Below are 266,888 nucleotides of genomic sequence, written 5' to 3' on the forward strand. Positions count from 1 at the left end.
ATTCTTCCATGCGGCACGAATCTCCAGGAACTCATTGAGCGTATGGCAATGTCCACTTTTACGGCAGTTTGTATTTCGTTTAAACGGCATTCCGAAAAAATAATGCAAAACTTGGAAATTAATACCCAAAAACGACGTGATGTCAACTGCTTCGACGGTAATTTGTAAATCCTTCCTTAAGCCCTCTCTTTGATGAATAAAGTTCGCAATTACAGGACGCGAAGCCTGATCTAATTAGTGTCGAGAAATAATTACTCAGAAATATTCTTTGATAATGAATTTATATTATAACACGAATTCTAGTCTTTTCTGGCGGAAAGTGACACACCACGTGCATTTACCAACCTATTTCATATTTACCAGGTTTTGTCATTTTTTATAGTCAAAATGGATATAAAAGATTATTTCTAAAAACGAGAACACGCGCATACTCGTGCGTAAATTTTAGGCGCGTCCGCTTCAACTACATTTGCCCACGAAAACTTCTACGAATTTCTCCCAAACTGTGTTCTTCATTTCCCACTACATTCAACGGTTATAGCTGAGATTGCAACTTTGTAATATTTTTTTTTATTTTCTTTTACAATTTTGTAATTAAATGTTAATGTTTATGTGTGTGTTTGAGGTGTGTAAAATGTCTTTGTTTACAAACTTAAAATCAAAAGATTGGAATATTACGCAATATAAATTCAGTTTTTTGTGTGTTTCTTCAATGATTCAGAAGAGGGGGAAATCGAGAACTACTGATCATGATAGGCAAACAGGGAGCAAAACCTGTACTTAGTTCAGGAGCTAAAATATTTTAAAGATTTCTTTTATCTCGATAAAATTAAGTATGAATAAATGTTATTGAAGTTTCCCCCAGATTACTTGTTATTACATATTAACTCGTATTAATCTAATGAAACGTTTAATATATTGACATATATTTGAAATCCAAATGAGTTTCACATTAGTTAGCAACATAGATTGGACTGTGGTTCACTAAATCATACCATTGTGTATTTTTTCATCTTTTGTTTAGCGTGTTCGTTAAAACTCATCACTAGTTTTGGATCATGTCATTGTGTAGAATATTTAATGTATATGAAACATAGAAGAGCGAAAAAAATATGTTTATGCTAACTTAATTTAGATTTTTATTTTGAACGTGAAAACTTACCCTAACTCTAGCCTCCGTGAGATTTGTCCATGCTGATATTTCCTCCCGTGTCGCCATGTCTGGATACCGATTTCTGGCGAACGTCGCTTCCAACTCCTGAAGTTGTTGGCTGGTGAAGTGTGTTCGTTGTCGGCGTTGTCTCTTCTTCTTCTTATCTTCTTCTGTACCGCTGTCTTCAGATTTTGTTTTTGAATTTTCACTGGAATCTGAAAAGATAAAAAGAGTATGATATTAATATCAAAGTGATCGCTCATACCAAACTGTTCTCTTTGTAGAAATAGAAAACGGTTTACCTTATTATTTTTAGATCAACTAACAAAACAAAAGGGAGAAATATATTTGGAGAGTTTCTAAGGAAGTTTATTACTTTGAAAAATTTTGCAGCCGACGCGTTTTGTAATTCATCAGTTAGTGAACACGTTTTGAAGACAATAATTTTATTTTGACCAATCGCGAAAATTTAATTGAAAATGCCTACATGGTATATTTGCATACCTGTTACAAAATATCATTAATTCCAGATAATCCTACCAAAATCTCGAGTGTGCTGAATATTTATGTCGCTGAATGTTTATTCTACACATTGGCGGGCGTTCCAATATAGAATACTTGTTAGTTTTCAAATTGGTGTGAAATCGTAAAACTTCGGTTGTGTGGTCGATTTGGTGAAACTTCAAACGAAGCATTACGTACAGAATGTATTTGTTTTAAAATACCCAGTACAAGATTTTAATTTTCATACTGAGATTTCGGTGCAAGTGTAGATAATTTAGTGATATTCTGACACATTCTGGCCGAAGTCCGTACAAGATTACGCAATAATTCAAGTTTATGGATTTAATCAAGATTTTGGAAAGTATGAATTGTTTATCTTTCGTGTTGAATATTATTATTTGTTCTGGGCGTGCGTTTTTCAAGTTCGGTCTGAGACATTGAATAATCAAACGATTTTTTCTGGATTTGGGACGTAAATTGTTTCAACATACTTGAGAACTTTCGATAAGAATTTTATATCGGAGAGAAATCAAAATTAGACTTAGATTTCAAGTATACAATATAGATTGAAGTCACGTTTAGGCGTTGAACCCAACTGACTCTCTTCTATGCAGGTGGCTGAGGTATGTTGAAGCATATGGTTTAAATAAAAACCAAAACCTGTAAGCATTTATGTAGATGTTGCATTGGAACAATAGACGTACATCTAAAACAGCGTATAATCATAGTTATGCAAGAACTCATCAATTCTCTTCATTTGACAAACGAATTTGATGGGTTTGCACTCCGACATGCAATTTCTGCTCGTTATTAAAAGAAAATACAATTAATTTAGAATTCTTTCTAGTGTTTTTACATTACATAACCAGAAATAATTGGATTTTATTTTTCCATGTTCATTTGTCTATGTTCGTAATAACGAGGATAATTTCCGTGTACCTTAACTTAATAACGGCTATCTGAGCGAGATACAACAAGCAATCACTAATATTTTCTAAACTTAACTCATAAAGTACACAGCGCCAAGACCATCGTAAGTAGATCACTAATATATTGATTCGTGCGTAAATGCCGTGAAATTAACATCAACGATGTCGATTTCTCTGGTCGATACCCCGTCATCTTTCATCACACTGGAGTGCATGTAACATCGTTCGCATCACGGACAAGAAACGCACACCATCAGGTTGGCTAAATTGCCGAGCGATACTCATTTCGTTTTTAGTAATGGCGACAATTAAGGCGAAGAATTGTTGTAATCGCGGAGAATGTTCGTTTCTGAAATTAACAACGCCATGAAAATTGATTACGGATGTTGTTTTACATGGGAATTTAAAAAAAGGATTTTTTTTATATTAAGTGTACCTTAGATCAAACGATTTTATTGTCAATAATTCACTTGTACATTGGGAAAGTGAGAATGTCGCAATAAACGAAGAAAACCTGTGTCAAATCGATGAATTTTAAACAATTTACTTCCGCTGTAACTAGCTACAATTTTAACTAATTTACTAGAAATTTCAGTCTAATTTCACTCAGGTTAAAATGTTTTCGCGTTATTTTCTGTTTGATATATACATGGACATTTTTACTTAATTATGTACCCTTTCCTTCAGTGCCTATTGAGACACTTGACGTCGCGTTGAGGATTGGTAGTCGGCGCCGTAGCTGGAGCGTTACACCGGAATGTTTTGACGGTCGGGTCCCTCTTTACTCTACATTGTCGCAGAATAAAATTCGCTTAGTACACTACAACGAGCCCTATACCCCACTTGAAATCCTACGTGTATATAAGTACATGAGTTAGAGATATACAGCCTACGAGATAACCCCCTGGGCAAGCCGTACCTCCCCTTTCACCGAAAACCTAGCATGATATCAAAACTGCAGGGAAATTGAAGCAGCGATAATGTGGGGGATCTGTCAAATCAGTTTTTTCTCACATGGACAAATCTAACAAGTGATTTTACAAAAGGTTTGGATTATTGTCTAAAACGCAGTAACTCGAGTGTTTACTGCTGTTGTAACGTTTTGTAGTATATAACTGGTGAACTGTCAGAAAGATTTCCCAACCACGCGGGGTAACGACCGCTTCGCCTTCCGACTGTCACCCTGACCGTTATATCCACATGTCCATCTCAAAGTCGGAGTGTCAATTTCCAAATCTATTTTACAAAATAAATTCACCTCACACGCGTATTCTTGTTCATCTTTCGCTGCCTCTACTTCTGTCATTCGCTTCCTTTCAAGTAGATTGTATTATTTACCACGTCTGCCAATGTTGCTACCTGTATTTCCGCTTTAGTTAAATACTGGTGTTCTATTACAGCTACTAAACTCGACTTTAAGTCTAGTTTTTCAGATATTCCAATAAACAAAGGCACCCGTACCCCTCAAACAAAGGGTATAGACTTACATAATAGTGATAGACGATAATATGTAAAATCCATAAACAACTTTATGGGATCTACCGGACAAATTAAATACAAGTCCTGGGATTTTTTCAGTTTAAATATGAACCTCATGAAAAAAGTATATATTCTAGTATGTTTAAGAGTCTCGCCAAGTTAGATGTGACACGAGAAAAGGAGATCATATCATTTTGGACATACTTGGTTTGACGGCTATGGTCCTTATAGTCTTCTTAAGAAATTCTTGTCAATATAAGGAGACCTTAAGTTCACTTTAAACATACAGACACCAAATTGATATTGTCAGTTATAGAATAATCCATGATCTAACAGCATTACGTTACACTACAACTATCACCTTCTTTAGTCTAGATTTCAAACTATATCGTAATATGTTGCTAAATATTTACCTCTGGACTGCATTTTAGTTTGTAACACGAGTGTGTTTTTAACTAATGTCTATAAAATAGTTGACATAAGCTCTTAAAACCATTGTGTTACAATTTTATGTGTATGAATTTTGTGTAAAATTATTCTATCCCAGGACACCGTTTACATATTTTCAACCATATATGGCATAATGACATTTCAAAAAAACACAATAAAATTTGAGAAATTATTGTCGCATTTGAACAAATATGAGATGTCCCTACAAAATTATGACAATATCTCTATATTAATCTAGCATAAAATTCCTTATATTTATATATATACTTTAACATCATATATTTTAATTGCTGGTTTATCATTGTAAAGGAAGCATTTCCTAGTCTGAAATTCGCACCTAATGCCACTAACAAATTTTACAACTTTATACATATGACAAGTTTGTAATACAAACTAGTAGTAGCATGAATTTGCGATTTTGGGATATATACAATAACGTCTGTTTATACTCATAATATAATTGATATTCAAAAAATGTTTAACTTATATTAAAATAACGCTGATATTATGAAACACAGTGATTTCATAAAACTATTTAACTGAATAGTATACAAACTTTTTCTTAACGTACCCTAAAAACATCAAAAATATCAATGTCTTAATTCAGTTGACATAGACTTCATAATGTGCAGAAACTAGGTTAAAATTAAAATGACATGAAAGTAGATAATTGTAACTAATACTCATATCCAATACACTTGGATTTCATAATGAATATGTGCTAATTCCATACGGAATCTTTACTTCTTTCACGCTGAATATATACTGAAATCATACTGATCGCATACCTGTGTGTAGTTTTTCTATAGATGTGTCAGTAGAACTTGGGGAAAGACTATCGACAATGCCCACGTGTGCTGAGGGAGAGGTGAGACCCCCCTCGGAGGGGACACCGGGGAGGCTGTCCAAGTGGTGCATTGTCATTCCTGAATTTGCCTGAGATGTGGATGCTATCACGAAGTCTTCTAGCGAAATCGATTCATGTAGAGTGTCCATTTATCCAACACGTGTGAATTGTAGAGAATATTTTCTTTTTAAATAAATACAACTTTTCTTGCATTAATCGCAACAAAACACCAACGTTTACAAGAGTTAAACTGAAATCCAGCCAACATAGATCTGTGAAGGTTTACTATAGACATCCAAACAGTCGTTCTCTCAGCTGTGTTTCTTCTGTCAAAGTCTTGATGATCAAAGTATAAAAACCTTGTTCACTAAAGATGTAAACAATTACTACGTCAATGTTTTAGTTTTAACACATTTCGTCCATTCATGAATGCTGATATATCGCATATATATGTTCCAGTATAGTATACTATGTCCAGAGAGCTGCCCGATACATGGCCTTGTATGTCGATAAATATTGCTATCTTATTTCTGTTTAGCGTTGTGGACTGTAATACACTGTGTCCTCATCGAACGAAATGCAAGTAGCTTTTACCCGTGAAACTGTTTATCCGAAGCTTAAAATGTAATGTCTCAGACGTCCATCACAAATATATACAAGATATCAAGTCAATGTTGGTTTCGTTTGGGCATGCTTAAACTGACGTCACGGTAGCACATGTTTCTGAAATTTATATGACTGCCCATTCTGAGGATCAGCCACTAAGCTTCCAGATATTTATCGTTTGCCACGCGCTCATTTGCATATGAAGAACCTCGGGCCATAGTTTTCACTATTCCCGACAAATCGATGCCTTGTTTCCCACTATACGGTGCCTTTCGCGGTTTCGCTAATTACCATAAACTGTTTCTGTCAAAACTTTAGCGCTAGCTGAAACCGTGATTTGTCGGTCTTTCGGCCCGCAGGCTTCAGGAGCGATGTTGAACTTTGGTTTTAAGAACAATATTTAGGCTTAAGGGCCGAATTATCGTATGCGGTCGGGACGACGGAATTGTTTTTGTAACAGTGTACTTATAGTTTGAATGTCTGCATGATCTTAAACATAATCAGACTTTTGTATTTGATTGGCAAATACTGATAAGATTTCACGCTTTTCTTTTCATTTGTTAAAGTTCATACAAAGAATTTCACAAAGATCGTACGACGGATTAAGTGGAATAACTTTCTACGATCCTAGAACGTATGTACATATAATCATGATTAAAAAAGCTGTAGCTGAAGTAGTTTTATATTATTTAATAAAGAGTTCTTCTATTGTGTCAAAAACAGCCTTAGTAGATATGGACTCTACTCCAGGAAATTGAATTGAAACCATTATTGGGAGATGCTATTTCTTTTGCATAAAAAATGAGCAGTTTAAATTCTGCATTGTTTCCACTATCATCATTATGGATTTTATATATGTGTCTGTAATTTTTGACATTTTCTATAAAAAAAATGGCTTTAATTCAGAAACATCCATACATATAATGTATCTTAACGTCTGCGTATCGTCAGACAATTGGCAAACATTAGAACAAGTCTGGTTTTATTTTTAAGACAATTACAAAAATTACTCAAACATTTATAAAATACATTTTGATATACCAAAACATCCTAAGGTATCAATTTAAAGACTCGATAATTTTATTTGTACATTCATATATTTATAACAATCTTTTATTTTGATAAATTGGAAAATAGGCTTTTTATTGGTAAAATCAATAATAAATAAACAACAGTAGAATTTGTTTATCATTACAATTTATCGTTTACGTGTCGAGAATATCATAAATTTTTGCCCAAACTTTACAAGAAATTACAATATGAAATTAACTTTTAGTACTTCCTGTTTTGCATTTAATAATAATGTACATGTATTTAAAATATACAGATGATTGATATACAACTGTACATGTATTTAAAATATACAGATGATTGATATACAACTGTACATGTATTTAAAATATACAAATGATTGATATACAAATGTAATCATTTGAGCCTCGCTCAACTGCCTACGAACCAGTTCCAGCATATTTACGAAGTTGGTGAAACAGTTAAAATATTCTCGAATATGAAGTATTTTCTGTTTCTGTTTTATTTAAGTATCTACCATATCATTTAGTGCTTTCATAAATCAACAACAATACAACAATATTTTCGCCGAAGTTGTGTTCTTTCTGTGAGTGACTTCACAGTGAGTTACACATGTTGAAGTTGATAAGTATAGCGGTTCCGTTTGATAATTCACAGCACCTCTCGCCGTAAGACTAATTGTTGGAACGTGAAGGAATTCACATGTCGTATCAATATGTGAAATATTTCTGTGACATATCACCACATATATTCTGTGGTTTTTCAATCAGAGACAACGCTAACAATGTGTAACATGTAGGAGCTTATCTGTTTAGATAAAGATTGACTTCGCAGCCTTTTTATAACGACACTATCTCGATGTTGATATTCACTTTGTGTTACCCAGATCGTAAATAACACATTTTCCGCATCTCTCAGCTGACAAAACAGAAACAGAATATAGTCTGATTAATTTGATATTCAATATAACCCTTCGTCCTTTTTTCTGAATCGTGTATTATTTAATGATCGTAATGTAACAATTAACAAGTCAATTAACACATCATAAAATATACCAAGGATATAATCTATCAAATTAAAAGATAATTTTGAAGCGGTAATATTTTTGTACCGATGAAATTTAATGGTCAGTGCCCTATGAAGCGAACTTTGTACAGAGATATTTGAGGCGCGTACATATTTCTATACTTCATCAGTATTGTCGTGGTGTGCAAAACATACACAAAATATAATCATAATTAACGTAATCGATGCATGGTTTATCAACATTATTTGTCTTTATTATTTATGTGCGAGGTTTTTAAAAACAAAAATGATATTCCGTCCATGTAGTGAACCTCTATGTAATAACATATATTATCAGAAAATTAATATCTTGTTTGAGGTTTACCGGAAAACCGTCTGGATTAGAAAACCATTTGTTTTAACACCTAAATTGCATTGTGTCAAGATTTAAGGATCAGAATGACACACGACCATAATCCCCAATCACTTGGTCTGAGGCTCGAGGGCCTAAGGATCCCGACTTGTTCCGATCGTCCAGACATATATCTCCTAAACACGTGTACCATACTAAAGAAATTAACCCGTCTGGTGCGGAATAGGGTGTACGTCTACCTTCCCCGACCCCCGGGGTGTCTAGGTCCAACCAATATTGACCCATCGCACAGGTGCGAAATAGACTTCAGGTGTGCTATTCAGACAGGTGTGACGGCTCAATCCATGTTAACACCATATTAGGATTAGCGAACGCTCGTCAATTAATACTTCTGATTGGTTATGAAAAGCTTTCTAATTAAATTCTGTCAAATTGGAATTTGTTTGAGAACGTTAGTCCCTGTAACATATAGGTAATATTTACCACTATAGGCCTATAGAGCCGACAGAATAACAGCCTAATTTTGGCTGTAGACGTTTGATAGGATTTATCTTCCGTCTTTCTAATTGCACTTATCGTCTACCTGAGTATTCGCCGAAACTTTTATGTTCCAGATAGAGAGAAAAATATCGGAGGTAGCGGCCCGGGCACACCTAATTCAACTAGTTATCTAATTCTAACGGTTCACTCTATAGCTACCGAATATGTCTTCAGCTATTTAATATCAAATCGTACGCGCCGTCCGTCAGACTTGTCAACTTGACATATTCTATCTATATATTTATAAACATAAAATTTTGATTAATAATTCCATTTATCCAATTTATTCTCTGAGTATCATCAATTCAATGAGTATTGTAAATTTTAAATTAAATGTAATGATTTAATGTAAGAGATTTAACGATCATCGTCTTATGATTGTATTTCGTAGCATGCAATGTAAGTTGGTGAGAATTTCAATTTCGTAGTATTGGAAAATTGGACCAAATTTGTTCTTAGACAATATTTGCTATGTCATTTACCGCTAAACCAAACTATTTGTCGGAGCAAAAATCTCAGTTTCTTATTATTATGTACATATATCAAGAAGGAAAAATCATATTGTTACCCAAAGCTTAGGAAATAAATTTACATATGCAAAGTTTTATATCATAATAACTTATATTCCTTTTAATTGATATTAGTACTTTTCCGAAGAAAGGAGGAAAAATACATGATAACCGTCGTTCATGGCAGATATCATGAAAGAATGAACCTATGTATAGAATAAAAAAATAGCCAGTTTTATCAAACGCCACAGCTAAAAATGCTATCCCTAAAAAAAACATACCGTTATTTTGTTCCTATACCGCATCCTGTTAATTTGTCCCTATAAATACCGCATCCCGTTATTTCGTCCCTATAAATATCTCATCCCGTTATTTTTAACCTATAAATACCCTATCCCGTTATTTTTTCCCTATGAATATCCCATCCCGTTATTTTGTCCCTATAAATACCCCATCCCGTTATTTTTTCCCTATAAATACCCCATCCCGTTATTTTGTCCCTATAAATACCCCATCCCGTTATTTTTTCCCTATGAATATCCCATGCCGTTAATTTGTCCCTATAAATACCCTATCCCGTTATTTTTTCCCTATAAATACCCCATCTCGCTATTTTTTCCCTATGAATATCCCATCCCGTTAATTTGTCTGTATAAATACACAATCCCGTTATTTTTTCCTTATGGATATCCCATGCCGCTATTTTGTCACTATAAATACCGCATCCCGTTATTTTGTCCCTATAAATACCGCATCCCTTTAATTTGTTCCTATAAATACCCTTTCCCGTTATTTTGTCCCTATAAATACCCCATCCCGTTATTTTTTCCCTATAAATACCCCATCCCGTTATTTTGTCCCTATAAATACCCCATCCCGTTATTTTTTCCCAATGAATATCCCATGCCGTTAATTTGTCCCTATAAATACCCTATCCCGTTATTTTTTCCCTATAAATACCCCATCTCGCTATTTTTTCCCTATGAATATCCCATCCCGTTAATTTGTCTGTATAAATACACAATCCCGTTATTTTTTCCTTATGGATATCCCATGCCGCTATTTTGTCACTATAAATACCGCATCCCGTTATTTTGTCCCTATAAATACCGCATCCCTTTAATTTGTTCCTATAAATACCCTATCCCGTTATTGTGTCCCTATAGATACCCCATCCTGTTATTTTGTCCCTCTGAATATCCTATCCTGTTATTTTGTCCCTATAAATACCGCATCCCGTTATTTTTTCCCTATGAATATCCTATCCTGTGATTTTGTCCCTATTAATACCTCATCCCGTTATTTTGTATAATTTCAAATTATAAGTATCATCAATTCTATGAGTATTGAAACACATTGTAAAAACATTATAAATAACCCATCCTGTTATTTCGTCTCTATAGATATCCCATTCTGTTATTTTGTCCCTATAAATATCCCATCCCGTTATTTCGTCCCTATAAATATCCCATCCTGTTATTTCGTCCCTATGAATATCCTATCCTGTTATTTTGTCCCTATGAATATCCCATTCTGTTATTTTGTCCCTATAAATATCCCATCCCGTTATTTCGTCCCTATAAATATCCCATCCTGTTATTTTGTCCCTATGAATATCCTATCCTGTTATTTTGTTCCTATAAATATCCAATCCTGTTATTTTGTCCATATAAATACCCCCCATCCCGTTATCTTGTCCATATACATACCGCATATCGTTATCAAATCCTGGTAAAATAACTGTTCCTATTCACCCCCATTCTGCCATGCCTCTAATGGGGGAAAACCCTAAGTACCCGGAGAAAAACAACTCTGTTGATTCTCGAACTCATGAATTCAAAGGACATAAGTTTAACTACCAGGCCATCACAACAAAATATTGAATAAAAGATACCCATTGCTTTTTTACGTGTATTTAATGTTTATTGAAATAAAGTCCTGAAAACATTCTTTAATGTTTTATCTGAAAATGTATGCATTAAATAAAAACATAAAGAACTTGATACAGGTCTTTTATTTTTTCTGTTTTAAATTGATCATTTAACTTGGTGCATTTCCCTAAAATCTCATCAGATTGTACAAATTAGACGTAGTCATTGAACAATATTTAATAGATACTACTTAGTATAATGAGGAGCATCAGGCTGGATATTATGGTAGCTTACGATACATAATTTGTCTCCCGCTCGTGCAGCGCGCGCGGGGAATCCCGCTGTAAGTCGGCAAGATTAAACAAAATCCTAAAGTGAGACAAATATTCTTAGACCGTAATTTTTACCACATTTTTTATCATACAAAACTTGATACGAAATGAGAATGATTTTATAGTATAAAACTATACCAGAAATGTGAACGTGGGCTTTCTGGAGATCATTTAAACATATTCCAACTGGGTTTCCAGAGTCCTTCTGAATCCATTGGCGTCATCTTGGTCTTAACATCGTAAAGGATATTTAGATATCGACCGTGTTTAACACACATTCATAGTATAATGTGAGTTATAACTTAAATATAGAATTTATGTAAAAAAAGAGAACCTGTAAGAATGTACCCATACATTTAATAGGTATAATTTCATGTTTTTGCTTCAATTTAATTATATAAAATCACATTCTATTAATGTAAGTGAAATAAAAACAACTTTTGAATTTTAGTTATGTATTTTAAAATAAATTATAAAAAAGTATATTAGACACTTTAGGTTGCAGAAGGTTGCTATATCCAATTTCCCGAAGCTGAACACTTGAAAGGCTTCCGTTCTCACTACGTGTACAAATATATATCTCCTGATATTCAGATCTATTGTGCAAACGGAACTGAAAATTGGTATTATGATTGAAGATGTAACTGATGCGACCAATTTGGATTCCGAATAGACAGGATCATATTTATCTTGTTTGGGGTCTTTTCTCACCGCTGGAACGAGAAGAGGCGGACTACTTATTCTTACCATTTCTTGTTTTTTCTTGTTTTTTTTTTTTGAAATCTTAAATCCAAAAGTGTTCACAAAAGTTAAAAAAAAATGTGGTTGGACGTAGAAAATATTCTTGTAAATATGTAGTTTTATATACTTGTATATTGTGAATCAGATAACTTTTTGTATGGTCCCTTTCATAATACCCGTACAAGATAATATGCAAATTCCTAATTCGTATAATCTAGAATAAATCCTGCCAAATGGTCACAATATATTGATTGTCCATCTGTCGGAATGTTAGAGGTGATTTTGACATCTGAATTACATCACCGTTTAGAACGTATGTACGCTTCCTGGTTCTGCTATTTACGAATTCAACACATTCAGAATGTCGTCATCGTTATTTGGGTAAGAAGGCGCCATTTTGACGCATCATTTAAATCTCCTCTTCCCAAATTTCTGCTCCGATGGTTTTAAATCCGGAAAATTTCGGGGACATTTTGGGAATAGAAGTAATTGCTTTATTCCCAATATCACTGTTTCTTATATGGCTTTGTTCTGGAACTATTCGTCTAAAAAGTTAATTTGCTTTTATTTTGAAACCCATTATAAATCGAGTGAAGAAGACTGTCTTTTGAAATGTAACATCTAAAATACATTGAAATTTGATTCTATGTTTTTTCTTTGTTTTAAAAATGAAAATGCGTTCCTGCAGGAAAGTTCTTTGCTTCCCGATTTCTGAGTACATTAAAATAAGATAGGGTTCTTTGAAAAGCTATTTTTTTCTGAATACGAACAACAAACGCCTGACGTTTTGTATGACAAATTGTGGATTAAAATTCATAATAATCAATCAAACCTGTATCGACTCAAACTAAATAATAAAATATAACAAAGAGAATTTACATGTTTCAATTTCTATCTTGTCTCCCAAAAAATGTTATGATGGGTACGTGTGCTAGGGCTTTTCACAATGTTCAAGGTCTGGTCCCCACACCGAATGCGATATTTGTACGAATTTCTTATTTGACTGTTTTGGGACTGATTCGTGCGGTGGTGGACATGACATCTGTGTGGATGGCCGATTCTGGGTTCGACCGAATGAAAGAAGATGTTACGCAATTGCTGCCAATATGTTTATTAACGAAGGTTGTGACATATGTGGCTATATTTGGTATAAGAATAACCCTTTTTGACAACCCATATGATGAAGGTTCTAAAATTTGTTTTAATGTCAGGGTGGGCCAACAGAACTAAAATGATAATTTCTGGCAATGACAATCCCGATGATAGCTTGTTACGGATGGAGAATGTATGTTTTGGGAGGCTGCGATGTATTCTTGTTGTGTTTCCTCATAATGACAGGACTCTTGGGTTTTTAACAAAACACCAAACATCACACTCCATTTGGCCACATTATATTGACAATTGACAAACCAGTCGTCCCGCTCCCTTTGTGCTAAGCGCCAAGTAGGAATAGAACTTATCCTTTTATAAACTATGGTGTATCTCGATCAGGATAGTTAGCTATTTATTTGGTGGTTTTGTTTTATTGACTTTACTTTTCGTTAGAATGCTATTTTCTTTTACTTATTCGTTTAGATATCCGAAATATGTGTCCATATATAATATTAGATTTTTTTATGCCGACAAAATTGTTATAAAAAGCTGACAACGATATAAATCTGCACTCGTACATTAAAACACTTTAGAAGTGAATAAGTAAACTCTTCTTTATAACTGATGTATTTATTATGTATTTATTCCTCTTAGACTTTCCATTGTTTTTTATCTTTAACATTTACCGGAATTATTTATTCTAGTACCGTTTCTCCTATGCCCCACGAAACATTGTTTTGTCTGGAGTTTTTATTAATGGAGCCCTGCTGAGCAATGCTCAATCGATCGAAGCGGATGTCTGGTATCTGACGATTTGGGTGACAAAAAGTCGCACATTCGCCATTGAAGGGAAATAACTTCCACTGTAAACTCGGACAGCGTGAGGAACTTTGGTCCGTCGTGTGAAGGTGCTGTCCCTTGGCGGTGTGGTCACTTTTACCGTTAGAAACTGTGATCTGTTTAACATTGTTATTTGTGTCTGCCGTTTTATGTAATAATAATGTATTATGTTCAGTTTGTATATTGATTCCTTTCTATCAGTTTGTATTTATCGATGGTCATTACTTTCACTTGTATGTTAGGAACTCAGGCGTATCAGATATTTAAAAAAATGAATCCTTAGATAAATACATAAGTTCATAAGCAAGCTTTTTCCACAGATTTTGTACTGTGCTAGAGAATTTATTTTAAGAGTTGTACTATATTAAAAGATAAACTGTCTATTAAAGTTGTTTTCTTCAAGAAAAAAGAAAGATAATGACATTGAAGGTTGCCCTACTAAAATATATAAGGACGCTAACAGAACTGTGTATAGTGTTATCATTCTGAAATAGCGTGCATGCTTTAGTATGTGACATAACATCCGGTCACATGATACTGGAAAAGAGTGTGCATGCAGTATTGGTGGTTTTTGTTGTTGTTGTTGTTGTTGTTTGTTGATTTGGTAGTGTTTTTTTTTATTTCTTTTAGTGCTTTGTTTTTGTTTTTATTCTATTAACAATATCCATAAAGACTTCAAACTTTCATTTTTTCAATAATTCTTCATTTGAATTACACAGAATTGCTGGAGTATTTCACCTCAAGTACAAGAACTCTACAACTGCACTATTTCTAAAGCTTCTCTTTTATGGCCCCTCTCACCTCCCACCGTCGTCAAATACCTGAAACAGACGACGTTTAATACAAGCCGGTCTCAGGAGAACGATTAAGACGACACCCATCTGAAGGTTGATTTTCTTTTGGAGATTATAGATAATCCCATCCCAAATTCCCCATTGTTCTTTTACTATTTGTCTTTCGTTTGAATCTACAGTCAACGTTGATTTTAGATTCACGCCATATTGCCGATATTAATACCGATATCAAAGCGATCTTCAACACGCTTGAAAGAAAAATGACGATCTCTGACACGCTTGAAAGAGAAATGACATATTGTACGTCATTAACCATTCAAATGACTATGATCCCCGAGTTGATGAGGGAATCTACGAAACTCGTAATGGTGGCCATCTCAGGTCAACGAGATCGCGTAACTGTCCCGCTACCAACCGTTTAACGACATGCGGCCCTTTGTGGGGCCATACTGCGCCAGATGAGACCTCTGTACAGTCGAGCGTTTTATGTAAATGAGGGGACAGCAAACCAAACATTAAGAATGCACGGTCCTCGAACAGTACCGGACTTGAGGAGACGTGATGCTAAGCGCCGTGTAATGACTTAATAACGACGTGGAGCGACAAGAAACCAGTGTAATAAAGAAAAGCGACTTCTAGACCACCATTTGGCAGACCATTGAAAACGACGGGAAATATTGTGACCACGAGGGCCGAGTCACATTAATTTTCTTTGGCGATTTTGTCGAGGCTTGTGTTGACTTGACAGCCTACTTGAGAATTAAAGAAGCTGACGTTTGTATCAAGATATTTCCAACCTAATTTTGTTTTGACGATTTTTGCTACGGGTCTCAAGGGATGATGATTTTTTCATTTTGAAAAATAGATTAGGTCAGAATACCGGTCTATAGAAAATAGTGTGGCTTTTTACCCGGATTATGCAAAGTCCTCTTCTATTGACTAGAATTAATTATTTTCTGATGACTTTTATAAATTTTGAAATACCGTTACTAGAATATAACCTTTCCCCTTAGATGTTTTATTTTATCTTTAACACACAGTTGATTTTGTTTAATTTATTGAAATATATGAATAATAATATCAGTATTTGATTTAGGAAAAAGGATATTAATATATAGAACTCAATGTATAAATTTATAGATAAGCGTTTTTTTTTTTTATATATAACACTTTTTTTTTGGGGGGAGGGGGTATATTTTTATTTGATCTAGTGTTTCACAATCTGCACACATTTCTACGATGGCCGACATGGGCCTGGCAAAACGTGTATCATAATTACAAAAATGTCAGACAAATTTCACTCCCAAAAATATGTGTCCGACATATTGGTATTACTAGTTTACAAAACTGCCCGGCATATTTTTGGATAAAAAAACTGCCTGGCGAAAATGTATTGCTACAACGTAAAAGTGTCTGGCATTTTTTTCAACAAAAAAAGACTGCCTGACAAAGTATAAAGTGAAAGAGCAGTCTCAATTACTTTAAATATTTTTTAGTAGGCACTTTTTGTCGAAAAAAAATGCCAGAAATGCAGCACTTTTACGTTGTAGCAATACATTTTTGCCAGGCAGTTTTTTAAGGCAGTTTTTTATCCAAAAAATATACCGTGCAGTTTTGTAAACTAGTAATACCAATATGTCGGACACATTGTTTTGGGAATGAAATTTGTCTGACATTTTTGTAATTATGATACAAGTTTTGCCAGGCTCATATCGGCCATCGTACATTTCATATGAAAAAAACAACTTTTTCTAATATACATCAAATCTTCTCATTGACTTTAAAAATTCAAAATTCTGATGAATTTCTTAGAATAGTTTAACTCAATGACATTCAGTAAGATTTGATATCAATTTTACGTTATAGATAAGTTTAGTTGCATAATACTGCATACGGATGACCAAAATAGTCACATTGCTTCTATGATGATCAGCGAGAAAGAAAACCTGCCATTATTTTATAGGCTTTAGTTTGTCTCGGCCAGATGGCAGTGTGGTCTGTTGGTCTTTGTCAATATGCTACATGGACACTACCACAAAGTGATATTACACGAACATACCACAGCCTCCAAAAACACAACACGCATACCACAGCCTTCAAAAACACAACACACATACCACAGTCTCCAAAAACACAACACACATATCACAGTCTCCAAAAACACAACACACATACCACAGTCTCCAAAAACACAACACACATATCACAGCCTCCAAAAACACAACATACATACAACAGTCTCCAAAAACACAACACACATATCACAGCCTCCAAAAACACAACACACATACCACAGCCTCCAAAAACACAACACACATACCACAGCCTCCAAAAACACAACATACATACAACAGTCTCCAAAAACACAACATACATACAACAGTCTCCAAAAACACAACACACATATCACAGCCTCCAAAAACACAACACACATACCACAGCCTCCAAAAACACAACATACATACAACAGTCTCCAAAAACACAACACACATACCACAGCCTCCAAAAACACAACACACATACAACAGTCTCCAAAAACACAACACACATACCACAGCCTCCAAAAACACAACACACATACAACAGCCTCCAAAAACACAACACACACACCACAGCCTCTAAAAACGCAACACACATACCACAGTCTCCAAAAGCACAACACACATATCACAGCCTCCAAAAACACAACACACACACCACAGCCTCCAAAAACACAACACACATACCACAGCCTCCAAAAACACAACACACATATCACAGCCTCCAAAAACACAACACACACACCACAGCCTCGAAAAACACAACACACATACCACAGCCTCCAAAAACACAACACGCATCCCATTGTATGGGACACTGTCCTTAATGACCTCAGCTATTATTATGGCTTTCAGCACATTCAAACAACCAACAAGTTAATTTTTATTTTTCTAAAAGTCCTATCACAGGTTAAAGTTACAGTATTTGGGTCTACCAGGCTTTGTTTATGGATGAATCTCAAGCTTGATTTTTTGTTTCAGAGTTCTTTAATAGTTTTATAGTAGATAATAATAGTACTACTCCTTACATTTTTATTGAAATACAATGAACAACGCTACACTGCCATGTGTACAGAGCTGAATTCATTCAAGCGCTGTTATGTGGATGAGTAAAGAATTAATGGAATTTGAAATCATTCAAAAATTATATAATTGGAATGTATTTTATCACCGCACCTTACACTCCCACATCTGGAGCGCGTCCATATCCGTCACAGGATGACAAATCAGAGAAACAACACTATCTCAATACATGACTAGGATTGGTGATATTCATATTGTGTCATATTTAGACACATGCTTTGAAATATTAATTTACAGCAGTTATCCAAAACTGAAAATGACTTCTTAAATTGTATGGAGTTTATGGAGACGTTAGTATGGGTTCGTGAAGTACGGGGATGTATGAGAGGTGTGTGGATGGGGGCGGTGTCTGGTGGTGGTAATGGGGAGGATGAGGGGGCGGGGATAGGACTCTCACCAAACTCTATTACACTCAAGGGTCAATTTACTCAATTTTTGACTTTCTCAAAGTTTTTCAGTTCATGTTATACAAATTGAATTGATAAATGATTCGAAATCACAAGATCTCATCTGTTATCAAGAATATTGATCAACTTTTATCATATGTCATCATAGACATTTTTGGAAAAATGAAAATTTTACAATCTGATATTTATTATCTATCTTGAAGATCTTATATTATTAGGTAGAAAGCCTTCCTTTTTAATTATCTATCGCCAAGGAGAAAACCTTTCCTAAATTCTCTCATACGAAATGTTTTGCCCTGAACATTTATGATAATTACGTTAGCAGGAGGTAGTATGTTTCCCAGTGGTTATTTCTTCTGATCTCAAATTGTCACTGTACTGAACGCCACTGGTACCTAAACCCGGGGGTACCGAGTTCGTGAAGAACAGGGGGGGGGGGGGGGGAGTTAGGGGGGAGGGTAACGACTCTCAAAACAAATCTCATTATGTATATTTAAGAATGAAAGTTTCGCTTCTAAATATTGCGTCTAATATTGAAGCCCTCTGATAGTTTTTCTTCCTATGTACCGTACGATGTCGGCCTATTCCTATGTTTAACTGTAGGAAAGACGGCTCCCTGGGTCCCTCCACTTGAGATATCATCCCGATAGCCTCGTTCCCGCTGGATATAAAAGTGCCGTCCCGCTGTTGTCGCGTGGTGCGAGATCTCCGCGAGACTTTATGGATCCCAAGTCTTAATAATTTGCACGAAAGAATTACGGTAGAATCTTTTATCTATGTTGGATATCGACTAATATATACAATTTCGACGAAATCTGTCGTTATCTTGATCATCAAAACATTGGTAAATATTTTACATCAATTATGAAGAGCTTATATTATAATACGGCTCCATTCACTGAATCTGTTGTGGCTTCTTTCAATAATACGCTCGCACACATATATACATATACAAAATAATCCCTATCGGCGTTACTATCAAATGTATTTTGCCGACACAAAACTTTATAAAAACTACCCGAGGAAAGTTTTAAGAAGGTTATTGCACTGAGTAGAAGGGTTTTGAAGGGATTTATTTGAATCGTCCCCCAAATTAATTAGCTGCGAGAAGGGATCAACTGCTACCGCCAAACGCGCGCAAAAATTCTTCTGTCGTCAAAAGGGCTTTGCCGAGCAATCTTAAATACTACTTTAGATGTCTGTAATTAGTTGTGTCTCAAACCAATTAATAAGTCTGTTTTGATGTTTTTAGACTAAATTAAGTGTTAATATGTGGGCGAAAACAGTTTTTAATTTAGGGTTTATGATACGCTCAAATGCATTACTTTTGGGTAATGGTTGTATTTCACCAATAACTATTTCACTGAAATGGCAATTTTTATTATCCACTTAATGTTGTCTCCGACTTTTTTTGTCATATATTTAAGTCAGTGCATAAGTTGCAATATTTTAATCACATGCTCGTATACATGTTGTTAGCGAAACTTCAGTTTTCACCAATTCACTTTGGTTAATGCAAAGGCATTCAGGGAAGTGGAAGTGAAAAATAATTACAACCCCGGTAAAAACAAGATTTGGAGAATTAATGTTATCAAACATGTTACATTTACATATATCTGTTTTTATTATCATCATTGTTTTTTTCGGATATTACTTACTGAGCAATCAATTTTGAATTAGCAACACATTAGTTTGCATACGCACATGGCTTTTTCGAAAATAGCATAGCAATATTGAAAACAAGCTCATCTGATGATAAGTTATTTTCAGATATCAAATGAAATAGTATTATTCCTAAAATTCAAAAGTAATACATGTTTCTCCATTATGTTCTAAATGATAAAAGTTATACCAATATGTCTATCATTGGAATACATTCTTATGTTCCAAATAATGGCAGGCATATCTAAGTTCCCAATATTGAAATACGTATATTCGTATTTATATTCCAATTTGTGAAATATATTGTCAAACTGCTACATTAAATACTATATCAAATAGTAATGTTTCAAATAATGTACAGATTGAATAAGGTTTTGTTTTCCATTATGGAATGCATATTTTATTACTATTAATGAAACACAACTTTCTGTTCTAAATAATGATATACCGGGTTTGAAGTTATGTTCAAAACCACGAAAACATATAGAAGGTGTCCGAAATATATAGGCTATATATACTGTTGCCTAATTTGTACTTTCCAAGTTATATTTTTATTAATTGATATAATTCGTATTTTCCTATTTACAAAATAACGATTAATGCAAACTTTCTGACACTTTTCTTACAAATATGTGATGAAAATTTAATACTTTAGCTCCATAACATTTAACACATAACCATAATCATTATGTTATTTTTATTATATCGTTAACTTTGCCTCATAAAGAAAATGCTTTCATAAGCAACATAACTCTGAGGAATGTTTTTCATTTTCTGTAGATTCACCGAATTGTTTTTACATTGAGGTCAGTACATATTGTTTGTACGCTAACTAAATTCATGATGGACTTACATTTACATTTTTTACTTGTATCCCAATGTAACGCTTGTAGATATCGATACAACACGGCGTCAAGACTGTCATTTAGGCCGCATTTAACCGTTTTAATATTTTTATCCTCCGTTTTCACCGTAACGGGGGATATTAATCTGGGTATGTCCATCTTTCTTTCCGTCTGTCCTTCTGTCCGTCAGTCTGGCTTGGTTTCCGTACAGTAACTGGCACAAATCTTGAGCGAGTTTTTGTAACTTGGTCACATGGTCAAATGTATCAAGGGCTCAGATGAGTTCGTTCGACAATTTCATCAGACCCTATTTGGCGGAGTTATGGCACTTTGATTAATAAAAAACGCCATTTTCGTCTGTTTCCGTTCAATAACTCTTACAAATATTACCAGGTTTTTTCGAATATATATCTCGGGGCCTTGGCCAACTTCGATCGGCACTTTCATCGGACCCTATTTGGCGGAGTTATGGGCCTTTGATTAACGAAAGCGGGGGATGTAAATTCAACGAATTTGCTTGTTATGTTATAAGTTCACGATTGCTCTTGTTCAAAATAATATTTTCATTTATATAAAGAGAGATATGCATAAATCCCAGTGAGTTGTTTTATGAGTTTACACTATATTGACTTGAATCTAGTGACTGAGGACCAAATATTGTGGCACAGCATAGGTTACAATAACAAAAGAATTAAAGAAATCCAAAAATTTGATATAGTTGTGAACGCCATTGAGTTATAAATATTATTCATTATGGTTTTGGTGTATATGTACATTTTTAGTTTGTTTTTTTATTTTTAAAACTTCAAACTCAAAGAATTTTTCATTTTGTGTTTTTGTTTTAATTATATTTTGTTGCATCTGTGAATTTGATAATGCAACAGCCATATCCATCAAAATCCCTTTCTAATTTCATTCCTTCCTCCTACTCGTTTTGAAATACTTTCACAAAAACACCACCTCATAGAATTTCACATGTTCTACATACTTTTGGTTAGACCGATAAAACAAATTTAATTTGTTTTCTTATAAAGGCGACAGAAATTTTCTGCCAGTCTGATTTTGTCTGCAGAACACCCTTCCCCACTAAAACAATGAACGTGTATTTTGATTATCAGGTTAAGATCCAGGCGATATGAGACTTGTAAAGAAAAATATCAGCTCGATCCCATGTTCAGTCCAGTAACCCACTGTCTACAGTTCTACCGAACGCTATTGTAATTACAAACCGATGGCTTGATTAGCATGTGATAGGGATTATTCAAAGCCAAAGGACTTATAATACATTAGCTAATCTTTAATATTCATAGAATCCGGGGTGAAATTAACACTAATCTGATATTTCAGTCTTTTATGTAAGTGCAATAACAACGATAAGAGCCGTCCGCTAGTCTCCAGACTCGATGTTAAATATACAGGAAGTTATTCCGTACATTTCCAACTACGAAGATGTTCTTTCAAAAGCATATACAGCTTAAACAAAAATAATCAAATAGTCTTGATGACGCTTTACACAGAAGTTCTACAAATCTTGTTATTATCTTATTATTTTTGCATAGACTCGTTTGTAGGATATACTTTGTATGTAGTTTAAAATTGTAACAGCTTAATGTCATCCGATGATAACAAACACGATAATCACATGATGGAAATATATCTTACTCTCGGCATCTTAAAATGAGCGATGCACATACATTACGTGTATGTATCCTAATTGTAATGGAAACCCATGTCGCTGGACGGGTAACTGTGTGGTGCAACCTCATCGGCAATTTTCCTTTGATCTTGCCGTCTGCCTGTGGATTTCCTTTGATGTTTTGAAAAGAGGGAACGTTCCGTTATGACCATTTTATTTCAAAGTGCAGAGTTTCTGCAGCAAAATTAAGTTATTTAAACCCATGCAGATCACATGTTGCGATACGAACGTGTAATGTATCTTTTAATTTTCAATTTCTTTGACCTTCAAACTAATTCTGGAGACAATAATATCAATGTGATGACTAAATCTATTGTCTCGAAGATTTTTTACAACTTACGATTGATGAATAAATATTTAAGTGTAAAAGTTCTTTCTTAAAGTACAACATCCGGTGAAATAAATGAGAAATGAAATTTAATACACTATTGAAGCATAACATTATATCATACATGGAAAACGTAACAACTTTAATTGATATCAAGACAATACGTTATCTTTGATCTAATTGAACTTACATTGTACGTTATTGTTTGTTTTCTGTGGAGAGTTGTGTTATCATCAAACGAAATTGAAATCCTTAAGACAATTATTCTTAAAATTACGCTATTTTCATAATATTACTGAAATGGCATTAATTCATTTACACAATTAACTATATTGCGTGATAGTATGCAATAAAAACAAATTGCTCATCAAAATAGAAAACAAATATATTACTTCCTACGATTTGAATCATGTTTAGAATGTAAGGGCACTGTTGATGCAAGAGATAGGTATTGATTAAGACTATCTCTTTATGATCGTGTTATCCATGGTATTTGCCATGTAACTGCAGTTTTACATATCATAGTGTGTATTTGTATACTATCACGGGTCTAAAAGTTCAAAAAGTTGTTGGCTTGATCAGATGATACATGTAGCTTGAGTAACAAAAAATATTTCATTTACGCCAAAACTCCTTTGAAGGACATGCATGTCAGTAGGAGTAAAATAGAAGACCGTGCAATTTCATAAAATGTCATCTAGATTGACCAGACATTGTTTCATCATGATTTGCGAATTGTCATTAAAATGTGATTTGTCTAATCATATTTTGAGCATCTGGGCTATCTGACATCATTCTATAATATCCTCAATCGAATCGCACTCCTTTTCAGCCTTAAACAGACGGCAACAAGTCCATGAACCTGTGTTTGCTTCATGTTAGATGCAATGTTAGGAATATTCTAATAAAAGAGTTGGTCAGTTCACCGGCATTTTCTCACGGGTGCTTATAAACAACTTGCTGCTATCATATTTTATACAAATATGTAATTAAAAAACAGGTGTGTTTTCTAGATATGTTTGATACCATGTACATGTTTTCCCTTTTTGAAATTAATTTTTCGCTAAAGAGAAAATTTTATAACTTGAGTGGCAAACGATGAAGAGATGGGAATATTGTTAAGAGACGGACATTTGTTTCCTGCCTTGTTAGCTTTGGTTTGCTTTGCACTAAGTTCTGTGGCAATATATTCATCAGAGTTTAGGACGTTGATATGTAGGTATGGTATGTAAGACATGCTAAATAATAACTTTTAATACTAGAATAACAAGAACTAATATCTTTATATTCTATTCCCCGTTTTGTTGTTGTTTAAAAATCAAATAAAGCAGACAATACTTGAATACTGATGCCATGCTTTCTATCTTTCCAAAGTAATATCGTGTGAAAAAAAAAATCTAAAAATTAAGAAAGGCCATGTTGGTGGAGGTGCCGGAGTGGCGATTCTTCAAACACTTTCGGCAGTGGCGGTTAAGTGGTGGCATGGTATGCTGTAACGTTAGGGATCAGCATGACCTCCCGGCCGCCTAGTAGGTAACAGCAATGACAGCACCATATGAGAGCACTGACCGCTGGTTCGCCATGTTTTGGCTAGTTAAGTGGTCACTCTCTGTATCCGATGTAATCCACAGGTTGTTTAATGTTTTATTAGGTGATCTAAATTCATTAGGTAAACACCCCGCTATTTCCTTTGAAGACGGGAACTTATAATTTCTAATAATTTATAGCACTGAGAAATGACCATTGAAAAATATTTGGACATTTTCTCACACTTTTGGGACAAAACATGTAAACATTCGAAACCAGATACACAACGAAATTGTGCGAGTCAAGTGTTTTTAGAAGCTTGTAAGTGGAAATAAATGAGATTAAGTGTATTCGGAGTATCCATTCATTCCCCCCTAAGCATTACAAGTACCATCTTATCACCATTAAATTATCCCTTTCTGTTAGCCCATAATGGATCCTCCAACATATTTTGTTGTTAATAACATTCATATAACAATGCCGGGGACTGGAAAGTTTGATCATAAATGATGATTTTGTTTCATTATGATATATGTGTAAAATATATATAAACATAATAACATAAATCGTAATATGATGGTAATGATAAGCAATATTATAAAACGTAAATATTGATAAAAACAGAAAATTGTCTTAAGAAGGTACCGTTAGGTTCACTACCAACTTAAAACTAAATTTCAATAATAAAATCAATGATAATATTTCCCAAATACCAATGGTCATAAGTCGTTTAATATAACCAACATTAAATCATGCAAGTTTAGGGTTAATATGCATCCATCTAGAAAAAATAATTTATCAACTTAAAAGTTTTGCATTTTGGTATCAATCATCCGTTATTTTAATTTTTTTTCAATTTTGAATAATTTTGCAATAATTTTCGAAAACGACGATATATTGTGAAATATATATGAAATATATAAACTCTCATAGCCAGATCGAGAAATGTTAAGCTGCTAAAATAATTTTTCATGGTTCAGAAAAATCGTGCAGTCTTTGACCCGTTAAATTAATCGATAATTTGGCATAATTAATTTCAAATTTAAGCAAAATTACATCGAAAATAAATAGCCATACGAATGCATTATTGTAATAAAAATATAAATTTCAGAGCGAAAACAAAAACAAAAATTATTTCTATCATTCTTGTTGGCGAAAATACAAGATTTATTAAAGCAAGAAAACATCACATTCGGTGAACTGGCAAGACTGGCTCCAACAACTACCAAGTCTGATTTATAATGCGTCAAAAATACATCGTACTGCCATGGGAAACACATGTTTATCTATGAACGTTTGGAAATATTTGAACATACTTTAAGAATAAGTTGCCCATTACAGTGAGGGAGAAGATGAAAACAAAAAATATGTTAACCTATTTAATTAACGAGTTAATTTCAATAATTACAGTTAAATTAGTTGGTAATTAATCAACGCATAAGATGTATATAGTAAGTATTAATATACTTAAAATACTATTCTATAAATGCACAATGTAGCTCACTTAACAAACAAAAATGTGGCATATATGAAGGCTTCCGATTGATACCACTGCATCTATCTAATGTTATATGCCATCTGAGCTTAGTGCTGTTGTTCAGAAATAATATGAAATTTATTATATTAAATGCATTTCCATAAAAAAAACTGCAAATTTTCCCCCGAAAAGTGCAGTTGAACATTTTTTTCTCAAACACAGTCTGTTTCATATTCAACGGTCATCAAATTAAATAATTTTGATCATTGAAATGCCTTCTTATATGCCATATTTTTATGATGTAATTAACATCCGCCATTTACATGGCAAAGTAAACAAGAATTCCACGGAAGTGGATGTGTCGCCTGCAAAGCATCACAAAAAATAGTTATTTACAGTTGATATAATATAATATTGTTAATGATAAGGTGAAGTTATCAAATCCCATACATCTTGTAAATATTAATGGATTTTGACCAGTATCGAACCAATCTTAGATCTCATTGATATAAAGCAATACACCAACTTTGGTTGAAATCGGACAATAAATACTGAAGTTATATAGCGGAAACCATGTTTTGTGATTTTAAAGTACCGTAACTCTTGCAAATATTGACGTATTTTGATCAGTATCGAAGCCATCTAAGATTTCATTGATATAAAGCAATATACCAAATTTGGTTGAAATCGGATAATAAATACTAAAGTTATTGAGCGGAAACCATGGATTTATCTGTTTTGACGAATTTAAAGTCTTGTAACTCTTGCAAATATTGACGGATATCGACCATTATTGACCTCATCTGAAATCTCATTGATATAAAGCAATTTATAAAATTTTGTTAAAATTGGACAATAAATATTTAAGTTATCGAGCGGAAACCATGGATTTATCTGTTTTGACGATTTTTAAACTCTTGCAAATATTGACGGATTTTGACCATCATCAAACTCATCCGAGGTGTCATTGATATAAAGCAGTATACCAAATTTGGTTGAAATCGGACAATAAAGGATTAAGTTATCGTACGAAAACCATTTCCCGGACGCCGACACCGACACCGACGCCGACATAGTGATACCTAAGCGTTGCAGGCGACACAAAAAGGACTACATGTGAATGAATTTGTAAATTAGAATCTGGTCAATACGCTCCTTCTTGAAATGCATATTGTAACTCACAATTTGCTTACAAGAACAATTGAAATGACGCAAAACAAATTACAGATGTAGATATGCTAAGAGATTCACATCAATAAAAAATCCCAAAAAATACAAATGAAAACAATATGGATAAAATCATATACAATTGTATGCACTGATACCACATACCAGCTACAAGTAAAGATACCAGATTTCGCGGGACGATATCTTTGCGATTTCGCTGCAAAGTGTTATAATCGCGAAAATTTGATCGGCGAAATATTGAAAAATAGTTGAATCACATATACATTGTACCCTTAAAGTCAGATAGATCATTCAGAATCGCTTAAGTTTAATTTCCTCATTTTAGTTGACCCATAAAAATAACCAGCTTTTCGGTATCTACGAACGTTCAGATACATGCATTATAACATGTGCATGAATAATTCAAGTGACATGTTTCTAATTTGATATATAAGATTTACACCACTTGATCAAGACTTAATTCTTACATCAATGAATCATCCCTCAGAAATCACCGACCCAGAGGTAAGTTATACTGTTGTGATGGTGTGTACAATACGAAATCAAAACGATATCATCACATCCTAACACTTGGACTTATTAAACGCATTACGTGGGATTTCCATTATCTAGTAAGTGTTAATTACATTGGCAAGTTAGTTGGAGTGAATCTATCGCGGTTTAATTGACGATCTGACGTGGGACTTTGTTAACCACCGTACCGTATTGTTAGATTTCCTTCTTGCTCTCTACTCAGGATATCAGGACTTGTTAGAAGCTTTGCTAATAAGATGTCTTGAGAACACAAAAATCTGTGTGGATCTTGGTAGATTGCTCGATAAGTGGGATGGAGAAATCACAGTTAGTAAGTAAGGGGCAGGTTATCATTTATTTCAATTATTCGCATCACTTTGAAGTAAGTCTAGGGCCTGGTATTATCCTTCGGAAACGAACTTAAGCCATTCGGAGATTGAATATAAATCTGAACGTTGGTCTCCAGTAACCAAGTTGAACGTTCTACTGCCACGTATGTCCTTCCGTCAATTCGGGCCTCGGTTTGTCGAGATCCAGCACGCGTAATCCCTCCGATGATGGAATTGCGCGGTCTGTCGGACGGACTTAATACCTGGGATTACTAGGGGAAATTGAGTTTGCATACAGTTGGGAATTGATGCTCGTTGCCATTTAGCGCAAGGCATCACTTCTGAAAACCAAGAAATAAAATTGGTAAGGGGGAGCCCTAGACAGTCATCAACCACCCCACTGTGTTACTGGGGAATCCGCACTAGGAATACTGCTTATGTTAAATTCCTCTCGGTGGAAATAATAACATCGTAGCTTGGTTTTTTTTTTACTTCATGAAATGTACATTTGCATTAAAGTATGAATTTCTATCAGATATTTATACGTTTATTTACTGCAGCTATTATTATATATTTATGTTAAGACAGTTGAACGTTAATCAGTTTTGACTCCGTTCAGGAAAATTTTATAATACCTGACTTAATAATTGAATACTTACTCTACTGCTTTCGTTCTAGATAGTTGAATAAATACATTATTCTTACTGGAATTCATTCTGAAGTCCGTTTATGAAATTTTAGCATAATTGATCATTACCAATTCCTAATTTTATGAAGTATTAGCGATTGACTATTTTAAAATGCAAATGAAATAGTGTCAATTGGTTAATTTTCCTTAAAAGGATTTATGAGAGTTTCAGAAAAAATGCTAACTATGTTATGTAGCCAGTAACGTGGGTTAAGGCCCTTTCAAATAGGTGTTGGATATTATATACCGCATCCGGCTGGTTTTCTGAACAATACATTCATTTCCTCATTTCTTTCGTTTTCTTTCTCAAGAGTTTCTTCCTTTTTTTCTTTTCCATCTCCATAATGACCTTTTGTTTTTATCAATATATATCTGTGTGTATGTAATGACTTTGTACATACATTATAGATAAGTGTACGTCCCCAGAGTTGGCGCCCAGTCCAGGACACGTCCGATTTACATTTAGAATGCTTTTTGACATGTCTTAAGACATAAAGAGGTCGTACATATTGACCCTCGTCTGATGCATCTCTCTTAGAATTTTTTGTGTGTGATTTTACGGCTCTTTCAAACATTGCTATTGATCGATGAAAATGAGTTATTTCACTTTTATTCCTACGGACATATCCTTTGCTGTTTTTTGCATGGAGATACGTTTTGAACATGTTCTTTTTAGCCCAATGTCACAATCAATATAAAAGTCAATGCATTCGATACATTAATATGAATATAATTCGATCTTGTTTTTAACGAGCATTTTAAATAACTTAAAAAATAGTCCATCAAATGGGAAAAATGACATCGCCGTTTGTAACGTCGCTGAGATTGGCTGAGATAACGGCGTAACGATTTAAAAAAGGAGTCACAAAATTAATTTGGAAATTTGAACATATCATATTAAGTAAATTGAATAAAAATAAATGTATAGAGATTACTTTAAAAAAAATTATGTTATGGAGATATAACGCAAAAATCTGAGTGTCCTCTTATATAGCGCTAAACCGTAATCACACGTTTGAGCCATTAAACCTTTATAATTCGGCCTTTCTGATAACAAAAATCTACTATCCCATATATCTATTTGGTCGAACCAGAACTCCATGGCTGGTAACGCCAGTAATAATACAGCAATATAATTATTTCTGTTATTAAATCCTTTAATCAAAAGTGGATTTTCACAGATTCTGTGGATGATGGATTTGATTTAACGGATTACCGTGTGTATGTTTATATTACATAGAGATATAACTCATAAAACTAATCATATATGTATAAGTGTATAACCACATAATGCTACGCTGGAATATGGGTCTGCTTAACTAGCAACGGAACAATTACAAAAACAAATATTATTTTATGATGAAATCTTTAAAACAAAAAAGATTTTAAATAGTGACAAGTTTGATGTTGGTTCCAAATACTAATTTAATAAGTTGCATAATGTTTGGCTTCTTTTTCAATAATTATATACCTTTAAGCATACTGATCATCTTTGATACTTTTAGTGAAATGATAATGCAGAAAATTGTTTAATAGACAATAAAAATTGTCCATTGTGATGTATTTGAAGAAGCAACATTTTAATCTTCCTGTATTTTGTAGAACTCTAATATTAACCTAAGTTTCACTGACCGCTGAACTTGAGATGGACAATACATAAATCGTTTAAATGTGATTTTTTTCCAAAGATGTCCACCGGTGAAAGTTGATGTGTATTTAGAAATATGTACCTTTTGTATCACATTAATATGACTTCTTCACTAGTGATTTCCTAACAAATGTAGTTTCTCTTGTCGCAAATTCTACCAAATTGATGTAACATACATTGCACCATTTTTGACATGCAAAAAAAAAATGCTGACATTGTGAAACACACAAAAAAAAATGCTGACATTGTGAAACACACACTGAAAACTGTTTTCCTTAACAATTTACCATAGTTAGATAACTGAAAAACCTTTTCTATTAGACCTAAAATTGTCCTTTAGAAACAACTTTTTTTTGAAAATATAATTAACTTTATAACTATGAACTGTTATTTTTATAACAAATAGTAAACTAAAAACACAATACGATAAAAGGATTACCATGACGAACAATTAACTATTATTATATTATCAAATAGCATTAGGAAGTCATTAAAATAGTACAATTATACCTATAAAAATCAGGAAGATTACAATAGAAACAATTTTGATAAAGTCAATGATCAAATTGCGAAAAGATTATATAATTGCAACTTATAATTTCTTTTCAGGTTTAAGAATAATTGTTATTCTCATAACGATAATTCGTGTTAAGTCGTTTAAAATGGCATTGGTCAATATTAATACCACGTAGTTTACATTATAATAGTAAACACTTCTGTTGAATTCCTCGTAGTACATCCACGATAAAGCTTCGCATTCAGTTTGTTAACAACAAAATTACTTTAGAAAAGTAAAACGTGGACCATAATACTTGATTTGACAGAAATTCCCATCAACATTAATGAAGATGAAGAGGGGAATGTGGAATTAAACATTAAACAACGTTCATAAAAAGTGATGAGGAACCCCATGTGGAGGATATTGTCTGCCACATGTGGTGATATCGCCAAACACATTCACTTTATTCACGGAAATTGACACGATGAAAGACATTTACCATTCATTCTACCAGAGACGGCGTTTGTATTGGTGTTGTGATTATAGTCGTCACACGTGCATGCACGTGCCTGGAATCGTAGGTCACATGAAAGGTCACGTGATGTATCTCTAAAGGAATTTCAGTTTTTCTTAACACTACATAAAGTTGTAATCATATTATTCCTTTTAATGCTTTTATAAATGAACTTAAACATACCATATGGAATCCAAATGTACTAATACCTGCATTAATAATTAGAATTTTATAATATGTATTATCTGCTTTCACTTTCTTTTCAAATATTATCTATTCATATACACATAGGGTACCACCATGATAATAGTATTACCTAATTTAGAGATAATATTGATAATTGATCGTATGTATATGGAAGTATAGGTACCATATATTTTTTTTTAATTTGTAATAAGATCGATTCTACATTCGTATGTGATAGTTTCATACTGTATGCGTATCTTTGTATAGTTTTTCTTAATCTTCTATATGGCAATGTTGTCATTTAAAAAAATGGTTACCATGGGTTTGTATTAATGAAAACGCAAATACAGTTTTAAAATCACTGGCATACAATTTGAAATATTGACAAACTCTGATATGGTAAGGACAATATTTTTTTCTCTTATTATAAAAATATTAAGCGTAAAAAGTATATTGGTCTCTGCATTATTGATTCCAAAATGTATAGCGATATTGAATTCTGAAATTGGAGAAATATGGCCTCAATAGGGCATGACTGGTGCGTTCTGGCCATATGTTCGACATTTTATTTTTGATATCCCATTACACATACTTTAATGTTTAAGCAACCAGAGTCTAGTATACACACGTACAATTAAATCGTTTTTGTACATATAAAAGGACATTATTTACTTTCAGCATTGAGTGAAAATAAGATTGTTACTTATTGGTAAATAAATGTGGAGGAGAATTATGAATGATTACCTAAAGTCATTGGTAAGCACATATCACATATATCACAGCCATGGCCGCATCTCATCAGCTATAACATAACCCAATAACCCTCATTTATAAACATAACTAGTTAGTCCGGCAACAATGGATACCGCCAAATCAGTTCTACAGTTATTCATAAAACAAGACTTACAATTACAGATACCATTTATTTAATCCTACGTTTGTGAAACCGGTCCTGCTAAACCAGTCCAACAATTATAAAAAACAGTCTTCAACTATAAAACCACTAAACTTGTACAACAATTTTAAAAACCAGCTACAACTATAAAAATTCCTACACTAGTCCTATCATTATAAAAACAGTCTACAATTATAAAAACCTCTAAACTAGTCGTACAACTATAAAAACCACTTAACTTGTACAACAATAATAAAAACAGTCTACAACTATATAAACCACTAAACTAGTTCTACCATTATAAAAACAGTCTACGATTATAAAAAACCTCTAAACTAGTCCTACAACTATAAAAACCACTTAACTTGTACAACAATTATAAAAAAAACGTCTACAACTATAAAAAAAACACCTCTAAACTAGTCCTTCCATTATAAAAACAGTCTATGATTATAAAAACCCCTTAACTAGTCCTACAACTATAAAAACCACTAAACTAGTCCTTCAATTATAAAAACCCGTCTACAACTATAAAAACCCTCTAAACTAGTCCTTCAATTATAAAATCCCGTCTACAACTATAAACCCCCTCTAAACTAGTCCTACAGTTATAACAAGAGGCCCAGAGGGCCTGTATCGCTCACCTGGTTTGTAATACCAAGTAATGTTCTGAATATAAGTTCATTGTTTCTTTTCTGAAGGAATTTAAATATTTACCTCTAATTCCCCTATTGGGCCCCACTCTTTCTGCTCCAGGGGGTCAAAACCAAAATTTATATGAATTCTGTTAACCTCAAGGATGTTTCTGGCCAAATTTGGTAACAATCAATGCAGAACTCTAGGACAGGTAGCGATTTATAGGATTTACCTCTAGTTCCCCTATTGGGCCCACCCCTCTTGCCCCGGGGGATCAGAGCCAAAATTCATACAAGTTCTGTTCCCCTTCCCCCAAGGATGTTTCTGGTCAAATTTGGTTACAATCCATGCAGAACTTTAGGACAAGTAGCAATTTATAAGATTACCTCTATTTCCCCTATTGGGCCCCGCCCCTCCTGCCCCCAGGGGGTCAGAGCCAAAATTTAAATAAGTTCTGTTCCCCTTCCCCAAGGATGTTTGTGGCCAAATTTGGTTACAATCCATGCAGAACTCTAGGAAAAGTAGCAATTTATAGGATTTACCTCTATTTCTTATATTGGACCCGCCTCTCCTGCCCCCAGGGGGTCAGAGCCAAAATTTATACAAGTTCTGTTCCCCTTCCCCCAAGGATGTTTGTGGCCAAATTTGGTTACAATCCATGCAGAACTCTATGACTAGTAGCGATTTAAAGGAAATGTTGACGGACGGACGGACGGACGACGGACGACGGACGACGGACGACGGACGACGGACTACGGACGACGGACGCCGCGCCATGACATAAGCTCAGCGGTCCTTCGGGCCAGGTGAGCTAAAAACCCGTCTACAACTATAAAAACCACTAAACTAGTCCTTCAATTATAAAAACCCGTCTACAACTATAAAAACCCTCTAAACTAGTCCTACAATTATAAAAACCCGTTTACAACTATAAAAACCCTCTAAACTAGTCCTCCAATTATAAAAAAGTCTACAACTTTAAAACAACGAAACTAGTCCTACAATTATACAAAAAAGACTTCGTCAGTATTACAAGCACTGGTAATGAGACAATTTCCTTTCTCATTTTATTGGATAACAACAGAACATATAAACATTGCGCTAATAAAGTAACTTCTAGGCATAAAATGACTTACAAGACAAATTTAACAACACATATGGTTTCAGAGAGGCGTTTCATAGGATTTGTTTGAGACGATAAAGAGGGTCGCTATTGCCGAGTTATTCGGTCTGCCTAGCATAATATTCCGAAACTGCGGCTCCGTATCCGATGATAATGCATTAGTATGCTAATAGCCAATCAATGAATTGGAATCCTAACGATGAATTGTCGTGGTGGGATTAGGCCTACCCACTAGGCCTAGGGATGAGCGATATCATTACTCGCTTAAATGTGGAAAATAAAACCCCAAAGTTTATTTCAATTTACGATTTTACAAAGACGAATGACTGAAATGACAGTTTTGGACTCCCCGACGTGCACTCCGGTGTCGGTTTGGTGTAATTGATCCGTATTTCAAAACAACTGTCTGTCGCACATGACGTAAATTCTCGATCAATCACAGTTCCTCACTGGTGGAACTCATCGGGGATCGATTAGGGACCCGAACCTTATAAAAAGAAAGAAATAATAAGACAAATGCTAATTATCGTTCTTTTCCCTTATCCTGCAGATCAATTCTTTAGGGGGACTTTCCGGGACGGAAGTCTGATTGGAGAAATCTCCGCTCTGTCCTACAGACGTTATATTGCCTATCTGTCGGCTTGATTTTATGTCTGTGTCTCGATATCATTCCATTTTTGTAAATTTTCAAACTGATCAATCTGTCTATCTCCTGTCACTTTTTTCTCTTGTATATCGCATGACGACTATATACAAAATATGAAGATGAAAAACAAAGAAGTCCAAAGAATTTTTTATTTAAATGATAGTATTTTCTAATAATCTAAACATAAATCCTTTAAAGAATACCAAGAAGACCATCTTTCTTATCAATACATTTGTCTTTTTGCAGCAAGCAACATTTTATATTTATATTTACAGTAACAGCTTACGTACGGGTATTATATCATAGTTTTAAAAAAATCCAAAATTAGCGTGATTGCTTTTTAATTATTGTATTAAAAACTTGAAGCGCCAGTTGCATGATATTGTAGGAAACAAATCGAGTACAGATTTTTATCTCATATTATGATATTTAATACATTATAAAAATAATGCAATATTAGATTTGAAATCAATTTATTAGTCAATTGTTCGTAACACAACGTCACATATTATATAACTGTAATGACAATACACAGTATCACGTGACATATTTTATTAAAGGGAACCATTTGCTTTTTCTTGATTTTTAAACATGAGAGTATAAATATATCAATATCATTCTTCAATGAATATTTTACTTGCAGACAACTTAAACGAAGAATAGATGCAAGTGAAATACCATCACACTGTATACTTATGAGAGCTTTAAATTGTGCATTTTCTCCCACGCACCAATGGATGAGGAATAGAAAGAGGCTGGCTCGACCTTAACGATAACAGCAGTAGAGTTTATATTCCCCAATACACATCAAAAAAGTCAGGTAGGCTCAAACTAAAGCTACCTATGACATTTCACAAAAATATTTTAATAAAATCTTATGCAAGAGGCTCGAAAATAATTTACAAACCCACTTACATGTAGAATGAGATGTTCTTTGCTGAAGTTTCAGTCCCTCATGGGAGCTCAAAATACCTTTAATCGAACGACACTTGTTGTGATTAGTGGACTGATAGACATACATCTACACACAAATGGGGATGTGATGTTGATAACAACTGTTTATTTTTTCATTATTGCTTTAGCGGATACATTTGATATTCCTATCATTAGGTTTATTGACAGAACGCATATCCAACTGAGGAGCTCTTTCATATTTCCATTTTTTGTTAAACGATTTGATTATGAATATAATCCTCCATTCAAAATGAAATGGTAAAGGATATATGTTTGAGAACATCATCATTTTGAGTTGACTTAAAGATCAAAAGCTTCCCAAAGGTAATAGGAAATTTTGATAAGGCAATCAGGATTTTTTGTTTGTATCATTCATCTAAAGGGACTGATATCTTCGTTAAAAAATAGTTGTTTTAAATTTACCACTATATAAATAATGTTTTGCATTATGCAATATTAATCGCTTTTCCAAATGTTAATTAAAATGTCAACAGTAATTCATTTATTGATGTCCTCAAAATATACTAGGGGGATGAAGCCGACCAAACCTGGGATGTAGGGGAGATATCATCACCCAATCATAGTGTGGTTTCGTGATGATAAAGATGATACATTGAGAAGTGTTGCACTAGAATTCAATGTAAATGAAACATGTCAACATATTTTTACAGCGAATCTAAAACCCAAATAATTCCAAAAAATTTATAACATATCTATATTATTGAAAAACGCAGCCTTTTATCAGTTTTATTATTATAGTTTTATATTCTTGAACCCAATTCCATTCAAAATTAATACATTTCAATCTTTCAATTTTAATACAATCCATAAGTCTTCCCTAGCGTACAATTAACTCAAAATATCAAAAATGCATGTTGCCCTATAATTGATTTGTATGACTGTAATATAATTATTCATTTCAAAATATGTGTAAATTTCAGTACTTTATTTACGTAGGCGTTGCCTGTTATTCTAACTGCAAATGCTATATAGACATTTCTAGCAAGCACTCTGTCAGGTCAGTAGTATTCTATCGTTTTTATTGAACATCCTCGGTGGTCAATGATGAACTATCGTTTTCATCTACAAATCTGACAGGTCAATTGCATGCTGTTTTTACATCAAGTATTCAGGCTGAATAAACAAATAGAAATTTCAACATAATGAATGACTCATGATTCCCTAAACGTACATGATAATATCGGTAGCCATAGCTTACACATATGTTAATACTGAGACTCCTGATAAAGTACTGGGATAATAAACCCAGGTGCTCCAGTAGAGATTTCACTATTTCATCCATGACACCTGCCTTACTAAACTGATTTTATGTTGTGTATAGCATTTATAATGGTATTTGATATATAGATATCAGAAAGTCACCTTTTGTTTTAAAAGACAATCAATAAATAAGGAACCTGACATCGTCTTATTTTTATCTAAATCAATTTAAACATCGAGAGCAGACGATATCCCCTCGTCCGATAGTGATATATATCACCCATAAAGAACACATTAAGAATCCCTTGACACGAGGTGATACTTTTAAATTAAATTCAATGCTCTTATTGAATTCCCTGTTGTTTAAGCCGATGTGGAACTTCCATTACCGTTTATTTTGACAACAGGCAAACGTCGATGCATATATATATGCAAATAAGTGACATCATGCAAGGAGTATACATGATGGCTTATTGACTTAATGAAATTATGTCAGAGAAAGTTGTAGGTTTTTCGTAATCCAATAAGTTATCGTCTGCCCAGGCACACCTTCGTAATCCGTGTGCGGGAAATATCTTTCAATAAATAAGGCATCACTGTCGTAATTTTGTTCGATAAATTGGGTTTTCTTATAGAAAGGATGACATTTTATCTGTTTATTGTTCTCGGAGAGGAGAATTTTCTCACTTTGTGTTTTCACGTCAAATCCTTACCGGATAGCATATTTGAGCTTTATTAAGTTTTCTGTAATCCTGTAGATGCTAATATGTGCCATATTTTCTCATAAAGAATGGCAAGTAATCCCTGTGCTCCAGAAGTTCACCATAGCAGCTTTACAAGGTCCCTAATTTATATTCCTTAGCAGCCAATGACAGCGGCAAAGTGTTGTATTGTCTGACGGAGTGTTCCTGGTATTGTCATGGAAATGTTGCACACAAGCGCACATATGGACAGGTGTAGTAGGCAATATATTGCACATAATCATTCCAAAACGGTTATTTTAAACAGAAATAAATTCGACTACAATTGACCGAGTGATAAACAACATCATTGGATGCTTGAAATATGACACACACACATCAAAAGCGGTTAATGTCGGCTCCTTAAAGACTTGTTCTGCGAGTATTGCAAATACAGCGGTGGACAAATATGAATGGAAAAGTCTTGAAGTTCTCGCTAAAGTTGTGGGAATATTCTTTTATACGATTAATTTAATTCTATTGAATAACAGATTTATAGCGCATTATTTGATTGGCGAACTCGGCATTTGTTTTATCAATAATTAGGACAACATCGTGGTCAATAAGATGGTCTTCAAACTTAATTAACATGCGCTTATGTAGACTTGCCTTAAATAATAAAATAGTTTTAATAAGATAAAAAAAACTAAAAAATATCTGTTATCTACAATTACTTGAAAGGGTATATTTTATGGATAGATTGTATCTCGCATAAAGAGTTAGAAATAATTAAACCGATGACGTCATAAAACGTTACGTCACACTTTATGTTTGCCACGGTGTGAAATTTTATTAATGTGATGACATTACGGATATTTTACCAAGTCGAATGTACAAGTGTTGTTTTTTTTTTATCTCCAGCACTCTCCTTACATTTAATTTAAAGTTTCGGCGAAGTTAATTCACCTTATATGTAGGGTGTCATTCAAATAAAAAAAATGTAACAATTAAAAAGATATTCCAAATATTGCAGTATTGGTCTCCTTTTTTATTTTTGTTTTAAATCCCCTCCTACCATTATGGAAATACGGTACACTTACATATTCATTTCGTTGATTTGTTTACAATTTTTCTTTATATTTGTATTATTAAAATACCGTGTAGATATTTCATTCTAAAAAGTTTTACATAAACTCACCCGTTCCGGCAATGCAATCAGCGCTGGATAAATCCGTCTAAATCATACGGCTACACAAAGAAAACAAAGAGAAGGCATATTCCATAAACTAGTAAAGAAACATCCTTTACAAATAAGCTACAGCCATCTTTTGAAGTATACAAAGGGACTCTTTAATATTTAGACTGGGAATCTTCTATATATACATATATATATGTATTCAAACCCAAACCCCCGAGGATTATTTGTTCTTTCGTGTTGGTATTGCGGGGAGATTTCTGTACATGCCATCCTTCAAGCTCTAATCTCTCGCCATTACCCGAGTATTAGAAGTTCTCATGGAGATTTGACAGTATATTGTGAGAATGTCTGCTATCTTGCTCTTACACCTTTGGCTTTATCTCTCTGACTCAATTACAACTGTAGCCACTGATGAAGTACAACTAAACACCAGAGGTTAATTATATTTAACAACTGTAGCCACTGATGAAGTACGGCTAAATACCAGAGGTTAATTATATATAACAACTGTAGTCACTGATGAAATAAGGCTAAATAAACAAAGGTTAATTATAAATAGCAACTAAAGTCATTGGTGATATAAGGCTAAATATCACAGGTTAATTATATATAACAACTGAAGTAACTGATGAAGTAAGGCTAAATAAACAAAGGTTAATTATAAATAGCAACTGAGGTCATTGGTGATATAAGGCTAAATATCACAGGTTAATTATATATAACAACTGAAGTAACTGATGAAGTAAGGCTTAATATCACAGGTTAATTATATATAACAACTGAAGTAACTGATGAAGTAAGGCTAAATACCAGAGGTTAATTATATATAACAACTGAAGTAACTGATGAAGTAAGGCTAAATACCAGAGGTTAATTATATATAACAACTGAAGTAACTGATGAAGTAAGGCTAAATACATGAGGTTAATTATATATAACAACTGTAGTAACTGATGAAGTAAGGCTAAATACCAGAGGTTAATTATATATAACAACTGAAGTAACTGATGAAGTAAGGCTTAATATCACAGGTTAATTATATATAACAACTGTAGTAACTGATGAAGTAAGGCTAAATACCAGAGGTTAATTATATATAACAACTGTAGTCACTGATGAAGTAAGGCTAAATACCAGAGGTTAATTATATATAACAACTGAAGTAACTGATGAAGTAAGGCTAAATACCAGAGGTTAATTATATATAACAAGTGTAGTCACTGATGACGTGTATAACAACTGTAGTCACTGGTAAAGTAAGGCTAAACGCCAGAGGTTAATTATATATTACAACTTTAGTCACTGGTGAAGTAGGGCTAAATATTACAGGTTAATTATATATAACAACTGTACATGTGTAGTCACTGATGAAGTTAGGCTAAATACCACAGATTAATTATGTATAACTTTTTTTATGATAACGATACCACAAAGTTACATTGTTAATATTCCAATGGTTAATTGTTATAACAATTTATATCAATGATAATAAAATGCTAAATAATAGTACTAGTGATTAATTACATGTGTTTAACAATATCATTTACAGAGGACATAAAGCTTAATACCACAGGATAATTATATATAAAAAACAGGGAACAATTCAAGTTATAACAAAAATGTTTTGTACTGATGAAGTATACCTCAAACTGTAGTGATTAGTCATGATGTAAGTTATATGTACTGATCAGGAAAAGCTACTGTTACTTATATAACAACTTTATCAACCGAATAGTTAAAGCAAAACACTTTAGGTTGATTGTGATGATAGTTATATATGTTAAAAACGTTAAAAGAAGTGTTAGTACAATTGGTTAATTATAATAACGGCACTTATTGTAGGAGTTGGCCTAATAAGGTTAAAATGATAACAACTTATACCATGCAGATGAAATACAGCTGAAAACTCATGGCATAACCTGTGCCTATTGATAAAGTAAAGTAACATCAGGAGAAGACAAAGACAGGCTAATATCAATCCTACCAATTAAAAACATAATACATGAATACCTGATGTTAGTTATAATGGCAATGCTGTATATTAACAAAATATAGCAAAAAAGTCAATGAGAGCTAGTTTGCATTATTTCTAAATAAATTAATACTAGAATTGTCACAAATTATTCCTCATCTGATAATTTTATGTAACGGCTATACTTAATGCAATGTATTTATCAAAATTAAATGTCCATTACATTATATAAACTCAGGTAAAATGCAAATAGGAATATTTTTGGTTCATTATTACATTTAAATTATTTCCTATTTTATGGATTTATATAATATTTATGTAATACAATGGACCAATCAAATATACATCCTTTGTTTATCCATGTGTATTTCTAAAGATTAATTATAATATCTTAAGACCGTTATTCTATAACGAGCTTATATGATACATGTATGCTTACCTTATCCTGTTACAACATGTAAATTTGTAGTATCTAAAGATATTTCTAGTGTAAATAATGATGTATAATTGTTTATCTATAGATCGGCCATCTTAATTCAATCCATGAATATGCATGAATATGTACATGATATTACCATACCAGAAATAGTTTTAAAATTTAATGTATATATACTCATAAATTATTCAAAAGAACATAGAGCTTTCGCAATTATTTTGTCTATACAATATGTGAGTATAACCAGCGTCGTATCAAAATATTTTTCAGATAATCAACAATAAATTATCCAGCTTTCAGCTGTTCAGTTTTTATTTCCCGCTTTTACTGCATTCATTTATTTCTTTGAAAGAAAGAAGAATATAAGAATTTGCTTTCAACTTTAATATTTCGCGATTTATTAAAGCTTAAAATCTTAAGGTTTTCTCATTATTTATAAAAATGACAATTTAACTTATCTTGATTATTTTATCCTTTTCTTTCTGTCTGGCATATAACGTTCAGCTGTTAAAACGATATGCAGTGGTAATCTACTCGTACATCACCCCAGAATATTTCAATGTTATCAATGGCATGAATTATGTCATAGAGGTTAAAACATTGATGATAGTTTTAAAAGACATAAGAAAACTTCTGCAATTTTTTTATTCATGATATATAAAGATTGGACCACGATCCATTTTATAGTAATAACCATTAATTGCGAAAACGAAAATACAATATCAAAACTGAGTCGTGCTTATCTAATCTGTAATCGGGAAATGACAGAAACGTTAAAAGAATATGTCTGCTTAATTCTTCTGGATAGTGAAGAAGAAACATTATCTGCCATCGTAACAATTGTATCAGAGGGTTATCTCTCGTTTGACAAAAATAGTCAGGGAGAGTAACAAAGACAAGCTCTGAAGGGAAGCCCTCTTCCTATTCATCAACCGAAAATATTGTCGACGACACAACCATCAAATACAATACATTTCCAATTATGATTAACTAGATAACTTAATTGGGTTTAAGAAATAGCCAATTAATCCTACACAAATGAAATCCTGCGCGATGAGGTATTCGATAGGAGTTGCTCGCGCACGAGATTAGGGATAGGAGACCAATACAGACGGGTGACAAATGTCCTATTATCGGGACGTGATGGGTTTAAGCCAGCCATGATGGGACGCCCGACAATGACGGATGGACGGGACAGGCAGCCCTAATAACCGATTTAAAAAAAGAACGGGACAAGCAGCCTTAATAACTTATTTAAAAGAAAAACAAATATACCAACAACATCGACATGGTCAAAGACACTTTAGTCGATTCAGTCTATCAGATTGTTTGTGTTTAACAATTGCATTAAATATATCTTAATTATTTGAAAAAATTAGTACAACGTTATGTATATGCATGTCATATTTTAGGTATTTTAAATAAAAGATTAATACATCGATAATTTTCTTTTGCTTCAAACTACTAAAATGAATTAACTATGCAATTTGTCTGTTCCGATACAAAAAAAAACCGCGGTACCGTTAGTAACAATACCACATGGAAGACGTAGTAGACTATCAATAAAAATATACGGCGCAGCTGTTGTGTTCAGATTTCGTGAGGGTGGGGAAGTTTTAATTATTTATAAATCGGATATGGAGTCTTCTTAAAGTTACTGTTTTACGTGACCGCTAATTCCTCAGAGCAAGATAAACCCTGAGCTGTGCAGATAAGCAAGTGTTGTCTTCAATCCAAGACGTTAAAAATTACATGTAAGAATAAGCTGTTGGCTATATTGAATGTTAAACCTCTTTGAAGTTATAACTGATGAGATTTTACTCAGAATATAGACAAAATTTAACAATGAATACCCGGGGGGTAGGAGAGTCAAAACTCTGTGAGTGTTCCAAAAAATGAATATTTTTATCTCCAGTATAAACCGGCTGTTTGATTTTTGCTGATTAAAATTCATAAATTTAACAAGAAAAATAAATCCAGTCATGACCGACTTTTTAACATTGCCTTAATCTCAAAATCAGCATGTTTACTGAGCCCATACGATAATAAATGATAAAAGTCACAGTTATTTCAATGAACTTTGGTTTAGCTTCTATAAAACATTGATTCAGAATTATATCCCTCTATGGGTTTTTTTCAGAAAATGTATCTATTATTCTGTATTAGACATATTTTGTAATTGAATATTTTTTGTCCTTGACCAATACCCTTTCTCAGAAATATTTTGTAATATCATATTGTTCTTTCATCAATGAACAGCATGAAAAAATTACATCCAGTAGCTCTTCTCGTAATTGGCAGTGTCATTGATATGACGACTCAATTACAATGACGTCATTATATAAAATATTATTTAAAGAATGTTAAGTCAAATAATGACATGACGATGCAAAAAAACAACATTAATTAACACACAAATACGCATTATATGTTAACAACTCTTTTAAAAACACAGCAATCAATACTGATACAAATGAGGAATTCCGGTGATTACATAGCAATAAGTGGAAATTCCAATTCACGTGTCACCGTTCTCCAACCATATAACATTTACCCCGTTGTGAATTCCACACTCTCAATCCTGTTTCCCTTATCAAACTCTCAAAAATGTCACACAGAATCAACACGCAATTTATTGCTTGGCTGTGTTATCTAGTTAAGAGTTTCTACTTTATCAAGTTTCCACTTGCCGAATAAAAGTTATATCGTTCAGTACTGGCTATATTTTAAAATTCTTGCATTATAGAGGTATCTGTAAAGAATGTGACATTTTGGTATGTTTCTCAAGAGTGTATTTCAGGAATATACCTTTTTTTCAAAATTCATAAAAAATTCATTTGAAAGTTGAAAATTTATTATGTAAGTCATTATAAAATTATACTATTTTGTATATTTGTTTTTTCGTGTACGCGACAATATCATTAATATCCGAATTAATGGTTGGGGGTATACAAGGCCATGCCAAAATCGGGGTGTACTAGATAACTGGATAAACCCCACTGTTTTAATGTGGGCATCTAATTTGCGACCTAGAGGTCCAAATTATGATTAGAGGAAAAAAATACACCAGTAAATATTGATATCCGTTTTTACATTGTTTATACCGTACCTCCAAATTCCACTTATGAAATTCAATGATTCTCGTCTCATAAGGAAAGGAAATTGAATTTTGAGAATTCTTTTTTTTTATTCAAACTTCGATCTTTTTAGAACTAGTCATTATTCGCTTCTTCATTATTATTATATCAGTTATCAAAATTACGGGGAACAGATTACATAAGTCAAAAACACATTTTAGAAAAATTCAGAAATAGAATCATGATAAATTGCGCAATTCAACTGTTCCGTCACCATTTGGCTCGTCTGCCATGTTGAATGACTAAAGCACTGATAATAGGAGACCCACAAACAGATCAAAGCAAGTGCCAAATTGTCGATGGGATAGGGCATGACCTATTTTGTAAGCCAACCAGTTGTCATTTACTGAGTCAGGATTTTCTTCATTAAAAACAACGCAATTAAAAAACACATATATCATAACATTCAAAGATGTATTTAGTAGTCCACTTATCGCATTAAATCATTTCTTCCGAAAATCACCTTTCTTCAAAACTCTTGTTCAGTTTCTTTTTTAACAATATTTTGCGGTCTAATTTCTGTGTTTTTGAAGAGCCCGTATATACACTCATATTAAACATGTTCCGTCACTCTCTTATCAACAACTTAAGACCTGTAATGAAAATTAAATTTCTGAGGATGTAGCGAATTATGCTAGAAGCCATAAAATATGCCTGATATCATTTATCAAATCAGATGCTGAGGCAGAATCGTCGATATACAGTTGCCATTTACTGATCAAAGAAACCGTATTTTAACTGATATTGTTTTAAAAATAAACTAGCCACATATTTCGATTGAATCTATGATGTTCCCCGAGATACATGTGAAACAAGACTGAAGCGTACGTTCCCTATGTAATAGGCGTTCGTAGTAGCTCTATGCAAATTATTATATATTCATTCTAATTAGTAGGTATCTGATTAATTCTAGTGATAATTTGGAAGTTTGGGTCACATCAGAAACGGAGCAAGATCAGATATGTAACATGTTATCCCCGTCTCTTTCAATCGGAGTTTCCCAGATCCTGGAGGTTTGATATTCCAAGTGTTTCGTCTAGACTCTACATTTACGTTACATTATCAACCATAACATCCCCCTATGTCAACTTTATCGCTCCAACAAGCTTATACGGACAAGTGCATTCGGCGACTACGTCCGAATCACAAATAGGGGGCAAATTTCAAGACGTTTTCCCATGAACAGATTTATATATTTAAAATCAACGCAATCATTAATTAAATGTATGTTCTATGTTATTAGATATTGGAAATAGTTCAAAAGAGGTAAATGTATAACCACAATTTTCCAAATCATCCAAAACATATAGATGTTGTCAAAACTTTCAACGGAAACAGAAAACTATTTTCCCATGAACAGGCTTAAAATTCTTATAAGTAAAAATTCGAAATCAAACATATCAGTAATTGCATATAAGAGTTGAAATATATACCTGGCTAGATAATGACATCAAAGTTCACCTTGGTTCACGTAAGTGTAAAGTTACGATGAAGTAACCTAATAATTCAAGAGGTACAAATTATACGAGAAGTAATTTGTAGTAATTAGACATACCACTATGTGAAAATTATTACCACCATTACGAAATGACGTATGTGTACTTCAACATTATATAATAAATAGGGAGATGATTGCTCCAGAAAAGTAGTAATGATTCATTACATTGCGCACATCTTCAATAAAATCACTAACAAAATAATAAAAATAAATAAATGTTTTTTATTCAATTAAATCTGATAATTCTATAGTAATAAAAACTTGACATCAATTCATTCCACCATAAAAAATAAACATAATAAAATTGATGTCTTTGTGCTATAACGTACAATATGAGTCTGCCACCATTATACGTTATCTCATATAAAGTACGTCACATAACATCAAACAAATATACCATATGATATTTTGTATAATGGTTTATTACCTAAATTGATAATGCATTTATTAAAATATTTCGAACTTTAGCCCCAATAATTGATTTGTCAGTGTTGACAGAATCTTAAAATTGGAAACATTATTTCAAATATTTTATTGTTTTTCACAATTTATTCATAATTTGATAATTGGTTCAGGCTTTACTAACTTTAGGTAAAAAGTAACATTCGAAAATAACCCCAAAATATATCGTTAACATCTTTAAATATTTTAACTGAATACAATGCAATGATACTCTCTGGTAACTATCTACTAGTATAAAATTAAAAATGACTTATTTTTAATATACATTGTACATTTTATTGATATTGAAGCGTTCTACATGTTTCAGGGTTTCTTGTCGTATAAGTTTATACTTTCTTACTATATATATAGTATTTGAACTTATCTTTTTTTTAAATAAATAAATCTTCGAAATTATATAACGTATGTATATCGTTTTCTCCTTAAAGAGACCTTACGTAATATGCACTAGAAGCATGTTGATACATATATCCATCTGAATATTTGAACAGAGTAATGCATGATGGTAATAAAACACGATGCGTTGTTATTAATTTTGTATACTTCTTTAAACTTATCGAGATTTAATTAAGAATGTTAATGCCCATTTTCTGACAATCCAATAAAATCAGCATTATTAATACAATATAATAAAGTTACTAAAAATAAGCCTCGTGCTTTTATTTGTTCAGTAGCGGATAGGTTCGAAGAATATGAAACACCTTGTAAAAGAATGAATAAAATACTGAAATCATACAGAGATTTAATCATTTGAACTACCACTATAGGCCGTCTAAAATAATTCATATCGAATTAATGAAACGGTTGACCAATCACTCATTGACATTGATAGAGTCCGATCCTGTTTTTGAGTGTTTACGGAGGATCTTTAGCGTTCAATAACCTATTTTATTTACAATAGAGAGCGCGTTTAATTCTCTTTAACACTGGCACGATTCTATCAAACAGTATTTATCAATACAATGATGAGATCTTAATGGTAACATATAATTAGTTATTATAAGAAGGCACGTGTCGTTGACGGAAGTCATATCGCGTAAATGTATATGGGACTGAAATAGACGGAGTTTCGAATGAGCTGAAATTCACTGAGCAACGGCATTTGAATTGATGCAATTATCTATATTAATTAGTGTTTAACCTTCTTTTCTTATTTCAGATATTAAATAGAATTATGAATATACGTGCTTTAGAAACCAGTCTATTATATGTTTTGTGATTTTATACCAACACATTCATTTCAACAATGATTGAAACATTTTTTGAAGTTCGCGATATTAATTCAGGTTATTAATTAGTGCATATTATTATAAGAAGTAAAATAAAGTTAATTTATTACATCAATTGTGGAGTAATTATTTACTTATAAATCAGACCAATCGTTACTGATAACCAACATATATTTGCGTGCGATTTAATTTCGCGACCAATTCGATGCGTAAAAACATGACCGACGCAAAAATTTGTCAAACCGGTACAGTGAAACATATGATGTTAAATCAAATCAAAGTGGTTAAACATTGAGATCGCAAAAAACGACGCGAAAATAAGTTGGTTTACATTAAAAGAAAAATAGGTGGAAATAATCTCCAGTTTCATTTTTATCACTTCGGGTATATTTTAACATTGCAAATTAGGCTTTCACTAACCTGTTGATTTAGTCTGCCCCAGAAAGTGATAATCTGGCGGTTCTGTTTTCATGGTTCTAGGACTGACAGCCCCAAAGGAAGAGGAGCCTCCGGCATTTAAATCCTCCATTTGAAAAACGTTAGTATCAGATCCCTCTTGGTAAGATCAGAAATTGACAGAATATCTGTTTCTTTCATTAACGGCTGTGTGTCAGTGTGAATTCACTTTGTGTGTTTCTACGGCGGATGTCTGAAAGTATAAAGACGAAATTGACGTAGTTGTGCTATCAAACCTTCAGGCTGGAAACCAGCGTAATACCCCCAAAAGTCCATGGAATATCATGTAAAGCTGTCGGAAATCTACCTAAACCCGGGAAAATTTAATTTAGGTGAAGAAACTTCATAATTATATTACTAAAGCATAGGAAGGGATATCGGGTTAATTCATGACATTAGAAAGATTGTTGATATCTTTGGATGCAAAGTCTTCTTGTCCCTAGTCGGAGCATTGGGATAGAAAATAATGATATCCTAAGAATTAATAGGAAAATGACAATCGAAATCAGGGTTAATAAGGTTTGGACAGGCAGCAAAACGCTGTCGTAACACAGTGATTAATCAGTTGATAAATATACAACCAAATCAGGGGGAATTAATGGTCTTTGCATTTTGATGCGAAAAGGATTTAGGGTGATTTTCTACATGGGCGAGTTTGTCATAATGCCATCGATGGACCTCATATGGTGGACGAGTATGGCTGGTCATTGAAGAACGCCGTTTGAGTGTCACTTCCATTATCATTCAAATGCCTCTATTACCGTTCGGAAAACATCTGGCTCCTGCATTGTCAGCTTGAATGGACTTGCTTGATCCTATATATCATGAAATAGTTATAAAACTAAAGTGGAATACGCTCTGGGTTTGAACTCTCACTAGCTCTGTGCTAGGTTGAAAAAAAAATGAACAAAAAAGTTTGCCTACTTGCGTAAATATTTGTAAAAACAGTTAGCTGTAATGCGTTTTCCAAGATGGTCATCCCTAATGCATAAAAGTCCATAGAAAACAGTGGACCGATTAGCTCGAAAGGTCCAGTAATGTTTCAACCGGAGAAATTTGGATTAATTCAGTATTTGTATATCTTTATGAGAGATCGTCTACAGATGGTTCATGTGTTGAGATCTTAGAACGATAAAGTCAACATTTTGTAATAGGTGGACCAAGAAAACATTGACATATTCATATGGTTGTCAAAGTTGCACAAGATATATCTAGCATTACTCAAAGACATGTTTTTATCACTGTCCAAGTCCAGTTAAGCATCAAATTAGCCACTGAATATTCATTGATTCAATCTAAACGTCGAAACAAAATGATAAGAATAAGTAGGAAGCCTTTATCTGACTGATATATAACCCACCTTACAGAGTAATTACGCCATAAGCATAAGTGTCTCCCTTCACGCGGAGCTCTTCAAAGGTTGTGCCGGAGAGGTAAATTTGGTGGTGGCTACCTCGTGTCGCCATGGAAAAGCAGCTAAGGCGTCAGGAGAGACGGCTCAAACGTTTGATGTGAAGTGGTATTTAAATGACTTTAAATGAAAATAGGCACTCCGGCTAAATTCAATTTAATTCCACAATTTGACAAACTGTAATAATTAATACCAAGCTTTTCTACTTCTATTAATTCATAAAAAGTCGACTCGTATTTTAGGTATCCTTTTAGGTTTTTATGCCGATTGCCATCTTAACTTAAAGTATATCATTCTATTGTAAAATTGACAGCAAAGTGTTACATTAACGCGTTAGGGACTTAACTAGGAGTTCACTTTAATCCCACGTGAACATGTCTTCGGAAGTGACTTGTCGGTCCGACCTTAACAAAGTTTGTTAGGAAAAGACGGCAAATAGCGATGCTCGTATTATATATGAATTAAAATGGCTTTTGATTCAATGGTGTTAAATTAAATATCTCGGCAGTGCCATTATAAATGTTTACAAGTTAATGCAGACTTTCCGCTTCTAAATGAATGTAACTCCTCCCTAGATTTAACAAAGCAGAGAAGTCTGGTGTAGAAACCTATAGCATGTGACATTTGCCTTTATAACGTCTATGTCCTAATTTTATGTTTGGCGCAAATCGTTTGTGAAGAGTGAAGTGGACCACATTGTTTAGAATTCAGATTTAATGTGACATGTTAAACTTATAAGTATTACAATCAGAAAGGAATGGAGGAGGATTTTAATAACTGTAAAACGAGGATATTTACAAGAGCGGTTATTTTCAGCCTTCTAACTGTTTGCGGTGAGACTGTTTTCCCGCGCTGTACATCTTTTAGTTCTATATTTGGGTATGGATATATTCATGGATCTCATTAAATGGGGGAAAATGCTGAAACGTCAATAAATTCACATTTAAAGTAAAAAAATAAATAATCTAATGCTTACGTCAATATCTAGATCCGCGGAAGATCTGTTCAAATATTCTTGAAATGACATTTAAAATAACAAAGAGTGTAGATTGACCGATTATAAAATCTTAAAATACATTTTTATATAAAACCACAGACATCAAAATAAGAAAACAATATGTATTTTATTATTTTTTATTGGCAAAATAGTTCCTGGTACCATGGTAATATACATCACGTAATGGCATTATAACACTATGATCATCTTACTCCTTATCTGTGTCTAGTAAATAAATTAACTGATAATAATGTGTTATTATCCACGACGGCTGTTTGCACGTGCTTCCCGCCACTTTATGTCAAACAACTAATTATAAAATCATTGAGCATTATTACTTCCCCATTTGCGTTGTAAAGTAGAATTCTGTATTATGAACATCTGAATTCGGCGTGTACTAACTTCTGTCTCTCAAGTTCCTCCGTAACAGAAACCAATGGTGGGGTTACTCTATTAGAGCAACGCCATTAATCGTGGTCAACGACCCATTTAATGCTGTGATGTATCCGACAAACGTTTAGGTGATTAAAACTGTATGATTTGTAAATATTGACCGCACGTCCTGTTAAGGTTAAAGGTCATTACAATATATTGATTTCTCGCGATCTCTCGTTTACAGCGATAAGAGGACATCTGCGCTTGCGTTCCTAATCCCTTTTATTGTATCTGACCCTCAGGACGACCGAAACTGACCAAGCCGTAACCTGGAAACTGACCGCTGAACCTAACAATTTGACATAATTCAAAACTGGCCGCATGGAAATAATTTGACATGACAACAAGTAAAGATTTGTAAATATAATGAAAGCAGATGGGCAACAACGTACTAAATCTCTGTATTGTTGTAGAATAATTAGATAACGTTTTTGTGTGCTTTTTAGTAGTAAAAGTAGTTAAATATAAATTTCACATACTTCCATTTAACTGAATTTAACATATAATAATCATTATTCAAATTTCGACCTTAAGTACTAAAGTACTTCTTCAGTATTTTACATTTTAATATATAATCTACGTTATAACTATTTAAAACACATGTTTCAAATTATTTCGAATCGTTCTGTCGTTTTTAAGTCAAGGCTTTGAACCTATGCCTATATAAAACGACGATAGAACAGCAGAATAATTCGTACTTGTTTTTAAATTGGTTTTACAGTAATTGTTGAGAATAAACATCAATAAATGATAATGTGGAAGATAAATTGAAATCATGTATTCAAAAAAATGTGACACAAATAAGGCTTATTCATGATCAGCAAAGGTTCTTGAAATAAAACTACCTAAAAGACCACACTAAAGTAAACGGACTGCTGTACATGATGATGTAATTGTTTCTTTATTTGCGTTTCAGGCTTTTGATCTAATCTATATAGTAATTTTATCGAGCAAATGGTGGATTATAACGTTAGTCAACATATTCATATACATGTAGGAAGTACTCAAATCCATTTCTCCTGTGGTGTTTTCTAATCTAAAGATATATAAATCAGATGTAATTTGCCATCGTATATTTCAACTTTGCAAGTAGGATGATGATTTATTGAAACATCGTTATGGTTACAGACTAAACAAAAATGAGAAAGTAATATTAAGGATAATGAGGATGCTTGTATTAGACATAATAACAAACGTTAAGGCAGTATAGCGAGATACCACATTATATTTATTTAACAATGTAAATTGTAAATAAAGGAAATGTAATGACATTTACAAAAGTTTAATTTCCCGATTTACAGTGATTACGATGGTTTTAAATAACGGTTATAAATGTTCGCGCATTCTGACATCCCGCGAAAAATAATCATACGAGAATATTAGTTGGTTTGTACAATATTCGAATGATACACAACTAGTATAGCCGGATAGGAATAGAGGAGAAGGGCGATATCACACTCTAAAGAAAGATTATTATTAGTGGCAGTAAATACCTAGAAAGTGATCCGATATCAAAGCAGACTTGATACAAATACCTTGTAATATTGAGTCTATTATAAAACTGGTGTAACGTAGAACAAGAATATTTGGAGTAATTAAGATGGATATAAGATGGATTCGTAAAAGGCTATACAGCTTATACCGTGATTTTCTCTGTAAGCAAATATAGTCTGTCTGGTTTTGATAGCTATGTCATTTGATAAAATGTTTATTTCAATCTGTGATTATAATAAGGTTTTATTGAAAGTTGAGATTTTAACTAAACATATGATACACAATAAGATAAGTCGAGAGAGGGGAGAAAATGTAAAGATAAAACAAATTAATTTCTATACGATATATTATCTTACCACGCCTACATCAGATAGACTTCGGTTAAGATATGAAGATGGTAATTAAACAGGATGGACTTAATGTTTAAACATGTCTCCTTTTTAAGTCAATTTTAGAATACTGTGTGTATAGCGGCGTGGTCATTTTCTCTTCGTTTGCTTTATAAATCTCTACCAATATATCCACGCGTTACCCTGATGATTAAGTGCATTTTACACGTGAATTTCTTAAGAGATGCTCAGCACAAAAATAGTCACGCAGTTTGAACAAAAAAGGAAACAGTAAATAGAGGGGAAGGAAATAGTCTTATGATAGTTAGTATGAATTGTTGTATAACGAAAGAAATGGATTGATCTAGACGTGTCACTGACTATCCTTAAATAGTCTGTACAAAAAGTTAGTAAAACCACAAATCATCACCCAAAAAAACTGGGAATGTAAACTGAAGAATAGGATACAATTCCTTTACATAATAGCATATTTAGTGTTGAGTAAAAATATAAAGTTAAGATGTAGTAAATTGTTAGTGAATAAAGCTCAACGTTACAACACAAATATGTTTCTTCTAATTGTATTGGACCTCCTCTAGAAAGCGATAAAGACTGTATTATAGATGTAAGAGAATAATATTATATATATATATATTATGGACACCAAAAGTTAGTATTCAGTGTTTTATGAGCATGATATGTTCTGTATGAGAAATGTATTTATAATTCGGTGGTTATTTTATTTCACAGTGTTCTGTTAGTAAACAAAAGACAGAAAACGGTGTGAATATCAAATCATTAATGTATGGAATTATGATAATTAAAATACATCATAAGATATTCTTTACTTTGCCCTGCAGATAGGGCGTTAGAATTGTATCTGATGTTCCTATTGCATGATCGTAAAAGGCGACTAGATTTAAGATCTTATCTTTTCTCTTCTTCCCAACTGACTTTATTCTTCCTTGCGGCTGTTGTGGATCTTGACAACATCTCACTTTTGGCCTTCTTTGGGCGCTCGCCCCTGTGATGTAGACTCTGGGTTCTCTCCCCTGGCCGAGACATACCAAAGTCTATAAAAGTGTTTGTTTCTGCTCCTGTTTAGCGCTCAGCACTAAGGGATAAGACGACCCGGTAACATTATCAGTATAATGTATAACCGGGTGGGGTGTGTTGCTTGGTGTCTTTGGCTGCATGCTTCAGTGCTATAGAACTATAAAAAGGGTAACAGTTCCACTACGCAAGAAGACACAACAAGAATACACTGCAGTCAGAATGACAGAATTAGCATAACATACACATGAAATATAAAGTTCTGAACAATACTATGATTACACAGCTAAATCGTTCAATGATTTTCCATCCATGAACACAAAACTTTTTTTGCATTTTATATGTTCAATTGAAAGAAAGAGCGACCGCCAGAATGACCAGATGCATGCTGAGGAAATAGGACAAGGAAGATGGTTGTTTGGTTAATTAGATTGACGTCCTATTAACAGTCATTCAAAGACGGGCTCACATACATGTAATGTGTTGCGTATGTGCAGTGGGTGAGTGTTTTCGGGAACTGCTGTGCGTTCGTTTTGGGACTCTTTGTAATAGTGGAACGAACTCTTTTGTTGAACATTCTCACTGAAGCATGCTCAAGAGACCTAGAAAAGCATATACCCCACCCATTCATATTAAACTGATAACGGGCGAACTAGTCGTCTTGTTCCCTTTATGTTAAACATTAGACTGGAGCAAAAACAACTACTTTGATAGCTTATGATGGGTCTCGACCAAGGCAAGAACCCAGAGCCTTCCTCATTGACATCAATAACATATATTAATATCACACGATCCCGCAGAAGTCTGAAGCTAAATCGAGTCTGGCATTTGTTGTCATTTGTAAACAGTCACGCTTCAGTCGGCCGATTTTCCGTGAATTAAAGCATTTTGCGATTGATCATTCTTCTGATACGTAATTATATTCATCTTAATCATATTTCCAGTTAATATTATTTCTTTTAGACACTTTTACCTAGATCATTCTGATGTATACATTCGATTTTCACATGTAAATCATGACATAATTATGCGTCCCAATGGAGCATTTGACGATTAACCATGCATCTGGTACGTAATTATTTCATTATTAACCTTGTCTTAAGCGACCACCTGTCTTATGCGACCTTATTTTGAACTTCTATTGGAAGGTCACTTAAAATAGGTTTGACTGTATATTGTTATTGACATGATTTATTGAATAAAACGTTGTTGTTTTATTAGGAAAACAAAATTGTAAAAACATTTATCAAGTAACATAGCAAATATTGATATCGATAGCCCTTTTAAGCTTCAAATCAGATTGTTTCATTATCGACATTCAATATTTTTGTAACAAATGTTCAACACTCCAAAATCCTATTAAATACTTCAATTTCAATTGTGATGTTTATCTTTTAATGAAAATGATAACGATATTTACAGGACTATCTAAGTCTGATAAAATTATACATTAGCGTATATCACATAGATAGACGGGTGGCTTCCTTTAAATACCCAACTAATTTATGAAGTATGATTTTAAAATATCCAACACTCAACTGAAAATTTAAAAACAAAATGTATGAAACATCGACATTCCTCTTTGAAAAAAGATTCAAAATCTGACTTAAGCCAAAATAAAAACAATGTATAAACATTTTACATATTCTCTTTGTGTAAAAAATGAAAAGAAAAAACAAACTGATTTACGGGCTTCAAAAGAAAATTTGTTTCATGTGATGTAGCTGTTTGAGAGGAGCTAATTGTGTATACAAAATGCACGGTTCGACATTACAAGTTTAAGTTAAAAGAAGTATTACATTGCATTCTCGTTAAAAGGTTTTAAAACAATGACGAGGAGATATTAATAAAAAATAAATTTTGTAGGCAATTTCTATTAAAATTCGCATTCTAATACTTTTAATATACTAAATAAGAAGTTTTTTGTTTATGATATTTATTCATCACTTCATATTTTAATATATGGCTGTAAAATATTCATTCAAGTAAATACTCTTATATCTTAAAGATTTTGACACATGATTAACAACCAAAAACTGCAATGTACAGTCTATGTTCCCATAGGCCTGCATATACCGATCGCGATATGTGCAGGTAAACCAATCACGTGTTACGACAAACCACAGGTGAATTTCAATTGTTTGTATCCATGTACATCTTTGTATCATAGTTACGTAATTGATTTTTTATCTATTTATAAAATTTTGACTGAAACTTAATTCGAGATAGCGACTGTTTTTTCGCTGAATATCCGCTCTAGGGACCAGGAATTGACTTTGACTCAAACTTGAGTTTCGAATCATCGAAATTCGAGTCATCCGATCTTAAAATACATACACAAAAAAGGAAAAATAACGGGACTTCAAAATTAATTCGACTCAACCGGAATTTCGACTCGATCGATATTGAGAGAATGAGTTTCGGCTGTATTTTAATACAAATTAATATTGGATTATAAAGCATACACTTTTTACATTATTTCCTTAATGCTCTTTTTTACAGCCGATTTTAACTAAATGGTTGATGAAGTAAGATTAATTGATTCTGATTATGTCCATTTTGTTATTTCTGTCATGATTATTTTTCCATGAACGGCTATAAGGTAACTTAGGTAAGCTATTTTATGAAAATGCGTTGGGTTTTATTCAATAGTATAATAAAGCTTTAAAAATATCATGGAGATTCCTTGCTTGTGGTATAAAGTATAACTTGTGTGGCGTACAGCCTGTTGGGTGTAGTTTTCTCAATATTTTCTCAATATAAATATGTAAACTACTACTAGGAAGTGAAAACCGAATTGAATTACTTCACAAAATAAGATTTCTAAACAAACGTAAAATGTTATTAAATAATATTTATATAAAGGGTGGTAACTCTTATACTAACATTATTTTGATGTTGATGTTATTATCACAAACACTCAGAGAGGTTTATAGGTAGAGTTGTCTTACTTGGGCCGTACTCACAGATGATGAGTTTTTTAATCTGAAAATGTTCATTGGAATGTTGTAGGACGCTTATTTTACTTCTATCCGACACATGTTTTTTATTCTATATATATATACTCTATATTTATTTTTAAAACTCAGTTTGAATATTGTTTCCTCTTTCCTATGCAATAAAATGTAATAAAGTAGATAAGTCTTATTTCAAGGCTGCAATGAAACACATTCCAGCAACAAAATGGCAGTAAACAACTATATTGCTCTTTCGGATCAGAAATGTCTGTTACAGTTATATTGTCTACGTTATTGAGAGGGAGAACGATGATAAACTCCATAATGTATCAAGTACAGGAAGCACCCAAAGCTATTGTTTTGCCAACTGGACAAATTGTACCCCAAGAAATCATCACATTAAATAAAGAAAAAACAAATTGATGTACTAATTACAAATCACAAAATTAATAAGTACGAAATTATATGAAAATATTATTAAACACAGCTTCGGGTTGAGAGTTCGGTGAAAACTGCCTGGAAGAATCATTATGTCAACCATAAAGACAATAACGATTTTAGTTTTGCTATGGTAATTTCTCTAGCAGTAGTCAACATCAGTCAGGTAAACCATGGTAATAGAGTAAGTCCTAAAATATTGGATCAACTCGGACATGTTTTGTTAAGAATACAATTTAGAATCGCCCAGTCTACCATGTAGCTTTCTTTAACCTATCCCTCCTTGATATCCATAGATAGAGCAAAGAAGAAGATAGTAAGTCTGCGTCTATCTCATTTTAGATCTAATATGTCGATCTATATGATTGATAAATTGGTTGTTATTATTTTTTTTAAATGCAATTTTGATGTACAGTGGAATTTGATTAATACGAACTCGGAGAATTCGAAAACCCGGCTTAATACCAAACACTTTGCCGGTCCCGGTCAAATTTCCTCTTTATCTTTGTTTAAAAAATTCGGATAGTTCAAATTCGAAAAACTAGAAGAACTCGTGAACATGGAACTAGTCTATATATACCAATTAGAGAGATCGTCAGTAGACATCAGAACTCGCTTAATTCGAAAACTCAGATAACTCGAAGTTTTATCTCGGTCCCTTCGAGTTCGTTATTAACCGAGTTCTACTGTACCTTTACGTAATATTTGCAAGAACAATATATTGCCTGTTCTGATAGGGTTTTCTTATCATTAGAGATCCTTTGGAGATGTGCTGGTTTGGTGGAAGAAAAGTTCTTTATGTAGGCTTAGCTTACCTTGGAGGCAAACACTCAACTCATAAGAGAGGCGGTGAATGTGGTTGATCGTATCTGCAAAGGGAGTAAATATTCAGAAATATGATAAAAAAAACTTCCCTATTGTTTAGAAAGGTCATTTTATGATGTTTATCATAAATACTGCTCAATCAGAAGACATCTTTGGAAAAGAGGAAGAATCACATCCCCTGATCCCTGTGTTTGAAACGTTAGGAAGAAGAGAAAAATAACATCCCATACTTTGTCACCTTTTACGATTTCATGTAATGGGGCGGCAGATACGAATATTTGAGGCTCTATTTGCAGAGGAGTTTAACCAGAGTTGATATATATGTGTATCACTTCAAGATAGTAACAAGAACTTGACCTGATTGAGCCAAACTCCTGTTCATTACGATACCCTTCAGGAAGGGCTTGTACCTGCTGCCCCTATTTTATGATCTTTAGAGGGAACTAAATTTGTGATTTTATATGTTTTCTTCTTTTTAGCCGACTTTCTTCTTCGTTACGTTTCCCTTGACAACGCCTCACTGTAGGCCTTTAGTTGAGCATTTGGTCCTGTGAGGTAGGCTTTGGGTTCTGTACACTGGCCGAGACACACCAAAGTCTAAAAATGACATGTGGTAGTTTATGATCCTACTTAGCGCTCAGCATACCGAGAGTGGGACGACTGATTTGCCTGGTGTCAGTATAATGTGCCTGGGTGGAGTATGTTGCTTGGTGTCTTCGGCAGCATGCTGCAGTGATATATAGCACTATATAAACTACAAGACTTCCATTATAATTGTTAGGGTATTAAATCAGTTGCTAGGGGGTTTAATTTTGATAATTTTCTAAGTAAATGGCCTGTACTGGGGCTGTCATCCATTTGTAATATATCTTTTTTTTTAAATTTGGCACCTAATTTTCAATATTTTGGCGAAATAGATATGAAAATATAGCACAAAACATGCTAAAATCATTTTTAAAAAGTTATGAACGTTATGTGGCATTTCATTGATATGAAAACTGCTGTTTGCATATTTCCCAATTAGGTATGCCTTATTTTTATCTTGCAATGATTCAAGAATAGGTTGTTAGGAAAATATTGTTGTTGCTATGGAAACCAAAATATCATAGCAAATTTGCTAATTTTGACTAAAATGTGTTTCATGAAGTTATATTCATGTTTCACCAGATTAAGTTTTTTTTTACTTTCCATCTAAATATCAATGTTTAATGACATGGGTTATTAGATATATGATATTTAATTATTCTAATGAAAGGTATATGACAAAATATTTTCTGATTCTTTTATCCTTTTTTATTTAGATACTTTCGAATTTTGACCTCAAATCCAACATAATGACATGTTAAATCCAACATAGTGTGAACAACAAAAAGCTTTCCCAGCGAAAAGATCAGGAGACCTAAGAATGATGAAAACATTGTTTTCTTCTGAAAACCAAATAACAATTTTGTTTCCCCAGTATCGTAAGGCATTTTTGTACAGAAATAAACTTGACCTTTGACCTCTGACCTTAACCCGGCATGGTGAAAAAAATGACACCATATTTTTTCGAAACAGTGTGATTTACTGAACATCAGTAAATTCCACGGAATTATATGTATAATCCACCGTTGTGTATTTTACATATAATAATACCTATAGCAGTAGCTAGTATGACCTTTGACCTTAACTTCATCTGACCTTTTCAAAAATTTCTCCTTATGAACCTACAAAAACATTTTTAGTGAATAAATTATATGCATATATATGACATATATTGAAGAAGAAAAATCGAGCCAGATCCTCTGAAAGTCAAAATGCAATCTCATTCCCGTCAGTTTAAGTCATTTTTCAGCAAATAAACCACTTGACCTTTGACACTTGACCTTGGCTCCTCTACATGGTAAAAAAGCTGACACCATCATTTTCTTTGAAAGAAGGTGGCCTACTGAACATTTTTATATATGGTGTCAACACAACATGAATATAACGCATCCTCCCAAACACACACACAACTTAGACTTGAAACAGGCCGCATACGCGGGAGGCCGTCCTTTAATGACCCTGCCTCCCATGTATGCAGTTTGTTACGTACGTGAAATATGTTTTTTTTAAACTGTGATATATTCGTATTTAGTCTTTTTATAATATATGATATTTTGCCTTTTTTCTAGTGCTACCACACTTAAGCATACCAACGAAGACAACAAACAAGCACACACACCTCGGTCATACTGACAACGGGCAAACCAGTCGTCCCAGTCCCTTTATACTGAGCACTAAGCAGGACAAGATACTACAACTTTTATAAACTATGGGTGTCTCGGCCAAGGGACAGAACCCAGAGTCTACCTCACAGGGGTGATTGCTCAATCAAAGGCCAAAAGTGAGACGGTGACAAAGGAGACGTTTGGAATAAGACATCCAGTTAGGAAGCAATAAAAAAATAAAATCCTGAATTTAGTCGCATTTTACGTTATGCAATAGGGGCGGCAGTGTTCCGAGAGATTGCAATACTACAAAATATAAAGGTGGGATTTCCGGATCGTCAAGCAAGTCAATATCCTCAGTTTTGAACCGTACCAATGTTACCAGATGACAATCAAACTGAAATATTTGTTTTCTGGCACCAATAAAATCATTTGTAAATATGTAAGAATTGTGCTGCTATTTACATCAATATCCATACCATGCATCGTATATGGGTCTTGTCAGGATTCCACCCAAGATGTATTGCCTGCAGAACTGAATGTAAAAAAGACCTGACTAAACTAAATGTTCCCGAAAAGAGATTAATTCAAAAGGCCTTGTTGTCCACGAACCAGATACACATTAGGATAAATTGAAGTCAGATATGCTTACTACATTTCTTGGTGTCTTGCTTCATTAGCTTTATCAATTAATCGTGGAAGGAGCCGCATTGTGTATATATAACGGGAAAGGGAATCACCAGTCAGTCACAGATACTACTGCTGCTTGTTCACACATTCAGGAGGACTACCATTTCAGCGTCTAGCTAGGTTTTGGACATTTCTAGAGTAGCTAATATCTCTGTTCCGCTGTGAGTTTGTCCCATCCATGATTGATATGGGGATAACCAAATTCTGGTAAACCCCGTCAACCCCATCTCCCTCTGTTTACATCTCTGTTTATGTCTCTGTTCAACATCCGTGACACATTGGCTGCTGTCCGTTTTCAAGTTTAGTTCCAGTTAATAAGCACCCCCTTCAACTAAAGTCTTAAGAGGACAGACTCCTCTTACTTTAAGCTATTTCAATATAAGTGCACTTCTTGGATTATATTCTGCTACTTCTATTCTTAACACAGGAAGGGTTGGTATTGTAGGATCCTTGTATCGCGCTGTGATCTTAAATGCTTCTGCAAATAAAGCAATGGGTTGGGATAATCGTATTGTTTTTGTAGGTCATGAAGAGGATGGGTCCGATATCTGTATCTCTATGTGACGCTACGAATGGCATTCAGTAAGCCTGAGATAAAGCTGTCAGTAATGATATGCTGTATTTGGTGAAGCATGAAATCCTGGATCCAAACCATCACTGGCTTACATCATATCGTCTGATTTTAGAAGGAGCCTCGAATGAAACGTTTTGTAAATCCAAGGCAAATCACATCAGCTTTTCTTCCAATCGTCTGTGCAGATTCTGGACCCTGTTTCTGGATTTTATCAGTGCTTATCTTATATCTAAATAGTTACTTTCAGGTAAAATCAAGTTTAAATTTTCTTCAAAGTCGTAGTCTTCGGAGTGTTGCTTTGCATAAATCAATCTCGTTTCTATGTTTTCCTCTAAACTTACTTTTTTCTCTCTTGATACGGCCTCACTTTTGGCCTGGAGTTGAGCGTTCTCCACCGTGAAGTATGCGCTGGGTTTTGTTCCCTGATCGAGACATTCCAAAGTCTATAAAAGTTTTTCCTCGGTGATAAAGCACCATAAAATGTGGTAAAAATGTGAAACTAGATTTTTTGGGATTCCTGACAAGGCTGCAATTAGATATATATATATTGCCGTCCTATGAACTTGTGCTGCTATTAATAAGGTGTGTCGTGCATCTTTTGATTGATTCGTCATTGAATATACGACATGTACTTGTCCTAGCGGAAGTGAGTCGTCGGCTATAGATGGAAAGACCTGTCTAGTGTATAGTATATTTTTCATGTGTCTTGATTAAATAACCAATCACAAGTTAATAAGGTTATGGTATTGTTGGTTGTTACAGTAGAATATCTTTCTTCAAACCCATCTGATACGGTGACGTAGTCCACTCTGAACTATTTTTTACTTCGTCTGTATAACCTGACCTCCGTGGTACAGTATTGAACATTATCAGGAAGTGTTATCTGCGGGAATAAACCGCTTTCGTTTAAATGGTTCAACCGGTTTGACCATAATTGTTCGTTGAAGAAATTGTGACGTCGTGATCGAATATTTCATTTCGAGACGATACTCTGTAAAAATTCCCAAATCCAAGATATCTTATAGTATCAGGTCTGCTTGAATTTTCTACTATTATTATTACAAACGATCGATAATGGTAAGCTTCCAATCCTAATGTTTAGCCCATGTTCGGGCTTTTCAAATTGCGCCGTCTGTTAACAATTCTTGTTACCGCTATGTCTCAGAAAATACATAAGGGCTATGTTTCTCAAATTTCATATATACATAATAATGTAGGTTCATCGTAGGCTCTAGTTGTGCACATTGCATTTTGGGAGCGATCCATCAACAAGATGACCGACGGGTAGCTTGGATTTTGATAATTGAAGTTTGTCACCACTAATTCTCAGAAGTTACTGAAGAATTTTGTGCCATGCTGCATATGTAGGCTCTCCAACACAGCGAAACACAACACAGCAAACTGTGGCCAATGTTACATTTGGCAATTAAAGTGTGTTGCTGCTAAGCAGTTAGTGCGAGGTTTCCCCATGTGTATTCAATATTTCAAAGGAAGAGGGGAAAGCAAAGAAAAAAACTTCTTCCCATTGTCTCACATAGATTATTCTATGGTGGCCGCCAACATTTCTCTGTGATCTCTAGTTAGTCACAATGAATCATTATTTTCGTCCATTTTATCCGCTGCGAAATTCGTTTGTTGTTTACATCACATTAATGTATAATGTGGGTCTTGATAGATATGGTGCTTAAGGGAGAAAAATACAAAGAAGACTATCACTAAGAATAGAAGACAGCAGGAAATAACAGGCATGAGAAAAGATCTTGCGACGACTTGCAAAATCATTCAGATGTACAACTGAAGAAGAGAGACCTGTGTTGTCAGAACTTCGCATAAATATCAGAGAAATGTTGAAACTTTTAAGAAGATCTGAAAGGAACAGACTAAGAAGGAAGGATAGGGAAAGAGCACGCGCATGATTCACAGCCAACCCTTTCTTTCTAATTTACACTTTCTTGGTTACAAATGATGTGGAACACTGAAAGCAGAGAGGGGGGAGTAATGGATGGACATTATCGGCAGGAGTGGCTTACCAGGAATTACAAGACACCAACATGGAGTATCACCAAAGGTTCTTTGGTCGCTGTTTTCTATAACGCACCAATGGCAACTGTCTAGGCAATAGAAAGGCTGTCAAGTTGGTACCTTAGTAGATAGTTGTCTGTCCAACGAAGCTTAAGCAGCATAGGACTTTACAGTTCATGAAGTAAGCTGGGGAGTTCAAAGTGACAAAGGTCAGACAGTTATTCATACTGAAAGACTGTCGGGATGTCAAGGTGAGAGAGGCAAGAGTAAACATCAGGACAAGATGTAAACGGTCGACGTATTGCCAAATCCATATAACTTGGCAATGAGGGGCATGATAGACGACCCAGCTTGTAACTTATGTGGCATACCAGTCAATTTGGAGCATATACTTTCTTCTTGCTCGGTGACTCTAGCAGATTGACGGTACACCTGGCGTCACGACAAGATTCTTTCTGTACTTGTAAACACCATGGAGGGCAGCAGAAAAAGACCAAAGAGGGACAAAGGCGGCTTAAGATTGGTTGATTTCGTCAAGGCTGGGGAACAGGCCGTGGGGTGCTAGGTACTGCAGAGGATTGGCAGATGAGGGCAGTTCTGAATTACCGTATGACGTTTCCACCTCAAATAGCAGTCACCAATCGAAGGCTAGGCATAGTAATTTGGTCTTTATCGCCCAAGCGGGCTGTGCTGGTGGAGCTGGAAGTGCCGTGGGAGGACCGTATCAATGACGCCTACGAGCGAAAACAGGCCAAGTACCAAGATTCAATAGCAGACTGTCAGCAACGGGGATTGAGAATGTGGTGTCTTCCTGTAGAGTTCGGTTGTCGTGGTTTCGTTAGGCAGTCTATTTGGAGAGCCCTGCGGATCATCGGCATCATTGGTATAGAGAGAAGAGTGATAAATGGAAGGTATACGTAGCTTCACAGTAAACGTTGTAAACACTTAAGTTATGTTTTTCTTCAGAAATGGAGATAAATTGAAATACTCTGGGAAATGGCATTTCAATAAATCCTGAATAGAAAATGTTGATAGCTTTAACTACCTTGGGATTTTAATGAAGTATGATGGGAAATTATTTAAAACACAAGACAAAATAGCTGAACAAGTGTGAAAGAATATATAAATGTTTGCAATATCCAATGTGTGTGAACAGAATTGTTGTAACATTCAAACGCAATTAGGTTTTGACACATACATATCTGTTAGTTTTAGTTTAAATCAATTTTATTGTAACAAAAGACAAATGGATTGGACAAAAGTTATTACAACTTACTGACGTCCTCTCCGAACAAATTAATATATTATTACAATGGTATTTTGTCACGTGATAGCTTAAATATGTCTATATATGTTTACTTTATATATCAAAACAAAACAAAAGTTACAAATTAGGATATAGCTAAAGAGAAAAAGGAGGGATAAGAGACACCAACGCATATTTTTGTTTGTTATAGAGAGTTTTACTTAAAACGTGTGAGTAGTTATTCTTAACTAGTCGGCGCAAGTATAATCCTTGTCTACACACTAATAGCCTTCTGCTTTTCTAATGTTCAGTCACATCCCGTACCGCGTTTCCCTTTCACCATAATACTCCGGGTCCTTACGAATTCCTGTCTTTCGTACTTAGCCGACTAGATAAGATCTACCAGCACACGCTCTTTATTGTTGGATACATCTATGAAAATAATTAATTTGTTATATATACATTTAATTAGTAATTTACGAGCTTGAAGTAAAAGTGGGAAACGTTGGTGTTAAAGAGGAGAGGGGAGGGAGAGTAGGGCCTAGATTTAGCCAGATAAAGCTGAGAGTATCCTGGCCGTTCGGTATGGCTGGTAGGAGTTACATGTTAAACCGTTTAGAGTTAGAAATAAAAAGTTAGACAGATCTACATATTTGAATATTTGTATTTGCGTCTGGATTAGTATCTCCAAAAACAAGGTCTTTCACAGTGATTTCCTTGTAACAGTAAAGAGACAGGAGCATTAAGATACGGTACTGCTCGTGATTTTTACAGTATAGTAAGAAGTGGGAAGCATCTTCTGGGTAATGTCCGCAGTCGCAATAGGAGTAGTCTCGAATATGAGCTTTATAGAGGTCGTAATGTAGAGGGCTGCAACGATTTCGTAGTTGACAATGTAAAATGTTAGTTTTTCTAGGGCCATATTCGAGAAGCATTTAATGTGAGGAAGTATGGTGTTTTGAGGTCGAAGAAGAGTTTTGAGTTGTTTGATAGAATCAGATGACTTTGTTTCTGTTGGAAGGTTGTTCCAGGAGTTTGAAGTGTTTGGTATGAAGGATGATTTTATGATTTTCAGCCTGTAGTGTGGGTTTTGAACGCTATTATTGTTTCTAAGATTGTAGTTGGAGAAGTTTGACACAAGTGGTGGAAGAAGAGATTTAAGATATGAAGGAGCGTTATTATGATAAATATTGTAAAGCATTGATAATTTTCTGTCCTTACGCCTATCTGCTAATGGTTTCCATCCCAGCTCTCTGTAAATAAATTCTTTTTTCGAAAATATTGGTAAGCCGATTATGATTCGGCCCGCTTCATACTGCATGTTTTCTAATTTATTCGAGAGTGTTATATTACAATTATCCAATACTTCGCAGGCATATTCAAAAAGTGGTCTAATAAAAACAAGGAATATTTTTTCTATGTTTTTTTTTCTATTTATGATGTATTTTAGTTTCCTTAGAGTTGCAATGTCTTTTGTAGAATTTGTCAGTAGGTGTTCAATGTGAGTGTTCCATGCACCGTTGTCGTCCATAATGACTCTTAGGTGTTTGTGATTTCTATCAATAGGTATAGGTGTGTTATTGAAAATAAATTGGGGGTTGGCAGGAATATGCGTATTAGAGACTATGAGTATTTCTGTTTTGTTAGGATTAAAGTTCATTAGCCATTTCTGTGAACAGAGGTGTAGTTATTCCATGTCGTAGTTTATTACTTGTTTTATATCATGTACGTTTTTAGAGGATATGCTAAAGTGGTGTCGTCTGCAAATAGTCTATAGTAATTGATAATAGAAGTGGGCTTAAAACTGAGCCTTGGGGGACTCCTGCTTTGATAGATATTTCAGAGAATATAGCATTTTTAGCACGACTGACTGGCGTCTATTGCTTAAGTAATTTTTTATCCAGTCTAGTAGTTTACTCTTTATCCCGTAGTTTTCTAATTTAATCAATAACCCTTTGTGCCAGACACGGTCGAAAGCTTTGGAAAAGTCACAGAAAACAAGAGCAGTATATTCATGATTCTCCATTGCTGTAAGTAGGGTGTGATAGAGTTCTATAAGTTGGTGAGTTGTAGAGTGATAAGTAGGAAGCCAGACTAAATTATATAGAAGTTTGTTGTGGAAGAAAAAAATGTAAATGTGCTTATAGATTATTCTTTCGAAAAGTAAGCCTACCTAGCTAAGTAGGGAAATGGGTCTGTAGTTATTTGCCAATTCAGGTTCCCCTTTTTTGAAAATATGTGTCACATGGGCGAGTTTCCATAAGTCATGAAATACAGAGGTGTCAAGGGATTCATTAAATAAGAGTGTTAGAGGTGCAGATAATTCATTGGATAACATTTTTAACATTTTATGACTTATGCCGTCAGGACCAGCAGCTTTGTTGACGTATCTAAAACACCTTAGTTAGTTATTACAATTTCAGAAAGGCACATGTCAGTTTGTTGGTCAAAATTGCGTGCAGAGTCGTCATGGTCGTCAAGGTCAGAAACAGATTTGAAGACGTTGTTTAGAATGTTGGGTTTTACATAGCGGTTATTAGTAGGGTTTAGTAAAGGGGTATGTCACTTGAAGTGTTTCCTTTAAAAAGCATGCGCATTAGTTTCCAGTATACTTTGTGGTTAGCTGATTTGTTATTGATGAATCCTTCTGCAATTGCGTAATATAGTGTTCGTGCGTGTTTAGCATATTGTTTACTTTGTTTCGGGAGCGTTTAAAGTTTGTTTCGCACATTGGGGTTGTTACTCTGAAGAAGTGTTTTCATAGTCTGTTTATACGTTTGATTTCTTTCCTTATATCTCCCTTCATCCATGGTTTGTCGTTTCTGTTAACAGTTACAATTTTTTAAGGGATATTTTTTTTTTCTAAAATAGACTTATGTTTATCTGAGAAAAATTTACACTTGTCGCTTACGTTATCCGTTTGAGAATATCAATCAGTCCAATTTACGTGTCCTAACATTACCTCTGTTTTTAGGCAAAGAATATCTGTTTTGTTATACAACCATATTTTCCTCTTACAAAGACTTATGTATAGGTAGACAGGATGGCAATGACACAATAATAGCTCTATGATCACTAATAGTTTCTAAAACCGGTATAACCATGGATGATTCGGAGGATACAGTATCACTGATGTAGAATGGGTCGATAACAGATTGAGTTGTATGTGTTCTGTTATCTGTTGAATAAATGATATTCACAATATCGTTTTATCCTCTGAAATTGAATTAGGCGACTGCCATGTTGGCAGTACTTCCTTATGTGGATTCCAGAAATTGCACGATTTAGGATTTTGTAATATAGTAATTACTAGTTAGGTATTTAGAAAAGTACTCCGGGTATTACTATGGTCAAGGATACGTCCTTGCTATGGTATATCATGAACTTGGTAAACTTCTTTTTCAAATTGTTTGAAAAATTAAATCTTTTAAATACTGGTTGAATATCAAGTCCACGAACTATTGTGTTTAAAAAAGATTTTTTTTTTCCAAACATTTTATTTACATGTTGTATTAAAAATAACCACACACACACCCAAACACTTGCTGTACGGTATACAATATATGTAGCATGGTCAAATTTATTCAACTTCTGGAAACAGTAAATAATAAAGAATTATCTTTTTTTTAATATTGTTATGGACACCAAGGAAGTATATCACTTATAAATCCTTGTGGACACGAAAGAAGAATAAATTCTGTTTAAATTAAGATGCTCCATCGCTGACGAATGGTATTTATTGTCTACCAAAAACATTTTTCTTCAGTTACATATAATACTTACTTTACACCATTTCCACCTTTGAAAAGTTAGAGTTTCTAATTTTATTTCAATATAGAAATATTAAAATAGCAGTAACGTTATGTATGGAATAAACTACTGATTGCGCATGCACCAAAAGCAAAACAAACTATTTTATATTACTTTTTTTGTTAATTAGACATATATATACACCATTAAACACAAACTATTGTTCAAATGATGAACATCGTTCAAGCTCTGTCGTCGGTGGAAAAAAGGTAGAAACATCATCTACAGCAGTACGTAATAGGCTACATAACCACGAGTTACTTCCCTTGAGCGGTGTTTTCTTCGTAAAGAGGCGAGATTGTTCTCCACGTCACATTATGTGACATTAATCGCATCTGCATGTAAAAAATCTACGTTCCAGATTGTTGCATATCCGTTGATGATTATTAAGATGTAATGCCGAACACATATTGTATACTGGATACCGAAAGGTTTTGTTCTAATTTACATCTGGACCGGATCATATCGCGTAAAGATGTGAAACTTCTTTGGTCGGCCATTTTCAAGAATTTCTGTTAAGGATTACCAAAAATATTGTTTATTTTTAACTTGGTAGGTATAATTCAATGATAATACACATAATATACGTGTCAATGATTTAACATTATGTCGTTTTCGTCAGTGTTTTGAAAGTATAAAGAAAGTATGAAACTAGTGGACTATTTTAATATCGAAATCGTCAATTCTGAATTTGTGTGACAGTCAAATTATACATAAACGTAATGACACTGATTGAAGTCATTACATATGGCTGACAAGACCAGATATCTATTTTTTGCCATTACACAAAAGCACTCGGCCAAAAATATGCTAACATTTTAGCTTCACCCATTGGTTTAATCCCTATTGAGATTCCTTCCCTAGACTCTTTTATATTCGGACATCTGATAGATGTCTCTCGTTGGGAGACATCTATCAGACGTCCGAATATAAAAAGTCTAGAGGAGGAATCTCAGTAGGGATTACCATTGGTTTTGTGTTTGAAATAATTAACGCTGTACATGTTCTAAGTGACTTGTACACGAGCTAGTGCGGTTTCGCCAGTGCTGGAGAAATCTCATCAGCTGCTTTACAATTAACAATTTACATAAATCTTTAATAGTGAAACATTTAACAATAAAACAAAAGCCTAAATCTAGTTATACATAGAAAAAACCTGCTGTAATGACAGTACTTTTACTTGGGCCTACCATAATGTACCTTGATCAAATTAAACCCCTTTTTTCCGTGTAACACTTAATTAGCATATATGGATATATGGAGAGTAAAAGATGGATATAAAAAGAAAATAATATATGTGATCTATGAAGCTTTTGTATGACACATATGTATACTGTAAATGAATTATTCATATTCTACACATGAATAATACAAATATACATATAGCGCATGTACTTCAAACAACTTGCAACCAAAGGAAAATTAACGCTGTACATGTTCTAAGTGAAGGCATAGAAAAATTATACCTGAACTTGGATGATGGAAACACTTTTTTAAGAATAAAAATTAATGTATAATGATGAAGAATGTAAATACAAGCAAGTGATGCAATTGCTTTCAGAAAATAAAGATATAGTTTTTCCAGAGTATGGATAAGGTGGATCCTCATGGAAATAATCTTTATATAAAATTAATGTCTATGAAATTTGAGTTCATTTAAATAATACTTTCCAGTATTCTTTAGACAGTTTTCCTCTTTAAAAACGTGATTTTACTTTTCTAGAACCTGTCAATATGGAACCACCAAAGAATGGTATCTACATCATACAGGGAGAAATATCCCTGGTGGTCACAGCCATGCGAAGGTCATCTCGCTGGTCATCACATAACCTTCAAGATGAGGAGGCTGATCCCTTACTTGGTGCCTTCTCACAACTGAAAGATGTTTTAAATAATATCACAGGTACATTACATAATTCATGTTGTGTGCTGAATCTGGTTTAGAATCATAAGATGTACATTGATGACCCAATACAATGAACAATTCACAAACCATTATACAATATAGCATGAAAGCTGTTCAGACTAAAGAAAGAATGGAAAAAACATTATCAATTCACTAAGAAATAGTTCATACTCAAATTAAGGATCCTATTTTACCCACTAAAAACTCCATACAAAGAAAATATCTTGCAGTAAATTTGCTGGTTAATTGCCCATAAGAGTTAAAGTTGAACTCCCTTCCATGTCAATTATATATTGCATAAAAAGCACTTGTCCAATACCCTGACAGTCACTTCAATCTTTGGTTTATCTCTATTCATTTAGATCTAGATGAAATTGAGCCCAATGCATTCCTTGGACCTTTTTTGGATGTCATCCGATCTGAAGACACTACTGGCCCGATCACAGGACTGGCTCTAACGTCGGTCAACAAACTTCTCTCCTATGGACTTCTGGGTAAGCTTTTTAGGAATTCTGTATTTGACTTTATAATTGACCAGGTGTAAGTAAATTTACTTTGTGAAAACAAAGATTGCTTTCTTCCAGAATATAGTCTGGAAAAAATATTAAATCTGTTAGTCCTGAACTTTTGACTGTTTTTACTAAACCAAATTTTCCCTGTAAAGGTTTGATTGTGACTTTAATATATTTTTCTAAGTGCACACACCAAAAAATTACTCATTGTAGTATTTATGTTTATGTAGGTAAATAACACTTAGTAAAAACTCATTCTATATATAGGGGAATCTTCCTTTCAATATTTATCTGTTAATAAAACAAGTTTACAACATCAAGAGAAAAAAACTACGAAAAAGTAACCTCACAATACTATTAGGTATAATTACAAAATATAGTCTCAAATGATGCTACAAATATACGTATATCATTCTATTGGAATTGTGACTTCAATGTTATAAAATGCAGCAATATGAATAATTCCTTTTTCTATGTGTGTCTTCTTTTGAAATTTTTCAAAGAAGCCACAACAGATTCAACTCCAGCTGCTGTAGAAAATATAGCGGATGCAGTCACTCATGCCCGCTTTGTGGGGACAGACCCTGGCTCTGATGAAGTTGTGCTCATGAAAATATTACATGTAAGATATTTACCTGTCACAATATGTTAAAGGTAGGTTTCGCCCAACCAACTAAATATTTTTTTTTGTGAAATGCGATAAGCGGAAGAAAAGATGAAAAAACATATCAAAACATCTCAATTTAATTTCTTTATGTGTTTGAGATTGAACAAATGTGTCTTGAATACAAAAATTGAAGGCAGACAAAATAATATGCAAATGAAGCTGCGATGGATTGCGTTGTCGAAGTTTGGCGCATGCGCATTGTCACACACTAAAAGTAAACAAAATGGCTGAACGAATGTGTGTGAGATGAAAAAAATATATCTGAATCGGCAACAAAGTGGAGGAAATTATAAAGAATTCGGTAGCACCCTAGGATATCTATAGGGATTTAAATTCAGAGATGGCATGTAACAATAGAAGAAACAGAAGCCACATCTCAAGCGGAACTTGCCGGGATCTGTTGGGACTCGTGTAATGGCATTGCACGTGGTGAGTGAAATTTCAACACATATGCCAGCGCACAAACAGCCGCAGACTAACTACATGTATATTTGGTGTACAAAGTTAGCGAGCGTATGTAAGTAACATGAAGTGTTTTAGATTATATGATAGGTATAAACAGTCCCTCGCACTTCGATTTGTTGTTGTTGTTTTTTAACTAAACATGCTGTGGCAAGACTGTCACTTCTATCTGACATTTTGTTGCACGCTTCCGTTTGTTGCTGCGGCCTCGTTTTGGAAAAAATACGTCATGTTCTATGTAAAGCTTGACTTCGCTCTATTTTTAGAGAAGTATTTTCCTGGTCAAGCTAGGCAACTGACCACCCATATTGTTCGCTGTATGCATTGAAAATGATCTGAAGATTATATCTATGTATAGGATAAATTTCAACTTCGTAGTCTTTATATTTCATTGGGCGAAACCTACCTTTAACATATAAGTCTACTAACAGGGACTTTGTTTGCCAACAACTTAATTCTTCCTTGAACTTGAATTTGATCAAACACTGTGGGCATAGGCAATTCATTGGATGTGTACAGTTAGTTACTGAAAGGAATATTAACCATAGCTTACTTTCCTCCATAATTTTCTTTTTAGATGAAGTAAGAAATTTATTATGATGTATAAAATTGATACTCTTGCTCGTTGTGTGAAATGTGAATGTGTAGTTTTACTTGATGGAAAAACAATTAAGCGTATTATCTTCTCATAAATGCTTGTTTTTTACATGAATTATAATTGTAAAATATTTGCTGCAGGTGCTACGTACATTGTTACTCTCACCAGTGGGCGTCCTTCTCACCAACGAATCTGTATGTGAAATCATGCAGTCCTGCTTCAGAATCTGCTTTGAAATGAGACTTAGTGGTAAGGATAAAGAACCTTTAACACTAGGCCCCAAGATCATGAAACAGTTTTCAGTCCACAAGTCTTCAGTTAACACTCAGCCAAGCGTGATGTTACAAAAAGATACATCAATTTGGATTGGCTAAGCAAAAACTTAACTTTAAGACTGTTTCATGATCCTTCATCCTGGTGCTACTGATCAATATTGATTTCATAATAACACCATTGTTTATTAACATACTTTGATTATTGTCTTCAATCTGTCTGTACATCAATGATAATACTGATGTAATAATATTATACATGTGACCTTGGATGGTTTGATGTTCATAATAACCACTATGACTGATGTCTGTATTATGGATTTACAATCATTCTTTCAAAACACTTTACAATTTCAGTACATTTACAGAGTAAAACAAACAAGCTTTACCTGAAATAATTGTTTAGTCTGTTTATGTCTCATTTCTCTATTCCTATAGAGCTTCTAAGAAAGTCGGCAGAGCATACTTTAATGGACATGGTTCAGCTGCTCTTTTCACGCTTACCTCAATTCAAAGAGGACCCAAAGTGGGTGGCAAGTATGAAAATGGTAAGTGAACATGGAAATATTTTATTTTCGGCGACAGTAATTCTCAATCCTTTTGAAGTGATAACTTAGTTAAGCACATAACAAGTTTAATTACACAAGTCTGTATCACATGATTCTAAGTTCAGTTGATATCATGTGGTTTTAACTTGGGAATAGAATTTTATAGGGGGAGATGTTGTTTCTCTAACACTGTATTTTGTATTCAGACTGATTTGTTTGATTTTGTAGTTAAAGATGAGAACCGGAGGAGTGGACTCCTCGAGACATGTGAGGAAGAAGAGGTCGCCTCGCCCCAGACAAAAGCGCACCTCTCCCAAACCAAGCTTACAGCCTGGGGGCCCTACCGATAGGACTGAGAGCGGGGATAAGGCAGCAGAGGCAATCAACTATGTAAATGCTCCAAGAGAGAGGCTTGCTACAACACCTGGCACTCCGGGGGAGGAGGGCATCTTTGATATCACTAAACAGTTTCAGGTAAAAAGACAAGGAAAATATAATTCTGTCAGGTTTAGTTCAACTTAAGATTGATAGTGTGAATTTCACTATTTATATTTCTGTAAATATACATAGTGAAATTCACAATATCAATCTTAAGTTGAACTAAACCTGACAGCATTTTTATACTGCATACTTAACGAAATGTCAAAATACAGTATGCAAGATTAGAGATATACCAGATTATCTTGATGACGTTTTTCAAAAAGTAATAACTTTATTAGTATACTAGTGCCTCCCTAAAATGTATTTTTAATAGTATACATATAGACTTTTACATGTTTGGTTATATTTCTGAATTTCTCAGGATGCCTCGGAGAGAGAAAGACAGGAAGTAGAAAATGAAAATGCTGAAACTCTTCCAACAACAAACGAAGAAAATCCTCTTCCAGTGGAGGAGAGCTCTGAACAAGGGGAAGAACAAACTGAGAACTCAACTCCGCAAGTTACGCTCTCAGTACCAGAAGAGGAAGAAATGCTATACAATCGAGTAAGTTAATAAACTTTTGAGTTTTTGTGAATGGATACTTGGATCGTAAAATAGGACCATTTCCCAATCTTTTTTTTCTTTGAAGATATAGTATAATCTATAGGGTATCAGTCTTGTCTTTATCCGAATGCTGTTATGGGATTTGTAAGCATAATTAATATTTCATATTTATATATTATGTATTTATATTTCTGTAAATATACATAGTGAAATTCACAATATCAATCTTAAGTTGAACTAAACCTGACAGCATTTTTATACTGCATACTTAACGAAATGTCAAAATACAGTATGCAAGATTAGAGATATACCAGATTATCTTGATGACCATTTTGTGAATGGATACTTGGATCGTAAAATAGGACCATTTCCCAATCTTTTTTTTCTTTGAAGATATAGTATAATCTATAGGGTATCAATCTTGTCTTTATTCGAATGCTGTTATGGGATTTGTAAGCATAATTAATATTTCAATATAAGAAAAGTTATTATATTAAAATATTTTCTATAATTATATACATCTTACTGAGATTAATAGGCTTAAATGTCAATTCACCAAATGAACAAATGTTAAACAGAAAACTGCACCTGGAATCTTTAGAAAAATACTCTGAAAAAGCAAATGTACATAAGAGGTATTCATGATAGCGGGATTGATGGTGAGGTCTGATTCACATTGCCCTTTACTGAATGCTCTTCTCTCTATACAGAAGTGGAGTGAGCCGGAGTTGTTTAATGAAGAAGGAGACCAAGTGAGTCTGGTGTCAGAAGCTGGAGATGACAGTGAATCGGTACAGTCTGCTGCCGATGTGTCCGACAGTGCTGCCCAGGACGACTATGTTAACCCCAGAGGGGTTCGGTTTACTCCACATCAGTCTCGTGAAGGTAGGCTTCTTACTCAAACAATGGTTAAGGACATTTCCAGATTTCCAGAATTTATGCTTGAATTTGAAATTATTACTCCAAATGCTTGGATGTCTAAAGGTCACTTATTTGTTATCAGTTATGTTCTAGTTTCATTGCTTTATCAGGGCTAGCTCTGGGTCAAAAATTGGATTCGCCAATTGAAATTTGGGTATTCTTCACGGGGACAATTTTTTGTATCTTCTATATTGATTAAAAGAAGGGGAAACAAATTAATGTCAATTAAACATGTATTTCAATCTTAATACCTTTATATTTTATATATCTTTTATTGAAACATATATATAAAAAATACTGGGCTTAATTGAATGGAAATATTTACTTAATTTTCATCACAACAGAAGTACTAAATCTAAAAAAAAAAACTGTGTCAAACCTGTTACAGTATCAGTTGAAATAATAAAATATAGATCTAATTTGAGAGAGAGAAAAAGTGAAAATTTCTTTGATATTTAATTGATTAAAATGTATTTATATTTACTATTAATATTTTTTTAATTCTGGAAAAAAAATTCCCTTTCTATTTTTTTAAACATGATTTTTAATGAAATCCTGAAGTTGTACCAATTCGGGCTGACTATTACAATTATCCAAAATGGCGGCCATTACGATTGCAAACTTTGTGACTTGGGGACAGTTAGGCCTATTAAACATTAAAAACGTGAGTAAATCATTTACAGTAATGCTCACTAGCTGTAATCACAAAATATATTGAAAGGCCAGGTAATTGTTTTCTAATGGTGGCCAATTGGCCGATGAACTTCAGCTGTAATACGCACGTGTGACACTACCAAGCCCAGGTGGAAACAGACCCAGGCAGCTAATTAGGATCTGGGATCTGGGTGGTGGTCAGGGAGTGTTCACACCTCTTTTGTTTATCTAATTATCAAGCCAGTGCCCAATTGTCTGGTGTATGGCTATAATTGGCGAATTTCACCGTATGGAAACGTCTGTAGTGGGAGGAAAATTTTGGGTTCATGAAAAATTCTTCTTTCGCCAATGCTGTTTTTAAATCGCCAAATGCATTTCAAATTCACCATTGGTGCCTATGGCGACTGACAGCGCGAGCCCTGTTTATATTCTAATTGATATATGTATACATGCATTTACATTGCAGTTATTTAGGGTACCAGGTAATAAAACATCACTCAGAAAGACAATAAGGAAGAATATGCATGACTATAAGACAACTTTTACTGTTCATTATACCATAAAATAGGTTATATCTCGATAAAATGTTATAACATTCGTTTTATTGCTATGGGATGGATATATATATAATTTTTGTATGTCTCTTCATAAAAGTCTTTAATTTGGTCTAATTTTGTAACAGATGGTATGTCAACATCAATGATGTGAAATCTGTTTAAATGCTATTTGTTGATCTAGCATAAATTATAAAAAATTACGGTCAATTACAGAATTTCTGATTGAAACCTTTGTAGGTTCAGCACCATTAATTCCCTATGGCCTGCCATGTGTTAGAGAGTTGTTCCGCTTCCTGATTTCTCTGACCAATCCACTTGACCGTCACAACACAGATGTTATGATTCACATGGGCCTGAGCCTTCTGACCGTGGCCTTTGAGTCTGGTGCTGACCACATTGGACAATACAACTCCCTCTTGTTCCTTGTCAAAGACGAGATGTGTCGACATCTCTTTTTGGTATGTAATCCCAGATAACTGTAATGATGTAATGAATTAATTAGTTTATGACAATCTAATTAAAATTTAGACTTATAGCTCTGCTCCACTTCTGCACTCTAAGTTAGGGATCTGTCTCAAATTTCTTTTACAGATTCCCCGAGGGCCCTTCTTGTGTATATTACTTTTTCAGACTCATTGGTGAACAAGATGGCCGACAGGACGCCATCTTGGATTTTGATAATTGAAGTTTGTTACTGCTATATTTCAGAACGTAAGGGAGGGGTCTGTCTCAATTTCATATGTAGGTTTCCCTAGTGCCCCAGTTGTGCATATTGTATTTTGGGACCCATTGGTCAGACATAAATCATTCTTTGGTGTGTGCCAAGATCCCTCTGAGATCTCTGTACTTCGAAGAGAATTAACCACACCGAAGATTTCATAGGCAACACATTGATTGGCTAACCATAGGGGTCATGCTGAGGTGACCCAGAACGGAGCATCGTTAGATCTTGCATTGGAGCGTAATGTAGAGTATCGTAGTGGAGCAGAATTTCAAGTCTAGTACTGAATAGTTCATTGTACTTATAATTAGTCAATCTTGTCTAACATTTATTGTAGCAAACCGTGTAATACTCTGTATATGTTATTTGATAAAAGCTGATATATGTTCAAATGTCAACAGATTCTTGAAAAACTTAAGATTTAGATTAGATTTAGAAAAAAGAAATTTCCTTTATTGATAATTTTTCAACTAATTTTATATAAGGTACACCCATGCATACTGTTTCCTGATGTGGAAAATGTTTAATTTAGCTATTACAGTCGGAACGTTTATCGCTGTTTTCTGCTTCCCTGCGTGTATGCTTCCTGGTGTTTGAGTCTATCAGAAGTCACCTCAAACTGCAGCTAGAGGTAAAATCCCTGTCTCCTTGTTTAAATTGTACTCAGACATTGAACATCTTTTATAGTATCTTGATGTAGAAAGGACAAAAATATTGAAAAAAATTTGTTAAATTTGAGTAAAAACTGAAACAAGATATTGAATATTTTTGTTAGATTTGAGAAAAAAGTTAAATAAAATATTGAATATTTGTTTGATTGAAGTAGAAACTGCAGGTATTAAATTTAGTATTTTGCATGAGGTTATCTGAGACTTGTAGTGTAATGGAAAATATTATTTTTATCTTAAATCATTATATATCAATATTCAAATGTTTTCATCTTACAATCTTTGAGAAGAAATTAAAAGAGCACAGTGAGTGGTCAAAGTACATCTAAGGACATTCCTGATTTTTTTTTTATTTTAAGTTTGCCAATGGTTTAAACAAATGTTTAGGAGCCTAGGAGTAGGATATCCATTCATATAATATTGTAAGAGTTGTTCCCCTTAGGCACTTAAATTTAAATGTTTACAGAATAATCTATGTATGTTAAAGCAAAAAAGAGATTTGAATGTAACATTAATTAAGTAAATGACTTAAACATAATCTTGAAACCCTTTTCTTTCAGATGTACCTAACAAAACTTACAGACATCATTATTTCCGAGTCTCCGAGGATATCTTTTGAGATCCGTGAGATTGCTCTGGAATCCATTGTTCAACTGTGGAGAATTCCGGGCCTGGTGACAGAACTCTACCTGAATTATGACTGTGATCTTTACTGTTCCAATCTGTTTGAAGACCTTACAAAGCTTCTGTCCAAGGTAAATTATTAAGTGTCAAATGGGTTGAAATGATTTATATCAACATAGATTATTAACTTCAATTTGAATGTTAATGATAATTATCTAGTATACATTTTTAGTTAGGTATACTGTCAATTTGAAGCATAGTTGTCCTTTATGACATATGCTGTTAATAGGGTATAAAATAAAAACCAATTCAGCCAACCAACGAATTATTGAAAATGAAAACAGTTACTCTTATACCAACAAAAATGTGATTTTCTTGTTGGTACAGGTTCCCTATACATGTATTAAGTCTTAGACTTCAAAAGACTTTGAGAGATTCTGTAATTCTGTTTTAGAATGCGTTCCCTATACTAAGTCTAAGGCCTTAAGAGATTGTGTAATTCTGTTTTAGAATGCGTTCCCTGTACTAAGTCTAAGGCCTTAAGAGATTGTGTGATTCTGTTTTAGAATGGGTTCCCTGTAAGAAGTTTAAAGCCTAAGAGATTCTGTGATTCTGTTTCAGAATGCGTTCCCTGTACAAGGACTTTTCTCCACCCACCTTCTGTCACTGGATGCTCTACTGACAGTAGTTGACAGTATCGAACAGCATTGTCACAGTCGTATACTGACAACAACGAAGAAAGCCACTGACACGGAGGTCAAGGTCACAGAGGAAACAAGTGAAGGTGAGCAGAATCGGATCGAAAAGGATATGTACATAGATAAATTGGACGAATATTAGAATTACCTGGTATAATCCTTGATGTTGTCCATCTTGAGAGTTTGGAAGCTTTAAATGAGTGTGTAACCATCTTTGTTGTTTCCTGAGTGATTCTGTTAATCATTCTGCCAAAAGTACCTTGTTCTGTAGATTTTTCTACACATTCCAGGTGACAAGACCGAGGAGACAGCCCCTGTAGATAACACAGAGCAGAACAAACCAAGTGCTACCTTACAAGGTCCCCCTACATCAGGGTACGCCATGGGACAGCGGATCCTTCAGACAAAGGAGCAAGCCCCATCAGGTAATGTCTACATACTGAATCTGTGGGTAATCCTGAGGTAAAGGTGATAGCTGAGAATGTCATGGGTCAAAGGAACAAAAAGAAGATTTTTCTTCATCAGTAATTTGAAATTTACAGTTATACATGAACATGCAAAGTTTCAAGAATTATGCTCTATTTCAATTTTGAACTAGATGTTTATTAGCGAGGATAATCATGTTAATGGGACTAATATTAGTGGTATAAAATGTATATTCAATCACCAAAACCTAGTTGCGTTAATGTCAAGAAGGGGTAAATATTTTTCATTGGTAATCTTTGAAATTTTCATTCCCAATATAGATATTTACATGCATATATATATATATATATATATGTATCCACAATAGAACCTAACATTTTAAGGCTTTCTATGATGTTAAGCTATAAGGCTGGTTCATCATAACCTATATTTTATTCCTAGACATCTAACCTTTGGTCAGAATATTCCAACAAGGGATAACCCTATTTACAAATCAATAGAGTGTAAATGATGGTAGTTAATTATTCATGTTAGATGCACCCAAACCGGTCAAGATAAAGGATATGGGGAGGAGAGGTCCACAGATACGGCCAAACAGGATGAAGGCATCGGTCAAGATACCAGACACAGAGGAACTATCTACAGTCAAACACAAGAAAAAAGTAGGTAAAATTACAATCTAGTATTTGATAGCTATTTATTTACTCCTTCAGAGATTATTTTGAAAATCTGATTCCCTCAAAACCACTTGAAAATAGTGGATACAAATCTTGAATATTTTGGAAGTGAAGGAAATATCTTTCATTCAACCAAAATATGACATTTTAAGTTGGTCAATAACATGAAAGTTTTATTTTGTTACAGCTTTACTACACAGGCACAGAACAATTTAACCAGAAGCCCTCAAAAGGCATCGCATTCCTCCAGGAACAGAGCCTGCTGAGTACCCCACTCGACCCAGGGGAGGTAATCACATTCCTGAAGGAAAACCCACGCCTAGACAAGGCCATGATTGGAGAGTATGTTGCCAAAAAGACAAATGTCAAAGTTTTGGAGGCTTTTGTCAAGTAAGTTTTGATCTTCTATTATTTGGTAAACTATGGATTACTTGTCTGAAATATACACAATGATAAAAGGGATTATAAACTGCAGAAGTCACCATTTTAGTGCAGAACTTAGTTACAAATTATATCAATGGAATTTTCTTTAAATCAGGTATAATTGTGTATTTATAGATTTAGGTATTCATTTATATCAATTTCTGTTAAAGAGAATAGTCGAGCAAAGAAAACCAGTCTAAATGCATTCATTGGCCCTCCAAAAGTCCTTGCATATCAAAACGACTGTCAATTTCTGTTTACGTTTTCCAGTTTAGACCAATGAAATTATTGGAAAGCCCCTGTATAAATTTAGCTTCGTGCTAAAAATAAATTTGCCTAACTCTTTGAAAGTGAGACTGCATGGAAATGTCTACACGGACATAGCCAGCGGGAGGATGTTTTAGGTTCCCTATAATATATATTGATTTTTTTCGCAAGCAGAACGATCAAACAGGAAATCTTGCTTTTTTATTTCATAAGAAATTATACTGGATATATCAACACCATTTTTACCTTTATTTACTGGACTATTCAGGTATTTCCAGCTTTCATTCATAGTAATTGATACAACTTTATATTCTCTCAGGTCGTTTAACTTTGATGACTTGCGTGTGGACGAGGCTTTGAGGATGTACCTAGAGGCATTCCGTCTTCCTGGGGAGGCACCTGTCATTTCCTACCTCATTGAACATTTCTCTGACCACTGGCATGTAAGTGTATTATAAGGCTGTAGGTCATCTAGTCCTGAGGTAATTCATTCCTAAATCACATTAAAAAACACTGCTAGTGAGAACTCTCTTGCTCTATCAGTTGAGCATTCAACCAGATACAGAGATATACAGAGATGATTAGTTCAATTTCTATTATAAGAAGTGCCACATGTAAAATCTTAAACATTTAGAGTGCATGTAAACTCAAATTGATCTTGAAATTGCAAAAATTTGTATTGAAGCAAATGCTTGGCGGGAAGATATGATCAGTTAAGAGATAATTGTAAAAAGTGTCATGGAAAATTTACTTATTCTCACACAGAGTGTATTAATAGCAGAATAATCATTTGAGAAAATAAAATATTGAAGTTCAGTGAGGTTTAATATAGTCGTTGAGAAAAAACTATTGTACTGAGATAGCTATTATCAGCTATAATTGTCTATTTCAGAAAAGCAATGCAGAACCGTTTGTCAATGTCGATGCCGCTTTCACACTGACCTATGCTGTGATCATGCTGAATGTTGACCAACACAACCACAATGCCAAAAAACAGAATATACCTATGACTGTAGAGGTATGTGTGTATCGAGAAAAGACACTAGGGTTATTAATGTGATCTTAACACCATCGATAAACTGATTTCATGAATTCTCAATGTACATATACCTTTTTGGCATACATCTTATATTTCACTAGGATTATTTTTACCCCCTCTACTTGTCGCTTTCTGATGCGATTTAATATGAAGCTAGGAGCATTATTTTTGTTGTACAGATATTTCAGTTTTAGTTGTTTATAAAAATATATATTTGCTGCTGGTGTAATACATTTACACTTTTTCCATAAGGCCAAACAAAAAATTAAAAGTCAGGATTTGGATCTTAGACTCTGGTTCCGGCCATTATTTTAGAGTGAAAAACACTAAAAAAAAATCCTACCGACCCTATTTTTTTTGCCAATATAACCCTAAAGTGATTTTACTTTGTCATCAATATTTTTATCCTTTTGTCTGTTTCAGCAATTTAAGAAGAATTTGAAGGAGTGTAATGGAGGAATGGATTTTGATCAGGATATGTTGGAAGAGATTTATAATGCAATCAAGTAAGACAGCCTCAATGCATAGAGTGTTACCGTATCATTTTTTTAATCCATAACTTTAGTAAATCTGTGCCAATATGCACATAATTATGTACATCTAGAATTGAAAAAGATAAGTTCTGAAAAATGTTTGAATATCTGAAGTGAACATTTACTGGCACCAAATGAAAACAGCAGTATACTCAAAATCAGACCAGAGATAAACTGTCGTATATATGAAAGCTTACAACCTCAACTGTAATAGTTATTATAGAGGTAAATATTTAATCAGTAGACTTGTTTGTATTTTGAGGCAAAAAATTCTTATTTTTCAGAAATGATGAAATTGTGATGCCAGCAGAACACACTGGTTTAGTGAAAGAAAACTATCTTTGGAAGGTCAGTAGCAATTCTCTGAATAATTCATCTCATACAAATGATTTGTTTACAATCATGAAATACAATTTAAGTTGTATGGAGTTGTTCCTCCAAATAGAGGCACATTATGGAAGTTGGATGATGATTGTTATATTGTTGTCACACATTCAAACCAAATGAATTTACCAGGTAAATAGGTAATTTTCCCCACTTTAATTATGTTTAAGGTGCTTCTTCGGCGTGGTACTATGAAAGACGGTATGTTTGTTCATGTACCTTCGGGAGCTTTTGACCATGACCTTTTCACTCTGATATGGGGCCCCACTGTAGCAGCCCTGTCCTTTGTGTTTGACAAGAGTGGTGACGAGACCATAATACAGAAAGCTATTGCTGGATTTAGGTATGTGATCCAGAACTTCTGAGGAAAGCATTTACATAAATTTTTGTATGGGAATCTTTCTGAAGTTGTTTGTGGAGTAATTTGGGGTTAATAATGAGCCCAAATTTCACTTGAAATTAGATTGATTCAAAACTGGATTCTTCCATTGATTTACCTAAACTCTTCAAATATTATTTTTTCCAGGAAATGTGCCATGATCTCGGCCCATTATGGAATGAGTGATGTATTTGATAATCTAGTCATATCTCTGTGCAAGTTTACAACACTTCTCAGTACTGCAGAGGTAAGCTTCACCATTACATAAAACTTAGTCTAGAATATTCTGTTCTGTTACGCACAGGCCTACCCAACTAGGATTGGAATCTAACTAGGATTAGAATCAATAAATTGTATGCACAACTGTTAAGTTATGTTTGAATAATATCTTTAAATGTTATATTTTATACAGACCCAATTATATTAAATGTTTGGAGACTGAATAAAAAATGTGGTATTAGAGTATTGCTGCATTCTTTATGTACTCGGTTACATATTACTTTGTGAAATCACAACAGCCTGTATGCATCATAAGTTTGGTTTGTTTTCTCTGTGTTCAGGATTCAGCTTTATCAAAAATCAGAAATATCTGTAATTGGATTTGGCAGTTTTACTGTGGAGTTTGATGCCTACTGTGTAGATCAAAAAAAATATACACATATTTTATATCCACCACCATAATATGACTTCTACACCTGAGGCCAAAAACATTTTTAGGCACATTAAACTACTGGTTGTTTTATTTGTATTAACTTTCTCTCTATAGAGCCCTGAGAATTTACCAATTGTGTTCGGAGGCAACCTTAAAGCCCAGTTGGCTGCCAGGACAGTGTTCGGACTGGCTCATCGCCATGGTGATATATTACGTGAAGGTTGGAAAAATATTATGGATTGTATGCTGCAGTTGTACCGTGCCAAACTTTTACCCAAAGGTTTAATAGAGGTAGGTAGATTGGACTTATTATCATTAATTCTACTTACTGGATAATTTATAATGGCAGTTTATGGTTCATGAGGAATGTCTACGTAATCGAAAGATTGATGTCAGGTCTTGAAGATCAATATTGATAACATAAAAACTACAGTAATTGCATTTTGACATTTTAACTTCAGTAGACATATACCTATCTCTCAGAGACAAGGGGATTGGTATTTTTTGTGAAATGTAAATTTTCCCCATGTAATATCTTTTTTATTCATCCAGGTTGAAGATTTTGTGGATTCCTCTGGAAAAATCAGTATTATTAAGGAGGAAGCTGCTACAAATCAAAGGTAGTTATCTCCCCTACACAATTTACTCTGATGTAAAGTCAATTGGTGAAAAGAAGATTTTAACGATATCAACTTCTTCCAAGGATTCCTTGGACATTGATCTTTTATAGATCATATTTTTTTTTAAATATTCACCCTTATATCAGATTAAAAAGTGAATATGGACTGAAGCATTAATATTTTTGGGATAGTTATATATATTCATTTGAATTCATATTAATTTACTAAAATATGTTATTGTTGCTTTTGAATAATTTCTTTACATATCTTAATTGATCATATGTTTTAATGACAGATCGGAGAGTGGCGTGTTAAGTAGCTTTTACTCCTATTTCACATCTGAGTCACAAAACACCAAGGGTCCGACCCCAGAGGAACAGGAGGCTAGTCGCCTAGCACAGAACTGTATACGGGACTGTCACCTGGAGCAGCTTATCACCGAGAGCAAGTTTCTACGGGAGGACTCCCTACAGGAGTTGATTAAGGTACAAATGTAGCCTGCATAATACTGCAGATTTCCTTAAATCTGCGAATACAAAACACCAGCAAAATATTTTGAATTTCACTACAATTGTGCAATAGTGCTAATATTTCCTAATATTTCATTAAGGGGAAGTTATGTACTATGTTCAATTAATTCCCTAATAATATATGTTCTATTTGCAAAACTGCAAAATATGCACACCACAAATTTGAAGTGCTATACAGTATTGTTATTCCAAAGCCACCTAGTCATAGTCATTTTAAGATATCATGATCTAGAGTTAGGCAGTGTTATTCAGTAATGGTTATAAATGTCTGACATTTTAATCACTCATCCACTGTCTCCTCTGTTCACTTTCTAATTTTGTCTATTATTAAATAGAAAATAGAATGGAATAGGATTCAGGAAAAAAAGGTTAAAAATTTCCTTGTTTTGTGGTGTTAACATTAATTTTTTTTTGCTCTCTATTTTAAGGCCATGATCTTTGCCTCCCAAGGGCCAGAAGCCCACCATTCCATGGGAACCGTTTTTGATGAAGATGCATCTGTATTTTTCCTAGAACTTCTTGTCAAAGTAGTGCTACAAAACAGGTATGTATTGCAGCTTGTGACAGATTTCTTGCAGAAATTAGATAAGGTTTAACTTATTTTTCAATTCCATTATTGACTGATTGCCACACAGTATGTAGCCATGCCTCTTACTCGCTCACGCACATTCCATTCGATGTTGGAGCATGTATTAAATATGTTAAGTTTACTTTCTATGATATGCTAATTATCCTGTTCACAATTTTACTTCTATTCTGATATGGTTTATGCTACTTAATCATGCTGGAATTAATACATTTACTTTTCATTATTATCGATAGTTACAAATATAACTTTCAAATTTGAAAAATCAGAGATTTCATAGCCTGAAATTCATGGAATGTTTTAAATATAACTTGCAGAGACCGAGTCACCCCTGTATGGCAAGGTGTCCGAGACCATATATACAATTTAACTGTGAACGCTGGTGATCATACATTCCTAGTGGAGCGAGCAGTTGTAGGAATTTTAAGGCTTTCAATCAGACTTTTACGTCGTGAGGATATCGCCTCTCAGGTCTTAACCTCCCTTCGTATACTGTTAATGATGAAACCAAGTGTGATTCACAATGTGGCTCGACAAGTGTCGTTTGCACTCCATGAACTGTTACGGACTAACGCGGCCAATATCCACACGGCCCAGGACTGGTATACACTGTTTATGCTGCTGGAGGTGGTAGGGGCGGGAGCCAATCCTCCGCCCTTACTACAGGCACATGCTGAACGCGAACTCCCAGAGGCTCTCTCTGATGCTGGTACGTACAAAACAGGTGCATGGGGCTAGAAACGGTCAAAATACTATAGGCATTTCAGTGGTTAGGTTGCTGTAAAGACGTTTTGTGTAGATAAAGCCTTATACTGGTGACCACTTCTTGGATTCATAAAAAAGCCAGATTATTTTATTTTCAAATACATTCTTTCTATCGCTGCAGATCTATGAATGATGTTATGTTGTGTCTCCACTATTGTAAACAATTATTCTATGGTTTTGTATCTTATTTACTAGTAAATCAGAACTCAGGTAAACAGTAAAGGCCTTATGACCTCTTGTTTGTTCATAAAACCATCTTACATTTGTGACCTCTCCTTGGATTCATGAAAAATCGGATTTTATTTTCCTTTGTGTATACACAATTTTATGAATGGTTATATTGTTTTCACTGAAGATTCCTATGTTGTAGGTGCCCAGAGTGATAGTGAGGTCCCCAGTAGTACAAACGTAGCTGATGGCTATCTGGAGAGGGGCTACACTTCAGACAGTGAACTGTACGAATCTCAAACTAAAAACCATCGCAGTCCATCCCCTCTCGAGGTCAGACCAGTCCCAGAGAATGGAAGCTGGATCCTGGTCAGTATGAAAACTTAATTTGTGCAATTTTGCTTTCCTGTGAAGGAGCATATAATACCAGAATGTAATTCATAATATCATTTTGTATTTTGAAAATTTAAATTTTTTTTAATTCTTAATTTTCATTTGGATATTATACCTCCTTCTTATAACATAAAATTCTCTACAGGTGAACAAAGAGAGCCAGTGTCTGGTTAAAGAGGAGGAGGCGACCCCTAAAGTCCAGCCTCTCTCCAACCAGTACAGTATAGAACTCCCTGAGGAGCTGTGTTATTGTGATAGCAAGTCCCTCATCAAGTCATCAGAGACTCTCTCCTTCCTGGTACGGGACGCCGCTCATGTCACACCGCTCAACTTTGAGAGCTGTGTCCACGCCATTCGATCATTTGTTGAAGCCAGTCTCAATGGAGGTTAGTATATATTGGTTTATCATGAAGGTAAAAAAAATTAAGCCACTTTACAGCATTTGTTATGTGTTAACTAGTTTGTGTAAAACAACTAAACTTTACAAAACAACAACTGCAATGTTTTAAAGTATTTTCAAGAATTTGGAATTTCCACTCATTATTATGTATCCCTTCTAATAAAAATACACGTGAAATAAACTAAGGAAATTCTAAGTACTTTGATCTTTTGCTTCCAAACCAAAAGTCTATTACAGAATTGGTATATTGACATTGACACTTTATACAAGATATTCTGACAGGACTACTATATCAGCTAATTTATTGACATAAAGGAGTAGATATGATAGGACCAGTATTTGGCCTTAATTTTTCAGACCGAAAAATATTAACTCTGATCCACATCAATTTCACATCAACAAATACTCTCATACTTGCCATTCATCAAAACATAACTTTTTATAACCATGCACACGATGTGCTACACCTATGACGTCATCAAATTGATAATTTTCCTCTTCTCGCCAAATTTTGCTAGAAATTTATCATCTGTAGGTTAGAAAAGGCTTGAAATGGATTTGGCCGCCACCTTGGAGCAACTTTATATTTTGCATGGATATGCGTAAATACACGATACACAACGTGTGAAAATCTCTTTCTGCTCTACGAAGGCGGCCACATTCATTTTTAGAGAAAACCACTCAAAAAGTATGATTTTTCAAGGATTTTTGTGAAAAATGGCGGGAAACTGCATGTTGATGACGTCATAGTGAACATAATTGGCACATGCGGGATATTTTCGGGATGTAATGTGTTAGCAAATGTATTCAACTGTTATATGGCAAAATATGTTGTTCTTTACTGGAGAATTAATTTCGGGGCCATATTCGAGTCTTAACGTACCTTCTCCTTTGGTAGGCCGCCAGAGAGCCCCAGCCCCAGTCAGACATACAAAAAATGGAAAATTGCAACATAAAATGTCCAAATCTAAAAAGGAGCAGGACAAAATGAAACGTTCTCACTCATCGCCAACACACCTACACAATATGGCCTCGTCTGATGATGAGGGGGAGGGAGAATCAACAGCTGCTGGACTCCACTCACTGTCTATCCAGCTGTTGGATTTAATGCACACCCTCCACACTCGAGCTGCCTCCATATACACATCCTGGGCCAAGGAGGATCATCCATCCGAGGAGGGCGAGACGGTCGACGCTGGTCACAGTTCCCTGTGGGTCAGGTGTTGGTGCCCTCTACTCCAAGGTAGGTCAGGTGTTGGTGCCCTCTACTCCAATGTAGGTCAGGTGTTGGTGCCCTCTACTGCAAGGTAGGTCAGGTGTTGGTGCCCTCTACTCCAAGGTAGGTCAGGTGTTGGTGCCCTCTACTCCAAGGTAGGTCAGGTGTTGGTGCCCTCTACTCCAAGGTAGGTCAGGTGTTGGTTCCCTCTACTCCAAGGTAGGTCAGGTGTTGGTGCCCTCTACTCCAAGGTAGGTCAGGTGTTGGTGCCCTCTACTTCAATGTAGTCACTTGTTCACATCATTCTTACATAATTATATGGGAAATTTAATTAAAATTACTAAAAATGAACAGAAGTAAAAATGGTAAAATATTATACGTCAGAATATGAATTAACTTGACTCACCTTTTATTTAAAGATAAGAAAAAAATGTTATAAATTTTATATCATGCTGTATTGTAGGAATTGCTCGTCTGTGTTGTGATACTCGACGACAGGTCCGCAGTCAAGCTTTAACATACCTCCAGAGGGCGCTACTGGTACATGATCTTCAAACGCTGTCAGCGGCAGAATGGGAAGCATGTTTCAACAAGGTAATAGAGAGAATTTATTCTCCGTCAAACCAAATGCTCAATGAAAAAATTCACATGATGGCAGAGAGTCATTCTTGGAAATACATTCTTAGATGTGTAGATAATTAATTCATGGCAATGAAATGAGAACACTACAGAGAACACCTATGTTTTGCATAGATTCCTTACTAGGATCATTTGTGACTTTGTTTTCCATTCTGTGCAATAAAATGAATGAAATCAAATGATCATAGTAACAAATATATTAACTTGATTTTAGGTGTTGTTTCCACTGCTGAGTAAATTACTGGAGAACATAAACCAACAGGACCCGACTGGTATGGAAGAGACTCGAATGAGAGCATCAACTCTTCTTTGTAAGGTGAGTTTTCTTCCCTCTACACTGTGGAAACTCAAATGAGAGTCTCAACTCTTCTCTGTAAGGTAAGTTATCTTCCCTCTATACTGTGGAAACTCAACACTTCTGTGTAAAATGAGTATCTTCCTTTTATATGGAAGAATCTCGAATTAGAGCCTTAACTTTTGTAATTGTCTCCCCTTTATTTATTAGTTAGTTTAGTAGTTTGATTTATACATTTTACAAACTTTTACTGGACCTAAAATGTGGTAGCTTTTATAGGAGAGTATATCCTTTGACCATCTTGGATTTCAAAAAATTGACCACAATGTTTTGAACTTGAATGAGCAATTATACCTTTCTTGTTATTTGAATTATAGTGTTAATTGTAATTGATGACTTGTCTTTAATTCCAGGTATTTCTGCAGCACCTTAGTCCATTGTTATCCCTGAGCACCTTTACAGCTCTCTGGCTGACCATTCTCGACTTCATGGACAAGTATATGCATGCAGACAAGAGTGACCTACTGGTAACTACTATTCTTTAGAACTTTAATTATTTACCTAAAGCATGTTACAAATCTTAATATTTAGGATAACAAATATTTTAGATCGTGATTTAATTTTGTTGTCCTGATTTAGGAATTATTTATTGTCTAAATTTTAAACATTGTTTAATGTATGAAATATCAATTTTTTGGTTGTGTATAATTTAATGAACTAAAATTTCAACATGCCCTAACAATATCATCACCTTCCAATAAGCTTCACGTGGATGATTACAATATTGCTAGTATATATACTTCATGTGATGTTAATCTGTGGTGTTTTGTTACCAGCTGGAGGCGATCCCTGAATCCCTTAAAAATATGTTACTGGTGATGGACACGGCCGGGATCTTCCAGACCATGGATGGAACGGAATCTCAACTGTGGAAACTTACCTGGGACAGAATCGACACATTCCTACCTCATCTACGCCAGGAACTGTTCAAATCTCACCAAACTGGTTAGTACAAATTGTTTTATTTTTATGTATTTTCCTAAAAAATTGCATGCAAGTTGTTTGATGATTTTTCCTTAAAGATACTTTTGCCATATTTTTCATACTCATGAATCAAGATGAGCTTTTGATATGGTATTCATTGTCAAAAGTTGCAAACATTTTGAAAAGTACTACCAAAAATTATCATTTTTACATATTTAGTGAAGTGAAATGAGTACCCACAGTCAGACCATGAAGCCAAATTGTGGTCTACTTCATTTCACTTTGTTATTAGTCATTGTAAAATGACTTCTGCAGGTATGTTTCCCCTAAACATAGATAAGGTATGAAAAACAACATTTTTACAGTACAGTGATTTCTGTATTGTAACTAATGATTATAAGACATCTGAAGTCATTTGAATGATTTCCACAGCTTAATTCATCAAAGATTATGGTTTTCAATAGATTAATGAAGAAAAAAGAACATGTCAGGTTTTTTTTGGCTCAGTTATGGTACATACAATTTCAAGTGTATTTAAAAACTGATTTCAATTTATTATCAGATTACCCAATGTCTTATTCACACCAATGATATGATAGTGTACGAATATTGAGACCACTATATATATCATTATTAAAAGATTTCATTTCTTCAATATTCTTAAGTTCATGCACGTGGGCAATGATTTGTACAAGAATAAGTTGTCCAACCAAATATGAATAAGAAATGTGAACTCATATGATATAGCACTTGTGTGAAAGTCCTGAATGTTGGAGAACTCTCTTTGCTTAAATTGACTTTGGATAGTATTGAGAAACTACTATTAATTAATATTTGTTGTGTTATAAAAATTAAAAGCAAAAAGAAATTGAGAAGTTCTGATATTCGTTTTTTCTGTAACAGAACCAAAACCAGTAATCCAGACCCAGCCTGTAAGTGAGGTGCCTGCCCCCACCCCTACAGACAGCCCTGCTCCTCCCCCGGGGACAGCACCAGACCCCCAGAGACAGGAGGAGGTGCCCCTCGAGGGTGTAACGGTTGTGAATAATGTCACAGGTAAAACTATCTAATTAAAGTTTTAGAGTTCCAATTAATCAGATTGATTAACATCTTATAATCACATCACTGCTTTGCTAACCAAAGTTTAATTCTGTTTAATACATATCTCCATCACTAGCAGTTCTGAAAAGGAAAAACACATATAACGGAAGAGCAGCAGTTAAAAAAAAAGTCAAACCTGTCTATAAAGACCAGCCAAGGGATAAAGAGAAAATGGTCTTAGTGTAGAAATAAGTTTAATATTTGGGACCCTAAAAATGTGGTCTTATTAAGCAGGTGGTCTTTATACAGAGGTAGATGCTTAGACAGGTTTGACTGTGATCATTATAGTCCTCCATTAAGGATCATGAGAATCATGCCTAATAGATTCAGTGTACTTTATCCGGTATTCTGACAGTTTCAGTATAGATTTAGCAAATATAGTATTCCATAGCTTCAGATTCAGCTAGAAGTTCTGATATCTTCTGCTGGAAGTATTTCTGACAGCTGCTGTAGCAAAAGTATAGATTAAGGAAGTACAGCATTCCTCTTAGAATTAGCAAGAATTTCTGACAGATAGCTTTGAATCAGTATCAAGTTTCTTGATACATATGAGATTTTTTTTTTTCACTGTTGTGTTAGCTAGCTACATTGTGTATTCTTCTATCTGTTTTACATGTAGCTGCTCACTATCGTCATGTGGATAGTTTGAAAGTCAAGGCTTGATGTTCAAGAAAGCATTCTCATTGAATTTTAGTCAAATGTGTTCATATCAGTTTTTCTTTCAATATTTATTTAGTTATTTAATGAATGCTTTATTCACCACTAATACCAAGTTAAAGTAAATTTCTTGTTTATATCAGCGTCTTGACTTTCAAAGTGCTATTTTGAATCAAAGCAAAACATGTTTATGATAGACTTATCATCATAGATGGATTTATCATCACTGTAAATTAAAACATTTTTCTTACAAAACTTGATTTAAAGTGGGCATCAATGTATTCAAAAATTAGATTAGCTTAAGATATATGTTGATATTTAAGCTTTTTAGAAAAATGAAATTTATTTTGCTTTGATTATGTTTTGTTTCTTCTCATCATTTCTATGTTCATATTAATCATTTTATGTGATTTTTCTTTAAAATTATGTTTGATTTATTCTCAAACTATAGGAGTTCCTTCATCGTATACGGAGCACCACCCCCCAGGCACTCTGACCTACCCTTACTACCAACAAACACACCAACCCTCCCAACCCTATCTACTCCATACCCCCACCCCCCTCACAAACACACCCCTCCTACTCACAGAGACTGATGGGGGTAGTGCGGCCGTCTCCGGGGTACCGCTGTTACTTAACCCAGATATAATGCAGAGTACGTCTGTTCCTTATATTTCTCCACAAGTAAGTCCAGTTCAATTATTGCTTTGAAGCATGGTAAATCGTCTCGAGGCAATTTGTAAAGAAAAAAATATGATTAAGAAACTAAAATGTATTAGCTAATACTTAAATATTATCAGACAGTATTGACACTTTATTTCACTGGCTTGGGAAACTTTTCTTTATTTGGTTGCAAATACACTTCACCGTAAAGACATTTTTAAAATTAAATGATAGTGAAATCATTGGATTTAAAACAATTTTAGCAATCAATTTTAGGGTTGATGTCAATGGAAGTTAATCCTTTCAATTCAATTTGATGGGTTAAACTCCTTATAGCTGCACTCAACTTCATCTCTAGTATTAGAATCAATACTACAGGAACGTGTGAAGATATCATGACTTAATCAGTCAGTTTACACTGTAAACATTACTCACTGTATCACAGGAAATGTGTATTGTACAAAATCTTTTGTTGTATTTGTGGTTGTTAATGAACCTCCAATACAAATTTATCAGTTGTGTAGTCAGTGGGGTTTTATCTAGATCTGCTTAACACAAATATTTCTACCCGCAAAATTATTTGAAAGTTGAATCACAAAAAAAGTACCTATTAAAACATTCCATTAACCAGTAGGGTACATGTACTGTCATTGCTTTTAACTTTCATAAACTTAACTTGGTGGTGTTTCTAAACATTTTCTTCGGGTTAAGGAATATGATAATGATATTCGTTACACAGTGAATGTGTCATGGTAATTAAATAATTGAATTGAATGTGTGACTTGTTAATGACAAGTACAATGTGTACACTGTCTCTTTTTATCACTGATGATGGTGACAGTGTACACATCTAACAAGTTATGTGATTGTGACAGTGTACACATCTAACTAGTTATGTGATTGTGACAGTGTACACATCTAACTAGTTATGTGATTGTGACAGTGTACACATCTAACTAGTTATGTGATTGTGACAGTGTACACATCTAACTAGTTATGTGATTGTGACAGTGTACACATCTAACTGTGATTGTGACAGTGTACACATCTAACTAGTTATGTGATTGTGACAGTGTACACATCTAACTAGTTATGTGATTGTGACAGTGTACACATCTAACTAGTTATGTGATTGTGACAGTGTACACATCTAACTAGTTATGTGATTGTGACAGTGTACACATCTAACTAGTTATGTGATTGTGACAGTGTACACATCTAACTAGTTATGTGATTGTGACAGTGTACACATCTAACTAGTTATGTGATTGTGACAGTGTACACATCTAACTAGTTATGTGAAGGTGACCGTATACACATTGAACAAGTCATGGAAATGTCCCATCCAAGAAGCATTCACTGGTTGAGTAACAAATATTACATTACTGCCAGTAACTTGGTGGTGGTTTATTCTTTTTAACAAATTCATAATCTGTTTGGTTTACTGTGTTGATCATTAAGAATCCAATTAATATACATTGGTTTTAAGCAACAACAAAAAATTGTGTATCGGAACTTTTCAGAAATTATATAAATTTGTGATTAGCCTACAATCGCCTGTTGACCACCTGGACCCTGGTGTATAATCAGCCATGAACATGCTGCCTTTAGAATAAATACCTGTAGATGTTTAAATACTCTCTGAACTGTTATTCTGTAGATGTAGCTGAATCTGCTAGTTGCTTTTCACTTTTACATCCCATAGTTTATCCCTTATGGCTCTCCTCTGTGTTATATTGTTTTGTGGGATACTTCAGATTTGATATTCTTTATTTAATCCAAATTTCCTGGTGAAAGTTTTCACATGTCAGTTTTTCACACCTTTAATGCACACATTATATATCTGTATCCTCCACTTTGTTCCATACCATGACACCCAATGCGTAATTAGGTCATACTAGTGTTAGGATATACAATTCAAACTTCTATCTGACCTTAGGACTCTGGTGTCCTTGATGAGGGCTAGACACTTTATTAAAACGTAAACTTCATTAATAATTTAAACCACTTTAAGATTAAGGCAATGAAAACATTTTATTTTTTAATTTCTTGATTAAATCTGATAACCTTGATTTTATAAGTCATGTTATCACCATCCATTTTTCATTAAAGATTATATTTAACCCAGATTGACCTAGATTTGTATGCCAGGTTAGTAGATGAAGCTGAGAATGCTCATCCTTCCAGAACACATGGTTCTACTCTTCTTGGACTTTTTCAATAATCTCCTTACAAATTTATCTTTTGTATTTATTTGCCATCGTCTAATGGAATTTGAGTTGGGTTACAGTTTTATTATTTCATCACACTTAGCTTTCTTTGTTTTTGTATCCTATTATTGTATCTTATATACTTTCAATATTTTGCTTTCTATCTATTGTGTTGCCTTTGTTACCATGTATCCCTTCCTGATTTTACAAACAAAAGAAAACAAAATTTATCTTTCACTTTTTCAGAAAGCAACAGGCCTGATGACCGAAAACCCGTGATAAATTCTCCGTCTCATGCTAAATCAACAGGAATTTACCCTGTACATGACGTGTGATAAGTGTATGTGATAAAACAGAATTCCATTGGATAGAAGGAATGTAACAAGGCATGTCATTGGTCCATGTATAATATAACAATTTAAAAAGTAAACCTTATGCTTCACAGCAAGGACATTATTGGCTAACTAAATGACCAGAAGAAATACTCCCTGGTTTCTGTTAGCCAATGCTTCTGTTATTCATCATGTAAAACAGAAAGCCATTGACTTAGCAAGATGTACTACCAGATAAGACAACCTTCAACTGGATTCTTTATTGGAGCAGTGAGACAAATTGTTGTCATATTGGTACGAACACCTTATGTGTTCCATTGCATTCTGCTTGCTAAGTGTTATGATGAATGATAATCCAATGGACTATGAAAGTTAAGCTGTGATATGCACCAATTCCAGTCATTAGACAATGTGGACCTTACACAAGTTTTACATTGATGGGCAACCATCACCATGGTGATGATACTCTGTGTACTCAACCATTTTATAAAGGCCCATAATTAACATTCACTGAAGTGTAAAAAGTGTTCTAATTGAGTGATACAAGTTCTGGACTTTTTACTCTATTTAACACATTGGTAAATTCAAGTTTTGGACTTTTTACTTTGTATATACATATGTATATGTTTTACTGAAAAAGGCAGATTTTCTGTACTGAAAGAATAGACTCATTTTATTGCTCAGAATATAGCCTCACCCTGATAAATACATCATAATTGTGGCCAGTCTATATAATGTAAAACAGTTTCTGATTGGTCATGCTTTACAGAAAACACTGTGTGATTGGTCACTGTGTTAAATGATAGACATATCCTATTACCGGTAGATAGGTCAAAGCAGAATATAGTGACTGGCATGACTGATTTTGACTGATATGATTAATCCAAAAATCAACTAGTAAGACAAAATACAGAGAGTTTTCTCTAAAGAAGATCAGCTCTAATCACTTGATATATCTATTCTTCATCTAATTGAATATAATAGTAATTAGTGAAATATAAGAAGTGTTTAAGTAAGAATATAGATATTCTGGTCTCAACACTCTTCTCACAGACTTTTCAAATTAACAATAAAAATCTTTTAAGATTAAGTAATCCGCTCATTTTCATGTTACAGACAAGAAAGAAATTGAGAGTTCTTTGTATAGTTATGAATGTTGTGTGATAATCATATGGTTGAGAAAGAATGATTTGTGTTGTAGAAATGTGATCAAATATGATACTATAAATTATATACACTTTAATCACATTGATATTTCCAATGCCACAGCTTTAGCAACAGTTAAATCAATTGTTAACATTTTAACTTACTGCTTTTACTAGAAAGTGCCAATTTTCCTTACTTTTAAAGTATACTCTTTAATATTTCACTAATTAAATATACAATATATATAAACAAACAAATTATATTCAGATATAGACCACAATGATTTTGTTTGCCCTAAAGATAAATATAATCTTGTGTAATCATTAATTTAATGGGAGCAGAGGCGGATAGTAATTATAGCATTCGTTAGATACCAGGTACTATATAGTCAGTTATTTATAGGGGTCTAAAGTTTTCACAATTTTAACCCAAAAACAAGGAGGAAAATGTTATTGAATAAGTTTTAAATTTTTGTGACCTGCCATCCAGAATTTATTTGATTCAATCATTTCTCAATGATTGAGAATAAGAAATATTAGCCATTGCAAAAATAACTAATTATACATTATCTAATTTACATGTAAATCAGGCAAGTCTGGTTTTGGGCATTTTGAATAATACTTAGAGGGACCACAAATTAGTGTTACAGCTAGTCTAAGAAGAGATAGTGAAATTTGGTGGAGTTTTAATATTGCCAGATCTATAGGGGTAAAGGAATTCCCGCAATGCACAGTATTGGTACGATAATCTCTACCTGCACTTGCCATTATAATGCTGGAAGCCTAGAGTGAAATGATTTGAAGCCATCGTACATATTGTATGCTTGTCTTCACGTTTATTGTAGATATAGATAGGTATAATCAGAATAGATAAGAATATCTGTAGAAGAAATTTCATGTTGTTGGTTGCGAGAAATTGATTTTGTATTTAATTAAAGAAATCTCTATATATACAGACATATTTTACACAGCTAATGTACATCTGCTTGTATATAAATGAAATAAATTATTGTTGTTGACAGAAGAAGATATAAATATGCTAATTATTGATATCAGTTATCTTGCTTCTTTGTGTTGTGCAATATTTGATTTTAACATTTTTTCATAGTATTGCAAAACTATCCATTTTCCTCTGATGTTTTTTCAGTATTGTGTAATTATAGTGTTTCTTGTTATTCTGATCCTTTGAGTACTGTTGACATTTTCAAATAATCGTTTGGCTACTTTCAGTTCACATACACGTTAAAAAGATCACACCAATAAAAATGTCATCAAATGGCTTGTCAACTTATTAAATAACTCTTCATTTCATTTATCAGCAACAATTGAGAAAATTATGTAGTTAGGGGAAAAATGAAATACAACTACCCTATATGAATAAACTATACAAGGTATAGATAAGGGTCGACATCTATATGTGATTGTAAAAAAAAAAATAGAAATTTTTGAATGTGAAGAAAAGCAATTTTTGAATGTGAAGAAAAGCAAATGATTGTCTATTACTGATAACAAGTTTGTTAGTTCACTTTAGTGTGAAAACGTAACAAGGAACCTGTGTTGTCAAGTCATGTAGTCTAGACAATGGGAAAACAGTTAGATCAGGGTTGGATGTCAGTGTTCTAGAGGATGCCTTTAAAATATCAGTTATATGACAATGTTTAATCCATTCCAACTTTTAACATATCCAGACAGAAGATATGTGTTTTAGACATATATGTTGTCTGATTTGTTTTAATTTGCCTATCAGCTACAATATGATAAAACTAGCTGACATTCTGATCTATCAGAGTTGCTTCCCTTTGTTTCATATTTCAAAGTGTTGTTGCATGACCAGTCGATATAGGCTAAAATCATCTTTGTCTTTATCTATACTTTCTTAGCATTTATTACTATGTAGAAAAGGTTGTGTTCAACTTCAGATTAAGAAACTCTAAATACATAGTATTGCTAATATGATTAATATATTTCAACGAGTAAGCAGTCATTTAACACAGAAGAAAAACAATAGTAAAATGAATTTTTCATGGTCGTTTTTGATGCATCTTTGTATCATTAAAACAAGATACATGTATTACTAAAGTAACAGTGGTTTCTTGATAGGCAACATATTACAATGATTGCTTGTTATATAAGTTCAATATAATCCAGTTTTAATGTTCAATGTGGATAGGTTTTACTGTTCAACATTTATATATTTTACTGCTCAATAACTGCATGTTACTCAATTTTGTTTACTTTAATAGAGTACTGGGTAGTGTTTGAACACTATTTATTGACAGGTTTTTGCTGTTAAGATAAAAAATCTCAAACACGACGAATTTAATTATTAAGTTCAGTTTCAGATGTAGTTTAAAGGAAAATAATCTTTGACCTTCCAGCTGACAAATGATTGTGATGGTTAACCTTTGGCCAAGTTGACCTTTGACCTTTATATGTTTTTGAAAACTGATTATCCAATATTCTGTGGTACAGCTTACCCAGAAAGTGTTGTATTTTCCTTTACTATTTATTATTGTTGATGTTTTGTGTGTACCTGTGATTATGATTATGTGATATATATGTATTATATCAGATATTGCACTATATCCGATGTCCTGACATTGAAATAAATTTCAAGGTCAAACTTCCACAAGAGTTTGAATTTGTTATCTGTCCACTTAAGGAAGCATGCTACGCTCTTATAAGTTAATGTTATACTGATATATATATATCGTGTATCAAGTTATCTCCCTTGATAAGCTGCCCAGCAAACATTACTCCTGCTTATGGCAGGGGCGTAGGAAGCGGGGGGGGGGCAGGGGGGCAACTGCCCCCCCGTTCCCCAGGACGGGGGGGCAAACATGTCTTTTTGCCCCCCCATTTTCGCCGACTGAAATTTTCTAGAAATGCTTATTTGAAAGAAAAAAGGGTCCTCCTGCATATTTTTCATACTTCAATCTAGAAAATTTTCCGCTGCGCTGCGCATTTCCTAAAACGTTCAAGCACATAATGTCAAACCTCAAATAGTAAAAAATCAATACACACGAACTAGAATAAAAATGTCCATCAAGGGATTCTATGTACTATTTAAAAAATGTCTCTTAAAAGATCGATTTGTTTATATGTCTTAGCGAGACAATTAATTCATTTTTTTATGTTACACAAAATTGTGCCGATGGTGTGAAGCCGGTAATTTATGACGACACATTTATCATTTCTAAATGCAGGTAGCTTTAAATCGAAATATTACCATTTGTTATACTGATATATATATATCGTGTATCAAGTTATCTCCCTTGATAAGCTGCCCAGCAAACATCACTCCTGCTTATGGTGTTTGAACATTTCTTTAACCTAATTTTACCTTTTAGCAGATTCTTATCATCGGCTTGTTTCATAGAAGAGCCCACAACATCCTTTAGGAGTTAGGTTGTGGTGTCCTTGGCACTCCATGTACTTCATTCCCAATGCTAAACATTATTTCGTCACAGCAGGAAAATTGCTATAGTTATTTAACAATTCGGGTCGAAATCAAATTAGAAAAAATGTCTGCAAGTTCTACAAACGTTTTCGCAACGTAAAATTCTGAAGGCTGTAAATTAATGTTCACTCCTGTTGTGCTTACTTCAGATGATCTTTGAATCTGGATTTGTATTATATATTTGTCAACTGTCGACTTATGACGTTTAATTCTATCTTTCTCTTATCAAAAGATGGCGATAATGTTGTACCAACCTGCTGCATTAATAACAACTGTACTTCGTCTACCAGTTGGAAATACTTTCTGAGGAAAAGAAAAAAATAGCACTCTTCAAGAAATGAAAAGACTTGCATATTTTTTGGATTATCTATCGATAGTTCGTCATCACAAATCCGAAAAAAAATCACGAAATCTTCCATTATCGAATCTAATTCCCATGTTCAGGACAGGCAATAAATACAGTTTAAAATGAGGAAAGGGAATTAAGGCATGTAAACATCAACTTCACTGTGATTGAAATTTCATCAAAAAAGGCATGGTATTTTTGAAGCGACAGGAAAGTTCTACAAAGAGTTATTAGGCCATTATCAAAAGTTCAGACAGTCCTACATATCCTCGCGAATGACGTCAATTTAGAAATGCTACAAGAGTGTGACTTCGTCCTCCGTCCAATATCACATACTTTCCACGATTCAACGGCAAAAACACTTTGTAATCCATTGCATTTTGATCCAAAGACTTGCTAAGATTTCGATCTTTATTAGTTTCTACCTGAGATATTCACGTTAGACGGGATCCATATGTATATCAATGGACACATTACAGTGCAGTACAATAAATAATCTACCCCGACTAATCAGAAATAACAAATCGACACTTTTCGACCAGAGCGATGTTACTCACTTCATCAAAGCATATCGGATTCTTTTCTATCGATACAACAAACTCTAAAGAAAGAACAACGGAATACACATCACGTATGGAGCGAGGACTACACACATGCCTTTAAAGACTGAAAGAGGGCCAGAAAAGACCTAAAAAGACCTGAAAGCAGGGCAAGATGACCTTTTTTTACACTTTAGTAATTAAAAATGGTCCTTCTAACAGACACGCAATACGAGTTGATACCATCAGCTATGTATGTGCGCAAGGTTAACTCCCTCGGGAACAATAAGTAACTTGTAGAAGGACAGTTTATTTATAAACAGACAACCAGATGATATCGAATATCTACAATACGGAGAGGACGCAGGTATACTAGTCATCATATAATTCTATAAGATGATCATATGTGAATGAGCTGTGCCACTAAAGCTTACAACAATATCAAAGAAATAAAGGTTTTTGACTGGAGAAGAAACTTTTCAGGGGTATCACCATTTTACCGGTCACATGAAAAGTTTTTGAGTTTCTCATTATCGATAATCTGAATCTGAAATATCAGCAGAATCCACTCCCAAGTGACTTTTCTGAAAAAAAGTTTTGTATCTACTAGTAGCCCTTACTTAGCGCGAAACTCAACAAGACGATATCTCTGTAAACAGAACGACAACTATGTTGCCCCTCTTGATACAAAATCTGCCTTTGACTATAACATCATGAACATACAGGTAGTGTAGATTATACCTTCTAATATGCTGACATTTCCAACAGGTGAGAAATACATACGAACATCTGCAAACTTTCGATAGTTTGTTTGTTTGATTAAACCCAGGGTCATGTAAGGACGACCTTCTATGTGTGCGGTGTGTATGAAAAGCGTGGTGCGTGTTTTGGGAGACTGTGGTATATTCTTGTTATAAATTCTTATATAGTGGAATTATGCCGCCGAAGACACCATACAACACATCCCACCCGAAGTGAAGTATTGGTTTCTTTATTTGTATGATTAAATTAACGTCCTATTAACAAACAGGGTCATGTAAAGATGGCCTCTTTACATGCAGTGTGTAGTGTTTATGAAGTGTGTGGTGCGTGTTTTGGGAGACTGCGGTATGTTCATGCTGTGTCGAATCATGCATACAGAGGAACTCTTCCTTACAACATAAAGAACCAGTATGTCTGCTTTATAGTTGTAGTCGATGACACTACAATCTCGTTGGAAATAATCACGAATACGGTACAATATCTATTTGAGATGATTTTCGCCTGTTTGTCTCTCGCTAAAACTTACTTAGCAGTTGACACTGGGTTCTGTTTCTGGGTTATAAAGTGACCATTGTAATGTGTAGAGGAAGGAACTAATTCTTCATTGAGCATATTCCATAGAGGAAATCCAAACGCCTTTGATCGACGAAATAACAAGTGTTATTGATACACGTATATTGCATTGTAGGCGAGTTGCCGTTAGAACTTAAGTTTGGATAAATTATTTATTTGATGCATCTATCTCTTTATTTTGCTGATCCTAAAATATTGTTTTCACTCTGGAGTATTTACAAATGTTATTACTTTGTAAGCTAGTTGGTGACTATTTCATTTCATTAATAATGAAGCACATAAGGAGTAATGTCTTTCCTGCTCAGAGTAGTGACAGTTAGTGGAGTAAAGTAGCAGTAAGTAAAAATGTTTATTTATGTGTCATGCACCTTATAAAATGCATCACAATACAAATCCATATAATAAATCAAAAACGCACAAAACACATTATAAATGCACAAAATACATTGTATTTCTTAAACAGTATAAATTTTTGGCACCCTTTCTCGGGCGTATCAGACACACGCCTCTTATGATATACAATTTATTTACTTAAAATGATATAGGATTTATTGGCTATGTGCACCGCTATAGTAGTTAATGCAGTTTGTCCTTTTATTTTGCTTTAAAACATTGTTAACATAAAAACAATACGGAAGTTAGTACATATAAATAATTTAATACATACATAAATGCAATGAAAGACTATTTACATTTTGTACTTTTCTCTGCTTAACAACACATTTACTATATAATGTCCCCCCATTTACCTGTTAACTGTACATAATTCTGTCATTTCCTTTTTACTACCACGTGGTCTCCAGGTTTTCCATTTTCTGGTTTTGAGAAACGCGTAAAGAGTTGAACCTGCTGCAATATTGAACAGCACTAGAGTGGTTAGGTGTATTTTTATCCGGAAGTCGACGATATCGTAAAATAGGCATGCGCCGCTTCCACTGCATCCTGACATCCATATAAGGCATGTCTTATCTATTATCCATCCATAGAGCAAAGGGGCAGGTACGAAACCTAGAAAAAAAGAAATGCATGCAGGTTAATTTAACGATGTTTGAATTTCATAGTCATGATACATATTGTCTGTGCAAAAACAATAGGAAGCCTAAATTTATACTTTTTCCATCCTCGATACTCCAGGGCTTCCGGTCACTTACGATCTCTACACCCCTGGACTATCTCATAGTGAAATTGAAGGCAGCTCAGCGGAAAACATTTGACCAATCACAGGCTAGCAAAGATTTCCTTTGAAGACTACAGAGAGAGCGACGCCTAACATCAAAGCCACAGAGTCAACCACAGTGTACCGTTATACGGCTCTTTTGATGTACATCAAATGACTAAATTACCTGTTCTATTCTGTTGCCTCCAGTTTTACTATGAGATAGTCCAGGGGTGTAGAGATCGAAAGTGATCGGAACCCCTGGAGTATCGAGGATGACTTTTTTCTGAAGTGGTGATTTTCAAAAATTGGTTTGTTCGTAACAGCAGCAAAATAATGATGCCTCAATGAGATCCAAAGTTTAAAAACAAAATATTGGAAGATACCGAAAGGTCAGTTGTGAACAATGCAATAAATAAAATATATGTATTTGATGAAATTATTTACAGTTCTATGCAGAGGGTAAACATAGGTACAGCAATCCCGAAACAGAGACAAGTTATAGCTGACCATCACAACGAAAGGTAAAAAAACCGACAACACTTTAAGTTTTGAAATTCAGTTCTGGTCATTCGAATCTATGAAGAACACTATGGGATATGATATGATGAGCAGACGATACCTAGGAGAGATAAACAGAAGGACTGGACTCCCACGGCAATCGAGTTGCCTTGGAGAGATAGACAGAAGGACTGGACTCCCATGGCAGTCGACTTACCTAGGACAGATAAACAGAAAGACTGCACTCCCATGACAGTCGACTTACCTAGGAGAGATAAACAGAAGGACTGGACTTCCATGGCAGTCGACTTACCTAGGAGAGATAGAGAGAAGGACTGGACTCCCATGGCAGTCGACTAACCTAGGACAGATAAACAGAAGGACTGGACTCCCATGGCAGTCGACTTACCTAGGACAGATAAACAGAAGGACTGGACTCCCATGGCAGTCGACTTACCTAGGACAGATAAACAGAAGGACTGGACTCCCATGGCAGTCGACTTACCTAGGAGAGATAGAGAGAAGGACTGGACTCCCATGGCAGTCGACTTACCTAGGAGAGATAAACAGAAGGACTGGACTCCCATGTCAGTCGACTAACCTAGGACAGATAAACAGAAGGACTGGACTCCCATGGCAGTCGACTTACCTAGGACAGATAAACAGAAGGACTGCACTCCCATGACAGTCGACTAACCTAGGACAGATAAACAGAAGGACTGGACTCCCATGGCAGTCGACTTACCTAGGAGAGATAAACAGAAGGACTGAACTCCCATGACAGTCGACTTACCTAGGCCAGATAAACAGAAGGACTGGACTCCCATGCCAGTCGACTAACCTAGGACAGATAAACAGAAGGACTGGACTCCCATGGCAGTCGACTTACCTAGGAGAGATAGACAGAAGGACTGCACTCCCATGACAGTCGACTTACCTAGGAGAGATAGACAGAAGGACTGCACTCCCATGACAGTCGACTTACCTAGGCCAGATAAACAGAAGGACTGCACTCCCATGGCAGTCGACTTACCTAGGACAGATAAACAGAAGGACTGGACTCCCATGGCAGGCGACTTACCTAGGCCAGATAAACAGAAGGACTGCACTCCAATGGCAGTCGACTTACCTAGGAGAGATAAACAGAAGGACTGGACTCCCATGGCAGTCGACTAACCTAGGACAGATAAACAGAAGGACTGGACTCCCATGGCAGTCGACTTACCTAGGAGAGATAGACAGAAGGACTGCACTCCCATGACAGTCGACTTACCTAGGAGAGATAGACAGAAGGACTGCACTCCCATGACAGTCGACTTACCTAGGCCAGATAAACAGAAGGACTGCACTCCCATGGCAGTCGACTTACCTAGGACAGATAAACAGAAGGACTGGACTCCCATGGCAGGCGACTTACCTAGGCCAGATAAACAGAAGGACTGCACTCCAATGGCAGTCGACTTACCTAGGAGAGATAAACAGAAGGACTGGACTCCCATGGCAGTCGACTTACCTAGGACAGATAAACAGAAGGACTGCACTCCCATGACAGTCGACTTACCTAGGAGAGATAAACAGAAGGACTGGACTCCCATGGCAGTCGACTTACCTAGGAGAGATAAACAGAAGGACTGGACTCCCATGGCAGTCGACTAACCTAGGACAGATAAACAGAAGGACTGCACTCCCATGACAGTCGACTTACCTAGGAGAGATAAACAGAAGGACTGGACTCCCATGGCAGTCGACTTACCTAGGAGAGATAGACAGAAGGACTGGACTCCCATGGCAGTCGACTTACCTAGGAGAGATAAACAGAAGGACTGGCCTCCCATGGCAGTCGACTTACCTAGGAGAGATAAACCGAAGGACTGCACTCCCATGGCAGTCGACTTACCTAGGAGAGATAAACAGAAGGACTGCACGCCCATGGCAGTCGACTTACCTAGGAGAGATAAACAGAAGAACTGCACGCCCATGGCAGTCGACTTACCTAGGACAGATAAACAGAAGGACTGGATTCCCATGGCAGTCGACTTACCTAGGAGAGATAGACAGAAGGACTGCACGCCCATGGCAGTCGACTTACCTAGGAGAGATAAACAGAAGAACTGGACTCCGTTGGCAGTCGACTTACCTAGGAGAGATAGACAGAAGGACTGGACTCCCATGGCAGTCGACTTACCTAGGAGAGATAAACAGAAGGACTGGACTCCCACGGCAGTCGACTTACCTAGGAGAGATAAACAGAAGGACTGGACTCCCATGGCAGTCGACTTACCTAGGAGAGATAAACAGAAGGACTGGCCTCCCATGGCATCCGACTTACCTAGGAGAGATAAACAGAAGGACTGGCCTCCCATGGCAGTCGACTTACCTAGGAGAGATAAACAGAAGGACTGCACTCCCATGGCAGTCGACTTACCTAGGAGAGATAAACAGAAGGACTGGACTCCCATGGCAGTCGACTTACCTAGGACAGATAAACAGAAGGACTGGACTCCCATGGCAGTCGACTTACCTAGGACAGATAAACAGAAGGACTGCACTCCCATGGCAGTCGACTTACCTAGGATAGATAAACAGAAGGACTGCATTCCCATGGCAGTCGACTTACCTAGGAGAGATAGACAGAAGGACTGGACTCCCGTGGCAGTCGACTTACCTGGGAGAAATAAACAGAAGGACTGCACTCCCATGGCAGTCGACTTACCTAGGACAGATAAACAGAAGGACTGGACTCCCATGGCAGTCGACTTACCTAGGAGAGATAAACAGAAGGACAGGACTCTCATGGCAGTCGACTTACCTGTGAGAGATAAACAGAAGGACTGGACTCCCATGGCAGTCGACTTACCTAGGCCAGATAAACAGAAGGACTGCACTCCAATGGCAGTCGACTTACCTAGGAGAGATAAACAGAAGGACTGGACTCCCATGGCAGTCGACTTACCTAGGACAGATAAACAGAAGGACTGCACTCCCATGACAGTCGACTTACCTAGGAGAGATAAACAGAAGGACTGGACTCCCATGGCAGTCGACTTACCTAGGAGAGATAGACAGAAGGACTGGACTCCCATGGCAGTCGAATTACCTAGGACAGATAAACAGAAGGACTGCACTCCCATGACAGTCGACTTACCTAGGACAGATAAACAGAAGGACTGCACTCCCATGGCAGTCGACTTACCTAGGACAGATAAACAGAAGGACTGGACTCCCATGGCAGGCGACTTACCTAGGCCAGATAAACAGAAGGACTGCACTCCCATGGCAGTCGACCTACCTAGGAGAGATAAACAGAAGGACTGCACTCCCATGGCATCCGACTTACCTAGGAGAGATAAACAGAAGGACTGGCCTCCCATGGCAGTCGACTTACCTGGGAGAGATAAACAGAAGGACTGCACTCCCATGGCAGTCGACTTACCTAGGAGAGATAAACAGAAGGACTGCACTCCCATGGCAGTCGACTTACCTAGGACAGATAAACAGAAGGACTGCACTCATATGGCAGTCGACTTACCTGGGAGAGATAAACAGAAGGACTGCACTCCCATGGCAGTCGACTTACCTAGGACAGATAAACAGAAGGACTGCACTCCCATAGCAGTCGACTTACCTAGGAGAGATAAACAGAAGGACTTGACCCCCATCGCAGTCGACTTACCTAGGAGAGATAAACAGAAGGACTGGACTCCCATGGCAGTCGACTTATCCCTGTCCTCCACACACCTAAAAACAGAAAACGTACTTTTATTGACTTCATGTACAAGCAAATTTATACAATGTTGACAGCAACACTGGGTCTCACATATGGGTGATATTACTTTATATGGTCAATAGAAGATAATTTAACTCTAAAGTATATGAATTATTCCCTTTTAGACGAAGCTCATCAATTTAAAAAGATAACAAAAATAGAATAAACGGAGAATTGCAACTGAGCAGCTGTGTTCATGCTCTACCCAGTATCATGTAAGAGCGAGTTTTCCCAATATTCAAACTCCGTACATAACACGGTACAGAGACAAATGTTATGTGCAATCAGCCCATCAGTGTCAATGAATGGTACAATTATAGTGATGTAAGGATCAGGCTGTACTTACAAAAATATTAATAAGAATGAGTACCAGGCAGAAGGCAGTGCTTTATTTTACGGTTACCTTATTTTTGCAATAAAGCTGAGTATTGCTTTGGCCATTCCCGTCAAGGAGCCAATGAATGTGACGGCACACCAAGGTATAAGGGTGTTACACTCTTTGTCACAAAGACCGGCACGTGCAGTTCCGCCATCACCAATACACGTACAGTTTTGGTATATCTATGGTGAAAAAAGTTTTTTTAGCAATGTTAACTGTTGTTTTAGCAATGTAAACTGTTACTACATGTATTTTATATGGGAAGTCCAGAAGGAAAGAATTCCTTAATACCTTTTTATCATTTTTACTTTCAAGTGAAAACATTAACAAACCATCTAATTTTCAACAATTAAGCTTATCTGGGTTTAAGATGAGTTTGACAACAAATATGCCTATGGTATTTTCGAGAAGCTCCTAAATGAATATTATGAAAACAATGTTGCAATTTCGATAAAGGACACATACACCTCCGCCTCTGAGGGACTCCAAACAGCCAGCATAACATGGAGAATGATAGTTGACTCCATCAGAACCGCAAATCGGGAAGAATTTTTCTTCGTCACATGCGCATCCTCGTGAACAGTTTGACAGGGGCAGGGAAGATTGACCGTGGTATCTGTTATAAAAACAAATGTGCCGATAAAATTCCCTTTTTAGTAGTTTGGATTTATTTAAACGATTAAACACTCCTACTTATGTTTCCATTATCATCTACACGGAATGATGTACGGGCATTACCTCTCTGGTCCGACAACTTTCGACTGGTCACATCCAAGAAAGAACCCAAAGGCAAAGGTGATATTCTGTATCACAAATAGTATCAGTAAAAGTCCGAAAGTATTTCGAGGTACCATTGGAATCTTCCTGGTGAGGAACGCGCCAACTAAGAGTCCGATGGCCGAAGCTACAAGTTTGGTGAAGGCTACATGAAAATAGAAAAAAATAGTAGGAGCTTATGGAGCAAAATGTACTGGAAGACGAAGAAGATGGATTATAAAATTTACATCGTATGCCCCATCATGAACCTATCTACAACGCAACATATCAACCGTTTAATTAATCATTAACCATACATGACATGCTGGAATTATGTTGGGTTATTTTTAACTGTATATTGAAATTTCAATCGCTATATTGTCTTACCTAAAATTAGATTGGACTGCCAAAGCGGTGTGCCAAACTGTGTCTGTATGTACTTGGCCAGGAAAGAGATGAAGCCAGTATCTCCGCAGACCATACAACTGTTAGTTACAAGTATACTGATGTAAATAGGATTCTTCATGATTCTCCAATAGGACGAAACTCGATCTGCAAAACCAAATATGGTATATTTCCCAGGGAATGTTAAAGAAATAGATATAAATAGAATGGCAATAGATTCACTGGCCAAGACTGACATTGATGTTTGATTTTGCATTATCTATCAATATATTATCCTATGTTGAAGCGGCAGTTGAACACACTATCGAGACGCACCACTGACAACAGTAACGTAGTCGTCCTACTTTATACATACTGAACCATAAAAATTAGTTGTATTTGCTGAGTTGGATGAATGCTTACCTTTAATTTTTGCACTTGTAGTCAATAACAGTTTCTCGTACGGCATCTCGGCACGGTATTCGGCTATCTTTTTCTGGTTCCATTTGAATCGACGTGGGAAGAAGACGATGGGGAATGCAACCAGTAACGAGCATAGTCCAAACACCAGGAAACCCAGCCACCATGCACCGATAAATCGGGGGTCTTTAGGGGTTATCTCTACATCTATAGTAATTAATCTGTTTTCATATTATTTAATGAATACGATATTTAATAACTTTTTTATCAGAGTTCAAACTTCCCTCTATATCAAAATAATCTATTTGAACTAGAAAACACTGTTTTAGTTAAAATGTTAATATGCTTTGCGCTAATAATTCTTAATTTTGATTTCATTTTGCTTAAAGTCCTATAAAAAGCTAATAGAATGTATCAGGAGCCTAACATTGATATTACATACTAAATAAATGTGATGTCTTGTGACCGTGTGTTACTTTGCCGATCTATACATAATCAAATGATTTGCAAATACATGTAGTCATATTACCCGGAAATGCATGCGAAGAAATTAAAGAAAGCACTACCATCTACTAAAAATGAATACAATTTCCTTACCCTCAAGCGTAACATAAATCTTGCTTAGGTACCCTCCTACGCCAAAAGCGAAGGCAGGCCCCAGTATCCCAGCGGCAGAAATTAGACCTGCAATGCAATATCTGAGGATACAGTCCTGCTGCATTGGGCACTTTTAATCCCACATCTGATATAGAGTGGATATCGATCCATACAAATGTAAAGTTGATATTCAAATTTCAGTGAAAGGAATTTACATATATATATAAGATCTGTATGTATATGTATCAATATATAGCAATTAAACTAAATACAATGATAGTTCTCAAAGCCTATTTAGTATGTTAAACAAATAAATGTTCCTTACCAACATAAAACCCCGTTTTCCTCTTCTCACAATTATCGTCGATATAAACTGTCACAAAGGGAGCCCTTGGGGCTTTCCCGACTCCCTGCACTATCATTCCGATCGCAATGATTGCGATGGCTAATGTTTTGAATTCTGGGCTGACCATCTTAAAGATTTCCTTGCGCTGGTCTTGCCCACAGGATGTCACGTTCTGATCGTGTCGTGACATCTCTGGTAAACACAATGGCATGATGTTCTCTTCAGTGTGGTTTGTGGATTTACTGGAGGAAGCGTACAGATCGTCTATGTTTGGAGTAATGTAATGGGGAATGCAACAGATCACACCGGAAATGCCATACAAAATGGTACAGTAGAAGAGAAATCTCGGGATGTGGACAAACCTAGCGAGAGAGCTGATGAACAGACTACAGACCAGAAAGCCAATCTCGTTAAAGCTCATCACTAACCCACTCTCAGCACTTGACAGTCCGAACTGTTTCTCCAGGTTTGGTACTTGTGAATTGACGTAGAATGTAAGTGTTTGGGTCATCAACCCTGCCAGGCTGTAGAAAAATGTAAAAGACTGGATGTTAGCAAAATACTGCAGACCACTGAACTTCCAACTGTATAGACCACATTGCGTTTCTTCATCAATACTAGTAACACTTCCATTGTCTTTGTTCTCTCTTGGTTTGTCCGCCATGACAGAAGACGATGATTACCTAAAAACCATACAAAGGATACAAGAATATCAAACAATGATAAAAAGGACATATGATGTCATTGATACAGTGAAAAATATGGTGGCTAAGGAAAGACTCTTTACCGAGTGGATTGTGTATCATTATTGGAACTTTCTTCCCAAAACCAGAAAGCATTTGAATCCTGTTTCAAATAACAATTAAGTGGAGAATATCTGAGTGCTCATTTAAACTTACAAATATGTGAAAATAGATCTGATATAGAATGTTTTTATGTCGAAGGCATTATGTAGCATGGAAATCGCGCTTCAGACCAGTAACGAACAGGGTTGTAAGGCTCCCTTGTAGAAGTAAATAGATTTACACAGGAATAAATTTGCTAGAGATAAGATACAAAGTGATTTATTATGATATTGTGACATAGATACAGCATGATAATCTGTTGAATAATACCAATATAATATAAAGACATCTGTGTGATATTTTAAAGGACATAAGAGAAAGGAAGTCGCATTAACATAAAGTTATGTTACATACAATACAATGATCTAACACCTACTAAACCTCCACCAGCTTACCTCGTTCTCCTCCAGTGACCAACTTCCTAAACATTCACCAGTGTATCTAATGGCTACTAACTGAAATCACAGAGAGAAGTATGAATTAATCTGAAAATCCAGTTGACTAATTATATTCCATTACCTCGTGCATTCGAATATATTGGGCGGATTATGAATCTGCAATAACCTTTTACACTGAATATTAAACGAGTCTATATACACACTACGTGTACTTGCATATACTTCCTTGTTACTTATTAATTTGTCCAAAAATGAGATTTAATGGTATTCAATCCAAACAGCCGTATGATGTATTCTTTGTAGAATTCAGATAAATATTTGTTAACTTCTAGATGACATTTCAATATGTTCATTCTTGCGATTATATTTTTACAGATATAGAGTGTTCGCCTAGTTAACAATTTAGAACAAAACCATCATCGCTACTACTGATAAATGTATACCATTTAACTTCATTTAATTGCTTATTTTGTATCCCATCATTAATGAATAATTAATTCATATGAGAAACGTGTCTATGACTATATAAATGTACCATCCAAAAAGTCCCTGAATGTGCTAGTTTATCTAAATTAGTCCTTATGTTACAATATCGGCCAAAAAGGGATTCATTTGGTTCATTTTCATGATTGGGAAAAAACCACTTTAACTGAGATGGAAAATTGTGATAAATAGAGTTTATGTGAAATACTATTTGTAGGCGAATTCCAAGAATCTCTCCGAGAAGCATATATTGTTAAACATTCATTGAAAACGTATCTTATATAATGATATTAACTAAATGTAGGTTTTGCATGTCACACTTAGAAATTAGGAGGAGGCAGAAAAAGTCAACACAAATGTATGTTTCGCCAATTTAATCATAGTTACACTTGGTAATAAAATAATACTCCATATCAGTTATATGTATTGTCCTTCCACCATATCGTATCGACAGAAGCAACACGTGGGTTCCTGCTAATTGTAAAGTGGTGTAAAACAACATGCTCAGCATATAGAAGTCTGGGCAATGTCCGTGATAAGTGTTCTAAAACACGGCCGTGGTCATTGTGGCGTGTCCATGGTCCGTTATTACTGACATGTGACTGTTTAACATGTAGAAAGTGGACAGAGGTGTATTCACAGTTATCTATTTGTGGTTATATAAGTTCCATGAAGATTGGAGTTCGAGAGGAAAGAAAGGTTCGTAAACTTAATAATTTACCATTTCATTCGTATTTGTTGATAATAAAAAGTAGAAAGTTTATTAGATGTTGACATTCGTGAAGCACGCGTGTTATGATATTGATATGTTTATTTTTTCATTGAGAGATAGAAACTTATCTATTACATACTGATTTTATTTATAAATGAAATGAAAGCAGATTCCGTGGTGTTCTTATCTTGTTCATGATAGTAAGAGATACATATAATAAAATTGATGTGACAATTGATAATAAAATGTTCGTTATTTTCAGTGAGATATGAAGGCGTCCTTTGGTGACATTCTGTTTTACTTGTGGTTTTTGAAACCTCTTACGATGGCACAACTCGGGACAGGCTATATAGGTAACCTTTGTGAAAATGACTAACTATATCCTGATACAATATATATATATTAAAGAGATAAAAGAAACTCAATGTATAGGAAGAGGAAATATCATGTACGAAAAGAACTATTTTAATGAGATAACTGTTACATTAAAATTTTGCTGTATGTACAAATGTACCAACGGCAACCTGCCGAAAGATATTTTGATTTAGTGATTAAAGTTCAACGTAAGCTAATGCCCAAAGCCGTGAAACTATTTAACATCTAACGTTAAGATATGACATTACCCGTGGTAGCATTTGAAAATTTAATGATATGTTCAAGTACCATCTTGAAAACACAATTTGAACTACTTCTCAAGCTCTGCCAGTGCAATTTAAAGCTGAATCTTGCATGAGATGATCCTGACATGGTCCCTACTAAGTGTTGTCATTTTTCGGGTTGATCCCAAATCGAAGATGGCAACCACAGCCGCCATTTTGAAGTTCTCAAGTTCTTCAAGTGCAATTCAGCTGAAACTTGCATGAAATGTTCCTGACATGGTCCCGACAAGTGTTATTATTTTTTGGGTTGATCCGAAATCCATCAGAATGTATCTTTCAGGTTAATTGTCAGTATATATTATATAATGAACTACCAAGGTTGTTTTAATAAATGATCTTGACCTTCATTCAAGGTCACGGGGTCAAATATTTTTCATAGCCCAATGAAATTGACCGCTTTAAGAGTAAAACCAAAAGTTATATAGAAATTAGTTTAGAGCTGAAGTTGTTTAATCTATTTCAGGTGGAGTCTTTGCAGTTCATCCCACAAGACGAAATAGTACTTATTGGCCAACGGTTCCTCATATGGGAACCAGTGCACGATTCCCACACATTTTTTACGGCGGCGGCCGGACACCCATTAGAGTAAGACCAGGTACAAACGCTCAACTGACTTATAATGCGGGGTATATCCCAACGAATTTCAACATCGCAGGCAGTGTTCCTGTTGTTATGCGTTCGATGGGGTTTGACCAAGATGTTTCTAATTCTGCCAATGGATTCATGCCCATGAGTTTTAGAAAGTTAAACACGGAAGTGGAAAAGAATGACATTTTATCAAGGTTCATGCGTATAAACACCTTCCATAGGAACTTGCAAAATATTCTGAACACCGGAGGTAGAGCTTATACCATGTTTAACAATGGCCATAACTCATTCAATACAAGAAGTAATGCAAACACGATATTTGATCTCAGACATCATGACCCTACTTTAAAGCGTCAACCAATCCATCTCGTGTCTGGCAGGACAAGATCTTCAAGTTTGGTAAATAGAAATGATCTTACGTCTGTTTCAACTTCTGAACAGGAGAGAAGCAAAGAAAAACATATTCATAGCAATATTGATTTCTTGGGCGCAACGGAAAACGGAAGAAAACTAGATTTCGGATCCAGGCTATTTTCTAGATTTGATTCTTCTTGGAAATTAAAGCCGTCTTCACTTAATTCAAATCGCCCAATGAATAATCACGAGACTGATATATTGCAAAACTCTAAATCGCTTCTCAGACATCAGTTTGCTATACCGAAAGATTCTAGCCATTTTGGATTATCGAAATTATTAGTAAGCACAGTCCACTTAACGACAGATCCAACAACTTTATCTGCCGGTGGTATTCATCCAGACCTGTCGGAGATTACTGAGGCAGGATTCAGCAATACTTCGCCAAATGTGTCGCAGATAACTACTGAGAAGGTTGGCAATACATCCCATATAACTGATGTCACGTTAGGCAGTGCTACCCTGAACTTGTCACAGAACATGTCACAAATGACTGAAACAAAGTTAGACACTAGTGCATTGGAATTGACGGAGATCATGCCACTGATGACTACTATGAAGACAGTTGGTAACGATGTCACAAACATATCACAATTAACGAACACACATTTGGGGAGTCATACCCTAGATTTGTCGGAAAACATGTCACAGACGACTGCTAGGAAGATGGACAACGTTGCTATGAAGAAGTCACCAATGAATAACACAAAATTAGGTAGTGCCACTGTGGATCTGTCAGCGAATATGCCACAAACAACTAAGTTAGACAGTACTACTCTGGACTTGTCAAGAGTTACTGCAGCAGAACTTGGCAGTCTTGCTGTTCTCAGAGGGTCAAACAATTTTAAGGTCACAAATAAAAATGCAAAAATACTTTCTCCATCCTGGCTGAATGCAAATGCTCATCGCATTTCTTCCATACTACAGACGTTTATAACTAATTCAAACGGTCGTGGAATTGACCCCATTCTACCGAGACCATATGTGCCAACAGTAAAACCTACATATCGAACGAACACTCTTCAAGAATCACAGAAAGCTACTTCGCCTCTAAGTTTACCTCATCCAACAACAGCTTTTGATCTGATGGCCAATATAGCGGGGCCTTTTCACGACCCAATCATGCTTTTTAGTTTGAGTAAAATGAAGGAACTCGATTTAGGAGATAATACCTTTATCAGTGCTATATCTGATCCGATTGGCGTCAACGAAGCTTTACATATGAGAGTTCAAGCGACACCGACAATACAGCTAATGGCGTCGACTCCTTTCAATGACCACACGATCTCGTCGACACCGACAGTTGTATCACAGAATGACTTGGTCCAAAACGTTCCTGTTATAAGCAATAATAATAGAATTCCTAGGGAACAAAATCCATTCCTAACCCTACACAGTATACCGGCAACATTTACAAATAGTGCATTCCCACCACACCGCAGCGAAGACCGTTCACTACGTCCATTATTTGCAAATCCAGACAGAAATCACCTTCCTCCGCCTGGGGTGCAGTTTCTGTCAGAGACAGTTCCAATGGTGGCAAGAAATGCTTTCTTCTAGAAATGTATTATAATTACGAATGACTCCCTTTTGTTTGATACAACCCGACTCTTAAAACCAGAGTTTATCAGATCAACTGAAATTCTTCCTTGTACAAAATGTCTCAGCCCGTTTGTAGTATATAGCTAAAGGTGACACAGTGACAGCCGGATATCAAACTTTCAATTTAAGAAATCAATTTATGTACATTGTTCACGCATTATCAGACATGCTAACAATGATAAATTAAAAAAATTGGCTTACGCGCGAAGCACAGACTACACATTGAACAACATTGAACTCTCCGCAAAAATTACAGACTCAGGCTTTCTCATATCACGGTCCATACAACAGCATCATCGATATTACATGGGTTACTATCACATAGTAACCATTGACGTGGTAGTTTAGAGTTGGCAATCCCTGTTTTTGATAACTTAGAAGGGTTCAGTGATGTTGATCCGTCCTGAAACGCCATATCTAATACATTTGATGACCTACATTTCCTGTTCATATGTCAAGAAATGCACTGTTTCTCCGCCTTGTCCACAATTTGTTCATTAAAACTACTGACATTTAGGATGCGGTCAGGTAGAAATGTCTCACTTTAAACCCTACTAGAGCATGCATATAATGTACTGTCAAAATATGGTTAACATTAGATCCTTTCTCCAAATTAATACTCTTTACTAGGTATCATTATCAATGTCCCGTTGACCTTTTTCTCCGTTTTGTATGTATAACACTTCCTTTTTTCGGAAAGTGCTGGTATTCTGTAAATTTGGAGCATGTACAATGTTTCTGTAACGCTGCTTCTCAGATTGGACTTAAACGAAGTTCACTGCAGTTTACTGTGGTTTTCTGGAGAAAGGAAGAGGAGGGCAATGTCCAGTTTCGAAAGCCAATAATCTTGTACCTGGACAACAATGTCAAAATCTTGCTTTTGTATACTGATCTATCAGCGTTATCTCCCTTGGCTCAGTTAGTCTTTACTTAAAGATATGGCAATATAATAACAAAAGACAAGCAACTTCTAAATTGGTTATTCCGTTATTGATATGAACTCCAGTTAAATTATCTCCCCTTATTTGGAAACTTGCACATGATACTGTTCTACGAATTGTTATACAGGGTTTTAATCCTCAATATAACAGGGATTACTATTACTGTCGTTATATCCACCCATGGAATATTTCATATCAAAACTGTGGGTGACACCAGATGAGGCAGGTAAATAAAGGTAAACTCTGGTTGACTGTGTGACTCTGAAGTTAGGTAGGCTGTCTCTGTCATTTTCAAAGACAGTCTCTGCAGGCCTGTGATTGGTCAGATTTTTTTGTCCTGGGCTGACTTGTGTTTTGTTATAAAACATTCCATGGGTGAATATAATGTGATAGTAACTCCTGGAGTATTGAGGATGACCTAATTCGGTTCTGATAATAACAAAACAAAATCATAGTCAACTTGTTTATTCACACTCAATTTTCTGATCACAAGTTACACCCAATGTATACAGAGTATACACCTTACATAAACAAGTAAATAAAGGAGTTAAACTAGGAGAGTTATCTCCCCTTGAGGAGACGAATTAAAAATATGTTATAGCTAACATTCTCTAACAGTCACTAAATAACAGACAACAAAAAATACTTCTCCTGTTTTTGTTTCATGATTTCTTCAATCATAACATACATTGTACGTAGTTGCTATTAGTATTAGGCACAAAACAGCTCCAGATAACGACCAACAGAGATCTCGAGTCACAACACACTGTAACGCATCAAACATAGCCATAGCGTGACATTCAGTAATTTCTCCATTAATAGTATTTCTCTTTTAATCACGATCTTAACTGACTTCCAGTAAATTTGTTGCAAGTTTTGTATGATTTAATATTAAATGATATCCAGCGAACAGATCAAAGGAAACAAATTATCTTTGGCACTGCTTAAAATAACAAGCAAGCATAGGTACTATATCGACAATATATGCATATATTGAAGGTAATTATGAGTATATAGTTTAAAACATCCCACATTTCTTAGAACTGAAATGCATCTACCATTCATCATGATTTTATAAATTTTCAACTTAAAACACGAAGCTCAAAGGTCCCCATTCACTCACAAGGATATCCAAGTAATAGCAGCGATACACTTTATCATTACATTTTTGAATTTATAACATATACACTGCAGTTAAAACTTTCATTTAAAAGATATTTAGATCTAGTTCTAAACAAAATTAAAATGTTTAGAAAGATTAATCAATTTACTAGAAAATTCACAAAGGCACAGTAATTTGTTGACAGACTACGGAAGCTGCACCGTCGTATCCTAATATCATACTGGTCCTTTGGATTAGGCAGATAAAAACATAAACATCAGCCTTAGAATTTAAATGGAATGACTTCTTACTGTTACATGTAACTACATGTATATAGCAGATATTGAGGAAGAGAATATACCTAGTTTACGAAAGATTACATTCAAAACAAATAATAAATCAACAGCAATTTGGGAGGTTTTTTCCCACTTATTGTTTGTTAAAAAATTAAAATGCTGAAATTATCTTTGAACTATTATTTAAAGTCAAAGGTTATTTTGAAATAGTGCTCCCAAATTTAAATAAAGCTATCAAGCTCTGGGACATCAGATTCTAAAGAATTAGGTAACAATATAGTTATTGTAATGGTACACAAACTTATTTCTTCTTTATACAAGTGTCACTTGTTGATGGTGCAATACAACATCAAAATTAATTTTGTTAAAACAAAAGAATATCTTATTAAAGTAGAATTTTGGTCCACAGACTTACTTGGCTATTATTTTGTCTAATTTTGCTTTGATGAGTTAATAGGTTAGGCTTACTGACGAGCTAGGCTGAGCACTACAAATATAGATGGTATATAGACTTATAGAGATCCTCCTCTCCTATATACAGCCACAAGTATACAGATGAGACAAAATACAGGTCGTTTGAATAAAGGCTTTATATATATCAAAATTAAGCCACATATCCATCATATAAAACAAAACAAAATAACAAACAAAACAGCTATATTCTGTTTTCATGCCTTATTTTGATTAGATTTAACAAATTTCCTAACCAAGAATACAACCAAGAGAACTAATTAAAAAAATTAATTTCAGCTTCTTCGTAAAAACATCTTCATGACATTTCCTTACAACAAACTAATCTGTGTATCGGTGTATTCATAATCTCTTTATCACAAATGAACTAGACCTTTGTGTCTTCACATCTAAAATTTAATAAAATTCAAAGTTACAGCATACAAGCTAAACGTAAGTTTAGATATGGGTATTAAAATGGACACCAATAATAAAAAGCACTTTTTTTCACTTGAATAAAACAAAAACAAAACTTAACCCATGGTTTCACTTCCATTTTCCATAAAATTATGAGAAAATATCACCCAAATCCTCAAACAAATTTTCTGATTTTGAACAATCTATTTCATTCAACGAAATTTCCAACTTGAAACCACTAATACTACCAGACATGGATATTTTACTGAAAACATAGCATCTCTGCGTCAGGCAGAAAATAATTACCGCAGTCAGGTATATAAAAATGCTTAAAAAAAAAAAAAAAAAAAGAGAGAATGAAACATTCATATCAAAATAGCAAAATAATGAAACATACATTACAATCCCCTTTCTAATATTGGGAAAACATGAAAGACTGATAAAGTAAGCGTATCACAATTATCTCTAGAACATTCCAAAACTATCCAACCATGGAAACACTGTTAGCTAGAACACAACAGAAAAAGTTCCATCACTTCACTTCACTAAGATTTTCCAGTTTTCTTTTCTGATCAAGGAACTCAAGTAATATGAGTGTTAACGTAAATCCATACAAAACTGATACAATGGAAAAGTCCCGCCTTTCTTCAGAAGATTTTAACAGTGATGGTGGTAGTGTTGGTACCATTTATAATGGCGTTTGGTTTATTCTCTATACTAACTGCATCTAATGAACACAAGAGATGTCTGTTAGATATAACACGGTGCCAGAAGTTGTGATAACAGTGTGCCTGAGGAGGAGGACAGAAGTCAACATTAATCCTGAGAGTTTTATATCTTCGGAAGCTTTGGCGCGTTTACCACAGGGTTACTCTGCTCCAGTAACTTCCGTCCCTCGGTCTTGTAGTCAAACGTACACTCATGAGACTCTGCATACCGGTGAGTAGCACAGAAGTTGTTTCCACATCTGAAGGTAAACAAGAAAATTGTTTAGAAAAGAGCTAAGACGGCTACAATATATTTTTTAACACATTTACCCCTAAGGACACATTTGAACTCTTCTTTAAAAAAAAAAAAAAAAAAGCTGAAACAGTCTATTATGAAATTTTAGAGATGAATGAGTTACAGAAGTTCGGACAGTTATAAGCTAAGAATTTAAAGTGAGAAATAATTCAGGAAGTTCAATAACTGATTAACAAATTGACTGTGTGAATTAGGTAAAACAATGCTGTTGTATATAGTATATAATTATTTCTACTAATGTGAGTACCTGACAATAGCCTCAAACAATAGGCTGCTACATGTGTATATGGAACACAGAACAATAGAACCAACAATGATCTCACAAATTTATCAGTAGCAATTTGCTTTCAATTAAAGCTTCTATATATGAATGATGCATTACAGATAGCTAAAACTATCAATAAGTATTAAAAGCTAAAAAATACTTTTTTTTCAGGGATTATAGCAACTAGATACTATCAGTACATCTTCCCATCAAGTTGGCCTGCAAAACTGGTACTCACAACAGTCTTTGCTGACATCAATTGTCTAGGTAGACATTTAAAACCCTTAACAGACTACATATAGCTACATGTTATGCCCCAGACTCTATCCTGTACTTAAAACCCTTAACAGACTACATATAGCTACATGTTATGCCCCAGACTCTATCCCGTTTTTAAAACCCTTAAGTTAACAGACTACATAAAGCTACATGTTATGCCCAAGACTCTATCCTGTACTTAAAACTCTTAACAGACTACATATAGCTACATGTTATGCCCCAGACTCTATCCTGTACTTAAAACCCTTAACAGACTACATATAGCTACATGTTATGCCCCAGACTCTATCCTGTACTTAAAACCCTTAACAGACTACATATAGCTACATGTTATACCCCAGACCCTATCCTGTACTCACCTACAGATGTAGCTGGTGGCGAGCCCTGTTTTTTTACCACACACAAAACAACGTTTAGTGACCTTCTTCTTTGGTTTGACTGGAGGAAGGCGATGTGAGGGAGACAGAAGGCGACCGTCCCGACTATTGGTCACTCGCTGTAATCTGGCAGACTGGCAAAAAAAAGTACCAATGTTAGAAACTCTTAATGAGACACTGATATATTAATATTAGTTTAATTTTCAAATTATTGTGAATGTAAGTTATCATATCAACTTATTATAACCATGCATGATGAATGAAAGTGTAAGGAGTTTTCCAGTTCCAGTGGGAAAAAATGGTCACCTTGAAAATAGGTCAAGGACATTCATATGAGAAAATTGCATACATTTCTGTTCTATATATATGCTATCTTACATATTAAGAAAACCCACAGGAATGCCATAACAGAATATTTTGTAGGCTTCTGATGATGGCCCTTGGTATCTGCTAATAATCAAACTTCTGCCTTCAGAGCTCCATTGCAAATGGTAACTGTTGGCAAAATTTTATGTGTTTGCATTACTGTTTTTTGCTGTTATGTAATTGATTATTACATCATGTTTTTGTTAGTGTTACGTCATATTTTTCAATGAAAATAACAACATATTTGCTCACAAAGTAATGACGTTACAATTGATACCTTCCCACAAGATAACACAAGGTCTGTAAGACATGGTGAGATTTTATAATGTTTTTGTTTACTTCTGATCTGCTTTGGTAGATTGAGAAAAGCTATTATGAAGACTTTTGTGGAGTGACAAAGTCTTGGTTTAAGGGTCCTATTATATATAGTGTATTACTAGTTAGCCTACCAATCTACAGACTTATCAGTATCAGAGATCTGATCTACTTATTGACTCTATAGATCTGTTCAATCTCTTTACTGCAATGTCACGTCTCCAGCTGAAGCTAAACTGGAATGGTTCCAAAAATTGATATATCACCTAGTGGAAAAATATGGAACAGCACCGCTGAACCATGACAGGACAGGTGGGTCCAGTGGTGTGATTTACAAAACCTAACCACAAATACAGGCATATCTCTATAGCTCAAGCTGTAGACATTACAATTACATATACAGTATAATAAATGTATACGAATATAGCGATACAAATGTGACTTATTGCAGTGTTGACTTTTTATGTTTGAATACAATATAATGTACAATTGTAAAATTCACAAGGAACTTGTTGTTCGATAGATTCTTTCCATTTAATTACTTTTAATTTAACCAAATCAAAAAAATAAAACAATTTCAGTATACTGATCACAAAAAATCTCCATATTTATACCTAGTAATAATTGTACAATAACAGCTGATTTAAGCTTTATATTATAATAACAGGATTTCAGAATGGAGCGAGTCAATAGGAGTCCAATGGATACATTCATATTCCTATAGTACTGAGGAAATCTTTACTTTATAAACTTCTTGAAACAAGAAAGCCAGAACCCCTCACCTGGATGAATCAGCAAATAGGACATTGATTGCCCTGCTCACATAGACTAATCAACATGCTCAGCAATGTTGTACAGGTTTGGTATCTCAATACAGGCAAGGGGTTTCAAGATCCGAAATCAACTTGAGTAAAGTATGATTCGCTGTCGATTAATCCCACCTTCCAGTGATTATGACATCACAAAAGTCACATCAAAACATAATGTCACAACTACCAGATGTGACAATCAACCAGAAATCATACTTTACCAATGCCATTCTGGGATCTCAAAACACTCGTCTTGATATTTCAAAAGGACTATATGGTTCTGATATAGGGTTAGGCAATACAAATGGAAAACTCGCCTGTTTATATTTGTTTCTATCATATCTACCCTAAGTTCATAGGGAAAAGGCTAGGACATAGTAGCAATTTGTAACCTACTAAGTGTTTTTATCTTTTGATGCCATCGACAGCAATTGTGTATACATGTACCCAGTAGTTGTAGGGTGATAATGATTGTCTAAAGTACGATCCAGTTTAATCAAGAAAATGTGTTCCTTGGGAGGAGGGGGATGCAGATAAAAACTTCAACTTAATTATTTCAGATTCAATAATGATATAGTCAAACCTGTCTATAAAGACAATCCATGGAACCAAGAAAAATGACCTATAATCAAGTGGTCTTGATACAGAGGTACAGGGCCAATTGCGTTGAAACTGACCATTTAATATAGAGGTGGTCACTAAGGCAGGTTTGACTACAGAATTATGGGGTGAGTATCTGCATCATAGATAAGACAAAATGGGAGGAGATCTCAACTGTCACAGCCGTGTGAAATTCTTTGACATGTTCAACCCATTATGGTAGTGTAAATAACTTTGTTTACTACTCTATATATGTTGAGGCTCGCTATAAAGAACAGAGCATTGATATTAGTCTGGTATACACCGAGACCAGTGGGATCAAAATATGAAGTATCAAGTTGATATAGTTAGTACGCAAACCTTGTGTCAAATTTAGTTTAAATGCATTATTGACCTGAGGTCTCCTGTAAATTAATGCCATGAACTTACCACAAGTCTGCCCTCTGGTGTCGTCATTCTTCCGTCCGGTAAAGCAGGACTTCCGAACGCATAATTAGACAGACGAGATTTATTACCACTAGGTACAAAGTTACCAATATTTCCTATACGGGACGATCCAATCTTTTCTAGCGATGCTTGTCTTAAAAGTCCAGACATGGCACGCGCCTCACTTGTGCTCAAACTTTCTAATGTTATTTCTTTACGCCGCTCCAGTCCCTTGTACCTAGATGATGTAGTTGGTCGACCAAACGTCTCTTGTAAACTCTCGAGTGTCAAATCCCTTGAGGACGTAGTTGGTCTACCTAGCACTTCCTTAAGACTTTCTATAGTGAGATCACTGCTTTTCAATTTCTGTTTGTTTTTAGATGAGGTTGGTGGTCTAAGGCTATCCTTGAAATTTTCTAATGTAAGGTCCTTCATTTTGCTACTTGTGATAGGGCGAGACTCTTGTATAATTTCCTTAGCCTCAGCTGATAAGTAATCCAACTTTTGACTTTCATGGGATATGGAACTAGAGGTGGCTAGGTTTGATAGTTTTGAACTACTTTCTTTTGTAGAAGAATGTGATCGATCATCATCCAACTTAGCTGCTTCAGGTGAGTCTACTTTAGCTTTCCTTGCAGTGTTATGTTCACTGTTTGTACCTGTGTCCTCTTTCACACTTTCTAAAGTGCGACTCTGTTTTGTGGCCCCCTCAGCACTTTCTAAGTGTCTCATACTATGGGGTGACTTTGAGTTAGCACCACCGAGATCCACAGAAGGTGTATCATTGTCAGACGACTTGATGGAAGCTAAGCTATCCTTGCCGCACATTGAGGTGAGGCTGAGACGTTCCTCCGGGGAGAAGGGTGAGGCTAATGTGTGTCCTACTGGGGGAAGGCACGACTTTCTGTTGAGGTGATGACCTACAGGTAGGTTTCTTCCAGAACTTGGAAGCTGTCGATAACGAGTGGCCCCTCGACCACTACCATGGCCAGTTGTCGGAGGATGAGGTTTCTTTCTTGGCTGTAAATATAGAAATCAAATTCTTTTGAAGAAAGTTTGAGATATATACATTCTTAAATGAAACATCTTTCATGGTGCGTTGAAAATGCAAAACTACAGAAAACTTAGAACAAGTGTCAGAATGGTTTTGATAAATTACCTGGTATTTAATGTTTTATTTTAATAGACAACTGTAATCTGAATTTTTCACCAATGTTAATATGATTTTCCATGATTACATAAAATATCTGATTGTTTAGCTGAATTATATATTGCACATCTCTGTTTTGAGTTCTGTACCTTTTTTGTTAATGTAAGTTTTTCCATTTTGCCACGCAGCTGTTTCATCTTTTCCTTCAGTTGTTCATTTTCTTCAAGTTTTTCCTTTGGTGGCACATCATCCTCTTCCTCCTCATCGTTGAAATTGTACATAGAGGCACCGCTGTGGTATGAAACATATACAAATGAAATTACACCACTCAGTAAATGGAGCATATCAACAAGGTGTATCATTGACCTGCTTACTGGGAACTTGGTATTAAAATTGAGAAGTCATTTTAACCTCTGTGACCTTGGTAAATTAAATCACATGGAGTGTACATTAACAAGATGCATTGGTCACTGACTAGACAACTGGGAACTTCGTATTAAAACTAAAATTTTGTGAAATCTTTTTGACCATGAAAGGAAATTCAATATCATACAAAGATGTTTAAAAGTTAAATGTCATCTGTTTATCCATTTGGCTTATTTCAAGATTCTTGGGACCATAAAGGTCATTTAGTGATTGACTGTAAAGATCATTCAATTATTTCTATTTAAGCATTGATGTTACTTTTTTTCAACTTCATAGGAGCACGAAAGAATTTTTGTTTGCAAACTGTTTGAATCCGTGTAGCGGATTCTCACAAAAGTTTGCAAACAAAACTTATTTCATACATAACCCAATGAAGTTAAAAATGTTACATCAATGCTTATATAATTTTTCAGACTACTTGATAACAAGAAATACATTTAAACGTACGGTTCCATTAATTTTCTAATGGATGATCTTTTTATAATCAATATGCAATATTGGCGTCTCTATTGTGACGTCATTATTAAGTCAGATTTTCGCACCATTCTCAGATTTTTTCTTCATAGTGTATGAAGAAAAATAATCTGCCAATCAGAGAGTTGGATTTAATATGAAAACAAATAAAAACTATTTCTTTTACCATAATACAAACACAATGCCAGATCACTGGTTTATTAGTAATATTGAGGAGTGATTTTAATTTGCTTATATTTTCTCCTTGAAATTAAAATAAGGTTAAAACTTAGTAGCCCTTCAGTATAATAGCCAATATCAAGTGAACTTCAGCCTCCTCTACATCTTGGCAGTTGATGCCAGTTGGACATATGGTGTAAGGTCACTTGCCCTTCAGGCAGATGAATATGTAATATGGTAATGTATATCTCTAACACTGTAACTCAATAGGGAAACAATGAAATGATAGTGATAAGAATGGCTGGTTCCAGGTCACACCTGTATAAAACATGATGACAGGATTGCATGTAATCAGATTTATCAGTGTGTGTAAACCTGAACTTGACTGAGGGAGTAATTAGGCCAATAAATAATCCCTCATCATTATCATCTCAGAGTGATCAAGTGCACGTGATCTCTATACCATGATATTCACTTACAAGTACACTGCAGACACAAAGTTGACTGTAAACTAGCATATTACGAAAATCTGTTTGGTAGAATTTGATCTTCAATCTTTCTATAATGCTACTGCTATTATTGTTTTGTATATCTTTAGTACTCTATCAGAACTGGGCCAAAAAAGTTGTCGGTCAAAGGACCAGTTGCATGGCAAAAAATGTTTGCCCTACTATAAAGTTGCCGGTCACAGGCAGATGGACAGGCGTTAATTTCGAACGCTGGACAAGATCCTTAAAAATCAGAGCAGTACATCAGGGGAATGACTTTATATAAACACCTCTCTCCCTACACTCTCCTGTATATATTTAATTTACAGCTAAGGCTTTTCCTTGTAGGCAGTCCTTCATACCCACCTCAGAGACTCCGACAACGGGGTGAGAGTCCCGTCGCCTCGGTCTACAACGCGGAAGAAGTTGAGCTGGTCACCCTCACGAAACACGAGCAGGGTCACCTGACGATTTCCTGGAACTTTCTCCCAGATCTCGTCGCGGTTGGCTTCTACATACTCAGCCATTTCCCTGAGTGTTGGATCCTCCATAGGAACTGAAATACATATAGTTTCTAACTTTACCCAGAGGAAGGATGGGTGAAATTCACTCAGACTGGTGTACAGCTTCCACGACTAAAACTCCAAAAACTTAAACAATAAATCAACTTAGCATTCACAGAACACCAATATTTTATTGATGTTGTTTTTACTTGTTTTCTAATTACAAAAGCTGAGATGATGTGACTTACTCCTGCGAGTATTAATAGGTCCGCCCCTCATGGCCAGTACTAGCTTCAGCGTGGCACCGTCATGGATGCTGTAGTCATGTAGACTGTATTCATCTTCCAATTCAGTGGACTGCCAGATGAGATGCTGCTGTGCTATTGGGATTCCTGTCAATGAAAAGTAAATATAATTAGGCGAGACACAACCAATCTATCAAGGGAGACTACTCAATGATCATGCTTCACGAATTACATAAAAAATCGAGAGATCAGTATTCAGTGTATCAGGGCTTGTGTTTATGCTGTCCCCATATCCTTTTTACAAACAGAAAATGAAAAGCACTCTACTATTTTTTTCTTTTTCTTCAAAATCCAATCAAAGTATACAGAAGGATGTCATTTATGGTGCACTGCAGTGTAAACCTGGTGTTTATAATTGGGATATTAGTTAAGTTCCTTATTTAATTTATGTACATCTTTTATTGACTATTAATCTGATTCAGATGAGTTTCTTATGGATTCAGCTGAACTGATTGCATCAGCGATAAAGGGAGACAACTAAATGATTACAAGTAGGAGAAACAACCCACTGACAATTGCCAATAAAAAAGTACAAATTCATTCAAATGTCAGAAAGATCACTGCTGATAAACTGGAAATATCCTTCACTTCATACAAATAGGGCCAATTATAATGTATTAATAAAATAGAGAAACATTCGCTAACTACAAATAGGTTTGACCTTCACTAACCACAAACAGGTTTGACCTTCACTAACCACAAACAAGGGTTATAACCACTTACTAATAACAAATGGGGGTAACCTTCAATAGTCGCCCTCAGGGATTGATACTCATTCACTAAACTAAGTGTTGAGCAATTTATTACTTTATTTAAAATATGTGAACAGAACATGCACAACTGCTTTTTGCCTTTTAAAAAAACATCGTGCTTCCAAATTTTTCTGGCGTATTACAAATTTCGACCTCCTGCATTAGCTTTTCAGAATTCAAAGCCTAAATCTTTAAATGGACAGTTAAATCATAACACAAATTCTGAAAATATCCCCTACATGTTTTCCTGATACATATCAATTATGCTATCTACTTACTACAGACCCACAAATACAGATCACTCTAAGCTGTATACACATATTTTTTACGCTTCCATTTAAACACAACCTTGGATTAAATTCCCCACCTAACCATAATACAATTACAAGCTGAGTATTGATCCTGACCAGATCTCTCACACACCATGCTCAGGTATTGACCAGTTTATAGTATATAGATCTGGAACAATCACCGATTCTTTTGAGTCAGTCATGTTTGGGACTATGCCAATTCTGCCAGTGAAATTTACACAGTCTACTGGGGTTCTAATGGAAATTCAATAACGGCGTATAACAGGTGATTATAGAAGACTAGCGGTAGGAATCAACGCAGACATTGGACTTTAAACATTATAGAACAGGCTTAAAATACATAATCACCACAGTAAAGGTCTAGGAAAGACTTAAAGTGGTCAGATGTGATCTTTTGACCTTTTATTTAGACCAATCAGAGGCCAGTGATATCTAATCATGCAAAACCGTTGGTTTTTTGATATGGTGTGTTACAGCATTCAACGTTCACAAGCTTCGACTATCAGAAATATCTTTTTATCTTTTACATGTATACAAAATCATGAAAATCCACTAGCCACACACCTTAGGCTAGGCACTAGTGAATTGTCAATCGCAACCTACAGACAGATGGTTGTAAAATTTTCACCCAAATAAAAGCCTGGACTAGTGACTTAAATTGCCAGTATATATGACATTTCAATTTGTAAATACAAATTATTTATGGAAGCTAGCATATAGGTAGTTCAAAACAAAATATGTAAATAAAAATCAAAACAAAATTGTAGTCATCATGAGACCGTTTTGATATCCAGTAGCACCCCTTCCCAAATAAGTGCCCCTCATCCCTTTATGAGAAGCGGTTTAAATTACATATTTACATTATGAGTGTTTCGTCAATATATGAATCAACCAACTAACGAAAACAAACATTTGCTTATGAAATTACGATGAATTCTCATGCATCGATCAGCTGATTTCAAACATCACGCCAGTTTCATATCAATAAAAAAAATAGCCCCCCACAATATTTTAATGTATTTTTAATTTGTTGTTTCTTGATATAGAATCAACTAAGGTTTATTATAATAAGTCAATCAAATCTTATTTTTATCTATATTTCTTGTTTATCGTTTGTCATTTGCAAAAAAAAAGTCAACCAAAAGGCAGAAGCTTGAAAAGGCGACTTTGTGGAACGACTTTTGTCATCCAGCTGTTCCATTAAACTCATTTCGTCGTATATGGGTGTCATAACTTTAAATATAATATAATAACCTTTCAATAATTTTCATTTTCATAAATTATTCTAATGTAAATATATGGATTGAATGTATTTGTCTAATTTTCATAGCACCTATGAATAGCAGAAGCTATCTACATATCTTCTGAGGAGCGCTAACACACTCCATACGATATGTAGATAGTTTCTGCTGTTCATTGCCGCTATGAAAATTAGAAATATACATTCAATCCCTATCTAAACGCCCCTCATCCCATAGATTAAAGAATGTTTTTACCTTTTACATTTGATAATGTGCATCAAAGGAAAGCCATGTACAATATATATATGCATGTTTACTGTAGTAAGAGATAAATGTACCATGAGTACGGTAAAAGTTAAATATGGCGGACCTTTTTTCCCTTTTTAGAGTTTTTTCGTCCACAACTTACATTTTGGTTCCCTATTAAGCGCCTCCTTTGTAACATTTTTTTAAGCGCCCTGATAGCTAATTACGGCGAATGTGGTAAGTCAAGCAATATATCTCAAGTTAACAACTTAACAGTGCATCAATACAAATTTATATATATTGTAAGATGATCAACTAGACCACCAGATACATGTATTGTAGCCCCAAAAACAATCCCCATCAAACATATGCTTGTTGACGAGGTATGTTCAGTTTCATCAGCTGAAGGCATGACTCAAAGATTTTGACATAAAATATTTTACTTTCCAATCTGAAAGACAATCCAAAGCCATATGTCACTTTTGATTAGAGCTGCCATTGATATAAATTTTAAGTATCGATATATCCAAAGGAAAATATCACGATGTATCCATATATATCGAAACAATGATCGATATATATCGAAACAATGATCGATATATATCGAAACAATGATTGATATATATCTAAACAATGGTATTGTTGAGAAAAGGATGAAATCCGGAACAGTCGTTTTGTGTATTACATAACCGTCTCGGGAACTCTTGCTGAGTATTTCATATATAATTTGTGGTAATTGTGAAAAAATCTTATGATAATAATAATAATAAAATTTGTTTATTGAGGATGGATTTACATTTTAAGCCAAAGGCTTATCTACCACATGGTCCTCCTGTTAGTAAAACACAATATCATTTGTTAGTTAAAATAGCAGACAAATTTCGGTCATTGTATCGATTTCAGAAAATAGTAGTGTTGGGAATCGGCTGTAAAATCATAATCGATGAATGATCGGTTTAGGACAACCTACTAATTGTCAATTTTAAGCTCAGATACCATTAACAGAAAACTCTCCTATATTTATATGTTTAATCTTTTACTTTCTCTGAAGAATTTTAAAAAGATATCCTATGAACCAACAGCACAAAGAAGTATTTTTGTTTAATTCAATTTATTGTTTATCTGACATGTCTTAGTTAAGACATTTTGAAATGTGGTTTTGCACCAAATACACACACAATGAAGGTTCAGAACAGTATAAAATCAGCACAACTTATCTCCCATTTTAATAATCGATTATTGACTTTCATAATTGATAGTCTTTAGGAAAATCATAATTGATCAATCATCGATTAAAATCGAGAATCGGTCCAACACTAGAAAATAGGAATCGATATTGTATCGGAAGATGAGAATCATCAATACATCAATATCGTTTGAAAAAATGACAGCTCTACTTTTGATCATGATAATACCAGGTATTTCATCCAGTCATCGGATGGAAACCTACTTCTGTCTGTCCCCAATATACTGATCATATATGTTTATTTAAGGATTAATTTGAATAGATTTTTTATGTTATGGAGATATAACACAAAAATCTGAGTGTACTCTAAATAAACCGCGAAGCGGTTTATTTAAGGATTAATTGAATAGATTTTTTATGTTATGGAGATATAACACAAAAATCTGAGTGTACTCTAAATAAACCGCGAAGCGGTTTATGATGAGAGTACACTCAGATTTTTGTGTTATATCTCCATAACATAAAAAATCTATTCAAATTAATCCTTATAATTCAATTTACTATAGATAATCTCTTCAACATTTAAAATTCATTTTGGGACTCTTTTGTCTATGAAATTATTACGCCGTCATCTCAGCCAATCAGAAGCGACGTTACAAACGGCGACGCCATTTTTTACTTTATGGGCTGATAAAGTAAATTCTTAAGCCAATGGAAATGCTCGTAACAAGCAAAATTGAATTATGATGAGAGTACACTCAGATTTTTGTGTTATATCTCCATAACATAAAAAATCTATTCAAATTAATCCTTATAATTCATTTTACTAAAGATAATCTCTTCAACATTTAAAATTCATTTTGGGATTCTTTTGTCTATGAAATTATTACGCCGTCATCTCAGCCAATCAGAAGCGACGTTACAAACGGCGACGCCATTTTTTCCTTTATGGGCTGATAAAGTAAATTTTTAAGCCAATGAAAATGCTCGTAACAAGCAAAATTGAATTATACGACAAGAAACCCTGAAACATGTAGAACGCTTCAATAGTAATAAAATGTACAATGTATATTAAAAATAAGTCATTTTTTAATTTTATACTAGTAGATAGTTACCAGAGAGTATCATTGCATTGTATTCAGTTAAAATATCTAAAGATGTTAACGATATATTTTTGTGTTATTTTCGAATGTTACTTTTTACCTAAAGTTAGTAAAGCCTTAACCAATTATCAAATTATGAATAAATTGTGAAAAACAATAAAATATTTGAAATAATGTTTCCAATTTTAAGATTCTGTCAACACTGACAAATCAATTATTGGGGCTAAAGTTCGAAATATTTTAATAAATGAGGTCAATTGTCATTATTGACATATTGCTAGACTACAACCTGTATTTGAACCTAAGTCAAGAATAAAATGATCTGATAAGTAGTAGTACCAGACATTACGAAATATTCTGGTCCAACGGACATGTCCGGCAAAATTTGATTCGGACTGCCTATTTTAAAATCTGGTCTGGACCGACTGTCCGGCAATTATTGAGTACCGGAGGTCAGTAGAAATGGCGTCTCTGAAGTATTACACCTATGCCGAACATGGCAAAACGTAAACTGCATAAGATAATCATGAAAACAGCTGTCTGGATACTAATAGCAGGAAGTTATGTCTACTTCAAAAATTTACATTAATGTTCGGTCCAGCAAAATCTTGGTCGGTCCGACTTACTCACAGTCCTTGCCGGTCCCAATGTCCGGCCATTTTCTTCAACTTTTGCGATGTCTGTAGTAGGATTTCAGGGTTTGTATAAGAAACACAAACTATGCATGTATGAGTACTTTACATGTATATGTGCTTAAAATAGACCATGTTATTGTTTTCAAAATGTAGTTGTAGATATATCCTACATCTTAAACAAATTAGATACATATACAGTCCTCGACAGAATGAATGGATGAAGGATTCTTTAAAAGGAACTATTTCTTTTTGATTTACAATATTACCCCTTGTTATTTTTACTATTTCCTGAATCTCAACTACCATTTATGGGGTAGATATAATGAACTGGGCTTTATTGAGGAAGAACATGGAAAATATAATCATCGTGGCCAGACATGTACAGCAATAATAAAACTCTAGTATAATATTAAATCAAGCATACCTGGTACTTTGACAGCTGAGCAACAGACTAATTATATGTATACCAGGGTAAATCATCCTCAATACTCAAGGGGTTACTATCACTGCTGTTATTTCTACCCACTGCAAAAGTGAAGGCTCGGTGTCTGAGTGTGTGACCAAGATGAGACAGATACTTTGGTTATTTGATGTACATCAAAAGAATTTAATAATTGTACACTGTGGTTTACTGTGTGAGTTTGAAGTTTAATTCATCAAAGAAAGTCTCTACAGGCCTAAGATTGGTTAGTTTTTAATCTCTGAATCTCCTGAACTGCCTTAAATTTTGCTGTGAAATATTTACCAGGGTGGATTTAAACAGTGATAGCAACCCCAGGAATATCGAGAATGAGGATAAGCAATATTCAACCTGCTCATTTTACATTATAATTGAATTTTCAACAAGGACTCTTGAACCACCATCTGTGGAGTATTTTTTGGGCACTAGTATAACGGGGAAATATCTTGTCAATGTCATGATAACTTAGGTGGCCCATCCAAGAATAAAACCTGGATAATTGTTGCTTTTTTTCTTTTTTTTGGCTGAATGTTCTATGAAGTATTGACAGCCAGATGTGCCCGTTAAGAGGTGGAGGAAAGCTGGAGTACCCCAAAAAATTCCACTGACTGGCATCAGTACCTGGCCAACACAATATGGGTTTCGAAATCATGACTCTAATGTGGATCAAGGGCTAGCTTGTGGTAATAGGTTGGGACATCTTAACCACTCAGCCACAGTTTGGCTCTATACGGACTCAGTCAAAGAGACGATACCCCTGCTCGATTCGTTCTGAAAAGCGGCTACTGGCGTACGCTGGTCATCTGACCGGGTGACGACCGGGCAATCTGGCAAAAAAAGCATAACTGGCGTATTCCATCATGGCGAACATTTCTTCAGAGCTTAAGTAACATTTTGATTTTTGCATCAAACACAATCAAAGACTAATCTAAGTTGATCTAATAGATAGCATGATATTCTAATTTGGTTAATGTTATGTTATAGTAAACATTAAATATGTTAATTTTATATTTGACAAATTAAAAGCGATTAAATAGTCGACGCATGTGCGTGGTTGTCTCTGTTTGGTAAGGAATGAGTGATTTTTTTTCTGATAGTAATGGTAGAGTTATAATATAATGTGTATTTGGAAAAAATAGCAATATTGCCAATAAAAAATTTAGAATATTCGTATTTTTCATTACCGGGCAAAGAACTACATAAACTATTAGAGTTTGATATTAATAGGATACCGTGACAGGCTGATGTCATTTTGTTGTTTCGCCTTTTGAAAAATGAAGAACAACCCACCCCTCCCTTCTCATTTGTTCTTTTTCATCGTGCATGCTACTTTGTATAATATACACGTGTTTGCTGTTTTATTCCAAAAGAACAAATATAAGAAATTGCATCATACTGCATTAATCTTTTGTGTTGAATTTTCTTATGAAATAGAAAACATATATGGTGGCTTATTTTGGCCATGTCGCATTGTCGCTCCTCAAAAAACGCTCTGCGCATTCAGGTTTTAATGCACATTGTAATTTGTATTATACGATATAATATCAGATAATTTTCTAGCATTTCAGCTTGGAATTTAATTACACATCACAAGACAATACGCGAAGCAACAGTGCGATAATGCCCGGAGTGACAATGCAACAAAATTACATTGTCGGTGCCACAAATTTTATTTCGCGCTAATTTTCGCACAGTCGCGTGATATCGGAAGGTTTTTTTTTGTTGCTCCAAGCTTAAGCACTGTAGCTCCATACGTTGTTGCAATGGGCCCCACGCAAATGATTATTTGTTCTAACTAAAATTCAAGAGATCACTGAACAACGATTAGTAAAGCATGAGTTATCTAAATAGACTGGGTTTTAATTGATACCTTGGTGTGGCAATGTTATGTACTTAACTTTATGTAAACTATTTTATTCATTTATTTCTTACTATATGTCACCAGTAGTATTCTTTTACCAATGTCTAGACATAGGGATTAACATACTTTAGTTACAGCATTCTTTCTGAATTATGTAATATTTACAATGTACATGTAGGTATAATACTATACATGTAAATCTATTTTCTTACAAATATATTGTTACAATCTGAATAACATATGTTTGACGAAAACGATTCATTAGAACTTTAAAATGTGTTATTTTCGAAATTGTAAAACCTCAGAATAAACCCAACAATCTGTTTTTTATTGTTATTGATAAACAGTTGAAGAGAAGCCATTGAAATTTATATACTTCGAATAAAACACTATATACATTAGATTTACAAATTTTATTATAATCAGACTAATAGAATGTACATGCACAGGCATTTGGTTCTATAAAATGCTCTAACACTGTACGTATTACATCATATAGAGAAAAAAATATCTATTGAGCTAAACACCTGGGGTACATATAATCTATACATCATCGCACATTTCGATGTATTTGCTTCATAAATGGATATCTACATAACTGTGTTTATCAAAAGAGGTTTCAATTCCTGTCCATTAATGAATACAACAAGAAAGTCATAATGTTTGGAGAATTTATGTCTGAACGGAATGAGTTTTGCTTAAAGAGACTTTCGTTAACAAATATCTAACCTTTCTTCTGCCATCTTGCGCCGATATTAGCCGGTGAATCAAAACCGGCTGATCTGGCGTACGCAGGTCGCGCCACCCTCGTACTTTTTCTTTGAATAGAGTGACTTATCCGTCTCGCCGTGTCGCCCGCTCTTGACGAATCGAGCAGGGGTTATGGCATGCTGTCAGCTGAGTGACCCAATTTACATTCACAAGCCACACCTACGTATACCCACTCCTTTTATGATTTTGTTAAGTAAATTACAAACAAGGTAAGTATTCATTTGGGTGTAAACATTGCCATATACATGCTAGAAAAAGGCAAAAATATGAAATTGAATTACAGAAAAATAATGACTGTACATTGTACGTGACAGTACTGTCAAATATTCTTTGTCTTTCTTTGTGTAACAGATGTACTAGCTGGACTGTATCCAGGCCATGCATGCACTCTATAGGTAAAATTTCAAGTTGATATCCTGTTATAGATACCATTTCTCCCTTCCACATATTACACATTGATACAAATGGATCTCAGTAATAGTATTACTCCCCGGAGTCCTCTCTACACATGCCCCTCTGTCAAGCATGACCCATACACCCAAATATTGTTTATATTGTGTAGTCGAGAGTTCAGTCGTACTCTCGATTTTCCTTAGGCCTATATCATTGTAATATATTATCAGATTTGGCTATAAGCCTACAATCTGACTGCATGTTCATCTTTTCTGCTTTTTTTCCGATTTCCAGTGATTGATTATGAAATGAAGGTAGGCCTACAGGTGATTATGGCCATTGCTTACCTTCGAGCCGTTGGATTTTTGCCTTTACAGACATGATCGTCTCGAAAGGCGATACTCTCAGCTCGAAGAAAGTGCCCGTAAGCGTTTCAATATACAGCTCCATCTTGGAATAGTCCTCGACGTCCAAGACGACGACTTACTACAGATCACCTTGCAAGTTTATGGATTCATTGCAACGCCTCGAACGACATCACTTGCCTCTCCAGACCGGAGAAAAGCATACTTTCCAAAATCCACTAAGTTATCGCCATATTTGGCTGATGATTAAGTTCTTGTACATTTTCACTGCACAGTTGTCAGCTATAAACGTCCTTCCTGGACGGATATTGCAATGCTTTCGTATGACATCAACACTCCATTGAACAAATATACACAAAGATGGTGGCTCCAATTTTCACGATAGGAATTTGAGGGCACAAAAGTACCCGTATGTTGTAGTTACTGACAACAAAATTAGCACGTGATCTTCCGAATGGATTTGTGCATATAAATACACAAAAAGTCGTGACGTACCATGTCAAAATTTCTTCGGACTTCTCGGAGTTGTACCATCTTAACCAAGGACTTTGAAGGATGAGAGGAAGGGTTGTTACAGGTAAATATTGAACACGTGTATGTATGTCGTGTTTGTTATGCATACATTTTTTTTTAAGTTGCATCAATCATTTTGCATATATATTTACGTTTTCGTTTTACGATTTCTTCAATATGCAACTCAATATATCCATTTTTGTGCAATGATGCCTGCAAATCAAGCTCGATCACATTTGCACAAACGACCATAACGTTAGATACACAGGAACTTGACAAGATAACATACAATGGTTAAATCGTAGTGCCCTGAGGCGCGCGAGCGTTTACGTTATGCTTGCACCTACTTAATATGAATTTAAGGCAGAGCGCAGAAGAGCGCAGCTACATGTAAAAGATTATAACATCATAACTTTATATTGTCTATATTTTTACGAGATTAACAATAAAATATTTCACTGATATGCACATACTATATATATATAGTACACATGTGTATATATCGATAGTTAGAAAGAATTCAAAATAATCCAATAGTTCAATATACTTCAATCTTGTTTTTATCAGATGCAGATACTATCAAAAAAATGCGCGAATCTGTGCCGTCATCTTTGGCGTCGGGTTTTGTGACGTCACTGCTGACGGTGCCGTGCGCTTGAGAACATACACAGTTTATATTGGACCAGTACTTTAACTACTTTTATTGCGTTGTTCTTGTGTATGTGTAAATTAAAACTACTTACATTAATTTTAAAACGTATACTGATAACACTTTTAGTCTAGTACAGAAATTTCAAATCTCGTCGTGCTGATAACGAGAATTAAAACATGGATGCCTACATGGAGGCGCAAGACTTTTCCCGCGGGACACAATTTCAAAGTCCAAGGGGTACTGGGATGTATTGGAATCTATATGCTCACACACGTGTTATAGTTAGTAGGTACTTTCCGATTCAGACTGACCACCGAGAAGCACAACTAACCTTAGTCTATTCAACAAATGAATATCATATTTACCCAAATATAGCAATTAATCCGTCAAGATTAAAGATGATTTGCATACTACGAGAAAATGGTGATGACAATGAGGGAAATTTAAAGTTGCGGGAAAGAAACTATATATACTGTGTTGACACAATAGAACGTGCATGCGTGATGAAATGGGTGTGATGAAATGGATGGCTATGTGTAGATAAATTATTCATTTGTGGATTCTCGGTGGTAATATTTTGTAAGTAATCTGAATCGGAGAGTACCTGGCCCGATACCAAACGGTGTCGGCTTATTCCAGGTTTTCGAGTACTATTGCGCTCTGGCCTGGGGCCTAAACCAGACATCTATCTGTCATAATGTCTAAGTCTGGTGTTAGGGCCAGAGTATCTCGGGCTACTCTATCCTCAACCTTTTATTATCATATATACATGTAAAGTACCATGCCAAAAGTATTCGTAATTGTTATGGTTCCCTACATGTACTATGGGTTTTTTATTTTTGTTTTTTTCTTTCAATTTTCTTTATCTCATCTCTAGATGGATTTTCTCCAAATTTGGCATGCTTACAAGTAGAAACTTTAATTGTCTACACTTTCCACTCATGATATTTGCATAATTTTCCGATGTTTCGTTATCAAAATTGTTTTTTAGCTCACCTGGCCCGAAGGGCCGGTGAGCTTATGTCATGGCGCGGCGTCCGTCGTCCGTCCGTCCGCCAACATTTCCTTTAAATCGCTACTAGTCATAGAGTTCTGCATGGATTGTAACCAAATTTGGCCACAAACATCCTTGGGGGAGGGGAAACAGAACTTGTATAAATTTTGGCTCTGTCCCCCCCGGGGCAGGAGGGGCAGGGCCCAATATGGGAAATAGAGGTAAATCCTATAAATCGTTACTTGTCCTAGAGTTCTGCATGGATTGTAACCAAATTTGACCACAAACATCCTTGGGGAAGGGGGACAGAACTTGTATAAATTTTGGCTCTGGCCCTCCGGGGACAGGAGGGGCGGGGCCCAATAGGGGAAATAGAGGTAAATACTTTAAATCGCTACTTGTAATAGAGTTCTACATGAATTGTAACCAAATTCTACCACAAACATCCTTGGGGGAACAGAACTTGTATAAATTTTGGCTCTGACCCCCGGGGGCAGGAGGGGCGGGGCCCAATAGGGGTAATAGAGGTAAATCCTTTAAATCGCTACTTGTCATAGAGCTCTGAATGGAATGTAACCAAATTTGGCAACAAACATCCTTGGGGGAAGGGGGACAGAACTTGTATAAATTTTGGCTCTGGCCCTCCGGGGACAGGAGGGGCGGGGCCCAATAGGGGAAATAGAGGTAAATCCTTTAAATCGCTACTTGTAATAGAGTTCTACATGAATTGTAACCAAATTCTACCACAAACATCCTTGGGGGAACAGAACTTGTATAAATTTTGGCTCTGACCCCCGGGGGCAGGAGGGGCGGGGCCCAATAGGGGTAATAGAGGTAAATCCTTTAAATCGCTACTTGTCATAGAGCTCTGAATGGAATGTAACCAAATTTGGCCACAAACATCCTTGGGGGAAGGGGAACAGAACTTTTATAAATTTTGGCTCTGACCCCCTTGGGGTGGGAGGGGTGGGGCCCAATAGGGGATTTAGAGGTTAATATTAAAATTCCTTCAGAAAAGAAACAATGAACCTGTATTCAGAACATTACTTGGCATTACAAACCAGGTGAGCGATACAGGCCCTCTGGGCCTCTTGTTTTTAGCTCACCTGGCCCGAAGGGCCGGTGAGCTTATGTCATGGCGCGGCGTCCGTCGTCCGTCGTCCGTCCGTCGTCCGTCCGTCCGTCAACATTTCCTTTAAATCACTACTAGTCATAGAGTTCTGCATGGATTGTAACCAAATTTGGCCACAAACATCCTTGGGGGAAGGAGAACAGAACTTGTATAAATTTTGGCTCTGACCCCCCAGGGGCAGGAGGGGCGGGGCCCATTAGGGGAAATATAGGCAAATCCTATAAATCGCTACTTGTCCTAGAGTTCTTCATGGATTGTAACCAAATTTGGCCACAAACATCCTTGGAGGAAGGGGAACAGAACTTGTATAAATTTTGGATCTGACCCCCCGAGGGCAGGACGGGTGGGGCCCAATAAGGGAAATAGAGGTAAATCCTATAAATCACTTCTTGTCCTAGAGTTTTGTTTGGATTGTAACCAAATTTGGCCATAAACATCCTTGGGGGAAGGGGAACAGAACTTGTATAAATTTTGGCTCTGACCCCCTTGGGGTGGGAGGGGTGGGGCCCAATAGGGGATTTAGAGGTTAATATTAAAATTCCTTCAGAAAAGAAACAATGAACCTGTATTCAGAACATTACTTGGCATTACAAACCAGGTGAGCGATACAGGCCCTCTGGGCCTCTTGTTTTTAGCTCACCTGGCCCGAAGGGCCGGTGAGCTTATGTCATGGCGCGGCGTCCGTCGTCCGTCGTCCGTCGTCCGTCCGTCCGTCAACATTTCCTTTAAATCACTACTAGTCATAGAGTTCTGCATGGATTGTAACCAAATTTGGCCACAAACATCCTTGGGGGAAGGAGAACAGAACTTGTATAAATTTTGGCTCTGACCCCCCAGGGGCAGGAGGGGCGGGGCCCATTAGGGGAAATATAGGCAAATCCTATAAATCGCTACTTGTCCTAGAGTTCTTCTTGGATTGTGACCAAATTTGGCCACAAACATCCTTGGAGGAAGGGGAACAGAACTTGTATAAATTTTGGATCTGACCCCCCGAGGGCAGGACGGGTGGGGCCCAATAAGGGAAATAGAGGTAAATCCTATAAATCACTTCTTGTCCTAGAGTTTTGTTTGGATTGTAACCAAATTTGGCCATAAACATCCTTGGAAGAAGGGGAACAGAACTTGTATAAATTTTGGCTCTGACCCCCTTGGGGTGGGAGGGGTGGGGCCCAATAGGGGATTTAGAGGTTAATATTAAAATTCCTTCAGAAAAGAAACAATGAACCTGTATTCAGAACATTACTTGGCATTACAAACCAGGTGAGCGATACAGGCCCTCTGGGCCTCTTGTTTTTAGCTCACCTGGCCCGAAGGGCCGGTGAGCTTATGTCATGGCGCGGCGTCCGTCGTCCGTCGTCCGTCCGTCCGTCCGTCCGTCCGTCCGTCCGTCAACATTTCCTTTAAATCGCTACTAGTCATAGAGTTCTGCATGGATTGTAACCAAATTTGGCCACAAACATCCTTGGGGGAAGGAGAACAGAACTTGTATAAATTTTGGCTCTGACCCCCCAGGGGCAGGAGGGGCGGGGCCCATTAGGGGAAATATAGGCAAATCCTATAAATCGCTACTTGTCCTAGAGTTCTTCTTGGATTGTGACCAAATTTGGCCACAAACATCCTTGGAGGAAGGGGAACAGAACTTGTATAAATTTTGGATCTGACCCCCTAGGGGCAGGAGGGGCGGGGCCCAATAGGGGAAATAGAGGTAAATCCTTTAAATTGCTACTTGTCCTAGAGTTCTACATGGATCGTAACCAAATTTGGCCATAAACATCCTTGGGGGAAGGGGAACAGAACTTGTATAAATTTTGGCTCTGGTCCCCCGGGGGCAGGAGGGATGGGGCCCAATAGGGGAAATAGAGGTAAATCCTTTAAATCGCTACTAGTCATAGAGTTCTACATGGATTGTAACCAAATTTGGCCACAAACATCCTTAGGGGAAGGGGAACAGATTTGTATAAATTTTGGCTCTGGACCTCCGGGGGCAGGAGGGGTGGGGCCTAATAGGGGAAATAGAGGTAAATCCTTTAAATCGCTACTAGTCATAGATTTCTACATGGATTGTAACCAAATTTGGCCACAAACATCCTTGGGGGAAGGGGGACAGAACTTGTATAAATTTTGGCTCTGACCCCCTGGGGGCAGGAGGGGTGGGGCCCAATAAGGGAAATAGGGGAAATAGAGGTAAATCCTTTAAATACCTGTAGTTTTACATGGATTGTAACCAAATTTGGCCACAAACATCCTTGGGGAAAGGGGAACAGAACTTGTATAAATTTTGGCTCTGGCCCTCCGGAGACAGGAGGGGTAGGGCCCAATAGGGGAAATAGAGGTAAATCCTTTAAATTGCTACTAGTCATAGAGTTCTACATGGACTAAAGTAGACGATATCTATTACAGGATAAGTTATACAATGATCTTTCGATTGTATGTTAGAATCCATGTTGTATACAATTGATGATTGACGAGTCATTTAAACGTGTGTTCAAAAGTGTGACAAACACATGGGAAGACTCATGACAGCAATTGTGGACCCTTGGGTTTACAATCTGGTGTAGATGCTATATCTTAAGGTAACATTTGCCGTATGTAGTGCAGCAGACTCTGGTCTATCGGTAGTCTCGATTGGGCGGTACACGTTTCTTTTGTTTGAAAAGGAGTTTTCACAAGAAAACGAAACCGGTCAGGTCTTCAACACATAATACATTATTATGTCCAGTAACTCGCAGCTACCCAGTGACAGCGGACAGGTGCCCAACCAGTCACTTCATATATTGTTCTACTTTCCTCTGGGCTCCGTCTGTATCACTGTCGTCTACTACCTAAAACATGATCCCAACATCCCCATCTAGTCATGCGAGCGCCTTTAGCTCTTCCAGTCTTGACACTATCGTGCCAACATATGACTCTAGGACGCGATCATGTATTCCTTCATAGTCAGGTCATCGATACTTGACCCTTCCTCCTCAACATGTATCATATAAGTGGTAGGGAATACAACTGGATACACTGGTTGCATACATCAGATCGCGTCGGGATCAATGCCTCCAGATAAAACTGGGATTCCCAGTCATTTTATTTATAATATTCTATAAGTACACCAAATTTTGTTGAAATCTGTCATGATGAGATCAGGAAAAATAAAAAAATAAATAAAAATACAAAGAATATAGGTAAAAACAATAATGACAAATACTTTTGGCACATATAGTATGTACACTATTTAATTTTTGTCCAAATTTGATCTTACAAATTTGGTAAAGATTTTGTTTATAGCTATTTAGAAGGATTTATAATATGATAAAGTTTTACGCTGTCTCTTTACACTACTAAACACTTTCTCAGCATTATTGAAGCTGAGTAAATTTCACAACCTTGAATCCTTGCTTTAAGGATAGAAGATTTAGAAGATCGTAAATTTTCAATAAAACATTATGACATTTCATGTAATGATGGTCTGCTTCAGAAAGTAGGACGGTAACCCTTGCACCCCCAAGCTTTATCAAAGGTTGCGTTGACAGATATCAAGATACAAGATACAAGAAGTTTTATTTAGTGTTGTATACATACAATGAAATAACAGCTATGTAGAGCTATTCTTACGACAAACAAAGGTATAAACATTTTATAACAACAAAGATTGTATTAATGTAAAAGACAGGATAGTAATAATAATGTCAAGTTATGAATAGTTTAAATTATCACAGCATGCAGTTCTTAGTTTCAAAACAAAAAACACACAATATATAGTAGATAAATTCTATGGGACATGTTAAAAAAGCAAAGCTAAAAATGATGCTGTATGAAAAGTTCCATACTACAAACCAAACTAAAAGAAAAACCACTAGACAAGGTAATCAAAGGAAAATTGATCATCGCCCAACATTACGGTCAGTCCATGTACACAAACACAAAAGCACTCGCAACATATTCGTCCAAAGCACTGAGTGACTTATCTTTTGTCATCTACGTACGCGTCCATGCTATATAGTATGAGACTATGAATAATGGTAAAAAAGTACATGCATACAGCACAGAAATCATATCCATGATCTTAATATTAAAAAAAGGAAATAGCATTAGCATCTTGGTTTAAATTTTACACCTCAAAATAATCATATACTGTTTTAGTAACAAACATCTATAACCAATATGATGCAGATAGATTAATTTTTAGTACAGGTATTTCATTTCAGAAACCTGTGATTTAAAAAAAAATTGTAATTATTATTGTTTTTGATTATTGGTATAAGTCATTGTTGAAGTGAAGTAAATGGTACCAGTTAAACACAGCATTTGATAGTTTGTGGTTAAGTGCACCTACATCAAGAAGATAAATCGGCCAAGTCAGCACACAGCAAAGAATGATAATAAACTTACTGCATGGTCACCAGCTTTTAATTTATAGGAGTGAGGCATTAATGTGTATCATCAGTGGTCTAGTTTAGTGACCAGAACCATAGGGTATAGCTGACACTTATAATGCACCTGTTGACCAGCAAGGCCTAGCTAGTGGTAGTCAAAAGTCAGTCAACTCCAGATAGAGAATGTTTGGAAAATTTGTCATTACGTTATTAGATCCACTCACAGAAATATGTATTTGACAGAGAAGTTCAATTAAATAATGTATAATAGCCTCGTCATATTAGCCTGATATTCACTGCAACAACATATATATATAATTACAATACATTAATGTATTTATTGTTTTTATATTCACATTTGAAATGTCAATCTTTCTGCAAATATAATTGTTTTTATCTTTTGCGTTTTTTTTACAGATTTGTGGTATCCTTGAAGATTCAACCATGCCTGTTTGTGACGAAACAAACGTTGAGCTTGTGGGTGTCAATGAGTTGACTTCACTTCAGAATGAAAATAGAACTCAACAACCCTGTGAGACAGAGACACCACAGCGATGTCAAGGACTACGGAGATGTTGTCAAAAAATCTCAAAACCTCTACGTACAAAATACCATCCATTACCAGAAAATCCGAGCATTTGCCAAAGACTGAAATACTCCTTTCTATGTCCCCCTCATGGAAACCTCGCCTGGTACATGCAGTTCTTTATTTTGGTTGGCATAACATGGACAGTTCTAGTTTCTCTGACACATTCAGAGGCCCTCCCAGGGGGGAATTTTTTCTCATTGTTTGTACTGTTTTATGGAGCTATTATTGGTGGTTACTTAATTTCCTTTCTCAGACTACCACCACTATTAGGTGAGATTTTCACATCTTCATTTTACATATCACTTTTTAGCCCACCATCATCAGATGGTGGGCTATTCAAATCGCCTTTCGTCCCTGGTCCGTCGCCCGTCCTTCCTTACATCTGTCCGTCCTTCCGTTCGTCTGTCCTTCTGTTCGTCTGTCCGTCCGTCCGTCCGTCTGTCTGTCCGTTAACAATTCTTGTTACCGGTATTTCTCAGAAAGTACTACAGGGATCTTTTTCAAATTTCATATGTAGGTTCCCATAGGGCCCTAGTTATGCATATTGCATTTTGGGATCAATCGGTCAACAAGATGGCCGTAAGGCAGTCATCTTGGATTTTGAAAGTTAAAGTTTGTTACCTTTATTACTCAGAAAGTACTGCAGGGATCTTTCTCAAATTTCACATGTAGGTTCCCCTAGGGCCCTAGTTGTGCATATTGCATTTTGGGAATGATCCGTCAATAAGATGGCCGACCGTCCGCCATCTTTAATTTTGATAGTTAAAGTCTGTTACCTTTATTTCTCAGAAAGTTCTGAAGGGATCATTCTCAGATTTCATATGTACGTTCCCCTACGGTCCTAGTTGTGCATGTTGCATTTTGTGACCGATCGGCTAACAAGATGGCCGCCAGACAGCCATCTTGGATTTTGATTGTTAAAGTTTGTTATAGCTATTTCTTAGAAAGAACTGAAGGGATCTGTATCAAATTTCATAGTAGGTTTCCCTAGGGCCCTAGTTGTGCATAATGCCTTTTGAGACTAATTGGTCAACAAGATAGCCGCCAGGTAGCTATATGTAGCCAACTTGGATTTTTATAGTTAAAGTTGTTACCTTTATTTCTCAGAAAATACTGAAGGGATCATTCTCAAATTTCATTTGTAGGTTCCCCTAAGGTCCTAGTTCTGCATATTGCATTTTGTGACAGATCGGTCAACAAGATGGCCGCCAGGCAGCCATCTTGGATTTTGATAGTTAAGTTTGTAATCGCTATTTCTCAAAAAGTACTGAATGGATCTATCTCAAATTTCATATGTAAAGGTTCCACTAGGGCCCTAGTTTTGCATAATGCCTTTTGGGACTGATCGGTCAACAATATGGCCAACCGGCCGCCATCTTGGATTTCATTGTTGAAGTTTGTTACCGCTATTTCTTAAAAAGTACTTAGGCGATCTGTCTGAAATTTTATATGTAGTATGTTTAAAAAAGTTTGAAAAGCAGGGAAAAGATCCCTCGTTCCATTGTCAAACATAGATCATTCTTTGGTGGGCGCCAAGATCCCTCTGGGTTCTCTTGTTTTATCACAAATCAATTGATGATGGCCACATGTTTTTGCATGTTTTTAGCTCACCTGGTCCAAAGGACCAAGGTGAGCTTATGCCATACCGTGGCGTCCGGCGTCCGTCGTCCGTCGTCCGTCGTCCGTCGTCCGTCCGTCCGTCCGTCCATCAACAATCGACTTCTTCTCCATAACCGCTGGTCGGATTTTAACAAAATTTGGCTGGTAGCATCCTTATGGGCTACTAACTGAAAATTGTACAAATGATGGGGCTGACCCCCCAGGGGCCTGAGGGGCGGGGCCAAAAGGGGTCAATTTGGCTATTTCCATATAAACGACTTCTTCTCTGAAACCAAGCATGGGATAGCACCCATAATGCAATGGTAGCATCCTTATAGGGTGGGGATTCAAAATTGTACAAATGATGGGGCTGACCCCCCGGGGGCCTGAGGGGCGGGGTCAAAAGGGGTCAATTTGGCTATTTCCATATAAACGACTTCTTCTCTGAAACCAAGCATGGTATAGCACCCATAATGCAATGGTAGCATCCTTATAGGGTGGGGATTCAAAATTGTACAAATGATGGGGCTGACCCCCCGGGGGCCTGAGGGGCGGGGTCAAATGGGGTCAATTTGGCTATTTCCATATAAACGACTTCTTCTCTGAAACTAAGCATGAGATAGCACTCATAATGCAATGGTAGTATCGTTATAGGGTAGGGATTAAAAATGGTACAAATGATGTGGCTGACCCCCCGGGGGCCTGAGGGGCGGGGTCAAAAGGGGTCAATTTGGCTATTTCCATATAAACGACTTCTTCTCTGAAACCAAGCATGGGATAGCACCCATAATGCAATGGTAGCATCCTTATAGGGTGGGGATTCAAAATTGTACAAATGATGGGGCTGACCCCCCGGGGGCCTGAGGGGCGGGGTCAAATGGGGTCAATTTGGCTATTTCCATATAAACGACTTCTTCTCTGAAACCAATCATGGGATAGCACCCATAATGCAATGGTAGCATCTTTATAGGTTGGGGATTCAAAATTGTACAAATGATGTGGCTGACCCCCGGGGGGCCTGAGGGGCGGGGTCAAAAGGGTTCAATTTGGCTATTTCCATATAAACGACTTCTTCTCTGAAACCAAGCATGGGATAGCACCCATAATGCAATGGTAGCATCCTTATAGGATGGGGATTCAAAATTGTACAAATGATGGGGCTGACCCCCAGGGGGCCTGAGGGGCGGGGTCAAAAGGGGCCAATTTGGCTATTTCCATATAAACGACTTCTTCTCTGAAACTAAGCATGGTATAGCACCCATAATGCAATGGTAGCATCTTTATAGGGTGGGGATTCAAAATTGTGCAAATGATGGGGCTGACCCCCAGGGGGCCTGAGGGGCGGGGTCGAAAGTGGCCAATTTGGCTATTTCCATATAAACGACTTCTTCTCTGAAACTAAGCACGGTATAGCACCCATAATACAATGGTAGTATCCTTATAGTGTGGGAATTCAAAATTGTGCAAATGATAGGGCTGACCCCCCGGGGGCCTGAGGGGTGGGGTCAAAAGTGGTCAATTTCCATATAAATGACTTTTTCTCTGCAACTTAACATGGGATTACGCTCATAATGCAATGGTTACATCCTTATAGGGTTTGGATTCAAAATTTTGCAAATGATGGGGCTGACCCCCCGGGGGCCGGAAGGGTGGGGTCAAAAGGGGTCAATTTAGCTATTTCCATATAAACGACTTCATCTCTGCAACTAAGAATGGAAGAGCACTTATAATGCAATGGTAGCATCCTTATAGGTTTGGGATTTGAAATTGTACAAATGATAGGGCTGACCCCCGGGGCCTTAGACGGCAAATAGATGCGAGGTCAAAAGGTCAATTAGGCTACTATTTTCATATAAATTACTTTGTCTCTGAACCTATGTATTGGATAGCATATTTGTATGGTATCAATAGCATCATTGTATGGTTGTGATTCAAAATTAAACTTTGGGAGTCAATTTTGCTTATTTTTCTAATTGTCTGAGTCTTGTGATAATTACTAACAAAAAACCAGGTGAGCGATACAGGCCCTCTGGGCCTCTTGTTGTATTTAAATTCTTTTTTGATCGTGTAATGACATTTTCAAAGTGTTCTTAGTACAATAGGTAATATCCATCATGTGCTTCCACCAGAACCTGTAAGATTGATATATCTAATTGTGTTATTTAACAGGGTTATGGCCTCTTGACTTACATTTCAATGTTTAGGAGATTACATTTGGCATAGTTATTGCCCATGGTTGACAAAATATGTAACTATCTTCTTCACACCTGGTTATCAGGTGACTACCAATGCTGATTTTACATCATTTACAGAATTAAAGAATCACTGAAAGGAAAAACAAAACTACATTGTTCCTGAGTTTACTTACTCTAACTTTCTGAAAATTTTGTAAAATATATATATAGGCTTTTTGGTAACATTAAATTATTGTGAAAAAACTTCTGTTCCTGTAGTTGAATTTAAAGTTTTACCAAACAAAGTAAAATGCTTTATAACTTTTGACAAATTTCTATCACCATTTTCATCTATCATTATTTTGCTAAGTTATGACTGGTAGTCCCCTTGATAGTTTAAATCTAGTTATCTGCATAATAATGACATATTTGTTAGTAAACTAAAAACTGTTAACAAATAATATGGTAGACAAGTGGGGGTTATATACTATTTTAGGCATTGTTTAGTAGAAATTTGAACTGCTTCTTTTCCATTGAATGAAAGATGTTGATTAAACACAATGTTCACAATTGCTGATCTGTCCTGTTCATAAAGGTATGTTGATAGTTGGTGCTGCATTGAGGAACATTCCTATGGTGAAGATTGTTGGTATGAGTATTGACATGGGATGGTCGTCTGCTCTCAGGTAAGAGTTGGTCACCATGACGATTGAACCTGAATTTCATTCATTTCTTGATAAAAAAGGTTAGTGATTGTTTATTATGCTTGATAATTACTTGAAAGTAGTTAATTCTATAAAACTGACAAATCTTGCTTTATACAATGAAAGATATTGAATGAGATAACATCAGAAAGAAGTCTAGTGTTAATTATATTTAAGTAAAACAATTGCAAATATTACATGTTTTGATGTTCTTTTTACAGACAGATAGCTCTTACCGTCATCCTCATAAGAGCTGGACTTGGCCTTGACCCTAAAGCACTTCGGAAACTTTCCTTCACTGTTCTGCGCCTCGCTTTCATTCCTTGCCTTGCTGAATGTTGTGCAGAAGCAATAGCAGCTCACTTCCTTCTTGGATTTCCATGGGAATGGGGCTTTATGCTTGGGTGAGTAAAATATAGTTTTAATCTTAAAGCTCAAGTCAATTGTACTCGTGGCCACGGGACAAGAACTTCACTATTATTTCAATTTGGTGTCAACACTGAAAAATGTGATTGCTACCCTTTAAATACCTTAAATGTAAAGATCCTGAATACTGAGTCAATATTTAGTCAAGTGTATAACGATGTTTAGCACTTTACCTATCGGTACATTTGCTTTTCTCTACTAGTGTATAGTAAAACATCGAGTGACAAAGAAATATTGGCTTTCTCATCATAGGACTATTATTCTAAGTTTTTGCTCTGGAATATCCTAGTGTCATGTGACCTTGTAACCACAGATTTGTACTGGCTGCTGTATCCCCTGCTGTTGTTGTACCGTCACTACTCAGTTTATCAGACCGAGGCTATGGCCTGGAAAAGGGTATCCCCACACTAGTCATTGCCGCGGCAAGTGTTGATGATGTGTTGGCTATTACTGGCTTCGGGGTGGTCCTAGGAATAGCCTTCTCTAAAGGTAAGATATAGATAACAACACAGATTTGACAGTTTTGTTTGCATATCTGTACATGTAATGTGATACGAGATGCATTTATATTAAGTGGTGAAGTTTGAGGGTTTTGGTACTGGGGACATTGCCCATAGTTCAACTAAATTTGCTCTATTCTAAGATTACAGATTAAGATTAAGATATTACAGCCTATAGACAGAAGAGCTCCTAGAAGAAAAAGAGCTACAAATCGAGTGAACAGAAGTTATATTATGGAACTAGAAGAGGGCAAATCAATTTAGGCTCTGACAAATGTGGTTATTTTCAATACTTCTGTTATAGGTGACATGACCTTCAAAATTATGATTATGTTTGACATTTTCCTTATAGGCGACATTGCCCTGACCTAAATGTTGTAATTTGTTGTTTCCATTACAGGTGACATTGCCCTGACCTAAATGTTGTAATTTGTTGTTTCCATTAAAGGTGACATTGCCCTGACCTAAATGTTGTAATTTGTTGTTTCCATTACAGGTGACATTGCCCTGATCTAAATGTTGGATTTTTTTTGTTTCCGTTACAGGTGACATTGCCCTGACCTAAATGTTGTAATTTGTTGTTTCCATTAAAGGTGACATTGCCCTGACCTAAATGCTGTAATTTATTGTTTCCATTGTAGGTGACATTGCCCTGACCTAAATGTTGTAATTTGTTGTTTCCATTACAGATGACATTGCCCTCACCTAAATTTTGTGATTTGTTGTTTCCATTACAGGTGACATTGCCCTGACCTAAATGTTGTAATTTGTTGTTTCCATTAAAGGTGACATTGCCCTGAGCTAAATGTTGTAATTTATTGTTTCCATTACAGGTCACATTGCCCTGACCTAAATGTTGGAATTTGTTGTTTCCATTAAAGGTGACATTGCCCTGACCTAAATGCTGTAATTTATTGTTTCCATTACAGGTGACATTGCCCTGACCTAAATGTTGTAATTTTTTTGTTTCCGTTACAGGTGACATTGCCCTGACCTAAATGTTGTAATTTGTTGTTTCCATTGTAGGTGACATTGCCCTGACCTAAATGTTGTAATTTGTTGTTTCCATTACAGGTGACATTGCCCTGACCTAAATGTTGTAATTTGTTGTTTCCATTACAGGTGACATTGCCCTGACCTCAATGTTGTAATTTGTATTTCCATTAAAGGTGACATTGCCCTGACCTAAACTTTGTAATTTATTGTTTCCATTACAGGTGACATTGCCCTGACCTAAATGTTGTAATTTGTTGTTTCCATTACAGATGACATTGCCCTGACCTAAATGTTGTAATTTGTTGTTTCCATTGTAGGTGACATTGCCCTGACCTAAATGTTGTAATTTGTTGTTTCCATTACAGATGGCATTGCCTTGACCTAAATGTTGTAATTTGTTGTTTCCATTACAGGTGACATTGCCCTGACCTAAATGTTGTAATTTGTATTTCCATTGTAGGTGACATTGCCCTGACCTAAATGTTGTAATTTATTGTTTCCATTACAGATGACATTGCCCTGACCTAAATGTTGTAATTTGTTGTTTCCATTACAGATGACATTGCCCTGACCTAAATGTTGTAATTTGTTGTTTCCATTGTAGGTGACATTGCCCTGACCTAAATGTTGTAATTTGTTGTTTCCATTACAGATGACATTGCCCTGACCTAAATGTTGTAATTTGTTGTTTCCATTGTAGGTGACATTGCCCTGACCTAAATGTTGTAATTTGTTGTTTCCATTAAAGGTGACATTGCCCTGACCTAAATGCTGTAATTTATTGTTTCCATTTCAGGTGACATTGCCCTGACCTAAATGTTGTAATTTGTTGTTTCCATTACAGGTGACATTGCCCTGACCTAAATGTTGTAATTTGTTGTTTCCATTACAGGTGACATTGCCCTGACCTAAATGTTGTAATTTGTATTTCCATTAAAGGTGACATTGCCCTGACCTAAATTTTGTAATTTATTGTTTCCATTACAGGTGACATTGCCCTGACCTAAATGTTGGATTTTTTTTGTTTCCGTTACAGGTGACATTGCCCTGACCTAAATGTTGTAATTTGTTGTTTCCATTGTAGGTGACATTGCCCTGACCTAAATGTTGTAATTTGTTGTTTCCATTACAGATGACATTGCCCTGACCTAAATGTTGTAATTTGTTGTTTCCATTGTAGGTGACATTGCCCTGACCTAAATGTTGTAATTTGTTGTTTCCATTGTAGGTGACATTGCCCTGACCTAAATGTTGTAGTTTGTTGTTTCCATATTACAGGTGACATTGCCCTGACCTAAATGTTGTAATTTGTTGTTTCCATTACAGATGACATTGCCCTGACCTAAATGTTGTAATTTGTTGTTTCCATTGTAGGTGACATTGCCCTGACCTAAATATTGTAATTTATTGTTTCCATTACAGATGACATTGCCCTGACCTAAATGTTGTAATTTGTTGTTTCCATTGTAGGTGACATTACCCTGACCTAAATGTTGTAATTTGTTGTTTCCATTACAGATGACATTGCCCTGACCTAAATGTTGTAATTTGTTGTTTCCATTGTAGGTGACATTACCCTGACCTAAATGTTGTAATTTGTTGTTTCCATATTACAGGTGACATTGCCCTGACCTAAATGTTGTAATTTGTTGTTTCCATTGTAGGTGACATTACCCTGACCTAAATGTTGTACTTTGTTGTTTCCATTGTAGGTGACATTGCCCTGACCTAAATGTTGTAATTTGTTGTTTCCATTGTAGGTGACATTACCCTGACCTAAATGTTGTACTTTGTTGTTTCCATTGTAGGTGACATTGCCCTGACCTAAATGTTGTAATTTGTTGTTTCCATTGTAGGTGACATTACCCTGACCTAAATGTTGTAATTTGTTGTTTCCATTACAGATGACATTGCCCTGACCTAAATGTTGTAATTTGTTGTTTCCATTGTAGGTGACATTACCCTGACCTAAATGTTGTAATTTGTTGTTTCCATTACAGATGACATTGCCCTGACCTAAATGTTGTAATTTGTTGTTTCCATTGTAGGTGACATTACCCTGACCTAAATGTTGTAATTTGTTGTTTCCATATTACAGGTGACATTGCCCTGACCTAAATGTTGTAATTTGTTGTTTCCATTGTAGGTGACATTACCCTGACCTAAATGTTGTAATTTGTTGTTTCCATATTACAGGTGACATTACCCTGACCTAAATGTTGTAATTTGTTGTTTCCATATTACAGGTGACATTGCCCTGACCTAAATGTTGTAATTTGTTGTTTCCATATTACAGGTGATATTGCCCTGACCATTGTAAAAGGACCATTAGAAGCCCTGTTAGGAATTGTGTATGGAATCATTGTTGGAGTTATTATGTGGTATCTACCGTCCAAAGATACAGTGAGTAATCTTGCCATCAACAGAAGGAAATCAATTATATACCTAAAACTCTTTGATGTAGAAATCAACTACTGGAAATATTTTGAAAAAATTCTTTTCCTAAAAATCAAAAATCTAATGCCCTTGTTTGTATAGAATGTTATCTATTAACCTTATGTGTTTTAAGAAATATAGCAGAAGAACACATCCCTGTACTAACCACTGTAATGATTTCAGAAAAATGCCTCGCTTTATCGTTCCCTGTTGTTGCTTGGAGCAGGAATGCTGGCCACCTTTGGGAGTTCTATTGTCCACCTGTCTGGGGCTGGTCCACTAGGCTGTCTCACTCTGGCCTTCATAGCAGCTCTTCGCTGGAGAAAAGAAGCTGAAAAGGAAGGCGATGTAAGTAAATCTCAGAACAATTGGAATTTTGTCCTGATACTAGCTGATATTTATATAGATGTTGAATGACTTCAGCATATTATTGTATCAAAAGCTTCATACTAATTTACTATGCCAAAAGAGTGCCTTGATATGATTCATTAATCAAAAACTATTCAGTTCACCAAAAAGGCAAGTGAGCAAATGCCAAATTTTACCTTCATATACCTGATATTGTACCTGTACCATGCTGGAATAAAAAGCATCAAAATCTGATTAAATGAATGACCTTATCCATCATTCGAGATCACATGGGTCACATAGGCTAAAATCTTGAAACAATTTCTTGTCAATAACTGAGGGGCAGAGGGACTCATTATTAGAATGGTAACATACTGAGTTGATGGGCTGCTGTTAAAATGAATGTCATTGACCTTCATTTAGAATTACTTTGGTTACAAACATTGAAAAAAGCTGTAACTATTCTGGGCTTATGTTATGCAAAATGTTCACATATTAGAAGGTTATAGAACTAAGAGCATATAGATAATTCATTTGTACAGGGTTAATTTTAATCAGCTTTAGTACCCCATCACCTAACAATGTGTTTTCTGTTGTATGAAACAGATTTCGTTTTCTCTGACAGTCTGTTACTGAAAAATTGTCTATATAATGTTTATATTCTTTTAATATTGTAGAATGGCATAAATGGCATGGTTGGAATTCTGTGGATGATATTCCAGCCTTTGTTGTTCGGTCTGATTGGTGCAGCTGTTGATGTTACTGCTATAGATGGCGGTACTGTAGGTATGTCACCATAGAGACTTTACTGTGTGTAAAGTATAATGTTCGGTCTGATCGGTGCAGCTGTTGATGTTACTGCAATAGATGGCGGTACTGTAGGTATGTCACTATAGAGACTTTACTGTGTGTAAAGTATAATGTTCGGTCTGATAGGTGCAGCTGTTGGTGTTACTGCAATAGATGGCGGTACTGTAGGTATGTCACTATAGAGACTTTACTGTGTGTAAAGTATAATGTTCGGTCTAATAGGTGCAGCTGTTGATGTTACTGCAATAGATGGCGGTACTGTAGGTATGTCACTATAGAAACCTTATAAATACTGTGTGTCAAGTATAATGGACCCTCAATCATCGGAACACAAGTGTCCCCACCCAAACTGTACTGAATACAAAATTTCCTGTCTGCTGAATTCTATCTTCTCGGTCGGTAAACAAATGCATTTGTTGATATTTCCGTCCAGATTGAGAATTTTCCAGACCATAGATGACTGGATTATTGTGGGTTAAAAGTAAAACCAAAGATGGATATGTAATAAAGTTTTAAACTTCTGTCAATTAGGCAATCTATCATACATACAAACCATATTTTACATATAGGACACTTTTTGTTCTTGTACTAACCAATATGTCTGTTCAATTTTAAGATGTTTTGAAAACAGAATGGACAGTGAGTGGTTACTTTAAATTTTTAAACATGAAATGTGTGACATTTTTTATCAAAAAAATTTCATTGAGTTATAAAATGCTTTATACTGAATCCCATAGAACCGCTCACCCCTTCTTCAAATACACATCCCTGTATTATCAACTCTTTGTTACAGGGCTTGCCATGGGAACCCTGGCCATTGGTTTATTCATCAGGCTATGTGCATCCTTTGGAGCGGTAATGTTCTCTGGCCTTAACATGAAGGAAATGCTTTTTATTCCTATAGCCTGGCTCCCAAAGGCGACAGTACAGGTAAACAATCTTACAAAGGTCAATGTACATGTAAGCAATCTTACAAAGGTCAATGTACAGGTAAACAATCTTACAAAGGTCAATGTACAGGTAAACAATCTTACAAAGGTCAACATTCAGGTAAACAATCTTACAAAGGTCAATGTACAGGTAAACAATCTTACAAAGGTCAACATTCAGGTAAACAATCTTACAAAAGTCAATGTACAGGTAAACAATCTTACAAAGGTCAACATTCAGGTAAAAAATCTTACAAAGGTCAATGTACAGGTAAACAATCTTATAAAGGTCAATGTACAGGTAAGCAATCTTACAAAGGTCAACATTCAGGTTAACAATCTTACAAAGGTCAACATTCAGGTAAACAATCTTAAAAAGGTCAATGTACAGGTAAACAATCTTACAAAGGTCAACATACAGGTGAACAATCTTACAAAGGTCAACATACAGGTAAACAATCTTACAAAGGTCAATGTACAGGTAAACAATCTTACAAAGGTCAACATACAGGTGAACAATCTTACAAAGGTCAACATACAGGTAAACAATCTTACAAAGGTCAACATAAAGGTAAACAACCTAACAAAGGTCAACATACAGGTAAACAATCTTACAAAGGTCAACATTCAGGTAAACAATCTTACAAAGGTCAACATACAGGTAAACAATCTTACAAAGGTCAACATACAGGTAAATAATCTTACAAAGGTCAACATACAGGTAAACAATCTTACAAAGGTCAATGTACAGGTAAACAATCTTACAAAGGTCAACATACAGGTGAACAATCTTACAAAGGTCAACATACAGGTAAACAATCTTACAAAGGTCAACATAAAGGTAAACAATCTTACAAAGGTCAACATACAGGTAAATAATCTTACAAAGGTCAACATACAGGTAAACAATCTTACAAAGGTCAATGTACAGGTAAACAATCTTACAAAGGTCAATGTACAGGTAAACAATCTTACAAAGGTCAACATTCAGGTAAACAATCTTACAAAAGTCAATGTACAGGTAAACAATCTTACAAAGGTCAACATTCAGGTAAAAAATCTTACAAAGGTCAATGTACAGGTAAACAATCTTATAAAGGTCAATGTACAGGTAAGCAATCTTACAAAGGTCAACATTCAGGTTAACAATCTTACAAAGGTCAACATTCAGGTAAACAATCTTAAAAAGGTCAATGTACAGGTAAACAATCTTACAAAGGTCAACATACAGGTGAACAATCTTACAAAGGTCAACATACAGGTAAACAATCTTACAAAGGTCAATGTACAGGTAAACAATCTTACAAAGGTCAACATACGGGTGAACAATCTTACAAAGGTCAACATACAGGTAAACAATCTTACAAAGGTCAACATAAAGGTAAACAACCTAACAAAGGTCAACATACAGGTAAACAATCTTACAAAGGTCAACATTCAGGTAAACAATCTTACAAAGGTCAACATACAGGTAAACAATCTTACAAAGGTCAACATACAGGTAAATAATCTTACAAAGGTCAACATACAGGTAAACAATCTTACAAAGGTCAATGTACAGGTAAACAATCTTACAAAGGTCAACATACAGGTGAACAATCTTACAAAGGTCAACATACAGGTAAACAATCTTACAAAGGTCAACATAAAGGTAAACAACCTAACAAAGGTCAACATACAGGTAAACAATCTTACAAAGGTCAACATTCAGGTAAACAATCTTACAAAGGTCAACATACAGGTAAACAATCTTACAAAGGTCAACATACAGGTAAATAATCTTACAAAGGTCAACATACAGGTAAACAATCTTACAAAGGTCAACATACAGGTTAACAATCTTACAAAGGTCAACATACAGGTAAATAATCTTACAAAGGTCAACATACAGGTAAATAATCTTACAAAGGTCAACATACAGGTGAACAATCTTACAAAGGTCAACATACAGGTAAACAATCTTACAAAGGTCAACATAAAGGTAAACAACCTAACAAAGGTCAACATACAGGTAAACAATCTTACAAAGGTCAACATTCAGGTAAACAATCTTACAAAGGTCAACATACAGGTAAACAATCTTACAAAGGTCAACATACAGGTAAATAATCTTACAAAGGTCAACATACAGATAAACAATCTTACAAAGGTCAACATACAGGTTAACAATCTTACAAAGGTCAACATACAGGTAAATAATCTTACAAGGTCAACATACAGGTAAACAATCTTACAAAGGCCAACATACAGATAAACAATCTTACAAGGGTCAACATACAGGTAAACAATCTTACAAAGGTCAACATACAGGTAAACAATCTTACAAAGGTCAATGTACAGGTAAACAATCTTACAAAGGTTAGCATACAGGTAAACAATTTTACAAAGGTCAACAATCAGGTAAACAATTTTACAAAGGTCAACATACAGGTAAACAATCTTACAAAGGTCAACATACAGGTAAACAATCTTACAAAGGTCAACATACAGGTAAACAATCTTACAAAGGTCAACATACAGGTAAACAATCTTACAAAGGTCAACATACAGGTAAACAATCTTACAAAGGTCAACATACAGGTAAACAATCTTACAAATGTCAACATACATGTAGGTAAACAATCTTACAAAGGTCAACATACAGGTAAACAATCTTACAATGGTCAACATACAGGTAAACAGTCTTACTCAGGTCAACATACAGATAAACAATCTTACAAAGTTGTATGTGCTGCAGGTAAACAATACTGTACAATGGTTAATGTAAAAGTGAGAAAAAAATGCCAATGTACAATTAAAATTCATACAAAGGTAAACAATTTTACACATTTATCATGTATATGATTAATGCAATTGTCAAGAATCAAAGAGTTATTTCCCTTGCCTATATTGATGTGGAAGTAACATTAGACTTACTGTTATGTTGTATTTACTACAAAATTGAAAAGCTTTGAAAGTCAACAAAAAATTTGCAAATACAAATATATCTATATTATAAATTAAGAAGTGTAGTAACTTCATGTATATCAGAACCAACAATATACTTACAATTAAATAGAGTCCTTAAGTCATTGAAATTGTAAAAATATAAATATTACATGTACTTACTAAATTTTTCGTGGTTACAGGCAGCCATTGGTGGAATAGCCTTAGACGAAGCCACAAAGCGAGGGGATGCCAATTTGATGGTACTAGGGACGTCAGTGTTGACCATAGCAGTATTGTCTATAGTTATCACAGCTCCCATAGGGGCAGCCCTTATTGCCATATTTGGGCCTCTTTGGTTGGAGAAACAAAAGGAAGGTAAAAATGAGAATGAAGATGATGAAGTATTATCATGATGCCTGATAATAATGATGAGATCAGTGATGACTGCCTATAGAAGATGGTGATCGGAGAAAGATGAAAAAGGCACTGGAACTAGATAGATGATGGATGCAACATCAGATAGAGATAATAAATTACCTTGTCAGTTGATTCGACTCTTAGAAACCGTTCCTTAAATGTAATTATTTTAGGTCATCTGATAATTCCATTGGATTTATCATTAAATTTTTAATCAGATGATTAATCTTAAATCAAGATTTTAGTTTTCTTTACAAAAGGCAAACTTTTTATCAAGTAGATCCATCTTTGCCAAGGTTAACTGTTTACTAATGTGGCATTGAAAATGAGGTTTTATTTATTGTAATCTTTCTTGAATACATTATTGATGAAATGTATATTTGGGAAAACAATCCCATTAATCAAATCCATCAAATCTTTTGCATAAATAGCATGGGTCCATCACAAGACAAAACAATTAGTTTCTGTTTAGAACAGATTGATTGGGAGACAAAAGAAATGAAAAATGGCTAATTATGTAAGGTGTTATTGGGGTGTCTGTTGGTTGATGAACATGATATTGTTAATGCAAGGGCAATCACAATATTTAATGCTTTTAAATTGACAGAGTTGTGTACCTTAGCAAAGGAAAAATACCTCTGGCTTGCTGCACTGTGTCAACCACAAATATTGATTACCAAAGTATCTTTTTGAAACAATTAGCTACCCTTCAATTTTCCTTTTATATTTAATGCTCTGGGTACATATTTAGTCAAATATGGTTTATGTAACCACGTGTCTGTACTACTATTGTGTGGTTATTTCTGACCTAGTTACACATATTAAAATTTCATTGCTACATAGAACTAAAATTACATTTTTTTAATATATTGTTTTATTTACTAGTCTTTTAAATCAAAATTATGAGGTTTTCAATTATAATATTTTATATCTATAGTTAACATTGTATATGTAACAGGGTGCAGGATTTACAATAATTTTTTTTTATTAATACCTGCCTCTGCCAGGGATCGAACTCGGGACCTCTGGATTACTAGTCTGACGCTCAACCGATCGAGCTAAAGAGAAGTTCTCTCTAGCCGAGCGATATATCGCGGCTAGTATTGACCAGGGTTACATATACATGAAATATTTCACGACAGAAAGTTATACATATGCTGTTTTAGTATATACAAAAGTGTATGTGTCACCAACAGGAATTCATTATTTTAATTTCTAAATATTCCTGTAAAACAAGACTCTTAATCATGTACAGATCATGGCAAGTTTTTATTGATAGCCTGTTGTCCGTGTATTTATATTCATATCTCTGTCGGCCAGTCTGTTATTTATTTCTTGCCAATTTTGTTTTTATACAGGTACACAATACATGCAAGTCTTATTTGGCACAATGACACGTTTTATTTGTAAATACAAACTGGAAGCAGCATATTAATCAATAACTCTCGATTCTCAAGTTTTACTTAAAATATTGTAATACATGTATAGGTTAACATTCCTGTTGAATATTGCTGCCAAAATAGTTGGATGTATACTTAGAAATTTATTGTAGATAATTGTACAGCATTTTGTATTAAACCGTCTTGAATTATGTCTACCAGCTTTATAATTTTAAAAAAAAGTTTGTACATTAAAATTTAAGTGTTATTTATATTATTGGTATGACAAGTTGTCAAGTTATCATAATATTTACACAAATAGTATTTGGTAGGTGTAATTATTCCATATTTGCATATTAAAGAGTTAGCTCCCTTGTGGGTAGGTATCCATTGTGACTTCATTATTTTGTTAGTACAGTTCATGTCGTTGTCTCCGAAAAGTATGATGTTACACTCACACACACGACGTCACAATCAATACCTACCTGCAAAGGCAGATAATTCTGTAATATGCTGGATAGTCTAAGAATATAATAGTATAATACTAGTAGTAGTAGGCGATCTTGTGAAAGAAGAATAGGTTTTAAGAGTTATTATGGTGCTATCTTCTATATGATGTGTCTGTGTGAGTTTACAATACAGTATTCATGGTGAGTATCACATCAACAGTGTTGTATCTATATTATTACTATGGTAACAGTAGTTTTGTATATCTCATCATAATGCTAATGTTATAGAGAGCGAGTTCGATCACAAGCTATAGTCACCGTAGTGAAACTAAAGTGTGATCGAACTTACTTTAGTTTCATGTTGTGCACATGTGCACAGAAACAAGAAATTGTAATGTATATGTTTATTGACTAGAGCTCAACCACTGATTTCCTTTAGTCGTTCAACGTTAACTAAACTTCTTTTGCGCATGCGTCATTTTTTGAAAACATGGCAGTGATTGGTTGTGGCTTACACACATGTTTAATCTCAATAAATAGAACAGCATGGCCATAGTCATTAGTCAGTGATCAAACTCGCTCTGACTATGTCCTTGTCTGTGGGCACTGGGTGTATGAATACTGATGCCAACAGTTTCTGAACTTTGCCATGGTTGTTCATGCGAGTTCTGAGTTGCTGCACCAGTAATGGATCATATGACTGGCAGGAAAAGCTTAACACTGGTCAATAATGTACCCCTCTTTGGACATTTTCAGGGTATCCCCTTTTACAAAAGCAGCTATCCCTCCGTTGATTGTTGAAATATATTATAAGTATAACTGTATAAAGACATTATAGTGTGCATCTTAATATGTTGTTGAAAATACACCAAAAAAAAAATAGTGAATATCTTAGAATAAATCTTTACATTGTTGAATAGCCTTATGTCATTCTTGAATCTTCTTTGCCCGCCTTCATCTTTTTCTGGCACACCAAAGACAGTTCCTATTGACAACAAACTGTTGTTTCTTTTCTCCCTATTGGCTGCTGACTTTTTCTGATTTTGAGCAAATGATTAAAAGTTATCCAGATGTTAATGAGTAGTAGCTATTTAAAGTAATCGATGAAGGACTGATAGAAGATGCATCAAAGCATTACCAATGGGCAAACCAATAACAGATGCAGCACAATTGTTTGGGCGCTGTAAACAAACATTTTCACATGCAATTAAATTTTGCGATTAGAATTTGTGAAAATGTCAAAATAACTATCTCGGCAAAAATGTTTCTTCTGCAAATACGGTAGATATTTTTTCAACTGTAAACCACAAAAAGTTAAGCGTCCCTTTACTAGTAATCCATCCTCGATACTTCAGATGTTTCGACGACTTACGATCTCTACACCCCTGGACTATCTAATAATAAACTGGAGGCAACAGAACAGATCAGGTAATTTAGTCCTACGATGTACATCAAAAGGGTCGAATAATGGTACACTGTGGTTGACTGTGGCTTTGAAGAAGTGCGTTGCTCTCTCTGTAGTCTTGAAAAAAAGTTTTAGCAGGCCTGTGATTGGTTCAGATTTGTTCCCCTGAGCTGCCTTCAGTTTACTATGGGGTCGTCCAGGAGTGTAGAGATTGTAAGTGATCGGAACCCTCAAGAATCCAGCATGCTTTAATCATGAAAACACAAAATAAAGGTTCTGTGACAAAAGTTGGGTTATATCATAAAAGTTCACAAAGTTTGCTTTGTTGTATGTTTATTTACACAGTATATACAGAAGTACATACTGGTAAGTTAGATATATATACTAAACAAAGTAATCTGGAAAATTAGTGCTGAGGAAATGTTACTGGTAAAAAGTGCTTTAAAATTGAAGATGTTGATCAAAGAAAACTTCAACAAAAGAAATCAAGATTTAACTTTATTTACTATTTATAGTTTAATCCATTTGGTATTTACATGTATTATATGTACAAGCTCTAAATTCATATACATAATATGTACATTACTTTAAATTCACTCACTTTAAAATAACATAAAAATTATTTCAATCATTGAGATAAAAACCAGGCAATTCTCCATCTAACACTATCAAGTTTCAGTATCAGATTTCATTAATCCAGAGAATTCAGCCCAACGTTTGAAAATGTTTTCATGACAACTAAAGTACATCAAAGTGAACACATATACATGTATAAATATGTATTTGTAAATGGCAGGATTTCATTCTAACTTCAACTTGTAAATTACTAGTAAAGTCACATTTCACTAATTATTACCGAACACTACCCAGTCTGTAGAATTATTGAATAGCATTCAATGTAAAATATAACTAAAACCATTATTTGACCAATAATAAAGTTTCATTTTACCAGATGGCATAAAAGTGATTATTGTACTCAGAAAGAATTAATTGGTAACTAGTGATTTGACATTCAATGAGACGTTACATACAAAGTAAATGTAGTTTTAAACAAATTAGCATTTAATATATAAATCAAAATATCACATATCAAATCATAATAAAAAAAATATCAATAACAACAATCCTTCAAAACGTTTATACATTTGTAAAAAGTACATGAATTGTCATGATTATAATACAATATGTATTAATTAATCTACATTATTAATTTGTACAGTAATTGGGCTATGTCTATGTTAAGTAGCTGATGGTTTCAACAAATTTGATTTATTATTAATGTATATTGTTTGTGAACATACCCTTAAAGGACACACAAAAATTACAAACCATTCTTACCTACATACATTTTTTCGGTAAAATAATGTCAATTAAAATAATGATGACGATCTATAAATTGGAAGTTGGCACTTCGATCTTTTTGACAGCTGCTAAAACATCATCCAAATTAGCATGTTCTCCGAACTCTTTTTCCTGATGCTGGAACAAGATACCCTGGTCACCTGGCCCGATCACAAACACACCTGTAATATAATGTCATTTAATGTAAGGTCACAGGTCAAACATCACTGTTATTTTATGATATCCTAATATTTAATAGGTTAACAGTCAAGCACACCTGTAATGACATCCTTATCTTAGGTTAATGGTTAAATATGAAATGACATCATAATAAATATAAGGTCAAAAATACCTGTTATGACATCATTATAAATATAAGGTCAAAGGTCAGAAAAACCCATTTGGACATCATTATAAATATTAACCTTAGTAGGTCAAAGGTCAAAACTACCTGTTATGACTTCATTATAAATATTAGACAATAAAGGTCAAACTCACCAATAATGGCATACAATATTTGCAGCAAAAATCATCTTAAATGTGTACATGTATAAAGTTACCAAAAGACCAAGTTTTATAGAATCTTTAACATTCATAGTACAGGTTCTTGTCACTTTCAAGTGGTGCATTCAAGTCATTAACACATGATAACAGTGATAAAGTGAGTAACTCGCCTCCCATCAGACGTCCCTCTCCATTCATATCGCCAGGAATGTTCTTTTTATGCACTCTGATGATGTTCTGTATCACATTCACACGCAATAAACCAAACAATGGCATCCATCTTTGTTTTGGACCATAAAACATTTTCTGAAACAAAGAATGGGTATATCATAATATCAATAATATCAGAACAGTTCTTGGCAAAAATAGCACAAGACTATAACTAATAAGTTGATGGGGTTTGTAACCTAGTTGATAAGCTAAATATACATTTTGGCTTTTCGTTAATCAAAGTAAGTTAGGTAATCCTTTCAATTGCTTTTTCATTTCTTTTTTTTTTATCATAATTATGGTCAGTAAAAAATTAAATTGAAGCGTTATTATGTGATCAAAATAATAACCTACTAGATTTTAAATATGAACTCTTGTATAGTATCTTACCTCAGAGTCTAAGAATATTTGGCCTTTAAAGAACGGTTGGAAGTCCTCTACACCCAGAGTCTGATGTACAACGCCGTACAACTTCACTCCATGAGTGTTGAGGTCTCCGAGCAGGGAGGACAGGCCGAGGGCCTCCTACAATTACAAGTCACTCATTACATTTATTTCACTTTTACACTTAATTAACACACTGACAACGTTTCCATTTTAGAGATGTTTTAATGTTAGTATTTTTGTGTGGGAAAATTTCTACTTAGATATTATTGTAATAATCGTTTTTTCTGTACATCATTGATAAAGCATTTTTGTGAACACACTAATTCATCACTGGGTTTTTTCTATATCAATTTTGATGTCGACACACTGAAACAGATTGCATCTTCAATATAAAACAAAATCAAAATACATTGTACACCAAAATCTCAAAAGACAGAGTGAATATATATGTTTGACATTTTGCCAAATTAACTGCTCATGTAGTACCCAACAAATGAAGGAGATAAGTTTCCAAATTTTCTAGTCATATCTAAAATAATCACCCATTTAATAGGTTGATAAATCCATGCAATTACCTTAAAACAGGTCAACATTGCTAATATAATTTGTTACTGTTTGAAAGTATCAAGGATCGAGTATCAGAGTGTTGACTTCTTTCAAGTCTTACATTCACATCTCATCTGTTTAAACTACAATGGTTAATATACTTCAAAAGTAGAGGAAATATTTAACTACTCTGTTTTGTACAGAGTGCAAAACACTAGATTTATGGCAGGGTAAATTGATGTATAACACCGAGGTTTATATTTAGAATGAAAATTGGCAATTTGTAAGAAATCAACGATGGAGAACTACAAGGACATCATCTTTATTACCTATTTGTATTGATTGTTTGTATTTGGACATCTGATAACTAAATGTCTGTGAACAATTAATTGTTGAATACTGGGTGTTGGATATTTGTCTAAATAACGGTTCCGTATAGATTAAAAATATGTAGCAGAGATAATTGTGCAGTATCCACTATAAACATAGGATACTGGTGTCTTTAGCTTTTAATATAAGATAGTAAACACTTTACCCTCTTACTTTATAAATGAGATCTCATTAATCTGTTAATAAGGATTTATGTATTTTGTGTCTTTTCTTCTGTAGTAAGTTTCTTTATGTACATTGTTGAGTCACACAATATTTACGGTATTTGTTATAGATAATCAATTTTTATAATTCCACTTAAGTATAAAAATTTATTAAAAAAAAAAAAAAAAAAAGGTCTGAATATAAAACAAATATCATTTACACAGTATATACAGAAGTACATACTGGTAAGTTAGATATATATACTAAACAAAGTAATCTGGAAAATTAGTGCTGAGGAAATTGTTACTGGTAAAAAGTGCTTTAAAATTGAAGATGTTGATCAAAGAAAACTTCAACAAAAGAAATCAAGATTTAACTTTATTTACTATTTATAGTTTAATCCATTTGGTATTTACATGTATTATATGTACAAGCTCTAAATTCATATACATAATATGTACATTACTTTAAATTCACTCACTTTAAAATAACATAAAAATTATTTCAATCATTGAGATAAAAACCAGGCAATTCTCCATCTAACACTATCAAGTTTCAGTATCAGATTTCATTAATCCAGAGAATTCAGCCCAATGTTTGAAAATGTTTTCATGACAACTAAAGTACATCAAAGTGAACACATATACATTTATAAATATGTATTTGTAAATGGCAGGATTTCATTCTAACTTCAACTTGTAAATTACTAGTAAAGTCACATTTCACTAATTATTACCGAACACTACCCAGTCTGTAGAATTATTGAATAGCATTCAATGTAAAATATAACTAAAACCATTATTTGACCAATAATAAAGTTTCATTTTACCAGATGGCATAAAAGTGATTATTGTACTCAGAAAGAATTAATTGGTAACTAGTGATTTGACATTCAATGAGACGTTACATACAAAGTAAATGTAGTTTTAAACAAATTAGCATTTAATATATAAATCAAAATATCACATATCAAATCATAATAAAAAAAATATCAATAACAACAATCCTTCAAAACGTTTATACATTTGTAAAAAGTACATGAATTGTCATGATTATAATACAATATGTATTAATTAATCTACATTATTAATTTGTACAGTAATTGGGCTATGTCTATGTTAAGTAGCTGATGGTTTCAACAAATTTGATTTATTATTAATGTATAATGTTTGTGAACATACCCTTAAAGGACACACAAAAATTACAAACCATTCTTACCTACATACATTTTTTCGGTAAAATAATGTCAATTAAAATAATGATGACGATCTATAAATTGGAAGTTGGCACTTCGATCTTTTTGACAGCTGCTAAAACATCATCCAAATTTGCATGTTCTCCGAACTCTTTTTCCTGATGCTGGAACAAGATACCCTGGTCACCTGGCCCGATCACAAACACACCTGTAATATAATGTCATTTAATGTAAGGTCACAGGTCAAACATCACTGTTATTTTATGATATCCTAATATTTAATAGGTTAACAGTCAAGCACACCTGTAATGACATCCTTATCTTAGGTTAATGGTTAAATATGAAATGACATCATAATAAATATAAGGTCAAAAATACCTGTTAAGACATCATTATAAATATAACGTCAAAGGTCAGAAAAACACATTTGGACATCATTATATATATTAACCTTAGTAGGTCAAAGGTCAAAACTACCTGTTATGACTTCATTATAAATATTAGACAATAAAGGTCAAACTCACCAATAATGGCATACAATATTTGCAGCAAAAATCATCTTAAATGTGTACATGTATAAAGTTACCAAAAGACCAAGTTTTATAGAATCTTTAACATTCATAGTACAGGTTCTTGTCACTTTCAAGTGGTGCATTCAAGTCATTAACACATGATAACAGTGATAAAGTGAGTAACTCGCCTCCCATCAGACGTCCCTCTCCATTCATATCGCCAGGAATGTTCTTTTTATGCACTCTGATGATGTTCTGTATCACATTCACACGCAATAAACCAAACAATGGCATCCATCTTTGTTTTGGACCATAAAACATTTTCTGAAACAAAGAATGGGTATATCATAATATCAATAATATCAGAACAGTTCTTGGCAAAAATAGCACAAGACTATAACTAATAAGTTGATGGGGTTTGTAACCTAGTTGATAAGCTAAATATACATTTTGGCTTTTCGTTAATCAAAGTAAGTTAGGTAATCCTTTCAATTGCTTTTTCATTTCTTTTTTTTTTATCATAATTATGGTCAGTAAAAAATTAAATTGAAGCGTTATTATGTGATCAAAATAATAACCTACTAGATTTTAAATATGAACTCTTGTATAGTATCTTACCTCAGAGTCTAAGAATATTTGGCCTTTAAAGAACGGTTGGAAGTCCTCTACACCCAGAGTCTGATGTACAACGCCGTACAACTTCACTCCATGAGTGTTGAGGTCTCCGAGCAGGGAGGACAGGCCGAGGGCCTCCTACAATTACAAGTCACTCATTACATTTATTTCACTTTTACACTAAATCAACACACTGACAACGTTTCCATTTTAGAGATGTTTTAATGTTAGTATTTTTGTGTGGGAAAATTTCTACTTAGATATTATTGTAATAATCGTTTTTCTGTACATCATTGATAAAGCATTTTTGTGAACACACTAATTCATCACTGGGTTTTTTCTATATCAATTTTGATGTCGACACACTGAAACAGATTGCATCTTCAATATAAAACAAAATCAAAATACATTGTACACCAAAATCTCAAAAGACAGAGTGAATATATATGTTTGACATTTTGCCAAATTAACTGCTCATGTAGTACCCAACAAATGAAGGAGATAAGTTTCCAAATTTTCTAGTCATATCTAAAATAATCACCCATTTAATAGGTTGATAAATCCATGCAATTACCTTAAAACAGGTCAACAATTGCTAATATAATTTGTTACTGTTTGAAAGTATCAAGGATCGAGTATCAGAGTGTTGACTTCTTTCAAGTCTTACATTCACATCTCATCTGGTTTAACTACAATGGTAATATACTTCAAAAGTAGAGGAAATATTTAACTACTCTGTTTGTACAGAGTAAACACTAGATTTATGGCAGGGTAAATTGATGTATAACACCAAGGTTTATATTTAGAATGAAATTGGCAATTTGTAAGAAATCAACGATGGAGAACTACAAGGACATCATCTTTATTACCTATTTGTATGTTGGTTTATTGACACTGATAACTAATCTACCATTTAATGTGAAACCCTGTGGATATTGCTCAATACCTCCGTAGATAAAATATGTACAGAGATAGTAGTGCTATCCACTAATAAACTTATATACTGGTGTCTTAGGTTTTAATATAGATAGTTAACACTACCTCTACTTTATATAGATCTATTATCTCTTAATAAGATTTATGTATTTGTGTCTTTCATCGTGTAGTTTCTTATACATTTAGGTCCACAATATTTACGTATATGATATAGATATTCAATTTAATTCCATTAAGTATAATATTTTAAAAGGGTCTGATTATAAATCAAATATCATCATTAGAAAGCAAACTTGTATTTGTAGTATATGCTTGAAGTTTCTTAAAAATAGACCTTCCAACAGTTTTGCCTTCAGATGACAACTTTACCTGTTTAAGATTTTTCTTAAATTCCATCACCTTTTGGCATTATAGTCCAAATAATTACAAAATATTATTGGTGTAAAAGAACTCGAAGTGATGTACAACTTCAAAGAAAATTTCATTTTGCTAGAAACTGGCCTCCAAATTTGGCCATTTTTACAGCTGCTAATGGCTGAGCCAAGCGGCTTTATATATTAAGATAGGTGCATGTTGGACCCATCTCCGGTTGATGCGTCTGTATCTGCTGACTCTCGGTAATTGACATACCGCTCAGTAGTACAGTTCGCCAAATAAACAAGCGATAGCCATGTCACCAACCTGTTCATATTATTATAATCATTACTTGATATTTTTGCAGTTCACAAATAGAAATGGGGTTTTCGTGTTGCATTTTTCTGTATTATTAGCATGTTTGCTATTAGCATGTTTCCCGGTTGGTATGTGGCTTCAGACGATGACCTTATTTTGGTCGCTGGCGGTACATGTGTAGTACACTTTATGAAAATAAGGTACATGCTTTAGCGGGGTATTTAACACATGTTTCGTAGGTAACATCGGATCTGTTTGTTGTTGCAGCGGCTTTTCATGACACAATTCTAGTTTAGTTTCAAGACTCTTTAAAAATTCTGTTTTATTAAAAATTTTAAGTGACATATGTTCAGTGAAAATTTGCAGAAAATTATATACACTGTATTATGATATAGTTTTACGAAACATAACATTAATTTGATATAGTTTTGGACCAAAAAGGGAGCCCTGGTGTTCACCTCAGAAAGGCAACATTAAATGATCCCTAGTATAGGTCCATAGGGCCTTTTGATTTTTTTAAAGGTATCTTACAAGTTCTCTGTCATAGTACTACAAAATGCACCTAGGTTTTGTTAAATTCAATTGGTTTGTGGGTAAAATTCAATGGTAGCTGTAACAGGTCCTCTAACAGTTTCTGTTCCTGTGTAACAGGAGAGGAGAAAATGTAGCGGCCAGACCGGGATTCGAACCCGGGACCCTCAGAATACTAGCCGAGTGCTCTACCGACTGAGCTACCTGGTCACCGATGATCGACCCAGTCCAATCCCGCTACACTCCTCCCTCCTTTCTCGAAGTCTTCGCCCTCGAAGACACACGAGACCCTTCCAAACACCACCACCGTGGGTTATTTAGTTGGGCGCCAATTCTGTAACAGGAGAGGAGAAAATGTAGCGGCCAGACCGGGATTCGAACCCGGGACCCTCAGAATACTAGCCGAGTGCTCTACCGACTGAGCTACCTGGTCACCGATGATCGACCCAGTCCAATCCCGCTACACCTGCAAAGAATGACGAATGTTTGTCACTATTATGTGAACAGGCAGTGAGTACTACTCCACACAGTATGTTTCAGTAATTAGCAGTGTAAAGTGTGCAATTTAAACTTCACTCTTTTATATAACAAGGTTTAACTGGCCTTATACTATATAGATTTCAGCGAGATCAATCGAAGCCTTACCTCCCTGCACATGGATCATCCAGGCCGTCGGACAGCCATTATAACTACTCCATTGTTTTTCCATAATTCTGAGGCCTACAAGCACAAAATGTCAAAATATTATGAATAACCCAATATTATAACCAAAAATAGATTTTATTTATTAAACCCTATAATTGATTCTTTTGTTGCAAGATTGGACATTGGAGCACAGCTTTTTAGATAAAGGACTTACCGTGATGTTTCTTGGCTTTGAGTCCAACGTCTGTATCTTGGAATTCTCCAAGTATTTCAGCGTGGCTTTCTCTGACGACATGTACCATGATACAGGGACATTACAGAGGGTGGCAGCCATAGCTGTGACCCCAGCCACCCCCAGCAGGGCCTTCGTCAACCCCATTAGTGTAGGGCCAAACTCTGCCTCCTCTAACTGTAGTAGAAAAACCAGCATGTTAATCTGGTGGATTAAAATATGATGCACCTTTTCATTATAAGATTCTACATTCTTTTATACCTACATTTTCCATTAGTAAGATTACCTTACACATTCACGTAGCAACATTTCTTTTAATATTGCTGCAATATAAAATTTTCAGCTCTTTGGAACCTATCTTATATTCTTACCCCTTCTTTTGATCCAATATTGCATACTTATAACAGATTCTTTAATATCATAAAATATTACATTCTGATCTATCAGAGACTTCCTTTGGTTTTACTCTATAGTACTGACGGAGTAAATGTTAGGGAGTAAATCTAATAGTTCAGAATTTAAAAAATTATGAGCATCAGTGGTTATAGACTTTTAAGTTTGTCTAGCACATTGGATATCAAACCTTACCATCTTTAAAAGACTGCCTGAACCATAAATGTAGAGAGCTGCTGAAAACGCCACTAGCAAGGCGGTAATTACTGCACTAGAGATCCCCATAGTAACACATTGATGATCCTCACAATGTTGTTAGCCTGTTGTCTTTGACGATAAAAAAATGTTTTACCATTCCAAAAGAATAATGAATATCCAAATAAAAGAAATTGCCTATCAATCAATTTTCTCGAATGATGCAACATCAATGATTGTCAATTCAAATAGACAACATCATCATGCCAAGCATAATTCAGTCTGCTCAGCTCCGCTGCTTAACAATGGTCCATTATGTCCTAATGCTGACATACACCAGTGATGACACAAGGGAAAGGCACAACATAAATAGAAATTAGAGCCCAGTCAACTATAGAACATGTACAACACCACGCAGCCTTGCTAAGAAGCTGGTTTAACAGTGATTAAACAGGCCTCTGATCCCTCTCACTTATTGGTCAGTTTCTATAACACTATCTTAAGTAGGTGCCCTGTACAGTATGTCAATACTTGAGTCACACTCATTGGTGAGCTAATAGAAATTCTACATGTTGGAAAATATTTATGATGTTCAGTAAACAAAATCCTTAAGAATTGGTCCCCCAATATACTTCACTAATGATAACACTTACACAACTGAAATAGACTGAGGTAATGTTTGTTTAGCTTAATAACAGTATGGTATAGCTAGGTCACAACAGAGGCCTAATTTGATCATTTAAGAATCCCCCATCTGCTTTATTGCCTTTCTCGACATTTAGAAGAAATATTGTAAACAAACTTCAGTGTTATATATTTTACCTGTTGAATGAGAGAAAGCACATTTACAGTTAAAAGAATTTGCATAAGTATTAACTGACATTTGTCTTCTTCAGTGAATGCATTTGAATTAATTTACACTCTGTCACTTCTCATTCCTGCCTAAGTATGCATGCATATATGACCTAGCTCTTATACAAGTCAAAATTGTATACAGTTAACACTATAGAAAATAAGCCAATATAGGCTAGCTGTGTTTTTTGTCTTCACAGCAAAGGACAGGGCAATTCAGTTGAAAATATAACCCCTTTACAGTTCACCTTAGCACCTTTAAGGTAGGTCAAGGTTATGGTATCTAAATAAATACTTCACCTCAGTCTGCTATTGGTTCCAATATCTGAGCATTTTGGTGTTTTAGAACAAATTGTTACTGACAAAAAACCTAATTTCTTTAAAACCATACACCACATAAGCTTACTTGCCATTCACAGAGATGAGCAGAAGAGTGACCTCACTATTCCACACCTTAGTTTCCAAATGTAATATTCATACCCATGTATATATACATTGTTACAAAGATATTTTCAATGGATTATTCAACACCTACAGATGTATACAATAAACGTTGGTGTATGTTTAAAGTTCCTGTGGTAATGAAGCGTAATAAACTGGTAAATCACAGTATGCATGACTGAAAGTTTCATTAAAGACAAATGAATCAGCACCTACGGTAATACAACACATCAACAGTATCTCAATCTTTTCTCACATAACCTAAGTCTACCAGAGTATAATATTAAGGAAAAGTGTATTGAAGACAATAGCTGTGTATTTGGGTGATACTAACTTTGGAAACAAAGTTCAACTGGAATGACTTTATATGTTTACTATTGCTTAATGAGCTTCTAAATAAGGTAAAAATTGCTAAATTATTTGTTAAAATTTACTCAAAATAAATACTTATAACAACTTGTTCCATTTAATTCCTAGTATTTCTTTGTACCTTCCAAAATTTATTTTGAAGTGAGTAAACATTCACTAGCACTGGCACTTATTTCCTAACTATTAGGAAAGGTTTTTCACTCTTCTATCTAGCATTGATTTTGAGATTTCTGATTGTTCGTCGCTCCCAAAAAGAAAAGGGCACAATGTGCCCAAATCGCTCATCTGCTACCTGGTAATATTGGTGCATGTTGTGGGTCCATGATGGTAAATTTGACATTTTCCGATGATTTATTAAAGTAATTTATATGACCACTTGGTAGCCCTAGCCCTTCATTCCAGCATGCCACAGTTAAAATATTAGGTCTCTTGGAATTATGATTATTGACAAGAATTTGGTTGATAAGATTCTAGCCTATTTGACCCCTGTGACCTTGAAAGAAGGTCAGGGTCATTCATTTAAATAAACTAAGAAACCCTTCATCAAAGCATGGCACAGCTCAAATATCAGATCTCTAGACCTCTATGTTAACGATACTTTGGTCTTTCAGACCATTTGTCCCCTTTGATCTCGAAGGGCCTTGAATAAACTAGAAAAAGAAGGTAAAGTATTTTGATATATTTGACCCCTGTGATCTTGAATAAATGTCAAGGTCATTTACTTGAGAGGAAAAAAATCAAGTACTGGTGTATGCCATATTAAACCCAAATTTTAGGTCTCTAGGCATCTTAGTTTTTGACAAGAACTTGGTCAAATGTTTATGCCTATTTGAACCCTGTGACCTTGAATAAAGGTCAAGGTCAATTATTTGAACAAACTTGGATACCATCATTCCAGCATGCCACAGGCCCAATATCAGGTCCTTATGGTTCTAAGCTATTGACAAGGATTCGTTCATTTTTTTTATCTGTGACCTTTGAGATGAAGGTCAAGGTACATAATTCATTTGAACCATATTTGAAGCCCCTTATTTCACTGGAATTTTTTATTTTTGAGAAGTCGTTGAAAGGGGAAAATTGACGACCAGACGTAGGCATAAGGACAGCCGACATCTGGCCATGCCATAATAAAGTTCACTTGTACTTCGGCCAGATGAACTTTCTTAAGGTAGGTCCATACTTTTGAAAACCGCGCCAATTCATATGACGCTATACCGGAAGTTGCGGAGGTTGTTTTGAATTCCAGAATGGTTTCCGATACGCCACGACATCCCACTTGTATATTTTTTCAATAGGTGAAAATTGTCTACATATATTATTGAATGTTCAAAATCAGTAAATAAATCAAATAAAATCAGTGAAGTGAAAACTATATGCTATCTCTGAGGTTTTTGCGTTCCCTTAAGTAAATGGGAATGGATTTTCAAACACCGGAAGTGCGGTTCATCGCTATAAATGATAAGAGGGGACCCGGCCGGACCAAAATTCCGGAATTCTAAAAAAATTGCATACAGATTTCCTTTAAACACAAAATTTGGAGAAAATCATAAAAACAAACAGACCTAAACCAGATATACTATCACAAAAACATATGAATTGATGTGGAATGTTTTTTGGGGCATGATTTTCAAAAAATAGTCATATGTTACCCATCTTAGCACTGGATGAAATGGGGGTAGGGTTGTGAGTTACAAACTTCAAGCTTACAAATTTGTGAAATTTTGATCGAGGACCCCATGTTTTTATATGATATTTGAAAAATATATTATCTTGGGCATATCATATACAAATATAGTGAAATTGACATGGGTTTTCATTTCCTTTTTGGCCTATTCATTGATTTTTACGGGCGAAAATATGGCAAAACATGATAATTACGTATAGAAACGGTCCTCGGAAATAACGAAAATTAGTTAGCATTTGTAAAAATACAAGAGTTTTGCATATTGTTCTATCGTTAGAAAATTAGGACAAAAAATCATCAGGATTGAGACTACATTCACCCTAATATTACAGAAAACATAATTTTATGAATTTTTCTGTTTTCGGCCAGCAAATTTGCATGGATGGTATATTTCAAGCTTAAATATCTCAAGAAGTAGTTCGAGAACACTCATTTATCTTTACAGATTTGATATCTACATGAAAAATGCAAGAAAATAAGACCTGTTAGAAAAAAATGACATGGGTTTTCCCAAAAGTATGGAGCTACCTTAAACTATTTTCACACAAAAATGCATGGGCAGACAGGGATGATGAAGTTTGATTTTCATCATCATTTAAGCATTGAACGTCTTTCAGTTGGCATTCATAGCCCATATGAATGCCAACTGGACAAAGGCAAATTCAACATGAAGTGCTAGCTCTGTCCAGATGGCATTCATTTGGGCTATGAATGCCAGCTGAAAGGGGTTCAATGCTTATATTTACATTTGATTATAATTTTATCATGAAATCCCAAGAGATTTTGCATCTATAATGATAATATCTTTCATTATCGTCAAGGATGGAACAGCTATTTGAACAGCCATTTTCCGTGATCGCTGGCACAACAATTGTGACTTCACAAATCTAATGATGTCATAATAATAGGCTGTGTGGTTCATTAAGGAATAGATTTTTATTTTTTTAAGGTCATGAGGGTATGATGATAATGGAGCACATGTAAATTATGTAACCCCAGCGAAGAAGCTGAGGTTACATAAAATTTACATGTGCTCCATTATCATTATACCCTAATAACCTAAACAAAATAAAAATCTATTCCTTATATTTACTGTTTTTCATGCCTCGTAAATTAATATTATTTATTATCGCAACAATTCCATATTTTTATTAAAATACCCATATTTTTTCTTCTCCCGTCATCTTCAACGAATTTGATTGAACCGCTGATTGGAATAGAGTCATTCATATGTTCCCACCAAAAGTGAGGGCATGACCTCACGTTGCAACACGCCAGCGACTATTCCCATAACAATAGAATCGCCGCATATGTTGTACTATCATTATACACTGATAATGATAATACTAAAAAGCATGGTTATTGAGTCCATGTCAGTACAAACTGTAAATATTAGTCTATATGATTGCAAACTGCGCTCGGTAAGTTTACATAGTGGGACAGCAGTGAAAATGTAAACAAATCATTATGAATATATTTATAATAACACATCTTGAATCTATAAAACCTCGTACGATTCCGTCTATGACGTGCTGCTCGTGGAAATAGAAAGTACTCCGTAACAATCCACGTCAGTGATTTATGCAACCGACTGGGCCAAAGGTTGTTTATAACAAAACATGCATTGTGCTTACGATGACATGTAGTTATGTCAGCTTATATATATGCATTATAACATATGTACAGCAGCCTAATATTATATTTATGTTCTGTAAAGATGAATGTCAGATCTACTAACGAAACTTTTCTCACTCTTTTCGTCGAATCTGGTCACCTCGGCCTGCCTGATGTGCACCGGTTGTGTCTAAAATTAGAACCGACCGGTGACCCAACCATCCGGAACTGTGATTTAAAAATCCGTTTTGGTTTTTTTTTAATTTGAAGAAATCGGATCACTGATAAAAATATATAGCAAAAAGTTAAATCAGATAAAGATTATTAACTAGTTTCCATATTTTAAATGTTGAATTAATTTGACATAATAATTTCTCGTCAAAATCCAATATTGATAGTTGGCCCATATTTTTGTTTTACTTCTGCTAGTAATATTAACATCCAATAGATCTACATTACCCAACCCTTATATTACTTCTTTAACCTATTTAAACGTTTTGCATACAACTAGATATTCTATTTCAATATTCTAATTTGTTTGAATAAAATCTAGCTCTATAGAAAGAAAGAGTCCGTTTTGCTGTTATAGTCTGAGATGTCGTCTTGTATATAAAACACCAGAAATGTAACATGTATTATACATGTATGCGTTTCTGCTTATGTCATGACAGTACTGAATATTTCACCGCGCACAGGTCTTGAAACTGGATACAGAGCAATTTGAATCCAACAGATCATTTTGTGAACAATTTAAAGAATTTCTAATGCTTAAATAACTTTTTTAAAGGAGTCAATTTTCAGGAAGTAACTTAACACTTGTCTAAGCTATGCATTTAAGATTTACTCACAATATCTTCCCTTGTCAGCGCCACATGTACCTGATCATAACTGGTGCGGAGATTGTTCGTCTAGTTCTCTATTCGTGGTTTCTTTTGCTGGTCTGTCCATTTACTCACTTTCCCAATCCCGGTCCGGTCTATTCACTAATATGCCCCCTTTTACAGTGGTTTTTTTTTTTTTGTGTGTGTTAGCGCATTATCATCATTATCAATTTTACTTATTAAACGGCGGTTAATCACAGATCAATGTAGATTACCCAATACACTGGAAAAGAAATGGCAAATTCTATTGTCATTGCCTGCATATTCGCGCCAGTGCCAGATGAAGACCATGCTCGATGGATCAAGCTATGACGATTTAAGATTGCCAAAACTCTTCCCGGCGTTCACTATTTCATTGCATATCGGTCAGCTATGTTACTGAAAAAAAAAATATGTATTAATGATATTCTTAAACAAAATAACCACATGGCCTGTTTGCGTTTAAATGATGGACCAGTAACTAGATGGAATGCATAGCTACAAATTGAGGCGCAGGCACATATGTACTTGAATTTTCATAAATTTATTAATTTGATAACCGAATGGGGTACCAGGTATTGGAAATTATATAGGACAAAACTGACAACTCCACCGCGCGAAAATACACACCCATCCGACTGTGACCGTCTTCAAAGGACACTTATTCCAAATACATCTCACAAACTATGAACAACTGTTTTCAGGAAACATTTATCTTTCACCCCCGTATCACTCATTACTTACACTTTCATGTTTAATTAATAGAAAAGACCACCACCCCTGTTAGATCAAACTTATATAATTTATGTAATCAATAGTATGATTAGTATATTGCTACAATGATGTAATGAACCATGCTTCCATTCAGAGGCATTTTCGTTCATTTTGACCGATGTCGGGTACAAATGTTTCCGGAGAATCTGAAGCACCCTTTGACGATGTACAATGCAATCTGATTTGACAATCTTTGTATCAACCTGTAAGCCAGACCGAAGTAAAAAAAAATGTCCCTTTCAAACATTAGAAACTCTACATATCAACCAGTGTCACAGGTGTTTCTTGTTCACAAACATGTCTAGTTTCGGAATCTCTTTTTGTCTTTGTTGTGATTGTGACAAAATATTTTCAGGTGATCGAAACCCCCACCCGAGTTCAAAATTTTCATTAAATCACCTAATCCTGAAGGCACATGTCAGAAAAACTACAATGTAGAGTGGAAACATGTCAACCAGCCATATCAATAACATATCCTGGTCGGTTCTAACTTCAGTAACGTTAATTGCTGTTATTTTATATTATATTTTGTTCATAATAAACTGGTTACAATAGGTTTGTTTGTAAAACATTTAGTCATAATTAGAAGTGACATATTATGCACGTTTCCCAGCCAATAAACACATACCTCACATAGCACATCAAAATCCACCATAAATATTTTTCTGCAAAAACCTACCTTTTCCCATTTTTCCGCTTTCAAATGTCCTATCTATGGTGCGTGTATTCACACTGTCAGTCACAATCATACAAAGGTCAGGTTTTGTCATTCACTACAGCATTTTGTAAGGCAGCCAAGCTATTGTTGTTTACCTTAATTTGTAAGTTATTAGTCAAATTTGTAATTGCTTTTAACAGAAACACGTGTGAGATAAGTTATGTTCCAACTCGTTTTAGAGGATCAGCAATGTCTAATGAATGTCCTTGACCTATATTCAATGTCATATGGCCTAACCATGTTTAAATCTCTAAACCAGATATTAGACATATTTGATGGTGAGCTATCAAAATGTTAATATAAAAGAGTGGATTCAGAATTATTTATATTCCATTATGCTAATAAATACAGAGACAATTTTTAGTTATAAGGAAAGTTTGTCTTAGACATCAAAGTGTATTTCCACATATTTCATGTTTGATTTGAAACTGATATACATAAGGGCTATTCCATTCAAACAAAGTGCCTGCATAATCTTAAAATGAATAATCTCTATGATTAATTTTTCTTCGAAATACTTCCATATAAATCAATCATAAGACCTTAGGAATTGCTATGATAAGGCCTTTGTATATGGAAATAAATCAATGTCCTGCTCTCTGTTCAAAGATGGATATTTCGTCTCAAAAGGTTTTCAAGAACTCTTGTGTTTTGCTTCCAAATATTTTATTCATGATGATTTTGAGGAAAAAAAATATACAAAAAATGTATCATCATTCAATATTCACCAAAATATTGTCATTTCTTTCCTTTCCGTAAGAATTCCATCTTCCTTTCAGAAACAAAAGCAAACTTTGGTAACATAATTATAATGAAAATGTTTGAAATGTTGACATAAATATGACAATGATAGAAATGATCACATGTTTAAATACTAAATGTAACAACAGACACATTTGGGAAAATATGTCCAACGTCACTAGTTCTTAAATTTGCTGTATTCAAATAACCGACATGATCACATCAACCATTAAAGTTCAAATGATGAAATCTAGAATTCTCTCCTATGATATTGGTCAGGGTCAAAGTAGGAAGTGACCACAACACGATTGGAGAACTTTCTTCCTGTAAGTGCTTGTTGGGCTTTCTGACAATCGATAATAGAGTTGAACTCCACAAATATCTGAAATGAAACGAAAAAAATCAGGTTTTAACTGGGTAAACATTCCATTTTTCGTTTGAACAATGAAATGTTGAATATATTTATTGTTTGGCGATCTAATTTTAAACAATAGTGGATGCACTTCACTTCAGATGTGTGCAAATAACAGGAAAGGACGACTCATGTTACAAATTTAGAGATAGAATGCAGACTTAAAATATGAAATACATGTAGGTAAAACAGTAAAATCCAATGTAAAATATAATATGCTATCTACAAAATCTTTTTTTTTTTTGCACTTTTGTTTTGACGACCGATTGACTTCAATGAGGTGCAGTTGTAAAGATTTGGCACATACATTTAATAGACATACAATTATTGCATCATAATAAGAGTAACTTTGTTCAGTATAATTGTTTACCTTTCCACATCCAGGGACTTCCACACCCTTGATGGGCCTGGGGATTTCTATACTTCTCACAATTCCATACTTTCCACACTCTTCCTTAACATCTTCAAGGATATCTGTGAAATAAGAACAATTGAGCAAATGACAATTACGATGTTACAATTCTGAATAGAACCTATGTAAGTAACCAATCAGTAATTATTCTGCCACACAAGGATCGATACAGTGTAAGAGATACTATTATCCAAATAACAGTCAATGTTTTAACAAAACAGGACTTTCATGTTTTGGAATATTGAGCAAAAAATGAAAACCCTTTGATAATACGTCATGAGATTTAGTAATATTACTGAGTGTATTTACCCTCATACTCCTCCTCATCCTCCAGCTCCTCTGGTGCGACCATGTTCATCAGACACAACACCTCTGTAGCTGGTCCTGATCCCTGGGTCATATTTAGGCCTGGGATCTGTAGCTGTACTGGCTGTAAAAGAAACATTCATCTGATCAGCAATTACATTCCCTATTTGCTTCAACTTTGAAATTATTACAACTGTCACATTTTTGTAAGTTAATTAATCGGTTGATTTGGCTTAAAACATATTAACAGCTTAAGTCATTTGTCTTATAAGACAGACATTATTTGTGTGTCTATCAATCCTTTATTATGATTCTAAATTGAATTAGAATTAATATACAAAAAATTGTATGTACATATTACAATGGCCAATACTACAGGAATCTATATGACACAATGCATTCAACTTTCAGTTGATAAAGTGATGTTATTCATCATAAGAAATGACTTCAAAATTTAATGCAAGATGGGCCCAAAGTAAATTAACATATACTTATGTTAATTATATTGTCTACAGGAAAAGTAAGCCAAATGCACAATTACCAATAAGTTACACAGAATACAAAGGGGCATAACTCTAACAAATATTGTGTGAAATACTCGTGTCAAAATACAGGTCAGACTGACTTGCTCCAGATCTGATCAACAAGCTCATGTTGCTATACTTACCGCCTGGGCATTTTTAGCGCCCACACTAGCTCGCTGGACAATCAATTTCTTGTCTCCAAGCTGCATACCATTTAAACCTGCACATGCCTGTGGGAAATTCCATATAACTTTATTAATGAACAGCAAATATAAATTCAGCAAAATACAGTGATCTATAACATGTTAATTAAATTTTGATTACTTTTCATTCAAGTATTGCATAAGTTAAGATATAGTTCTAATCTAGCAGAATGGAAAAGTATCTTCATATAGATTTATCTTGTAGAATACAATTCCAAATGTAACAATAGAATAACTCAAGGCTTTTCTACATTCAAGATTTTTTTTTTTCAAATTCCAAGCAACAAAATGTTCTTTTAGTAACATATAACTTTTATATTGCTTTTGAGTGAACGATTCACATAATACAAAGGATTCCATTGATGTCCATTTTATATTAATGTGGATATGTACCTGGTCTGTGATGGTAATATCCACATATTCACAAAACGCATAGCCCTTGGACAATCCTGTAGCACTATCCTTGACCAAGTTAAAAGCTTTGAGTGGACCAAATGATGTGAGGAGTTCTTTGACCTATTTAAAATAAACAAAGTCTAAAATAAGTAAGGCTCTCCTATGTGTTTTTGAGAGAAAAAATCAGTTGCATACTTCATATGAGTGATTTTTTTTTAGAATTATTATTTCCTTTATGTAGTTTTTGTTTCACTTTTTTTACCCTTTTAAACAATATAATTTAGAGGAAACAGAAAAGAGATAAAGTATTTATTAATCAATTTGAAAAAAATAATATAACCAAAACAAATATAATGCAACTGAAATTTTCAACCTGAAAAAGATTTTCACAAAATACTTGCATTGCAGTGATTAGTATCTACAAGAACTCTGTTATTAACCTTTAATTACTTCTATTTGAAATTCAGAACCCATTTCCCCAATACAATTAGAGTTGGACACAAATTTTATAAGCAAACCTAAATTTTCTATATCCAAGTTAATAACTTAACGATAAACTTGTTTGCGACCCTGATTTCCCTGGTGTTGTTTCCTGCTAGGAGCACTTAGACAAGGAACAACATGAGCAGATCTTATACTGGGGAAAATAGTATCATGCATGTCCCTTATATACACTCATCAACAACGACCCACATCGCATCACACCGACATTGACACAGTTGTCACGGCCGGAGAGTTGGAAGGCTGAGGCTGAAATCTGATACTCTCACCTAATGAATCGTAGACTTGCCTTTTGATGCTTGGATGCTTAGTTAAACAATTACCGTGGGGTTCAAGCTCTTCCCCTATGCTGAGGAACAAATGGGGGAAGAAACAAGAAAAAAGATGAGTAATGTTTAAGTGGTAACAAATGCATTCATCAGTACTAATTATTGGCCTACTGTCAGAAGTTTTAGAGATTTTATCATATTGTTTGTATTTTTTATTAATCTTTTTTGTTTATTTTGTTTTTGTATATTCTTAGAAATAAAACACAATTTCAATTTTAAATGTAGCATTTCATTATTTAAATCTATCAATAGAAATGTTATCAAGCATTACATTTTTTTTTAAACCAGAATAAAAATAGCTGAAACAGAAACCACTGCAAAAGAAGCCTGTAAAAAATTGAATCTTGGCTCTGTAAGAAAACCCCTGTAAATAGAACATACCGAAATAGTCTGGTATAACATTTTAATTTAAACTTTTGATTCAAAAAAATATGGATTAAAAAAATTTATACAAATCTATTATGATTTTTTTTTCAGGAACCCCGTTTAAAACACATCCTATGTGGAAAATAATTGAAAAAGATGGGACAGAGGGAAAAAAATAAGAAAGTAAAAATCGGAAAACATTCTGACAGCTGTAAAATGCAAAGAAGGTTTTGTAGCACATGTTTGGCAGGGAAGACAACCCATGGTATTGTTGCCCAACACAGCTGCCTCAGACTCTGGCCTGAATAAAACCCCACAGCGATCTGCAATGACAAGACTGCCTGGTGTCCTGTAATCACAAGCATCAGGCAAGACCACTCAAACAAACATTTCTCTCCGTGTTTGTGATTGGCTCTCTATAAAATCACTGTATACCTGGTCTTCATTTAGGTAATTGGGTAAGCCTCCAATGAAGATTTTGTGAGGGGAGTCTTGCACCACTGTCGACACCACACCTATAAATAGAAAATTTTGTATCACAATACATTCAAAATCTATATCAAATAAATCTTTGTATAGAATTCTAAAGATAAACAACTTTTTCACAGCAAAATTATCATTCCAAAAACATGTCCATCTACAAGAAAATATTAATTTTTGTCTTCATGCTAATTCCAAAATTATCTAAAATATCCAACTCATTTATACAAAGCAAAAACATCAATTCATGTCGCATAATTGATTTTAAGATACTTTTACAAATGTTTATTTCAATGTGTCTAGAATTGACACTGACGATAAACTTTGAGTTAATTTTACCTGGAACATTCACTGTTGGTGTTTCTGCCATGCCAGGAAGGGGCTGATAATCTCGAGGTCTTCTAATCTTTAATGACTGACCCTGGAAATTTATTCCGTCAAATGCCATAGCTTGTGTTGTCTCGTCCACAGAACGGAACTGAAAATGAAATATACCACATATTCAAGACATATCAAAACACTCAAAATCTAGGTATATCTATAAAACATGATTTTAAAATGATTTAAAAGCCTTTTCAAGACCGATCATGCTTGTAAAATAAACTACAAATATGTTTCAATTAACTCCATAACCAATATATGTCTATAAATCTTGTTTACCTCCAAAAATGCAAAATTCTTGTCTAGATTAATTTGGACAGCAATGACCGGACTGCCATCTGCTTGAGCAAGTCCTGTCATTTTCATCTGGTGATTAAAGAAGTCCATCATGGCTTCTTCTGTTACACCAAAAGGTATATTTCCAACATAGAGACGTCTGGCCTGTCGACTAATGGCACTTCCAGCGAAGGGTACTGTGGTATTGGTCAGGGCTACATTTGGTACAGTGATCGTCTGAGGAATCTGTCCATTACCTACAAAAGAGAATAGTTGCACCAACTAAAGATAAGGCTTCATTTCAAAACAATTATAACTTAACCATGCACATGCTAAAACATTATAACAAAAACGAAATTATCAAAACATTTACAGTTTTAACTTAAAACAGAAACAAAATGGATTTCATTTTGGTTTCACTCCAAATAGCATTTAAAACCTGTCATAAAATTACCTCTGCTTAAATGCCATACACAGTAATAATTTGTTTATTTTACTTGTGCTGATGAAACATGTACCAAGAGAAAATTTCCAAATAGCTTTTGTTCAGATAAATTTCAACTTTACTAAAGATGCTAAAGTTAACACGAGGAAGCATTATAAATAGACTTCTATAGAATTTCTCATCATTGAACAAATAGTTTGAAAAAGTGTGTTCTTTTTAGGACATTCAAAACGTATCATTTGACAGGGATTTTTCTATCACTTTTGTGATTTTCACTTTCATAAAGAAGTCAGTCTATAAATTGAGCTGGATCAAAAATTACATCCATAAAAGATTTTCTAAAAAGTAAAAATCATAATGCACAGAAATTTGGAAAAGATCTTGAGTTGCAAGCACATGAATAAAAGAAAATGTAAAATTTTGGAAAAAAAAAGGCAAACAACTGAGAAAAGACACTGCATACCTTTCAGTATCTTTTCTAAATAGAAAAATCCCTGATATGATACGCACTACTACCTTGCATTGCCTTGTATTGCATTGGGGTCATGTGTTCGAATCCTGCAGGAGGAACATCCCAATATTTGTATGGTTTCTTTCTCCGACGAATTGGTTTATCCCTAGGTGAACGGCTATATAAACATAGAGAAACTCGTGAGTTACATGATATCATACATTTGCTTTTCACTTTGACTTTACATTATGTTCAAATACAATCATGGCAAGAAAATGTTCGGACTAGTATTTACTCCATTTCTGTATTAAGCATAGAAAATGAAAAGGCCTCCACTTTCTTTCCAGAAAACAGATATTTGAACCCAGCACAAAACTCAGAAGACCATAGGATACTGATGTATATGCACATTATATTGTCCTTGTTTTGATTCTTTCACTTCTGATTTCAAAGCTTATCATATTTCATTGGTTGAGATAAATGACTTTGAAATAAGGCAAATACTAACTCAGTGATTTTTTTTGGGTGCATTTGGGGCCGAAATTTGGCCCCTTCTCCTACAAAAATTGAGCTGTATTTTCCCCAATTTCACGTAAATATTTTCCCAAATAAAGAAAAACCTCTGCTAAATATATGCATTTAAAGGAAGGATAAATGTAATATTTTTCCATATTAAAAAAGCACAGACCCCTGAAATGATCATATACAAAAATCACTGCTGTTACATATGTAGATGATCACTTGTAAGAACATTTGATTACAGCTTTATATGTATGCAGCACTACACTTAATGTTACGCGTTAATAGGTTTTAATTGTATGTTCTTACTCATGGAGAAATTATATTGTACCGCATGTAAATCTCTAAACAAAGATAACACAAATACACCCATTTCTTTAATATTATTACCTGCGTGATCGCTTCTTTCTTTCACGTGATCTGGATCTTTTTCTGTCGCTGGATTTTTTGCTTGAGCTGCCTCTTCCTCTTGAACCTGAACGCGAGCGTCTTCTACTGGACGTTGTCTTTTCCTTTTCAAATTCTGCAATAAGATGATCAGCTTCAGATTTTGCCTTTCTCAGTATTTTCAGAGGTTCTGATTTGCTAAAAATTGCTAAAAAAACAATGTTCAAAGACTTAAAAGTAACACCTACTTTAGCAACCAAATAATTACAGTAAACCTTCAGGGAAAAATCGTGAATTTGAACTATCCGAGTTGAAATCGGTAAAAATCAGTTTTCAGTACCGATGTACCAGGCATAAGCAATGTAAGGCAGAAAATCTATAGAAAAAGTACTTAGTTTCCTGAAGATAATGTATTCAGCATTTAATTTGTGAATTTATGATTAATTGCATAGCAGAAGCCGCATGCATATGTGCACATGGACAAGGCCCCAAACAGCACTGTTCACGATCGCGGCCTAGAATTCACATCGACGTCTGTTAACTGAGATAGAAACTATAAACCACAGAAAATCTAGTTAGATCTTTGTTATATTTCGTAACAAACGTAAATTTATTTATTTACTTTTTTAGTTAAAGAAAGTCTGGTTGCATTTACGAAACTGCTGTTGAAAATATTTGTTTACATTCAGTTCGTTAAAGTAGGTCACAATCGCACTGTGACTGTGAGATTGTCCAAAACCTGATTGCATATTGTCTGCTAGTTTTAACCTGATGAAAAGCTACGTATCTATTGTTTAATTACCCAACACGTGGATTGCTTTGGCTGGAGCTGAATATGTAATCACACCCACTTGCTGTGACCCAGCAGCTGGCTTTTGATGCTCGCTGTGACACCTCGTAACTGGTAGCCAGCGTGAGGCACGTACATGTTTACAGGTAATTTAACACCTTGATCGGCTGACTAAAGATAGACTGAATGCATATTTAATGTCGAATTAAACTGATATCTGTATCTAGATTGGACTTAACAAACATTGGTGATTTCGTCCACATGTTTCCATCAGGTACAGTGAATTTAAATACACATTGTCGGGGCCTAAGATTAAAAATTTGATTTTGCTGCTTTGTGTACGATATATCAGCATAAACAATTTTTTTTATGACTTACAATGTTCATTACTTATCTGTCGTGTGGTAATTATAATGATCATTTATACAATTTTCATTCCAAACATCAAAACTGTTGCAATATGCAAAATATATCACCATTTTTGGGGACCCCATTGCGCCGATTTGCCGACAAAAATCTTACTTTTACGTTCATAATTTGACGTGTTCGAACTATCCGAAATAGGATTGATTATAAAAAGTCAGTGTTCGAACTATCACTAGCTAAAAAATTACTGGTTTTTTTTGGAAAAAACTGCGTTTTCAAACTATCCGGCAGTTCGAATTAACCGGAGGTTTACCGTAAATAGCATCTTCTATTCATGGAATCACCGATTCGCCAACAAAGTATGACAAGTCTTTCATTTATCCTTCAAACAGGTCAGAATCTGACCTCTTACCTAGTTTTTTTTAAATATATTAAAATAAACTTCATGGTTCAGGTACCAACTGCCCCATACATGACATATCCATGAACACTCACAGTAATATTATATGAAGACAATTTAAAGCCTTTGAATTTGAGAAGTGCACCTGAATTTGTCAAATTCCAGGGCTTTCTTATAATATTCTATCTGCACTGTGTTGTTGAACTCGTTTCAAAATTTCCTTTTAATGAGTTATTTTTTTTAAATTCATCTTTATGTGATATGTTTTATACGTATACTGTACCATGATGATACAATGCTTTGCCTGAATAATTAATTCGGCCTATTGAGGGGACGCGTGATCATGAGACGAGTGTGGGGTTCCAACTCCCGTGGCATCAGAGATTTATTCGGAAGACAGTTCCGAATCAAAAGTATCTGATTATAATTTATCATCGATCAAAGTTATACGTAACAGATCGAAAAATGCATTTAACTGTTCACGTACAAAGCTCTAGCGGTAATCACTAGGCTACTCGGTATTCCGGGGTCTAAATCGGTGAACAATAGGCCTAGTCAAACATCAACAGGGATCAATAAGCCATCATATTAATTCTTCTTGTTGATTTTGAATGAAATAGTATTTCTAGCAACGGATTTCAATATTACCATTTTTGTTTTCAGCAAGTTGTCGTTCAAAATCATCGAATTCGTCGGCCATTTTTATCAGATCACACACGCACCGGTCAATCAAAATGGCGTCTCGGCCGAACACAATATTACCTCCCCTTGCCGCTAGGGTTTAGGTATCACACCACCGTTTCGAATTTAAGCCTACACACATGTTTATATATCCCAGATATCATCCATGATATGTCATATCAATACCTAATCTGCCGAGATATAAAAAATAATGTTCAACATTTAATAAGATATAAACACATATTAACTTATCCTAAATTACATACACAATGTACATTCAAGGGATGTAAGCATATTAGTAACTTTTCCATGTCATTTTTAGTTTTTTCCCTTTGAATAGGCCCTATTCATGATTTCATCTATTGACGGATTTTAACCAAATTTGGTATACTTATAGAGAATTTTATACATGTTCAGCTCATGATATTTACATAATTTTTCTATGTGTATGTTTTGAAAAAAGATTAAGCGGTACACAAAATAATTAATGATAGTTTGAAACTGAAGCATCGGAATCGAAATTTTTCAAATATTATGAACTGAAAATGTATAAATTTCTACAAATATGCCAAATTTGGTTAAAATCTATCAATACATGAGATAAAGAAAATCCAAAGGAAAAAAGGAAAAAGAAATGAAATGTATAGTAAAAAATAATCGTTACTAAAATATGAAATAATGCATTATCTATATGTCTAATAATTGTCCTGTACGTTGATATCAGTTAAATCACGTACATTATGTACGCAATAAATCTGAATAAAGTCACATTTACATGATCTAGAAATAATGGATTCAAAATTTGTCAAAATTAAATTCAAAGTTGATTAAACATATGATAATCAATATTAAGCTAGGGAAAATAAATTGAACCCTGTAATTACAAAGCTATAACATTAACGTCAGTAATAAATGAGATATGTTTTGTGTGTGAGGGTGTGTGTGTGTGGTCCTAACAGAAACAATGAAGTGACGTCAGGTAATAATTAATGGCGTGACGTTGAATTTTCGCAGCACATGATAGCGTTGAAATTCATCGAAGTTTTAAAACATATTTACTAACCAACGATCGGACTTATGAAATATCACATGAAAAGAATATTCAATTCAGAGCCTATAATTATCAAACCATCAGTTTGAATTGAATTACGATCTATATCTGAACTATGAATTATCCCAGTTTAGCTGAATATTTTTACAGAATATTGTAAAGAGCCTAGATTGTTTCTCATCCGAAACTTCTATGGAAAACTATTATAAATACTATGTTTTTTAAGATCAAGAAAAGTGCTCAGAAAACATATTTAAAAATATATTCGACCGTGAAGGCTTAGTTTAATCCATACATGGTTACAATATTATATCTGATTCCATTGCGTTCGAACTATGAAAATTTTAGGATATGCTTAAATAATTTAATTTCATATGTTAAACCCATTTCTATTGGTTAGATCTTTGAGGTTATTTTTCCATAGACCGAAAGAATTGTACGTAACTTATTATGACGTCATTAATACAAAACGTTTTCGCGGGGGATTTTAAAAGCGTAATTAAAATTACGGAAATTTATGCCTAATGAGTACCTGACTTATTATGACTGAATTAAATTATAAGCATTATTCTTAATATCTTTTGGGGCTATGAAGTCACAAACAAAAAACGGACGGACATTCTTTTTCATAGACGCTTCACATCCATGAAGAATGTCCTTCCGTTTATTGTCTATGACTTCATAACCCAAAAAGACATTGGGAATAATGCTTAATTAACTGACGTTTTGAAACAAATATTACGTATTGGAATAGAAGATAGATTTTTTGATCAGAGAATGACAAGTTTCTCGTCCATATCAATTCGGTTTGATAAAGAAACATGGATCTCTTACAGCAATCATTCTCGTCCACCACAACATATATATCGTAATGTATATGGTTGTTTCGCCGTTGTTTCCTAGGCAAAGAGAAAGCCTCTGGCAGAATCTGACAGAAAGCCATGTATTGGTTTAGATATAAAAGACGAATCGTGAAATTGAATACGCAATGTAGCTATATGTGAAACAAGACACCATTTTCACAACGATGAAGTGTACATACAAGACAGCGGGTAAAATAATGTCCAAATAATGTCCATGCTTTTAGTTTACCTTAATTGCACTGTCTGCTCGTAACACTAACATATTACTCTACCAAATAGCAATTGACACAATAGCACAATGGAAACTAATTTAGATCTCGTATTTTTTTCAGATGTAACAATGCAAAAGTATAATGTGCATGTATATAATGTTAAATTGTACAAAAGTACTTTTTAAAGATTTTATCTATCAAAATCAGGAGCAGATTAATTAGTATTTTCTTCAGTAACAAAATTACTTACTTTACACTAATACCATAATTGAAAAGTTTGAGGTTCTTATCTAACTTCAATATAAAAGTATTTGACATAATTAAATGCATCCCGAAAAAATCCATGATACTATGCCCTATATGGTTTGAGATACTAATTGCGCAGACAACAAAAACAAAACAAATTATTCTATAATTATTTTTATGTTAAATAGACATACATGATTAAACATCAAGTATTTTCCAAATAATGAATATGATTTATGCTCTGTCTGCGTTGGAGCATCTTTAATTTAATATTCAAAAAGGTTTTAATGGAAGAATCATTACATTTGTTAAATGATGTTGACATGGAACCTACGAAAATGTTACATTTAGCCAAATACTTGTGTTGGGACGGTTGTACTACCCATGCAACTTCCGGTTATGACGTCATCAAGATGACCGCCATCTCGAATTTCATAAAAAAATGAAAAATAGTCATAACATCGACATTTTTCAACCAACGAAGTAGACAAATGAGGTATCAAAATGACCACAATAGAACAACAAATACATATCAGGACCAAATAATCCAATATATGTAGTGATTTTTACACAGAAAATGAAACAATCTGATTTAAGCTCAAAAATGGTGATTTTACAGCATTTTTCATATTTTGCTTGATGCTGCAAAATGTTTCCCGACCGCAAAGTATTATTTCTAATCAATTTTTTTGTTATACCCTATCAGTCAGTTTAAACAACAACAACAACAAAAACCAATGTTAAAATTGTATAAGTTCCGGTTATGACGTTATCAAAATGGCCGCCATCTCGAATTTCACTAAAAAATGAAAAATAGTCATAACATCGACATTTTTCAACTGAAGTAGACAAATGAGGTATCAAAACGACCACAATAGAACAACAAATACATAATAGGACCAAACAATCCAATACATGTAGTGATTTGTACGCAGGAAACGAAAAACATTATATTTTAAGCTAAAAAATGGGGATTTTCAGCAAATTTTTCATATTTTGCTTGACGCAGCGAAAACGTTTTCCAACAGCAAATTATTATTCGTAATCAGTTATTTGATGTCTTATCAATCAGTAAAAACAACAACAAATACAAAAATATATAGAAAGGCAAAAGAGAATTATTGTTATACCCTAATTAGGTTTACAAAACAACACCGGGTGCGTATAATGTGCATTTGCTATTTTTTCGAACTTAAAACCGCTGAAACTACAGTTTCCTGGTGTATTATAATTTCCTTTAATAAAACATTGACTATTGACGATTTATAAGTCGGAAAAAAATAATGTAAAGTTGACAGAATATCTAGGTGGGACCAGTTTAACATAATCCATTTTCATGTTTGAAAATTTGGAGATAAGCAGTGTTTCAAAAATAATTATTACAGCACAACACCTACTGATAGCGTAACAAATGTAACATAGCTAAGCCTGTGTTTCCGTTAATATCATTAACAGTTTCCAGAACGTCTGTGTCTTTGAAAATGAGCACATTCATTGTTTATTTCATATGCATAGCATAAACAAAATGTCAGATGGTTACTACAGTGTCACATATTTCTTTCACTGGTTCTTAATGATAACCATTATCATTGTGCGTGCTTTCTCGCCTCACTGCTCTATCCACTGAAGAGACTCGGCATGTCTGGTAGCTTGCAGTCCAAATAAGAGTAATCGAGATATCAGTATCAAATTCGGGATCTCCCACAGATTCTAACATATATGTATATGCTGTTTCAGATTTATCCGGCATAATTGAAATTACACCAGATGCACATTCTTCGAATGGTGGAATTGGTTCACCTTAGTGCATAGCTTCATAATTCGTATGAAGTACCATTCATCAATCCTGTGGATCCTCGTGCGACCATAAATGGCACAGGTGATATCAACGAGGTCATTAATGAGGCCATAAATGTTAAAAAATTAATTGGTCTGACTTTTCCCACTCCCCTGAATGTGCTGGTTGTGTCACATCTGGTGTATGCATAAAGATAACATTGAAGACTCTAGAGAAAAAAGGTTTTTTACAATGCTTTCCAGACTTGGCAAATAGCGGAACTTCACTGCAGACCTCATTTATGACCACAAAGAATCCAGCTGTGCCATCTATGGTCACTGAAGGTTCACACGAATGAGGAATTGTGCTTCATACGACTTAAGGAGAACCAGCTCAACCCTTCGCAGAATGTGGATCTGGTGTCTTTTCCGTCATGCCGGTGAAGTCTGGAACATCACATACGATATCTGAATCACTAGGTTGGAAACAGGAAGAGCTCCCACATCCTTGAAGCCGATGTTTCTTATGTTAACTCTGGCCATGGACGGTCGACAAGTTAGAACCACGACGGTAACCCGGTAATGTAATGTCACATCAGCTCATCGCCATCGAAGACAAAGAACTAGTGAAAGAAATATGTAACACTGTAGTAACCAACTGACATTTCCTTACGTTATACACAGGAAATAGCAATGGATGTGCTCATTCCGAAAGACACAAAACGTTTCGGAGAGTGTCATGGTATTTACGGAATGACAGGCTTACCTCAGCTTTAATTTGCTACCATATATATCTATTAGTTGGCGTTACGCTGTAATAATTCAGTGTGAGACGCTACTAGTCCACAAAATTTCGAACATGAAAATGGATTATTTTGAAGTCCCACTAAGATATTCAGCCAACATTGAATTCAAATTTGTTAAGATCTAAATCGTCAATAGCCAATGTTATATTCAGGAAATTCTAAGACACCAGGAAACTGTAGTGTCGGTGGTTTGGAAAAAATAACAATCATATGCCCTATATAAGAATCCGAGATATTTGGTAAACCAAATGATGGTATAACAATAATTCTCTTTTCCTTGTTTTGTTGTATAAACTGATTGACAAGAGATAAAATAACTGATTATGAATAATAATTTGTTGTTGGGAAACATTTTTGCAGTGTTAAGCCAAATATGAAAAATTTGCTGAAAAATCACCATTTTTGAGCTTAATATCCGATTTTTTCATTTTCTGCATAAAATCCCTACATATATTGGATATTTTAGTCCTGATATGTATTTGTTGTTCTATTGTGGTCATTTTGATACCTCATTTGTCTACTTCGGTTGAAAAATGTCGATGTTATGACTACTTTTTCATTTTTTTTAGTGAAATTCGAGATGGCGGCCATCTTGATGACGTCATAATCGGAAGTTTATCCCAACTTATGTAATGTCAACATTTTGATTTGTGATCAGTGGGTCATAAGGGTTAAGAAAATAATTGGTTCGGAGGTTTTTTTGGGGGCCCATGTGTGACCCTCCTAGCCCATGGCCTCGATACCATGTACACACAAAGAGATTTAGGTACCTTTCTAAGAATGACATCATAAACGATACTTTTCATCAAACATAAAGAAAAGACATGAAACCGCTATTTGAAAATAAATGAAAACCTGAATTACTTTTATTTAATCGATGCAGGGTTGTTGGTTGGTTCGTTGGTAGGTTTGATTTGTATCTGGCTAGTTTGCTCGTTGCACGAACATGCAGTTACATTGTAGGATAGACTCTAACGCAGAATATTTTTATTACACAATCTGGAATGTAAAACATTAAAAGTTAAATTTAGAAATTACGGTTTCAACAACTTTTAAACTTACATCATCTTCCCGACCAACCAAATGTGCAGACAATAACGAATTTCATTACACTCCGATGTTCGCTTGCATATTCTACCTACTGATAATTTAAACGTGATAAAATAATATTGAACCGAAATATATATATATATATTCTGATTGTCAAGCCGTTGAGCATATATAGACCTAAGTAGCAGGTGTTTCTGTGTCTTTGATATACCAATATCCACTTTAAGTAAAGATGTTCATCAGACAGAACGGGCTCAAGTGCCCCGTGTCAGCTAAGAGTTGTATTTAAACACGATATCTGTCTGTCAAAATGACAACGTCTGGTGTCAAGTCCAACTTCGAAACTAGAAAATCAAAGTCAACTTCTATTTTAGGTAGATTTGATTCTGTACCTTGGTAATGTAGTTAGATTCTTCTACTCTGGCCCCTTATGTAATGTTAGTACAACCATGCTGTATACAAACTGCAAATTCTGCTGCTTCAGCTGATGCTTTCGGGTCGACAATGTGTGTTCCCCCGTATGTTTTAGCCGAATTATTGATACAGGACACCAACGGCATTTCTCTTTGACTGGTTATATGTCTTGCATGTCCATGTACATCGATGTATGGTATTAAATAGTAACAAATATAACTACTTGTACATGTACGTTGTTATAAGGTGAGGATAATGTAGCGATATAAAGTCCTGATTAGTGATATTTTTATTTCTTAATTGCTACAGTATCTGTGAATATATCTTCTATAAAATGGACAGGTATGTAAAGAATGGGATACTTCAGAATTTTATAAAAAAATCGTCAAGTTTGTTTTACAAAAGATACTTTTATCTTGATTTGATAATTGCCGTTAAACTGTTATTAACCGAATCACCTTTTGAACAAGTGGGTCTTGGTAAATTACAAAGCAGGTATATTGATACCAACTGCAACATTGAGATGTCCTCAAAATATGGCGTTTATAATGATTTTCCCTATGATAAATGTAACGGGAAAAAACGAGAAACGAAGATACACTAATTAACATGACCAGTACTGAGTATGATTTCTTATAAAATCTGATAAAGTATCGTGATCAACATTGCATAAGACCCTTTAGCTTTTCTGAAACAGTCAAAGTTCATGACAAAAGGAATTGTTCATCTAAGAGATTCTCCGTTCCGTAACAAAAAACAACAATAATATAAATATTGTTCCACAACTCTAGAAAAAACCGTTGCAGGTTTCTTGTGGGACATGTAAATTTCAGGTAAGCACATGTAAACTTTGTCATTTCCCATGCATCACCATTTTGTGTACTATTGGGTATCTGAACCACTGGCGATAGTGCAGCGTTAGTTCTACCTCTGGCTGTCAGAGCACACACTTGACTGCGTAAGGCCAGTTTATCGACTTAACCATTTTCCACCTCGGCGTTCGCTCGATGTCTCTATTTACTTGTGAGACGCTGACGGGATAAGACCAAGCATGAGACTCTAAAATCAGGTTCCTTTAAGGAATCTTTCACTCGGGATAATCACGGGCCTGTCCCTTTCATTGGACGTGTTCTTTGACCGGTGAACAGAAAGAAAGGGGACATAAAAGTGACAGCATGCTATACCAAAATACAGTCATGGTGATTTGGGGGTTTATGGCTGTGTGTCTGCACCGCACAGGTAAGCTATTGTTTAAACTTTACTTAAAGTAAATCTTAGAAATATACCTATCAAATTATAACAACACATTGCTTAAGTATGATTAAATAAAATGGAAACATTGTACTTTATACTAAAAAGTAACTTTAAACTGTAACAATACTAACTAAAAAAGAGATATGCAGATTTAAAACTCTCTGAACAATTATCGGTGCATTCAATTGATACTTTTTGAGATAAAATGTAATTAACAAGAACACTTTCGTGTATCAGAAACCAAAATCACCGGACTCTTACAGTTACATGAAAATATGTCCTTTCTGGCGGTCCGCGTATTCGCGCCTATCCCCTACATTAAAGAAGTATCTTCTACATCAACTCAGATCGTTCCGATAAATTGATCCTTTTTTTACCAATATCAATTGTCTATTTTTATTTTTATTTTTATTAATTTGACAGGGATGGGTTTTGGGAATGGAGATAGAGAACATAAATTAGCCGTCACTTGACATATCATTCTGAACAATTTCACTGTTGCAGGGTCTGAAAATAACAAAGAAAAGGTCACGTACTCTAAATTTTGTCTTCCTATTTACTAACGTTTGTCTTGTTTGTGCCTTGAAACCATATTTTCATAACATACATAGTTAAAGATAAAAACGTGAATTCATTTGTTTGTGCTTTAAAGAATTGCACATTTAAGACACGGACACAATTTTATAGAAGGTTATGTTCAATTTCTTAATGTTATCATGTAAATTTCATACATAAAACATATTTGAGAAATCAAAAAGTGTCGACGTTTAAAAAACAAATCACCGTACAAGTAACAAATACGACACTTGTGATAAAGTCCCGTTGAAATAAAGCTATGAAATATGACCATTGTATCATGAATTTATAAGAATTCACATTGAAGACAAAATCAGTTTTTGTAACTTGAATATCTAACCAGTTTTGCTAATCTATTATATCTCACAAATTGTTAATTTCCATGCAATTTCAATCTGCTATTGGCAATATACATGTATAAACACTAATAGGAGACTTCAGTGTTCCGTACATGATTATTCATTTTACAAAAGGTAGCTCTCGTGCGTAGACCAAACTGCCAGTCACAGGCGTGATGACACCGTATCCGGAAGTTGATGGAACACGCGTTTCAGACAATTAAATAAGACCTTTCTCTGAAGACAATAAGAGATTTCCAATATTGTTCTATATGATGTAGTGCAATTACTTGTAGTGCTCAATCACAATCTAACGCTGATGCTTGATTTGGTAGGAATAAGTACACATGCTATAGACAGTGTATTCCAAGGAAAACAGGAAATAATGCTGATATTATCCATTCATAGTATTTTCTTTCCACAGGAACATAAAACCAATGCATATTGTTTATATGTAGAGTACATATACAGGGTGTCCCAAAAAACATGTCCCGGGCTTGCTACTTTATAAAAAATGTTTTGATAGACGGAGGATTTCGATCTATTTACCATAAGAAAGGTAGTGATCTGCTCTGTACAACGATATATAACAAACCAGACAAATATATTTTTGGGACACCCTGTATACATGTATTTAGTCCAGAGGAATATAAAAACAATGCTTATTGTCTACATGCAGTGTATTCGGTCGGTAGGAACATAAAAACAATGCGTATTAGGATTAGCTTGGATATATTCTTATGCTATGAAAATTTAATCTAATCCTCATCGTCGGAGACCCACGGGTGATCGCACTACACTACGCTTCACTTACGTTAGTGTATATATCGCCTGGGTTACCGAGGATGTCTAATCCTATGAAATTAAAAGTTTCTTGAGGGATTATTTTCTATGAAATCAAACCGCCGTTATATAAGCCAATCAGATACGAAGTTACAAATATTGACGCCTTACATTGTATTTTGCATCATGTGATAAATTCTCAAGTCAATGAAAATGCTCGGTACAAGCGAAAATGTATTATTAAAAATAGATATTATTACAGTATATCCTGTCAAAAGGCAAATGAACCAAAGCTTATTACCAATATAAGTGTAGTCGGTCCGAAGGAAATGAAACAATACGTATTAGCTACACGATATGAAGTGCATTTTGTTAGAAACAACGTGAAACTAATGCTTATTGATGGTTAAATTTTAGATAGCTTGAATAAGTTACCATTCATCGAATGATAGGGGTTATACACTGTAAACGCGCATATTTTAACACATATCGTGTTAGAATAAGGGTTATACACTGTTAACGCACATATTTTAACACATATCATATATGTTGCCCTAAAATATGATTGGGCAATGCTTTGAAAATCTTCGTTGCAGTAATAATTGTGAATTATCGAATTCATCATTGCGCGAACTATCTGACTGAAAAAGCTAGGCACTCCCTATAACGAGACGGGTCACACTCATCTGGATACACAGGGAATGGTTATGACATTATTTTCTTAATGACATAAAACCAACCTGTTTGTTTATCGAACTAATCACATTTCCCTACAATGAGGTAAAAGGAACAAACCAACAAAATGATCAGCGTATTTGATACAGTTAATTAAAATGTCTTATTGCATCACTGTACTGTAAACCAACTGCCATTCGCTTGCAATTGATTTTAATTCGCGAAAGTTTATCTCCGCGAATCATTATTTACTTCTGTACAATTTAACTAACATTTTTAACCCACGAAAATGAATCTCCGCGAAATTGATTTGATACTTAAATCGCAAAATGTATGATCCGTGAAATGGTTATCAACATGGAGGTATGAACTGGACTGCCCAGTATTCACAATTCTGATACCGACGAAGACGGTCATGCTCCTGAAGCACATTTTCTATTGTCATGAATGCATGCAAATATACCAGTTTTGTTAATATAATGATTTTACATCGATGTTTTATATGCTTTTTACTACAACCACTAAATGAGGCTGTTCTTTATAGTTATTATCCAATCTGTGTTATAGTTGAAATTCTCTTTGACTTTGGGTGACTCCATCTTCAAATAAGTCAAATACTTAATCCTCCTTTAAAACCTTTCTTTGTGAATTCATACTTTCTCGTACTTCTTTGATATTATGTTCGGTTTCTCTGAGATATGTGCTACTAAAGTTAACTTCTCCATGGGATCTATCAATATTTCTTAGAATCTTGATCACATTAGATTTCCTGATAAGTCCGTGCTATACTCGAGAGTTTGCCACTGACGTACAGTGAAATTAGACCTTATTTTATTTAGATATTTGCTTTAGCTGAGTCAACTTTAAATTTGTGATTTGTTTCAAGCTACATTGTATAATAGTTTTTCCCCCAAAATAAGTGCTAATGATGGATCTTAATTTCATTCTGTTCTGTAAATTCAGTTGGTATTTTTCTTATCCAATGCTTCATATGTGTTTTCCTTAAACTAGCACCGTACATATCTATGATATAGTCGACCTTCTGTTCATTTTTACATCAAATGCATTAACTAAAATTAAACATAGTGTTCGGTCTTGCAAATGTATCAAATACTATAGTCAATCATTTTAGCAATACAAACCATCGATTTTAATCGAAATGGAAAAATGATAGTTTTCGTGAATATTCGGCGTCAGAATAAACAGATTTTATGTAGAAAACTGTAGCAAAATTATGTAACATTGTTAAAGTGTTTGAAATGGCATCAAATTTAATCCTAGCATCGGGCATGTGTCTTTCAGCCTTTAATTGCTAGTGTCTTGAGCAGACGAGGGTATAATGCTAATCTTGTTTCGGGATAATATTCCAATTTAAACGGAGTCATAATCGATTCCATTCATAAAAACACCTAAAGAGAAAGTGCATCTATCACATTTGAGCTGCTATGGCCCATAACCTTATTACATAATCAACCCAACTACCATTTTAATTATACTTCCGTTTGTATAGTTGAACCGTTTTACTTTTGTTAAACAAAATTGTAAATTAATTGCATGTTTGACGATCTTCAAGTGAGAGAGAATTTTGTATCAAAATAATAGCACCACCCCTCTGCTAACATGTCATGTCCAAAGTAAAGCAATTCATCGTTGTTGTAGAAAGCTTTAGGCTGTTATTCCGTGGTAATTGTCGTGGTGAACTTTAGACAGACATGCAATGCAAAAAAGAATAGACATTCCGCGAGGAACTATATAGCGTAGTAGTTATTGTCTTTTTGGCATTTCGTTGAGCGTTCGCCCCATTGAGCAGCTCTGGGTTCTGTCCCTTGGCCGAGACACACCATAGTCTATAAAAATGGTAGTTTCTTCTCCTGATTAGCGCTCAGCATAACAGGAGAGGGACGATTGGTTCGCCCGTTGTCAGTATAATGTGACCGGGTGGGTTGTGTTGCTTGGTGTCTTCGGCGGCATGCTTCAGTGATACAGCACTATAAAAAGGGCAACGGTTCCACAATACAAGAAGACACAATATGAATATACCACAGTCTCCCAAACATGCACCTTGCACAATATACACGCAACACTACGCATACATGGGTGTCCGTCCTTACATGACCATATCTATTAATAGAAAGTTAATTATCAAACAAACAAACAAGTTATTGTCTTATTGTATCGCCATTAGAGGCAAAACATTTCTACCTGTATAACTTTATTTGAAATTCAAGAATACAATCACTTCACATCGATGATTTATTCTATTTGGTGATATAGCAAATGTGAGATACATTTCCCAGTTATCATTTTAATGTGCAGAACCAGTTTGATGTCCTCATTGAACCGTTTGACCCAGATTTGTTTGGTGAATGTTTCGTTGCTAAGTTTGAACAGATTCATGGCTAGTATTTCGATTTAGCAGTGATGTTCTGTCGCTATGAGTTGACCAAACGTTTGTTAATACATGCTTCTTTGCCCTTTTCCAGATTTTTCGTTGCTTTTGTTTGAACCAGGTTTGTATGATGATGTGTTGTTCCGCTGTATGATAATTGCTTTTAGCCTTGGTTTGGACTAAAGTAAGAAGAATGTCAGTGCTGCAGGGTTATGAAATAAATCGATCTGAGGAATATCATACCTAATACTGAGTTTTGACTCCCATTTGTATGATGAATACTTTGTTTTCTAGGTTTAACCCAGATTTGTGCTATGAATATCTCCGTTGGAAAGAAGCCTTATCTGGAACACATTAATTCGATTCTATTTCCTCAGACATTGAGTTAGAATTAAGGGAAGATGAAATACATTTTATTTCCTTGGCAAGTTTATTGACCCTACCAATTAGCACAAAGCTATATATAACTCGACATGCCATTGTGTTGCGTCTTCTAATGGCAACGAAACCATAAAAATCTTTTGTCCCAGTGGTGACAGCACACTGCCGACATGCCTGTGTCTTTTACACTGTAATCCAATTTAAAGAATATTTCTCCTCCGGCCTACTGTATATCGTACGGTAGTTTAACTGGTTTTTGATAAAATAAACACTGTTGCCATTGGTTCCTTCTATATGTCCGGTAATTGGTAGAGCGCCATAAGATGTAGTCTATAATAAGATTACACATCAAGACCTTCCTCTAATTCGACGTCGTAGCATTTTATTTCCGTTATGTTCGGAGACGGGAAACGACAACGTGGTTTTGTGTACATGGCCTTAAAACTGGTATTAAAGACTGGCCTTAAACTCGTTTAATCACTCCACATGACCCCGCCACGTGTATTTTTCTATGTACATTGTCGGTGTAAACTTCACACTACTGTGCGTTCGTATACAGACTCACGTGCAATTTTTGCTATGACGCAAGAAGGTATAATGAGTTAAATTGGTCTGCTTTGTTATAACGTATTACTGTAATATCAATCAACCTTTGGAATACTTGTCTGATACCGATTCATTCATTGTCGTTTAATACTTCCATGAAACCACTCGCTATCAATCTATGGACAGTTGCCGAAAACTGACCGTTGATCGGCGGTTTTTCTAGGTAATCCTATTTTCACCTTCTAAATCTTATTTAAACGTCCTTAGTTGAATCTGTTAAAATAACAAAATAAACTTAAGTTTCAGATGGCGAAAAAAACCGTCAAACGTCGGTAATGCTCTTATTGCCTTAGGCCCATTCTGTATATTTCCAATATCATGTGGTTCTCATCGTCCAATCAGTTCCGTATAAGTCTAGCGTGAACAAAACAAGGACAAATGGGTCCTCGATAACGTACTTTAAATAATAACTGACTTTGCGTGACGAACAGAAGAAATAAGGTCACACTTAGCCTCGTACAGAACAATAAATCTCTATCAAAACTGATTTCTACCCTGACTGGATTGACGCATCTCGACAACAATAGATCTATAACCTCGATATCTTGCCGAACACATCTAACGATTGGCGATTTCGTGTACGGGGTAGTGATGCTTTATTAAATATTCCGCTTTTATACTCACTTTTCTAATTTCTTTTCCCGGAATAATAAATCGGCTACGTTTCTGGATCTGGCAGATTAGTTCACGTGTCCGATACACTGCTATAATATAATTCTATGAATAACACATTTTCCGAGTGGAAGCTAAGTTCAGTGATCTAGCGCTGTTGTTTGATAACGAAGATACCGTATCAGTGGGATGAGTGGTTCCATTAAAACAATTTACTACCGGCTGATGGCTCAACTATACCCGTCATCAATTTTGTGAAATCTTATTATTGTCACAAATCGCTTATTTCAATGAATGGGAAAGAGAAACACAATTAAAAACATGGAAGACATTAATCAATGTATGGAGATTTCAGTAAACATGATAAAATCAAGGAATAAAAGAAATCTATTAACTTGTGAAAACACTCGTATCTAAAGCAACAAAAGGTCATGTTATATATAAGTAATAAAAGGTTCTGCGACCATATAGGAACATCGCCAATCTCATTAGAAATGATTTCAGTTTTGCATAAAATTCCATTTCAACGATAACATTTATTGCATAGATTTTCAGAATAAAATTCAAATGAAAATAGTAACTGCTTTAAGAAAATTGTTTTAATACAAGCATGATATCAATTTTGAGATATCATATCATATAATTATTTTCTAGTTTATTGAAAACCGTTCATGACTCGTGTCCATGCTTGGTTTGCCGTTAAACGAATCTCATTGTAAGTTAAAAGCTTTCAATACCACTAAACACTTTTGGTGTCTCCGCAGGGTTACATGAACAAATACATTTATATAAGAAACACAAAAAGTGCAAAGTGATATTGCGAATAAGGTGAAACCATATTTTAAGAGACAACAATACTACCAAGCTTAACGGTTCACTGCCAATAAATTTATTTCATTATATAAGCACTAAGTAGGTATACATTAATGATGCAGTTAGAAGAAAAGATATCAATTTTACACCACTATACAGGAAACATAGACAATCTCCCCAAATGAAAGAAAATATAACGTCATTCTCACCAAGAGCTAGAATATTATCATTTGGACAGCCAAGAATAAATATTATCTAGATTTTGATCGGTAACAAAATAGCTTCTGGGAAAAATGCAGTATTTTAAGGTCTACCTTCTTTGCTTCACCTCTGTGAATTTGGCGATGTCTCGTGTTGATTCTTTCTTGTTAACAAGTTGTGTAGACTGTTTCTATCCTCCTTGTATTGACTGTTTCTAGTGTCACCTCTTTGTATAGGCTATTTATATTTACATATTGGTGCAACAATACGGTAAATGATTATGTACATAATATATCTACACATTTTCCTTGTCGCTTTCATGAACATCATTCCGTGTTTCATTAAAGGTATACACGAGACGAGATATTGGAGTAATTGGGCATTTGATTATTATTATTGTCATTACGATTTTACGCCATCAGAGAATTGTGGTGATAAAAAAGCAATAACTATTTCCATTGGATGGCGTTTCAATCAGAATGTCCACACATGCAAATAAACATTTCACGCCTTGGTACAGCGTCGCAGCTATCGGTCAGCGATATAACCAAATTGGTGGCTATCACACACTCTCATGAACGCCCAGTTCCTACTTTAGAACAAATAGATGAAAACTGACCACTGGGGAATAATCCCTTGGACATTCCCTTGCTGGGGACCTATGTGCGCTGGTCACTGAATACGGTCGATCTTATCGTAATAACATCTAACTGACCAGCTATACTAATTAGCTTGACCAGTGCCCAAACGTGATGGTAGCAATTTGCAATTGAAATTGAATTCTTTGCGACACGATTAGACCGGTTTCCATATGGAACTATTTATATTACTGATATTCAAATAAATATCCACCAGTAGTCTGTTACATTCTGACACATACTAAGATTGAGAAGGTCGGTTATGTAAATGTTTGTTTAACACAACCAATGAAGTTTAAAGAATAGTACATACAATAACCGTGTACATAGTCTAGTGCTCAATCATTTTCAAGACCATCAACTAGGCATGGGTATTAAGTACGACACCCTTTGTTTCAGAGAGACTATCGTACTGAATACCCTTGGCTAGCGAAGTTGCAAGATCACGTGTATATATCATTTTGCCTTAATGTACTTCACTACGGGACGTCATCGTGTTGATGTACAACGTAACTATGGTAACAACGTGAAGATATATAACAAATATGTCGGAATTAGGCATTAGTTAGGATATTTACACATTCGTAACTCCTCGCACGATTCCGTACTTCGTGCAAATATTGCTCCGGAGACTAAAGTGTTCATGATGTATGTCGGTGATATGTCGTTGGTGGTCTTGGTGCAGATAAAGACCTCTGGGTTTTATCGTAATTGTTTCTATAGAAATAAATCAGATAGGCGCAGTGTATTACATAAAACGATAAGTGAGATAGAGAGGACTGCCTCTTGGGAACGCTTATCTGCAACGGGAGTATTTCTGAAAACTACGGTCAAAGAGAATTGCAATGATATAGGCACGCAACAACCAGCTATATATTTTCGGAATCTAGAAGACTGACATTTTATGTATATTCTTGGTGCTTTGTCCAAGTTTATCTCTTTTTGAAACGGTAATCACAATAATGGAAACTTTATTTCCCTTATCAGAACAGCAAATTATTATATTGTATCTCGTAAATATGTTTTATTCGTGGTATTCAAAAGATTGTATGGAGCACAACTTAACTCCCACATTTCAAGACATACGGAAACATGTCTACAACTCATTATTTGAAAAGTTGAAAAAGAACAACACAATACCGTTATTCTAACGTTAATACTGATTGACGAACCAATGGTAATCACACTGAATTGAAACATGTCAACTACTGGTATCTTTATTATTTTTTGTATCCACCCTAAAAGTACTTTAGACTTGTCTTGTATATTTGATTGTCTCAAATACAATTCCTTAGAGACTTTCAGACGTCTTTTGAATTACTTCCTTCACAATTTCATCAGTCACCGCTGTGTAAGTATCTGTACGTATTTAAATAAAAAGCTCAGTTGATATAAAATCGTTTAAGGCATTGTGAATGATTGACTTAAAGAAAAAATTCTTTCCATTTAAATAACATGTAAGCAATCAATTTCCGTACGTTCTGTTTCTCTGTCTGTTGCTAACTAAACAAAGCCCGGTGTTCCAGATGCCTAATTGTGTATGTCGCTATTGTAAAATATCTACCATAGGCTGTCATCCATACGGGAGTTTATTGGAGCAATTAGCTACTTTCTTAATCCCACCGGGGAACCAACCGATAATCTTAAGTTCTATTGCAATATCAGCCTTTTATATTTCTATAGTAATAATGAAAAGCAATATTGCTTTTTGTAACCCAAAAGCATTAAAACGGCGCACAGGCACGTCAAAACGTACGATAATTTCGCCGATGGCAACTTCCCTTCTGAAAGTATTTAGCGTTCCATCAGCAGCCCTTTTGTCAGGAGTTCAGAACAAATGACAATACAAATAAGATTGATATGATTAGTTTAGGCTATAAAGACATCTATCACTTCTCCAAGGATAATGTGCATATATCAAATTAACAGGGGGCCACCGTAGGTAGAGAACGTAGGGTCACATCTCGCGAGACCTTCTAATACCACACGGGACCTCGAGGATACATTGCCTGCCGGCGTTACTATACTGTAATTTTGTTTTGACACATGTGTTTAACTTCAAGCTGATGTCAAATGACTAAAAACAGAGTTTATCATTTGGATGAAAAGTCCTAATTTTCATTGAATCCCCTACAAAAATTGGTTATCGCTGGTTTATCTGGAATAATAGTTTGTAACCTTATTGCTTAGGATGGCCGTTCCTAGTTTTCATCGATTTTTTTTTATTGTTATATGTTTTGGTATACTCAACAACGACAAAAGTACATTTGTTTAAACTAGTCATAACTAATCAATAGAATTTTCTCTTCACCTTTCTAGTTATAAATGTCACCGAAAGGTTATTGGTGGCAACACATGCTCTTACAACTTGTATCTCCAGCGAACCGAGTACACACTATTTGTACTTGTCTTTATTGAATATGCAGAAGGTGATGAACTCGTGGTTTTAGTATCTAGATGTTTTCAGTAGTTGTTCTGTATGGCTGCAGAAGTGTATTTTCTCTCGGCTTTCTCCTGCTGTCCACAACTATTGCCAAAATCTAAGACTACACATTTACTATTCTAGAAAAAAAAGTTAGAATTGTTTATGCTACAGGATACTAAAACACGCATTTTTTCCCTCTTTTCTCGTCGTATCAAAATACTTTTACGGTAATGCCTCCCTGGACAATACCTCTCGTTTCGCTTTATATTAAAAAGGTTGGCTATCTTAACTAGTCCGTGACCGATTCACTACAGCAACGACAAGACCTTACATATCTCCTGGTTATGCATGGGTAAATTGAGCAAAAGTCATCGTTCATACAACACGTCAGAGAAATCACTGTATATGGGAGTAAACATACGACAAAACACCCCCTAAACGCCACAACGTCACAACGCCACATCATCAATGCCTCCCCACATGTGTTTACACTTTCAACGAGGTTGCTGTAAACGAAGTCTCCATGATCAGTAACAGCGACCTTTTGGCCATAATTCGACCAATCGCTGGAATGATATTGAGGCACGTGATTAGTTTTATCATACGTTTACAACACAAAAACACGTGTTTCGTTACTTTTGCACCATATGAGGAAATATCCCAGGCAGAATGTGGCTATACTTTAAATGTCGTCATGTGATGGAATGGTGTATTTACTTCCATATATAGTGATTTTCTGACCTGTACAAAGGAGGACAACCCAATATAGTTATTATGGTACATTTGGTGATAAACTGAAACAGAAACTAATCCAAACTATCGATATTGACTTCAGGTACGAGTTAAAGTTTTCAGATGTATACGTCAGGTTCGTTGAGATCGCACTGTAATAGATAACCCTCTTTCACTTGCCGTATGAATCCATTGGAAATCAACAACAGAATATCAATCCAGACATATTACCGGATTCTTCAATTATTGCTGAGACCCCGCGGGCTACAAAAACTACAAACCTTTTTGTTACCAATAATCCAATAACACACCAGTGCCCCGTCAGATCCGTCAGTTAGAGCCAATGCGTGCACAGCCTACATACGGTCGTCACACACCACGGACAGGTCAACCCAGGAGTGCCATAGTAACAGAACAACTATGGACGAACTATAGAAAAGTTTCTTCTTCATTTCGGCACAACACGCGATAATTAGTCGAACTTAATTAACCAATTACTGAGTGTCACGTTCAATTACAACTCTATATACGCTGATCCTGACGGAACCTGAAGTTATAGCTGACATCTTCGTGAAGTGTCATCCCTTATCATGGTAAAATAACGACTTCTTTAACTCTGATAGAATAATTGAATGTTGCGTTGTCTGTGCTGATAAATGTGCTTTTAGACACTTACATATAGGGTTTTTTCTTTATCAACAACATTTTATATGTGAAAATAAAGTAATGAGTTTTCTTATGAAGCACAATTACTTTCACTGCCTTGACTGCGCTGTGTTTTTGTTAATATTGTATTTGTAAATTATTTTAACAAATTAGATATTCTAACAAAACCCATAAATTCGTAACATCGATAAGGCACCATGATCTTTTTGACAAATCACAGCAGAAAAAGAAGAAAAACATAAGAGAAGAAAACATCAATTATATTAAGCAACCTTTCAAAATGGCTGTACAAAGTATATACTGATAATCGAAGATATAATTTTCAAGGCTAGAAATGAAACAGGTAAACATATTAGTTTCCATTATGAAGTAGAACGTGGTAGATCATACAATTAGAGGTAACAGTATTTATCATGTGCTCTCCTATTTTTATTAAAATGCCATGCCATGTAAAACAAGAAATTATAAAACCCGTATGGCGCGTAACATAATCACACTCCTTCACAAATGTATAATTTTACTAGCATACACGGTTTTGTCTAATGCGTTATATCTGTATTCCGAGCATCTTCACAATTGGTAGAGGAAAAATGACAAAACACTACATACCAAATACTGGGTACTTGATTACGTATGTGGCTAAATAAATTTCCATAAACGATATTTTATCAAATTTTTACTAGTAATTAGAATGGCAGCTCGCTCGTTTTGTTTATAATGACACTCTCCCTGATTGGCTGATAAGTCAAATGATGTTTTACAATTTTACAATAATTGGATATTGATTAGTTTCCCTGTTCAAGCAGGTACATTCAGTGAACGAAACTCCTTCCTAAGGGTGCCGACACCGACAGATTATTGGTGAGGTGTGTCGTACTTGGATGTTAAGGATATCGCACATGGTTTAAGATAGGTTTATGTGATGTATAAATGTATTTTGGGAGACACTGAATGGTTGATTCGTGTCTAGTGGATAATCTAGCTTACTTTTGTTTCATTTTGCCGGAGGCACCGAACAGCACACCCGGCTGCCCTCCATTCTACTAATGGAATTTGTTTTGTTATGCATGATACAGTCGAGAACTTTTATGTCGCTCATGTACCCATTGAGCATCGTAAAAGGCGACTGAATTTGGGATATTCTCTTTTATCCTTTTCATAATTGTCTTTCGTATTCTTAACATCTTCATTGAAACCACCTCACCTATGACCTAGAGATGAGCGTTTGACACTGTGAGGATGACTGTCTCATTGCCCATATTCTATAAAAGTGGTAGTTTCTGCTCCTGTGGTGTAGGAGTGGGACGATTGGTTTGACTGTTGTCAACTTGTCAGTATAATGTGACTGGCTCGCGAGTGTCGTTCTCTGTCTTCGGGGACATTCTTCAGTGATATGACACTAATAATTTCACTATTACAAAGAACACCAATGTACCTCCCAAACATACAACGTTAAATGACCTTAGCTGTTAGTAGAAGGTTAAACCCTACCAAACTACCGATTTACATCACATGATGTGTTTTACAAGTGCATTTGTAGAAAATTCATGATAGCTGGTTAATACTGTGATAAAACGTAACTGAGCATGAAATAAATTTAAAAAAACATTTGAAATATAACTACTCAGATGTTATAGTGCGTTACCTTTTCTACATTCGTCTATGTGATTTGATTTATCAGTTAGAATTTGATAGCACATCCTATTTCGTCAATTCATTTGACACATACGTTATGTAACTTTTTATGATAAAAATGTGGTTTTTTTCTTACTCGATAGATTTTTGATAAATTTTCAATCTTCAAAAGACTTCAGCCTAACCCAGTGACTATACACACGAAATAGCGTGTAAATGATTTGATCAAATCACGTAATGTGTTTCATTTGGTCGTGTTATTGTCTATTTTATCTCATTCCAATGATATAACGTTTAGATGTCCAATGGCTCCAGGTGATTGCTTGACATTGAACTAAAATAAACTTGTTAATAAGCAGCGTCAAACACATCTTTCACCTATGCTTAGAAAGAACACCTTTAAACAAAATAATTTTATTTATGCAGTATTTCACAGGATTTGTTTGTTTGTTGGTTTGTTCTCTACGCCCAGCAAACGTCCTCCAGAGAATCCATTGATTTACGTGTGTTTATTGGAGACTGTGTTATGTTGTGACTCCTTGTAATTACGAAAACTATTTTCCTTATTATAGTGCTATCATCCTATAATGCTGTAATGAATATTGCCAGACATTCTGCTTCACAGACAATTAAAGGCATTGGTAAAGCAATTATTAGCAAATTGAAAATGTTTTACTCTTACTTCATCATTTCTGTGGTGCCGCTTAACTACATAGATTTAAATTTTCGATCAAATTACTTAATTTTAATGCCTCAATTGTATTATTCCTTAACCCGGCAGCTTTCCACTTTCCAGATATATGTATCACGCCAGAACTGTTCAAATTGCTAAAGAAAATCGTATGATATTACTAACGAACGTGTATGTCGAAGCTGCCAGTGAAACCGTATAAGTATAAAAACCTATTCTGATCAGAAGTCTCCGCCAGGATGACGATGTAATCCAGTACAGCTACACACGTTCCCTTGCCGTAAGCTTTTGCAAGCATGTGTTCTTGATCCAGACGTCATATTAACACTAACATATTTTGACAGATTTGTTGTGTCCACAGGCTAGACATCTAATGAATTGATCCAAGTCTAAAGCCTTATACATTTTCAAAAAAAAATAGAAGAACGCAGATTCTAGATTTTATTGGATGCGTGCGATGTCGTTTGAATTCTCGCTCAGGAACTTGTTTATTTAATTAAGTCTTTTGGTACCTAACCATTTTCAAAGGTACAATGAGGTCTGGGCCGCAGTCCACTGGGACACAAGTTAATTCCAGAAATCAAATTGATGCAAAACTGGAATCAAAATACCCCACACTATCTATTGATTAATCTGGAACGCCCACTTTTAATTATTTTTTAATGTTTGGTCTTTTACTCTTTGTACCACCATTTTACACTTTTAATTCCTCACTGAGCGTTATCTTATTTTCGACGAATGGTGATGTTAATACCATGATATGCTTGTCGACTAAATCAATCATATTTTGTAAAATTGTCAAATTGATTAAACATGCAAATGGAAAATCTTTGATTAGATTGAATGCTTATTCAATTAATATATTATTAACAATTGTGACTATTCTGAGATTCATCACGAGCGTCTTTTTGTCAAATGTTTTTGTATTGCATGCGAAAATCTGCATATAAAATGGTGTGACATGAACAATAATAAACTTGAAGCAAAAAAGTCTCGCCTACTTCCTGAATCGTTCACCGATATTCATAATTTACGTCTTATTAGCAAATTATGTTTTTAAACTTTATTTTGAAAAAAAACGCGTTAATATTGATTAAATTAAAACGACTACCGTTAACTAGTCCCATTTTTCTGTGGTTTTGATAACATGTATGTCACAGGAACCATGTAAAATATGATGTCACAATTAACGCATACGGGATCTAATAGACGGTAAGTCTTACTTCATCCATGTCGTTTTGGAATCTCGAAATTGACGTATTGTGAATAGCATATTCTTGCCCTTCGTTTCTTTTTTATTTAAAAAAAGTACATTCCTGTATTGCATTTCACAAACAAAAACACCCAAAAAACAATGATAGTATACGGTCTCTACCTCATTTTTCCTGGTGTGACAATGTGATTTGGCTAATATGGTTATATTACTAGGAAGCGTGAGTGCTGGCTTGCCTATGTAATTTAGATGTATCGAGGACAGAAGTCTATAATCACGCAGTGTTACCTTACAGTACGGATGATTTAATGTAGAACAGAACATAACGACTATCATACACCTCATCACACCACCATCTCCTCTTCTCGCCTCTCGCTTAAAGTCGGCTCAGATTTTACTTCATTTTGGAATTAATTTATTTAGAGCCATTTCCATTTATCTTAAGAAAGCCTCATTAATACGATTAAAAAATCAAACATCCTGTTTAATTGGGGAAAGAAATTTGTCTTTTATATGTGGCACAGCGTATCTAATTCCGGAATGAAATTTGTCTCCGCTTTGTGGCAAGGATTGTTGGCAGATTTGGTGTAACCTTAACAGAAAAGAAAACAGAATACATTGTTTTGTAACATAATGTAAGAAAAAACCCACATCTTAGCGCCCGTTTATAATATTTCATGTCAATGTTGGATTTTGTTATAGTATATCATTCTCCATATGACAATGTTGATATGATTCTGCTTCTCATGTTATGGGATAAAATCCACTTTGAATTCCCATGAAATATTCATTGGTCAATTTGTATTACAACTATTTGTTGCACTGTGACTAAGAAAACTTATTGTACAGTGGATTTCATCAAGGAATTAGGAATATCTATTGGCCTGTAATAGGACACGGAATTCATGACTAATGCAAGTCTGTTAGTCTGATACAATGACAGGATTTACATAATTTAATTATTATGTACTTCCTATATTATATAATTAAAGTATAATGTAGGGTATGTTGATGGCTAATGTGACATCTAATATTGCCATTAACAACAACTAACATCAAAGTTAACTATACTGTTATATTGGAACTTGCATATTATCGATTGTGTACGACATTTTTAGGCTAAACACAATAGAACGAAATAAAAAAAACTGCAAGGATCGATCTGTTTTGTAAAGCTGATATTTTATATATGTTCCATCATTTGACTTCTTTGACAAGGTAAGCAAATTTTAATGTTAATCTTTTTGTCAATATACAACCACATAGAGTAAACGGTATTGTGATAAAACTACGTCTCATTTTCGATACCATTGAACCGCACGCCTCGATTTGGGAAACCAAGGATTTATCCCAGATCGTTAACCTCTCCTGAGCCTCACCATGGTAAGTTTGTCTGTTCCACAAATAGCCATGGAATAATAGCATAGGACAGAAGGTCAAAATGATGACGTGACTTTAGTTACTTTTTCGCCATGTTCTCAGTGTAATACACCTATTTGCGTCTTGCAGCACGTAATAGATGTCAGACGTAAATAATATCTGTAAAACTCGTGGTTAAAACTTCGGCTATATATGTTGTTTATGGAAGCTTTGTCTCCTTATTGTTATAGAAACACAATACCAGACTCGTTTTTATTATTTTACGGATTACTGAACATTCAGACGATTGTTATGATTGCGTTACGACAATTGCTCTCTCATGAACGAACAAAGCTATTCTGTAGAGATGTCCGAATCAAACTGGATGAAGACAGTCTTTCATCATGTTTTACTAAGTGTATATAAATCAGACATGTAAGCAGAAGATCTATGTTTCCAAATCAAGCAGCTTGTATGTCTCGGCAATTCGATGATAAAACATCAACCAATCCCGATATCCGTAGCTACGTCAACCAGGGTCAGCGATGTAATAATTATGTTCCATGTTCAGTAGACGATAGGCAATCTTGAAGCCCTCGTAAACACAATTGAGCCAGTCAGTCACTTTTAAGATTATGAACCTGATGTTTTTATTGATTTCCTTTGGACATGAAAATTCAACTGATGTGAAATCACAAGAATAAGAAATGGTCAGGAGATCAATGAAAATAAGACGGTCTCGTACAAAATATGTATTTGACTTCTGTGGTATTGCATAATCAAAATGCAGTCAATATTGCATCATAAACAACAGGCGAGGCGAGACCAAATAAACAAAAACAAAATACCTATGTTTTGTAAGTACCACGATGAATACAGCTTTGAAAACAAGCGTTATCAAATCATTTCATATTTGATTCCAAAAGTGTTACGACATTTTTTGTTTTAATTCTAGAAGGATAAATAACTGGGACACAGTTTCAAGGAATTCATTTTGTATAGCAGTTGCTAAAGTGAAAATGTTAAATGGTAGGTTTTTTCATGATATTCGGCTTCAGGGTGATGTGAGATGTGTCCATTTGAAAAATCCCAATGGATCCAAACTGCAAAAGTTAATTGTCCTCGAACACTATAAATGTTTCACATTGAATCACCATTCTGTGATTCCATTTTTATTTGTCTTTGTTTGAACCGTTTGTTTTTAGCTCGCACTTATTTACCAATTGGTATCACTACCAACGTTACATCTACGTTTGAATTGCAATTAAAAAATGAGCTGTTGTTTAACACTTCATTGTTGTTGTTTTGGCATGATAAACATTTTCATTCTACGAACTACCACTCATTCCATCGTTATGACTTAAATCCCCTTAGTTTTTATCATATTTTACAAAAATGCCGGGTGAGTTGAGCATACTCAATTCGATATTAAATTCTCAAAACATCAATAGAGTGGCCTATCTAAACTCAATGTGTAAAAAGAGGTGAAAACAGCATTACTGTTAGAAATAAGGAAGAATCAACATTTGCGTACTATGTACTAAAGTTGATGGTCCTATCAACAACTTAGCTCATTTATGGTCGGCCTCCCCTGTATGCGATGTGTTTTGTGTGAATGTCTGTATGTATTGGGAGACTGCGGTATATTCCTGCAGCCTTTTTGCCAAAGTGGATTTTTTACCCTTTTTAAAGTATTATAACAATGAAGCATGCTACCAACCAAGCACATTCCGCCCGGTCGCCTTATAATGACAACGGATAAACCAGTCGTCCCACTCTCTTTATACTAAGTGCTAAGCCGGAGCAAAAATTGCCACTCTTTATAGACAATCATGTGTCACGGCCAGGGGACAGAACCCGGATCCTTCCACATAGGGGCGAATGCCAAACGTAAGACCTAAAGTGAGACGGTGTCATTAAGACACTAGGAAGAAGGGAACAAAAAACATTTCTTTGAGTGGCCTTTAACGGTTATTCAAAGGCCAGTATTGACATGCTGCCTTAATCATTAAAGGCGACTAAGTTTGGGGTTTAATGTTTGTTACCATCCCCTTAATGTCACCCTCCTCACATTTGTCATTGAGTTGATCGTTTGCCCATGCGAAAATAGATCTTGGTTCTGTCTGTTCTTGTACTTTCGTCTCGTGCTTAGTACTTTGCTTTAAGGATGTGGGACGACTGGTTTCCCCGTTGTCAACATGGTGTATTTGGTGGCATGATTTAGTGAAATACCAAAAGGTTTGTTTGTCTGATTAAATTTACGTCCTGTTAAAATGCTCCATCGCCGACAGAGCATAAATGATACTCATCATTTGAACAATAATTGGTGTTTAATCGTGTATATGTATGTCTAATTATCACAAAACATATTATAAAATAATTTGTTTTGCTTTTGGTGCATGCGCAATCAGTAATTCATTCCATATAGGATGTAGTGCCAGGAATTTTTTTCGGGATGCAATTAATGTATTTTATATTTTAAACTTTAAGTAAAATTAGAAGCTCAAACTTTTCAATGGTGGTAATGTTGTTGAAGTAAGTAACTTTTGTAACTGAAGAAAAATACCAAATCGTCTGCTCCTGTTTTTGATAGTGAAAAAATACCATTTGTCAGCGGTGGAGCATCTTTAACAGACAGAGTCATATAAGGACGGCCTTACATGTATGTCGTGTGTTGCGTGTGTGAAGTGTGTGGTGTGTATATTTCCGTGTTTTGTTTTCTTGCATAGTGCAACTCTTTTTATAGCGATATATCACTAAAGCATGTCGCCGCAGACATCAAGCAACATACTCCACCTGGTCCCACTATACGGGCAAACCAGTCGTGTCCCACTTCCTAAAACTACCAATTTTATAGATTATGGTGTATCTTGGCCAGGCACAGAACCCAGGGCCTACCTCAAAGGGGCGACCGCTCTACAGAAGGCCAAAAGTAAGACGGTGGCGAGGGAGATGTTAGGAAGAACAAAGTAAGTTAGAAAAAAAAAGACGATAATCATAATATCCTAAATTTAGTTGCTTTTTACGATTATGCAATTTTGGCAGCAGGTACAATACAAACGCCCTAACTGTAGGACTAGTACTACTAAAAGGGCACTGTTACAAATATACAGAAGAGACATTCACGCGCAACACATTTTATAGGCGAGGTTGTTCTTAAATAGTCTTAGCTGTGAGGGCGATAAATCCAAATCAGCCAAGAAATGGTGAAATCATAATGTAAAATTGTAAACTAGGCATCCCATCTCTTTATGGTAAATGTTTGACGGAAGTAGACCATTAAGACTATGGTGTGTCTCAATTAGGTATGAGAATCTTCATCCCAGGACCAACGCCCAACCAAGTGTGAGACAGTGTTAACGAAGCTATTAGTAAAAAATTGAAAAACGATGTTGCTTTTACTGATCATGCAAAAGGGCAGAAAGTGCGATTCAACTATACCTTTAAGTAACTTTCATCAAACGTTACAGTAAAATCTCTGGTGATACTGCATACTTTTACACTAGTTAAAACAGAGTAGCATTGAGCGATGTGAGAACAAGGTACATTGTAAACCGACATTAGATAAAACCTCGCATACGAATATAAAAGGAAAGTTACATTACGACATAGTAACCATTAATAATGATCGCCCAAAAAAAAACCATAACTGGGATAAATTACAAAGTATGAGTCACATATCGATCTCGACCGTGATCTGTAGGTTGCTGAAATGACATCCACAGCAGTGTGACGATGGACTGTATATTTGTCTTGTCTACGCTCTATAAATATTTTATATTGTGATGTATAAAACAGTACAACCTATGTAGGTATAAACCTTGGTAAGCTCATTGGTGACGCAGTTCATTCAATTTATGTAACCCAACGTGTGAATTGCCATGGGTCGCAGAGACAGTGTGGAGTAGAGTCAAGTCTGTAAGTTGAGGACAGAAAGAAAGCGTCATTACCAAAGCAAAACTGTAATGGTTTATTATGTACGAAATATATCATCACAGATAACAATAAGATGAACCGGTAACAATGCCAGAGTTGACAATGATGACGCCTGTTCAGTAAAGATACTGATTTTTACCGGAAATCTAGTAGATAGGATTACTAATTTTGACAGACATTTTGATTTCCTGTTGACAAAACAGGATACTAGTAACTACATTTGGAAGGCTACATGGAAATGTCTCTTTAACGTAACAAAGGGGACTAACTTTGTGAAGGCATGGCTTCAAATCTGATTTCCAATAAGGCTTTATATAAGACTACATATATATGACTTCAGATCGGCGGACAGGTTTCAAAAGGTAATACGATATAGCGCTGTGATAAATGTTTGGTTGGGTTGGGTTTATCATATTTACGTTCTATGAACAGCCAGGGCCATGTGAAATGCGTGGTGCGTGTTATGGGAGACCGTGGTATGTGTTGTGTCGTCTTTTACAGTGCTATATCACTGAATCATGCCATCGAATATACCAATTAGGCAACTCACCCCACCCAGTCATATAATAGACTGGTGTGTTTCGAGCAAGCAGAGAAGAGTTTAATTTGCTTCTACTTCGCAGGGCCAAGCGCTCAACCGAAGGCTAAAAGTGAGGCGGTCTTAGGAAGATGTTAGGAAGAAAAGATAAGATAATATCCTCATTTTAGTCTCCTTTTACGCATGCAATAGGAGTAACAGGTACAATTTTAACGCTTTACCTGCAGGGCATTTTGGATACATTCATCGATATAAAGACATCAATGATATATCGTTAATGGGTGTGACTTTAATTATACGTAGGAGCATATTTAACTAAATAGGCATGACGACAGATGGTTGTGCGGGGAAATCTCACAGATAAGTTTACTCTACTGAATGGTTTATATTTTCGATTTCATATGATTACCTTTCAAAAATAATTGTTAAACTTATATAATCTACAAGTCATTAAATCATTGTTTGTAATAACACAGGTATTCCCTACAGTACTAGAATTTCTTTATCATATTAAAAAATATTATTATTAGGTTTTTTTTTGGTGAAATTTAATCGAACCGTAGGTATAAAGCTTTAAACTGATGCCACCAGATGACGTTAGTCAGCTTCAAGGACGTGGTACTTATACTATGCGTTCCTTTTTGGATTCGTACCAGTTTTATTGATACCATCCTGCTGTATCTCGAATGGAACGCGCCGTACCAGCAGAACTGAACGGGTACAATTGGATCGTTTTCAGAAGCGTATCTTTTGGATACAAAATGGCAGACTCGAGATTTTTCATTTATCGTCGATATGTTTTCTTTGTTAAAAACAAAATAAATAGTATTTATATCCGATGAAATTAAATTGATTATTTATTTCAATGTATGACGATCTAGGCATTACTTTTATATCCATTTAATTGTTAACACAAAAACACTTGGCTTTTATATTCGAAGCGTATCTTTGATATGGGTGCTGTCATCATGTGTAAACCAAACGCGTTCCATTAGGCGGTGTCGTATCACTTTACACAACTGGTACGAATTTCAAATGGAACGAAAGGATAGTGTATGTTGACAGGGAATTCCCAATGTCTTTGTACTCAGTCCCGTAGTTACATAGACCTGATGTAACACTACCAGTCATGTTCCTGTTTATTTGCCACTATTTTAGAAATAAAATCAATAGATCACTGTAGCGATTGCAGTATCGCCATTAACCTCAGAAACAGTATCATAAATGATTATCACATAACGCTGTCGACTACTTTACGGTACATACCTTCAATGCACGCCACTGTCAATTTACCCGAGGTAAACAAACATCAAGATAATATCAGTTCCGGAGGAATTTGTGCAACCACGAAGAATTATTTTTTTTAGTTGACTCGTGTGATCGTTTTCAGTCTAAAGTAACTATTGATCTTATACTCTAAAACAAACAGTAATCATACAAAAAATCACATCATTACAGAAATATCTCCAGGCTACATTTTCAACTGATCTAAAGTTGAAGTGACCTTGACCTTTGGAAGACTCATAGCGCAAGAGCTAAATTGCGGTATATCTTTAAAGCACTATATCCAGGTGGTAATTGGGATGTAACAGACAATACTAGTCAGCCACGGGGTCTCCTTATCATCCCAGGAAGGCACTGAGGTCTCTTATCAATTGATTGATGAGTGAAATGTTTATTGTGCATGACATGAGGAGACTGATTTTTATCTTAATTGTTGATTCCATACATCTCTTCTATACCATATCGTGTGAAATGCCATTGAAATGCATGGAAGTCAAATGTGTCTGTGGCTCTGTCCTCTGATAAAAAATATCGAAAATCACACAAAAAATGCAATTCTACTGGTTATAGTTTTGTACAGAGCGGAAAATCAACAGGGAAAACTTTTGATTATTTTTTTTATTAAAGAATTGAATCAAACAAATAATTTTAACTACTATCGAAAATACCGACAACGAAACAGCACTGTAAACAGTTTCACTATACAAGAAGACAGCATGAATATACCGCAGTCTCCAAAAACACAGGCCACACACGCATCACACGCAACGCACCGCATACATGGGATACCGTCCTTACATGTTCCTGGCTGTTAATAGGACGATAATTAATCAAACAAACAAACCTACCCGATCAAATGAGGTCCTCGGTAGCTCGGCTTTCCACAAGGACCGCAGTGGCCGGTAAGATCTACGACAATATACTACAAGCCCTCTAGCTCTAGGTCGTTAGTTCGAATTCCATGTGCGGCAGTTGCCATGTTTTTCTCTTTGAACTACGACTTTCCTCCACCTCTTAGCCTGGCACGTCCTTAAATGACCTGGTTTCTGATATGACCGAACAAACCAAACCAAACCGATCGATTCCTCTTACTTAAAAGCAATAAGCATAATTTACACAAGTTTATAAATTCTGTTCCACTATTGCAAGATATCCGGTTAGTATACCTTACAAATGATTATTCAATCTAGATTAGGTCACGACGTCAAATAAGAATCGGTGTTAACACTCACTCAGTAAACATCACATAGTGGACGCCTAGTAAATCGAGTTCAGTGTACCGATACTTAGTCAAGTTCACAGTTCTAAACTAATTCTTTGTTTCATAGGGGATTACCCCGGAGTCTACTCTTCTATAGCTTATAACACCTTTCAATTCACTTTCTACGTTTTTTGTTTCCTGATGTCATGTTACTGATGAGAATGTCTATTTTCGCATTAGAGGCAATCTACAATAAGTTCTGGTACTATGGTTACCTGGCAAGGTACTGGTCATTCTTAAAGGTTGTAACGAAAGGTTAGAGTGACGACCATGTCAACTCAAGTAAAATCACAGGAACAGCTGTACAGAGACTCAATCATCCTATCCGGCTGGTGTGTCTCGGGAAGGCTATTGACGCACCTGCTGGTACTAATTTGGTTGTGTTTTTGGACAAGACAAGCCACTTATATTGCTCATCTACATGTTTCCAAGCTTTACTATCTTCTATAAAACTAATGGAAAAATAACTTAAGCTAATTACGAAACGATCAGTTAATCAAATAGAACTACGGACAATACACCATTTTGATAATAAAGTTAGTAATGCATTTTTTTCAGTTTTGTCCGAGACACGTTTATGTTCACAATGTAGATCTGACTATCAAGCCGAATGTGCCACGAAACCACCGCCACCGGAACCATGTCCAGAGGGCGCCACGTTCTGCTCAACCATCAGGGAGAAAACCATGAAAGGTAAACTGGTTTGACTTGCTTTGTAGTAATTATATGTTTGCACTCAAAAATACCGCTGCCTTTATATTTTGAGAAGGATTTATATATTCATTTTAGTTTATCTGATTATATTGTTCTAGAGTGCACATCCATCAATGACCTTAGAATAGTTTTGAATCTGGGGTGTTGGACAAAATAACGAATTCGGGTACATTTTGACTCTAATGTACATTTCCCTCCTTTTATCGAATACTTCACTCCAACACGTCTTTATAGTGTATTTTCTCCACAGACCAAATCAGTGAGTTAATTGAGAACGTATCGTTTAACACAATCTGGAAACACGTTTCGAACAGGCCTATAAGGGCATCTTTGTTATAACAGGCGTATAGGAAGATACATTAAGGTCAGCCATTTGTGATAATAAGATGTTTAAGAAACTGATAACCCCATAGAACCCCTAGGGTACGAAGTGCATTTCCTTATTGAAATAGCTTCTTTCCGTAAGACCGGCGATCTAATTATGATCTAGTTTGGCCAAATATCACAGGATTGTAACCAGATATGTGATAAAAACCCATTAACTCGGTATTGATTAAGGCGCTATTTTACTTTTCTTAACTAGCGTCTACACGAAATAAAACGGGCGCAAAACTAGGTCATCAAAATACTCTTCAAGAAACTAAAAGGCTTCATAATCTAAAAAAAAAAAATTTAATCTCGTACAACATCAAAATTCATATAAATATATATAAATAATATTTTTTAATATCAGGTGATGAGTAAGAGAGTCTTGACGTATTTTTTTCTAGTTTTATTCGAAACATCTATATCAAACATTTTCCACAGTATAACACAAATTTAACAAGGACGGATTTCTCAATTTTCATTTTCCCTTAATCTATAAGTAATATTTAACCATAAGATGTATTTGTAATAATCAGTAAGTGTGTCTTGTATCATTCAAACAAAAGTTGTATCTACCAGATGATTTAAATATCATGATATCTTATTTCAAACATTGTTTTATACTGTTTACAGTTTTCATTGTTCGCTTTCAGTTTATTTTCAATTTTTATCTTATTTCTTTATTTCCCAAATTCCTTCCTTTCTAGGGGAGTTGGTTAAATTCCTCCGTAGCTGTACCACTGTAATGACACAGGACTGTGTGACGAAGCCAGTCACCAACATCACAGCCTGCTATTCCACCTGTGACACCGATGGCTGTAACCATGGTAACTCAGTCAGCGTACCCACTGTTACTATAGCGATCATTTGGACTATCTCGCGCCTTTTGATTGAACATTGATTTCGAGTGCAATTCTTCACATTTTTAATGTGGATAGAGGTGTTACGTCACATTGACAGTGTCATATACTGATATATATTAAGCATTGAAACGTGGTTGAATTAACATTTACAACACATGATCATTTCAACACTGCAGTGTCTTCTTATGCGATTACGTCATGTTTTGAACTTGAATTGAATACGTCTGAATCCCTTAGCGTGGAAGGATATTAATTGTTACTCTAATAACAGAATCATCTTAATTTCAACTTCCTAGATTCATCTTCTGAGCTCAAGACATTAGCCATCTTAAACGATGTATCTTAGTTCTTCATGCTATCTTCATAGGATGCCTCATGCAGACGAAATATACAAAATATTCCAAACATTGGAAATATATTTAGGTTGTATGTTGTAGAAATTCATTGTATGTATTCACATATCAATCTTCCTTAATCATATCATCTTATCTATTTCAGCGTGTGGTTAATAAGTATGTTTCTGGTTGGTTAAAGGAATTATTTCAGGTAAACAAAACAACCAGTCTTGAAAATAAAGGTAGTTAAATGTTAAAGATGCTGCTTATGGGATGCTAGTTTAGTAGCTTGATTATCACGGTGTTGTCATTTAATTTATAATTGTATATCATGTAATGTATGTACATTAATATCTTTCCTTGCATTCTTGAATTATTTTAAATTTTTAAGAGCTTCTTCTGCATTTTGAAATGCCATTCGTCTGAAAGAAATAGTCTAGTCCTACAACTTTAACAGAAACCTGCGGTATCACAACCCAATTATGATTTATATTTAATATTATTTGAAAATATATACGTAATAAGTGTAATGGTGTATTGTCAAGCCAGGATTTTAGCATCAATGTCAATCTACTACCGTGTCACTTTTCACTTTTGTTCTTACTCTAATGACTATTTTATAAACGTAATCAAATGCTTTATTGTACATGTATGTGAAAATGTAATAAGGTACCATCTCAGATGATGAACGAAAACCGAGACGTCCATCACCCTTGGTGTCAAACTCCAGACGTTAATAAGTCTAGATCACGTGGGTGACAGACGATGATGTTACATTAAGACACCAACGGTCTTCTAATATCAGAGAAATATCGTCTGAGGTCAGAGACCATATATTTCTGTCCTTTATAGACAGATGACCTTTCTATAGAGTTGTCTTTTGAAGCAGGTTTGACTGTGTGTATTTTAATATTATTATGCGAGATATTAGGGATTTAGAAAGAGGTAATTCCCTCATGCCTTTAAGTACTCTGGGCAAATATCGTGCCATTCGAATGTTATAGAGCATTCATTCAGCATGACATATACAACAAATTGATGTTTTTTCTCGTCCATAAAAACACATGCCTGTATTTTTCTCTTTTTAATAATTAGTGCCAATATAATTATTGATATAGACACAAATGTAAGTATTTACTTAGAATTTAGAGAACGAATGTTAAGTCATACATGTATAAGTGAAGTTAACTTGATGGCGAATAATGTGTAATGTGAACTTGAGACATAACATAAATATTGTGACATGTTTATGACATTAAAATTACCGTATTCGAACCAATATGGGTGCAGGAAGATTGGAAATTAAGAAACACTTGAAAGACGGTTTCCAAGTATTTGGATATCATCCTTCATGGACATTCTTTCAAAATGTTAGTGAATACAATTTAGAAGCCCATTAGATCTTTGAATGCCATGGTATGAATGGATGGAATTTGAAAATGAAACATATGATTAATTAATTTATCCTAAATATCGGAACATGGGCGCTTTTGGGGCGAATATGGTAGGGATAATAATAGATATACATTTTAATGTGAGGAGTAACTAGGACAAAACGTCTCGGCTAATAAGTATAGGTATTTAGTGCACTTTATCTGGAAAATGATTTTTCAAAAGTTTCATAAATTAGTTTGTTGTATTGATATAGAATTTTAGGTTGCTGTATTTTTGCACCTTACGCAATAGTGGACATTATAAAGGATATGTATTGGCTGATATTATCTAACATAAAATCGCAAAATTTATTCTGAAGCTGATGATTACGAAAGTGTGTGCATGAAATCAATAAAGAGTGCTTGTCATGTCTTAGTTTGTTTTATTGGACACGTTAAAAGTTGATTTCATATTTCTTTTGCACGAACACTACAATTATACACATTTACTTGAGGTCCTAAAATCTTTTGTCATAGCGACATCTCAAGAATACAAATGGTATAGGAATTATGTCCGTTTTGTGTAAAAGTGTATTTGTAGAACGTTCGAATTTTAATTGCTGATATATTTGTAATGCCATAAAGAATTGGAACCTTACCATTTTTATTTTCTGAGGTGCACGTTCGATGCTGTAAACAAGGTTCTCGGAACTGTCCCTTCGCCAGTACACACAATGATCAGTAATAATAGTACTCTTTTACATATATTTAAGAATTAAACGCGATAGATATATTGGTGTATCGATATAAAGACCAAAAGCAGTCTCTAAAACGACTGCACTTCAGTTTTGGTTTTCGGTTTTTACATCGATATTAAATCATAATTGTGTTTTATCCGTCTTTAATGCTGTCATTTGTTTAATCCAAACTAAGAAATTCCTCTGATTTTCCGTACCGTACATTGATAACATTAAACATGGTATACACTTATGGTGAGAGAGCAAGGCTACGTCCAAAATTATGTACATGGTAAGGGTTATTTTTCGGAGGTCTACAATACGTAGACTCTATGGTATGTACTTTTCTAATTGAGAAATTCGTTTTCCTGCTTAATACGATAATCACTGTTCTAATTAGAGCCCCGCATCCTATGCTGATCACTGTGACTGTCCGTCTATCTGCCTGTCCGTTTAAGATCGGTTTCCAGAAATCTCCAAAACACAAGAGGCCTTTTTTGTAATTGGCTTGACAGTATCTGATGGTATGTACATAAGGGTTTGGAGTGTTTCATAGAAACCTAAAATGACCGCCGTGACGCCTAGAAGAAGGATAACAGTTCAAAAAAAAAGAAAGAAAACAAAAAACAATCGTCTGGTTTCAGTGAAGATTGGTGTATATGTATTAAAGCTTTTATGATGGATGTCTATTAATTTAAGTAAGTTATCACCTTATATCCGAGATATTTGTTACATTACATATCAGACTACCCACTTGTATACTGTCCACTACACTCAGCACACGCGGTACACTGCATACACCGAGAGGTAACATTAACTGTTCCAAGGACGTCAAGCACAACCAACCTAACAAGAAATTTAACTAATTATTTATCTGCCATTAACTATTAACTTCAAAATTTCAGCTCCTATTGAAATTGATGGGAGTCTATGTATAGAATACTCCCACGGTTGTTTGTGTACGCCAATATTATCATGCTAATAGTCCTAATAATCGGCATGCGTTGATATCTTAGGAGTTATAATGGACGTGAAATGAACAGGAATAGAACATATTGGGATCGAGACATTTTTCAAAGAGATTTGGAGAAAAATCCTATGAATATTTTTGTCTTTTGACAGGTTTAATCAAACAAGCTGAGTTGTTAATCTGAAAGTACTTATATTGAATGGGGAAGGGGTTGAAGACTACCGCCGTCTTTTTCTTTGCCTGTTACTGCTCGTGCAGAGATTCGTGATAACTGGGTCTATTGTCTCGACAGACACGATAAGTCATTATCAAAATGATGGTATTGAATATAGAAAAAAAGTACAATTTCTTCAGTCTATTTTAGAAAACAACATTCATAAATCAAGAGTAAAAATACAACTGATAGGAACCGGCATCTAGAACAGCATATCGCCTAGAGGCAAGAGGCGTACATGTACCATTTATTTAGACGATTTGATTTTAAAGTCTGTGTGACACGACAATACAATCTTACACGTAGACAGTGTGGACTAAATCTGAAACCAACAGAGAAGTTATAAAACATCCCGAAGCATTCTGATTGTCAAACCTCACTCTTATAATTGCGTTTTTATTTATTTTTCCCGAAATGTCATGTCTTTTTAACGAAAACCATCATTTTAGAACACTGCCTCACATTTAACCTTGATATGAGCGTTCAGATTGTGCGCAAGGCTCTATGTGACGTACAATAGATACAGTAGATTCTGCTCCTGCTGTTTAATGTTCAGGATAAAGAGAGAGGGACGACTGTTTTGGCTGTTGTCCGTATAATGTCACCGGGTAGGTGTGCTGTACAGGATGGTCAGCCTTAAATGACTATAACTGTTGACGTGAATACTCCAACCAACCAACAACCGATTTTTTCTTTCGAAAACAATTTTTGAAGTTAATCTAAAATGTATAGATTATAGGTGTGTTGACCTATAACAATGATATTAAGGTGTACCACATGTAATAGCCGTCGGCAAATAGCATTAGGATTGCCATCAAATTGACATCGATTTTCTTAAAATCTCTTAAGACAAAAACATGAATCACAATAAATACATAAATTTAATGGTAATCAACAACAAAAAGGAATAAATACGTTTATAACGTCAAATAACACGAACACAGATAAGATAGGTATAAAATATGTGCAAATTGTATACGAATAGTAAAATAAACAAAGACAACATGGTGTAAAGGTGTACAATAAACGGGGTATAGTAACTGATGAACATATCAAACAATGTCTTATCTAAATAAAACTATAAAATATAGATAATGGAAGTCAAAAGTCCCACACAGCAGATTAATCTTTGATTGTAATGATTCACAGCCGAAACAGCCAGAATATCTATATTGGATATATTGGCAATATTCGACGGCCAAAATACCAAAGTCCTCGGAAGATTTTTATCCCTCGCCATTCAAACAATTGTTTACTGGCAATACAGACGTATAGTGACAATTATACTTAAATACATTTATAAAAAACACATTAAAAACATACGAAAAGCCAGGTGATTACATTATCGAATGTAGGATAGGGATAAGTAGCAAACAATGAATTAAAGATTACGAAAGGAAAAGGGCTGTAATGTTTGAAAACGCACTAGATATACATTTCATGTATTAAATCAAACAAATATAAATTACTAAAACATTGCAAACTTAACCAGCAAATCTTTCGATTTAACTTCGATTTGACAGATATCTGGGTTACGTTTAAACAAAAATGAAATAAAACTGAACCCCACTTCATTATCATTTTTCAACATTCGTCTATTGTATCCAACCAGTTGAATGCAGAACAAATTAACGTTAACCTAACATGATCGACGATATTTACATCGAAGAATAATTTCTTAATTTCAACATTATTTCGATGTAGGAAGTTTTCATTAACAGTGTTTGTATGTCGAAGATGCCTTGTTTTCATTTTATTTTCATTTACGAATCTTCTTACCAGATATTAAAAGTCGTTTCCAACTAATAGAAGGTTGACGGTACTCTTGTCAGGTATTGATCAACTGTACCGTAGCCAATGGTCTAAATTTGGTAGCCATCTGATGCTGGACATTGTCTGCCATAGAATTAAACATTTAATTTAATTAAGATCGGGACTACAATTTTCGACTGGCTTCAGACTGATTTCAAAAGTGCTGCAATGCGCGTCAACATCCGATGAATGCGTGTTGTCCTCTGTCGCAGAGAAGGGCCATGTAGGCCCGTCACCAGCTGCGCATTGGCAGGTTTAAGACCAGACAGAGATCACAATCTAGCTTTACTAAGTGCGGGTTTTTTTTTCATTATTTAAAAAACCCACACATTCGGACATCATTCTGGAGACGAAATATTATAGATCCTATATCAAGAACGGCGTCTGGACTATGGACTGTCTACATGCCTATCCCGTCTTCTTTCATACTTTACAAACTCTTACACGAATCTTCTTTCATACTTTACAAACTCTTACACGAATATATACTATATATATATCTATCACACAAGTTCGTCACATATTGATAGTAGACTAGCAGATGCATACCATATCGTTGTTTTTGTTTATTTGTTCTGATAATTGCTATTTTCCGGAGATCAATATTTATCCGGAATCGCCCGTGACGGTAGACGCTGTAATCCGTAATTCAAAGTGTCGCCAGTAAATCGTGCATAAATCCTCTTCTCTTTCTCCATCTCGGCTTTTTCAATTTCGTCAGTGTAATCAAACCTCTTCCCTGCGTCTGGGTTGGGGTACTCTTTAAGTGACCTCTCCTGAAATAACACAATCAATTCGACCGTGATACATCTGTACAGAGTAGCTCTGTCCCAGTTATCTGTTTTAGCGACATACAAACTGATCCAATTGTCAAGGTCAATTTCATTACATGACAGGAAGGAAATAGATCCCCTGGTGAATTGCTATGTTCGTGGATGTATGTAGGGCAGGATGAGCGGTCAGTGATGAGCGCCCGATCAATTTGAATCACTTTCCACAGTTATTGTATCGCTAAACAATATATACATCGCATTATATTTCAATTTTTTTTACCATACAGTTCTCAGATCACTAAAACGTAGCACCACAACTCCAAAATAGAAATAAACTGAAAATACTGACGGTAATAGTTTTATGTGGAATCGTTTATATTTCAATTTAGTACAAAAAAGGACATTTGAAGAAGGTTTTACTGGTAATTGAACGTAAATGAATTTGAGGCTATAGGAACCGTATACATATATACCGAATTATGATAGATAAAACAATCCATCACTGAAAAATATTATAGTATACTTCATTTATTCAAATATGCATCCTTGTTTTCAAGTCTTGTTTAGATTTCGATGACATTTCACTCTCTCTTGTCAAGAAAGTCAGTCAATGCCTCAACGCCATTAACCTAAGAATGTCATGTTTTTGGTATACTCACCAAATTTGAAGCAATGTTTGCAACCTGGTTCTGAACGTCCATTTTCCAGTTCTGAAAAATGTAAACAAAGCTCCCAATAACTTCATGGATGTTTATTTTCAATGATTTTAGATACAATCAAGCAAAACAAATTATAAATACCTTAGACATCAGAGAATGATCAATGGACATATAAACAAACAAAAAAGGATTTAATCGTCAAAAATCATGAAAATAACAAGAGAGAGAGAACCCAAGAGACACATTATCATCCTGATTGAGATAAATTGGAAAGACAACGAGATAAACAGGTCATTAAATAATTGCGTGCATCATGTAAAATCTCTTTGATCTCCAATTTAGTGTTAGACCATTATCATCACCGGAAAGCACTAAATGGACCAAAAAGGGTAACCGGTAGCACTACTAATACCAGGCATGCCCTATGCGCTCTATCTCTAGAACTCCTTAAAATGTAAGTGACCTTAGGGTTTCGATATTATCAATATTAAGTGACGTTAAGTCAAGAGGGAATGCAATTATATTGACGTTAATATTATTTAGTAGGACACAACATAAGGTTTTCATATTCAAATCAAATTATTGGAGATAAAGCCATATGTATATGACTGCAAATCAGCTACACATTGAATTCTAAATGAAGTTCGATTTAAAGTCTTGTAATACCAGTTATGCAACTTACGTAAATGAAACTTGAAAACAAAATCAAATAGATAATTGAGCAAGATGAAGAGAATTGAAATGTCTTCAGTTGTAGAGATAGTGGTTTTGCAGCATTGTTTTAAACGATTAAGCTATTGTTATGATACAATATCATTAGGTTTGTTTCTTCCACAAAATAGTTATCTGGTCAATGGTACGCAACTCACTGCTATATAAGCCACCAACACTGCATGTTAACACTTTCCTGCAGTTTCCGAAACTAAATTTATCTCTTATGGTATTGATAGGAACAAATATCAGTATCGCCTTTCATTTCTCCTTAATGATTCTGTCCGAGAAAATCACAGAAGTCCTGCAAAACCAAACCACAGAAGTCCCATTAAGTAAAGAGGCTTATTCCAACCTAACCACCCAAACCAACCAATACGTCAAGTAAAGAGGGCTTATTCCAAACCTAACCACCCAAACCAACCAATATATCAAGTAAAGAGGGCTTATTCCAAACCTAACCACCCAAACCAAACCAATACGTCAAGTAAAGAGGGCTTATTCCAAACCTAACCACCCAAACCAACCAATACGTCAAGTAAAGAGGGCTTATTCCAAACCTAACCACCCAAAAAACCAATATATCAAGTAAAGAGGGCTTATTCCAAACCTAACCACCCCAAACCAAACCAAATACTCAAGTAAAGAGGGCTTATTCCAAACCTAACCACCCAAACCAAACCAATACGTCAAGTAAAGAGGGCTTATTCCAAACCAAACCACCCAAAACCAACCACACCAAATACGTCAAGTAAAGAGGGCTTATTCCAAACCTAACCACCCAAACCAACCCAAACCAAACCAATATATCAAGTAAAGAGGGCTTATTCCAAACCTAACCACCCACCCCAACCAACCAATACGTCAAGTAAAGAGGGCTTATTCCAAACCTAACCACCCAAACCAACCAATACGTCAAGTAAAGAGGGCTTATTCCAAACCTAACCACCCAACCAACCAATATACTCAAGTAAAGAGGGCTTATTCCAAACCTAACCACCCAAACCAACCAATATCAAGTAAAGAGGGCTTATTCCAAACCTAACCACCCAAACCAAACCAATATATCAAGTAAAGAGGGCTTATTCCAAACCTAACCACCCAAACCAACCAATACGTCAAGTAAAGAGGGCTTATTCCAAACCTAACCACCCAAACCAACCAATACGTCAAGTAAAGAGGGCTTATTCCAAACCTAACCACCCAAACCAACCAATACGTCAAGTAAAGAGGGCTTATTCCAAACCTAACCACCCAAACCAACCAATATCAAGTAAAAGGGCTTATTCCAAACCTAACCACCCAAACCAACCAATATACAAGTAAAGAGGGCTTATTCCAAACCTAACCACCCAAACCAAACCAATACGTCAAGTAAAGAGGGCTTATTCCAAACCTAACCACCCAAACAACCAATACGTCAAGTAAAGAGGGCTTATTCCAAACCTAACCACCAACCAACCAATATTCAAGTAAAGAGGGCTTATTCCAAACCTAACCACCCAAACCAAACCAATACGTCAAGTAAAGAGGGCTTATTCCAAACCTAACCACCCAAACCAACCAATACAATAAAGAGGGCTTATTCCAAACCTAACCACCCAAACCAACCAATACGTCAAGTAAAGAGGGCTTATTCCAAACCTAACCACCCAAACCAACCATATCAAGTAAAGAGGGCTTATTCCAACACCAACCACCAAACCAACCACCCAAACCAACCATACGTCAAGTAAAGAGGGCTTATTCCAAACCTAACCACCCAAACCAACCAATACGTCAAGTAAAGAGGGCTTATTCCAAACCTAACCACCCAAACCAATACTCAAGTAAAGAGGTATTCCAACCTAACCACCCAAACAACATATCAAGAGGGCTTATTCCAAACCTAACCACCAACCAACAAACTCATAAAAGTTATTCCAACCTAACACCCAAACCAACCATATATCAAGTAAAGAGGGCTTATTCCAAACCTAACCACCCAAACCAAACCAATACGTCAAGTAAAGAGGGCTTATTCCAAACCTAACCACCCAAACCAACCAATACGTCAAGTAAAGAGGGCTTATTCCAAACCTAACCACCCAAACCAAACCAATACGTCAAGTAAAGAGGGCTTATTCCAAACCTAACCACCCAAACCAACCAATACGTCAAGTAAAGAGGGCTTATTCCAAACCTAACCACCCAAACCAACCAATACGTCAAGTAAAGAGGGCTTATTCCAAACCTAACCACCAAACCAACCAATATATCAAGTAAAGAGGGCTTATTCCAAACCAAACCAACCAAACCAACCAAATACGTCAAGTAAAGAGGGCTTATTCCAAACCTAACACCAAACCAACCAATACGTCAAGTAAAGAGGGCTTATTCCAAACCTAACCACCCAAACCAAACCCAATATACGTCAAGTAAAGAGGGCTTATTCCAAACCTAACCACCCAAACCAAACCAATACGTCAAGTAAAGAGGGCTTATTCCAAACCTAACCACCCAAACCAAACCAATACGTCAAGTAAAGAGGGCTTATTCCAAACCTAACCACCCAAACCAAACCAATACGTCAAGTAAAGAGGGCTTATTCCAAACCTAACCACCCAAACCAAACCAATACGTCAAGTAAAGAGGGCTTATTCCAAACCTAACCACCCAAACCAAACCAATACGTCAAGTAAAGAGGGCTTATTCCAAACCTAACCACCCAAACCAAACCAATACGTCAAGTAAAGAGGGCTTATTCTTTCAAAGTACATGGTCATTATGCTTTATTCCACGTGGTCTCAAGATGCATCTACTGTTCACTGTTTGCCCTCTTTTATTAGCTTTGGCGCTTAAAGATGCTCCACCGCTTACAGAGCATAAATAGCATTCACCATTTGAACAATAATTGGTGTTTAATCGTGTATATATATGTCTAATTAACACAAAAAATAAGATAAAATAGTTCATTTTGCCTTTGGTGCATGCACAATCAGTATTTCATTCCATATAGGATATAGTGTCACGTAATTTTATCGGGATGCAATTAATTATTTTTCCTATTTTGAAATTAAAGTATAATTAGAAGCTCAAACTTTTCAATTGTGGTAATGATGTAAAGTAAGTAACTTTTGTAACTGAAGAGAAATACTTATTTATCTGTTCCTGTTTTTAATAGTGTAAAAATACTATTTGTCAGCGGTGGAGCATCTTTAATGGTTTCCTTATATCTTTATGCTAGTGTTTACGTCGTCTATAGCAATTATTTTGATGTTTAGATATTTGATGGAAAGGTTTCTAAACAACTCCGCAAATTAATACGGAATTAATTTACGATATTTTATACGGCTGTTTGTCAAATATAAAACAGATATAGTTTCCTGTCTCAATCAAATGAACGTATGAACTGTGGAAGCCATACTATAGAATGCGTTTGTTTTAGGTGAGGACTCCAGTCATAAATATCATGTCTGTATCTGACAAAGATTGTAACTGTAACAAGGTTGGGCTGCAAACGACACATTTGAATTGAAAGCTTTATAGGAAATAATGTCTGTTTGAATAGTTTTTTATAGATTTTTCAGCGGGCTTTATAACCGAAATGTCCCTCTGAAAACTAAATTTAGCCAAAAAAACGAAAAATGCTGAAAACAAATATAGTAAACTAGTGCCTGTCATGATATTAATCTTTAGACGGTGAAAACGGATGTGACTGTTTCCATATGTCTGTCCGCCTGCGATTGTCAGCATTCCAATGGTTTCTTTTATTCATAGATTATCACCAAACGTCATATATGTGTAACGACTCAAGATATCTAACGACAAGTTTGAGGTTCAAATGCCATCGCGTTTACGCCATGGTCAGCGCTCTCTCAGCTTATCAGGACAAGATCACTGCTGATATAGAAAATCGTTAACATTGTCAGTTTTCTCTTGGCTCCATTTTATCAAGAATTCCCATAAAGGTGGGCATGTTTAATCTTATGCTATAGACATATGGCTGCCCTGCAGAGAGGGCGTAATGATTTTACCTGCTATTCCAATTACAAAATCCTAAAGAGGCGACTAAATATGACATCTTTTCGTAAACGTCGTCCTTACCATACTATCTCCTTCGCACTGCTGCAATTTTGGTGTAGAATTGAGTATTCACGAATTTCACTATATAGGAAACCACACCAGATTCTATCAAATGGAAGTTTTTGCTCCCAAGTAAGTTCATCATGATAAGACTGGATGGCATATTGGTAATTTTCTGTGACCAGGTGGTGGTGTCTTTGGTGGCGTGGTGCATATGAAACATCATAAGTGGGCAAGAGTTTCATCGTGACAAGGAAAATATTTATATACCACACCTTCTCAAAACACCACCTCTAACAATTTGAATGCAGTGGAGGCTATTTTTAAATGACCGTGGCTGTTAATGAGATGTTAAAACAATACAGGCAAATAGTCGACGGAATATAAACCAGCTAACCATTGGATCCATAGCAAATGTTCCAAGTCAAAACATAAAGAAGTGCTGGAGTTTATCTGAGCCTTCCATAATGCTTTTTGTGTAGCCCAACTGATCATAAGCTGTTCCGCAGTGCAGTGGTTACATCAGTTGCTATGGAAGCAATTTTTTTTGTTTCGTCAAAGCATGTGACTCGTTTGGGTTAATACGTTGTTGTGTGAAGATTAATTAATAAACATACATGCACACAGCTTTAGTCGTGTGATTTGTTTGTCGTTTTGAACCTTACACAATATATGGACCAATTTTCTTTACTCTAATCACATATAGATAACATTATGATCAATGGATTCATAATCTCCATCACAAGGTCAACCATCACCAGAAATATACCAATGTCACACAACTCACCTCAAACATCTCTCTCTTCTCTATGTTCCACTCGTGCGGAAGTGTCCATTGCTCTGGTACAGGGGCGTTTTTGTTGAGGCCATGGACAGCTGGCATATCCACGTTACTCCCCGTATCCGAATTCTGATTATCACCCCTTCCGGTCGCCATGTTGAATTAGAAGTCTAAGGTCTTACACGGGTACGTGTGTATTGATGACAGCTAAACAAGATGTTCAAGCGGCCCTTTAAGCATATAATCACTTTAGATTAAAAGTCCGGAATCGTTCACTACGTGTTATAAAGCCGTGAACAAAGGTAGATACATAAGCTATATTGGTAGATGTTTTACATCGTCGGTTCTGCTCATGAAATATTCAACGCGAACTTATCATCTGTGTCGTAAATCGATTTGTAATCTCGGTGTTAGACTGTTAGTACCCGTATAGTATAACCGGAAGTACTGGTTGTCAGGCCCGAATTAGTGAGCCGTCCAAAACGTATATACCACCTCCTCTACCGACCCCTATCAAGAGGATTAAAACTTACCTTCAAACGACAGATAAATACAATATTGAGCGTTAGTTAAATGTAAAATTTATAACAATTATCATTGAAGTTTAATGTAGTTTCATTAACATGCATTTCTGGATGTTTAGGTTCACATGCTTATGCTATACTAGTCAAGCTAACAAAGCTTTGTATAATTACTTATATTGTGTATGTAGCGGTATTTACGCCTCTGTACACTTTTGCAATGTTGTATTGTCAGTATTAAGTCGTATTACTCCCTGTCTGTACGTGATTGCGTGTATTAATAAGACATACACCTTACCCAGTAGCCAAAGTGGCGTTAGCTTGTTTAATTCATATATCGCACATGTGTATAATAAGCCTATTCCCTATACAGCCCGTTCATTGCAATAGCGATTTGACATTTTGAAATTTTCCTCTTAATGCATTGTGTGACATTTCTGTCTTTACTTTTCCAATAAACACATTTGAAAACGAAGACTGAAAATTTCATTCCTTTACTTTTATTGCCATTTATAATAGCCATGCCTTTTCAGCTAACTATCCAATCCATCTTAGGACAATATTGAAGGATCTGCCTCTTGAAGTTTGATATGTTTTACGATTCTTGATGATATTAGCTTTAATCCTATTGAACTTCATGCTATGATATACCATATGCAACTCCATTTGATTGTTTATGGCAAAATTCTTGTGTAAAGCTGAAATTTACTATCTTAAGAGGCTAATGTTGGAAAACGCATTATCGCTGTGTTTATCACTTTTTTTTTTAAAATCAATCACCGAGCTAGAGCCATCCCCATATGGTAAACTATGTTGTGATTTACGCAGCATAAAATCAACTATGACATTTTTTATTTTGTATTAAATTCAAATAAACATCTTATAAATTTTGTATTAATGGGTATTATTTTGGTCATTTAATCTCACAGTGAGCTCGTTACATAACATCAGAGAATTAACATGGGGATTTCACTTGAGACAGCCCTGAGAGGATTAGACGGGATAATGCTGGATAGAGCTTCAAAACCATGGTGAGTTATATATAATCACGACATATTGCATAATTCTGTTGTATTGTGTTCGAAATTGACGTCTTATCTTTGATTTTTCCAAACAGGCTAAGGCGTTAGAACTTTACATGTCGTTACCGATGTATGAGAGTAGAAGACCTTTTCTCGTCTTCCTAAAGTTGTTCCTTAAGTTTTTAGCGTAATGTATGCTTCTACTTAGCGCTCAGCATATGGGAGTGAGAGGACAAGTTGTCACTATAATATGACCGGATATGCATCTATTCCTTGGTACCACTTACAGATCGATGAGAAATATAGCGATCAAAATGAGCACGAGTTCCACTATTTTACGGAGACACAACACAGTCACACCGCAACCTCCCAACGCAATAAGAATTATGTTCGGTCTAGCTTTCTTTGGTACCTTAACTTGCAACTGGATAATACTATATCTAATCTTGAGGTTGGGGTTTTGTTCGTAGAAACTCCAGCCTTTTCCATCTACTTTTTATGACAGGTTATTAAGATACCAAATATATATAATTCTAATAGCATTACCACCGCACCAAATATGATTTGATAAGTAAAACTTAAGCACAACGCAAATAATACCGAGTGTGGCATGACCGTTTCTTTCTGAAACATGGAAAATTTCTCAAAGGAAAAGAGTATTGGTTTAAGCATCCCTAACACGGCGCACAGAGTTGTATTTTTTCACGATATGTTGCAGAGGTTCGACTTTTAATCACGTTTTTACTTTTGTATTATTATTATTTTAATTAACTTTTTAAATAAAGGTAATACTGTTTATTAGGTTTATATAATTTCCATGCATATATGATATGTTAAATGATTAAGACAGCGTGCGATACAAAGTAAGTAATTTGTTGTAGTTTATATATGTCTTCCTCTGTTTGCAATTTACTTTTTGCATCCCTATGCTGATTGCTGAATACCAAACACAAAAAATGGTTTAGGAACTGAACAGCAAAAACATGTGTTACAGGAAAACCTTTATCATTTTTAAAAATGTACTTTCCGAAATAACCAATTGCAAGCTAATTCTCGATTCTTGGAGGATAATTTTCTTAAACAGGTCTAATTTTAAAGGCTTAAAAACTTCAATTCTAAGAGGATATTGTTTGTTTTGACTTTTTGACGTGACCAACAGAGAGCGGTACTGGTTGCACAGTACAAGAAAACTTTTTGTAGGATTCGAAAGCGTTTTTTTATATCCAAATTACACTTGTACTTTAATTAAGTCAAATTCACATTTACAGTCACGTTTCATTTTTATATTTTGGTCTCTTCATTATTTTTTTCTAAATATTTCTTCAAGAAGAAAATGTTAAATTGTATTATCTCATAAACAGATTTGGTGGGAACCTTAATGCTGTTATGCTGTTTTATAGTATGTAAAAAGGGAGACTACTCAGCCTGACTTATTACACGCAGAGAGTCCACAGTGACGTTCACCTGTGTGGTATTTCTTTAAAAGAATCGAAGACCAATTATTACGCAATATTTGTATTAGCTATTGTTTATTATTAAACACGTTGAATCAGTTTAGAGAGTTTATTATCAGTATATATAAATAAAAAGAAAATGAAGGATATAAAATAAAAGGAAGTTTGAATAAATTACCCTGTTCTTAAGAAGTAAATAAAACAACCAACCACTGCTTTTACGTCATAATGTCCATAGTGCTACATCACTGAAAGATGCTAACAAAGACACCGTCAGACTGCTGTCCATCCTGCACTGCAGGCAGACATTAGAAATTGTACCTGCTGACCCAATTGGATGATAGTAAAAGGCGCCTAAAGTAAATGTCCTATCTTTTCTCTTCATTGTAGTTTACTTTCTTATTCCTCCCTTGACCTCATATTGAGCGCTTCCCTCTATGAGTTAGGCTCTGCGTTCTGCCCGCTGGCCAAGACAACCCATAGTCTTTTAAAACGACAGTTTCTTCTACCGATTGTTCAGTTTATAGGGAGTGGAACGACTAGTTTACCCGTTGTAAGTATAATGTGATCGAATATAGTGTGCTTGTCGGTGTCTTTGGCGGCATGTTTCAGTGAGATAACACTATAAAAGGGGCAATAGTGCAACTACTGCAATGTAACACAACACGAGACCGCAGCGTCTCCCAAAACATACCATACAAGAGATACACATATTAAAATTGTTTGCCTCATTGCCACTTTTATAGACTATAGTGTGTTTTGGTCAGAAGACAGAACCCCGAGCCTTCCTTACGGGACGAGCGCTCAACTAAAGGTTAAAAATGATTCTAGCTGTTTTTAGGACTTTAAGCCCAACAAACTAACCATATCATAGCCACCGAAGTGCCAGGTGAGCTAAATATGTAATGCTTAGTCATATATTGACAAAACACACTTGGGTCATCGTTTTATTATTATGTTTTCATTTTGTCTTCCTTTGGGGATATGGATATGTATACGCGAAATAATTTCGTAAATGAATAATGTGTAAACTACAGCACTATCCCATAGTAAAACACGACTGTCAGTTACACTTCTGTTATAAGTGACTTCATATCTTTTCCTATGATGGTAATTCTAGATTATCTTGTCATCCAAACACCTGGATGGGCTTATGTCAGTGGCGATTTGTGGTTTTCTTTGTTACATTGGGTCTATTTAGGCTCTATACATAATTAGGGGAACCCACACAGTTTGGTTTGAATTCTTAAACTTTTAAATCATGACATATCATCAGATAAATCTCTTTATTAAAAATATCTTTTTAAATTCTTATCGAGATAAATGTATCTTGATTCAAATTGTCAAATGACCCACTGTGTATAACGCCGTCGGTGTACAATTATTTATTGTCAAATAGCTCTTGTCTAAGTTGGAAATGTAAGAACTTCATTGTTTTAAAGTATTAAGCGTTATTGTGCGCTCGAGCGCGTTGTTTTGTTTTACCGCGAACAAAAGAATTGTCTTTAGCTTTGTTGTCTGCCATCCTGAGGCAGCGGAAGGTTTAGATCGGTGGAGGTCACACACGGGCAATTATTGGTGTTTCGTATATTTAATATCAGTTTGATATCAACTGTTCAGGTGATTCATTACGAGGTTTTAATGTGTTTGAGCAATTAGAGTCGCTCAAACATTTATCATTGTAAAGGTGGCAGACACGACAGGAAACAGCGAAGTGGACAGTTTACATAGCAACAGCACCAGGTAAGTTCAATATAATAAAATATTATTATATTAATCATACGTATATGATTAAACAAAACGTCTTTATATATGCATATTCAAATATACTTTTCGAAATTTCTAGAATTGTTAAATTTTCCTTATTTGTTTTATTCTATACGGCAGTTTAAAGGTCAAATAATTTGTCCGTTCATTTTTTTATTGTTTTAAGAAGTATATAAACATCTTTTGTCAGAAAGAAAACAAAACGTGTTTCTGTAAATTTACATTATAAGTGATTATTACATTATGGTAATTGCTATAAGTATATAAGGATTTTTAAGGATTGTTTTTATGTGAAGTACATTCCGAAGTCGAACATGTGTTTTATCTTTTTACAAGATGCCCCTCTTTCTTCCCCCATTTAAACACTAGTTACACAAATACTTATATAAATCGTGGCCATATACCATAACTTCAACAGTACATCTCACCTGCGATATCGCCGTTAGACACTTGAATAATGAGCCGTTCTTACAGAATCAGTTGTTCAATGTCCAATTATCTGATTTGTTAAAAAAATTTTGCTACAAGACAAATAATTATAGAGCAATTTTGTGACGGGAACGCTTTTAAACTCGTCAAGGGTAATATAAACATGTGGATAATTAAGAAGTTATAACTTTATTTTATTGATATTGTATTACAGTACCGACTTTTGATGATTCATTGACATTAAAAGTATGAAATTTGCTGAATTAATTGAACTAGTTATTTCCGCCTTCCGATCAAGTTTTTTTGTTTCAAATATTACTTGAGTTTCGATGTTGCCTCAGCATCGGCAACACTCTCCGCCATAGTTGTCATTGGCGAGATCCACATTTAGCGTCAATTAATATAATTATTCTACGTTTAATTTCTCAGATAGGATGATTCTAATAAAAACCCTAAGTATAGTCTTACATAGATACCATCATTATTACATTTTCAATACGTTTTATGTAAGTTCACTCAGATTGAATCTATTAGATGTTTTAATTAATATGTTTAACCAAATTTCATGGTTCGAGATTATAAGACATTTTCCCTGGTAAATCAACAAACACATCAATATTATATAATTAATTTTGATACAAAAATGCACTATCTGAAGGAATAAATCAAACAGTGATAGCGAGTGTGATTAACAATATGAAATGTAACGTCACTATCTATTTGGTGACGTCATAATAGGTTTTTTTCACGAATATTGATTTACTCCATTATGTATGTTACCTCAATGAAAAATGAACTTGTTTTATTTTATCAAATAAACATTCTATTAACAAGGATGGTCTCATGTGTACAATGTGCTGCGGTGTATAAATGTCTGTATGATTTGGGAGGCTACAGTACATTCGTGTTGTGTCTCCTTGTAAGAGTGTGCATCTTATACGTTTTATCGTGCTATCACACTAAAGCATGTTGCCAAAGACACCGAAAAAGCACATTCCACTCGGTCACATTATACTCACAACGGGCAAACCAGTCGTCCCACATCATTTAGGTTGAGCGCTAAGCATGAGCAGAACTATCTCTTTTATAGACTATATCGGCCAAGGGACAGAACCCATAGTGGCGAGAGCCAAAAGTGAGGCTATATCAAGGGAGACGGAAGTTAGGAAGAAGAGAGTCAATTACGAAAAACAGAAAGATAAAATACTAAATTTAATCGCCTTTTTTACGATCACATCTTCAATTTTAATGCCCTATCTGCAAAATCTAGTCTTGTTAAAAGTATTTTTATATGTTTAAATGTTAAAACGTTTTTTTGAAGTCATGATGTAGCCTACGGTTGTCAAAACAACAATGGTTATAACAAACAATATAATTCAAAAACAGACAAAAAGTGTATTACTCATGCCTTATTTAGTTTGTGCTAGGCCTTTTTCAAACGAGAGGGAAAAGACGAAATATAGCTGTATGTTCAGAAAAAAATAAGCTTCAGTCAAACAATACAAATACTAACATTTTTTTTCAAAAAAAGGATAAAGGACATTTCAACAATCTTATTTTTTATAAAAAGGGGATTGGTTGAATGAAATATAGGAAGGGTGTAATTGGTGTTATTAAGCAATAAACTGTTACCAGATTGGACATACAGTTGATATCAAGCCCACCTGGAAGAATGATAAATAGAAGGGCGGCCTATTATATTTCCATTCAGATCATTAAAAAAATACGTGCATATCTTTTGAATTTCCTACTTGTGCTAGTATTGACGAAGTTCAATAAACGGAACAGTCATAGCATCTGCTTCTGAAAACGGTTTAAAACAAGCGAACAAATGAAAACTATGCGAAGATGTCAACATGATAGTACTATTGGAATTTAAAGACCGCACCCTGATATTTCTCATCTAGTTTAACATAGATTAGACGGGAAACTGAATGTAGAATGGAAATATATAACTGTACACAATACCCACGTCGTACTATGAATGTGCAAATTAAAGATCCGAGAACAATTCCGATAAACATATTGTAGTGTTCCGGAATCCACATAAGGATATTTGAAACCAAAAGGCGAGTTATAAGTTAATTTGAATTATCAAAATAATATATGCGCTGAAGCTAGGAAATAAACAATTGGTATTTATACACGTAATTGTTTATGCAAAAGATTGTGTCGAATATCATTTAGGAAGGGCTGATTGTATATGATCATATTAAATTATATCATATTACTACATACATTGATACTAGTAAACACCTAAAAAGCAAACAATACAGACATTTAAATTAATAGATTGCAATCAAGAAGAAATATAATTATAAGGCATGGAATAAAGATCTTATCTGTGTAGATCTTCTGTGTGGTATAGATCTACTGTGTAGTATAGATATACTGTTATACGTATCGATATATTGGCACTGATTACTATAAGCTGTGGTTGTTAAAGGATGGTCTTCCGGTATGCAATGCGATGTGTGTTTTGGAGGCTGTGATACATCGTGATACAATGTAGCGCGGCTCATTTTATATTGCCTTCTCAATGAAGCATATTCCCAAAGATAATTAACAACACAAACATCTAGTACTCTCTTTAAGTTGAGCACAGGACCGGAAAAATCGACTGATTTATAAAAACAAAAACATATATGGTATATCTAGGAACCTACCGAATTCAGATTAATATATATATCTTTTGAAGATTGTCTTTGTATTTGTAATTTTATGCACCTCCACTATTACAAAAGAATATTTCTACGATTGTTGATTGTTTTACAGTCTTGGCTACTTCGCGAATTTATATTTATCATTTTTGCCTTGTTATGATATTCTAGCAATTGATCATGTCTTGTTTGATTGACTTTTCCGTTTGTTTTCCAGGCGACAGATAGGGATGATCCCCATTTCATTGGCCGACTTGCGGTTGATACCAGTTTAGAACCAGGTGTGTTTTTTCTCATCATTCCTGACATCATGCATCCGAAACCGGTGAAGTCGAAGGTAGTGGCTTCTAGGCTTCTGGCCAAGAAGTCTAACGCAATGAAGGAAATAGAAGAATGGGTAATGAAAGACGTTTCCCTAAACGACGCTGCTTCAAGGATTGGCAAACTTCCAGAAAACGTCACAGAGGAACGCATGTTCAAATCAAGACTTTTTGATATTGGGAAGGAAAGGTATAAGTACTTGAGTAAAAATGCTTACGAAATGAAAATGTTTTCTGACAAATATAAAAAGAAAATGGCACTTGCACGTCAACAACTGCAGTCACATCACAGAAGTCTGTCAGCCAATGACGTGGGACGCGCGACCAAAACGGACGTCGACCGGGCAAGACTCAGCCTAGATCCCCGGATGTTACGTAGAACACAGGACACGACTCATGATGTTGACGAAGACACAACACCAACAATGACTAGGTCTAAAACCGTGTCCTTTTTACCGTCTTCACTAAACAAACAACAATCTGATCTGTCACAGCCTCGGACTAGCACGCCAGCGCGCGCAAATAGTCAACAGGCATTATTTAAAGCTCTGAGAGAGAAGTCAGAGAAGTCCCAGTTTAGTTCCAGGCCTCTGTCACGTGCAGCGTCCTTTAACCAGACCCCACGTTCAGACGATGATTCCTCTAACAAATCGTGGGTAAAAAGGAATAAATTTTCCAAATATGGTGGGAAAGTTCCCGGGGTGACCACAGATCCAAGGTATGCTCAATTAGAAGGATCTTTGTCGCCATTTTATCAAGGGAAGCCGGGTACTCCGGACACCACCCCGGATGTTAAACAAATCGTTAACAGCATTGGATCTTTGCACAAACCATCTAGGAATATTAAAGAAGCAAGACCGAAACTAACGCTGAAATTACAAGCCTTCATGAAAGAACGGGGTATAGTGTTTTAGTGGATTCTCTGTCGCTGTTTTCTTACTTAGTTGCCATAGCAATCGTTGGTGTGAATAGCTAGATTAATGGAGGACAATTATCCATACTCATTTTAGCAATGCTTTCAGAAAATTGGAGCGTTATCAGTGAAATGACACCAATTCGATCGCGCCAATTTTCTTCATCACACGGATGTGCATTCAAATACAGGATCCGTGCCTATTTTGTAATTCCGTCTGTGGCATCTATAAATATATCCATTTTTTTTATTTGTGACATTCAGAAGGTCATCGGATCATAATGTGCAAACAATGGAACAAAGAAATTTGCCACATTGCCTTTCAATTGTTATTTATCACAAATGCTCAGATATTTAGATTTCGGCGACGAAAGCGGAATTGAAGTAACATTTATGAGTATTATTAAAAGTATCCTGGGATGTGCATTTGATTATACATATATATTTCACTATTTATCATGTACATCAGTATATGATGTGTACACAATTTTAGTGATCAGTGGCTGTAACTGAATAAATTGTTATATTGAAACGAATACCTATTTCATTTCTTCCCTTGGCTACGGCCCGCTCTGCTCAATGGGATCCCATGTGCCGTTTGAAGCGTATCAGGCTAGAACACTCAGAGATGTTTAAGGAAAAACTAGAGCTACGCTTGAATGTGTTCATAGAAATATAACGGGTTAATGATCATATGTAAAATACATTTTCCTTCACAAAGTCAATATTTTCATTGATTGATCTTGCTTTCAGCATAAATTAATCTGGAGTTTAATTCAAGTAGTTTCTTAATCCGTTGAAACACCTCACAGTCACCGCGTTGTATTTATCTGGTGTTCTTTTTTATTTTTACTTTTATTTGAATGAAAAGAATCTTCATTGGCCATCCAAAAGCAACTTTCCAACATGGTTAATGTACTTCATAGCATCGTTACTTATATCAGACTAGAAACTTATCCTTCAGGACCATGATGCCTTGTGTGATAATGACTATTGGGATCGTTGGTGGATACTGCTCTGGATGGTAGGAAACACTGAAATGAAGCTTTCGTTTGATAAGTTACTAATGCTACACATCTCGTAACATTTCGTTCTATTTTTAATATGGAACTTCGTAATGACTATATTTTGTTTATTCTGCATCATTGTATATCGCTACATGGTCGTTAGTTATATAAAAATATGTTATGTGGTGTAGCTACTCACCAAAACGCTGTACACATTTGTTATAAACAGTGTGTATTAGAGTACATTGTATTTCTATTTCATTTACCAGACTGAATATATCATTTATGACTTTAAACATGTTCAAATTATATACAAAAATACAGAATACATTTTTTTCTATGTCTAAAATATCCCCTATAAAAACCTACAGAAACAGTTAAGTGCCATGTTTGGAATATTTTCCAGTCATTTTTTCAGTCATTCACAATATATTTACCATGTTTTTGGTAAATACAGATTTACTATTTACAAAACAAGACAAAAATACAGGTGATAATGGGCATTTAAATACTCCCTAATAAATAATGCATATACCTGCTCTACCATCTAATCAACATTCCTACATACAACACATGTTGTACAGAGTAAACATAATTAATTATAAATAATGTACATGTAAGCTGTAATAATTAAATATCGCAAAACTAAAAAGAAAAGAAAATAGATAATAAATGAAATAAGAGAATACAGAAATGTTATGCTGATGACATCATTAAACTGTTGACATGATACATAGTATATACAATACCATTAAACGTTCAGAACTCAAGACGAGGTGTCACGTTTCATTGGACTTTAATCAGATTACTATGTAAATCAAGATGTTCACTGAATGTTAAATGGTATATAGCGTCTTAGGTCCCCAATATTTACAGACACCGAGATAGACTCATTGTCTCCCTGCTCTGGCTCTGGGCAGTGACCAGCGGGCGGAATATAGATGCAAGGATTTCATTCAAGTTAAAAGAAATAAAACGATACCCGAACAGATCCTCTATTTACAAGAATACCAGTCCGTATAGGTGATTATCACGATAATACGTCATAAATACATGTACGTGTATATCTTATATGTACGTGTGTATTGAAATGCCTAAAACTTACCATTCGAAACAAATAGAGACCGCAAGGAATCAGTTCATTAGGAGTGTCTTCGTTACTGGATGTGAGCGTTTCATGTTGAGATGTAAAGAAAACATTTGATGTAGGATATATGCTTACACTTTGTTGTGATAATAACGTAAACCTCTTTTATAAACGGTTTTTTTTAACTGACACTGGGATTAGCCGTGAGTTGTTACAGCTAAATATACAATCATTATCTGTAAAGACAACGCGGTTCAAAATGACATAAATGATTTAGGATTATAAACAAGGCCCATGGCCCAGACCAGTGAAACTGACCAGGCCGCTAGTCGGTCCCAAGCCAGGAAGGACCGGGCACTCAGAAAAATTCTCCAATGGGTTAACAGTGAGGAGAAAGCCTTCGGCTCTAAGACAGATATGATCAAAGTTCCAGGTCTGCCGACTGGGAACGTTATAGAGGAGCGACGCCTGAAGGAGATCCTGTTTGATCTGGGAAAGAAACGTCAGCAGTTTATTTCTCACAATGATTACGAACAGCAGAGATTCCTGGAAGGACAGAGACGTAAATCGTACGAACTAAGAAAGGCTTTGTCCGACGATGCCCTTTCCCGTGGATGGTCCGTTAGTAACAGGAACCTTCTCACGCGCGAAGCTTCCTCTAACATGACAACGGAAAACACCCGCGTCGACCAGTTAGAGAAAATGAACTCTTCGTCACAAAAAGATGTGTTTATAACTGCCGGGGACCAAGAGAGACAAACACAATCCCATGGTAAAATGGTGTCATTTGTGGACGATTTTAAAAAGCCTGTGGATAACTTCAGACAAAGAAGTAAGTCAAGGTCGCTGGACCCAGTATCTACACCACTAGTTCCGTGGTCCAAAATGAAGTCGACGTCCATTCAGCCGGGAACCCATCTTCCGCCTCTCACGGAAGATCCCAGATTTAGCCTCCTGGAAAAGAAGCTCAGTCCAGTCTTCTATGGGAGGCGAAAGAAGAAAAAGGAATTGGGAGAAGTGATCGATGGATTAGACGCACTTCATATTCCATCTAAGATGAAACGAGAATCAAGAACGGTAATCGGACAAAGAATCCGGCAATTACTGAAAGAACAAGGAATCATATTTTGATGATGGAAGCCGTAGCGTATTTTGATATTCTGTAAACGAAATATAAGGATTTAGTAATTTAATGCTGCTTAAGAGCAAAACTGTGCAAAAGGGCCTTGCTGACGGGTTGGAATAAGCATATATATGCTCAACACCTCCGATAGTGATCTTCTTCCTTCTTTGAAGTTCACTTTTGGTCAAAACGTGAAAGTGCATCGTTTGATGTTTTCTAGTTGATGTACGGGATGGCGTGTAAAACCATGCTTAAATTATACTTAAAGCAACATTAATTCGGATGGGATTGTATTTCATTTATGAACACAAAATGCGATCTGGTCACATTCTCTTAACCAATCTTTGACATATATTTGGCAAACTGTTCGTTTTAGCTGCGATCTCTTATCAAAATATTGGCCGTGTTACAAGTGGACAAAGCAGTGCTGACGATATGACGCGTGTTGAATCCACCCAACAACTGAATGGTTTAACATTCGGATCACAAATCTACATTTATACGTGTGTATCAGTATTATTTGATTATAATTATTGGATATGGGATTTTCTATACTAGTCACAGGAACGCTTGTATGATGAGGAGGTTCAGTTCCAAGTTTTTGTGTGACAGTGGTCACTTGACCACTAGTTTTATATGATTAAATACATGTGCCATAAAATGGTTAAGGTCATTGCTCATTACATACAATATATTTGTAACACTATATATCTTTGAGTTTTCTGTGCACCGCATTGAAATAAGGTCAAATTGATTTTCCAGTAAAGTTTTGAATTTCTTAGTTTAGCATGGTTTGGATATTTGAAGCGGAAATAAATATCGCTAATATATATTTGATAAACTTAATACCCTTAAACCATAGTATTTACCTAAAACACCGTCAGCTTGTATTTTGACAGTTTGTGACGTTGAAACGTACCTATAGTCTCACCATAGCAGTCATAAATGATGTTAGAATTTTTCAGCAAACATATAAGCAAACAACTACAATAGATTATGGTTTTATTTACTTTCTATCCTTAGTAATATCGAAAGCAGTTTTAGACATTCATTGAAGAAACAAAATGTCGACTGCAGTGTAGAGCCGACACTTTCTTTCAAGTGAAAGTTCTATGCTTTTTCTATGCTTTTCAAGTTGGCTTTTGTAACTTGTTAATTTTAGTACTGCATAATATAATACGCCTTGTAGTTCCAATGTCGCCACCCAATTCTCTGGGGAGGATGTGTTTAAACTAGATTTCAGCCTTTATCACAAATTATAACCAATGAAGAAGAGAACGCTTGCTCTTCTGGAACGTGTAGTTTTATCTCCTTTGCACTTTTCGAATTTTTGTAATTTTTTTAACGTTACTGACTCATGAAAAGTGCAAGATGAATAGGATTAGGCGGAAGAGTAAGGTAGCAGTGTACAGTTGGACCGAATGGACATTTGTTTTATTAAGCAGAAAGCCCCTGTTTTATTATATGCATAAAAAAATTAAAAATGTATATGTCCTAAAATTGATGAATTCAATATATAGACTTGTATGCAGGCTTCACATTTGCATAAAGAAATTCAATAACATGGGTTCGAGATTAATGGTTTTGAGGGTTTAAGAATGTGCGTCTAAGACGGAAAAACTCAATTCTGTAGCAGCAGAAATTGATAGCCGCGGTACGAGGTAAGATTACGCAAAAGTTTAATTTTATACCTATGTCGAAATAGGCTCAGTTCCGCTATCATGACAGTGATGCTTGATTTTAAACTGTATTCAAGAAAAAAAAGTTCTAGTAGAGGGGTGTAATTTTGGGTTAAAAATCCCAATTTTTTGCAATTTTTCCAAAAAAAAAAGTTGGTCACCATGGTTTTTACAGGCTCACAAAACAACAAAAAGCAGACCTGTCCAAAAATGGACTCTGCATGACGATTGCAAATGTTGTATAGATTAAAAATATATATACTTTTATATAGGTGTTATTTAAGGTTAAAAAGCTGTGGGTACATGACTAAAGCCTGCACATTATTTTGCCGAATTTTTCAAATCTACTGTACGATGCTACCTAAGGGATCCTTTTCAAATACCCTGGCACATATTTTTGGTAGATTGGTAAATGATTACCATATGTTAAAAAGAAACTTTTACACATAAACACATGTTCATATGGCAAAGAGACATCTAAAACAAATATATAATGTATAAATGTAATCCTAAGAGATAGTTGAAACATTTACAAAAGTGGCTTAAAGACTTGTACATATACAAAGTTTACAAGGCAATTTATATCATCTTGATCATTTTAAAGGTCAAATTTTCAAAGGTCCACAAAGTAACTTTGAGCATAGATATTTTCAAATGTGAATTTTTAAAAGTTCAGAAAATGTTTATCATTTTTTTTTTTTTTTTTTTAACAATTTATGCTTCGATAATGTTTTACATTCGAACATTTAAGGACCTGAAGGGCAAAGGAATTTGAAAGGCACGTTTCTGAATAAAAATTATCCTACCTTTAGACTATCGTCTTTCGTCTCTCACATTGTCCATCCTCTCCCGTCACTTCCATGTCCATCACAATAATATTTTGTCTGCGAACCTATTCCTGAGTACCTGAAGCACTGAAATACGTATAACTGGAAAGGTTTAAGATGCTCCACCGCCGACAGAGCATAATATTTATCTTTTGGACAATAATTTATGTGTATTTGTGTGTCTTATAAACACACAAATACATATGATTCGGATTTCGGGATGCAATCAATTATTTTACATACTTTCATATTAAAGTAAAATAAGAAATCATCGATGGAAATAGCGTAACGTAAGTAACTTTTTGTACTGCAGAAAAATATTAATTCACCGGCTCCTGATTTTAATAAATAAAAAATACCATTCGTCGGAGGTGGATCATGTACAATCACAAAGTAGAACCATTTCCTTTATAGTTTGATATTGAAATATATTTTAACAATATTAATCTATATGATCACCCGTGCTTGAAATATTTGAAATAGAAAGAAATGTCAGTAAAGCAGTTATTCATAATTGTTGTCTATAATGTCTATAGGTTTTAAAGATAAGGTAATTTTAGAGTTTGTCGAGACTGAAATCAATACATCAGATACTCATCAATGTCAAAAATCGACAAAATATAAAATATTCCACTGTCAGAATAAGAATTCGTATAAGCCTCAGCAGAGGTACATGTAAGTAGAGGGAAGCAACTCGTAATACATTTCAGTTACTACAAAAGAGAAAGGAAAACGTATAATTAATAGGATGGTATTCATATTTATCTTTATATAATTAGGTTTGGGCATCCATTGATAATGAAGTTTACGAACACACACTTTCCATCAATCACCATATAATTTTCGTTATGTTTTGTGTTATTAAAAACAGATGATAAACAATACATTGATATTTGATATGTTAATTAGTTTCTAGCTTCTGGATAAACACCACCAATTATTTATTTCTTTGAATCACTGTAAACAATTTTAATTATATGCTCACTATTACCATCATGCTTTTTATTCAAGTTAGTTATTTTATCCTAAAATTGATTTAGATGTTCGACATATAAAAACTCTCAAATCAGTGGAAATTTGCTGTAGTTAGATAAAAACAATATTACACCTCTCCTATTACCTTTTGTTACAAATATATACCCGTAGCGTAAGACAAATCAAGTGAAGGACTTGATCTTTATCGGTCATAAAATATAATGTCAAACTTATATACTTTATACCTGATAAGACAATAGCGGATAAAGTCCAGATAATCTTACTGCGGTCATTTGTAATAATGAACTTGACTTTGCTTTCCTCGGATTCAGTACTAGGTGATTAGAGCACTCTATTTGCGCAAGTAGAAACCAAGGCTAAGGTCATTTTCCTTTTGTAGAATGACAGTAGTATAAATAAATTAGTTATTGTCCAAGACCTTTGTTTTATCACTGACTAAAGTAGAACATTGACCTGTGTTTTATCAGTGACTAAAGTTGAACTTTGACGAACTTTGACCTGTGTTTTATCAGTGACTAAAGTGGAACTTGGACCTGTGTTTTATCAGTGACTAAAGTTGAACTTTGACGAACTTTGACCTGTGTTTTATCAGTGACTAAAGTGGAACTTGGACCTGTGTTTTATCAGTGACTAAAGTAGATCTTTGACCTTTGTTTTATCAATGACTAAAGTAGAACTTTGACCAGTGTTTTATCAATGACTAAAGTAGAACTTTGACCTGTGTTTGACCTGTGTTTTATCACTGACTAAAGAAGAACTTTGACCAGTGTTTTATCAGTGACTAAAGTAGAACTTTGACCAGTGTTTTATCAGTGACTAAAGTAGAACTTTGACCTGTGTTTGACCTGTGTTTTATCACTGACTTAAGAAGAACTTTGACCAGTGTTTTATCAGTGACTAAAGTAGAACTTTGACCAGTGTTTTATCACTGACTAAAGTAGAACTTTGACCTGTGTTTGACTTGTGTTTTATCACTAACTAAAGTAGAACTTTGACCAGTGTTTTATCAGTGACTAAAGTAGAACTTTGACCAGTGTTTTATCAGTGACTAAAGTAGAACTTTGACCTGTGTTTGATCTGTGTTTTATCATGACTAAAGTAGAACTTTGACCTGTGTTTTATCAGTTACTAAAGTAGAACTTTGACCTGTATTTTATCAGTTACGAAAGTAGAACTTTGACATGTGTTTTATCATCAAGAAAGATAAAATCCTTCTATTCACTTCAGTTAATATTTTACACAATTTCACCTAACATAGTAATTCCAAACTCTAAATTCGACGGTCTAACAAATATGGTATGAAAAAAGATGTTATCAGATCAGTAGGTCACAAGTAGAACCGAAAAGATAATATCACAAATTTAGTCGCCTTTAACGACTTCCATAGGGCAGCAATGCTAACGTCTACCAACGTTAAGCGATTACATTTTTTGGAAGGCATGGAAAATTTGTGTCACCTTTGTAGTACTATTTCACTAAAGTACATATTATGCTGCCGAAGATTGCATGTAGGGCGTTGGATTTGCACTTGCTACCCCTAGGTGACTATAGTGAGGATCTGGGTTCGAGACGCACCATAGTTGCTTAACTGGTTCGCCAGTTGTCAATTGGTTGGTGTCTTCGGTGGCATGTATCGGTTATATAAGATTATAAAAAGGACAAGAACACACAACACGAATATACCAACGTTCCACTCGCTTTATGCTGAATACTATAACAACAGACCGGTTTAATTTGGGGATGAGACGGGACTGACAATCATTACCTCAAGGGAACACCATAAAGGCCAAAAATAGTTTGGCGTCCATGGAGATCTGAAATCTGTATAAGAAATTAAGTTAGATTCTAAATTTAGTGACCTTTTATGAAGAAGGGAAGTTAGATTCTAAATATTTGCCTTTCTACGTCATAATTCCTTGTCTGAAGGGTAGAAAACAATACATCAGTGAGTCCATAAGAAGATATTGTTTTCATGACTACATGTATATAGTATATTTAATGAGATATCTTTGCAAATATCATTTCCGATGGACTAGCTCAAACCTAAAATTTATGCAAGTTTATATTCATTCCTTAATTTATGTCACTCACAAAGTGGAAATAAAGAATTTAATGTAAAATCTTACCTTTTCTTTATGACATCTCTGAAAAAGAAGAAAGAAAATCGTTCACGAGAAACTATGTATTTGATGAATCATTATAGACTGATAGGTTCAATGCCTGACCCGACAAAAAGTACATGTAATAGCTGAAGGTCAACATGGACATGGTCTGTATCCAAGGAATACACAGAACACACAGTAAAATATATTCATTATAGATAATTTCACGACAAATCATTGATAGTTATTCGGCTAATTGTAGACTCATCTACCAAAATTATTATTCTTGATCACATCCCTACTCATTTAAAATATATTATTAGGGATTTCCATTCAGGATGGAAATCCCTATTGTTATTGTTCTGTTTTTTCTTATTATTATTATTAGGGATTTCCATTCAGGATGGAAATCCCTATTGTTATTGTTCTGTTTTTTCTTATTATTCTTATTATTTCCACGAAACCTTCTTAACACTTTTTCTCAAGAACGGAACAAGGTACGACGTTCAAATTTGGACACGTTATGTAGGTACATGAGTGCTTGAAACGTACGTTCGATTTTGTACGATAAAGGTCAAGGTCAAGGTCACAGACATAAAAAACTACTTTTTTCGAACGAAGTTTAAATGCTCATAACTTCATAACTATACGCTGTACATCGTCCATGTTTAGTTATTCAGGTAGATCGCGATATTGAAAGTTTTTTTCTCATTACATGTTATCAGAGATTATGTCTAGGTCATGAGTTCGCTAGAGGGTCAAATGAGGTCAAACAAAGGTCAAATATGAACTTTACCGTAGAAATGTTCTGAAGGGCGCATATGAAAGACCATGTTCTCAGGAACATAAAATGACCTATTTCAAGGTCATATGATCAAAAATGGCGGAGATATAGGACATCAAAAATCGAATTTTTAGTTTATATTTGTCCTTGCCCGAGACGTTTCAGCGCCTTTAAACCTGTTTGTACAGTGTTGATTTCTCATACCTATGTTGTATGAACTTTTGTCTTCAAAAGTTATTTATTTTTAAGGGGTTAAATAGAAAAATGGCGAAAATATAGCTCTCCAAATATGGCAATTTGTTTCATTTTCTTATTTTTGTCCGTTATTTGTGAGCTCGTAGGGCCTTTATCGTCTCATGTAGAGTGTTGAATTTTTGTAAATGTTAGCTTTAGCCTATTGTCTTTAAAGGTTTTTAATTTCAAAGACATGAATTTGAAAATGGCGGAAATATAGACCTCCGAATATGGCGTTTCGTTCATTTTTTAACGTAAATTTTAGCGTAATTCATGAAAATTCAAAGGTGAAATGTTTTGAATTGGATGTGAAAGATCATGCTTTCAGACACATAAAATGACCAAGTTCAAGGTCATAAGATTCAAAATGGCGGAGATATAGGACATCGAAAATCGAATTTTTAGTTTATATTTGTCCTTGCCCGAGACGTTTCAGCGCCTTTAAACCTGTATGTACAGTGTTTATTTCTCATACCTATGTTGTATGAACTTTTGTCTTCAAAAGTTATTTATTTTTAAGGGGTTATATAGAAAAATGGCGGAAATACAGCTCTCCAAATATGGCAATTTGTTTCTTTTTCTTATTTTTTTCCGTTGTTTGTGAGCTCGTAGGGCCTTTATCCTCTCATGTAGGGTGTTGATTTTTTGTAAATGTTAGCTTTAGCCTATTGTCTGTACAGGTTTTTAATTTCAAAGACATGAATTTGAAAATGGCGGAAATATAGACCTCCGAATATGGCGTTTCGTTCATTTTTTAACGTAAATTTTAGCGTAATTCATGAAAATTCAAAGGTGAAATGTTTTGAATTGGATGTGAAAGATCATGCTTTCAGACACATAAAATGACCAAGTTCAAGGTCATAAGATTCAAAATGGCGGAGATATAGGACATCAAAAATCGAATTTTTAGTTTATATTTGTCCTTGCCCGAGACGTTTCAGCGCCTTTAAACCTGTATGTACAGTGTTGATTTTTCATACCTATGTTGTATGAACTTTTGTCTTCAAAAGTTATTTATTTTTAAGGGGTTATATAGAAAAATGGCGGAAATATAGCTCTCCAAATATGGCAATTTGTTTCATTTTCTTATTTTTTTTCCGTTATTTGTGAGCTCGTAGGGCCTTTATCATCTCATGTAGAGTGTTGAATTTTTGTAAATGTTAGCTTTAGCCTATTGTCTGTACAGGTTTTTAATTTCAAAGACATGAATTTGAAAATGGCGGAAATATAGACCTCCGAATATGGCGTTTCGTTCATTTTTTAACGTAAATTTTAGCGTAATTCATGAAAATTCAAAGGTGAAATGTTTTGAATTGGATGTGAAAATTCATGCTTTCAGACACATAAAATGACCAATTTCAATGTCATATGATTCAAAATGGCGGAGGTATAGAACTTTCAGCGATTTTGAGGTGTGATTACATGATGTGGCATGTGGCCAAAGGGAGATAATCGGTATCTAATACTAAAACTCTAATCGTACTTGTTATTCCGCATTGGTCCAAGATCTTCATAAGATAAGGAGAATTTTTGCACTTTTAAAAAACCTGAAATTCTAATGTGTTTACCTATTCATTATCAAAATTGATATTTTGAACCTAAATCTCAATCGGAATTTCCAAATTCATATCACGGTTATCAAGGAATAATTACCTGTCAGAAAACATTTTTAATTTTGAAATTCATAATAAGCCAGCCAATCAGCGGCCGGGTTAAAATTCTGTCCTGGGCTCAATCTTCGTTACACACGGGCCGTTTCGAAGGTATTTTTACATTTAGTTTTCAATACTTTTCGGGATGTTTTAAGTGCTACTGTAATAGGGAGGGTTTTCCACAAGAGACCCGGAGGGGCGATCCGACTGTAGCTCCCGTTATATGTATAAGTCCCAAATCGTGATCGTATAGTATTTTTAGTATACAACAGAGTCCACAGTCGTCACAAATCCTCTCCGGATCCCGTTTCCTCCACAGGTTACAGGCCTGTATCTCAACAGGTTCGATCTCTAGGATGTAGCGGAAGCACTGACACTAATCCAATAACTCAACTAGGTAAATACAGGTACAAATAACTATTTATTATATAAAAGACAAGTAGATTAATTATTACATAGAAGATTCACAATAGTGCCCGTTAAGACAGATAACAATAAGAGATATATAAGTGCCGAAGCAGTTACAATGTATCCAAGATTAACTATAGCCAAACTTTAGGCCTAATTAGCTAAGTCCTGTGTGATTACCACGTTCCCTAAACAAAGCCTAACACCCTACGGAGCCAATTAACCACCTACAAGTGTTCTTAACTCTAGAGGTATATAAAACCAACGGTGTAAACTAGGATACCTTAGGATGCCTAAGCCCTAAGCCCCTGACAACCCCTAATTATACACAAACCCTACGTTAGCTATAGATACACTCTAAGTAAAGACCCATCAGCCCCTTTTATAACAACTCATCAACCCAGTACCCCAAAGTGACCACTGATTGGTCAATGTCCGGACAGAGCACCATATTTAGGTGAAACCGTTGCTACAACAACCCACCTACACACTAAATATATCTTCCGCTTAAAACAGACAAGGCTCAACTGACTGATAAAAACCTCCCACGTGTACCACACGTGTACTCCGGCCAGCGGTCATCATCGGGGTGATCATGAGGACAACTAGGTTGATGAATGTGACTGCTAAACAGCAAACACACCCTAGATAAGACCTGTTCTCACGGTGTTCCCCTGAATTTGGGTCCAAGATACATAAACAGATCACTGAAGTGAAGACTTAGAAGAGTGCAATAACAAATATACATACTGTAGAAATAAATGCAACAATGATAGAAACCCGTTCTATCACACTACATATACACGTATATATGAACAATGTACACGTGTTTGCGTAAATACACGTACATGTGTAACTACACCGCATACATGGGAGGCCGTCCTTACGTGACCCTAGCTGTTAATAGGACGTACATTTGAACAAACAAACAATAAAAGTAATGCACAAACACAATAACTGACAGGTTTAAAAGCCTTTTATGTGTGTGGCAGAGCCGTCACCTGTGACACCGGATGTTCAAACACAACCGGTGCTATTTTGAGAAACTATCCGGCCGTTTTGAGATCACAGAACCAAATAAATTCCCATAGAGGACCGTGTTAACGTTTGCTACTATTCAGGTTAATTGAAGTTATCAAAATTCTTTACAAAATTTACATCTACATGTATTGTTCCGACCCACACATATATCCAATCAGCAGGCTCCTATATATTCACCTCTCTATGAAATCTTCTGCCCAAAGGGGGATTCCCCTAAATCTGTTTTTCGGTTGAACCAGACTGCTTTCGTAAGAAACGCTCTCTGATTAATATTGAGTGAGATCGTCCGTTCGTTCAAGCAATCGTCTGTTCGCTAACATTACTTATGTCATTACATAGGTGGAAATCCCGTGTTTTGATCGCGATCAAATCTAGTTTCTTATTATTCTTATTATTTCCACGAAACCTTCTTAACACTTTTTCTCAAGAACGGAACAAGGTACGACGTTCAAATTTGGACACGTTATGTAGGTACATGAGTGCTTGAAACGTACGTTCGATTTTGTACGATAAAGGTCAAGGTCAAGGTCACAGACATAAAAAACTACTTTTTTCGAACGAAGTTTAAATGCTCATAACTTCATAACTATACGCTGTACATCGTCCATGTTTAGTTATTCAGGTAGATCGCGATATTGAAAGTTTTTTTCTCATTACATGTTATCAGAGATTATGTCTAGGTCATGAGTTCGCTAGAGGGTCAAATGAGGTCAAACAAAGGTCAAATATGAACTTTACCGTAGAAATGTTCTGAAGGGCGCATATGAAAGACCATGTTCTCAGGAACATAAAATGACCTATTTCAAGGTCATATGATCAAAAATGGCGGAGATATAGGACATCAAAAATCGAAATTTTAGTTTATATTTGTCCTTGCACGAGACGTTTCAGCGCCTTTAAACCTGTATGTACAGTGTTGATTTTTCATACCTATGTTGTATGAACTTTTGTCTTCAAAAGTTATTTATTTTTAAGGGGTTATATAGAAAAATGGCGAAAATATAGCTCTCCAAATATGGCAATTTGTTTCATTTTCTTATTTTTGTCCGTTATTTGTGAGCTCGTAGGGCCTTTATCGTCTCATGTAGGGTGTTGATTTTTTGTAAATGTTAGCTTTAGCCTATTGTCTGTACAGGTTTTTAATTTCAAAGACATGAACTCGAAAATGGCGGAAATATAGACCTCCGAATATGGCGTTTCGTTCATTTTTTAACGTAAATTTTAGCGTAATTCATGAAAATTCAAAGGTGAAATGTTTTGAATTGGATGTGAAAGATCATGCTTTCAGACACATAAAATGACCAAGTTCAAGGTCATAAGATTCAAAATGGCGGAGATATAGGACATCGAAAATCGAATTTTTAGTTTATATTTGTCCTTGCCCGAGACGTTTCAGCGCCTTTAAACCTGTATGTACAGTGTTGATTTTTCATACCTGTGTTGTATGAACTTTTGTCTTCAAAAGTTATTTATTTTTAAGGGGTTATATAGAAAAATGGCGAAAATATAGCTCTCCAAATATGGCAATTTGTTTCATTTTCTTATTTTTGTCCGTTATTTGTGAGCTCGTAGGGCCTTTATCGTCTCATATAGGGTGTTGATTTTTTGTAAATGTTAGCTTTAGCCTATTGTCTGTACAGGTTTTTAATTTCAAAGACATGAATTTGAAAATGGCGGAAATATAGACCTCCGAATATGGCGTTTCGTTCATTTTTTAACGTAAATTTTAGGGTAATTCATGAAAATTCAAAGGTGAAATGTTTTGAATTGGATGTGAAAGATCATGCTTTCAGACACATAAAATGACCAAGTTCAAGGTCATAAGATTCAAAATGGCGGAGATATAGGACATCGAAAATCGAAATTTTAGTTTTTATTTGTCCTTGCACGAGACGTTTCAGCGCCTTTAAACCTGTATGTACAGTGTTGATTTTTCATACCTGTGTTGTATGAACTTTTGTCTTCAAAAGTTATTTATTTTTTAAGGGGTTTATATAGAAAAATGGCGAAAATATAGCTCTCCAAATATGGCAATTTGTTTCATTTTCTTATTTTTGTCCGTTGTTTGTGAGCTCGTAGGGCCTTTATCGTCTCATGTAGGGTGTTGATTTTTTGTAAATGTTAGCTTTAGCCTATTGTCTGTACAGGTTTTTAATTTCAAAGACATGAATTTGAAAATGGCGGAAATATAGACCTCCGAATATGGCGTTTCGTTCATTTTTTAACGTAAATTTTAGGGTAATTCATGAAAATTCAAAGGTGAAATGTTTTGAATTGGATGTGAAAGATCATGCTTTCAGACACATAAAATGACCAAGTTCAAGGTCATAAGATTCAAAATGGCGGAGATATAGGACATCGAAAATCGAAATTTTAGTTTTTATTTGTCCTTGCACGAGACGTTTCAGCGCCTTTAAACCTGTATGTACAGTGTTGATTTTTCATACCTGTGTTGTATGAACTTTTGTCTTCAAAAGTTATTTATTTTTAAGGGGTTATATAGAAAAATGGCGGAAATATAGCTCTCCAAATATGGCAATTTGTTTCATTTTCTTATTTTTTTTCCGTTATTTGTGAGCTCGTAGGGCCTTTATCATCTCATGTAGAGTGTTGAATTTTTGTAAATGTTAGCTTTAGCCTATTGTCTGTACAGGTTTTTAATTTCAAAGACATGAATTTGAAAATGGCGGAAATATAGACCTCCGAATATGGCGTTTCGTTCATTTTTTAACGTAAATTTTAGCGTAATTCATGAAAATTCAAAGGTGAAATGTTTTGAATTGGATGTGAAAGATCATGCTTTCAGACACATAAAATGACCAATTTCAATGTCATATGATTCAAAATGGCGGAGGTATAGAACTTTCAGCGATTTTGAGTTGTGATTACATGATGTGGCATGTGGCCAAAGGGAGATAATCCGTATCTAATACTAAAACTCTAATCGTACGTGTTATTCCGCATTGGTCCAAGATCTTCATAAGATAAGGAGAATTTTTGCACTTTTAAAAAACCTGAAATTCTAATGTGTTTACCTATTCATTATCAAAATTGATATTTTGAACCTAAATCTCAATCGGAATTTCCAAATTCATATCACGGTTATCAAGGAATAATTACCTGTCAGAAAACATTTTTAATTTTGAAATTCATAATAAGCCAGCCAATCAGCGGCCGGGTTAAAATTCTGTCCTGGGCTCAATCTTCGTTACACACGGGCCGTTTCGAAGGTATTTTTACATTTAGTTTTCAATACTTTTCGGGATGTTTTAAGTGCTACTGTAATAGGGAGGGTTTTCCACAAGAGACCCGGAGGGGCGATCCGACTGTAGCTCCCGTTATATGTATAAGTCCCAAATCGTGATCGTATAGTATTTTTAGTATACAACAGAGTCCACAGTCGTCACAAATCCTCTCCGGATCCCGTTTCCTCCACAGGTTACAGGCCTGTATCTCAACAGGTTCGATCTCTAGGATGTAGCGGAAGCACTGACACTAATCCAATAACTCAACTAGGTAAATACAGGTACAAATAACTATTTATTATATAAAAGACAAGTAGATTAATTATTACATAGAAGATTCACAATAGTGCCCGTTAAGACAGATAACAATAAGAGATATATAAGTGCCGAAGCAGTTACAATGTATCCAAGATTAACTATAGCCAAACTTTAGGCCTAATTAGCTAAGTCCTGTGTGATTACCACGTTCCCTAAACAAAGCCTAACACCCTACGGAGCCAACTAACCACCTACAAGTGTTCTTAACTCTAGAGGTATATAAAACCAACGGTGTAAACTAGGATACCTTAGGATGCCTAAGCCCTAAGCCCCTGACAACCCCTAATTATACACAAACCCTACGTTAGCTATAGATACACTCTAAGTAAAGACCCATCAGCCTTTTTTATAACAACTCATCAACCCAGTACCCCAAAGTGACCACTGATTGGTCAATGTCCGGACAGAGCACCATATTTAGGTGAAACCGTTGCTACAACAACCCACCTACACACTAAATATATCTTCCGCTTAAAACAGACTCCCACGTGTACCACACGTGTACTCCGGCCAGCGGTCATCATCGGGGTGATCATGAGGACAACTAGGTTGATGAATGTGACTGCTAAACAGCAAACACACCCTAGATAAGACCTGTTCTCACGGTGTTCCCCTGAATTTGGGTCCAAGATACATAAACAGATCACTGAAGTGAAGACTTAGAAGAGTGCAATAACAAATATACATACTGTAGAAATAAATGCAACAATGATAGAAACCCGTTCTATCACACTACATATACACGTATATATGAACAATGTACACGTGTTTGCGTAAATACACGTACATGTGTAACTACACCGCATACATGGGAGGCCGTCCTTACGTGACCCTAGCTGTTAATAGGACGTACATTTGAACAAACAAACAATAAAAGTAATGCACAAACACAATAACTGACAGGTTTAAAAACCTTTTATGTGTGTGGCAGAGCCGTCACCTGTGACACCGGATGTTCAAACACAACCGGTGCTATTTTGAGAAACTACCCGGCCGTTTTGAGATCACAGAACCAAATAAATTCCCATAGAGGACCGTGTTAACGTTTGCTACTATTCAGGTTAATTGAAGTTATCAAAATTCTTTACAAAATTTACATCTACATGTATTGTTCCGACCCACACATATATCCAATCAGCAGGCTCCTATATATTCACCTCTCTATGAAATCTTCTGCCCAAAGGGGGATTCCCCTAAATCTGTTTTTCGGTTGAACCAGACTGCTTTCGTAAGAAACGCTTTCTGATTAATATTGAGTGAGATCGCCCGTTCGTTCAAGCAATCGTCTGTTCGCTAACATTACTTATGTCATTACATAGGTGGAAATCCCGTGTTTTGATCGCGATCAAATCTAGTTTCTTATTATTCTTATTATTTCCACGAAACCTTCTTAACACTTTTTCTCAAGAACGGAACAAGGTACGACGTTCAAATTTGGACACGTTATGTAGGTACATGAGTGCTTGAAACGTACGTTCGATTTTGTACGATAAAGGTCAAGGTCAAGGTCACAGACATAAAAAACTACTTTTTTCGAACGAAGTTTAAATGCTCATAACTTCATAACTATACGCTGTACATCGTCCATGTTTAGTTATTCAGGTAGATCGCGATATTGAAAGTTTTTTTCTCATTACATGTTATCAGAGATTATGTCTAGGTCATGAGTTCGCTAGAGGGTCAAATGAGGTCAAACAAAGGTCAAATATGAACTTTACCGTAGAAATGTAATGAAGGGCGCATATGAAAGACCATGTTCTCAGGAACATAAAATGACCTATTTCAAGGTCATATGATCAAAAATGGCGGAGATATAGGACATCAAAAATCGAATTTTTAGTTTATATTTGTCCTTGCCCGAGACGTTTCAGCGCCTTTAAACCTGTTTGTACAGTGTTGATTTCTCATACCTATGTTGTATGAACTTTTGTCTTCAAAAGTTATTTATTTTTAAGGGGTTAAATAGAAAAATGGCGAAAATATAGCTCTCCAAATATGGCAATTTGTTTCATTTTCTTATTTTTGTCCGTTATTTGTGAGCTCGTAGGGCCTTTATCGTCTCATGTAGGGTGTTGATTTTTTTGTAAATGTTAGCTTTAGCCTATTGTCTGTACAGGTTTTTAATTTCAAACACATGAATTTGAAAATGGCGGAAATATAGACCTCCGAATATGGCGTTTCGTTCATTTTTTAACGTAAATTTTAGCGTAATTCATGAAAATTCAAAGGTGAAATGTTTTGAATTGGATGTGAAAGATCATGCTTTCAGACACATAAAATGACCAAGTTCAAGGTCATAAGATTCAAAATGGCGGAGATATAGGACATCGAAAATCGAATTTTTAGTTTATATTTGTCCTTGCCCGAGACGTTTCAGCGCCTTTAAACCTGTATGTACAGTGTTGATTTCTCATACCTATGTTGTATGAACTTTTGTCTTCAAAAGTTATTTATTTTTAAGGGGTTAAATAGAAAAATGGCGAAAATATAGCTCTCCAAATATGGCAATTTGTTTCATTTTCTTATTTTTGTCCGTTATTTGTGAGCTCGTAGGGCCTTTATCGTCTCATATAGGGTGTTGATTTTTTGTAAATGTTAGCTTTAGCCTATTGTCTGTACAGGTTTTTAATTTCAAAGACATGAATTTGAAAATGGCGGAAATATAGACCTCCGAATATGGCGTTTCGTTCATTTTTTAACGTAAATTTTAGGGTAATTCATGAAAATTCAAAGGTGAAATGTTTTGAATTGGATGTGAAAGATCATGCTTTCAGACACATAAAATGACCAAGTTCAAGGTCATAAGATTCAAAATGGCGGAGATATAGGACATCGAAAATCGAAATTTTAGTTTTTATTTGTCCTTGCACGAGACGTTTCAGCGCCTTTAAACCTGTATGTACAGTGTTGATTTTTCATACCTGTGTTGTATGAACTTTTGTCTTCAAAAGTTATTTATTTTTAAGGGGTTATATAGAAAAATGGCGAATATATAGCTCTCCAAATATGGCAATTTGTTTCATTTTCTTATTTTTGTCCGTTATTTGTGAGCTCGTAGGGCCTTTATCGTCTCATATAGGGTGTTGATTTTTTGTAAATGTTAGCTTTAGCCTATTGTCTGTACAGGTTTTTAATTTCAAAGACATGAATTTGAAAATGGCGGAAATACAGACCTCCGAATATGGCGTTTCGTTCATTTTTTAACGTAAATTTTAGGGTAATTCATGAAAATTCAAAGGTGAAATGTTTTGAATTGGATGTGAAAGATCATGCTTTCAGACACATAAAATGACCAAGTTCAAGGTCATAAGATTCAAAATGGCGGAGATATAGGACATCGAAAATCGAAATTTTAGTTTTTATTTGTCCTTGCACGAGACGTTTCAGCGCCTTTAAACCTGTATGTACAGTGTTGATTTTTCATACCTGTGTTGTATGAACTTTTGTCTTCAAAAGTTATTTATTTTTAAGGGGTTATATAGAAAAAAGGCGGAAAGATAGCTCTCCAAATATGGCGATTTGTTTCATTTTCTTATTTTTTTCCGTTATTTGTGAGCTCGTAGGGCCTTTATCATCTCATGTAGAGTGTTGAATTTTTGTAAATGTTAGCTTTAGCCTATTGTCTGTACAGGTTTTTAATTTCAAAGTCATGAATTTGAATATGGCGGAAATATAGACCTCCGAATATGGCGTTTCGTCCATTTTTTAACGTAAATTTTAGCGTAATTCATGAAAATTCAAAGGTGAAATGTTTTGAATTGGATGTGAAAGATCATGCTTTCAGACACATAAAATGACCAATTTCAATGTCATATGATTCAAAATGGCGGAGGTATAGAACTTTCAGCGATTTTGAGGTGTGATTACATGATGTGGCATGTGGCCAAAGGGAGATAATCGGTATCTAATACTAAAACTCTAATCGTACTTGTTATTCCGCATTGGTCCAAGATCTTCATAAGATAAGGAGAATTTTTGCACTTTTAAAAAACCTGAAATTCTAATGTGTTTACCTATTCATTATCAAAATTGATATTTTGAACCTAAATCTCAATCGGAATTTCCAAATTCATATCACGGTTATCAAGGAATAATTACCTGTCAGAAAACATTTTTAATTTTGAAATTCATAATAAGCCAGCCAATCAGCGGCCGGGTTAAAATTCTGTCCTGGGCTCAATCTTCGTTACACACGGGCCGTTTCGAAGGTATTTTTACATTTAGTTTTCAATACTTTTCGGGATGTTTTAAGTGCTACTGTAATAGGGAGGGTTTTCCACAAGAGACCCGGAGGGGCGATCCGACTGTAGCTCCCGTTATATGTATAAGTCCCAAATCGTGATCGTATAGTATTTTTAGTATACAACAGAGTCCACAGTCGTCATAAATCCTCTCCGGATCCCGTTTCCTCCACAGGTTACAGGCCTGTATCTCAACAGGTTCGATCTCTAGGATGTAGCGGAAGCACTGACACTAATCCAATAACTCAACTAGGTAAATACAGGTACAAATAACTATTTATTATATAAAAGACAAGTAGATTAATTATTACATAGAAGATTCACAATAGTGCCCGTTAAGACAGATAACAATAAGAGATATATAAGTGCCGAAGCAGTTACAATGTATCCAAGATTAACTATAGCCAAACTTTAGGCCTAATTAGCTAAGTCCTGTGTGATTACCACGTTCCCTAAACAAAGCCTAACACCCTACGGAGCCAACTAACCACCTACAAGTGTTCTTAACTCTAGAGGTATATAAAACCAACGGTGTAAACAAGGATACCTTAGGATGCCTAAGCCCTAAGCCCCTGACAACCCCTAATTATACACAAACCCTGCGTTAGCTATAGATACACTCTAAGTAAAGACCCATCAGCCTTTTTTATAACAACTCATCAACCCAGTACCCCAAAGTGACCACTGATTGGTCAATGTCCGGACAGAGCACCATATTTAGGTGAAACCGTTGCTACAACAACCCACCTAACACACTAAATATATCTTCCGCTTAAAACAGACAAGGCTCAACTGACTGATAAAAACCTCCCACGTGTACCACACGTGTACTCCGGCCAGCGGTCATCATCGGGGTGATCATGAGGACAACTAGGTTGATGAATGTGACTGCTAAACAGCAAACACACCCTAGATAAGACCTGTTCTCACGGTGTTCCCCTGAATTTGGGTCCAAGATACATAAACAGATCACTGAAGTGAAGACTTAGAAGAGTGCAATAACAAATATACATACTGTAGAAATGCAAAATGCAACAATGATAGAAACCCGTTCTATCACACTACATATACACGTATATATGAACAATGTACACGTGTTTGCGTAAATACACGTACATGTGTAACTACACCGCATACATGGGAGGCCGTCCTTACGTGACCCTAGCTGTTAATAGGACGTACATTTGAACAAACAAACAATAAAAGTAATGCACAAACACAATAACTGACAGGTTTAAAAGCCTTTTATGTGTGTGGCAGAGCCGTCACCTGTGACACCGGATGTTCAAACACAACCGGTGCTATTTTGAGAAACTATCCGGCCGTTTTGAGATCACAGAACCAAATAAATTCCCATAGAGGACCGTGTTAACGTTTGCTACTATTCAGGTTAATTGAAGTTATCAAAATTCTTTACAAAATTTACATCTACATGTATTGTTCCGACCCACACATATATCCAATCAGCAGGCTCCTATATATTCACCTCTCTATGAAATCTTCTCCCCAAAGGGGGATTCCCCTAAATCTGTTTTTTCGGCTGAACCAGACTACTTTCGTAAGAAACGCTTTGTGATTAATATTGAGTGAGATCGTTCGTTCGTTCAAGCAATCGTCTGTTCGCTAACATTACTTTATCATCACATAGGTGGAAATCCCGTGTTTTGATCGCGATCAAATCTAGTTATTATTAATATTTGTTGTAAAAAAATGTCAAATTTACTTGACTCTAATATGGAACAATTTATTTTGTTGTGCAGCTTAAATACTTGGAGAATTTGTTTCTTGCCTATAAACCAATTCACAGGACTTTTCAGATAATATCTATATAAAAGCTATGTTACTCCATTAAGGATATGGTTAGCATAAATATTGAAGTAGAAACACAACCCCTTATTATGTTTATCTATATATTATTTACACGTGTAATCGTTGTTACACCCTGTAAGGCCTTTGAACACCTACTGTTACCGCCACCTGAATAGATTTATGGTGTTAACGATGTGGTTGATATACCTGCTCCGATTACACGTCCTAATTACACCCCAGATCTCCACGGTATGGGCCACATCTGGTCAAATCACGGGGTAATATGATTCCCATAGTGTTATATTTTACTTGCACGCTATCGAGGCTGTCTAGTATACATTGCAATGTCGTACATGGATGATTTCTGTAAAAAAATGTTTTATCA

The 266,888-nt window shown here is 35.0% G+C and overlaps 12 protein-coding genes across 21 annotated transcripts in view; 5 read left to right on the forward strand and 7 right to left on the reverse strand.

The window, feature by feature from the left end:
• The window catches only part of LOC138323210 (pituitary homeobox x-like), an 11,383-nt gene extending 5,325 nt beyond the window's left edge, over window positions 1-6,058 (reverse strand). Inside the window, exons 1-2 of the mRNA XM_069267627.1 lie at window positions 5,304-6,058; window positions 1,163-1,368 (exon numbers count right to left, since the gene is read on the reverse strand). Coding sequence (XP_069123728.1) covers window positions 1,163-1,368; window positions 5,304-5,511 — 414 coding nt within the window. The 5' untranslated portion in view covers window positions 5,512-6,058. The remainder of the gene's footprint in view (window positions 1-1,162; window positions 1,369-5,303) is intronic.
• A 62,967-nt stretch (window positions 6,059-69,025) lies between these two features.
• Window positions 69,026-99,648, forward strand: LOC138323212 (Golgi-specific brefeldin A-resistance guanine nucleotide exchange factor 1-like). 3 transcript variants are annotated; one of them, XM_069267628.1, is made up of 37 exons: window positions 69,026-69,291; window positions 70,463-70,642; window positions 71,008-71,139; window positions 71,661-71,779; window positions 73,025-73,133; window positions 73,595-73,704; window positions 73,933-74,178; window positions 74,507-74,689; window positions 75,400-75,574; window positions 77,059-77,279; window positions 78,075-78,173; window positions 78,771-78,965; window positions 79,456-79,618; window positions 79,823-79,957; window positions 80,493-80,620; window positions 80,823-81,025; window positions 81,645-81,768; window positions 82,218-82,343; window positions 82,788-82,870; window positions 83,182-83,245; window positions 83,452-83,624; window positions 83,808-83,907; window positions 84,427-84,603; window positions 84,865-84,932; window positions 85,228-85,417; window positions 85,891-86,006; window positions 86,366-86,757; window positions 87,184-87,350; window positions 87,520-87,760; window positions 88,673-89,017; window positions 89,454-89,584; window positions 89,844-89,945; window positions 90,338-90,451; window positions 90,761-90,929; window positions 91,812-91,964; window positions 93,118-93,350; window positions 95,786-99,648. In XM_069267628.1, exons 2-37 carry the CDS (start codon window positions 70,474-70,476, stop codon window positions 95,816-95,818), a joined length of 5,688 nt encoding a protein of 1,895 aa, XP_069123729.1. In that variant the 5' UTR covers window positions 69,026-69,291; window positions 70,463-70,473; the 3' UTR covers window positions 95,819-99,648. The 3 variants fall into 3 exon arrangements, with proteins under 3 accessions (XP_069123729.1, XP_069123730.1, XP_069123731.1); XM_069267629.1 differs by having other exon boundaries at window positions 71,664-71,779; XM_069267630.1 differs by lacking the exon at window positions 93,118-93,350.
• Window positions 99,649-103,122: 3,474 nt separating this feature from the next.
• Window positions 103,123-112,410, reverse strand: LOC138323213 (solute carrier organic anion transporter family member 2B1-like). 2 transcript variants are annotated; one of them, XM_069267633.1, is made up of 10 exons: window positions 112,223-112,410; window positions 110,981-111,684; window positions 110,656-110,742; window positions 110,062-110,265; window positions 109,642-109,806; window positions 109,237-109,420; window positions 108,964-109,114; window positions 108,523-108,680; window positions 108,027-108,091; window positions 103,123-103,704 (listed from the first exon to the last, which is right to left on the reverse strand). In XM_069267633.1, exons 2-10 carry the CDS (start codon window positions 111,663-111,665, stop codon window positions 103,442-103,444), a joined length of 1,962 nt encoding a protein of 653 aa, XP_069123734.1. In that variant the 5' UTR covers window positions 111,666-111,684; window positions 112,223-112,410; the 3' UTR covers window positions 103,123-103,441. The 2 variants fall into 2 exon arrangements, with proteins under 2 accessions (XP_069123734.1, XP_069123732.1); XM_069267631.1 differs by having other exon boundaries at window positions 112,242-112,409.
• Window positions 112,411-114,623: 2,213 nt separating this feature from the next.
• On the forward strand, window positions 114,624-116,660 carry LOC138324320 (uncharacterized). Its single transcript, XM_069269397.1, has one exon. The coding sequence runs from the start codon at window positions 114,624-114,626 to the stop codon at window positions 116,658-116,660; it is 2,037 nt and encodes a 678-aa protein (XP_069125498.1).
• Window positions 116,661-118,092: 1,432 nt separating this feature from the next.
• Window positions 118,093-137,575, reverse strand: LOC138323214 (AN1-type zinc finger protein 4-like). Its single transcript, XM_069267634.1, has 7 exons — window positions 137,180-137,575; window positions 127,817-127,960; window positions 127,432-127,621; window positions 125,668-125,809; window positions 124,372-125,388; window positions 121,835-121,986; window positions 118,093-120,875 (listed from the first exon to the last, which is right to left on the reverse strand). Exons 1-7 carry the CDS (start codon window positions 137,280-137,282, stop codon window positions 120,740-120,742), a joined length of 1,884 nt encoding a protein of 627 aa, XP_069123735.1. The 5' UTR covers window positions 137,283-137,575; the 3' UTR covers window positions 118,093-120,739.
• A 35-nt stretch (window positions 137,576-137,610) lies between these two features.
• Window positions 137,611-162,593, forward strand: LOC138323215 (sodium/hydrogen exchanger 9B2-like). Its single transcript, XM_069267635.1, has 10 exons — window positions 137,611-137,774; window positions 145,270-145,711; window positions 149,810-149,900; window positions 150,140-150,322; window positions 150,658-150,833; window positions 154,137-154,243; window positions 154,460-154,624; window positions 155,302-155,410; window positions 156,228-156,364; window positions 159,492-162,593. The coding sequence occupies exons 2-10, from the start codon at window positions 145,297-145,299 to the stop codon at window positions 159,702-159,704; spliced, it is 1,596 nt and encodes a 531-aa protein (XP_069123736.1). The 5' UTR covers window positions 137,611-137,774; window positions 145,270-145,296; the 3' UTR covers window positions 159,705-162,593.
• Window positions 162,594-163,426: 833 nt separating this feature from the next.
• LOC138324321 (peroxiredoxin-like 2A) lies at window positions 163,427-165,976 on the reverse strand. The gene is made up of 4 exons (XM_069269398.1): window positions 165,959-165,976; window positions 165,387-165,521; window positions 164,957-165,092; window positions 163,427-164,464 (listed from the first exon to the last, which is right to left on the reverse strand). Exons 1-4 carry the CDS (start codon window positions 165,974-165,976, stop codon window positions 164,331-164,333), a joined length of 423 nt encoding a protein of 140 aa, XP_069125499.1. The 3' UTR covers window positions 163,427-164,330.
• An 852-nt stretch (window positions 165,977-166,828) lies between these two features.
• On the reverse strand, window positions 166,829-177,581 carry LOC138323216 (peroxiredoxin-like 2A). Of its 4 annotated transcripts, XM_069267637.1 has the most exons (7): window positions 177,488-177,505; window positions 172,390-172,521; window positions 171,784-171,978; window positions 171,570-171,644; window positions 168,789-168,923; window positions 168,359-168,494; window positions 166,829-167,866 (listed from the first exon to the last, which is right to left on the reverse strand). In XM_069267637.1, exons 2-7 carry the CDS (start codon window positions 172,477-172,479, stop codon window positions 167,733-167,735), a joined length of 765 nt encoding a protein of 254 aa, XP_069123738.1. In that variant the 5' UTR covers window positions 172,480-172,521; window positions 177,488-177,505; the 3' UTR covers window positions 166,829-167,732. The 4 variants fall into 4 exon arrangements, with proteins under 4 accessions (XP_069123738.1, XP_069123739.1, XP_069123740.1 ...); XM_069267638.1 differs by lacking the exon at window positions 172,390-172,521 and having other exon boundaries at window positions 177,488-177,581; XM_069267639.1 differs by lacking the exon at window positions 172,390-172,521 and having other exon boundaries at window positions 177,474-177,554.
• Window positions 177,582-180,345: 2,764 nt separating this feature from the next.
• On the reverse strand, window positions 180,346-189,144 carry LOC138323217 (splicing factor U2AF 50 kDa subunit-like). Of its 4 annotated transcripts, none has more exons than XM_069267643.1 (11): window positions 189,035-189,144; window positions 186,834-186,966; window positions 185,990-186,102; window positions 185,032-185,285; window positions 184,711-184,849; window positions 184,327-184,406; window positions 182,693-182,815; window positions 182,240-182,326; window positions 181,576-181,696; window positions 181,225-181,328; window positions 180,346-180,824 (listed from the first exon to the last, which is right to left on the reverse strand). In XM_069267643.1, exons 1-11 carry the CDS (start codon window positions 189,084-189,086, stop codon window positions 180,693-180,695), a joined length of 1,338 nt encoding a protein of 445 aa, XP_069123744.1. In that variant the 5' UTR covers window positions 189,087-189,144; the 3' UTR covers window positions 180,346-180,692. The 4 variants fall into 4 exon arrangements, with proteins under 4 accessions (XP_069123744.1, XP_069123743.1, XP_069123742.1 ...); XM_069267642.1 differs by having other exon boundaries at window positions 185,984-186,102; XM_069267641.1 differs by having other exon boundaries at window positions 186,834-187,038; window positions 189,035-189,137.
• Window positions 189,145-196,523: 7,379 nt separating this feature from the next.
• LOC138323219 (uncharacterized) lies at window positions 196,524-224,561 on the forward strand. Its single transcript, XM_069267644.1, has 3 exons — window positions 196,524-196,724; window positions 221,050-221,184; window positions 222,279-224,561. Exons 1-3 carry the CDS (start codon window positions 196,661-196,663, stop codon window positions 222,470-222,472), a joined length of 393 nt encoding a protein of 130 aa, XP_069123745.1. The 5' UTR covers window positions 196,524-196,660; the 3' UTR covers window positions 222,473-224,561.
• Window positions 224,562-226,925: 2,364 nt separating this feature from the next.
• LOC138323220 (uncharacterized) lies at window positions 226,926-235,303 on the reverse strand. Its single transcript, XM_069267646.1, has 3 exons — window positions 234,871-235,303; window positions 229,308-229,358; window positions 226,926-228,651 (listed from the first exon to the last, which is right to left on the reverse strand). Exons 1-3 carry the CDS (start codon window positions 235,018-235,020, stop codon window positions 228,475-228,477), a joined length of 378 nt encoding a protein of 125 aa, XP_069123747.1. The 5' UTR covers window positions 235,021-235,303; the 3' UTR covers window positions 226,926-228,474.
• Window positions 235,304-239,381: 4,078 nt separating this feature from the next.
• LOC138323221 (uncharacterized) lies at window positions 239,382-244,486 on the forward strand. Its single transcript, XM_069267647.1, has 2 exons — window positions 239,382-239,604; window positions 242,935-244,486. Exon 2 carries the CDS (start codon window positions 243,028-243,030, stop codon window positions 243,949-243,951), a length of 924 nt encoding a protein of 307 aa, XP_069123748.1. The 5' UTR covers window positions 239,382-239,604; window positions 242,935-243,027; the 3' UTR covers window positions 243,952-244,486.
• Window positions 244,487-266,888: the final 22,402 nt, after the last annotated feature.

The sequence above is a fragment of the Argopecten irradians genome, chromosome 5 (assembly GCF_041381155.1).
Source record: "Argopecten irradians isolate NY chromosome 5, Ai_NY, whole genome shotgun sequence".
Classification (NCBI taxonomy): domain Eukaryota; kingdom Metazoa; phylum Mollusca; class Bivalvia; order Pectinida; family Pectinidae; genus Argopecten; species Argopecten irradians.

What these genes read in the sequence shown, in the direction of transcription:
- LOC138323215 (XM_069267635.1), top strand. Translation starts at nt 145,297, where the DNA reads ATGCCTGTTTGTGACGAAACAAACGTTGAGCTTGTGGGTGTCAATGAG. An exon ending in ATCTACCGTCCAAAGATACA is followed by an intron (nt 154,244 to 154,459) that starts GTGAGTAATCTT and finishes TAATGATTTCAG; the next exon opens with AAAAATGCCTCGCTTTATCG. An exon ending in AAGCTGAAAAGGAAGGCGAT is followed by an intron (nt 154,625 to 155,301) that starts GTAAGTAAATCT and finishes TTAATATTGTAG; the next exon opens with AATGGCATAAATGGCATGGT.
- LOC138323221 (XM_069267647.1), top strand. Translation starts at nt 243,028, where the DNA reads ATGCATCCGAAACCGGTGAAGTCGAAGGTAGTGGCTTCTAGGCTTCTG.
- LOC138324321 (XM_069269398.1), bottom strand. An exon ending in AAATATTCTTAGACTCTGAG is followed by an intron (nt 165,093 to 165,386) that starts GTAAGATACTAT and finishes TCTTTGTTTCAG; the next exon opens with AAAATGTTTTATGGTCCAAA. An exon ending in AGAGGGACGTCTGATGGGAG is followed by an intron (nt 164,465 to 164,956) that starts GCGAGTTACTCA and finishes ATTATATTACAG; the next exon opens with GTGTGTTTGTGATCGGGCCA.
- LOC138323212 (XM_069267628.1), top strand. Translation starts at nt 70,474, where the DNA reads ATGGAACCACCAAAGAATGGTATCTACATCATACAGGGAGAAATATCC. An exon ending in TCTCTCCTATGGACTTCTGG is followed by an intron (nt 71,140 to 71,660) that starts GTAAGCTTTTTA and finishes AATTTTTCAAAG; the next exon opens with AAGCCACAACAGATTCAACT. An exon ending in AAAGGAGCAAGCCCCATCAG is followed by an intron (nt 79,958 to 80,492) that starts GTAATGTCTACA and finishes TATTCATGTTAG; the next exon opens with ATGCACCCAAACCGGTCAAG.
- LOC138323219 (XM_069267644.1), top strand. Translation starts at nt 196,661, where the DNA reads ATGCTATACCAAAATACAGTCATGGTGATTTGGGGGTTTATGGCTGTG. An exon ending in TGTGTGTCTGCACCGCACAG is followed by an intron (nt 196,725 to 221,049) that starts GTAAGCTATTGT and finishes CATTTTTTTCAG; the next exon opens with TTTTGTCCGAGACACGTTTA. An exon ending in CAGGGAGAAAACCATGAAAG is followed by an intron (nt 221,185 to 222,278) that starts GTAAACTGGTTT and finishes CTTCCTTTCTAG; the next exon opens with GGGAGTTGGTTAAATTCCTC.
- LOC138323217 (XM_069267640.1), bottom strand. Translation starts at nt 189,086, where the DNA reads ATGGCCGACGAATTCGATGATTTTGAACGACAACTTGCTGAAAACAAA. An exon ending in ACTTGCTGAAAACAAAAATG is followed by an intron (nt 187,039 to 189,034) that starts GTAATATTGAAA and finishes TTGTTTTTTTAG; the next exon opens with CAATTTTTAGCAAATCAGAA. An exon ending in AAGTCCCTGGATGTGGAAAG is followed by an intron (nt 180,825 to 181,224) that starts GTAAACAATTAT and finishes GTTTCATTTCAG; the next exon opens with ATATTTGTGGAGTTCAACTC.
- LOC138323213 (XM_069267633.1), bottom strand. Translation starts at nt 111,665, where the DNA reads ATGGCGGACAAACCAAGAGAGAACAAAGACAATGGAAGTGTTACTAGT. An exon ending in GCAGTCCAATCTAATTTTAG is followed by an intron (nt 109,421 to 109,641) that starts GTAAGACAATAT and finishes ATTTTCATGTAG; the next exon opens with CCTTCACCAAACTTGTAGCT. An exon ending in AGCTTTATTGCAAAAATAAG is followed by an intron (nt 108,092 to 108,522) that starts GTAACCGTAAAA and finishes TTCTGTTTTTAG; the next exon opens with GTGTGTGGAGGACAGGGATA.
- LOC138323220 (XM_069267646.1), bottom strand. Translation starts at nt 235,020, where the DNA reads ATGGCGACCGGAAGGGGTGATAATCAGAATTCGGATACGGGGAGTAAC. An exon ending in AGAAGAGAGAGATGTTTGAG is followed by an intron (nt 229,359 to 234,870) that starts GTGAGTTGTGTG and finishes TACATTTTTCAG; the next exon opens with AACTGGAAAATGGACGTTCA. An exon ending in CAAACATTGCTTCAAATTTG is followed by an intron (nt 228,652 to 229,307) that starts GTGAGTATACCA and finishes GTGTTATTTCAG; the next exon opens with GAGAGGTCACTTAAAGAGTA.
- LOC138324320 (XM_069269397.1), top strand. Translation starts at nt 114,624, where the DNA reads ATGGGAACCAGTGCACGATTCCCACACATTTTTTACGGCGGCGGCCGG.
- LOC138323214 (XM_069267634.1), bottom strand. Translation starts at nt 137,282, where the DNA reads ATGGAGCTGTATATTGAAACGCTTACGGGCACTTTCTTCGAGCTGAGA. An exon ending in ACCTATTAATACTCGCAGGA is followed by an intron (nt 127,622 to 127,816) that starts GTAAGTCACATC and finishes TATGTATTTCAG; the next exon opens with TTCCTATGGAGGATCCAACA. An exon ending in GCCACCAGCTACATCTGTAG is followed by an intron (nt 120,876 to 121,834) that starts GTGAGTACAGGA and finishes GTTTACCTTCAG; the next exon opens with ATGTGGAAACAACTTCTGTG.